This window comes from Pituophis catenifer, unplaced genomic scaffold (genome assembly GCF_029215685.1).
Source record: "Pituophis catenifer annectens isolate HBS135680 unplaced genomic scaffold, rPitCat1.0.hap2 SCAF_1, whole genome shotgun sequence".
In the NCBI taxonomy this organism is placed as follows: domain Eukaryota; kingdom Metazoa; phylum Chordata; class Lepidosauria; order Squamata; family Colubridae; genus Pituophis; species Pituophis catenifer.
This window is the reverse complement of record NW_027256881.1, coordinates 259,576,607-259,864,964: the sequence shown is the minus strand read 5'-3', so window position 1 is coordinate 259,864,964 and position 288,358 is coordinate 259,576,607. Positions and strand designations below refer to the sequence as shown.

Sequence of the window (288,358 nt, the reverse complement as noted above, 5' to 3'; positions counted from 1 at the left end):
TCCTTTCCCTGGAGTGGGGTGGAAATGGAGATTTTACAGTATCCTTCCCCTGCCAAGCCCACCAAGCCTCACCCACTAAGCCATGTCATGCCCACCAAGCCACACCCACAAGAACCGGTAGTAAAAATTTTTGAAACCCACCACTACCCTATATCATTCACTTTTTCTAAATCAAAGTTAATCTGCCAAACATTGAGTAATGAATACATGTGAAAAAGTTAAAGAAAACAATGACACTTAATTTAGAAACATCAAAACAAATTAACATGTGTAACTCACAAAGGAAAAACAGTGAAAATTATTTCGATTTAATTTTATTTAAAAACAAAACCTAGAACATCTATCTTAGTCTATGACTAAAGCACATGATACTGTTGTTTAAAATTAAGATATTCAGGATATGATTTTAACTTTTTATTTGACATTCAGGCTATGATAAATTAGAACAAAATTACTCCTGTTAGTTTTGCTATAAATCAACATTTTTGTTGGAATCGTATTTATATTTCATCAAGCAAATGTAAATGAACAGTTGCCCTCCTTATCCTTTCTTCATTATTGCTTGCTCCAATTATTTGAAGGAAACGAATATTCCACGTATAAAAGATAATTGTATCATAAATCAGAAATTGAAATAAAGTTGCAAGTCCTTTTGAAATCCCATAAGGAATTGTGGATTGAAGAACAAGTTCCTAGAGAAAGAATTCTACCCCTAGGATCCTCCCAATGGTAAATGTGAGAAAAACATTTTTTCCATGTAACTTCTGTATAGTCCCTGAAACACTCTTGTTGTGGTTGGAAGAGTTTCCATAACACTATAGGATAGAATAGACATCCTTTAATGTTATACATGTTGCTGAACTGTAAGTTCCAGTTTTTTTAGAAAGCATGGCCAATGGTGAGGAAGCTAGAAGTACTAGGAGTTGCAGTTAAAGACCACAAGTTTCCCACTTGAGTGGGAACAAAGAATAATGGAGAAGATCACTAAATGTCAGCCTCCTGCAAAATAGGGGAAGCTTTTTCTATTCGTTGGTAAGCTAATCAAGATCAAACATGATTAAGGTAAAAGTATTAATATGACACCATTATTCCAAAAATCAAACTACCGTACCCCTTTAGCTTCTGTATGTGTGAATATCTCTTCCCACCTATATGTAAATATATGTCACTGAAAGCAAGTTGAAGAAATAAAATATTCCACAATAAATATGCTACAAAGTAACATTTAAAGCATGTTATTGAATCCTATTTCTAGCTTCTTAGAACTGAACTAATTCTATAAATATTTCTATGTAACAATTTCTATAATTCTGCTATGTCTAGTTTTTGCCATGTCATCTTAGGTACACATCATGTCATTCGTTTGAGATTTACTTAATTGAAAAAACATAATTCCTAGTGAACATTTTAAAAAATCCACCATGTTACAATTGCTATATAGCAGTGTTTCTCAACCTTGGAAGCTTGAAGATGGGTGGACTTCAACTCCCAGAATCCCCCAGCCAGTAATGCTGGCTGGGGGATTCTGGGAGTTGAAGTCCACCCATCTTCAAGCTTCCAAGGTTGAGAAACACTGCTATATAGTCAGTGGTGAAATCCTGCTGGTTCTCTCCAGCTCACGCAAACCAGTAGCAGCGGTGCATTGTTTCACAAATTGGTAGCGGCGACAGCGCGAGGCTCTGCCCACCCGCCCGGGTGTTGTTACTATCTGGTTTTAACCAGGAAGTAACCTGTTTTTGACCCTCTGTGCATGCACAGAAGGCTCTGTGCATGCGCAGAGGGTCAAAAATTGGACATGACAATGGCATGCACACAATTCTGGGGAAGGTAAGTAGATTTCACCCCTGTATATACTAATATACATATAAAATGTATAAAATATATGTAGATATTTTAGAATAGAATAGAATAGAATAGAATAGAATAGAATAGAATAGAATAGAATAGAATAGAATAGAATAGAATAGAATAAGAAACAGAAACAGAGTTGGAAGGGACCTTGGAGGTCTTCTAGTCCAACCCCCTGTTTAGGCAGGAAACCTTACACCACTTCAGACAAATGATTATCCAACATCTTCTTTAAAAATTCCCTTGTTGGAGCATTCACAACTTCTGGAGGCAAGTTGTTCCACTGATTAATTGTTCTAATTGTCAGGAAATTTCTCCTTAGTTCTAAGTTGCTTCTCTCCTTGATTAGTTTCCACCCATTGTTTCTTGTCCTACCGTCAGATGCTTTGACTCCCTCTTCTTTATATTGGAACACTGCTATCATGTCACCCTTAGTTCTTCTTTTCATTAAACTAGACATACTCAGTTCCTGCAACCGTTCTTCATATGTTTTAGCCTCCAGTCCCCTAATCATCTTTGTTGCTCTTCTCTGCACTCTTTCCAGAGTCTCCACATCTTTTTTACATTGTGGCGACCAAAACTGAAAGTAGTAGTAGAATGCAGTTTGTGAGACTCACACAATTCTAGAAAAGAGTTTAGGATCTTTAAGTTCACTGTTGTGTGGTAGTCTACATCCTTTCTATCAGGATGTGTCCAGTGTTTGACATCCAGACCACTGATCTTGAGTGACTCAGAGGGTTCTAATTCATCTGCCATGATATTTAACATCTGCCTGAAACTGTCAAGGCAAATCATTTGGAGCTTTTCAATGAACAAAAGCTCATAGTATGCCTTGATAAACCTATTTCTACTGCTCCCTACTTCTAATTCCAAGCAAACAATCCATATCCCAAATTTCACTAATGATGGAGAATAGGCAGAGATTAATTCCAAATAAGACCATGGGGAAAGAAAAATCCAAAGTTGGGGATGATTGAAGCTTGAATGGGGAGTCTATTCTGCCAGAAAGAGCAGATTTTGCACCTTGGGAATGTTCTTTTGATTTCCAGCTGTCATCTGGATATGTAGAAACTTGATAAAGAGCATATCCACATATTTATGGCTAGTGCTCCAACCTTAACTTTTCCTGAGCTCCTCAGCTTTAGTGATGACTATCCAGATCTTGGTTACAATCCAACTTGACTATTTAATGCATTTTCATGGGACTGCATTGGGAAAGTGTCCAGAAACTACAATTGGAAATTGCAAAATATTACACTTAAGATGCTGACTGCTGCAAGGTACAGAAAGATCCTGTAGTGAAAGATCTGCATTGGCTAGAAGCTGTTCATTGGACATAAATTAAAGGTTGGTGTTATTCTTTATATCCCTAACCAACGTAGGGTTTAATTATTTGATGGACTGCCTGTACCACAGCGAACCTGGCCATTATTTACATTAGCAAAAGAGGATTGTTTGAAAAGGCTTCCACTGTCAGAAGCCTGAATATTTTAGCAGGAATTAGGAGAACAGCCAAATGAGCTATCAAGCTTTTTATGCCTTAATTATTTGAAGGATTTTTTTCCTCTGGGATTTGATTTTAATTGTTAATAATTGAAAAATTGTACAATCGATTCTCAAAAATAAAAAAAATGCACTTCTTTTTATTAAGCCATTTACACTGTTGGTATAAACAAAAAGATGGAAACATGCATTCAATAAATAAATGTCTTTCCATTTGAAATGCTGAGACTCCTCAGATACTGTAGACCAGGGCTGTCAAACTTGCGGCCCATGAGCCAGATGCGTCACATGCTGGCCATGCCCACTTTTGGTTTAGCAAAGGGAAAAAAAGTCCTGATACATCATGTGATGCTGCCATGACGATGCAAGTTTGGCACCCCTGATATAGATGGACCATTTTTCTATTGGGATGAATTCTGGCTTCATCCTATTTCCAATGTCCTGTCTTATGTCCAGGATGCTTTTACTTCACAGATATTTTAAATGCAACAAAGGGATAGTGTCTGGACAATTGTGTACAGACCTCTTTGGAATAATTCCTACTAATAATTCTACATTTTTGCCCACCATTGGACAACTGGAACAGTATGAACTTAAAATGTGGTAATGGGTAGGGCCAGTAGTGGGTTTCAATTTCGGCCGCTACTGGTTTGTTTGTGGGTGCACGCATGCGCATGACGCTTCTGCACAAGCACAGAGATGTCCAGGTGGGTGGGCGGAGCCTCCCACCTCCACCGCTACTGGTTTTCCCAATCCAGGATGAACCAGTAGCAACCCACCACTGGGTAGGGCAAGCTTGAATAATCTTTCTACTCTCCTATTGATTATCTGGAGTGAGCACTATGCATCCGGATGTTGGTAGCATGAAGATCATCACCAATCAACTTCAAACTGCTTTTGAAGGGTTGAGGAATTTGAATGATGGAAGTAGAAAGAAAAAGAGAAAGAAAAAGGAATATACTGTAATATTCATTGTCACGAAATAGGAAAAAGACAACTAAATGATCAGCCAGCCAGGTTTTTATACTGTTTTTGAATGTATTCAGATGCAGGTGTTTGCAGCAAATAATTTGTTATGAGCACAAAATAATTTAGCTCACTCCCCAACCTTCCTTTGAATGAAATTGATTTCAGATGTCATCTCGTTCTTTGCTGAAATTAATCTAATGGCTCAGTTCATGGATAACAAAGCAATGTAACTGCCTATTTAGCTTTCAACTCTTTAAGCCTATATCCCTGTATTCCAAACCACTTAAACTTACAAGACCAGTTTAATCAGCCAGATTAATCAGGAGGGGCTTATTTTAATGAATCAATTGCCATGTTGCCCGGGCCACTTAATTAAATCACTCATGTGTGACTCTTAACTAAGTTCATACAGTGAAATGTTAAATCATAAACTTCAAGCATTTTACCTTTTTCGGCTTCTATGTGAGGAAAAATTCACACAATTGTTGCCTTACAGGCAGTTATTCTATTCTTCAGAGCTGTGCATTGCTTTGCCCAGGACCACTTGGACATCTGACCTATAATATCACTCCAGTTCACTCTGAATGTTTTCATGTGGAGCAGAAATGTGAGCAGAAAATTTCCATAAACTAAAGAATGATTTTGACTCTCGGGCAAAAGGACTGGTCCTTCTCCCACTTAGTATAATGATAATGTCCTGAATACAACACTTTAGAAGTAACAGCTCTGGCCATGGAAACTGAATTAAGGAAAATATCCCATGGAGGCATGCTACACTGATCCTCAGTTGTCATCATTGGAGTCAATAGTAGCTACGGATATTGTGCAGGTTGCTTAATGACATGCTGGATTGCAGCCAAAATAGGGGGGCTAAAATCCATTGATTTCAGTAGAACACATTTCCCCATAATATGGTAGACATTTTATAAGAGAAAATTTTGGCTGACCCTTTTGTCACCTCTCTTTAAAGCAGAAGAGGCAGAAGAGCAAAATGCATAAAAGAGGATGGGAACATTTTCTTGTTAATCTCCATGGGATTTAGATAGAATAGCTGTAAAGAAACTAGATACTAAATGATCTGCAGATGAAAACTTGACATGTGATATGAGAAAACAAATGTTCACTCCTAGCTTGTGAACACAGTTGTCTCATAATTTTTTTTCCTGATCTACAATAACATGAAGTATTTTTAGAAGTTTTAATATGAATTATATGTGCTGTAAATATACAAATTAATAACTATTATCTCAATATCCAGGTGAAATGCAAAGGCATTGTAAATAAGGTTCAGCTAGCAAAAATTCATTCTGCCCCTAGATGGTAGAATTACGTATTTCTTAGATGCCACCGAAGTTTTTCTAGAGTTTTTCAGGATAGATATGGCATACATACAAAGTTAAATACAAGTTATTTGACCACAGGTAAAGTTTTCATTATAATTTCTTTTTCAATTTCTTAACAAGCTGTGTGGAGCAACTAAAAATAGCAAGTTTTATAATGTGGATAAAAGAACCATGTGGTTTGCAAAAAACTGACGGCTTTGGGGTTTTTTAGATAAATCTTTAAGTTTTATTTTAAGGGGTTCTGGGAGGGATTGTGGGAATGGATCTGGGGGGATCCATAAATCCACTGAAAGGGGTAATGGGTCTGATAATCATGGTGGGGAGGATGGGGACAGAAATCTGACAAGGATGCAGGGGGATGAAGCGATGGGCATTAGTATAGTAAGTGGGAGGGGCAGATATGATGGCTGCAGGGGGCCATATTATGTTTTGGGAGTGCGCACTCGTTGTTTACGAGCGATTGCCCACTCCGACCCCCAAAGCACTGCTCGTTTCCCGGGTTGTTCAGAATCTCAGACCCTGGGTCTATGGCTGATGTTATGTAATGCCAGGTCAGTGGTAAATAAAGCCCCCCTCATTCATGATCTTATTTCAGAGGGGGGTGCTGACCTGGCAGGGATTACGGAGACCTGGTTAGGCCAGGAGGGAGGAGTTCCCCTTGTGGAAATGTGCCCGCCAGGTTTCCGTGCATTCCATCAGCCAAGGACTCAGGGAAGGGGTGAGGGAGTGGCAGCAATCATTAGAGAAAGTCTTTGCCCAAGGGAGGCCACTGTTCCTCAGATAATCGGATGTGAGTCCCTCCTTGTGAAGTGGGGTCGGGGGATTCAGATGGGCCTACTGATTGCGTACCTGGCTCCCTGCCACGTAACAGTGGTCCTGCCTGAGCTGCTCGACATTATAGCCGGGGTGGCGGTGGAAACCCCCAGACTTATTGTTATGGGGGATTTTAACCTGCCATCCACTGGTGAGATGTCGGAGATGGCTCGGGAGTTCATGGCTTCCATGACGGCCATGGACCTGACCCAGGTAGTTCAAGGCCCCACCCACTTGGGGAATCACACTCTGGACTTGATTTTTGTCTCTGATCAGTGGCTGAATGATCTAAGAATACGGGATATAGACATCAAGCCCTTGTCATGGTCTGATCATTCTCTCCTTCATGTGGACTTTCAAGTCACTTCCACCCACTGCAGGGAGACGGAACCAACCAAATGGTTCCGTCCCAGGCGCCTGATGGACCCCGAAAGGTTCCTGATGGAGCTTGGGCCATTTCCTGAGACTCTGGCTCACAACTCGACTGAGGACCTGGTGGTCGCCTGGGACAGGGCGGTTACTGGGGCCTTGGACCGCTTGTGCCTTTGCGGCCTCTGACCCGATGCCGATCTCATCTAGCTCCTTGGTTTTCCGAGGAGCTGAGAGAGATGAAGCATCGGAAAAGACGCCTGGAGAGCAATTGGAGGACAAGCCGATCTGAATCTGACCGAACACAAGTGAGATCTTATATTAAGACCTACCTAGTGGCGATAAGAGCGGCGAAGTCTAGCTACTTCTCCGCTCTTATTGCATCTGCAGAGAACCGCCCAGCTGCCCTGTTTAGGGTGACCCACTCCCTACTTCAGGTGGGGGTACGGGAAGATCCCTTAAAGGGTCAAGCTGAGGATTTTGTACAATTCCTGCATGATAAAGTCGCTCAGATTCGGGAAGGCCTGGACTCTGATTGGGTAGATCCAGGGGAGGAGACGGGGGCAGGTCTTGAGAGCGTTATCTGGGAAGAGTTTAACTCTGTGGCTCCTGAGGACGTGGACAGGATTCTGGGCAAGCTTAACGCTGCCACATGTTTATTGGACCCATGTCCCTCCTGGTTGGTACTGGTTTCCCGGAAGGTTACACGAGGCTGGCTCCAGGGGATTATAAATGCTTCTCTGAGTGAGGGTGTCTTTCCCACCGCCTTGAAAGAGGCGGTTGTGAAGCCCCTCCTCAAGAAGCTTTCCCTGGATCCAGCTATATTATCAAATTATCGTCCAATCTCCAATCTTCACTTTGTTGCGAAGGTTGTTGAGAGTGTGGTGGCGCGACAACTACCCCGATACCTGGATGAAGTTGTCTATCTGGATCCGTTCCAGTCGGGCTTCAGGTCATGATACAGCATGGAAACGGCATTGGTCGCATTGGTGGATGATCTCTGGAGGGCTTGGGACAGAGGTTGCTCCTCTATCCTGGTCCTGTTAGATCTCTCAGCGGCTTTTGATATCATCAACCATGGTATCTTACTGCACCGGCTGGAGGGGTTAGGAATAGGGGGCACCGTGCTTCGGTGGTTCTCCTCCTTCCTCTCTGACCGTTCGCAGTTTGTGTTGGCAGGGGGGCAGAGGTCGACCTTGAGGCACCTTATTTGTGGGGTGCCGCAAGGGTCAGTCCTCTCACCCCTTCTGTTCAACATTTATGTAAAACTGCTAGGCGAGATCATCCGTGGTTTTGGGGTGAGTGTTCATCAGTATGCTGATGACACACAGCTATACATTTCCACCCCAGACCACCCCAATGATGCCCTTGCTGTGATGTCCCATTGCCTGGAGGCCATGCGGATCTGGATGGGGAGAAACAAGCTCAGACTCAACCCCTCCAAGTCCGAGTGGCTGTGGCTTCCGGCATCCCGGTATAGTCAGCTAGTACCATCACTGACAATAGGGGATGAGATCTTGCTCCCCACAGAGAGGGCCCGCAACTTGGGTGTCCTCCTGGATTCACGGTTATCTTTAGAAGATCATTTGACGGCCGTGGCCAGAGGTGCCTTTTATCAGGTTCGCCTGATCCGCCAGTTGGGTCCCTTTCTGGATCGGGATGCCTTGCGCACGGTCACTCATGCCCTAGTTACCTCCCATATGGACTACTGTAATGCTCTCTACATGGGGCTCCCCTTGAAAAGCACCCAGAGGCTCCAACTGGTCCAGAACGTAGCCGCACGGGTGATTATGGGCGCAGCTCGTTACGCCCATGTACCACCTCTCCTACGCGAGCTGCACTGGCTCCCAGTGGTCTTCCGGGTGCAATTCAAGGTGTTAGTTATCACCTTTAAAGCGCTCCATGGCTTAGGACCTGGGTACCTACGAGACCGTCTTTTGCCACCAATAGCCTCCCACCGACCAGTTCATTCTCACAGGGAGGGACTACTCAGGGTACCGTCAGTCAAATTATGTTGACTGGCGACTCCCAGGGGGAGGGCCTTCTCTTTGGGGGCTCCAACCCTTTGGAATGAACTGCCCCCGGAGATACGGAATATCCCTGATCTCCGTGCTTTCCGCCGTGCCCTCAAGACCCTGATGTTCCAACAGGCGAGGCTAAACATACGAACATGTGAATGATTTTTAAATGTTATCTAATTCTGGGTTTTATTTAATTGACCAAACTAAGTAATAATTTTAATTAGCAATTTTATGATGTTTGTGTGTCTATATTTTTCTTGACTGTACACCGCCTTGAGTCCTACGGGAGAAAGGCAGTATAGAAATATAATAAATAAATAAATAAATAAATAAATAAATAAATAAATAAATAAATAAATAAATAAATAAATAAACCAGACCAAATGTATAAATATCAAATCAAATCAAAACAGCAGTGACCAAGCTAAGTGCAAAAATGCTAAAGAATTCCTGGCATCCAGACAAATCAGTCATCAACAGTCACATAGAGATAAACAACATCTACATAACAATCAAAAGAGACAATCAAAAGCTAAAAAGGAAACAAAAAGACTAAACCACTTCCTCACCAGCAAAGGATACCAAGCTAAACAGAAATTAACACCAGGATCAAAAATCAAGAAGTAAACAATATCCCAATCAAGAAACTACCAAGAACACTTCTACCCACATTGTCAGGGCAAGCCAGCTATATATAAACAGAAAGGCAACCCCATTCTCTTTTAGCACTAATGATGTTACCTACTTGGGTAATGAAATGTTTGCAATAAAACAACCAGGCTCTGGGAGCACCAAGGACCCCACAATCAGCAATGTATCATGAGTAGTTTTCATCTAGTCTGCTTGAAATACTTGGTTATTGGTCTGTTATCTCAGTGTCTTAAAGGAAAAAAAATCAAATTATAATCCTATGTAGTGGAGAGTTCCATAGTTTCAATGCCCAAATATATGTGGTTATCTCCAGCATTTTTACCTATTACTCTAGGAACAAGAGCAAGGAGGACACCAAAGACAGCAACATCCTGTGAGATTAGATTGGTATCCAATACCATAAATTATAACTAGTGAATAAATACAGCACTTAAATACTTGCCATCTTCTCAGTCATGAACTAGACCCATATTCTGACAGTCCAATTTACTGAGCTTGTCCTTTCTTAATAAAAATGATTTGGATGAAATTGTACAATATATGAAAACTATTCTTCCTATTTTATTCTTTCAGTCAAAACGATGAAGCTCATTCATCACACAATTACAGCTGGGAGTTTATTTGATATTTTGATAGCATGATACCAAACTGACATCTATGCTAAAGGAATAGATATAACTTCGGTGCTTTTCCACCCATATTTTTCTCTTTTTTTTTTTTTTTTTTTGCTCATTCCACATTTTGATTTGTTTAAACACTAAACTGCAAATCCTGCCTACTATCCTGCACTTGCTGAAGATGCGCTCTGCATGTCAGCAATTGTTACTGACATTTCAATTTTGCTTTCTTTCTCCCCTCCTTTCCTTTGACAGTATTATAGAGGAAATTTACATTTGAATAAAAAGCAAATAGCGCATGTCAGAGAAAGCATCAGGGAATGTCAAATTGTTTTTTTCCAATTATGGCTCTATTTCACATAGTGTAATGCAATTAAAGGATAATTACTTGGAGTGCAAAGCCAAGGTTATGATCAGAATTGGTTGCCCTTTCACTTTAAATCCTGTCTCTCTGTATAAGATATGCCAATGGGACAAGTTAAAGGCCTGCCAAATTCAATACCTGTACTTGGAAGCTTTCCAATATTCAGTGCTGGTTAAGGCCCCCTTTTGGGGTGTCCTAAGCAGGATTTGGAGTTAACTGTAGGTAACCTCACTTCTCTTGGCTTTCCCCCCTGATTAATAATGTGATAAATTAGCTTGAGGACATGAAATTAATTAACAGTATATTAGCTGCATTTTATTGCCAGTCACATAACAAGTGTTGAAATAGGAGCCCACACTAAGTCACTGACAGGTTATCTTCTGAATAATAAGCTCGGCTTGATCTTTTCATTTGATGAAATCAGGCACCAGCAAAATAATATCAATAGGCCATGGAGCTGAGGCCCAATCAAATGTTACAAATACGCCCAGAAGGATGCATATGCACATGCACATACATACACATGTGCACATGATTCTGAAGTTATCACTAAGATCCAGCCTATTGTCTGTATTTCCATCCATATTAGACTACACTTTATAGAGGTTTACAAAATTGGATTCCATTCATTCCGTATTTATTACATGACTAAATATTATGTTAACAGAATAACAGAATCAAAGTGACCTTGGAGGTCTTCTATTCCACAAAGCATCTCTGGCTTGCTTCTTGAAGGTTGTCTTTTCTGTCTAGGTGAGCATCGCTGCTTTTCTTGGAGTGTGGTACTCAGCACCACTACAAGCCAAGCCTCAAGCCTACAAACAAGAGAGCTCCAAGTAAGGCTGCAGCTCTGATGATGGACACCGACACCCACTCGCTCCCAATGTATCTAAGTCTGTAAATTATCCTGCAGGATCAACCTTCCTGCCAGGGCAGCATGGAGAGGACCAGCTGAAACCAGGGACTCCTAAAAGATACAACATTGACTACACAATGCCTTTTCACCACAGCAATGCACAGTCAGCTAATCAAGCTACCGTAGACTTTGCCAAGTTTTTTTTTAAAAAATATGATTTAAGGCAATACTATTGCTTAAAATAATCTCCATCCCACCTCTAATTTGCAATGTCCTAAAATTAGCACCTTGAGACTAGCCTGCTACCCAAATACATAACCCATGCTAAAGTAAGAAATTCAGCAACAGGTCTCCTTGGCTTTGGTGGAAGCTAAGTATTTGACTCATGCACCAAAATATTGCATAAACACTGCCTTCTAATATTATATGCAGGTATGCGTATGCAGTATAGGAATGATTGATGTGTGTACATACATTACTTTTTTGAAGGTTCTGTAGATATATTCAACTTTAAGGTATGACTATTTGTAAGTTGAGCTTACCATGATGAAATTTCTCTGCAAAATTTAACTCATGTTCCTAACAATGATGTCATGAACCAGCCCTAAAGTCTTTCTGGGCCTGAAGAGGAAAGGGAAAGAAGAAAAAGAATATAACTAAACAAAAATTAGTCACAAATCCAGTGAGCCAAGATATAGCAGTTCTGAATGAAATCTACAATAAATTTCCCCGTTTTCAGATCTCCATCTGAAAGAAAGGCGAAAACAGACTATTAAGTAAATAGACTGAAGGAGAAAAAGCAAAGCAAGTGAAATTTACAATAATTAAAAAGCAATTGAAAACATACAAGGAAGCAGCATTTACTGTAAGTCTTTACTGGAGAATTTCATGTCTAAAAGAAATTTTCGCTGCTCACAATCGCCCATGAAGTTGTATGGAGACTCAGCTCAGTACACAGAAGTGACTGGTCAAACCAGGGCCAGAGGATACTTTCCTACATAGACAGATTCCATTAATATGCACTCTAGGAATGTGTAAAGGCATGAGGCCAATGCTTTCTCATGCGAAAAGATGGAGGCCAGCACAGCGTACCATCTGGGAATAATGATCTTTCAACAGTCAAGCCATAAAATGAAGCTTCGGCATTAACTAGCTTATTCCATCAAGTAATGGCCCTTGTCCTATTAAATGGATGCATGTGCGTGTTTTAAGGATTGAAAAATATCTCCCACAATCTTGTTGCTGAAATCCTTTGACCACAGCATGTTGCCAACAGAAAAAGAACAAAGGGGGAGGGGGGGGAGGGAAAACCACCCTTCAGAATTGATCAGAAGTAGACAAGCCTCAGGTTCTATTAAAGTGTATTAATGCCAGCCTCTGTGCAATTAGTGAAAAGTCAATTCTCATTACCAGTTAACACTATTGAATATCTGCTTTCTTTAATAAAATGGCATGTCCAATATAAAGAGCATAAATCAATAAGCAGCAGCAATTTAAATTTATTCTGCTTTCTATAAACCAGAAAGGAGCGCTGTCCTCTAAAAATCTAAATATCTGCCAAATGACTGTTCTCCAATATGTTTCTGAGTAATGCTTTGAGTGCTTCAGTGCCCAGCTATTTATTCACACATTTATATAATATTCCCATTGAAAACTTGAACATTTATAATTAGGTTAGTACAAACATTTGTGTTCATTCATCAGACTTGTCAGGCTTGTATAAATTACCTACAGGAACAAGGTGGCTATCGTTTACCCCTGAATAACCTCACTTACCGGTAATTCAAATAAAAATCTTGTGTAATTATTTTCATGTATGGGAAAATACTTAGAAGAGTGCAACTAAATAATACAATTCAGAGACAGCTAAGTGTCCTTCAGAAATTATTCTGGACTAAAAAGTCAAAGAAATGCAGCTTTAAAACCAACTGCACTAAGTTCCACTTCCTTTTTTTCACCAACACGCTAGAAAGGAAATTAACCTCTCAGCTTGTGCTATGCACTTTTCTGAATTTAACTTTCTGTATTTTCAGTTTCTGTATCACCTTCAAGTTCCTGCTAGTTAGACTCACCATTGTATGAATATATGATTCTTCTATTTTAGCTCTTTTTTCTTTCACCCAGTTCAACCTGGTCAGCAATATCACTGCATCATTTTTTATGTTTCATCTTTGTTTTGCCTGAATGTTTGTATAATGTAGCCTCTCTCTCTCTCTATCAAAACTAATTCCTCACTTCTCCTGTCAAAAACACCAGCTCTATCTTCTGCACATATTTGGTGGCATGGAAACATGGGAGTTGCAGTCCAGAATATTTGCTGAAGTCAAGATTGGACCAGACTGCTGTAAGGCAACCAGGAATGACCATGGGGGACAGGGTCAAACAATCAATATGACAGCATGACCATGTGTACAAAAACTCACTCCTTTTTAAAAGCATTGCATGCATGCCACACATTTTTAAAAAGTGGAGATTCAGTTCTCTGATCACAGCTACAATTTGATTTTTTACTTCCCACAAAATGCCTTGAAGACAAAGAAAAACTATAGTTATATGCTTTACTCATTGTGCATCATTCTAAGCATGCCATGAATTATCTGTCCGTAGTCTGATAATATAAGAATGGACATAGTAGCAGCAGAGTAAGAGGACATGGAGACATGTGAACCATCCTGTACTTATTCTGTTATCTTACATTCAACTAAAACAACATGAAATGAGAAGAGTGGGTGTGGATGTAATTCTATCTTTAAATATTCTTGTGAAGTGGTTGATATTTCAACAAAATAGTAGAAAACAAATACAAGTATCCTCTGTGCAGTAACTTTTAAACTACTTACTTGCAATTTCTGAACCCAGCAGAATTAATATTACTAGGATTTCATTAAGGAAAAGTAATTCTCAGAGCAGGAATATAAACACACAATGGCTACTAGTGAGTAAACATAAGAAAAGAAAAGGTAAAGATTTATTAGAAGGACAAATGTGGGAAAATATTGTGTTGGATTAGAAGTAGGATGTCAATTCTAAATTAGCTTTCTGCCCTCTTACACCGATTAATTGAGATGGCTATTATACCTCAATAAAGATTAATAAATATATAGCCATGTTTTCTGAATCCTTGGAAGAATAGCTGATTAATGCCTGGAAGCATAGCTGGTTGATGCCTGGCCTTGTTGTACCTGCCATGGCAGGTATAACATTACAGGAGTTATAGATAAGTGCAGCATTATTTTACCTGGAGAATAAAAAAGTTAGAGGGATGTACAGGGTTTATCTAATAAATTGTAAAGCTTAATCTGTGAGTTCTAAGACTGATAATTTACAAAAAAGCTTGAAATAATTTCAGATTATCAGTTCAGGGGTTTTCTTGTGAGAAATCAGGAACTTTTAAAATACTATCAGTTCTGATCTACTAACAGTGTTTAGAAGTTTTTTTTAGATATTAAAACTGGGTTTCAAAATCATCACAGAATGTATATTGGCAGTTTAAACAAAGCTAAAACCAGCATTTATTATCTGGACATTTTGTCTATATGCTATTGCTACTTTGGCATGCCGGTTTCATATTTTTTAGATGATTTAGAATAATGAGTTGTAGTTTTTAGCAAATAATCCATTTTTAAATGAATTCTTTTAAAAATGGATGTGCTGTATTTAACCTTTAAAATAATGATATAGAATGTCCTGTTCTTGTAAATCAGTAGAAGATCACTTTAAAAATTACAAATGTACTTGTAAAATGTACTTGGCTTGGTGGTGGTGGGGTAATGTGACTGTGTGGCATGGCCAACATTTTTTTTTTTTTACTTTTAAAACCATTTTTTCTACAACCTCTTCGGCCCAAGAGGTTGTAGAAAAAATGCTTTTAAAAGCCTCTGACGATCCCAGCTGAGCCGCACAATCATCAGAGGCTTTTTTTTTTACTTTTAAAAGCATTTTTTTGGCGGAAGAGGTTGTAGAAAAAATGCTTTTAAAATTTTTTAAAAAGCCTCTGATGATTGTGCAGCTCAGCTGGGCATGGGGGGGTGCAGGGATTTTTGCTACCGGTTCTCCGAACCACCCACCACCATTGCTACCGAATCAGGCAATCCGGTCTGAACCGGGAGCATTTCACCCCTGACTTAAAATGAAGAAAATAAACAAAAAGAGTTACGTATATTGAACTCTCACAGATCATTCTTTAAGGGTTGGTTGCAATCATGCATATTTGAGATCTAATTTAGGAACTGGAACATTTATTCACATGGTTAGGACTTGGCCTACTGTATTGCCATCTAGGGCTGAAATATCCAAGATTGTTAAAGTAACTTTAGATCAATAGCTGTGTATCACCGATAGATATCTTTCTTGGCTCAATCTCTAGTATTTGGAATCAATCGAGACATTAGGATTTGTGAACATTTTATGCGCAGGAATTGACCACAAGAATTATTATCCAACACTAGGATAAATCTATGGCTTTCTCATGGCAGTAACTTTCTGATATGTGCTGTTTTCTCAATATCTGAATTTATTAATTAAAACAAAAGGAGCAGGGGAGAAGATTAATAAAGAGCCAGGCCTGTTTTGCAGAGTTTTGCTAATAATAAAATTTTCTATGGGCTATCACTTTCCACAGTCACTTTTTTCTCCTTCTTTTGTGGGAAGCATCTAGCCAGTTTTGGCTAGTCCCAAGAAAGCTCCTTAGTTCTAAGATTGGTCTTAGAACTAAGGAGAAACAGAACAATTAATCAATGGAACAACTTGCCTACAGAAGTTTTGGGTGCTCCAACATTGGTGTTTTTTAAAGAAGTGATTGGACAACCATTTGTTTGAAATGGTATAGGGTTTACTGCTTGAGCACGGGGTTGGACTAGAAGACATCCAAGATCCCTTCCAACTCTGTTATTCTCTTAGTTAGCAATGGGATGAGAAACAATTAGGTACTCCCTGGCTATAGGCTGGAAAATGACATTTTAAAAAATCTGGAGAAAGAAAATGGCAAACATCTTAGTTTGATAAAATAAAGGTTTATTTAAAAAAGATTTATCCAAAAAAGGTGTTTGAATTCTAGCGTTTATTCTAACATAGACAGACTTGCCCTTCTTTGGTATTTTCAGGTGGCTGATATGCACCTGTTAGAGTACTAACCTCTTCCCTCTGATCACTTGGATACACAGAGTTCTCTGAATTGTGTCATACTAATGGCCACAAATCGTATCCAGAGTTTGATCATGATTACTGAAGTTGATTGTATTAGGCAGCCCCTATAATATAGCACTAGAAAAAGAGTTTATTCGCCATGCTTCAGAAAGCTTCTGTAATAACTGAGGCTAGAAAGTCATTTATCACTGTACAAATATTTCTTTTATTTGAAGTCATAGATACCCAGCTAGAAAGTGCAGCAATGTGCTCTGAAATTCCTGCCCTGACTTGCCCAATCCCAAAACAAGCTAAATTGGGAATAGTTGTGAATTTAGCTAGCACACTAGAACCTCTCCTTAATCATCCATTCCTCCTCCAGACAAATAAAATCTTTAGGGTTTTTCTTCCTGGGTTGTGTTAACTGGCAAATTATCTAATTTCCTCTGAATGTTGCAGAGAATACCAGAAGATTGATCAATACATTAGAAATTTGAATTTACTCTGTATATACTTGAGAGTGCAAAGATATATTTAGACTGGCCTTTTTTGTCCCTTAAATTTTTTCCTTAAATTTCCATTTAGGTTTCCTTTCACTTTCAATATAAAAATCTATAGAAATGTTCATATTTCCTGATCTTAAGAATCCTGTGGAATGTTTTCAAAGTATTCACAAGTGTACAAGTAGTTAAAGTCAGAACCAGGGGTGAAATGCTCCCGGTTCGGACTGGATTGCCTGTTCCGGTAGCGATGGAGGCGGGTGGTTCAGAGAACCGGTAGCAAAAATCCCTGCCCCCACCCCCCCATGTCCAGCTGAACCTCACAATCATTAGAGGCTTTTTTTTACTTTTAAAAGCATTTTTTTTCTACAACCTCTTTGGTGGAAAAAATGCTTTTAAAAGTAAAAAAAAAAAGCCTCTGATGATCGTGCGGCTCAGCTGGGATCGTCAAAGGCTTTTAAAAGAACCCCCCCTTTTTTTTAATGCCTCTGATGATCCAAGCTGAGTTGCCTGATCGGCAGGCAAAAAAAAATTGGCCATGCCCACCCAGTCACATTACCGCTCCACCAAGCCACGCCCACAGAACTGGTAGTAACCAATTTTAGATTTCACCACTGGTCAGAACTATATTTTAAATTTAGCTGTAGCCTCAAAAGGTAGAATAACTTGGAGAAAATGCACATTGCCTAGAGAATATAAATGTCTGGGAGTTTGTGAAGAGAAAAATAGTTCACAGAGACTGATCGCTGGGCCAGCCTACAATCTTACTAGTGCATCTTATCGCACAAATGGAGGTTTGTGGAATTTTTGTAGAACAAATAAAAGAACACGCAGAGCTTTGATCACCTTTTCACAGCTGCTGTCTTGATTTTTGTAACCACACCTGTGGACACACCTGTAACAAAGGTCCAGCAGAAGCTCCATGTGATCTTCAAATAGCAACTTTTCCTTGACCAAGCTTTTATCTCTGCAAAAGAATGAGCAGAGTGAGTGAGCTTCTTATCCCTTCAGAGAGACAAAGACAAGCCTTGATATTCTAGAGGAGCTATTACAAACAGAAACGACAGCATAATTTTAAGGTAGTGTTAGGCCAAGCATGCCAGTGATCGTAGTTCATGCTTTTAACATTTAAAGCTCCAAGTTTGTGGTTGTCATAAACCCACTGACCTTAAGCTAATTTCTTAGCTTAACTGCCCTTTTAGCCTCTCACTGGGAGATACAGGTGACAAGACTAAGGTTTCTGAAACAAGATACATGAATTACCAGAACATTTCAAAACATTATATTAGGAGAGTCTTGCACCATTCCTTGAGTTCCCAACATCCAGGTTATTATTTGTTTTCCTAGCCATTCCCAATTAGCACCTGGTTGGTTTTCTGTTCTTTTAAGCTTCCTCTTCCTCTTTCCCACAGCCACTGCTGACCAAAGGCATCAGGAACTATGGTAACAACAGAGGAGATTGGAGAAATTGCACTGGGAAAGTCTCAGCTGTCCTCAGGAAGGTTTCTCCTTAATCTCAGTTCTCAGAGCTGAGGTAGGAAGAAAATGTGACATTCTACATGTGTGTCAGGATACTGTAATCTTGACATTCTACATGTGTGTCAGGATACTGTAAAGAGGGGAGCTTCAGCAAGAAAACATGGAATAAATCCCTCCATATTTCTACAGCCTTGTTCAGTTATCATATCACAATAAAATGTTGCAACAGGTCTGACAGATGCAGGACCCCATAGTCTAGGGGGAGCCTTCTCTGTGGGGGCACCTACTGTCTGGAATGAGCTCCCCCCGGAGATACGGAGGATCCCGGATCTGCGCACCTTCCACCGCGCTGTGAAGACCTTTTTATTCCACCAGGCGGGCTTGGCCTAATCTTTTCCCTCTTTTTAATATGTAAATTTTAATCTGTTTTTAAATTATTGGGGTGTTTTAATTTGTCTGGGCCAAAATGGTTTAATTCGATTTTATCTGGTTTTTTAAATTTTTTGTATCTATGTATTTTATTGTTTGGCTGTTCACTGCCCTGAGTCCTTCGGGAGTAGGGCGGTATACAAATCAAATAAACTAAACTAAACTAAACTAACTAAACTAGTTTCATCCTAATTATCTTTAAAGTAACTTGCCTGCTCCCTATTGATGGGGATGTCTGTAGGTTACATATTATATATCTTCACATCACATAGAAATAATATATTTCTATATGCAGAATTTCCCAATCTTGGCCACTTGAAAATGTGTAGACTTCAACTCAGAATTCCTCAGCAAGTCACACTGCTATAGTGCTGTTCCTTTTATCCAATTAACCATGGAGATATACAAGGCTGTGAGATGATGATGATGATGATGATGATGATGATGATGATGATAGTGATGGTGATGATGATGATTTATTGGCACCCAACTCTCAGAGGCCTTGAGTAGTTTAAAAATAATTTAAAACATGAAAACAAGACAATAAAATCAACAGGAAACAAAAAAAAAAAAGGAGAGAGGTGGCAACAAAACAACTGGATGGAAACAGAAAAGCACAATTTAGATTAAAAGAAGGTTTCAGACATTCCCATTGAGTAAGGTGTTCCTTTCAGAATAGTACCAGCCTGTGTAAGTCAGCTATTCCCAACATAAATGGCACCTCCATATAATGCAGGACAGGGGTGGATTCTACTTACCTTTACTACCGGTTCACAATAGGGCTGCACAGAAGCTTCCTGATGATGTTGGGGTCGGTGGATGGAGCCTCCCACCAGTTTTACTACCCGTTCTATAGAACCGGTCCAAACCAGGGGCAACCCACCACTGATGCAGGATTATTTCCTAAGGATACCAAGTCTGAGATGATTCTCCTAGGAAATACTGGCAATTTGTATAATCTGGAATTGCAGAAAATCCAGTGTGGATTGTGAAAACTAATTTATATAGGACATTTTTCTGATAATGTCTCTCAATAGGCAGAGAAGTTGTTATCTGAAAAAGGCACGCTATGATTTATCTGTGATATACATAATGCAGCAGGTTATTAGTCATTAGACAACTCGGTGAGGGGCAGTTTTGCTATAAAAAGATATGTATTACAGCCTTAAGGATTGGCACCCAATCTATAAAAATTAGAAATACAGTAATTAATCTCAAGCTTCCCCGGATGTATTTGTGGATGCCAATATGCCTGGAGGCACTTCACTTGGTGCCCATTTCTAGCTCTGTCTGACCATTTAAAAAAAAACATCCTTATTTTAATTAAAAATGAAAGCTAACGTGCCTAAAAACAAAGCACTAGCCTCAAGTACAGACCCTAATAGCATCTCAAAGGCTCACATAAACCACAGAAAGTTCTTAGAAAAGAAATTTTGGGAATGGTCAGTTTCAAACTGGGTTTGAGTGATCATCAGCCTGCCTATAGAAAGGCAAAGAGCAAAGAGCAGCTGAAGTGTGGGAAGCTAAAGGCTGAATATATTCATCTGTTCATCTTCTGGTGATTCAATAGGCTATAATTACTTTCAAAGACAAAGAGTCACTCCCTTGTCTATTGTCTATTGATTTCAAGTTGCAGATTCCATCTTAGCAGAGAGGCAGGCAAGGTTGAATATTGTTGTGGTACTGGATCAGTCCTGGGGAAACCAGGACCAGGATGTAGTGTCATCTCGCCCATGGAAATGTAATGGATGACTTTGGGGCATTGTTCTTTCCCTGCTCAACCTAATCCACAGGGTTGTTTTTCTGGTAAAAATAATAGGATAAAGGACTGCAGTGTTTGCCACCTTGATATCCTGGAGGAAAGGACATACATGCAATAAATAAAGAGGTGTTATTCTGTCCTTTCCTGTATTCCCAATACACTCTTATGGCATCCATCTTTTGAGAGTGCGCCTAACATGTTCTCAAAAATTTAGATGTGGTCACCAGCCCATTAAGATTGGGGTCTCTCCAGCTCATCTATAAAAGTTCCATCTTGTCTACTGTATTAATATTATTTCTGTGTGTATTCATTCTATTCATTTTGTGTTATGTTTATTTTTATTATTTTCATATCAAACCAGAACTGGCAAGACATAAAAATAATTATACAGAGTCTAATCAAAAAAAATTAGTGGTCCCCTGACCAGAAATGGTCCATCCTGCTTCTGTGCTTTCATGATTGAACAAGGTGCTCGGCATTGAGATAAAACCTAATGTTAGCCAGTATAAAAGTTTGTTAAAGGTAGAAGAAAAGGTTTAAAATGTTTCACATCCCTAACAGGAGAAGATCAGATTAAACCTGCCTTGTTTTCCCATGGCCACTTTGCATTAACAGTAGGGAAATGGATGGAAAAGACAAAGATGAAGTAAAGATCAAGAAAACAGAAGTTCCTGTAGCTGGATATGCCAGGTGTGCCCCACTGTCCATGTGATGTGGAAGGGAAATTGTTCTATCAGTGACTACGTTAGATTCATGACCCATCCACAACCTTGAATTGGCCTTTAGTTGTCGCTGATGGGAACTGAAGAACAGCTCCTGTCTATATGATTGCTGCTCTTCAATGAATCAGAACACATGGGGCACAGAGCAGCACATTAAACTAGCAACAGAAATATATCACTGTACTTTTATATAGATGTATTGCTTTTACCCTGGCATATAAATGATTGGGCTGTCCACTTTTTTTTTTCCTCAAGAACCATAAATTAAAAACAAGCTAAGGATTTTGAAATTATGTTCTCTCTCTTGGCCTCTCTCTCTTAAAATCCAGATAGCTATTTCAAGTCTGCCATAAAATATTCTGCGGCCTTCTCATAGATCTCTAAATAATCTCTTGACAGTTCTTTACTTGGATTTCAGGTGGAGTCGAGAAGAGGAAGAGGAGGAAGAAGAGGAAGGAAGCTCTGCTGATGCCTTTAAAAACAAAGCAGCAGTTAAATAATCAAGGTTGGCAAAATGGTTCTAAGCTAAATTATCTTGTACCTGAAATGTTCTGATGTCTTACTAACAACACAACATAAATCTAACAAAACAAACCAAGGGCCTCGGACAAACAATAATACATTAACCCCAACCCCAGCCCTTTCTCCTAGGGTTTTCTGGAACCCTAGGAGAAAGGATGCAATAGCAACAGTCCTTAGACTTATATACCACTTTTAATGCTTTACAGTCCTCTCTGAGTGGTTTACAGTCAGCATATTACTCCCAACAATCCGGCTCCTCATTTTACCAACCACAGAATGGAAGACAGTCTTCCTCTCTGTTCCAGAAGTCGGAGTGCCACAACTGAGAAAGCACACTCCCATGGTCCCACAAGAAGCCAACAGAGGACCTGGAGCACACCCACTCTGTCAGAATGAACCAAGCAGGCAGAAATGATAGAAGACCAGCAGTCCCTCACATGTCATACAGGCCAATGTCATACAGGACTTAATAGGTAATAACCAGCACTTTGAATTGCACAAATTGTAGAATTTGATTTGCAGGCAATGCAACTTGCATAGCAGTGGTGATAAATGGGCATAGCAAAATGTGCCAGTTACTGCTCATGCTGATGCATTTTGAACCAGCCGCAGTTTCTGGCTGGTGATCTGTCCCCGTACCCACACACACACCCACACAGCCAGTCGAGGGTTAAGGAAACACTTTGGAACGCACCCAGGTCTTATCTCCGACTTGGCAGCGATAGACACACCGTCTGCCAAGGGTCTTTATTTTCACAAACAGACAGATAAGATACGAACGTTCAAGAAAGTCCAAACAGAAATAATATTCCTCCCAGCAGTTCCGGACGAGGCTTTAGTGACTCCAAGGTTTTGCTTTGTTCGTCACAAGGATCCTTTGACCACTACCCTCTATTATATAGTCTCTGGGGTGTGGTCCAGTGACTCAGTGCTAATCCCTAGCACGCCTCCTAAGCTGCTGCAAACGTTTATCACGCCTTCGGAGGCGTGCGTCCAGGAATGATGTTTCATTATCACTTTGACTCGAATCAGCTGTCTCCTCTCCCTCGACCGGCACTTGAGACAATGCCAGAGGGGAGGGGCCTGGAGAGGGAGGCCTGGCTGACTCCTCTTCCTCATGCTCGGAGCTTTCTTCCTCCGATGGGACAGGCTCAGAGGGCGGGGCCACAACAGCTGGTCTTCAAAGGAACCAACATGTAGAATGCATTAGAACAGTGATGGCTAACCTTTTTGCCATTGCATGCCAGGAAGGGGGGGTCATACGTGCACGTGCCCATACCCATAATTCTATGTGACCCACACACCACCCACTCAGCCCGTTCCTGGCATGCAATGGCCCAGAAGGCCAGTTTTTCTTTCTCACCTGGCTTCAGGACCTCTCTAGGTGTCTGGGGAGGGCAAAAACAGCCTTCCCCACCCCTCCGGAGGCCTTCTGGAGGTCAAAAATGGCCTGTTTGACAACTTACAGTTCCATCGGAAGCTGAGCTCATGTGTTCACTGATATGGTTATGTGTGCCACCTGTGGCACGCGTACCATAGGTTCACCATCACGGGATTAGAATAATCCAATCATGATTCAACTGACACTGAATCAATACATGGATGGTTTCACCTGTGCAGCTTGGGATTTGAAATGTAGAGCTGGCTTCCATCAGCATGTTGATGATACCATTCCCCAAACCACTGCATGACCTTATCCAGTGTTTTCATATAGAAGATGGACAGAAGAAGGAAGAGTGTTGAGCCCTGAGACATTCCACACATGAAGAGCAATATAGGCATGTATTTAATTATTTTGTCCTGATAATTTAATAGCAAGTTGTGGAAAACTGTAGGGACTATACTGTATTTAATCTTTCTGGTGATAGGGCTGTGGGGCCATTGTTTGTTTATCTCAGTTGTGTTCTGTGGCCATAGAGAGCCAGGAGATAAATAGAAGGACATGTGTCTAGTATGCATACTGATGCTATTAGGAAGTATGGGATCTCTAAAAGACTGGAGCTGGGCACCTACTTTTGCAGATCAGTACGATGTCAGATTTCAGAGTAAAGCTACTGAAAAGAGCTCATTGCTTCTGAATGATACTCTTTACACTGATTGATATTAGGAGGAAGGGAGCTAAGAGATGCATATGAAGACTTGGCTTGCATCAAAAGAACAAAATATTTCTTAAACCTCGGCTCAAGAATACAAAATGTAGATCTTTAGAAACCCATAATGAAATTCCCTGACCCTTTATGGGGAGGAAGGATGACTCCAATCATGACTGCAGTAATTGTAGTACAGAATTTAAAATCTGTTCCCTGTACCAGTTTCCCAGTGCAAATCAAATGCATCCAGGGACTGCTATAGCCTTTGATCCAAGGGAGGAAAAAACAGAGATGCAATAGAGAAATTAGTGATTACTATATTGTTTCCCCCAGTGAAATTTCCTCAAAAAAGAGAATGAAGGCAAAAGGATTTAAGACCACCCCTTTATCCACCTTCCTTCTAGAATTAAAATAAAAACTTTCTGTGGCCGTTTTAAACTAATAAATGCATATATAAATACAACGGAAAGTTCAACAATAGATCTCTTTGAACTAACAGTGAAACACAGATTGAATAAATGGCTGCTTGGTGTCCCAAACATGGGAAATAATGCAGTTTGCCTATGGTGAAAAGGTACAATCACAGTATGTATCCATGCCACAGGGCTAGATCATTATGGCTCTGTTACTATAAATCTTCCCAGAGCGAGTAGACCAGTAGCATGCCAACTCAATGAATAAAACTTCACTTAATTTGCTTACCACAGACTGCATTCCAGGTTAAACTGTGGTTTCCCATATTTCACAGATCATTTGAACAGACCTTACCTGGAAAAGCCACAACTAATGCTTTTCTGTCACGTATGGAATTTAAACATATGTTTAAGATAATGTCTCTAAACCTGTTAAACAAGTAGTCAAGTTCAATGAATAAATTTGACATTTTGAGTGGGAATATTGAATTTCAATTGCTAAAATCAGGAGATCAAAGGTTTTATCATAAAATATTGTTTATAAATAAATCGCAAGTTGTCTCAATTTATGCTATTGTCCCCGAAATGCATATGATTTTTAATGTTTGTTAAGATGCATTGAATTTGAATTGAACATACCTGATGCACAGTAAGTTGCCGAGATATTGCTGACAAGCTTTTTCAATCACAATTGTTTTCTTAGAATGAGGACTTTTTTAAAATTCTAAAATATTGTTTTGCTTTCTCACTAAGCTTCTAAATCTCCTGGTAAAGTTAAAACACCGGTATTTGAAAGCCCATAAGGGAGGCAGTAATGCAAGATGCAGGTGACACGGTGAAGGTTTCCCTCACACATATGTGCTAGTCATTCCCAACTCTAGGGGGCAGTGATCATCTCCTTTTCAAAGCCAAAGAGCCAGCACTGTCTGAAGACTTCTCCATGATCATGTGGCCGGCATGACTAAATGCCAAAGGCACACGGAACTCTGTTACCTTCCACCAAAAGTGGTCCCTATTTTTCTACTTGCATTTTTTACATGCTTTCAAACTGCTAGGTTGGCAGAAGCTGGGACAAGTAACGGGAGCTCACCCCATTATGCAGCACTAGGGATTTGAACTGCTGACCTTTCGATTGACAAGCTCAGCGTCTTAGCCACTGAGCCACAGCGTCCCTTGCAAGGTATTATATAATGTAAGGTACTAATTTTTATTATCATAAATGAGTTTTCAAGCAGTTTTTCAGAAGAAGACAGTAAACTTAATAGGAATCTGGAATGCTTCCAGCTGACTGATAGAGCAAATGTATGTGTTTTATGTACAGTTTAGTTTATCAACAGATACTGAGAATCAGGATGAGAGAAGAGCAAGGACTTATATGTGCAAAAACTTGAAATGTTCTCATTTCAGCCACTCTCCATTCACTACCACTAGCTCTCATGAAGAAGGCTGATAAATTTCCAATATCAAAAACAGCTGTTGAACTACAGAATAACAATTGTCCTTGTCCAAATCCAACAGTTAAAATCCAACAGTTAAAATACCAGAGCTGTCAATGGGATCGTAACATGTATATTCTATTGGTGAATAAATAATTATTCTCTACAGATTGTTAAAACTGGATAATAAACAATTTCATGAAAATAGATTGAATTCCCAATGAAATGAAGAAAACTTAAGTATCAACCAAGTTGTTTTCCCACTTGCTTTAGGAAAACAATTAGCCTATTAATTTTTCTCTTGTTTTTCTCCTAACATAGAAAGAGAAAAATGATGCCGGATCCAATCTGCATTGTGAAATATGGATGCCCCGAACTCACAAATCCTCTTGCTTCTCATTACAAAGAGAAGGATAGCTAGAGTATAGACATTTGGAAGTGGAAATTGGAGATAGTGCTTAATTGAAAATATATTTTCATTACATTTCACTCTATTTTTCAAGGTAAAATATTATTGTTATTGAATCATTGAACCTTGTGGAGAGAGAGAGAGAGAGAGAGAGAGAGAGAGAGAGGGAGGGAGAGAGGGAGAGGGAGAGGGGAGGAGCAAGAGGGAGAGAGATTGGTGTTTCCCCTCTCTCTCTTTCTCCCTCTCCTGTGTCTCCCTCTCCTGTGTGTGTGCATGTGTGTATCTCCTTGGATAGTTTTTGTTCCCATATGAAATACAAAATGATGGGAAGAACTAATTGCACCGAAATTGCTTAGTAATTTATGAGAAAGGAATGACTGAGGGCAAGAATGATAACAGATTCTTGTGACTGTGTGGAAAAACATTCTCAAAGTGAGGAGGTGGTCAGTTCAAATCATTAAGTTAGATACAGTAAAAATGATGAGAATAATGGAAGTTCTACTTCAAAATGGAGGAAAGAGAACTGCTGTATTGAAGTGAAGAATAATTACAATAGATATACTTTTTAAAATATTGGTGGAAAAAGTAGACCATTTTACATTCTTGTTCAGCAGGGATTGAACAAGGAAGAGATCCCATTTTTGCACTGATTAATATTATTCCATTTATATTTTATCTTCTGCTCTTGGATAGTAGACAAGCAATTCACAAAACACCCAGATGCAAAAACAATCAAATACCCAAGACAACAAAGACAGTTAACTCAACTGCAAACACATAAAACTCAGCTATAAAATCAGCATTAACAACTAAATTGACTGCAGTCTCATCCCTGAAAAAGAGGGTTTTAGCTAACCTTTTGAAGACTTAAAGAAAAAAAAAGGGTAGTAAGCTTCTTAAAGGAGAACCTGGAAGTTACTAGAGAAAGTCTGATAACTGCAAACTACAGATGGATGAGAAATCAATTGCATGAAAATATTTGCCCAAATAATCTAGCTAATATATATGGGAACCTAAAACACTTACTGTAGATTAAATGTGTTTAAACAGGCAAGTCTTGGAATATTGTAATTCAGTTTGCAGCTAAACAGAAGCACAGAAAAATGAAGTAGATAATGGGAAGTACAGCAAAGTTAAATATGCACATATGTAAAATGTCCATACAGCATTGAGAAGATATCTATATATATAAAAAGCAAGATACCACTCACACATCATCACAAAATCTCCAGAACTGTAAAGCCTATAAACTTGAAATTTGCCACATTATGTTCCTCTTGGCTTCTAGTTGCTCACTAAGAAAGGATTTTTCAAAATGACTATCAGAGCATTAGTATTTCCTATATTATGATTAACATGCTCTGATGCTAAGGAGTTCTACTCCCCCTCCCCACCTGAAAAGAAATCTGTTCCCAATGCAAAACACAAGCAGAGGAGAGGAGTTTCAGTTTTACTTTCACAGCAGCAAGGAGGGAATAAGATAGGGGAGGCTTCTATGAGGCAAGCCTGAGGGAGAGAAGAGGGATAGGATAGGATAGGATAGGATAGGATAGGATAGGATAGGATAGGATAGGATAGGATAGGATAGGATAGGATAGGATAGGATAAGATAGCCAGCTAAGAAAATTGGAAATGGTGATCACATGATTTGAGGATGCCACAATCATCATAAATACATGCCAGTTGTCAAGCACCTGAATTTTGATCACGTGACTCTGGAGGTGTTGCAACAGTCCTAAGTGTGAAGATCTGTTGTACGTCACTTTTTTTTCAACACCATTGTTAACTTCGAACAGTTGCTAAATGAATGGTTGTAAATCAAGGACTGCTTATAAATAAAATTATTATCAACAAATGATGAATTGGACTTTGCAATAATCTCTTTTGCTACTATAATAGCTCATTTATTCCTGTTAACATAGGGGTAGGGGTGAGGAAATCCTGACCCACCAGAAAAATTCTATTGCTCTTCAATTAATTTTGGGGCAAAAAAGGGCAAAATGATGCACCAAAATGCAAGAAATCTCTCTTAAGATTGAAGAAGTCTGTATGACAAGTGTCTCTGCCTTCTGCTTCTCAAAATTTCTGCATTTATGAAGGAATTGTACTCTCACTGTTCAAAAACGTTCAGATGGAAGCTGTATTAATTATTTCATTCCAATCTCTAAATCCCATGGTAGCACTACATATTTGCAGTGATCTAAATTTGGGGACACACTTCGTTAACAGCTTAATTAATAGTGCTTTCCTTCTAGATAGAGGTGAGTTAAACATGGTGAAATTGCAGCATAGCCATCATCCTTTATACAGGCAAGTTATTTCTATCGATTGTCCAAGTCTGCCTTCCCATACTAGGCTCTTTCCAAATATATTGACGTACTACATAAATTCCTAACTAGTTAGTTTTGGTTGTATTTGCTATAACTCACTGTACCATGAATTGGTCAATCCTAAGCAAACATATTGACTTGACTTGCACAGACTTAAACTTTGTAGTTAGCATACAGCTCAGAAAGCCAGAAAATTGGATTGTATAAACCATGGTAAAGGTAGCCATGGATCATGACTATTATGAAGTTTCGGCCTTGTGTTAATTATACATCTGCTACTATTACATATCTATGTGTGTGTGTATGTGAGAGAGAGACTATTTATATCTATGGTATACCTTCCTTGATTGCACCCCATAAATTATTCACATCAAATGGTACTGTCATGTTATGTTACATTACGTTACATTAAAAAAGAAGTGCTGGATGTAAGGGGTCTATGTTCATGTCATAAAATCAGTAATAATTCCATATTTAACACAAGTGGTTACTTTTTCTCCCTCTTCTGATAGCCAGGATAGAGTGAACTTTAGACCCTTGTATATTGAATAATTGCTATCCTATTGACCCATAACTGCACTTTGCTTCCCTTTAGCACTGACTGTACAACTAGGAATTCCTGTTTTTTGTGTATGAAAAAATAGCAAGAAAGGGGCATTCGCAATGAGTGATAACCATAAGATTGAGACTAGGACTCTGAGGTTTTTTTTTTTTGTTTTTTTTTTGTTTTGTTTTTTTTGCTCTGTGGAGAAATGCATTGATCTAAATCTTACTAGGTTTCCTCTTTCTATCCAAATTTATCTGTGCCAGCAAAACTTCCAAGACATGGGAATTAAATGATAAAGAGGGAAATTAAAATGAGATTTGTCACTGATAGGTGACCACATTCATACACTGTCCAGCTTTCTTGCCTATATATGTCATACACCCTGCAGTATTTCTATCATAAAATAATTATTTTCATGCACTTGCAGCCCCATAAGTTCTTTGATCATTGTCCATACTATAGTTTCATCTGAAGGAAACATATCACCCTGGTTATTTGTGCAAGGTCATAAAATAGTGAAGTCCTAGGATCAGGAAGAGGATACTATGGGTACAGCTGCATTGTGTAAAGGGGGAGAAAATACTGTAGATTGGATTCCATAATATGCTTTTTAGTGGACTATGTCTTCCCACATTAACATATACATGAATAGTGGACATTGTTGTGATAATAAACTGTAATGTGTCTATACTCCTTGGTAGTTTTCCTCCCCAGAGTTATTTTTACTTTTCTGCTGTCAGAATACTGAAACCCAATAAGAATTGGGTTAGAGCAAAAACTCAATGTAACCTGCCTTTTGTCCTCCTAAACTGAATTCCTATATCTACTATACAATCATTTCTCTTGGAAAAAGGATGGGTAAGATATGTTGACACTTGGTCTTTCTTCTGCTTTTTGGCCAATAATCCTATCATGAAAGCCTTTCAGACAGACTTGTACTGGAGTAACTTCAACATAAATAACTATCTATCCTACCCCAATACACACATATTACAGTTGCTCTTTTTTTAGACTTGGCAGAAGAAGCGTTGTGTTCTCAAAGTGTGAGAATAATACACACTGCTTGATTAGGCACTATGGAAGCTGTTGTGGTCCCAGCTGGAAACTGACAGTAATTTAATAGTCCCTAAGGGAGCCTCAAGAAAGATTTGATACTCAAGGCTGGCAGGCATGGCCTGCTTTGGTGCATTCCTGCTTTTGCATGGTGTTCTCCTATACAATGAGAGAAAACTAGGTATGTTAGAATTAAGCAGCTGGAATTAGAAGCAAAGCTGGGTGGAAATAATAATTAGAAGCAAAGCTGGGTGGAAATAATACAAACAGCCAGAGTCCCCCTGATCTTCCCACAGATGATAGCTTTGGCAGTAACAACAAAGAACTGAAGTGCAGGATTATTTCGGTTTGGGAAACATCTGCTCTCTGGACTCACACCACACTAGGAAAACCCAGTCAGTATAAAAAAGTTAAAACTATCTTTGTGCAACACTAGGAAAAGTTTACAAACAGTTCTCAATGTATAAAGTTTGATTAATGTAGCTAATATATGAGCATCTGTATGTGGCTTGGGTTAAAATCAGGAAAAATAATGTATTTCTTTAGAGTACTATACACTGCATTTCAAATATTGGAGAGTTCACTTTAGATACCACTTTTTAAAAAGAGGGCGCTCATTTGAATATATTTTGTGTTGCTGCTTGTGTGGACTTTTTTTTTTTTAAGTAATTATAAAACCAGCAAAACATTTTTGCTCTTTGCCAAAAGAAACTCTGTTATCACTTCACTACTAATACTAATGGAACTATACTATACTTACCCAAAAGGAAGATGACTGAATTTAAGGCTTCCTCCCTCCAGAAAAGAAGATTAATAGACAAAAAGTGTTTCCTGCTTCTCGGTGAATTGAAGACAACACTCCCATTTTAAAGTTAATGATTCTTTCTGATAATATTGTAGTCAACAATTGGTCATCGGTTTTCATTTGAATAAGCAAAACATACTCATTAAGTTTATACTTACCATATATGAAAATCAACAGATGTTGGTGCCTACTTACATCTATTTAAATTGACCACTTGATTACTAAGAAGAGATAGGTAAATGAAATGATTTCCTGCTTTCACATCACCACAATAATTAACAGGACTCTATTTCTTTCCTTGTCTTCAGTATGTCAAAGGAGATCTCGTACTTTCACAATGAGGTGTTTAAAACTTGTTTCTCTTTAGCTAAATGCTAATACAAAGTTTACTCCAACACATACAAGATCTGTTTTTGAGTTTGCTCTCTGACAAAGGATCAGAATTCATTTTTCCTTAGCTTAAAGGCCAATGTTTATATGTATTTTTTAAGATAAAAACATTGTAAATGTGTTTTGAGAGCCAACTTGATTTAATGATTAAGGCGTCAGACTGGAAAATGGGAGACTGTGAATTCTAGTCCTGCCTTGGGCACAAAGCCAGCTGGGTGACCTTGGGCAAGTCACTTTCTCTCAACTCTATGAAGTAGACATTGCCAAATGGCAATTTTGAAAAGCCTTGCAAAAAAAAATTGCAGGGACTTGTCCAGGCAGTCTCCAAAAATTGGAAACAATTGAACAAAAAGGAAAAAATGGTGTTTCAAGCATTCTCAAATACCCTAATCCTGGGATTTTAAAAGTGATCTGAATTCATTCCTAAAGTTGATTTGGGAACTTTAAAGATGACCCAGTACAAAATTTACTATCCTGAATTCAAGCAGATGAGCTATCCAAGGTTTTGCATCCAATGTCATTATACATTGGTTAGTGGTGGGATTCAAATTTTTTTACTACTGGTTCTGTGGGTGTGGTTTGGTGGGCATGGTATGGCTTGGTGGGCGTGGCTTGGTGGGCATGGCAGGGGAAGGATACTATAAAATCTTCATTCCCTCCCCACTCCAGGGGAAGGTTACTGCAAAATCCCCATTTCCTCCCAATCAACTGGGACTTGGGAAGCAGAGACTAGATGGGGGTGGGGCCAGTCAGAGGTGGTATTTACCGGTTCTTCGAACTACTCAAAATTTCTGCTACCGGTTCTCCAGAATTGGTCAGAACCTGCTGAATGCCACCTCTGATGACTCCGCCGGATGCTTCCCCAGATACCTCTCTATATGTGAGCTCAGGGGAGGATGAACCAGTTTCTGGAATGTAAAGAGCTGCATTGATTGATGGCTCCAGGCAGGCATCTGTGAGGGAGATGGCTAAAGCACAGCTACAGGGAAACAGTTCTGAGGCTCCAGGTAGGGAAAGCATGCAGCTGCAGCTGGTCAGTGATGAGGAAGAGGAACTGCTTTCTGCAGCTGATCCAAGAACATGTAGGGCAGAGAAAAGGCAGGAGCAGAGAAAGTCAGCCAAATTACTCACAAGGAGAAAGCCTCGTGCTTCTTGATGGGCTATATTGGAAGCTAGCACAGCTTCCTGTGATTCCTGCCAAGTTTTGGATTGACACCTTGCCTTGGATTGAGCTTTGGAAACTCTGGACTTTTCTTGCCTGATGAATGCTCTTGTGTTGTGGATTTAAGTTCGCCTGGTGGATTTATTTTGATTGAGAAACTTTCAAGTGCCTTGTGGGCTCTTTGGCCATTGGTCCTCTGTGGACTAGCATTGTCTGCTTATAACTGGATTTAATTGTGACAGTTCTGGGTTTTGGTGAAGAGAATTGCTGGGGAATATTGATAAACTCACTAAACCACAGTTACATGTGTGTGAATGAGCGGGACACCACAATTGGTGTATTTTGTTTTATAACTCGTGGAGTGCTACTTGTTCTTATTTCTCTGGAGATTCAGGACATGTAGAAACAAATGCAGGTTTGCAACTTATTTTCAACTTTCTGCTTCTCATATCCAGGGACTTCCCTGGACTGAGCATATGCCGTCCAACTCAAAATCTAACAGACTAGTGTCTCCAGAAGAAATCAATCATTCTGTGTAATGGCTCCAAAATGTTACAGTCCCCATAAATTTTTGTAACTTCTAACAAGGCTTAGACACTCCTGGTACCTTTCCATTTGAGTGGAATTACTTCAGTTCACATAGAGTCAGTTTTTTGTTTTGAGTCCCTTGCTGAATCTTATTTGAAAGCTTCATTCTGGTACAAATCCACCCATATGTAATCCCAAAAAACTACAAATCAATATATAAGTACAACATAGTAATACTAGTAATAGGATGGGCATACAGGAAAGGACACAATTTTTTTTAAAAATGTAAATGGATAGTTTACAGAATTAACACCGGGTGAAATGCTGCTTTTATCTAAAAATATAAATAAAATAAAATAAAATAATAAAATAAAATAAAATATTTGTGTAGCTTTCTGAGATTTGGTGTGTTTCTGTAGTGTTTCACTCTAACTACACAAACATACAAAATCTCACAAAGCTGTATGTGGCATTTTGTGTGGAAAAAGTGTGAAACTTGGTTTTTGAGTTTTTTGTGGCTGTGTGTGGTTCCTGCTTGTTGCAGGGGCCATTTTGGGTGAAGGGCAGCTGCTTCTACATTGTGTGTGAGTCAGTTGTGTTGTGATGTGTGTGTATAAAGTGTGAAAGTTGGGTTTTCCTCTTATTGTTTTGTGTACTTTGTTTATTATTTTTATTTATTATTATTATTGGCCATGCCCACCCGGTCACCTGACCACCAAGCCACCCCCACCTGATCACCTGACCACCAAGCCACACCCACCAATTAAGCCACGCCCACAGAACCAGTAGCGAAAATTTTTAGATTTCTATTAATCTAATATTTAGATTTTTATTAGATTTCTATTAATCTAATATTTAGATTTTTATTAGATTTCTATTAATCTAATATTTAGATTTTTATTAGAAACCTTCCTCGAGTTTCTTTTCAGATTATTGACAACTTGGATTAAGCCATGACCCATCTCCTCTAAACCAGGGTAATTAGTCCCAGAGCCAAACATGGGATTAATAAATGCCCTGACAACTGGTAGCAGATCGGATGGTCTGATTTATGGCTTTTTCCTTGTTTTTGTTACTTCTGATAAGAGCGCATAGGCAATTAGTTTTTAGCTACTGAGGTACGCTAATTATTTTGCTAAGATGCCGAAACAGAAGAAGAAAAAAGGAAAAATGAAGCACAGAGCTTTATCCTCTTTGGAAGAAGAACAGGAGATAGTAACGCCCTCAAGATTCCAGCCTCTTGCTACGGCTACGCAATTGGAACAAGAAGGTGCCATGGGTGAAGAAGATCTGAAAATGCTTTCGGAAACACATCAAAGGACAGATATCAGAACAGCTGCTTTTGAAGATAATGAACTGCGACTGAGGTCGGTAGCTTCTTCTTCTCAATTTGCATGCTATGAATCTATTCTACCAGAGCCCACAGATTACGATGTGCATGGTGCCAGGCCAAGAAAGTTTCCACAAACGGCAAAGCTTTTTCACCCCCACGCAGAGAGAGAAGTAATTCATTACTCTTCTCAAAGCCCTGAGCTCACCCAGCGTGAGCTGACTATGAAAGCCTATCGTGACCGTATAAAACTCTATGAACAGCAGCTATCCCAGGCAAAAATGGCTATATCTATGCTTGAGCAAGATAAGGGAGATAACTTAAATTTTTCAAAAAGCGCCATATTGTCTTCTTGCTCAGAGCCAAAGACACTCCCCCTGGTGGATCCTGTGTCAGGCCAATTAAGGCAAAGAGCACTGCACACGTCACATGAAAGTCTCCCTGATCAAGTTACATATAAACATGCCACGTCTGCAAAGCTGCCCAAAGGTACAGCACCATCTGCTGGCAAAAGTAATTTACTACAGGAAGCTGAAATGCCACAAGTGTTTCCACAGGCCCAAACTCAAACACCCCCTGGTGGTGATGGTGCCTTTTTAGATGGAACACAGGCAAACTTTATGCAGCAAAGGCAAATGACTGCATCTCCAGCAGGTCATGCCAATATTGCAGATCAAGCACAAATGGCAACTGGAACACAGCAGATTCCAGTGCATCAGCCACAGCAGCTACAAATGCCTGCATATGTGCCCCAGCCACAAGTGCAAATAGGGCCACCTCCTGGCCCGCCTCCAATGGCACAACCAAGACCATTTTTAGGTCCACAACAGGCACAGCAAATACCACAGGCATTTCTGCCAGCACAGCCAGCATACCAAGTGCAGGCTCCTCACCAGGCATTTTCTGTCTCTCCACTAACTGGTGAGTCAAAACTAAAAATGTCAGGACACAATTACAAAGCCTGGGTCAGTGAGATTACACTATTGCTTCTTAGAGAAGGCACGCATTTTATGGTATTTAACCTTCCTGCACAACCATGGGACTATGCAATAAGAGATTTAGAGATAAGGGCTCGCACAACATTATTGATGTCCATGGATACTGAACTGCAGGTCACTTTTCCACCAAATACAACGGCCCGACAAATTTGGGCTGAATTGGAAAATTGCTACAGGCCTATCTCAATTGAATCTTCATGTTTACTCATGTCTGAACTCCACGGTTCGAGATTGAAACCTGGTGAACAAATTGGAGGACATTTGACCAAACTGAAAGGTCTGAGAACAGAATTGAGAGAAAGAGGCCATAACATTGAAGATATTCAAATGATCAGCATCATTATTAACTCTTTGAACTATGAATGGAAAGATGCTGTTACAAAGATTAACCATGTCCCTATTGCTCAACGCACAGTGGACAATGTTTGTAGACTTTTAATTGAAGAAGAGGCATTCATGCTAGCTACTCCACACTTGAGAGGACCACCCGCATCAAGAGCTCCAGCTAGGCGCCCCTTCCGAGGAAGGACCTATGCTCCAAGGACGCCAAGATGCTACACCTGCAATCGTGTGGGACATGCCACCCGGGATTGTCCCCAACGAGTTCCAGCTCCCACCACATACCAGCCCAGAGGAACAGATTCCAGAGGCAGAGGCAGAGGCGGAAGGCAAGGTCGTCGTGGTCCCCGGCGTGATCCACAAACTCCACTCGCCACATTGGCTTTAACCAATGATCCACAACCTCAACCAGAGTACGACAGAAGACTCCTGTGGACTTTGGACAGTGGTGCAGCATTGCATGTTACCTACAGAAAGGAACTTTTCACAGAAATGCACGAGCCTGAACCAGAACTACGTGAACTTTATTCTTTTTCAAATCATCCTTGTCAGGTCAAAGGAAAAGGAACTGTTTATGTTGAAGAGCTTGATGCATTCATTCCTGATGTTTATTACATACCAACAGCAACCAGTAATTTGCTTAGTCAGTATCACTTGTCTAGAATGTTAAAGTTCCAGGTTCACCACCTTGAAAAAGCAAGTTACATAGTTAAAGATGGAGATATTGTTGCTGAAACCATATTAATTGGTGGTGTTTATTACTTAAAGCCAAAGCCTAAACCACAAACACAGGCAAGTATGCAAACCCCAAAAAGGGAGAGCACAGGCCCAGAGAGAGATGCTCCAGAAAGAGATCCTGTTGCTATTCCTAAGGCTCCTAAAGCCAACAAAAATAGAATTGGTAAACAGATTGCTCAGAGCAAGCCTGAGGTTCCGCATAAAAATGTCAATGTTGAGAATTCACTAACAGGTAAACCTTTGCATTCCAGGTGTATCCATAAATGGCATAGAAGATTGGGGCATGCCAGTTTCCATGTTCTTAGGAAGATGCCGGAGTTCGCAAAAGGTTTGGATCTAAAGGGGTGTAAGGTGTTTTTGGATTGTGCTGTATGCAAGAAGGCAAAATCCAAAGCAGCAGCCATTCCCAAACGCGCTACACGCCTGTCAACACGCATTTTTGATTTGGTTCACATTGACATAGTTGGTCCATTCCCGCCATCATTTGGTGGTAGAAAATATTTTCTAACAATTGTTGATAATTACTCTAGATATGGATATCCATATATGTATATCCTATGAAAGAAAAATCAGAGACTTTTCAGATCTTTAAAGACTTTGCAACCCTTGTTTCTACCCAACACCAAGTTCGCATCGCCAGAATCCAGAGTGATCGTGGTGCCGAGTTCATGTCTCAGCGTTTCCAGGACTGGATGCGTAAGAATAGAATTATTCATCAGACTTCACCCCCTGACACATCGGCTCACAACAGAGAGGTACTGCAAACCATGATGCATTGTCTCCTAGAAGACGCCAATCTTGATATGATATACTGGGGTGAAGCTATCAAGTACGCAAATTACATTGTAAACTGTACTTGGAGCAGTGTAATAAATCAGACTCCTTTCTTCATGTTGTATGGCTACAAGCCCGATCTTAAAAACATTCATATTTTTGGTTCATATGCTATGGTGAACATTCCCTTAGCTCAAAGAAGAAAAGGAGATCCAGCAGCAAAAGACTGAGATTTATGGGTATTGATGATAACTCAAAATGGAGCAAATTTATTGACTCTAAACATGCAATTGTGATTTCCCAATCTGCTAATTTTGAAGAAGACATTGACTGGTCCAGGATTCATTCCAATGATCCTGGAGTTTATTTTCCCAGAGATGACACTGCTGATGCCACGCAGATTGATGATCAAGATTCCACTGATTCTTCTCAACCCGATGTTCCGTCTTCGCAAGCCGCGGATGCTGACGCTAGCGACGAAAGTGAGGACGAGGACGAAGCAGAAGAAGACTGGACAGTTGTTCCGAGACGTTCCAAGAGGGCCACAAAAGGAATCCCTCCACAACGATATTCTTGGCAACTGACAAAAGCACCCTTGCCTTTGATTTGCAATGTCACACTTCCACCTGATAATTTCACACAAATCAAGCAGCTCCCTGATTCAGAGCAAGACAAATGGTATGATGCAATGCAGGTTGAAATGGACAGTCTAAAGAAACTTAAAGTATTTACACCTGCAAAACCTCCAGCAAACAAAAAGGTCATTGGCACTCGATGGGTCTACAGAATCAAAAAGAAACCAAATGGTGAGTCATTGTACAAAGCCAGACTTGTAGCTCAGGGTTTCGCTCAACGTTATCCTGAGGACTACACAAATACTTACTCACCGACAGTCAGAACTGAGAGTGTGAAAATTGCTTTAGCAACTGCAACTATCCTTGGTTTAGAAGTTTTCCAGTTTGATGTTGACACGGCTTATCTACATGCAGACCTAGATGAAGAGATCTACATGAGAAGTCCTCCAGGATTCTGACAGCAAGAAGGGGATACCTGGTTCCTAAACAAAAGTCTCTATGGTCTGAAACAATCTGGTTTAATGTGGTATTTATGTCTTACTGACAAACTAAATTCAATGGGCTTTATTAAGTCTGAAACTGATGAGTGCGTGTTCACAAAAAGATCTAACAATGCATATGAGATAGTTCTTGTTTATGTTGATGATATTGTTTATATTGATCCAAATAAGCAAATGCGTGAAATTTTTGCCAAAGCTTTGCAGAGATACTTCACATTGAAATCATTAGGTCACATTAGCACTTATTTAGGTGTTCAGATTGAAAAGACACAGAAGGGGTTTAGTCTTTCACAAGAAGATAAAATTGAACAAGTTTTGCATCATTGCAACATGAAGGATGCTAACACAACAAAGACACCCATGCAAACAGATTTTCACAACTTGACACAAGAAGCAAGTCCTGAGTTCGAGGATCAAACACTGTATCGTTCAGTCATTGGGTCACTGTTGTACATTAGTAGTTGGACCAGACCCGACATTGCACTTAGTGTTAATCTCTTATCTCGACACGTAGGTAAGGCAAAACAGTTTCATTGGACATGTATTAAGAAATTATTGAGATACCTAAAATACACCAAACACATGAAATTATTGTTAGAACCAACACATACTGATTATGCAGAATTATGTTGTTATGCAGATTCTGATTGGGCAAGTGATAAGAAATCACGTAAAAGTACTTCAGGTTATATGATGTTCTTAAATGGATGTCCTGTTTATTGGCAAGTACGTAAACAGAATTTTGTTTCTTGTTCATCTACTGAAGCTGAATATGCTTGTGTTTCAGATGCATGTAATTCCCTAACTTGGTTTGATGCTTTAGTCACAGATATCTGGACACACCCGATCCGACCGATCACCGTGATGGAAGACAATGAATCGGTGGTTTATATTTCTGAATCTCATTTTACAGGTTCTAGGTCCAGACACATTGACATCCGTTATCAAAATATAAAGCATTTAGTGAAAAAAGGTTTTGTCAAAATGCAGTATGTATCTACACATGATCAAATTGCTGATATGCTCAACAAACCACTTCCAGCAGCTCAACACGAGTATCTGCGAAAGAAGATGTGCCTTATTTGATGATGTACTGATATTCGCTCAACTGGCAAAAGAAGGGGAATGTCACTGCGTTATTTTATTTACCAGCTGAGCCAATTATTTCTGGACTATCTGACCCTCCGTAGCTTGCCAAGAATTGTTATCAGTAAGCTACGTGTTTCCGCATCCACCCACATTCCTTCACTTGCTTCTCACACTTCTCTTTCCTTTGTTCTCCTGCCAGCAAGGTCCGTCTTTGGACCGGCAGGAAAATTACTTTTCAAAAATGTAACAATTAACTTTTCTTAGTTAGTGAGGTGTTTTATTTTCTTTATAACAAATAAATGAGTTTTATTAGAAACCTTCCTCGAGTTTCTTTTCAGATTATTGACAACTTGGATTAAGCCATGACCCATCTCCTCTAAACCAGGGTAATTAGTCCCAGAGCCAAACATGGGATTAATAAATGCCCTGACAACCCCCGGTTTAACACATTTGATTTTTTAAAAGAAAAAAGAAAAGAAGAAACCATACAAATTAAGAAAGAGTCCTTGAAGTATTTTGGCATGCATGGTTGACTTGTAAGATAAAAATGAAACCAAAAAGGAGACAAATGCCATGAGATTCTAGCTCACTGAGAACGAAATAAATTATATCAGAGATTGCAGACTGGGCATCTGACATCACCCCAAACTGTCCAGATAAGAATAAGAAACACGAGGAAGCCTGAAACAGGAGCTGGTTGCTATCATAACTGGAACATAAAAAGAAAGACTCTTTAAAGTTTTACTAATTTGGGTCTGGTTTGCCTCTGGAGATTCATCATCTGTTCCTACTCATTTCAGAGCTCCTGATTAACTGGTTTCAATTTAAACTAGTCTAAGCAGCAGCCTTTTTTCCTTAATTCTGGTAAGAGAGAGGCTTTTCCGCAAGATGATTTCAATCTCTGGGTTCGACTGAATTGAAATAACTACCATTGTTATTTGATAGACTGATTGTGTGTGCATTTTTGTCTATATATTTCTGTTTTTCTAGGGAACTGATTTATCAGATTAAGAACCATCTTAAATCTTGATAGAGCTCCTTCAGTAGAATGACCTTTGATTTTTCAGAGTTGAAGTTCCTGATCTTTATTTATCTTGACAGTGTCCTTGCAAGCAATAAAGGAAAGTAATTCTTTACAGGCACACATTTCAGTTGGATGACAGATTTGAATCTGATCTCTTCTTATAAAGTCCTTGATGTGAAAAATGCAGACATGCTGTCATGTGCCTAGTTTATTTTGGGCTCTTTCCAAATAGTTTCATCTGCAATTATTAATACCATCTAACTTAAAAAATAAAACAACATTGAATGAGATGCATATTTCAGTCTGATCTGATTAAAACTATTAAGCATGGGGAACCCTTGTCTGTTCAGATGTAGCTGACGCCAACTTTATTAAATCCCTAAAAAAGTTTTCCATGCTACCTGGCAAATATAGTTTAGGAATCTTTGAAAGGCCATAGTTCTGAGTTGTAGCATCTAATTCAGGACTGTCAAACTCCTGGCCCGCAGGCCAGATGTGTCACGTGCTGACCATGTCCACGCCCGGTTTAGCAAAGGGGGAAAAAGTCCTGCTACGTCACGTGAGTTAGCGAAGGGGGGAAAAGTCCTGCTACGTCACGTGATGCCGCCGTGACAACGTGAGTTTGACACCCCTGAATCTAATTACATAATGTAATCATGATTCTTGTTGAAAGTGTGGACAGACTCTTCTGAAAAGCAACATGTTTAGCTTAGGTGGAATGTTCTAATTGTTCTTGCTGTGGCTTTCTGTATCTCTGTCATCTCTTGAACTTGCTGTTAGAAAGTGATGAAAAACATCTATGAATTTTAGCCCTTGCAGATTTATGCAGTGATTTTAGCACACCTTCCCGAAAGTTCTGTAGCTGAACAGAACTTCCATTCTACAGTTTTGCTTTGTCTTTTGCTTTGTTTTTTGTTTGTTTGTTTGATTGATTGATTGATTGATTGATGCCCTAAATGTAAGGAGTTATCGATCACTTGACATTTGCTGTTTATTGTACTTTCAGTATGGTTTTACAGGTATAAAAACAAGTAAAGGAGACATTATGATACTTGCTTTCTCCTCAATCCGTATGTCATCTGTCTTCAATTTTAGGGATATTGTATGTGGACTGCAAAAATTCAGATGATGGCTTAATGACAGAGTCACAGATGACAGAGTGACAGATGACAAAGTCAGAAATTCTACTTCATTATTTCCACCTGATGGCCAGTTGGATTTTTGCAGCCAATGTGGTGTTTCCTTAAACACACCATTTTGAGATGGATGAATGCGATATTTTCTCTGGTTAAGAACTGGAAAATATACAATACTTTTTTTGAAGTACTGAGTGTGAGCCATGAAGTCAGTGTCAGCTCTTAACAACTCCACATAGGCCTTCTCTTATTAAAGATATAGAATACTTGACATCAAAATTCAGAGAGTAAAGGGAATGGGGAAGGGAACTGAGGAGGAAGCAAAGTACTTAATTCATCACAATGTTGATATCATATGTGTATCCTTCAAAATCAATACGATGCACCACCAATACTATTAGTTGCAAATTATTTGCTCCCAGGCCTACCTAACTAAAGACCACAATCATCTCTCTCCAATGCACTGCCATATGAAGATTATTGATAAAGGCCTACAATAGTACTATCATTATTGGGGAAAATGTTTGTAATTCTTTTATTGTTTTTCTCCAAAATGTACAAACTATGCCTAATTCGTCTTGTCTCCATTCTAGTGAGCCACCCCATTAGTGATCAGAATTTGCAGAATATTTTATGAGTTGAATGAGTTTGTCTTCAGTTTTAAAACCTGCCCACAACAAATGATGTATGCTAGAAAGACCAGAAGACACACAGCTACATCAAAAAAATCTGTTCCATGTTGTCTGCATTAATAGGACATTATTCCAGATTATTTTATGCACAAATTAAGTATTATTAAACATTATTTTTTAAATCCCTTCGCATTTGCAGTTTTCCTTAAAGGAAGGGAAGGTGCTGAATTCTTCTTCTCACAACTCACAGAGCCCCACTTTGATCATGTTTTCAAAAAAAATAATTGACAGACCGTTTTGAGTTGAAAAACAGAAGAAAAAACCTGTATTTATGGCAGAGAGGAAAGTCCACTATGTCCAACCAAGGGATCTAACCAGGAGTGAAATCCAGAGGTTCTGACAGGCTCTGGAGAACTGGTAGGAAAAATTTTGAGCAGTTCAGAGAACTGGTAGCGGAAATTTTGAGTAGTTTGGAGAACCAGCAAATACCACCTCTGGCTGGCCCCAGAGTGGGGTGGGAATGGAGATTTTGCAATATCCTTCTCCCAGGAGTGGGGAGGGAATGGTGATTTTGCAGTATCCTCCACCTGGAGTGGGGTGGGATTGGAGATTTTGCAGTATCCTTCCCCTGCCACGCCCACCAAGCCGCACCACGCCCACCAAGCCATGCCCATAGAACCGGTAATAAAAATAAATTGGATTTCATTGCTGGATCTAACCCTAACCCTAACCCTAACCCTAACCTTAACCCTAACCCTAACTTTAGCATTTTGGGTCTTGTGATTTAATTAGGATCTCTCTTCCCCCAGAGCAATTTGTTTCCACAATTGGTTGTTATTTATTGCTTCTTTAAATTTTGAATGAATCACTGTGCCACACCTCATATGTTATTATACATATAGAAGTGATATGCCTTCTGGTCATTCTTGCTTTACTGTAGTATTTTAGTTTAGGAGATGGATGTGTCTAAACAAAGAAAGAAGAAATATAGCTACTCTAGGTATGTCATAGAAATATCTCTGATGAACTCATGCCTGAGGGTTAAATATAAGAACTGCTTGGCAGTCAAGATGTCATTCTCTTGAATCTAATTCTCTTTGGAAGCTGCAACGATGATAGGACAGAAACACTTTTCTAAACAGCTACAACCTGGTCATAGGTTACAGTAATGTGTGTTGTGCAGGACAGGGCAGAAAAAAAAAAAAGAAATGGGTAGGCAGAACTTCAACACTCTGAGCTGGGCTGAGACCAAAATTTGATATGTGCTGCTTATAAAAACAGGAAAAACCAAGCCAAGCAGTTTTTTTTACAGGAGTTATGAACCTGGCTAAAAATTGATTTGGGTTGTTTTTTCTTTGATAGGCATCTATTTTATGGTGGTGATTAGGTACCAGTTTCTGCTTATTGGGATGCTGGTTAATGGATGTATGATTGAGGAGGATACTTTCAGGGGTTTGTTAATCCTTTTCATTGAATTTTGGTTATTCTTTAGGAATGGTTCATAAATAGGCTTTATTTTTTTATGTTTAAGTTTTTTTTAGGCTTCTAAAAACTTTTAGCAAACTTAAAATGATGATACGGTTTAACTGTTCTGTAACTATGAAGAATTTATTACATTCTTTTTTATATCTTAAGGAGATGATGAAAGGTATTGAAATACATACATTTTAATCCCAGACGTAGGGATTTAAAATCTTCTAAAAAGTATCTGCTTTGAGTGACATAATTTGGTGCAACATGTATTTTATTTATTTTTTTGATTTCTTACCTGTCACAAATAATTTTCAGCAGCTTACAAATTCATCCAATATTTTAAAACATCCATAGTATATATAATATTCAAAAAATAAAAATAAAAACTTGAATGACACACAAATAAAATACATTAACAAACCCTTCAAAAATAAATTTTAAAAATTAAAACCCAATAAAGAAATACATAGCAGTAATCACAACTCAAATGCTCTTTAAAATACCTCATTTTTGTGCCCCAGGCACAAAAGTAATTCAGGCAAGTAATGATGAGGGCCTGAGGTCTTCACATTCCTGATAAGGCTGAAACTGGTTAATAGCTGCTTAATAATGGCTGGGAATTGAGTAGGACCTTTGAGTCATGAACCTGTTCCTTCAGAGGCAATGCCAATCATTAAGAGGTCACAGTGGCCAGGCAGGAAATCTAGCAGTTCTCTTTCCTGAAAAGGCAATTGGCTACCCTAAACCAGCTGATTGATGCAATAAAGAAGCAACGGTGTTTTATCCCTTATACCATCATGAGGATGTAGGTTCGAATTTCAGCTCATATTAGGATATGATCAGATTTACTTTTTGTTTTTCTCTATTGCTGCCATAGGTGCCTCTTTGGTTACTTCCCACAGATCCTCCATGCAGCAAGGAATCCGAGATCAGCAAACAGAGGGGTGCCATTGGGAGAAATCATGCCAAGTGCTTGAGTTGCCAGAGGCTAGCCAATCACTCAATAGAATTGAGAAAACCCTTAAATGCCATCAGAACCCTGAGGTCACTGGTATAGACTTCTTAATCAGTCTGCTTGCCTTGTGGAGTTCTAGGAGGCAGCCAATCTTATTTGATCAGGAAGTGATCAGATGTAGCAAAGGGGCCAATAAATAAAATGCAGTATGCTGTATCTGTTCTGAAACAAGCACATAGTCTAACATGTGTCCTGCTACATATCCCATTTGCAATACCAACCAGTAGAACAACAAGATACCCAGTTTGTCTGTACCATCCATCTTAATACATAAGCATGCACACCCAATTATTTCATGAGTAGATACTCAGGTGTCAGGTGTCTTTAAAGGTCAACACATATATCAGCCCTGGTGTCACAGCTGCTGCAGGACCCCAAAACCAGAAAAGCTGTTTTCCAATAAGATAACATCTTATTTGCTTAATGAGGTCTTGTTATTACACTCCAGTTCTGAACACTTTAATTGTGGATGAAGTAATTTAATTGTGGATGAACAAAGTCTTACTGCAAACACATTTGTATTTAACATTAACCATAACCTTCCATCTAGGAAAGGGGTATCAAACTCGTGGTGTCACGTTGCCATTGTGTTCTGCTCCAGCTATGGACCCAAAGAACGCAGCACACATAAAGTCTGTACAAACCTTACTTTACTAAATTAAATCAGTCTTTTTTCAAACAAAGGCTGTTAATTAACTTTCTTAACAGCCTACAAGAATCCAAAGAATAAATAATCGTAATCTTACTAGGATTGGCAGAAAGCCCAGAAGCAATTTGCAGGACACTGATAAAAGAATTAAGATCCAGATGCAAAGAGAGTGAACTAAATTGTTCCCTGTAAATTGCCTCAGTTGTCATCCGTCCTTAAATAGGCTAAGGGAGTGGCCAATTAGCCCCAAGCCTTATTCTCGAGGAGCCACTCCTGTCTTTTGGCAGTTCTGCGCACCCGTACATCGAAAGAGGTTCTACCAGCCTCCTCGCTGTCAGAATCAGCTACTAGCTGCAAAGGCCGCTGATGGGCCACAACACATTGTGATGTTTTGCGATGTTTTTCCCTTTGCAGAGCTGGGGTGGGCAAGGCCTGCGTGTGATGCATCTGGCACGTCGGCCACCAGCTTGACACCCCTGATCTAGGAACTGAACAAAAGCTTCCTTGCATGCAAGACTCAAATTATGAAATAGCCTCCATTCTGAAATCCTGGATAGTACTGAATGAGGATTCAGCTGCCCAAACCTTTTACCTTAATGATACTAGTCTGGTATCTTATAAATTGTTGGATTTTTCATTGTTTTTATTGATTGTATCCCATTCCATTGACACACTGCAGTTTAAATAATTAAATAACAAAACTACAAACACTGATGGTTTGAAATTCATAAATGGAAGGTATAATTATATGTTTTGTTTAAAACTTCTATGCTCCACACATCACTACCACAGACTCCTTGTGTAGTTACAGGTGGTATACATAATCTCAAGTTTACTACAATAATAAAGCCCACCGAATGCACTGGAACCACTTCTAAGTAAATACATTTAGGACTGTGTAGTTACTTTTCACCACAAGCTGTAGTCCCTGTCTGAAAAAGAGGCAGAGAAAATCCCACGCCATGTGTAAAAATCTTGCCTAGGTTCTGTACTGAGCCATGTCAGAAATATTTGTGGATGAAAGCAAGAAGAGAATGTAAACCATTTCCTCGCCCATCACTTTTTCCTCTAAACGCTTGGCAATATATTTTGAAAGCTTATTTGCTTTAATATTCTAATACTAAGAATAGGAAAATCCTCTGTTTGTGTGCCAACGGTCAATAGATCTCAGCACTGAATTACAACTTAAAAGATAACAATTTTATAATGTGTGAAAGTAAATGATAATTCTAGCCATGCCTTCCTTGAAATCCCAGCGATTAGCATGGCTGTCTTTTTTCTCCACTGTATTCAATTAAGAATTCTGTTGCAATTAATTAGGGGCCCAAATTTATCCATCGGCTGTTAAAGTTCTTCAACCTCCTTTTTGAGGCTCATGAAGCTCCAGGGTTGCATCCCCAAAATCCAGTGATATTATTATTTTTTTCTTTTTAAAGTGAAAGCCCCAAAATTGTTTAACATTTGGCATGGGAGCAACCCATGTCATTGTACAAATCAAGTATAGTATGCAATTTCCATAATAATGTCATGATCTACAAGAACTTAATATGACTTGTACCTCCCAAAGTACATGATGTATCTGCTAGGGTTAATGCATATGTTTAATCCTCCTTCCAAAGTGTATCCTTGAAACCAGCCATCCAAAAAGCTGTAAACATTTGGACTCCACAGGGAGCCATGGTGAGCCAAGCATGTCTCCAAAAGAGGGGAGATGATGATTGTGGCAAAGACTGAAGAATCGGCAACTACATGAGTTCTTAGGAATCTCCAGATAAGGAAAAGTGGGAGATTACCCACACTTCCTCCGGATGACCATTCCTAGCAAGGAGACCACAGAACAGAGGTCTTCCACAGGTTTGAGTGCCAGCAGATGATGGGATCAACCATCATGCTCATAATTACAGCAGAACTTTTGAAAGCATACTGTGTTTGCTAATTTACTTCCTAATCACTTTTGGAAAATTGCTTACTTGCTTGAATATGTATGTATGTATGTATGTATGTATGTATGTATGTATGTATGTATGGTGTATGTATGTTTTTCTTTCTTTCTTTCTTTCTTTCTTTCTTTCTTTCTTTCTTTCTTTCTTTCTTTCTTTCTTTCTTTCTTTCTTTCTTTCTTTCTTTCTTTCTTTCTTTCTTTCTCCAGAATGGCATGTTTAAAAAGCAAACTCTGAAGAGTTTACCTTCATTCTTGAACAAAAGAAAAAGTAACCATATTTTTCCTTAATTATTAAGTAATAATAATTCTTTTAAGAACTTAAAAGAATTGGAAATAAACTTCAAAAAGGTAAATAAGATTTTGATTCAATAAAGATATAAATAAGGGTTCAGGCAAATTTGGAATGTTGAGATTTTTATTATAAAATTTGGAAATAATAATATAAAATAAACAGTTTTTTGTAAGAACCAAATTGTTTTGTCTATCTTAAATCATAACAAGAGATTTGAGACTTTATAATTTCACAAATTAGACAGTAGAGGGATCTTAAATTTCCATGCAGAAAAGGAAAAAAATGTAATCTTGCCTCTAGTTTTCAGTTAGTAGGGGGATTTAAAAGAGTATCCAAAAGCTTTAACAATTGAAATATTCCAGGAGATTGTTTAAGTATGGGGTCAGAAATTAGTAGTAACAGCACTAACAGTGCCAGCAATGGTGTCTGCTTCTAGACTTTATTTATTTATTTATTTATTTATTTATTTATTTATTTATTTATTTATTTATTTATTTATTTATCTATCAAATTTCTATACCGCCTTACTCCTGGAGGACTCAGGGCAGTGAACAGCCAAGATAAAATACAGATAATACAAACATTAAAAGTCCATTAAAATTATTAAATATTTTGGCCGAAAATTTAAAACACCCAATTTATAAAACAAATTAAACGATTTAAAAATTTAAAAGGGAGAGTTAGGCCAGCCCAGCCTGCTGAAATAAAAATGTTTTGAGAGCATGCGAAAACGTGTGCAGATCCGGGATCCTCCGTATCTCCGGGGGGAGCTCGTTCCAGATGGTAGGTGCCCCCACAGAGAAGGCTATCCTCCTGGGGGCCACCAGTCGAAACTGTTTGACCGACGGCACCCTGAGAAGCCCCCCTCTATGGGAGCATACTGGTCAGTGAGAGGCTATTGGTAGCAGAAGGCGGTCTTGTAAGTACCCCGGTCCGATGCCGTGGAGCGCTCTAAAGGTGGTAACCAAAACCTTGAAGCGCACCCGGAAGACCACCAGGAGCCAGTGCAGCTCACGCAGGAGGGGGGTCACATGGGAGCGCCACACCGCTCCCATAACCACCCGCGCGGCCACATTCTGGACCAGCTGGAGCCTCCGGGTGCTCCTCAAGGGGAGCCCCATGTAGAGAGCATTGCAGAAGTCCAGGCTTTTGGGGAAGGTATGGCAAATTGAAGATAGCTTGTCAAAAGTGAAGCTGATGACCTCAGCAAAGACCAAGGAACCAGTGAGTAAAGCAGTTTGTTGGAACCTCTCCTAATAAGAAGAGAATGGGAGATCACCCAGGTGTCCTTTCGATGGCTGCTCCTCACAAGAAAACTGCACTAGGAGATGGTTGGATCAACCATCTTGCTTGCAACCACAGTAGAAACTTTTAAAAGACACTAAATTTGCAAACCTCACTTCCTAATTATTTTACAAAATTGCTCATTGACTATGTTAGGAAATGGTTATTGCCTAATTGGTTGGCCAGGAAATATATAAGCCAACATTGTATGTTTGTATTATGTGAATGTATTATGTAGCTTTAAGAACTGTGCTGAGTTATTCTGCATCCTGATTGGCTGAGCTCTGTAGCCAATGTATTTAAGGAGAGCTAAATTATGGTTAGTGTGGACACTACACCATTTTTACCTGCTGCTTCGCTGTAACTCTTTTTGATCTCTCTATGGTCAATTGTTTGATCATGATTATTTATTTACTGCTTTCTGATATTTATTGAACTGTTTTTATATTGTTCCTGATTGTTCCTTGTATTTTTTTACAAACTGGTAAGAAGATTTTATATCCCTGGATTGATCTTATATTGTACTTTATATGGCTAAGACTTGGATTGTTAAAGTTCTATGATTTTGCTTTTCCCTAAAAGTAAAATACTATAAAACCCAGTTTTTCTGTATGTTATTCACAATTACTCTCAAAACGTTTCCGTGCGTAAAACTCTTAACAGTACTCTGTGTCGAGCGTCAAGAAGCACTCGACATCATGTCCATGCACCGGCAGAACATGGATACCCGACTGGAAGGGGGGGGGGTTGAGCCACATGGGTGATGGTGGTGGAATAGGCTTCCGAGTAGGCGTTTATGTGCACGGGTGCCTTATGGGGTCGCGTGGGGTTAGCTTACTACTCTGAGAACACTCTAGAAAAATGACGGCATCCCAGTACGTCCGAAGGAAATGAGGAAGTACGAGACCTTCCAGCTGAATGTAATCTGGAAGGAACTATATAAGGACTCGCTTGCAAGGGCGTGACAGCTGCGTCTTTGTTTTGCTAGCTTTGCATTCCGGTTTCTGTAAGCGCTGATTGCCACGATTAAATGAAGATACACCAGCTTGGCTTTAAGCGTGTTCTTTGAGCGTGGACACGGTCCTAGGGGAGCCGAGAGGAAGACGCAGCTCTCCCTTTTCACAAGCCGTTTTGGAGCCGCCCCCCCCGTGAAGGAAGGAACGGGATGGCAGAGGGCGTAGCGGCCGACGTGCTGCCGGAGGATACAGCGGAGACCATGGGCGAAGCGGAGGAGGAGGTTGACGCCGGGATGGATGGGGCGGCCAGCCCGCCGGTGGTGCGGCCGAAACAGCATGAGCCCGGGGTCGACGGCGCCCCTAGTGAACGAAAGGAACGCGAACGCAACGCCCGGGAGACGCCCGGCCCAGAGACAGGTGGGATGCGTCTTCAAACCCCGCCCTATGCCGGTTCCCAGTTCCAGGATTGGAGGGAACGGCGATGGCTGGAAGACGAGGAAGGGGACTGGAGCCACTCCACTGGCCTGGGGCCTTCCACCCTAGAGATCCTACGCGACCGTTTTGGCGAGGCGAGCTTTCGCGACGCGCCCTCCTGGCAGCCATGGGCGCCCAGCATGGAGGGAGCCACCTCCTGGTCGGGAGGCGGTACGGCGGGTGGGAGTTCTGACAGCAAATTCCGCCTTGCCAGCCCGAAGCTGAAGTTGGAGGGGCGTGAACAACGCTGGGTGAGTGGAGAGCGGAGACAGGCTGTACATTCATACGGTGGGGGCGAGGGCAGCCACGCAACTTCCGGTGCCGCTACACAGCCCGGGAGAGAGAGGAGAGTAGATCCCGTGAGAGACGCCCCTCGACAGCTACCCGGCACAGGAGATAGGCCACCACAACAGCGTTACAGAGACCCGCTACCGGCATGGGGCCACGGTCCCTGGGCACCCCCCCTCCAGCAACATCCCTGGGGATTACCGCCTGTGCAGGCTGCGGTTGTAAATTTTCGGGAGGTGTATGCACAAGGCCTTAACATACCGTTCGCATCTTTCTGCATTAGAATAGCTCCTACTGCCACGTCACTAGCATCCGCTTGTATTACGAACGGTTGTGACGTGTTAGGGTGTATTAATACGGGTTCAGTGGCAAAAGCCCGTTTAAGATTTTCAAATGAGGAAAGACATTGACCAATACGTCCGGGGATGCCACACATGCGCGGTATCCAAGCCACAACCAGGGGAGCCACTGGGCTTATTACAAACCGTAGCCGAACCAAACAGACCATGGGAGGAAATAGCCATGGATTTCATTGTAGACCTTCCCAGTAGCAGAGGTTATACCGTTATTTGGACAGTAGTCGATCTTTTCTCAAAGCAAGCCCACTTTATTCCATGTAAAGGCTTACCCTCTGCCCGACGCCTGGTACGTTTGTTCCTACAACATATTTACCGTTTGCATGGAGTGCCTAAGAGGATAATATCAGACAGAGGGGTACAATTCACCGCCCGATTCTGGAGAGGGTTTCTCCGTGATATAGGGTCAACCCAGGGCCTTAGTTCAGCCTATCACCCTAGTACGAACGGTGTTGCTGAACGCACGAATGCCATGATAGAACGATACTTACGCTCCTACGTTACCTACCAACAAAACGATTGGGTTGATTACCTTCTATTTGCTGAAACGGCATACAATAACGCAGTACATCGGAGTGCCGGATTTACTCCGTTCCGGGTAGTCATGGGGAGGGACTTCCCTGCTATCCCGGAGTTAGACCTTTCCCTCCAAAAACCTATGACTCCCAACGACTGGGCTACTAACGTGAATGCTGTGTGGCCTCACGTAAAAACCGCTTTGACACGGGCAGCCGATGAATACAGGGCTACATGTCCATCTTTTCAGATCGGAGGGCTACATGTCCATCTTTTCAGATCGGAGACCTGGTTTATTTGTCAACAAAGTACTTAAGGCTACGATTAACAAGTGAAAAACTAGGACCCAAATATATAGGCCCATTTCCTATCATTAGAGTAATTAACCCCGTAACATTCATGCTAAAACTACCCCCCTTATTGGGAAAGACCCATCCGGTTTTCCACTCTAGCTTGTTAAAACCGGCCACTACACCCACTACAACACCAAAACCACCTCCTGGCCCGGTAACCGGTGCCCACTATGAAATACAAGACATCATCGATTCCAAACTACGTAGAGGCCAGTTATACTATTTAGTCCGCTGGACAGGGTATCCTGATAGTGAAGCATCCTGGGTACCTGTAAAAGACATAAACGCCCCCAGATTACTGAGAAAGTTCCACAAAGCAAACCCCCAGAAACCACATCCCTTACCTGACCATTAATATCATCTCTTTTTGTCTCCTCCTCTTAGACGGACGCCTGGTAGGGGGAGCCGCCTGTCGAGCATCAAGAAGCACTCGACATCATGTCCATGCACCGGCAGAACATGGATACCCGACTGGAAGGGGGGGGGGTTGAGCCACATGGGTGATGGTGGTGGAATAGGCTTCCGAGTAGGCGTTTATGTGCACGGGTGCCTTATGGGGTCGCGTGGGGTTAGCTTACTACTCTGAGAACACTCTAGAAAAATGACGGCATCCCAGTACGTCCGAAGGAAATGAGGAAGTACGAGACCTTCCAGCTGAATGTAATCTGGAAGGAACTATATAAGGACTCGCTTGCAAGGGCGTGACAGCTGCGTCTTTGTTTTGCTAGCTTTGCATTCCGGTTTCTGTAAGCGCTGATTGCCACGATTAAATGAAGATACACCAGCTTGGCTTTAAGCGTGTTCTTTGAGCGTGGACACGGTCCTAGGGGAGCCGAGACTCTGCTTTATAAGCCACAACTTCGGGTGTAACTCAAAAATATCCTTATCAGACTATTTCTAATCTATTGCATATCTTTGGACTGATAAGTTTGAAAATGCCAGATGAATCTGCTTTCAATCCTAGATGAAAGAAAATTGTAATCATAAGTTTAAGAATTTAAAGAATCTGAAACAAACAGCAAAAAACCAAAAAAAAATCTTAAAAATGATAAGGTAAAATTGGAATGTTGAAACGTTTACAATTAGATTTTGGAATTAATTAGAAACAATCATCAGCTTCTCATGAGAAATATATTTTGTTTTGCTTTTTACAAGACAAAATGAAGGTAAGCAATTTCATTATTTCAAAAATGACACTAGAAGAGACTAAAGATTTTAGGTAGAGAAAAGACTTACAAACCTATAAAATGTTGCAAAACATTCTAACAATGAAAATACTGAGAGACTTTTGAAGAATGAAATCCGAAAATAGTAGCTCCAATGCTGTCAATAATGATGTCTGCTTCTATGTTCAAAAGATGCTATTGAAAAGCAATATATGTAGAACAAATTTTAGCTTTTTATCTTTCTTTTCCTTTTTTTCTTTCTCTGAGTTTAGTTTGTATTTGCTTTTACTGTTGCCATTGAAATCTTCAGTTAAAAAAAGAGCCAGACATTTCAGATTAGCCCTTCACAGTGATGTTACTGCATCACTCCAGCTGTCATTCTCAAACACTGAAGAAAAAGTGTGCAAATGGTTGACAGCCTCTGAAAAACAGACTCGCACTAGAATTCCTTCATAACCACTTCCATGTTGCCTAATTTTTGCATTTCATATGAGCTGGAAGAATATGTGGCAATTGGTCTTTCTTGATGGTTATATTGCATTTTTTTTCATTTGCTTCATTAATGAGACTCCTTAATGTGATGTTGCAATGGGATTGAAATGTCAAAACTGTGGTTTCACATTCAAATATCAAGGCGCCCAAAGCTTGTAATATATTTTAATAGAGCTGAAAGTCAAAGATCCTCCTTCCTACCGTGTTTCCCCAAAAATAAGACTCTGTCTTATATTTTTTTTGAATCCCAAAATAAGTGTTTGGCCTTATTTTCGGGGATGTCATTACTTTGAGGCGCAAAGTAATGTCATTACTTTGGAGCAAGATGGGGCTCCTCTTGCCATCTTACCTGATTTCCAGCTCTGTCTCCCTAACCCTAACCAGAGGAAATGGCGGGGACCAGCTGTGCATGCGTTTAAATATTTTCGGAGAGGGCTTATTTTGGGGGGGGGATACTTTAGCGCATACGCTCAAAATCCTGATTGGGCTTATTATCAGGGGATGTCTTATTTTAGAGGGGAAATGGTAACACCTAATATTCAAGCCAGCATTCTTCACATAAACTTTTTTGTTTGCAAGTATAGCACACTCAGGAATAACAGAGGAGGGGGCCATATAAACAGCTATTTTGAGGCATGGAAACAGTAGAAAGGGATTGTACTAATGGCATTGCACTCACCTGAAGGATTCAGAAACCATATTTGCATCTGCTTGTTACCTGAATCACAACTGGAGAATTCCTGGAGGGCAGTCTGGTTGCTTTTTTTCCACAGGATTCTGGAGATGGTCCAGCCCCCTATTCCTTCGTGATGCTTTGGATTTGGGGAAACTACTGACTCAGCTTCTGTTTTAATACAAAATCTGAATTCAAAGAGCAGGTTGTTGCCCAGTAGCAAAAACTTCTGTCCCTGGGATTTTCCTTTCCTTCTGGAGGTCAAGAAGGCAGAATGCCTGGCCATTCCACCTGCTGTTCATTAGTAGCTTTCTCCCCTTTCCATGATGAAAGAACATGAAGCAAGTAAACAACAAGGGGATTAAATGGTTAGGACATAGTTTCCACTCCATTATTATTTAGCTAGATGGCAGAACTTTTCTTGTGCTCCACAATCTTGAGAAAGAGCAGTAGAGACACTTAGGAAATACAGTAATATAAAAATACAGGAGATTAAATAAACAAACAAAGTAATAAACCAATAGCATAAAACCGCTGCAAAGGTTAAGATGTTAAGCACCCAGAATTGTCTGGAGTTGGACATCCTTTATACAAATTGAAATAACCTGTTCATTTAAAAATATATCTTAAGAGCAGATAAACAGAAAGGGAGAACATTTGGTGATTTCTTGGAGAATTAGCCTGAGGGATTTATGTCATAGGAATAGCTGCAATAATGGGGAAATATGCATATTGAATTTATTGTAGCAATAGGTACCGCATGCAATTATTTGGGTGACATTAAAGATATTTTAAAAATTGCATTAAGTTCAAAAATAATGTGTTTTAGCCATTAGTCATAATATGCAAAATATCAATATAGAAAAACTGGCATCATATATAAAACTGGAGTAAAAATTGTCATATTGTCTTTAAAAAATTAAGGTAAGATGACATCATTGGTAGTACAGTGTACAATCTAGCTTCCATGTGCATATCCAGATATTTTTAGTGACATTTGGTTGCTACCAGACAGAATACATTTTTATTGCTACTTGCAAATGGATCTTCTTTCTTGCTGATTTAATCAACTGTGGTTTCCTTTATCAGTTCCAGGGAAACCTTCACTGAATGTATTCAAGAATAATAAATGAGGTATTATAATGAGATGTTAGAATTTACCTTTGATTTTGCTCTTGTCTTGGACACGTGGACTATGACCTGATAAAAAAAGCTATAGTGAAACAAAGCAACCTTTAAAACTTAACTAGCTATGGTCAATGGCTAGGTGAGAAACCTTCCAGGACATCTATCAGTAAAGTCTGTTTTGTGAAGTATATTAATAGGAGCAAAGCTCCCCTCCTTAAAAATATTAAAGCAGCAATGTCTTTGGAAAGCTCATATAGCTGCTTCTAAGAATCCATGCAGGCACAACAGAACTGCTGGGCTGCAGGTAAAGTGAAGTTTTGATGTGAGAATGACATCATAGTTGGCAATACACCAACCTTTCATAGGCTTTTCACAATGGAAAAGGTCATCTCCCCAGTGTCTTCTACCTAAATTGGAGAAATTTGAAAACGACATAGCCATATTAGCACTGGAAGCTTCCACGCTGCCACCTTCTTGGGAATGTAGTTAGATAAAATAGCATTCTTCTTTTTGGTCAAGGTCATGACCGTCCTGAATCTGGAGAAGGAGTGGTTGGAGTGATGTCTCGAGAAGGAACGAATGGTGATTGGACCATGTGATGGATTTGTGGGTTTTGATTTCCTGAGGAAAAAATCTGGAACTCTCAGATTCGGGTTTTCCCAGGTGTGCCAGTATACCTGCTCTAATAAATGGAACTTTGAGAAAAAGCTTGTCTCTGAGTTTTTAAATGGAGTTGGAGTTTTCTGGAATGCTGACAACAACATTTGAATGCAATATCTTTGAAGCCTTATAAGAGAGAAATCAAACCATCAAGTTTCCAGGCCACATACTATTTAGAGCTTTATGGATAAGGAAATAATGCTAATTCTATATATAATGTTCTTTTATGGACAACAGAGACTATTTTAGCCAAGTTCGTTGAACATATTTTTAAAAAATCCATTTACAAATGAAATAAATCTGCTCCAAATAGGAAAGGTTCATAGCTCAATTACAGAGCGCATGCTTAGCATGCAAAAGGTCTCAATTAAAATGAGGCTTTGGTAGTGGATGAGGGGGAAAAAATAGCATCTCCCTGCTGAGATCATGGAGAGCCCATTGCTAGTCTGAGTAGATATTACTGGGCTTGATGAACAAATAAACTGACCTGGTATATAAGGTATGCTCTCCAATTGTGTGGGATTACTTTCAGTCTGTGAGGCCTTAAGACACAGCCAAGATGCCTATAGCAATTTGGACTACCACATGCTCCCTGATTCCCACCCATATTGGCTCATTCAAGATAGTGCCAAAGCAGTGGTGAAATCCAAATTTTTTTACTACCAGTTCTGTGGCGGAGCTTGGTGGGCGTGGTGTGCCTTGGTGGGCATGGCAGGGGAAGGATATGGCAAAATCTCCATTCCCACCCCACCCCAGGGGAAGGATACTACAAAATCTCCATTCCCTCCCCATTCTGGGGCCAGCCAGAGGTGGCATTTGCCGGTTCTCTGAACTACTCAAAATTTCCGCTACCGGTTCTCCAGCACCTGTCAGAACCTGCTGGATTTCACCCCTGTTCCAAAGGGACTGAACTTGAAAGTAATGGATGCATCTTTGTGTAAGGGAATGTTACTGCCTGCTTTGAAGGAATCAGGGCTTCATACACTCCTGAAAAACATTTGCTTTTGGATGGAGGGGGGAAGTGTTTAAGAGTGTAGTAGCTGATAATTCAAGATGTTCTTGGAAGATCCCATTGTCAGCCCTGGAGGCCATCTTTAACTTTAGATCTTCAGGGCTGCCACACTTGATAGATGGGCATGCTGTGGGAAATGGGAGGAGGGTTGGATGGAGACAGGGTGAGATGTGTAGCCATAACAACATTCTTTTCTCTGGGAGTCAAAGACGTTTAGCCTGCACCTGGAGAGGCATGACTGGGAAACAACTCACATTGGGACGGTGACCTGATTGGACCTTGTGATGGACATGTGGGTGCAGGGGAAGGGTGGAGGGTAGAGCCGAGGACTTTGTACAGTACCTGCATGACAAAATCACTCAGATTCGGGAAGGTCTGGATTCCGACTGGGTAGTTTCAGGGGGGATGACGGAGGCAGGTCTTGAGAATGTTATCTGGGATGAGTTTGATCCTGTGACTCCTGACGACATAGACAGGATTCTGGGTAGACTGCATGCGACCACATGTTTGTTGGACCCGTGTCCCTCCTGGTTAGTGCTGGCTTCTCGGGAGGTGACACGAGGTTGGCTCCAGGGGATTATAAATGCTTCATTGGGTGAGGGTGACTTCCCCGCTGCCTTGAAAGAGGCGATGGTGAGGCCTCTCCCCAAGAAGCCTTCCCTGTACCCGGCAGTGTTGTCTAATTATCGTCCGGTCTCCAACCTTCGCTTTGTGGTGAAGGTTGTTGAGAGTGTGGTTGCTCCCCCAGCACCCCCAGCAGCTCTCCCAGCACCTGGATGAAATGACGTATCTGGATCCATTCCAGTCGGGCTTCAGGCCTGGGTACAGCACTGAAACGGCATTGGTCGCGTTAGTTGATGATCTCTGGAGGGCTCAGGACAGAGGTTGCTCTTCTGTCCTGGTCCTATTAGATCTCTCAGCAGCTTTTGATACCATCGACCATGGTATCATGCTGCACCGGTTGAAAGAGTTAGGGGTTGGGGGCACTGTATTGCAATGGTTCTCCTCCTTTCTCTCTGACCGGTTGCAGTCTGTGTTGGCAGGAGGGCAGAGGTCGACCCCGAGGCACCTCATATGTGGGGTGCCACAAGGGTCGGTCCTCTCGCCCCTTCTGTTCAACGTTTATGTAAAGCCGCTGGGCGAGATCATCCGTGGTTTCGGGGTGAAGTACCATCAGTACGCTGACCATGCTCAGCTGTACATCTCCACCCTGGACCACCCCAACGATGCCCTTGAAGTGATGTCCCGGTGCCTGGAGGCCGTGCGGATCTGGATGGGGAGAAACAGGCTCAGGCTCAACCCATCCAAGACTGAGTGGCTGTGGTTTCCGGTGTCCCGATATAGTCAGTTGGTGCCATCACTGACTTTTGGGGGCGAATCACTGGCCCCCATGGAGAGGGCTCGCAACTTGGGCGTCCTCCTGGATTCACAGCTGTCTTTAGAAGACCATCTGACGGCCGTGACCGGGAGGATTTTTCATCAGATTCGCCTGATTCGCCAGTTGCGTCCCTTTCTGGATCGGACTCGTTACGCACAGTCACTCATGCCCTCGTCACTTCCCGCCTGGACTACTGCAACACTCTCTACATGGGGCTCCCCTTGAGGAGCACCCGGAGGCTCTAACTGGCACAGAGTGTGGCCGCATGGGTGGTTATGGAAGCGACATGGCGTTCCCATGTAACACCTCTTCTGCGTGAGCTGCACTGGCTCCCAGTGGTCTTCTGGGTGCGCTTCAAGGTCTTGGTTACCACCTTTAGAGCGCTCCATGGCTTAGGACCTGGTTATCTACAAGACCGCCTGCTGCCACCAGTAGCCTCCCACCGGCTGGTACGCGTTCATAGCGAGGGGCTCTCCGGGTGCCATCGGCCAAACAATGTTGACTGGCGGCCCCTAGGGGGAGAGCCTTCTCTGTGAGGGCACCTACTATCTGGAATGAGCTCTCCCCCGAGATACAGAGGATCCCGGATCTACACGCCTTCCGCTGCGCTCTTAAAACCTTTTTATTCCATCAGGCTGGCCTGGCCTAATTTTTCCCTTTTTCCCTTTTAAAACACAAATTTTAATTGGTTTTAATTTATTGGGGTTTTATTTAATTTTATTCTGTTTTTAAATTTTGTATTTATGTGTTTTATCTTGTGGCTGTTCACCACCCTGAGTCCTTCTGGAGTAGGGCGGTATACAAATCAAACAAACAAACAAACAAAGAAACAAACAAACAAACCAAACAAACTTAGATTTTCCTTTGGGTGGGGAAAACCTGGGGGCCTTTCAGATTCAGGTTTTCCCAGACGTACCAATATGACATCTCTAATAAAATGGAACTTTGAGGAAGATGCCTGCCTTGGAGTTTTATTTCTGTTGGGGGTGTTACTTGGAGCCCTGACACCCATTCTCTTGATCCCTTTCAGTCTATGTTCAGAAAAGGTTTTAAGGAAAATCAGGCCTAGTTGCCCTAATAGATTATCTCTTGCAAGAAGGAGAGGAAATATGGCTCTATGTTAATCCTGTTGGGTATCTTAGTGGTTTAAATACCATTGATCATAGAGGTCTGGGTGGACTCTGAGTTGAGGGTCATTACAGTGATCCCAGTTGGGAATTTACCTAAATGAGATTTAGAACAGGAAAATCCTCTCAGAAAGAAAAGAAACCTTTTAATGAGTTAATCTTTATTACAGACTCAGCCAGACTAGAAATACCTGCAAATAGCTTTGGCTGGTATACAAGTGATAATGTTTGGAGGATGGAGGCAGATGTTTATATGTGCAAAACTTCCATGTGATGCAAAGCTACAGCTAATGCAGAAAGGGGACAGGAAGATTGCATTTCCATCACTTCCCTATTGAAGCATCTCTACAGGCTGTTAAATAGCTACTTATCCATAGACATAGAAGGCCCTAAACAAATTGGGATAGTTATCCAATTTTGCCATTCTGGACATGGATGGTCACTGAGATCATTTGGGGGAGGCCTTGTTATAGGCCCCAAGGACTGCTGAATGCCTGTCCTTGGTAGCTTTGGTGCAATGGAATGTACACTCCCCCTTTTAAATTCAGGAGGTGCCTATTCTACTATCCTTTAAGTACTTGTTGATCATTTCACTCCTCTTTCTATAATGAGAATTTTGGAAGAATGTTATTTTTCCTTACACTCCATCTTTCTAATGTATATATATATTGCTAATTATCATTTTAATATTGTTATTTGATGAGAACCAGCTTGGTGTAGTAGTTAATACACTAGGCTAGAAGCTGGGAGACTGTGAATTCTATATTAGATTCATAGCCAACTGAACGTGGGTCAGCCATTCTCTCTGGAAGAACACAATAGCAAATCAAAATAAAAAACTTTTAAAAACCCTTGCCAGAAGAACCCAAAACAAAACCTGCAAGGATTTGCGTAGCTAGTAGGTGGACACACACACACACAAGTCATTTGATATTGCATTAAATGTTACTTGATAATGTGATTTACTGTTATATTATGAGCCACAGTGGCACAGTGGTTAGAGTACAGTACTGCAGGCTACTTCTGCTGCCTGCCGGCTGCCTGCATTTTGGCAGTTCAAATCTCACCATGCTCAAGGTTGACTCAGCCTTCTATCCTTCCGAGGTGGGTAAAATGAGTACCCAAATTGTTGGGGGCAATATGATGACTCTGTAAATTGGTAAGAGTGGGCTGTAAAGCACTGTAAAGCGGTATATAAGACCAAGTGCTATCACTATATTTATTATAGCGTATCTGAAAGTGCTTTAGCAGTAAGAGACAATGTATACATTCATTAAACAGTAGTAGAGGTAGTACTCTACAGAGGTTGTGATGGTGATAATTCCCTAACTTTTCAATATTGGACTGCAGTCTACAACCTTCCATGTGGTATGTCGAAAGGGTATTATTTATGCGGTCCTAAACCAGTCTCCCCCTCCTCTAATTTGTAGGTTTCAGACAAGCTGGACTGAAATCCCCAAGTTCTGAACCAGGGTTGAAGAGTTAAATTCATAAGAGATCTAGGGAAATCTCCTTAGGGAAGGCTGAACTATGGTTTTGTTACTGTTAAGAAGGAAAAAGGAGAAGAAAGGAATTGACAGTGGTGTAGAAAAATAAAGAAAAATGGGAGGAGGCAAAAATAGAAAATCAGCGAGAGAGAGAGGCGGAGAGGGAGAAAGAGAGAAATGGAGTTCAAACAGGCTGGATACAGTCATCAATTGGGGATGGTGTAATGAATCCTGCAGTGTGCAGGGCCTTGGATTTGATGACCTCCAAGGATCCTTCCAGCTCTATGATTCTATGAAAATGGAAAAAACAGACATTTGTAGTCGATCTTGTTTTGTACTGAACCAAATGCAGTGTATTCCTGGACATGCAACTACCTAAGCAGCAGCATTTAATATTACCATATTTAAGTTAAATATACATGGAATCCTTGTCTTACAACAGTTCATTTAGTGACCATTCGAAGTTACAATGGCAACTGAAAAAAGCGACTCGTGACCATTTTTCACACATATCACCATTGCAGCATCCCCATGGTCATGGGATCAAAATTCAGACGCTTGGCAACTGACTCATATTTATGATGCTTGCAGTGTCCCAGGGTCATATGAACACATTTTGTGACCTTTTGACAAGCAAAGTCAATGGGGATGTCAGATTCACTTAAGAACTGTATTACTAATTTAACAACTGTAGTAATTCACTTAACAACTGTGGCAAGAAAGATTATAAAATGGGGGGGGGGGGCGAAGAAACTCACTTAACAAATGTCTCACTTAACAGAAATTTTAGGCTCAATTTGTGGTCCTAAGTCAAAGATTACCTGTAGTGGATCTTGTTTTGCACTGAACCAAACGCATTGTATTCCTGCACATGCAATTACCGGAGCAGCAGCATTTAACATTACCATATTTAAGATGAATATATACCAATAAAGCTAGACTACTTCAGTGGGAGGATGAGTGTAATTTAAGCTAAGGGGGTGGGGGGGAGTTGTTGGAAAGAGAACAAGAGGTCAGCTGAGAATATGTAGCAGTCAAGGAACCATCCAAAATGTTTCTTAGCAGCAAGACAAGTTACTGTTAATGGCTCTTTGGAATTAAACTCAAACCCAGAGCTGGAATCTTTTCTGGTGGAAAATTCATGCTGGTGTGTGTCCCTTTAAGGCCAACTTTTTCTGGCTGCTCAGCAGTTCATGCCATTAACAGCCAGTCCTGTAAGTTTTCAGTATTACTGAACTCTCTGTGACCTTCACAGACAATAATTGCTTTAGCATAGGATAGACAATAACAGCAACAAATTCCCCCCACCACAATAGCAAAGCTCAAAATGCAGTTTAACCCCCCCAAGATCCAAACATGTTTCCTCTTTGTTGTTCTGAGATTAATAATATAGAGTGGGAATGGCCATTTCCCCCCCAACCCTGAAACCATTTTAAATGTCTCTTGTACAAGTTTGTGATCTGGCAAAGAGCCAAACTACCACTGTGAGTTGACTGTCCCTGCCTCCAGAAATGCTGTTCTCAATTATGTGGCTACCCACTAAGGACACATTTTAGAAGGAAGTTCTCCTCTGCATTACCATAAATTGGAGCTTTTCTCCTTTTCCAGCTCTCCTTTCAACCAAGATTGACTAGGAAGCAATAGATGAAGGAATCCCATGAAGTTATATTTTTTTATTCTGTTGGTTTTGATCTTTATTATTTCCCTATCTAGATCACCTAAAACTCTGGGGACAATTTGCTTCAAGATTTCTTAGGACTACAACACCCAACATTCAAAGCCTACTAAAGACTGATGAAGCTTGTTAGAATTTACTTTTAGCAGCCCACTGACAGAATTACCAACAAGTTATGTAGGTGTCCTAGCATTGGAGGAATGCTGGGATATTTATAGAGAACTCCCTAGATCCAATCAGTCATCAGCTACACATGGCAATCTCATTCTGCATTGGTGGAGGGTGCACCATTTCTCCATTGACTTTCTACCTGCAAGATTTCCAGTTACTGCCCTTTCAGCAGCCATAACTTTATAGCCTTAGGGTTATAAACAAAGCCAATTGCTTTACCTGAGCCAGATAGTATTGGAAAGAAGAGTTTGAGTATGAAAATTAGTGTACAGTTAGTCCTTGACTTCCAACTGCAGTTGAGCCCAGAATTTCTCTTGCTAATGTTAGAAGAAATATCCTTCTGGGTTCAGCTCCAAGTGGGGAAAAAGACAATGGAAACATGGAGACTGCTTGGAAAGACGGTTTAATGGTGGACAGGATCACATGGTTTAACTTCCTGAACAGAAAAAAGGGTCTGAGATGCAGCGAGTCCCCGGGTTTTATGCCCTCTCTGGCTTTGAACTTCCTGGGGCCCCAAAAGAGTATCCTGATTGGTTGTCAGACTCTGAGGGGGTGGGGGTCTTAGCTAGCCTTGCTGGCTGATGTAATCTTCCCAGGTGCCATGTGGTGAGTTTCTGTTGCTAGATGGGTCCTATTGTGTTAGTTTCTGTTGCTAGATGGGTCCTATTGTGTTAATTTCTGTTGCTAGATGGGTCCTATTGTGTTGCAGATGATGGTCCATTGACAAAAGGTGGGGGGGCAGGAAGGTGGGAGCTGCTTTGTCTTTAAAACATGTTTCTCCATTTTTTAACCAGGGAAACCAGAGCCTTGGTACTACAGTGGTTTAAAGCACCCTGTTATTAACACAGCTGCCTGCAATTTACTGCTGGTTCGAATCTCTCCAAGGCTCAAGGTTGACTCAGCCTTCCATCCTTTCTAAGGTAGGTTAAATGAGGACCCAGTTGTGGGGGCAATAAGCTGACTTTGTATAAATATACAAAAGTATGAAGGCTATTGCTTAACGCACTGTAAGCCGCCCTGAGTCTCCGGAGAAGGGCGGCATATAAATCAAATTAAAAAAAAAAAAAAAAAAAAAGAAATATAATATTCTGCCTTTTTAATATTTCCTAAAATATTTCATTCTTCTAGGAAAGGGGTGGGTGCTAACTTCCTACACTAACTAAGGCAGTTGTTAAGTGAGTTTTGCCTCATTTTGTGACTTTTTCTTGTCACCGTTATTAAGTGAATACCAGAAGTGTTAAGTTAGTAACAAGGTTGTTAAGTGAATCTGGCTTCCCCATGACTTTGCCTGTCAGAAGGTCGCAAAAGGTGATCACATTACTCCGGGGGACACCGCATCCATCGTTAACATGAACCAGTTGACAAGCATTTAAATTTTAATCACGTGACCAACCAGGGTTGCTGCGATGGTCATATGTGTCATAAGTCACTTTTTTCGGTGCCTCTGTAAATTTGAATGGTCATTAAATTATAAGTCAAGGGCTACTTGTATTTTGGTTTTGATGCTATATAGCTGTTAGGTTCTTCATTTTGCACAAATGGAAGCTTCTGGACTATTTAGAACCCGCTGCAGCCATCTGAACCTGCCATACTCAACACAGAGACTCCCTGCATATTCTGTGTATGTATTTTAAACCAGATCTGTTCAATTCATGAATTTTAAAAATCATACATTTAACTTGTTAAAAATCAATTTAAGCTCTCATATTACTAAAAACTAAACACATAACAAAGTGGTTATTTCTCAAGCAGCAGAGGGGAAGCTTACTCTTTTTTTCCTGTCAGTAAATGCTATTTAGAAACTGGGAGTGAATGGTATAATGCTTGCCTGGCAGGACTGTCAGACATAATGTGCTTTTATAGAAGAGCGTTTCCTTTGGCTCTAAAAGGAAACTGCTAAAGGCAAGGAATTCTAAATATAGACAGTAAAGTCTATCAAATTCTTTAGCATTTTTATTGGAAATATCTCTAGGATATAATCAGTATTAATTAGTCTTCTTTCTTTACAAAGAGTTGTGGCATTGTTTAACCATAAAGGAGTAATTCTGAGTTCAAACTTTTCTGTGCCAAAAGGGGATTGAATTGAGGGCAGGTCCCTTTGTTTGCTGCCTATATCCACATGTGTAAGGTTGCCAAATTAATTGAATGAGGTTCTTGTGACGAATGTGGATTACAAAATTATTGGCACTGTTAGGATGCTTCTAGCTGCCTTGAGAAATTTTCCTGAAACAGTCACCTCTATGAGCTGGAAAATGCAACACAATCTTTCCACAAGGCCAGATGTGAGCCATATGTTGACCTAAGAAAGAACAGTAAGCCTTGCCCCAGTGAAAAGAATATTCATTGGTGTATGACCAGAAAATTTGGCTTTCTTCTTATGTTTACTTAATCTTTTACATTAGAACTAAATACTATCAAAAACAACTACCATACTACCAAGAATACACCTAGGATAACAATAGGGAATATGAGCTGCTTCATTATTTATTAAAAGACTTCACATATTGCTTTTCTACCTCATAGGAAAAAACCCTAACTGAAATATTTCTTAAATGTTGTCCCATTGAGCACTATGAGAGATGGAATCATAATCAACTGTATGTCTTCTTTTTAAGATTTTCCTATATTGGGGACCCGGAAGAGGGCTGGCAGGGCTAAATTCCAATCTCACTTTGCTCACTCTGCTTTCCTAATTTAGGAATTTGCTGTGATAGAGAAATAGACTCCAATTTATATGAATTGAGGAGAAAGTTGTAATGGTATGTGGAAGTAGCTTTAGGAAACAGAAAGAAGAATCTCAGACTAAACAACCATCCTGGAAAATGCCCACAGAAGGAAAAAGGGCATGGGAAACATCTCAGAAAAGTGAGATATTCCTCATTTTGTCAGAGCTAAAGAAGCTTCTTGGATGAGAAGTGAAACGTCTTCAAAGAAAAAAACAAACAAACCAGAAAGTCCAGTTGCCTCTTGAAAAAGTACCTTTGGGGTCTCAGTAAAGACCTCCCTAATTTTTGGGAAAGTATTATGTCAGCCCTTTGAGGCAGCCTAGACAAGAAACACAAGCTATGAATAAACTATCTTTATTGTAAGGTTATGGCAATAGAGTCTTGCAAGTCTAAAAACATTCCTTTTTTTACTTTCCAGGAATCGTTAATATACTGATACACCACAGCTCTATACATTTACCCCAAGCCATGCAGGAGATGCAATCTTCTTAAACCTGGATGGTATGAAACGTATTCAGATTGAATCCCAACACAATGAGGTACCATTGTGCAGGGGCCCACTGGTATCTTTAGCTTACTTCCCCCTAAAGGAGCAGGAGTGCAATTTGGGACTTCTCCTAGCTCGTGGCTCCTGCAAAAGCAGCAATTTGAATCCATGACCACCCTTATTATCATCATTCATGTATTTGTTTATGTCTTCAACTCACCGCCCTGAGTCCCTCGGGAGAAGGGCGGTATATAAATATAATTAAATAAATTAAATAAATAAATAATTTAGTGGTTACCACTAAACACAAGACTCTGGGCAGGTTACAACATTAAAAATAAGAAAACAAAGATTGTGTGCATCCAGAAGAAAAAAGGCATTTAATGGATAAAATTCTACAGGGGCTCATCGCCACTCTTATCTTCAGGCCTATGGAAACAGCCCAGTTTTAATATCTTTCTGAACATCATCAGGTTTGGAACCATATGACTCAAGGTTGACTCAGTCTTCCATCCTTCCAAGGTCAGTAAAATGAGGACCTAGATTGTTGGGAGAAATATGCTGACTCTATAAACTGCCTAGAGAGGGCTGTAAAGCACTGTGAAGTGGTATATAAGTCTAAATGCTATTGTTATTGCTATTGCTATCTTGGAGGACAGGAGTCCCAATAAAACTCCAACACTGGAAGTTTTTAAGAAGAGATTGGATAACCATTTGTCTGAAATGGTATAGGGCTTCCTGCTTAAGCAGGGGGTTGGAGTAGAAGACCTCCAAGGTCCCTCCCAAGTCTTGTTATTCTGAGGCAAATGTTGTGTCCCAATAAATGGAATTACTTGATTGAAGAGACACAGAGTACATCCATACTGCTTGATCTTCTAGGATGACAGACCGTCCCTCAGTTAATCAGATCCTATGCCATGAAGGGCTTTGGCGATAATTACCAGCATCTTGAATCACACTCAGAAATCAATTGAAAATCAATGTGGCTAATGCTATATGAGTATATTGAAGCATTCCCATTACTGCCTGTGCTGCTGTACTCTAGATCATCTGTAGTTGATTTATGAAACTTGTATTCCATGGCCATTTAGCAACATCATCTGGAAAACAGTGAAAAGATGCCCTTCCATATGACCTTCCAAGTGGAGACTGTCATATGAGAATAACAATATTTGTGGTAATAAAGGCAGAGAGCCAGTTTGGTCTAGTTGTTAAGGTACCAAGCTAGAGACCAGGAGACTGAGTCTATTCCCACTTTAGGCATAAAAGCAACTGAGTGATTTTTGGGCCAGTCATTTTCTCTCAGCCGAACTCTATAAGATGAGTTGTTGTGGGGAAAAAGAGGCAGAGGAACGAGTATTAAGCGTGTTTGCCACCTTCAATTATTTATAAAAATAATAAAGCCAGGATAAAAACAAATAAAATTTAAAAATAAAATATTTGGGATTGATGATGTTGGATGTTTGTATTGGTTTTGGATGTAGAATCAATAAAAAATCAGCTTATAAATAATTTGGTGGATTACTGACTGGCAAGTTGGCTCAATAGATATTGATGGGTAATGAATGGATGGCTGGATAGATATAGAGAGGCAGAAAAGCAGACTTTTCTCTGCATGAATCTCCTGCCATTTTACAATATCAAGGTAGACTTCCTAAAGTGATATGTCGTCCATTCCCTTCCTCCCTTTTTTTATTCTGTAGAACCACATTTGCTAAATAAATAATGGTTTCCTTCCATGGAAACATTAACCTAGACATTTGAGCTTCAGTAGAAGAGAGATTCCTTCCAAAATATGTTGCAGGCTAGGAAAAAAAGGAATTAGTATAAAAAGCCATTCATGTATTTTATTTCTGTAAATTATTATGGTTAAATGAATGTTAAAAACTTCTGGTAAGCTGCCAATGATCTACCAACAGATTCTCATACATCATTACATATCCATATCATCTATCATCCACTTCACAAGAATAAGCTCTAGAGGGTAGCAGATTTTTGCAAATTTCATTAGATCACAAGCAATCAGTAGTGGGGTTTTCGTACCCTATGATCCCCAGCATGTAATCTATGTGAACTATGGATTAGATCCTTGCCATACATGGTTAGTGAATGTGGCTGAGGAGGTAATGAGATGCTGAATACAGAGGGTAGAAAATGCATACCCATCCTCACCATCTCTTGTCCAGGCTATTTCAACAATTTTCTAACAATCCTTTTTTAAAAAAACAGACATTTGTTAAAAGACTGGGTCGAAGTTAGAAGGAACCTCAGATGAAATGGGTAATCTTGCCCCTTTTCAGTTAGGATTCAGATACGGATATGGGAATAAAAGTGCATAGTTTATTCTTGATAAGTTTGGGTGGGATTTATTATGGTATCCTCTGGGTACTAGCTGCAAGTGGGATGCACCGTTCTTAAGTGACTTTCTCCTTTCCGATTCCAGTTCATGGGATGTAAAAAGGATCAAGCCTTTGGTTATTCTGTTATGTGTTAGTGCAAGGTGTGAACCTCTCCCCAGTATTGTTTAACATCAACATGAAACTATATAGAATTATATATTCTATCGAAGGCTCCTGGATTGGGGCTGAAAGGCAAAAGGAAGCAGTATGCTTCTTCCCATATTTGGGTAGACCAGATTGCTTCGATAGAAAACCTATTTAATATCCCCTGGTACAAGCTGACAAAGTGAGGAGAACCTGTGGCTTAGAGGTTAATACATCTGCCTAATATGCAAGCAAGCCCAGATTTGAATCCCAGAAAGGTATGGCTAGCTGATGAGAGCTACAGTAAATAGCTTGAAATAGATCTATATTAGTCTCCCTTTATTTCTTTGTCAGTAAATATAAATTTAACACAAAATAGTTTGTCATGAAAGCGACTGCTGAGGGTTCCTGGATCGGGGCTGAAAGGCGAAAAGGAAGCAGTATGCTCCTTCCCATATTTGGGTAGACCAGGTTGCTTCGATAGAAAACCCATTTAATATCCCCTGGTACAAGCTGACAAAGTGAGGAGAACCTGTGGCTTAGAGGTTAATACATCTGCCTAATATGCAAGCAAGCCCAGGTTCGAATCCCAGAAGGGTAAGTGGTTGCATTCAGGAGGCTCTTTGCACAGTTCTCTTCCATATTACTGTTGCCATGTCTGAATCAGGAGCCTTTACTAATAATCACTCATGGCCATGTTACTTTGCAGTTGGATTTTTTGCAATGAATTTTACACAGACTTGTTCTTGAAGACCATCTGGAAGATAATTATGGGCTCACCAAAATTTGCCCATGTAATCCACTATGGAAAGCCATATTATTGCCAATTAACTTTTGAGAGGATAATCTGCCCATCCAATGATCCAAGGGAATACTATATTCAGGAATATCTGGTTTGAACCTTCTAGGATGTCTCCGTCCTTTGGAATATCTTGTCCTTAGAAATCTGGAGCACCCCTCTTTGTAAAACTCTTCAGAAAAGTATTGGGGATAAGTAAGATCATGCCACTTTTGAACAGTGACTCATTGTAGTGATGGTTTATAATTGATTTAATTTGGTTTGTGTTTGTAATAGTATACAGTATATACATACAATAACCACACTATGCTTCTAGAAATCATGTGGCATATAATTAGTAATAGTAAATTTTCTTTTCTCTGTACATGAAGCAGTTCATGTTACCGAGGAGAAAAAAAATAAAAAGACAATATTTCATAAGGAAACATATTAAGATGGTGGTGGAATTTTGCTGATAGATTGTAATTTCTCCAAAAATGTCAATAACTATCATTCTCATAGAAATTTGGCGTAAAATAATTCATATTTGTTGGATTATTTTACTTATTATTTTGCTTCTCACTAAGTATATTCCTGTTTAGTGCTGGATCACTAAGATGTCAAGGTTATATATTATGTACTGAAAAGCTGCTCTTTGTTCATGAATAGAAAAACATCTATGCAAATGCATGAAATCAAATGACAAATAGTTGTAAAATACACTAGAAATAGACTGAAAGTAGAAAACAGAAAGATCAGTCAATCCTAACATTAAAATCTCTTAGTCTATGGAAGAGTAAACTTCAGAAGGACAAATTAATGAAGAAAAGTTGTTTCCGGAGCTTGTTTCCAAGAGATTAAACATACCATTTCCCCCAAGTGATATAAAATAAATGAATCGCCTTTAGTCATTGGCGTGGACTTCCATCTTTGGTAAATATACCTCCAGCAATAATAAACATGATAAACTTTTGTGAAGAATTAGGGTGGAAATTTGCAAGATAATGCTGTGACACAAGCAGCTTGTTTTAGTGTAACTTGCATTTATATACTGAAAATATTCTACCAGTAAAAGCATATTGCTGAATCAAAGCCCCAGCTTTGGTTACCCACATACTCTTAGGGCTGTTGGGATACATAACTCATTTCCTAAGAAAAGTCTGTTTTCATAGCAATCTCGTTATGAAGCAATCTCTCAGGTACCACTGGAGTTTGGAAAACACATCCTAGAGAGTTTGTAATGGCTGCTGACACCAGGCCAGCTTTCTTTCTCATTCCCTATAAAAGCTACCAATCTTAAATCATCGGTAAAGGCACGGTGCTTACTTGCCCTCATCATTCAAGCATGTCTTTACTTCAGGGACTAAATCCATCATGACATAGTTTAAGCAAGAAATTTATTACATAGTACCTAAAAGCCTTTCGTAGTGAGTCTAAAAAAAATTAAAAGTAGGATGAAGCTTTCAGCATAAAAGCATGTGCATCCCAAGGAAATATTGATGAACAAATAAGACATCTTAAAAATGTGAAAGATATTTATACTTTTTCTGTTTCAAGAGTCCATAACCCAGGCTGCACTGTTTGAATGTTAATATAGCAAAACTAAAATGCATTTGAGTAATGAAAAAATAGAGACAGAAAAAATCCTGGTTTTTCAAAATCTCTCTTCCCCCGGCCGCTCTTTTTACTCTCTAGACTATGCTGTAGTCTTAAAATAAAATAAAAGCTCCATCTAGTTATGCTCTGGCTATTTATCATGTAAGTTAAAGCTCACCTTACTAAAACAGTCTGGGTGTGCTATGTTGCTTGTACATAGCCATCATAACAATAAGCCTCATTCTCTAATGTCTACTATTAAATGTCTCAGGTGATTGTTTCATTCAAAAATAATACTGTGCCGTTGTAATAATGTATTCAAGCATGGAAAAAATGTTGTAATAGACATGTGTGGGTTCATTTACATTACTCCTACAAATCAGTCACTTAATAAGAGAAAAAAATGTATTGGAGAATCTCAAAACCAGGTTTTGGACATGGTATGAAATGTTACAACAAATAGGTAGAGCTCCTGTGAGTTTCTACCATTCAGCTTTGTGAAATCCTTAGTGCCAAGTGGAGACATAATTCATCTCTTCTTTCTGTAACAACTAAGTGCAAATGAAAGTGTCTGGTTATAGAAATGAACAGTTTGCTTACAATAGCCAACCATGGATCTAGAATAGCATCTACATTTCTTCTCTATGGCTACAGTTTCCATGATTCATGCGTAGACTGTAAGGCACCGATAAATTTTTTTGTTCTAAATCTAGTTTATCTCTATTGAGGTGAATATAAATTTTATACTAGTACAAAGATTTTATTCCCCATTATGCATTAATGCTCCTATTCAATAACTGAGATGTTCTAGAAATTTTATTGAAGGTCTCCTGATCAAATAACAGAAAAACATTTATGGAACATACCAACCCACATTCACAACACTGTGGGGTTTATTGATGGTTTGGTCATATATATATTCCCCAAAATTCATATTGAATACATACTGATATAGATATCATAGGACTGTAACCATTAAGGCAGGGGTGTCAAACTTGTGTCATCACAGCAGCATCACTTGTTGAATCGCAACTTTTTCTCCCTTCGCTAAACTGTATATATTGAAACTATATATTCTGAAAACAGGAACTAGTCTATACTTATTGAGAAGTACTTTAATTTGATCCCTTTTTTTTCTGTGGAAAAAGTGTTACAAGCGTTTTATCAGTTGAAAATTGCCCAAGGGCCAAAAGGCCTATTTCATTTGCCAATTGTTAAGAGGACTGATGCCAGTGGAACAGTTTAAAAAAGTCATAGAAAACTGAGTTACCCCATTGGTCCAGAAGAACTTAATAAAGTGCAGCCAAAGAAATCTTTGAAGGTGAATGCTGAGCAATGGCATCAACATTTGTCTATCTGAATAATGAGTTCCTTCTGACAAAATCAAATGCTGCAAGATATTTAAGCAATTCACTGTAATATGCTTCTATTTGATAACTAGGAACAATATAGTCCTTGATTTATGATTCATTTAGTGACCTTTAAAAGTTTCAACAACCTCAAAGCAAAAGTGACTTGCAATCTCTTAAGTACTTACACTTAAGACCACTGCACACCATCGTGGTCATGTGATCACAATTTGGGTACTTATCAATCAGCTTGCATTTACAACATGTGGCAGCATCCTGCAGTTACATGATTGCAATTTGCAACCAAACACTCATTGGGGAAATTGAATTTGCTTCAAGACCATGGCGATTTGCCTGACAACTGCTGTAAAAGTTGTCGGGCTTAACTCAATTTATGATTGCAACAACGTATGATGAAAATTTTAGTCCCAATTGTCATAAGTCAAGGATTACCTGCAATGACTATGCAGCACATTTAAAAATCTTAAGGGAGCCAATTGACAGTCTTAAATCAGTGTTTCCTAACTTCCAGGTGTATAGAGTTCCAAAATTTAATCAGTTTACCCTTTTGGCTATGGAATTCAAAAGTTAAATAAAATTTGCATAGTATTCAATTTCTTTTGTTTGCTATATCTTATTCCTTTTCTATATCTTGCATAGTGTTGCTTCCCTTGAAAGGAAATGTATACATGTATGGGTGATTACATGCTACTCTTTAATCAATCTTTACCTAAGGAGGAAAAAATCCTATTTAAAAATTGAGCTGTGGTAAATGTTTCAGCTATTAAGATCAATGTTGGAATCATAGCACCATCTAATTTTTGTAGAGTTCATTTTCTTTCATGAGAGAAGCTTGTTAGAACTATGTGAACGCTTTCACAAAACTACTGAGCTGCATAATTTTAGCCTTATGTACTTTGAAATGTTCTTTTTTATGTGGATATTTGTGATACAAGGAGACAAGCTGGGAATCTAGTGCTATATATAAAAAAATTTAGAAAGAAGTAATCTTAATATCTATTTTATTTCCATATAGAACTTCTTGCACAAGAAAATCCATTTAGTATGAACTATAGCTGCCACAGATCAAATTTCATATGTAGATAAACAATAGACTTCACAGGCTTACCCTAATCTATGGGATTGTAACCTGAGGCATGCCAAGAAATTGTTGCTGTCAAGTGATATTGGATAAGTGTTTTTAGCATTTTAACAAGAACCAGATCATTTAATTTTTTCTGGGCATCAATGTCACAAGGCAGCGTGGGAGGAAAGACAGGAAAATGATGAAATGCATGTGATCATCACCCATAGTAACTTATGCACTTAATAGCATATCAAAACTTTAAAGAATTCAGGTGGCACTTTATGAAGAAACCTTGGTAGGACTTCTAATGTTTACAACTACTGATGAAAAAGTGGCCAATCCAAGGATTGGTCTTTGATAATGGTTATAGCTGCAAAGTGATTGAAATTAAATTTAATCAGTAATGGGCTGCTTCCGGTCCGGTCCGGTTCGGGCAAAATGGTAGTTCCGACCAGCTGCTGGACCTGCCCATCTGCCCTGGTGCTATCACGTCCTATATAATCGTCAGTTTTTTGATGCTGTGCACATGTGCAGAAGGTGTGAGAGAGAGTGAAACAAGCGTGTTTTTGCATTTTCAGTTCCGGGCGAACCGGTCGTTACAGTATGTGACGCCCATCTCTGAATATAATGAATTTTAAATTGAATCATAGGTGAGCAGAAAAAAGGAGTAGGGATTGTATATAGAAGACTTGTTGAGAATGAGGAGCCTGAATACAAGTTAGGACTTGAACCGCAAAGCAAACTGGAATTTATCTTGGCTACTCCAGCCTTAATTTCCTAGAGTTTTTGGAACTTTGTCACAGTTAAAATTAAATAATGATAGGCTAAATTACATAAGTTAGTGATAATTGTTGGAACATATTGATGTTTTATGAAAGGCAACTTCTTAAATTCCAGAACTATTACTACAAGAATATCTTTAATCATAATAGATACATAATTGTTAAAACAGATTTGGGACATAGGAATGAAAGTGGGAAGAGTTAGGAACTGTGCTGGTTACATGAATGTTTGTTTTATTTTATTCCCTACTGCATGAAGGGAATGCTGAAAATGGAATAAAGGTTTGGAAAGCAACTTGGACTAAAAGAATCCAAAATCCATGTTTAAATCAGTATCACTATTAGGCGAACTGAAGGTTTCTCAAAACATCATGCAACTTTCTGAGTTTCCAAAAACTATTAATCAGGCAAAAAGGTTAAACATATAACAAAAAATAAAGAGTTGGCTAGGCAAAAAAATATAACTTGTATAAAATCTGATTCAAATTACAGTATCTGAGAGAATGCTGGAATAATCTGCAGGCACGTAAATTCAATTATGTTTGTTACTGAAGTGAGGTTAGATTTTACTTTGTCTCCCTTTATCATGCTGTTTGGTGTAGTGGTTAAAGTATCAGGCTAGAAATTGGGAGACCATGAGTTCTAGACTCAGAGAGACATAAATCAGGGTGACTTTGGGCCAGTCACACACTCTCAACTCTAGAAAGCAGGCAATGGCACTTCCAAAATATTGCCATGGAAACTGCAGGTTTCTGACATCAGGCAAGTCACCTGGTGTCAGAAATTGACTGAAAGGCACCCCAAAACAAACAAAACAAAACACTTCCATGCAGGGTGCATGATGTAGCTTTTATTTTTTTTTCAATGAATACTTGCAAAATATGAAATGCAATAGAATATTTTTCTTGGCAATCTTAAATGTAATACAATTACTTACAAGCAACTGTTCATTATTTTATCACTCTGCCTTAAAAACACTGTTTTGGTATGATCCTGGTAGAATACCCCTGAAGTAGATCAGATTGATTTGAAAGTCTCTTACTCTAATAAATGCTTGACCTCTGGGTCTCTTGTATTCACTAGACAGGAGAACTCAGGAACCAATCACCTTGGTGGAACATCCTATTCTGCAGCCCTCATTTGATAAAGGCCTTGACTGCTTTCAACCTTTTCAAGATGATTAGATGAAAGCTGCTCTCTCAAAGTGAAAAGGTTAATCGACTACTGTGTGGTTAATCAATCACTTGAAAAGACTGAACACTAGTAGCTTCTTCTACCAGAGGTTCTTGTATAGTCATATGGGAACATCTACAGGTTAAAGAACAAACAAAACAGATAATCCATTCTGTTTCTGGATGCCTCAGCCAAATCCCTTTTGGCAGCACTGGTTATTTAAAATGGTCTGTGTATATAACATTCCAAAGATAAAAACAATAAGAATGCTGTAGATCCAGCCATGAGAACTGAATGTTAAACAGCAAGAGGATAACCCTAATGTAGGGTGAAATCCAGCAGGTTCTGACAGGTTCTGGAGAACCGGTAGTGGAAATTTTGAGTAGTTCGGAGAACCGGCAAGTACCATCTCTGGCTAGCCCCAGGGGTAGAAATTGAGATTTTGCAATATCCTTCCCCAAGGAGTGGGGAGGGAATGGGGATTTTGCAGTATCCTTCTCCTGCCATGCCCACCAAGCCACACCACACCCACCAAGCCACGCCCACAGAATCACTGCCCTAATGGTGTAACTTCACCTATTTTTAAAAGGCAGATAGAGTAGGCTAACAATGGGCACCCTTGTATCCTCCAGATGTTTTGGAGTATAGTCTCCACAACACCTTACTCATGCCATGCTTACTTTGGCCAAAAGGAGTTGATCTAATGATTTAGAAGAAAGCAGGTTGTCTATCCCCGGGATAACCAAATTATTATTATGGGACATGTAAAAAGTGGATCCGTTATTGGATTTATGGGCACCAATCAATGCTGTCAGCCCTGGACAGCAAATGCACTTGTTGGAGGAAAGGATTAATATATCTTCTCTAGTCAGAAAGCAGAACTTGGACTATTTACTGACTGGAGGAAATTCATCCTCTATGCTCACATGTATTGGTTTCAGCTGAAACCAATCTCCCTGAATTTCCTGTCCTATAGGAGATCAACAGGTCATCAGCTGCCTGTGCTTGAGATGTAGACTTAAGTTCTATGCATCTCTAGTTTATGCTCTGATTTCTAATATTATAACTTTTAGCAGAAATTTGGCAATATGATCACTTCTCTGTGAAAACTAGAATGAATCTTGGATGTCAAACAGGAATTCAGTCAAGGACCAACCTGTTTTGGTGGAACTCACATAGGCCTCCTCTTATTGAGAAGAATCCTAGCCCCTAACTCTTCTGGAAGTGATGGAAGCTATTAAGAAGGCCATCTTCCATGTGAGAATGTTGGTGGAAATCTGTCTGATGTATTCATACAGAATAATAGTAAGTGCCTTGAAGGCCAAGGTAAAATGCCATAAATAGAAATATATAACCGGGGATATAAGACGTGAGCACATTTACAAAATATGGTGTATTTAAGGGGATCCCAAACGGAAGTCTATTTGTTTATTCTAAATTATAGTTTATATCAAGTGGAAATGGGAGGCATAACCTTACGTTTCCTATCATAATCACACTTACTTTATGAAAAGCAGTATAACTATTTACATGATAAGCTCACTTTTCCTCAGAGGCTATTTACATTGTAGCATGGGGTCATAATCCTGGATCTATTGCAGTATATTGCAATATTATTTTTATGACCCTTGATTTCCATAAATAGATTGTGTATGTGACTTTTTTCCGCTGAAAATGTACATGTTGATTTTACTCTAGTTCTACTTAGTTAACAAACTACACGATTGTTTATGCTGAAAGTGGCTTGTGTAATAGCAGTCCTTTTAAAACAATTCATGAAACTTCCAGTAAGTAACAAGATCAGAAACCAAACTGAAAATACGTTCCAACCAAAATTAAGCTTTTAAAAAGATCTCAATAAAATGTACTAAGTGATAGAATTTAGAAGTACTTGTGACTATACAAAATATTTTTCATGTGGTCACTGTAGACATGTTGGATGAGAAGGGTAACTTATTAAAATCAAAGGCAGCAAATGAGTAACTGATTACCCATTCAAACTCATTCTATTCAAGTCATTTTCAGCAGAGAGTCATCTAATAAATTATCACATGGTTTGAGATAGATTATTTACTCATAAAATTTACTCAGATTTTATAAATGACAAGCTGATACACCAAAAACCTGAGTATGGATAACTGTTGGGAAAAGGTTTTTTTTTCCTCTTCATTTTCTTTACTACAATCTGAGATTCAACTGGCATTTGTGATTCACTAGTTTGTGGATTTGATTGCTGTAAACTTGAGACAAAAGGTTCTAGATCAAGGCACTGGAAAGCTAACAATAGTTCTCTGATACATGCCCAATCTAATGACCCATTTAGTCCACCCAATGAGCTGCTTGGTCTCCATTATCTATTATAATATGGGAGAGAGAGGAGAAGGGGGAGGAAAGAAGGAGGAGGAGGAGGTTTTTTTTCCTTTTCAACAATGCATATGATTCACTGAATTCTGCATCCAACTGCCCTGAGGAGTACTGAGCTGGGTATAGCATTATTTTGTAGTGTTGTGCTGAGTGCATCCATTAGAACAAGTATTTAATTTTTCCAACCCATAAAAACATGCTAAAACAGTTAAATATTTAAAAATCTTGCAATTTTATTTGCATATAAAGGCCGCTAGATATATAATATCGCAATAAATTTAAAGAAACACCTGCTTTCCTAAATTCCATGAAGATAACATAAAACAGAAGAAAGCTCAATAGCATTTACAGTGATAGAACAGAAGTAACTATCTGCAACAATATTTTGTGCTAGCAAGATTGCATTTACACACAGTGCAAAATAAGAAAAAAAGAAATGGAAAGACAATTCAATAATATTTTAAATATAAAGGACAACAAAGCCTTATTTTAGTTAGGCTTGATTGTATTTATTTGATTCTATACATGCCCAAAACTGCACAAAGATTTTAAACTCAAGCTCTTGAAGGCCTTGAGCGATTGGAAAAAATGTATCACATCCTTCATAATTTAGATGTGCTATACAGCATAATTTTGGAGATGCTATGCTGGCAATATTAAATGCCTTGCTTTGTTATAATGCACAAAAAATATATATAAAAATCCATATTTAAAAGGAGTCCACATTTACATGTTTTTACTGCATGGAACACCTGCTCATTGCAGTTTTCATTCCCATATTTTTAAAAACTAAAATAATTTAAGAAACTCACCCAAATTGGGACAATTTAGATAATCATATACAGGATGTTGCTATCTAACGGATCATTAAAGCAGGCAGACAAACTAAACCTAGAAAGCTATTTTCCCCTCACTACTGCAATACCATTAATAAGCAGAATTTCATAGAACGCATATGTATCAATCAAAAAACTGATCCCTGATCCAGCAGTCAGCTGTGGACACAAGAGCTCTGATGGGTAAAGATTCTTCCAGATCAAGAATTTTTTTCAAGAAAGGGAGATGATTCACTGAAATGAGTGGAGAATCCACATCCAGTTTAATAACTCCGTGACCACAGCGTAGCACAGATGTAAGTATATCTAGAACCATCAATTCCAGAAGTTTTCAACACACTTCATTGAATATTGAATTGTGATGTGCATTTGCACAGGGACATATTCCAACCTCTGATTCATGGAACATATACATGCTAATAAAAATGAGGAAAGAATGGCATTTTATCATTGGAAATCCCCCCCCCAATAAAACAATAAAAGTTGTGCAAATTTGGATCTGGTTTTTTTTTTTTAAATGCCTTTTATAATCTTATTTAATAATATTAAAATAAGGTGTCTCACTCATTAAAAGAAAGCTTGGCTGTCCTTTTGAGAACACTAACAATTTACAATGGCAAGTTAATTAAGAGAACATAAAACTTCATTTTACAAATTCACAATGTTTTATCAATTTTCAAATGGATACTGCATTTCCAAAAGAGAGCGAGAGAGAGAGAGAGAGAGAGAGAGAAAAGAAAAAGCACAACCCCTATCTTTTTTTTCTCTCTGTAACAACAATTTACAAAAAAGCCCTACATTATTTGTAAAGAAACATGTTAAGAGAATGAACGTTTTGTAATTAGAAAAATGGCAGTTTATAGACCTTCCCCAGTGGAGTAGCGGTCTTTCATGATCCTTGTGGCGTTGGCAGGTCAAATATAATTGGTGGGTTGGTTGGCTGAAAGCTGACTGTACACGTTGAGGCATTAATGTACGTTGTGTAACCATCTGTCATAATGCCATAACCTGTAGAGAAAATGTGTTACATTTACTGTTATGTGAACAAACATTGACCTAGTATAATACCCCTTCAGTGACAAAAGGAGGGGAAAATGTTCTAAGCACGCTTTGGAAACTGCATTCAGTTAAACCTTTTAATGTATTTTCAGTAATCTAAAATCACCCACATAACTCTTTCCCTGGGTTTTTAAGCAGTAAAATTTTGCTTTAGTATGAACTTTAAAAAGTTAAGAAGACAAAGCTGTCTTTGTCCTTTGTTAGGAATTATTTCTAAACTTGTTTTTAAGTTCATCACATGTAAAGTTAGATGTAAAACAATGTTTAATTTAATTGGTGCTGACACCTCTTTCATTACATTGACAATTTAGCTACCTGATATATCATGAAGTCACTTCAGAGAACTCGGCAAAAACTTCCCATTGTCTCCCAAACATTTTTTTTAAAAATTCAAACTTCATTCAGGTTGTCCACAAGACCATTAGAATCTTGTCTGTGTACTTCATCAGTATTTTTTTTTGGGGGGGGGGTTAGTACTATTTAAAGCAGGGGTCCCCAAGCTGTGGACCATGGTCCACTGCCGGTCCATGACCTATTCACAACTGGGCTGCGTGAGTGGTGGGAGTGTGTGTGCATATCCCCACTCATGTGAGAGGAGGGTGTCGGCACTCGCAGCCCCACTCACGCAAACGCTCACAGCCCCATTTCACAAATAAAGTAGGAAAGGTTGGTGAACTCTTATTTAAATACACAGATCATAAATATGTTCCCCTTTGCTCAACAACCTGTCCCATTGCAGGTGCCAAATATATGCGGCATAAAATGCTATAAATAAATTGGTGGGAAAATGGCAAAAAAGAGAGAATCAACGCAGAGGACTACTTTCCTAAGATCCTTGCAATGTAGAACATGGTGCTGTGATGTCGTCTTTTGCTTTGTTGCTGATTACAAGGAGTAAAGGGCACCAGCGTGTGGGCTGGTATAACTGTCTACTTATTCTGAAATTTGTCAACAGGACCGGACAATGCTGGATGGTGTTGAAACTCTTCCCTGCATGCTCCTTTTTACTCTCTTCAGGGTTGAGTATTTCTCCAGGCTCACAAAAGAAGCTTAAAAGCTCTGATTCAATTTTCCATGATCAAACCATTCTCTTCATCTTCAGAAGATAGAAAAAAACATAAAAGCTCCCACAATGCCATCCTCGGCATTAGAAGACTCTATAGTAACTTAGACATTATATGTGTGTGTGTTTGTGTGACAAAAAAGCACACAAGAGCATGTCCATGCTTCTCCTCCAGTGCTGGTGATACTGTCAGGATACTGGATCTATAAAGAGGGAGACCTCTTTTCAATATGCTGTCCCAAGACTCTGTGCAACATACTTTCATGTTTTCTGTTCTGTTTTTAAATGTATAACCTTAATTGTCCAGAAATGCATGGTGAGTGAGAGGTCATACAAACTTAAATAAATAAATAAATAAAAAAATAGGCAAGAGAGAAAGGTATTTGCAATTTTACTCATAAAAAGTCAGATTACTGAATTTAGTAGCACCAAATTCTTGTTCTGTCCTTTCATGTGAAAATAATCTTATACGATTTACCTTTAAGTTAAAATTTAAATGTTAGAAGAATCAGTGAAACTGTAGGAAATACTCTTTTACATTACTCGTTCTCTACATTCAGTGCAAATCTTTGCAATTAATAATTAAGGTACTGAGGGTTAAATCTATACTTCTGAGAGCAATTATTTCACAATTGTTGTACAAGCAATCTCTCTCTCAAAAAGAAAAATCCTTTTGAGTTCTTTTTAAAATAGATTCTCTATGTGACCTATGATTTTGCTTTTTAATAAATAATGAAAAGCTAAACTCCTCAACAGTATGCAACTGCTTATCCTAAATAATGCAAGGGTTGCACAAACATTTACAGGTTAACTATGAACTGAATTAAAGGAAACATAATTTTGATTCTGATCCAAAGAAACATACTGAATATATGGAGATATACATGTGTGGTCTTAAAAATAGAAAACTAGCAAACCAAGCCAGTCCCAACCCTTCCTTTACTCTTTTCCACACATTGTGCTGTACAATTAGGTTAGGGAATCATACTTGTCCATGTATGTTGACAGCCATGGACATGATTCTACTTTCCATATTTCTCTATGGCTAGGTATAGCCATATACGTAAGGTATAATAGGGCATTTGATGTTTAAGTTATAACAACAACAACAACAACAACAACAACAACAACAACAATAATAATTTAGTAATAACAGTATTTTAACGAGGTTTCATTATGTTGGAAGAGATCTACTCAAATAAGTAGAAACTGTTATCATCTCAATGCTCTTGAATACTCATTAAATCTCTTTTATAGTTAACGTGTGCATTACCAGCCTAGTCATAAACTTAAATTGTATAATGCTGAGCCTCACAATAGCCTTCCATAATGATCTCTCCATCAGCTAATTCTATTATTAGTGGAAGTTTGATTACTTTCACCGTGGAAGAGAACTACAAAAGCTGCAGGCAGTTTCTATGGTCTAATAAAATATTTGTTTCTTCTGTCATTTACTTAACATTAATACCTAAACATCGGTATTTATACAAAATTATACAGTTTATCTTATTTTTTACATGGATGCTGCTGTGGTTAAGGGCTAGTCAGCATTTCTCATTACGAAAACCTACCTGAAAGGCTTCATATAACACTGGTATAAAAATATAGTTGCTTTACAATAATGCAAACCGGGGGAGGGGGGAAGCAACAGTACCAATCAACTGGACATCTCGTGTTTTATAAAGTTCTCCAGAGCTGTGTACTCACAGAGAGCTTAATTAAAGACCGTAAGAAATTTCCACAAAAAGGGAGGTACGCAATATAAAGCATTTAAATATATAATTTTTAGCTCTGGGGTCACAACATTGTTCTCTCTCTGCTCTCTAAGGCAGCATTTGCGGTATTTTTCTCGCTGGGATATAAAGGCGACTAAAGTTCATTAAATATTTAAAACTCCTGCTTAGTTTATTTGAAGGAATTTCTCATTAGCCCATAACCAGATTTGTGTGCTAGAAATGCCTCTGCTTTTAATTTAACATTAAAGCAGGATATTTTGAAAAGCTTATCTAAAAAATACACACGCTATTTAAAAACATCTGAAATTTAAACCAGATTATAACTCCACACACATCCACACGCCCGCTTCACTTGTTATTTCTTCATCTGCTCTGCTATTTGGGTTATGTTGTCCACTTCTTGAACTTTCTATAAAAAACATATGCAGAATGAAACCACTTGCTGCAAACGTAAATGGTCTCTTTTATCCAAAAGGCTCTAAATGATTTAAAGATGTTACTCATATTTGCAACTTGTACAAGATTCTTAGGGAAGCTTCAATGCCTAGAATAACATGGGCAAAAGCCATAAAGTGGGCATTGTGCAGATAGTCCTTGACTTATGACCACAATTGAGCCTAACATTTCTGTTGTTAGGTAAATTTGTTAAGTGAGTTTTGCCCCATTTTATCACCTTTCTTGCCTCAGTTGTTAAGTGAATCACTGCAATAGATAAATTGGTAACTCGGTTGTTAAGTGAATCTGGCTTCCCCACTGCTTGTCAGAAAGTCACAAAAGGTGATCGCATGACTTTGGGACACAGCAATGGTCATAAATATGAACCATTTGCCAAATATCTAAATTTTGATCATGTGACTAAAGGGATACTGCAGGGTGTAAGTTTGAAAACAATCATAAGTCACTATTTTGAGTGCCATTGTAACTTTGAATGGTCACTAAGTGAACTGTTGTAAGTGGAGGACTAGCTGTATTTTTCTACTACATGTAGCATTTATCAGGATGGTAAATAACTTGGTACAATCAAATCTGTGCTTTTCTATTATTGACTCAAATGGCACCAGGCCACTTCCTGTGATGCGCCGTTCTCCTTACCCCCTATTGCTTCATCTTCAGCTATAATATTGGTTTAAATATCAATTTTTTTATCTCATACACGATCAATTTTTTAAAAAATAACTTTGTTCTATTTGAAACCATTTTCTTACATAAAATACCAAAAAGAATGACTCAAATATTTTCTCGTCACAAGGCATCTTATTTCATGGATTGCTTACCTTCATGGATACCTCCAAAGACGTGGAGTTTGGGTCTTACTCGCCTTTGTACAGTGTTTAGCAATTCCACACAGCCAACCCTCTGCAGCTCCTTTGGAACCCAGTCTCGGAATCCTAAAAGAATGATAAAATTGATTGTCTTACTTTTCAATATGTAGATTAAGTTTAATACAGACTTTCAGGAAGCAATAACTCAAAGAGGGTTTACTACATTATCTATAATTCGACCACCATTATAATATATAGTGGCTTTTAAGAAACTTTTCATTGGCATAATTATTTTTTTTAAGTTATGGGCATTAATTTTTTTTGAATTCTACCTGCCTTCCCAAATACTATATTTTGCTACACAATTTGATTAAGCTAATTGCACAGATTCATCTGCATAACACAAGGCTGTTAAATACGTACTCTTGATAGTGGTCCACATTCTCAACTATCCTTTGCTTTTTCTTTAATGGCGATTGCCAGTTAGTTAGTTAGTTTATTATATTTGTATACTGCCCTTCTCCCGAGGGACTCAGGGCGGTGAACAGCCATGGTAAAAACAATGTACAACAAAAATTAAAAGCTTATTAAAATAATTCAATCATGCGGCCAAATTTAAAACATCCAACTAAGATCATTTTAAAACCCCTATCAAAACCCAATTTAAAAACCTTTATACTGTCAATCCAGCTTGCTGGAATAATAGGGTCTTTAGAGCGCGACGGAAGGCACCGAGGTCGGGGATCCTTCGTATGTCTGGGGGCAGTTCATTCCATAGGGCCAGAGCCCCCACAGAGAAGGCTCTCCCTCTGGGGGTCGCCAGCCAACACTGTTTGGCTGACAGCACCCTGAGGAGGCCCTTTCTGTGGGAGCGTATTGATCGGTGGGAGGCAATCGGTGGCAGAATGTGGTCCTGTAGATAACCAGGTCCTAAGCCATGGAGCGCTTTAAAGGTGGTAACCAACACCTTGAAGCGCACCCGGAAGACCACTGGGAGCCAGTGCAGCTCGCACAAGATGGGTGTTACATGGGAGCAACAAATTGCCCCCATTATTACTTGCACGGCTGCATTCTGGACCAGCTGGAGCCTCCGGGTGCTCCTCAAGGGGAGCCCCATGTAGAGAGCATTACAATAGTCCAGCCAGGAAGTGACAAGGCGTGAGTGACTGTGTGCAGGGCGTCCCGATCCAGAAAGGGATGCAACTGGGAGATCAGGCGAACCTGATAAAAGGCCCCCCTGGCCACGGCTATCATATGATCCTCCAAGGACAGCTGTGAGTCCAGGAGGATGCCCAAGTTGTGAGCCCTCTCTGGGGGGGTAAGAGCTCATCCCCAATAGCCAGTGATGGTGTCAGCTGGCTATATTGGGCCGTCGGGAGCCACAGCCAATCAGTCTTGGACGGGTTGAGTCTGAGCCTGTTCCTTCCCATCCAGATCCGCACGGCCTCCAGACAGCGGGACATCACGTCAAGGGCATCATTGGGGTGGCCTGGGGTAGAAATGTACAACTGCGTGTCATCGGCATACAGTTGACACTTCACCCCAAAGCCACGGATGATCTCGCCCAGCAGCTTCACATAAATGTTAAACAGAAGAGGCGAGAGGACCGACCCTTGCAGCACCCCATAAGTGAGGAACCTCGAGGTCGACCTCTGCCCCCCTGTCAACACAAACTGCGTACGGTCAGAGAGGAAGGAGGAGAACCACCATAGCACAGTGCTCCCCATTCCCACCCCCTCTAGCCGATGCAGCATGATACCATGATCGATGGTATCAAAAGCCGCTGAGAGATCTAGGAAGACCAGGACAGAGGAGCAACCCCTGTCCTGGGCCCTCCAGAGATCATCAACCAATGTGATCAATGCCGTTTCCATGCTGTAACTCGTCCTGAAGCCTGACTGGCACGGATCTAGATAGACAGCTTCATCCAGGAATCGAGGAAGTTGTTGCGCCACCACACTCTCAACAACCTTTGCCGCAAAGCAGAGGTTGGAGATAGGATGATAGTTAGCTAATACAGCTGGGTCCAGGGAAGTCTTCTTGAGGAGGGGCCTCACCACCTCCTCTTTCAGGGCAGATGGGAAGATCCCCTTGCTCAATGAAGCGTTGGTAATCTCCTGAAACCAGCCTCGTGTAACCTCCCGGAAGGCCAGCACCAACCAGGAGGGACACGGGTCCAGTAAACATGTGGTAGCGTTAAGCCTCCCCAAAATCCTGTCCATGTCCTCAGGAGTCACATGGTCAAACTCTTCCCAGGTGACACTCTCAAGACTCCCCTCCGTCATCCTGTCCGAGGCTATCCAATCTGAGTCCAGGCTGGCCCGAATCTGAGTGATTTTATCATGCAGGAATTGTCCAGAATCCTCAGCTCTACCCTGCAAGGGATCCTCCCTCGCTCCCACCCGTAGAAGAGAGCGGGTCACCCTAAACAAGGCGGCTGGGCGGTTCTCTGCAGATGCAATAAGAGTGGAAAAATAGTTGGATTTCACCACTCTTATCACCACTAGGTAGGTCTTGATATAAGACCTCACCAGTGACCGGTCAGATTCGGTACGGCTGGACCTCCAATCGCTCTCTAGGCGTCTTTTCTGGTGCTTCATCTCCCTCAGCTCCTCGGAGAACCAAGGAGCTGGTTAAGATCGGCACCGAGTCAGAGGCTGCAAAGGCGCGACACCACCAGTTCCTCAGCCGGGTCGCGAGTCAGAGTCTCTGAGAATGGCCCAAGCTCTGTCAGGAACCTTTCAGGGTCCATCAGTCGCCTGGGATGGAACCACCTGGTTGGTTCCATCTCCCTTCGATGAGGGGAAGCGGTTCGAAAGTCTAGCTGAAGGAGCGAATGATCTGTCCATGACAAGGGCTTAATAACTAGGTCCCCTATTATAAGATCATTCAACCACTGACCAGAGACAAAAATCAAGTCCAGCATGTGTCCCCCGGTGTGGGTGGGGTCATGAACTAACTGGGTCAGGTCCATGGCTGTCATGGAAGCCATGAACTCCCGAGCTGCTTCTGACATTTCATCGGCGGATGGCAGGTTGAAATCCCCCATGACCAGAAGCCTGGGGGTATCCACCGCCACCCCGGCTATTACGTCAAGCAGCTCAGGCAGGGCTGCTGTCACGTGGCAGGGAGCCAGGTACGCAATCAACAAACCCATCTGCACCCCATGACCCCACTTCACAAGGAGGGATTCACAGCAGGCTATCTGAGGAACAGTGGCCTCCCTCGGATTAAGACTTTCTTTAATAATCATCGCATTGCACAGAAGCCTGGTGGGCACATCTCCACAAGGGGAACCCCTCCCTCAGGGCCCAACCAGGTCTCTGTAATCCCTGCCAGGTCCGCACCCCCCTCCTGAACTAAATCATGAATGAGGAGGGCTTTATTAGTTGCAGACCTGACATTACATAACAGCAACCGAAGGTTCGGGCCCTGAGACTCTGCACAACCTGGAATACAAGCGTCTTGAGGGCCAGAGCATGCCATCGCTCGTAGGCAGCGGGTGCGTACTCCCCGAACATGATATGGCCCCCTGCGCCCACCATATCTGCCCCACCCACCCACTATTTTGATGGAATAGCCCTTCACCTCAGCCCCCAGTTCCCTATCTAAACCCCCTTCTTCTCTCCTCCCGCCTTGACCCTCAGACCCACCCAGCCGCTCTAAGGTACTGTGGACCCCCCAGGTCCTTCCCACCCCTTCAAACCCCTTAAAAATTTTACACAAAATTACACAATTTACACAATTTACAAAATTTACAAAATTTACACAATTGATCAGATAACAATGGCTTACAGAGATACATTCTCTAAGCACTTGATAGTTCACTTATTACAAATATCTAACATACAAAGCAACTCAGTACAAAATCCATGTATGTGTGAGATCATGTGAACTGGTCCTATCTCTTGAAATCTGATAGGCCTTTAGAAAAATATGCATACACTGAACATTCCCTGATATATGATTATCTTAGGCAATACTATATGTTATACATTTTGTAAAGCTTATACTAGCCTTTCTTATTTTGGTATCCTCCATGCTTCATGGACAACTGACCTCCCCCCAAATTTATTGTGGATAGTGGATCCAACATGTCTGAAGTATCGTGCTATGTAAAGTGGGTCCATGTTAGCCCAAGCAAAGCGCCCCTTCTTAAAACACTGAGATAGCAATAGCAATAGCACTTAGACTTATATGCTGCTTTACAGTGCTTTGTAGTCGTCTCTAAGCAGTTTACAGAATCAGCATATGCCCCCCCAAAATTTGGGTCCTCATTTTACCCACCTTGTATGTACAGACAACCTGGAAAAGCTCTCCAAACAGTAGTGGCGAGTCTTCCAGAGGATGCAGCCAAATCAGTTTTTCAAGAACAGTTCCTTGGCTTGAGCCATTGCATTTCAAAAAGTCTCGCTTACATTGCCCTGCTAAACAGTGCCAGATTGTGAGATGGCTTACTTACTGTGACCCTTTTACAAATCTAGAAGGAGGCACCATTATTTGATTCTATACTATGGAAATGCAGTGGGTTTCCCAGCTGAAGTGAATAAAGTACTTTTGCATATGGTCACTCGCACACTGCTAGAAGCTACAGAATCAGAATAATAACTATTATTTCCATATGGCAAAGTGAAAGGAAATCTAGAGTTTCAAAATCATTACCTGAAAAATATGTAATTAGGAAAATCAAACAAATATAAATCCAGACTGTGTCCAAAGATAATTAACACTGACATCCACACAAGAAGCTTTTTTTAGAAGAAACACAGCAGATAAAGAAAGATGGCTGACATACGAGGCTGTATTAATACATGATACTTGTTGAAGATGAGAGAACAACTAGGAGAAGGACATTATTTTCAATGGTTTTCTTATAATCAACTAAGAGTTTTAACATGGATGAAAGGACAATTGGAATCAAGAAGAGGAAAACTGAATTTGAAGTAAAACAATGTATAAATGATGATCATATAATAGTTAAAGAAGTATAAGTTGTTATTAAGATTTGAGGATGAACAGTTAAAAGACCATGTGATGAAATGGACTACAAATGTTGATTATAAGAATTGTTTCTATTGTGTTTGTGGATAATGAATAGAAAATATGGGCAATTAATATAGTATATAGTAATGCAGCAAGATTATAATGAAATACCCACAGTGCAAGATTGGATTATAAAATTGATTGAGCTTGTGACAAAGTTGACCATTTTGGTCAGGGAAAAAATAATAAAATATTTTTTAAAAAAAGACTGAAAGCCTTATCTGGCCTTTTTGTTGAAAGAAGAAAAGACTGAAATGATGATTTATGGACTTGGGGATTAAATGGGATCAAAGAGCAAAGGGAAAGAAGAAGATGTCTTGATAGCAGAGTCCTCTGTGCTTTCTGAGGTTGATTGTTACCTTGAAAAATGTTTCATTACCCAACTAGGTAACATAATCAATGCAAGTGGGTGTGAAGTTTACTCCATTTACATATCTTTAGCTTGCTCTGCCAGTTTTAGTGGATTTTTCCTTGGTACTTCCCAGTTTAGGCTAATGTTATCTCCTTGATTGTTTGAGTGATGCTAATCTTGAGATTGGCTGCTGGAAAGGCCTAGTCTTTCCTTCTTAACTTAACTTCCTTCTTAAAACCATTTCTTAAATGGTTTGTTAATATGTTTTATTGCTATGTGCCTATTGATGGCTGATTTCTCTGAATGTCAAGCTTTCAAGAATTCCCTAACATTCTTTCGAGAAATGCCTAACATTTTTGGAGTTAGCTTGTTCTAGAATGCTCATAGGTTCCATGATTGCAAGATTAATATTACCCTGTGAGATAGTCCAGTCAAGAAAATCAAGAATGCTATCGCTATCTTTATTGTATGGTTACAATATCAAAATCTTGCAGGACTTGAAAGAAAGTATTTCTCTCATCCTTTCCTTTTATTTTCCATAAAACTAGGCAGAGTCCCTTCTAAGAGTTCCTTTCCCATGTCATCCCACCTTCTGTAGGATGAGACAACTTTTTCATGCTGGTTGTTCCATCTGCATCTCTCTCTGTTGTTTCCTAAGGTCATTTCCTCTATTATTATACCATCGATTTCAAAATGTGGGCATTAATATTTAATTCCCTAAATTATACTGTGGTTAAAAGTATGTAAAATATTGTCTTCTCCCACATATACCAATGCAGATTGACAATTTTCACAAGCCCTTTTCTGAGTGCTCCTACCAAATGAGATGTAATGGATATCTGCTGAGACTTTTATGTTCAATAGTGATACGAGCTGTATGCTTTAATGCTTTTACGCTGCTGCCATTATTATAGCTTTGCAATTTTAAATTTGTTTTTAATATTCTGCTTGTATTTTAATATTGTACAGTTTAATTATCTTTTTATACTCTACTCAAGGGACTTTAATAGGGATATGGTACAAAATGTGGTAAACAAGTAGATGTATTATATATATCAGGCATGGTAGGATTGCGTAACACAATAGCCATTATAATTTTGTGGTATGTTTGAACAGAACAGAACAGAACAGAACAGAACAGAACAGAACAGAACAGAACAGAACAGAACAGAATAGAATAACAGAGTTGGAAGGAACCTTGGAGGTCTTCTAGTCCAACCCCCTACCCAGGCAGGAAACCCTACATCACTTCAGACAAATGATTATCCAACATCTTAAAAATTTCCAGTTTTGGAGCATTCACAACTTCTGCAGGCAAGTTGTTCCACTGATTAATTGTTCTAACTGTCAGGAAATTTCTCCTTAGTTCTAAGTTGCTTCTCTCCTTGATTAGTTTCCACTCATTGCTTCTTGATCTACCCTCAGGTGCTTTGGAGAATAGTTTGACTCCCTCTTCTTTGTGGCAACCCCTGAGATATTGGAACACTGCTATCATGTCTCCCCTAGTCCTTCTTTTCATTAAACTAGACATACCCAGTTCCTGCAACCGTCCTTCATATGTTTTAGCCTTCAGTCCCCAATCATCTTTGTTGTTCTTCTCTGCACTCTTTCCAGAGTCTCCACATCTTTTTTACATTGTGACAACCAAAACTGAATGCAGTATTCCAAGTGTGGTCTTACCAAGGCATTATAAAGTGGTATTAACACTTCACGTGATCTTGATTCTATCCCTCTGTTTATGCAGCCCAGAACTGTGTTGGCTTTTTTGGCAGCTGCTGCACACTGCTGGCTCATATCTAAATGGTTGTCCACTAGGACTCCAAGATCCCTCTCACTAGTAGTAACATTGAGCAAGGTACCACATATATGGTACCCGTGCATTTTGTTTTTCTTGCCTAAATGTAGAACCTTACTTTTTTCACTGTTGAATTTCATTTTGTTAGATAGTGCCAGTGGTGGGATTCAAGTAATTTACAGTAACAACCGGTTTTCTGCCCTAATTATTTCTTCCAACAACCACTTTGCCAAACTGCTCAGAAAGTTAACAACCGGTTCTCCCGAAGTGGTGCGAACTGGCTGAATCCCACCACTGTATAGTGCCCAATGTTCAAGTCTGTCAAGATCTTTCTGTATCTTGAGCCTATCTTCTGGAGTGTTGGCTATTCCTGCCAGCTTGGTGTCATCTGCAAATTTGATGAGTTCCCCATGTATCTCCTCATCCAAGCCATTGATGAAGATGTTGAAGAGTACTGGGCCTAAAACAGAGCCTTGGGGTACTCCACTGCATACTTCCCTCCATGTAGATGCAGTTCCATTGAGGACTACCCAGTTGCACAGAGCTCTGTCATCAATTTGTCTGCCAAGACTGTTTTCACCCCCATAAAGCAGAAGAGGACTTATCTTCAGTCCGTTCCAGGAGAACAAATTATCCACAAGACAAGAGTTTAGTCAATGTTCAGTCCAAAATATATCCAAGCCGAATTTCAGAGATCACGATGTGACTTTCAGGGTTTAATTTTGTCCATCACAAAGCCTGAAGAGCAATCCCACCCACTTTTATTCCTGGTGGGGCGTGGCTCCGTGACTCAGCTCAATCTCTGGCCCTCCCACACCTCTTCCGTTGCTGCACACACTTCTCCCCTCCGACGCTGCCTGGGATCAAGCCAGGATTCATTATCCTCGCTCCCTATCAATTGGTGCTCAATATGCCTTCCTCCTGGCACATCCCAGCTGTTCCTCCTGGCCTTCGGATGAAACCTGAGGCATTGCCAGAAAGGAGGGTCCTGGAGAGGGAGGCCTTGTCAGTTCCTCCTCATCACCTTCTGAGTCCTCTTCCTCTGTTAGGACAGGCTCGGGAGTCGGGGTCACAACACCTGGTATCTTAATTACATTAATTCTTCTTCATTATTTTCTCCATGTTATATCGGTGTAAGTATGTGCACACTTTTATATATATTCTTTTCAATCTGCAGATGTTATACAGATTTTTCAATGCAAAATTTTATTGCACCACCAATATCCATTGTCATATGGAAAAGTTGGTTGAGAAAGATGGGAATGAAAGAGACACAGCCACCTGGATTTATAAAAAATATAGGTTGCAGTTTTAATAGTTACAGCTGGGCCCGCACAGAGCATAGATCTGTTTTATACACCTCACTCTCTCCCCACACCAGGAAGAGAGTGTGCCAGTCAGTTGCTGTAGTATTACTTTTATGCTACAGGAAAGGACTCTTCATGTTACAACAACATAAAAGTAAATCACTGGTTAGGAATTTCTGTCTTTAACAAGGAAAACCAAAGAAAGATACTGTATTATTAGATATAAAAGGATCAATTGGTAGAACTTTGGATGACTTGCAATTGATTGCTTATTAAATACAGCAATTAAAACTGCAAATTCTTGATTTAACTGTCTTCTTTACTGTTTCTCATCTGATACATATTCCGATCAATTATGTGCATAAAGGCTGTACAAACAGTTCACACTGAAATGTTCAAAGTATAGAATTTCATATGTTCTGTTCTGAATGTGAAACAGGCTGTTTTGGGCTCTATGAATTTTTTGCAGCTTTAGAAGCAGTATTTAAAACCTCAGGACTTGCCTCAGAGACCCAAAACATAAGGCAGACAATCATATCACACACCAGAAGAACAGCAAAGTAGAACCAACTCAAAGCAGAAGATAGAGCAGCTCCCAAAAACCAAAAGAAGGACCAAACCAAGCTCCCAGCAGAAAAGGATGAACGGACAGAATACAATATACAGGTTATCATGGGCAGAACACAATACATACAAAAAGCCAAAGAATTACCAGAAGATAAAGAAACCTACATCCGAATAAATACTAACCCAATACAGAAACTGCACGATACAATCAAGATAACCCTTAATAATCTAATCATGAAAGGTCAAATAACTAAAGAAGAATGGGGGAAGATGCAAATCAGTGAACCTATCCTGCCATGCTTCTATGATTATCCCAAAATACACAAGACCAACATTACTCCAATTGTACTATTGATCCAATTGTATCATCCGTAAAGCCATGGACTTTAACATACAACATAATTAAGGAATTTACCAAAAAGCTTGGATATCTCACAGAAGGGAGTGAATATTTTATTAACTCCCTACTACAATGTTTCCAGAAAAATCAAAGATTTAAAAATCAAAAATGAAATTATGATTCATTCAATGTCAGAGCATTCAGATTCAGAACTAATGAAAAAATCCATGGCTGCAGTATTATGCAACACACCTGACCTAGCCAAATACACTAAGATCAAAATATCCAGAATCATGGACCTCATTAATCTTTGCCTCACTAGCTACTTTCAGCTTGGTGACAAATATATTGACATTCATGAGTTCCACTCTCAGGACTCATAACAGAGAGTGTATTGAGGCATCTGGAAACTACAGCACTCCCACTCACATAACCAAAAACACTGAACAAGGTCCAGTATGTACAGTAGATAAACACCTTAATCATCATAATAAAAAAACAACTAAAGAAGACACATGAAACTATCAGCATCTTCAAATAAATAAAATTCACAAGAAAAGGAAAAAAAATTCACACTACCTTTCCTAGCTATCCTTATCAGCAGAAGAAATGATAGCAACACAAAACACAAGTCTATTGAAAAACAGTACACATTAATAGCCCATTCTCCAACAGGTGCTATATTGTGTAAGAACATTATTCAGATGAGTACACAAAATTGTTAAGCTGCAGCAACCAGAACATCAGAAAAAGGAAACAGACTGCCTATACAACAACTTTCAACAAAATGGATCTAAACACAACTTTATCAGAAAGTGCTTGACCTTACTACAGCACAACCAACACAAGCTATGAAAAGGATAACTATGATGCATCAAAAACATCTCAGTAACAATCAACAGACTACTACAATTACATGGCATTACCATAGTATGCAAACCAACTAAAGTCCTCCAAAAGTAAGCAAAAAGACTCAGTAGCCCCAAAAAAATAAACAAGGGTCTGTATATTGTAGACTGGAATAGTTACCATGTAAGAAAGGTAGCAGAAGACTAACAGAATGCATCTATGAATACTTACTAGCAATAAGAACACACAATGAAAACTCCTTAATCTTACAATATATGGACAAACTCAACCAAAAACATCTTAGACCAACCTAAACCCAAAACCTCTAGGGAATTTCTGGAAGTTTGGCATTGGGAGAGATTAGCCTTCAATAGACAAAGAAATAAAGCATATTTATGTACCATTCAATAGAGACATTAAAAATGTTAAGAAGGAAACAAAAGGACCGAAACATATATTCAACCACCACCTATATAAGCAGGATACCAGGCAAACAATCAAGCAGAAAACCACATCCCAATTAAGGAACTACCAAGAAGAAAACCCACCCCTATCAACACTGCTAGGGAAGGCTAGGGTACATAAATAGAGAACAAATCCCACGCTTACTCACACTGATGATAATACCTAGTTGGATTAAAAAAACATCTTCAAGGAAACCATCAAGCTCAGAGCACCAAAAACTCTTCACTTCCACCGTGAGCTACAGATATTCTCTTCTAAGATGTCAATTACTTGATAGAAGGAAAAGCAGAAATCATAATTCTTTTTGTTATTTCATTTTTTCTCTATTATTTTTTTTATTCTTTTAATTTTGTACACTTTTATTGTATGGAAAATATTTATTAAAAAGACAAAAACTATCATTTCCAGACGGACAAGCTCTACCAATACTTTCTTAGTTTTGAAACTGTATAAGTAAAACTGTAATACAGGAGAATATTAAAAGGCCTCTAAGGAAAACAGTAATTGACTATTATTAAAAAGAAAGCCATTAAGGTCTATAGGTAATGAAAAAAAATCAATAAATCTGATATCCATTATAGCAAAGGTTTGAGTTCTAATATTCTGCATTTATAAAGATTAAAGGGATAAGAAAGAGCTAAGAGAAGGAAGAGCTAAATCAAATATGGTGGCTGCACATTCCTCCTTCATATTATTTAATCAACTTCAGAGGTGTTTTTACCTGGGTCAAATTTGTTTAATTCTACATTACAACACAGTTTCAATTCGTTTCTATGGTTATGTCTTACCTAAACAATCTAACCCATGTGTACATTTTTACAAATTTTGGCATAATGCTTACAAACACAAATTACGATCCAGTTTGCCAAGAACTGCATAACTCGGGGGTGTCAAACTCACGTTGACACAGCAGCATCACATGACGTATCGGGACTTTTTCTCCCTTCGCTAAACTGGGCATGGCCAGCTCATGATGCATCTGGCCCATGGGCTGGGAGATTGACAGCCCTGGCATAACTAGTCTAATTTGCTTGTTTGTTAAATTTATATGCTGGGTTTTCTTCTGGAGCTCAAGATCCTGTATATAGCATTCCCTCCTCACATTTTTCCATACAACTACTCTGTGAGATAAGTTGGTTTGAAAAAGAGGGACTAGCTGAAATTTCCCTTTTTAAAAACTCTGTAGTAATTATATCCACAATGGGGTAGAAGTACCCTGATGACTTGCAGGCAATGAAGATGTTATCCATTCAATCATGTCTGACTCTCGGCGATTCTATGGGCCAGGTCTCTCCACATCTTCTGATTTTGCACTGCTTCTTTGAGCTCTTCTATGCTCTGGCTGGTGTCAGCTTTGATGGTATCCAGCCATCGTGTTCTTTGTCGTGTTCTTTTCCTTTTACTGCTAACTCTTCCAAATATAATTGCTTTCTCCAGTGAATTCCCCTGCATGACATGGTCAAAATAAGTGAGGCAGTTTCATGATTTTGCCTTCTAGTGACATGTCTGGTGTTATGGGATCCAGTACTTGCTTGTTAATCACCTAAGCTGCCCAAGGGATACACAGGAGCCATCTCCAGCACCACAGCTCAAACAAGTTGATTTTCTCCCTACCTTGCTTTCTTAAGGTCCAACTTTCATAGTCATAGGACTGTCTATGGGACAAAGAGCAGACTAACCTACATTTGGTTGCCAGGCTGATGTCCTTGCTTTTTTTCATACTTGCTTCATGTTCATCATTGCTGTGTGACCCAGTGCAACCCAAAATTTTATTTCTGGGCTGTATTCACTGCTTTGAGCTATCTGCAATCCTAGGAAATTTTTCCATTCATTCAATCTCTTCACTGTCAATTTCCCTTTTGATGTTTCCATTCCTTGCAGTAGTCATGAGCTTGGTCTTTTTTAAAACGAGACCAACATTCTAACTTTTTTCTTGATCAGATATTCCAGGTCTTTTTTGGTTTTTGAGACGAGAGTTGTATCATCAGTGTATTTATCCTGATTTTTGATTATCAGATATAGCTTCCTTATGATCATTTCAGCTTGCAGATTGAATGAGGGGGAGAAAATGCAATCTTGTCACACTCCTTTCTCTATCTTAAACCAATCAGTGTCACCATACAATGTGCGCACAGTGGCTTCCTGATTTGTGTACAGTGATTGCACCAACTTGACTAGATGCACTCGTACCCCAAGGTCTTGTAGAGTTATCCATAGCTTCTCAGGATCAACAGAATTGAAGGCTTTCTTGTCATCAGTGAAGCATATGTAAATGATCTTTTGATTTCTACAACTTCCCCCCCCCCCCATGATCTAGTGCAGATCTACAATATGGTTATGGGTGCCACGATCCCTTCAGAAGCTGGCTTGGATATCTGGTAATTCCCTTTAAGCAGAATCTTGCTGATGTGAGGGATGACAGCAATTGTGCAATAATTGGAGCAATGTTTAGAGTCACCCTTTTCGACAGTGGAGTGAACACTTGCAGGCAGAGGAAAGCAAACAACCCAAATTGGGTTGGGCAGTGGACTGCCTGTTGGTGGGTTTGGTGATGGCTTTGAAGAGGAAGAAAAGTAGCACAGTTAATGGATTAATATTTTGGACAGAGTGGGGAAGAAGAGAAGGAATGTCCAGCTGATGATAGACCTGCCATTCCTACATTGCAGCTTTTGCCTAGAAGTTACTTTTCTCTCATTTTGAAGTCCTAAATGGTCTTAGAAGTAAGACAGCATGGCTTCTTCCAACCCGACAGAATAGTTCTTCTCCATTCCAATTGGACAATTGCCCTGGAAATTTTTCTATAACTGACCTCAGCCTTTTGATGCTGGCTTTTAAAGGAGGATGCCAGAGCAAAGCAATTTCCATACTGCTATTATGTATAAACAGTGCCAAAGGAAGGGCTCAGCAGTGCAATCTATGGCATGCCTGGACTACATGGATTTTAATGTGCTTCCTATTATCACTATCATCTCTTCACAGATCCTATTCGGGGCAAGAATTCAAAATCTCATTAAAAAGTGAGTTTTTTCGGAAAAGTTATTTTCTATATCACTGCAAGAGCCGTGGTGGCACAGTGATTAGAATGCAGTATTGCAGGGTAACTCCACCCACTGCCAGGAGTTCAATCCTGACTGGCTCAAGGTTGACTCAGCCTTCCATCCTTCTGAGATTGGTAAAGTGAGAACCCAGATTGTTGGGGGCAATATGCTGACTCTGTAAACCGCTTAGAGAGGGAAGTAAAGCACTATGAAGCAGTATATAAATCTAAATGCTATTGCTATTTAAAACGGAGATTTAATTTCCTTCCATAACGTCACTGCAAATCAGCAAAAGGAATTGATGCTTGAATCAGGTTTTACTTAGAGAATCCAGCTGACGATACCACTGCATACAATAGAATTGAAAAGTCATCTGTTCTCTCCCATTTGCCCTTGCATCAATCAATCTATCTGAATGCCCTTAACGTCTGGGCTAAAGCATACACACTGAGAGTGATCTTAGTTTAATTGTGATACTCACCAAGAGGAGGCCCATGGGTCATTAGTATATCTATGCCTTCAGGAATAAGGTTCCACTTGTCCAACAAAGATTGACCTCTGGGTAGATTAAAACCCCATCCATTAAACCATGGTGTCCTATGAAGGAAAGAAAATAAATTTGTGCCACTATGGAAGAAGGGCTTATTTCTGTTTTACAATTATACAACAAGGCACATTTTCTCTAGCTAGCCCTCATTCAGAATGAAAAATAAAGAGTAGAGGAAAACCTCTGATAATGAAGTAGTTCAAAACCATAAACATGTTAATCCCGCATGACTGCCAATCTCGAAGTAAAGAAAAGATGGATGTTAAACATTCTTTTTATCACATAGGTGTTTCTTTAAAAACCTATAGCATATTACAGTCATTCTAACAACACAAATTATAATTAAAATTTTTCCATAAGGCACTGATACATAAGTTATTCTTAGAGTAATTGAAAGTCTATCTTAAATTTATATTTGGCATTTGAGTTTTGATTTGGTATTGTAATGGTAGGCAATGGATCTTTGACAAATAAATGCAGAATCTCCATTGCCCTGGGATAATCTCTTGCTATAAATGTTTCTGGGTGACAAAAACAGGAAGTCTCTTTAACTGCAATTTCTTATCCCAGGGCAATGGATCAAATAATTTAAACTCTTGATATCATCAACCTGCTTTACATCTAACTTCCCAAATACAACAAATTAATCTGCTATGGCACTATTATATTTAATAATTCTGTTCGTCAGTTTAGGGAAGCAGATAAATGGGCTGGAAAAAAATCAGGTAAGTCACAGTGACCTTTTACCACCCTACTTTAGTCCATGCTAATTGCAAAAGAAAGATGGTCATCTCTATGATTATGGGAGACAATTCAGTCTGGATGGTAAAGAAGAGAGAGATGATCTCTTCTATGAATGCACTTAATAGAAAGAATTCCTTAAAACAGCTTGCCAAGCAGTCAAAATGGAAATACAGCACCGAAATTCAGATAACTGAACTCGTTTGCAGATTAATATATTTTGTAAGTATATTTGCAAGTGTGTATTAGAAGCTCCATTTTCCACTTCCTTGCATTTCTTTATTTTTACACTGACACAGGACCTGAAATTTACATATAGATTTGACACTATAGTTGAAAATTTCTTCAACTGCATTGGCACAAAATTAAATAGTTGGACTGCTCAATTCACTTTAATAATTTTAAAAGTTCAAACTGCAGATTGGTAGCTCATCTTTTCATTTGTCAAATCCGTTTGTATCAACATAAATACAAAACAAGAACAATAGTATTTGTTGCCTCTAATCAAGACATTTTATTTTTACCACAAACATTGCTAGGGTTTTAGTAAAAAGCTGCAGTATTAAAGCTAATTTATTCAGTTTCAGCATTGTGTATAGGCATCCTGAATCATGTTTTGGAAAAAGGCAACTGTGAATCTTATAATTGCCAAAAACTTTACATGGACATATCTATTAAATCATCAGGAGTTGAGCTCAACTGGAAGAAGACTTTGCTTTTTCTAGCAGCTATTAAATATTTGCTTTACTGTCCAGCTCATGAATAGTTTCTTATCTCTAGCTCTGATCTGATAACAACACTGCAAAACCTCTTAATATGGTAAAATGTGCTAAATATTATGGGCAAAACATTTTAAGCATGATTTGATGTCAAGCCACAGCTGAAGACAATGTTAAATACAGAAAATAATTATCTGTAGAGAGGGCTAGGAAGATCACCACCAGATGGATTTGTAATTGGCTGACAACCGTAATCAATGAGTATTCCTTAATGGTACTACATCTACATTCAGGGAAGTAAGCAATGGAGTAACACAAGGTTCCATCTTAGGCTCAGTACTCTTCAACATCTTCATAAATGACTTAGATAAGGGAATAGAAGGGGAGCTCATCAAATTTGCAGATGACATTAAACTAGAAGGAATAGCCAACACCCCAGAAGACAAGCTCTGGATACAAAGATTTTGACAGACTTGAAAAATGGGTCCTATTTAACAAAATGAAATTTAATGTGGAGAAAAGCACCGTTTTACGCTTAGGCAGAAAAAAACATAGGTACAAGTACAGATTAGGTAAAACCTGGCTCAAAAACAGTAACTGTGAGAGGGACTTTGGAGTCCTAGTGGACAGTCAATTAAATATGAGCCAGCAATGTGCAGCAGTAGCCAAAAAAGGTAATAACATTTTTGGTTGTATAAACAGAGATATAGAATCAAAATCACGTGAAGTATTAGTATCACTTTATAAATCCTTAGTAAGATTGTCACATTATAAAAAAGATGTTAAGACTTTGGGGGGGAAATGCAGAGAAGAGCAACTAAGCTGATTAAAGGACTGGAGACTAAAAAATTTGAAGACCGTATAGTCTCTAGACTATAGTTAGTCTAGAGAAGAGAAGGACTAAGGGTGACATGATGGCAATATTCCAGTATTTGAGGGGCTGCCACAAAAAAGAGGGGGTAACTTATTTTCCAAAGAACCAGAAGGCAAGACAAGAAACAATGGAAGGAAACTAATCAAATAGAGAAGCAACCTGGAATTGGAGATTCCTCATTTCTAACAATGAGGACAATTAACCAGTGGAACAGCTTGCCTTCAGATGTTGTGAATGCTTCATCACTGGAGGTTTTTAAGAAGACAGTCACTTGTCTGAAATTGTATAGGTTCTTCTGTTTGAGCAGGGAGTTGGGACTAGAAGATCTCCATATAAACCTCCAGCTGTAGTCTGATTAATTGATCATAGACCAGGTGGGCCAGTGGTATACACAATGCTGGGATATTGGAAATAGTAGTCAACTGGAGGGGGAGACTGAATGAACCGGGAAGTACACCTCTGTGGACAAACAGCCCATGGTGCAAACAGTCCATGAGAAGAGGATGCAGAATGGGTAACATGCATTAGTTTTGATATTGTTCTGCAAAATTACTCCAGGATTCAACTAAACAACTCTTTAAATTTAATTTCTGTCAAACTGCAGCCTAATCTGAAATGGTTTGGAAAATCATCCAAATGAATGATAATTTGTTTTAGATTTTTTTTTTAAAAAAAAGCCTATTTTCTGTTTGTGCATCCCTGCTGAGTATACATAATAAAGCATCTTCTGCAAAAGTCTCATGAACAATTACAAAATACTGTATATGAAAACAAGCCAAAGTACCCAGAGATTAAAATAAGGCCATTTGGGGTTGCTCTTAATGATTATGTATTGTTACTAATTAAAGACATTCGTTTTATACTGTTCTCATGTATTGCAAAGAAAAAGAAGCTTGTTAGAAAGTCAGCATGGTATTTTTCTCCCAGAACAAAGGCAGTAAAACTGAGATTCTGGAACAGATTTAGATTTCAGTGAGAACAAAAGAACAGGTCATCCTATTCTTCACGCTGGTATACAATTATTATATCGTATTGTACAAATACATTAACAGCTGTTTGCTCCCAAACAATTTTAAATTCATAAAGAATTATTGTTAATTGCTCATGAAGTTTCACTGGTTTCACATAGTTTTTTACACTTGAAAATAGATTCTTGATTTAATATTGCTAAGCATGTGTTATGATCTATGCAAAAATGGGAGAAAATGTTTTGTGTTAAAAGAGCAGGGAGACACTCTCTTGGTCTCTGCAAAATGCCAGTAAGAAACTCTAAATAAAAGGATTTTGGAAAACTGGAATTTCTTGTTTGTGAGGAAAATTCATATAATCTACAATAAGAATGTAACTGAGGAAACTAGTCGACACAAGATTCTTTGTCCCATTTATAATAACAGCCGATTATCCGAGTGTATGACAACCAATAATAAAAATTCTTATTTACAAACAAAACAAGGTTTTGAAGACATGATGCACTAACACAGTGATCTATGACATGTGTGTCAAAAATGATATGCCCTACATAACATTTTCATTTTCATTTCATTTCATTTTATTAAATTTGTATACCGCCCTACTCCCGAAGGACTCAGGGCGGTGAACAGCCATAAAATAAAACATATAAATACAAAATTTAAAATAGAGATAAAACAAATTAAATAAATTTGGCTGAACCATTTTAAAACCCCAATAATTTAAAACCAAATTTAAAATTCCCATTTAAAAGAGGAAAAGTTTAGGTCAGGCCGGCTTGCTGGAATAGGAACGTCTTAAGCGTGCGACGGAAGGTACGCAGATCCGGAATCCTCCGTATCTCGGGGAGCTCGTTCCAGATAGTAGATTTTGGGTGACACATCAGTATTCACCAACACCCGACAACTCCTATTCTTGAAAGCACACCCCATTCTAATACGACAGCTACAGAGGCTGCACCAAAATGGGGTGTGATCTTGTGTGGCCTCTGGACCCATCAGAAGTTGTGCAAAGAGGGTCATGTTCTTGTGCAGCTTCCAGATTCTCCAAAAATAGGTTTATTTTACTCAAATTTGATATTAATAATTATCTGATGTGTCTTTATTAACACATACCTGAGCTTGTGTATATTTTAAAAATAATTGTATATTTTTAAAAATAATTTAATATGTTAAAAATTGTTACTCCTTTATTTTGGGGGGGGGGGCTGGGTGACATGCTAGCAGAGTCATGTTATGCATTTTTGACATTGCAAGCCCGACCGATTTGCCATCACTGTGTTTAAACACCTAAGAGTAATGTAACATGGTGCTAACAATGAGTAAGAAAGCTTTAACACAACACAAACAACATGGATACTTGCTGCTTAAGTGTCACTGACTCCCTCAAAATCTGCAGTGGCTGGATTGCCAGGACTTCTGGATCAGACTCCTCATTCTTTATTTAAAAAAAAAAAACATCACGGGAATGAAAAACCAGTAAGAACTTTACTTTGCAGCTATTCTTGCACCGTATTCCGATTTCTGAATCGATTTTGCAGGTGGTCAACAACATCAAAATGGCAAATAGGTGAAATAGTCCCACCTCTTTTCACACACACATGCAGCAGATATTAAAAAGGGGCGGAGCTTTGATAATCCAGCTGCCTGCTATTTTGATCTCACAAAGCCTCAGATGCCCCTGCAATTGTGGCCTAACTGTTGCTTAATCATTAATTGCTATTAGTCCAGTTTTGGTTGGCAGGCTACCACACTGAAAGCAGGAAAGAAAAGTGGAGATCATCCAACTTAATACTCCTGATATTACTTTAGCCATGTAATAATGTTCAGATGAGGCTGAACAAAGAAAGACGGGCACAATACAAGCTCTGAGGCTTCCTTTTTCTTTTTTTCCAAGTGTATGGATTTCAGTCAAGCTTCTAGCTTTATCTCTAGGCAAGGGCACGGAAACTCCTCCTAACTCAGGATAGCTAACCAAGGTTTACATCTTCAAACATAAACATTTGTATTTCTCTCTTAATGAGATGCACTATGGTAATTGCTCATAGAAAATAGACTTTACTTTAGTTTCATGCAAACACAATGGCAAAAAGTGTATGTGATAAAATTCCCTGACTTGTATCGCAGAAGTGTAACTAGATGGAGGGATTTGGCGTTCCCATGATAAATCTGCCTGCCTATGAATATACAGAGGCAATTTCCCCTCTGCCCTGCAGGATATGTGTAATTCTTTTGTGCTCAAAGGCCTCTGACTTAGTTGCTATAATTTTTTCTACAGGCTAGTTTTGTATAGGTCTATTTCCTTCTCTATTATACATACCACAATTGCAATTGTTGATTCATTACTTCTGGGGGAGGTGTTTCTAAACAACTAGAATAACCTTTGATGCTACAATACGTGAGAAATGTACTAAAAGTAAGATCCACATTCTGTAATCTTTGGTTTTAAGGTCAGAGTATGATGTTATTCCAATTCCAGTTGTGATTCAGAAAGCCATGAAATTGGCAAATTAGAAAGCGATTCAGTATTCCATATTTCATAAGCTATAAATGCTTTATTCACCATTGAATGCCATGAAGGATTTAGAAGTCGAGGGCCCTGTACTCATACTTTACATTTATCTTTTAAGTCAACTGGGGGAGGTAGAAAAAAGTGTTCAGGTTGACATTCAAGTTTCCTAAATAATTTTTTAACAAATACTTCATTGAATTTATGACTAATGTGTCTGTACAAGGCTTCCCCAGATCTATGATCCAGCCATAGTTACTTCCAACATACCTGAACCTTTCTGCATGATGAATGCTAATGCTACTGACAATATCTGAAACATTTTATGTACTATTACATTTTCTGCTACCCTCCTAAGAAATGTGGTGGCTTGCAAGAGGCTGGACAAGAGTGATAGCAACTGATCAAGGACCCAAAAGGAGTGGGAAGGAAAGAAAAGGCTGAAGGATAGGAAACGGCTACAGAGAGATAGCAGAATAACAGCCTGAGAAAGAGAGTGATCCTGAAATGTGCCATATTGTTTGTCTGTGAAGTATTCACATTTTTTCCAGCTTTAATTTTTGATGGTAAACTTACATTCTTGGCAATTTCAGGATTATAAACCTATATATTCAAAGTTGCAACTGGCTTGGGTAAGAATTTAAATGAACCAAACTGGAAATAAATATATGTTTTCCCCCAAAACATATATTTGCTGGGGTCAAACTGCAGAATGTCTGCTGAATCTGTGGCATGTATTGTTTTCCATTTAAAAAATCCACAGAATTTTAAGGAAAACAAAACTTCTGTTGCCATTTAAGTTATGGCTCCACTCCCAGTTACAAAGTCATACATTCTGTTGTCTATGTAGGGAAAATAAATCTCCAGATGACCTGCAAAATATCCTAGAGACCCATTTTGCAATCATACATTTGGGTGTGGTTTTGTGCCATTTATTTTGGTTTTAAGGGTATTGAAATGTGGGATAAAAAATTATTCTCCTTCCAATGATGTCACAGCATCACCAGTTAGCCTCAATCTCACCCACCCTCCATCGTCTCCTGCACTCCATACAAATGTCACGGTTCCAAGTAACACCCGCAACCGAGTAAGACTCAGAGGCAGGTATTCCCTCAAAGTTCCATTTTATTAGAGATGTCATATTGGCACATCTGGGAAACCCCGAATCTGAAAGCCCCCGGATTTTCCCTATCCAAAGGAAAGTCAAAGCCCCTTCCCCTGCACCCACATGTCTATCACATGGTCCAATCAATCCACCATCCTAACTGGAGATGTTTCCCAGTCATGTCTCTCCAGATGCAGGCTGAACGTCGTTGACTCTCAGAGAAAGGAATGTTTTTGTGACTATATATCTCTATCCACTCCATGCAACCCCCCTCCCATTTTCCCACAGCAGGCCTGTGCACTAAAGGTGGCAGCCCTGAAGATCCAAAGAGAAAAATGGCCTCCAGGGTTGACAACAATCTCATATCAAGTGATGAGAAAAAGCTAGCATAACTTAAAATTGTGGAGAACTAAAACAACAAAAACTACAAAACTCAGTTTATTGATCACTTTCGGTCATAACCTGTTCTACAGCATTCTTAACCTAATGATTAATCCAACCTGCTTATAACAAAAACGCTATCCTGGCAGCAACAAGCAGCACTCAATACTAATTCTAGACAAGGGACCATCATTTGGATGACTCGTGGTTAATCATAAATTCTTCCATCTTCTGTCTATTTTGCAATATTTTCTAGTTTTATTCACTTGGTGAAACTCTTCATTCTCTCAACCCATTGATTTCTCAAGTGTTTCCCCAGCCCTTCGTGGATAAAAGTTAAATTCATCTTAGCTTCCAGGGATGAGAATCCAGGACACTGAAAACAGAACTTGGGTGAATTGTATATGTACAGTACAATCATCCTATCTTCTGTTGACAATGCTTGTTTTTTCTGAATGTTTCATTTGATTAAATGGCTAATTAAAAGAGCAAGAACCACCAAAAGACTGACTCTAAGGGCCTTGTGATAGTGCCCAACATCATTCCATGTGTATGAAAACTCACATGTTTACACACGTAGAGCCAGCCGTTTGTTTAAAGGATCTTTTAACTGGAATGAAGCTCATACACAGCAGATTCATGCACCGTTGGTTTTGTCACTTAAGAAAGTAATTATTTCTGATTCACTAATTCAGGGTAAATTAGTTCAAACTTGCAGTCAAAATTCACAAATAATAGGGAATAAAATTAGCTTAACAAGCAGAATCACATCCATAAGCAACAAGGAAGAATTAGCTCAGATAAAAATTAGCATTCACTCAGTTTAACAAGTTACTCTACGCACACAAGGAAGCAAGAAGACATAGGGGAAACAAGCATTCAGATAATTTTAAGTAACCTAAGGACAAAAAAAGAATGGAAGGATGTAGATCTTAGCAAATTGGATTTGGAAGGTAATATAGACTGCAGGACTGCATTAGACAATTGAAATGGAGTTGCTGGCAAAAACAGACCAGGGTTGCCATAGACACTTCAAATAACAGAATAAGTAGATAAAAAGATGTTATAATTACTATTTCAGGAAGCAGAAAGAATAAAACTTCACTTCTAGGTTGCTCTTGGAGGATTTGAAAGTCATTGCATACCATCTACTCTCCAAAATTGCTAATTTAAAAACCAACATTCATCCAGTATCTAGAAATACTGGATGATTGGAAAACTGGATGGATAAATTTGTTATTTTGGAACCTGGAATACTAAATAATTGGGTGTGATGGTTAATAGCCAACAATGATTCTTATTATCAGTATGTTTACAGGTAGACCTCATTTAACAACCATTCAGCAATGTGTCCCTGTGATGATAAATTTGTGATTTGTGATATTTCTTACTGGGTTTTCATAATTAAAACCAATGGACAAGGCAGCAGGAAGTAGTAGTCATATGAGATCTTCACTTAACAACCCACACTGTCTTCACCTCATGACAATAACTGGGGACTGTAGGAATTGCTGTTGTTAACCAGCATAGTCATGTGACATCCACATTGCTTAGTAATGGAAATTTTTGTCCCAATTACTATTGTTAATTGAAGATTATCTGTATCTAACAAATTATATATTTCATGTTGACTATTAAAACTATTGATTTTAAAATTGATTTTAAAATCAGCAACTGGTATGTACTTCCTTCCAAGATATAAAAAGTTGCCAAAGACAAGGGGGATTAATCACAAGTTTAAAAAGAATTATACTAGAGAGGATCAGAAGAAACAAAATAATCTTCAATGAATTAGTATCAGCAAATCAAAGTGCTGAAATATTTCATTGGGAATAGACAACGAGATAGTTAATACTGGCCAAGCAAAGAGACAATAGCTTATGTGAACTCAAATGCATGTGTACATTTCCAAGCATACAATCAAGACACATAACCATTTTGCTAAACCAAATGCAACAAAAACAATAGGTATTGTCATGACCAATGATTAGAAACGTTTTTATTACAATGGTACCTTGGTGTTCATCGTTAATTGCCTCCAGGAGTACCAAAAATAATGAGTACCAAACAATTTTTCCCATTAAAAATAATGTAGTGAGTCACAAGACAACTGATGCCAAAAAGTTCTAGCTTGTGAGTTGAGTACCAAACAAAGGATGAGTACCAGGAAAAATGTTCATGTTAAAATGTGTTGAGTATCAAATTCAATAAATTTTAAAAGAGCCTTGGTAGTACAGGGGTTTAAGGCACCCTGTTATTAAGCTTATTAAGACCAGCTGCCTGCAATTACTGCAGGGTTCGAATCTCGCCAAGGCTCAAGGTTGACTCAGCCTTCCATCCTTTCTAAGGTAGGTGAAATGAGGACCCAGTTTGTGGGGGCAATAAGCTGACTTTGTATAAATATACAAAAGGATGAAGGCTATTGCTGAGCACATTGTAAACCGCCCTGAGTCTTCGGAGAAGGGCGGCATATAAATCAAATTAAAAAAAAAAAATTGAATATCAAGGCACCACTATATATGTTTACCATTTTTTAACAAAAGGGCAAAGGAATACATATAATGAACAGTAATTGGAAATACTATTGCCACAAATTGTCATTATATTTGTTGATCTAAATAGGGAGATTGAAATAACATATTCGGGAGGAAAACAAGAACAAAAAATCTGCCCCTGCCTCCCAGCATCCATCCAGTATTCATCTGGCCTGTTCGCCACAGCCCATTTGCCACCACCGCCCATTCTAGAACAGCTGATCGGCACCACACCAACCCCCCTCCCCCCGCCGCAACATTCGCTGTATAAGACACCCTGAAATTTTCACCTACTTTTAGTGGGGAGGAAGTGTGTCTTATACTCCAAAAAATACGGTAAGTATAGCTTTATACAGGTCCAACAGTATGTCAGTACCCTGTGGGTGCATGTGCATATGTGTCTATGTGTGGCATTTAATTAGATATGTAATGTATGATTCTATTTCATAGGGAAATTCTACGTTTGTAATTACTGGATTTATTCAGGTATCTCTGTTGGTTCAATTGTACAAAACAATACAACAACAACAAATAAAGAAATATTTTGTTTCAGGAGTTCCTTCATATTTCCCAAATTAGACTCTACAGAGCATAACATCAAGAAAAATGGGAATTTTTTTCTGAAGGTCTTTAAGCCTGTCATTGAGCAAGAATTGAAAAACTCATATTCAATACATTATCTGGAACAGTGTTTATTCTTTAAAAGCCAGCATACCCAGAAGTTGAAAGTCAAATAAATACTACAAAGGTTACTTAAATATAGTAAAATCATCATTAACCACCTATCAGACATAAGAATTTTCATGCACTCAATTGTCATTTTCTGTTTGAAACTGTATTTACATTTATCACTATACTGTATATGTGTATAAATGCCTTGTTTTTTGTAATTTATCTCCCACTAAAATACATATACACTTATGACATATACAAATATTACATATTGCAGACCTCTGAAGAAAAGCATTTGTTTTTCTCTTAATAGCTTGAACAAATAATTTGGGAATAACATTTTCAAATTATATTCTTGCCATAGCCTCTATGTGCCTCAAATCCATCTCGAAAAGAAACATTCATGTAATAACAGTAATAAACCAGTTTTTTTTTTTAAAAAAAAGTGGTCGCCGCTCAAAGTTAAATGCACAATGCACAATGATTACTAGGGAGGGAGATCACTCCATTTGCAGAACAAAAATTACAGGACAGAGCATTAAATATGCATTTTCAGGATTGTTCAATTACAGCACTGCTCTGTAACTATGGCCTGAGAATATCTATTTCAGTTTTACATTTGGGATGTAATAACAGAGAATGTCCTGAACTGAACGAACTGCTGAATAGGGAACACATGATCTTTTTGTAAAATAAAGAAGAGCCTTTCCATGAAGCACAGAGCACACAAATATTTGCATGCATCTGTGCCCTTTCTCTATTTAACGAAGAGAATGGAAAGAGCACATGGGTAAGACAGAAAACTATTGTAGAAGCTGAACCCGTGCATTAAATAGCAGCCTTTAATTTTTTATTTTTTAAAAAAAAATCCTTTCAGCACATTTTTCAGAGTGCCTTGAATAATGTTTCAGATTTAGCAACAAAGCCTCGTGCTCTTGTGAATGCTCGATTGTTACATGGCTACAAAGGCATAGGCTTAATCAAGACTTTGTGTCCAAATCTATGAACATGCAAATCAAATACTTTTTTTTTCTTCAAAGTAACTGTAACTGCAATGTTCAGTTTCAAGGACTATAGCCTACTATTACAGATGTTTTAGATGAATGAAAAGTCAGGTAAACAAAGACACCAAACTACGAAAGGCTTGAATTAAAGGCAATATATGAAGCAATGTCCATACAGTGTGGAAACACAAATACACTTCTACGTTTTTCATATTGTGGCTTATCCCCAAAGAGAAAAGCACGAAAGCCAATGTTATTGTTGACTTTTAGTTTAGCTAAAATTCAATAAATGAGCAAATGAGCATCCATGGCTTCAAATACAATTGATTACTCATAGTAAATGAGCAAATAAAAAAAGCAACTCCAAATGTATTCCGATATATGAGACCGACCTTTCCAATATATATCTGGATAGACCCTTAAGCTTGTATGGATTCAACCATTGTTAATTTCTTATAACAGGAGCTAACATTTTCTTAAGTTTTTAATTTTCATAATTGCTGAAAAATGAAAAATGAAAAAAAAATACAAATAAAGTGAACGATCACCATGTATCAATTTTGGTCATCCATCCACAATGAATTCTGGAACAAAAAAAAAAGGCAATTGGATGCCTTCCACTCTGCTAGTGGTTTTGAAGACTTTCTATTTTCCATCCCTTTCTACAGGCACAAAATCCAAGATAGTTTTCCAGTTACGGCAGCAGCAACAAGCCAAAGTGATGAAGCATTTCAAAATGATAAAACATGGACTGTCATAGAACAACACTAAGGGGCCTGGATAGCTCAACAGACAGAAGCACTGTAATTTAACACCAGCTGTCTGCAATTAAAGTAAGATCGAATCTTGCCAGGCTCAAGGTTGACTCAGCCTTCCATCCTTTCTAAGGTAGGTAAATTGAGGACCCAGTTTGTGGGGGCAATAAGCTGAACTTTGTATAAATATACAAAAGTATGAAGGCTATTGCTTAACGCACTGTAAGCCGCCCTGAGTCTCCGGAGAAGGGCGGCATATAAACCAAATTTAAAAAAAAACAAAACAAGATCTGCACAAGTTGTGATGCAAGTAAAAAGGGGCAGAGTTTGCATAATTTTTCCTTGAATGTCCATGATTCCAATTCCCTAAAACTCACTTCCTGGAGGAGGCTCTCAAAGACTCTAGATCTCCCCATAGCACAGTATTCTGTATCTTTTAGGAGTGTGTTTCATACTTCTACAACATAACAGGAGTTAGGAGGCAAATTGGTCTTTAGTCTATAAAATGAATTTCTGTCCACTGAATTCCTGCAAACCATATAAAGAATGATGTTTTCTACTGGGTTGTTAATAGTACTTTCTATACTATTGTGCAAAGCATATGCAAGAAAGGACTTGGTGAATGAAGCATGTTGGAATAAGTGAAATATGCCTCCTTAGAATGCAAAAAGAGCCACAACCTTTGGAAAGGTGAACACAGTTATTTCAAAGAACTTTCCAGTTACAGTGATTCGTTGGTATTCGAGTAATTCAATACTCATCAAATCTGGTACTTGATGCATTTTGACACAAAAATGCTGTCCCGGTACTCGCTGTTTGTTTGGTACTCAACATCCTGGGATAGGAAGAGGGGGATGGCCTCAGAGAATGGCCAGGAAGTCTGCCATATTGGGAAGGTTGCTGCCCTTGTGGTGCACCCGGAGGCTCCAGCTGGTCCAGAATGCGGCCGCGTGGGTTGTTACGGGAGCTTCCTGTTACTCCTGTGCAACACCTCTCCTGCGCGACCTGCACTGGCTGCTGGTGGCCTTCTGGATCCGCTTCAAAGTGCTGGTATTGACCTATAAAGCCCTACATGGCATGGGCCCGGGATACTTGCAGGACCACCTCTTACCGGCCTCCCACCACCCAGTGCGTTCACATAAAGCTGCCCTCCTCCGGGTGCCGTCGGCCAGACAATGTCGGCTGGCAACCCCTAGGATGAGGGCATTCTCTGTGGCCACACTGACCCTCTGGAATGGGTTACCCACCGAGCTCCGGACGGCTCCCAATCTCCGCACTTTCCACGTTGGCCTGAAGACATGGCTGTTCCAGCAAACTCCCTGATCAACTATGAGGTTTTAATTTTGGGGATTTTAATTTTCATATTGGTTTTAGGTGTTATTGTTGTTGTTTTATTTGTGTGAGCCACCCCGAGTCTTTCGGGAGAAGGGCAGCATATAAATTTTAATAATAAGTAAATCAATCAATCAATAAATACATAAATAAATAAATGGAAGCAGAGCACGGTGGTCACGGAGGGCAGACAGGAAGTCTGCCATGCTGGGAAGGTCACTGACATAAGAAAAGGGGAATGGTGGCAGAGAGCAGACAGGAAGTCCTTCCCAGCCAAAAAAAGGGGGTCATGTTATAAGTCACATAGTTTGTTTGGTACTCAATTTTAGTAGTCGTTGTCCCTCCCGGACCAACAAGTACTGAAGTATCACTGTATTTGTTTCTCGGTTTATTCAAAAGGCAACACTTTTGCAGAGATTGCCAGTAAAGCAGCTATGTACAGGTAGTCCTCGACTTACAACTGATCAACGTTACAACATTCCCCCCCCAATGGTATGACCCAGTTCTAAAGTTCTGACACCGCTCTCCGCCTTGCAGTCACACTGCTGCATTTCAGGTACCTGGCAACCCAGCCTGCATTTACAGCTATCTACAATATCCCACAGTCTTGCGACAGTGTTTTATGTTTTGCTGAAAACCAGCATTTTTACTTTTGATTTTTGGTAAAAATATCCCATGGCGAACAATATTCTTAATGACAGTGATTCTACAACCACAGAAAAGGTTGTAAAATGGGACCTGATGATCCACTTTATGATTGTCATGATTCAGAACCATAATGGACATGCTCCATTACAATTGTAGGTTGAAGATTACTTGTATGTACACACAAACAAATACAGCTGGAGAATGGTTTAACTACTCCATGCCAAAACAGATCCAATGGAGTTGCTAGTGGAATTTTAGGGGCATTTTGCTCAAGCTAATGTACTTTGTGAAATATGTGTTTCCAATGTTTTTACAGTCTTATTTACAGACCATCATACAACCTCATTCTTTTCGTATCTTCTCATCAGGGTCATGTGTTGCCATTATTTTATTAGTTTTTGTTTTCATTGGTGCAGAAGAATTTTACATTGTTAAAAATTTGTATTAGCAAAGGCAAGGTCAGAAAAAAGCACTGTACATGGAACAGAAATGAACAATATTCTGTTTCATTTTTCATTTCTACAAAATTGTGTTTACAGTACCCGTTTGGCTCCTCTTATGTACTGTATACAATTTACTGCTGGGAAGTATTTTGCCATTAAGGTATAAATTTAAAGATTAAAGGTATAATTAAAGTAAGTTATGTTTAATATAATACCAAAAGTCATTCTAAATTTTAAGAAGTTATTTTTAAAAATTCTATCTATGAAATATTGTTTCATCACTTGAAGCTAATTGATTATTCTGGGATAAAAACTATTCCCACACTTCCTGTTTTTATTCCCCCTCTTCTCAACCTATTCTTATTCAAGAAAAATATTCTGCTTTTGTGTGTGTGTGAGGGGGGGGAGAGGAAGGGAGAGAGAAGGAGTATTATAAAATTGACAGCAAAGCCAAGAAATACAGCCCTGGACACAGATTTCACCAAACCTGCCTTCACCATATGAGTCTATTTCAAGATGTCATGGAATATACATCTCCAAAATCTTTTCAAGAGTAAACTTGTTTCAGTATAATCCTTAATATACTGGTACCTTATTACTATTTCAATTATTTTGTTGGGGGTGTTACTTGGAATCCTGACATTATTCATAGAGGTGAAAAGAAGAGAATCTAGAATTCAGCATTCTACAATGAACAAGTGTTACGGCAAGCTTTCAAATTCTATTTGTTTATTTATTTTATTATGTACAGTATTAAATTTTATGCCACCTATTTCTTCTACAAGGTGATTCCGGATGGTTTATTTTATTTGTTTATTTTTATAAATAAACTTTTTATATTTATAAAAACTAGGCTTTTAGCTGAAGTTGTCTAAGTTGTCCACTCTTGCCAACAAATATTCATTAAGAGATGGGATGGAAAATGAAATCTTTTTTTCCCAAGTTAAACCTGAATTTAAAATAAGTTCTGCATAATGATCAACTTCTCACTGCTTATTTGGTAAGAACAAACTCTTCAGCTCTTCTGAGGTTTCCTAGCCCCTAATTATACTGCAATCTAGTTAATGAGCTTTGGGATGTATTTGAAGACTGCAAAATTATAGAAATAATTTCAAGCCTGACTCTAGGGCACATTTTAGATCACTTAAAATTAAGAGGGAACACAAAGTTGCTGCATTATTTCATTTTTGGTGCTGCCAGATATTAAGCACTAGGAGTGTGCAAAACCTTTCCAAGACAAACTGTGCAATATCCAGAAGAGTATACAAAATAAACTACTTCTAATTACTAAATGCAGCCCAATCTTGTTCCCAGGTTTTTGTATAGCTGCTTCAGGAACTGCTGTTGGAAAAAGGTTGTATACACAGAGACAGCTGGCTGGGCATTAAAATCTTTGGAAGGATTTGCGTAGACATATTAAGTTCCACATTGTTTTTTACATTGTATGTTCATGTGCACAAATACATACACAATATAATTTGGCATAGTCTCTTTTTTAAAAAAAAAAATCTACAGTTGACATAATATATATCTAATTTTTTTCAGTTTTGGAGAACTGTGTGATGGAATGTCTTATAGGGGACACAGAGAAGAGAGCAATGCAGCGGAAAAAAGACATTACATAAGAAACTTTTGAGTTACGAAGAAGCATGAAAAAACTCACAGTAATTTTGCCTTAATTATAGTAGGTATAAAGTGTGGGAGAGATTTACATGGTGGGTTTTCACGAGTCTGTTGCATTATTTTACTTGCAAGAAAGATCTTCCCATAAATCTAAGTGTTTCCTGGGTTTGGCAGCCTCACAGAGATCTTTCCATCAAACGAAAACCCAAAACAAACATGAAAAACAAAACCAGAAAAAAAAAATGTTGGTAACTCAAAGCAATTGGGCTGACAGCAGATACATGGAAGAGAACACCCTGTGGGTTTGCAACATGTTCTGAAGTAAAAAAAAAAAAAACAAGTTTTGATTTGGGGTGTTCTACAATTCTGAGGTTCTTTGAAATTCCTACAAACCATGGACATTTTGACACTCATTAATCAATCTGACAATAGGCAGTTTTTCTATCCCTGCAGCCATTGACTGTAGCATGTTGAAGCAGGGTTAGAGTGTAAGAGGGCACTTAAATGCATATATGATATGAGAATGAGAAGCAGTCTGGTTATTAAAAGAATAATGTTGCCTCCCTTGAAAATAAATTCAGTGCCAGTCGAATTCTTTGCTACGAGGAGACAAGAGTTCATGGGTGGTAATGCAACTTTGCTGACTATATATTGTGTTTTATTTTTTCAGACTATTTGCTGAATGGAAAAGCATGATGCAAATACACTAGACTAGAGATACCGCTATGCTGTCGTGCTTGTCATTACAAATGCAAACATTCGGCTTTTTTAATTTGTTAAACTCTGCAGGCAAAGAAGGAAATTTGTCATGTTGTTCATGGGCTTTGCAGAAATGAATTCACTGCTGTTTTTACTTGTTTCTCTGATGGACTCAGCTCTGTGGGTATTTATGCAGGCAGGCTGCCAAAGAACTAGCCCAAACTTAACTTTTTCTTTCACTGTTTGCTACGAGAAGTTGAAATGTATTTTAAAAAAATCAAACACTTTTGACAATCTTTTTCTATAAATTCTGTAGTAAGTAACACTCAATATGTACAACTACATTATTCATGTAATTCAAGAAGAAACATTAGAGAAAAAAAGGTTTATTTTGAATTTATCTTCTTTCTTACAGTGGAATTCCTACGGTGTCAGAAGACAACATTCAAGATGCTTTGAGTTTCTGTCTTTTGGGACACATGCTGGAATATTCTATTCCAAGAAAATACTCTGAGTGCAGGTTTTTCATGTTGAGGACAGAATATTTTTTTCTTTCATGCAGCTCATATTCTACATGCGTTTTCCAGTTGGAATAATGTGCAAATTATTTCATCTTGTCTGCTTCAAGAGCTCTCTTGTACATAATGAATGGAGAGTCTGGTGTTAATATTTTCCATCCTTTCCCTCCTCCTGATTTTTGTATAATTTGACAATGGAAGATTGGGGATTGAAGAACTAGATTTAAAAACTTCAGGACAGTTTTGGGGGAGAAAGATAGGACTATTTGACTTTTTAAAAATGCCTTGTATTCTGTGGACTTCTTCAGTCTACCAACACTACCTGGAATGTTTATGAGATAGATACTGTCACATTATATTCCAAATCGACATTTTAGGATGCACCTGAACCCAAGAAGTGCTACAGACATAGGTAAAAGTATAATTTAAAAGTTTAACTACATCACAATCCATAATACCCTTTGAATCAACCAACCAACCAAATCGCTTCAATTCTTCTACTTTTTGAAAAAAGCAGAATGCCTTTTTCTTCCACACTGAGTGTTAAGACTGCTTCATTAAAATACTTAACAGTGAGAAATACTAAACAAAGCTAAAGGCTGTTAAGCAACAAATTATGTCTCCACTATCAGAGTAAGAAGTATACTCATAAACATATATATTTGGATAACAAGGAAAATGTATCCTTATCAGCTTTTCTTTATTCTACGATTCCCTTTTTCATTTGCTCTTCCTTGGTGCTTTAAAACTATTGCAAAAGAAAAGAGATCTAAATGCCACATTTAACAGCACAAGAAAGCCTGAGGGTGGGGCAGAGGTGGCCGTAATCCACAGGTAGTCAATAGCTGTAGTAGATGAGTTAGATAATAACACATCATAGTTGCTTCTATTCTAATAATAAGCACAATAAAACCTTAGAAATACCACTTCCTTCTTGGTTTATTTACAATAAAAACCATTCAGTTGTAATTATTTTGGACTCTGTGCAACCCCATTCTAGCAATCTTGTAATAAAATCACCAGCAACATTTTTAACTTATTGTAAAAGAGAAAAAAAGAGTTTTTTGTTTTTTCCTTTTACAAAAATGTCCTAAAATCATTATAACTATTACATAGTTGGTTTATGGACCATTAACGTTTTACATTTAAACTTGTACATTTATTGTAAGGTAGCGATGAAAATATTTTGCTTTAATCATGTCTGTTGATTAAACAAATAGCATTTCTCTCACACTGTTAGCTCTAAAATTATTGTGTGTGTGTGTAAAAATCTTTGTATTCTAAAAATTCACTTCAGTATAAATGTTGTTGACAAATAACCAAAAATATATATACAGTATTTGTCTCCTATAATAATAGGCTATGATATGCTTCAGTTTAATTGTCTCTGTTCTGTTCCCCAGGCACCTGGCTCCACTGGGAACAGGCAGATAAACTCTAGCATACAGGTTTTCATGCAGATTATATTTATTTCAGGTATCCTCAAACACATAGACTTACAATCATGGTGAGTCAAGGTGAGGTTCATCCAAGTATTTCATAATCTATCCCATTTCCTAGTGCAAAATGACAGTAGTTCTGTCCCCGTTCAGAAAGTATGCTTCTCTCTTCTGTGGTAGTTCAAAATGGGTCTTTGTTCTGCACACAGGCAGAGAGCCTCAGTGGCCAATCAGACACACAGATGTGGTCACATGTCATGGACTACATTTCCCATAATGCAATCTCTCTCTACATCTCCCACAATGCAATCTCTTAAGGAGACAGCTCTTAATTCTTAAGGTAACTAATTCACTATAACTCACTATCTGAAACAGCACAGTCTCCTTTTCTCTTCACTTCCATTTTCACAAGCTAAAGTGGGAGATAGAGGAAATAATGGTTTGGTTTAAAACTATATGTACTTCAGTTAATCAGAATCAAACTTTTTTTCTTCTTTTTCTTTTAAACTATATTTCTTGATGATCTTGAATATATTTAGGTTACACCCAAAATCACAAGCAGCCCTGCATGTACCTCACCATATTGACTGTACATACACATACACACACACACAAACCAGGATTTTCAACTTACATGGTACTTCTAAGCTAATTAGGAATGAACTGTGGAGCGCAGACCAAAGAATGAAGTCACTCCATCAGCAGCTAGGCAAACTCTAATTAGCAGTAGATGTTGAACCATAATTTATTAGCTTTAAAAAAAACAACCAAGAGTGGACTTTAGAGGAGACAGTTCTGATGCTATTACATGCAAGCTCACTGACTTAAGAGGAAAGTTTCTAAAAAGAACTATCTAAAAAGTGAATATTGTTAAACAAAAATGTCAATTTGCACAAGGGCTGGTTTATATAAGACCTGGTTTGTATATCACCTCTTTATTCTCTCGTTTCACCGCTTCACCCTAATCGTTTCTAAAATAGTTTGAGAATTACATATCTAATAAAAATGAATATAAGACAGCTGTTAAGACTAAAGTTAAATGAAAAGATTAACTGTACTTCCAGGTAGTCCTCAATTTACAACCATTTGTTTAGTGACTGTCCATATGACTGGGTCACCATCAGTGTTTGTAACCTCCCCGGCTGGCTTCTGACAAACAAAGTCAATGGGGGAAGCCAAATTTGCTGATGATTCACTTAGCTGCAGTGATTTTCTTAACTACTGTAGCAGAAAGGTCATAAAATGGGACACAACTCAAAAACTGTCTTGCTTATGCAATGGAATTTTGGGCACAATTATGGTCGTAAGTCAACAACTATCTGTACTGTATTTTTTGGTGTATATGACAGTCCCCCCCCAAATGTGGGTGGAAATGTCTGTGTATCTTATACAGCAAATGTTGCCGAAGCCCCGCCCACCCGCCAGTCCCCACCCTTCGGCCTCTGTCTCCCAGCAATTTACCTCCTTGCAGCGAACAGCAAACAGCCTGGTCAGCTTCAGCACAGCTTGATTTAGCACAAGCAGCTGATTGGCGGTTGGATTGGCCTCCCGGAATACTGCCTATTATCTGTTCCAGGCTGCAGGGATCACCACCGCTTCTCGCTGCTGCCGCTCATTGCCGCCTCCACGTATCCCATTTTCGGCCTCCATGTGCTCCATTTTCGGCCTCTGCATGTCTCGTTTTTAGCCTGTTCCAGATAGCAGGGATCGCTGTCGCCTATCCCCACCTGGAACGGGCCAAAAACAGGATGTGCAGATGCCGAATTGGGGCCCATGGAGGTGGCAATGGGCAGCAGCAGCGATGGGCGGTGGTGATCTCCACAGCCTGGAACAGCTGATAGGTGGTATTCCGGGAGGCTGATCCAACCGCCAATAACCTGCTTGTGCTAAACCAAGCTGTGCTGAAGCTGATCAAGGTGTTTGCTGTAAGGAGGCAGTAAATTGCTGGGAGGCAGAGGCAGATTTTTTTCCCCTTTGTTTTCCTCCCCAAAAGCTAGGTGCATCTTATACTTCGGAGCGTCTTATAGTCCGAAAAATACAGTATATTACTAGAGTTCACAGAGAGGGGGAGGGGTCTTAAGATCCTTAATTTCTAATAAAAGATGTGCTAGTTTTGCTAGTAACTATTCATGTCAGTTATAGCATATCAACCCCTTCCACAATTTCAAGCACCCTGTTATTAAGCTGGTTATTAAGACCAGCTGCCTGCAATTACTGCAGGGTTCGAATCTCACCAAGGCTCAAGGTTGACTCAGCCTTCCATCCTTTCTAAGGTAGGTAAATTGAGGACCCAGTTGTGGGGGCAATAAGCTGACTTTGTATAAATATACAAAAAGGATGAAGGCTATTGCTGAGCACATTGTAAGCCGCCCTGAGTCTTCGGAGAAGGGCGGCATATAAATCAAATTTAAAAAAAAAAAAAAAAAAAGTATCCCTAATGATTTAAAAAGATATTTAATGTAACACTACATCAAGCCAATCAATCAGTATGTCACCCTAACAGATCTGGATGTTACGGTTAAACTGTGTTTTGGTTGGACAATTTTAAACAAGCATTTACAATGTAATGACATACAATATGTCATGTATAGATTCCAGATTCTGGGCAATAGCAACTTCAGAAGAAACTATTAAGTGAAAGAGAGCAATACAATTTCATATATTTTATATCTTGCTTTTTTACAGTATCTGTATTATAGTACTTAACTGACTGTGTAATAAAATCAAAGCATCGCATGTCTGTATTTGATTACCACTGCTTAGCTCTCTCTCTATATATATACATATACATATACATATACATATACATATACATATACATATACATATACATACATACATACATACATACATACATACATACATACATACTGAGGTCAGAAATCTTTCTAGTGCTAGACACTATCGTATGCTTTTATGTTCGTATCATAAAAGCACAATAAAAGAAAGTAAGATTTTTTTTAAAAAAGCAAGCAGAATACATTTAACAAAATTCCAAAGGGCAAAGTCTTCCAATAGAACACAAAGGTCTTTAAAGTTTAAATGCTTTGTAAAATTTTGTAAGCTTATTTTTAAGATATGGAACATTTTTACATTTTAAACTAATTGTACTGAGGAGTGGCACATTAAAGACTTCCAAATATATATATAAAATGTTAAAAATGGGAGCCTGCTAGATTTCATTACCATTAGCTATTTAATCGTAACGAGAAACCAAGTAGAGAGATAAAACTGCTTTAATGTGTATGTCAGGGACATCTGGAAAGAATAACTTAGTTCCAACATACTATTTACATTTTAAGACAATGGCATTGTCTGGAATGCCCTCTTATTTATTTATTTCCACAGTTCATTCTTTTGAACAACAATTATAATACCACAATTCAGTTTTCCATGCAATAGATTTTCCCTCCTTTCCTTTCAGTCTAGTCCTTTTTTTCAGTCTGCTGTTTCTTGATGATTATTGGAAACAGACACACGACAATGGCAAAAATGAACTCTTGGCCATGGACATGAAAGCAATGAGGGAGGGTGGGAGTAGCAAGACCGAACAAAGGTCACTGGTACTAAATTTGCCAGTAACTTTTTAATTTCCTGATAACAATAGGAAAGTGATACAGCTACTGCTGATGCTTATGGATGCAACAGAAGCCTTGGAAGTATGAAAGCAGCAAAATCCCTGCCTGAACCCTTTTAATATTTTCTTTCCTCCGAGCTGTCTAGATGTCCTGCTTCTACTCACCATTCATTCTTATTCGATTAGCAAAGTCAGAAGCGAGCAACCTGGTGCTCTTGTTTAGATATAAACAGAGGGTTATCTAGATAATGGAGTTGCCAGTTCTTTGGAACCTGTCTGCCTACTCAGGAAGAAGATAAACAGGGATAGTCATGGATCAAATTCTGAGGAAACAGGCCTAGGATATAATTATAAACTTCACTCAAATGTAAATGTGTTCAGGCATATAGCAAGGTCCTATGCATAGATAAGGTAAAGAGGTAGATACCCAAAGTAGGAGTTAAAGCAAATTCTACCCTGAATTCTAGTAGGAGTAATTTTAAATAGTTTGCCTTTAACAAACCAGAAGACCGATGCTAGCCGAAACACTTCCAGCAAACATTCCATTCTTCAGAAGCCTCCACATTAGTTCCAAAAGTTTTTTTCCCTACTGTTTCTATTTTTCTGAGGTAACTAAAGGCTTTCCTGCTCCTCCTGATTGTTTCTAAAACCCTAGTGCAGTCAATTGTTCTTGAACTGACTATGTAGCTATAGAACATTGGTTGTATTCAGCTATTCCAGAAAGAGCTTTTACTCTCTCTTTTTTGTGTGTCTCTATGAGTCAGTGTTGACTCCTGGTGACAGCAATTTTCTTGGAAACTGGAAGTGATTTTCCATTGATTCCTAGGCTTGAGAGAGGAGGATTCCTCAACTGCCTTCATGCCTAAGGTTGGAGTCACAGTCTCTGGATTCTAGCCTGATGCCTTAACTACCCTGTTTCCCCCAAAATAAGACATCCCCTGATAATAAGCCCAATCGGGCTTTTGAGAGCTTGGCAATAAGGTCAAGCGTTTATTTCAGGGTTCAAAAAAATATAAGACAGGGTCTTATTTTGGGGGAAATACGGTATTATACAACCCGGCTCTCTTTACTCTTTCTAAAGGTTGAAAAAACTATAAAAATGATGTCATCAAATACATTGGTAAAGTTTGAAAAATGTAACCTCTGTTTACTCCAGGATCCAATTTATTATTTTACTTTTAAAAAAGTCTGGGAAGTTATCACTTCAAAAATCTTTGCCTAAATTGAAAAATGGGATGGACTTTCACAGAGTTGCTAATTCTTACTCTCAAGTATAGTTGGTCTTCAGCAGTGAATACATTTAAATATACCAAATATTACATAAATGTGCTTTAGACAGGTAATTTGCAAGTAAGAACAACAAATGCACACATACATCTTGATCCCTTTGCATTTTAAGAAGGACACCTAAATGCAATTGGGCATTCTTCTATAGAAGTATTCATAGTATTCACACAGCTTTGGAACCCAACTCTATAAGATGCAACTTTCATTTAATAGAGAACTGATTGCCTTATAGAAGCCTTTATTTATTGGCTTTGTGTGGCTTGTTTATTTTCTGACAGTTACCACTGACCATCTTCCAAAAAATGTTAAAAGTTAATGTGTAAGATTACCCAATTGCAGCATCGCAGAGAACACCATACTTATAAATTTAATTTATAAAAAAGACTAATAAACATTATTAATTTCAAAAATTCCAAAATGGGAGGAGGAAGGAGTATTATGTATGTTCACTACCTTGAATTACTTATAAAGTAAAAAAAGTGGGAAAGAACTCTTAATAAATAAAATAAAATAAAACAAAAATTTGTTTCCCCACAAAAATGAATATAAATAAATACACAAGCAAGCTCCCTCTTGAATTTAGGAAACTGCACATTATTGTCTCTGAAATAAACTCTTAAAATCTCAAAAATACCAGGGAAAAGGTATTTTTTTTAAAAAAACACAATACGCTTTTCTCTCCAAATGTTCACATGGACTGAAGGCAAGGTGTTAAGCTTTGTGTAACAAGATTGAAACTATTTTTCATGTCTATGGATAAACTACATAACAAAATGTAGAATCACATTTAACTATAGAGATATTGCAATATAACATTTCTAGTATTGTTTTATTTCACATTGGCTTGTGAATTATATGCTGCCTCTACATTTTAATGCAAATGTTACTTGATAATATGAAAAGGCATTGCATTTGTTTTTTTGAAGGCATGAGTGCAAAGAAAACCATTTCATACCAAAGTGGCAGCCAACAGTTGCTTTTCAGTTCTTGAATCAAATGTTGTGAACTTTTGCTCTACAACTAAGGACTTCATATTTCATATTTCAGGTCTTCAACTTTAGACATTCTGATCTGATCACATTCTGAAACTTACAGTAGCCTATTATATGGACATACTATTCATTTTATATTCACCTCCTTGTCATGTTAGTGCAGAGGGCATCTAAAGAGAAGGGCTAATTAATCAAGCTGTCAGAGCCAATGAGGAGGAGCATGTTAATAGGACTTTTATTTTACCCTGGAAAGCAGCAGTTTTGACAGGAACCAGAAAATACAGCCCTGGTGCTGCTGTTTATTAGCCATGCTGAGATCAGTAGTAATAGACGCCAAGCAGCGTACTGTATGTTTGATAAAGTGCTGGGTGTCAAGAGCCAGCAGCACCAGAAATTAGACTGACAAGAAGAAAGAGTTGTATAATATTGATAGCTGATAAACAGCACTCAAGGTCCAAATATGCAGTCAGATAGCTTGTTACATTCCCCCCCTCTCCCCCCCCATAACATACATAACCTCAAATGCTTTTCCTTCTAGTTACGGTACCTTGCAGTAATACTTTGTTTTGTTTTTCCTAGATCTTTTCTTAGATAGAACTGTGCTATACAAATACCAGCTTGTTGGAAATACATGGGACACCCATGGGCTAAAGAAGCAAGGTTGCATGCCATTTTTTCCAACATTGCAAGCCTAGTCAGTATAGACAAAGGAGTGAGAAATATGAAAGCTGTCTCAGTTGTGGCAACAGGTTCCAACCTCTTTGATTTCCAGAAGAAACAGCACTGATCTGGGACTAATCACCAGGACATTTCAAGGGTGAGATATTTGAATTAGAATCTGTGCATTATCCCTGCGATTCTTTAGGTCATAGTACTTGACATACTTCAATGAGTATAGCTTTTAAGGTGAGATTATTGTTTTGTAGAGCTTTAGAATTCATTTTATTTAGCTATATACTAGTGAGTTCAATTTAGCCCATCGTTTATTGCAGGCAGCAGTACTGTAATAACTGTTGGAAAAACAAGTGGCCCCTGCCTTTTCTACAGGCTAAACTAAGTGACGTTCCTTATATTTTAGCTACTATTATTTATACAGTGTCCTCTCTTCTTTTATTTAGATAGCACCATCGATTAATGGTTCTCTACAAACAAACAAAAGAAAAGAGCACCCTGCTAAAAGCCTTAGCTTAAATGTAAAAGCTTTTGCATTCTTTATAATGAAAACTACCAGAGAAGAAGGGGGGGGGGATTTGAATTGGAAAAAAAAAAAAAAGCTAGGCTAAAAAAAAAGAAGAGAAAAAAAACAGCAGAATCTGGTCAGCAGTAAGTAGTACAAGATGTTTCTTATTAATTCAAAAGTGCTATTTTGTGATTTTAAGACAAAATGGTGGGGAGATCAATGGGGAAGTTTTTCAAATTCTCTGTAAGATAAAAAAAAATTCTGTGCATTAAAATCTTGAGCCAGAATACATCACACTGATAGCTCATTCTAAACAAATTTGTGAACTAAGCCATAGTATGGTTTGTTTGCTTTTTTGGTTTAGCATGACAGCTGAATTCATTTGCTATCATTAAGCCCTGACTTCTAAATAAATCCTTCAAAAATCCTTGCTTGTAAACATTTTTACTCTTCCCCTGGCAGATAGCAAAACAGAAAAGAACAATAATTTTCTTCAGAAGACATACACATCAGTAGACTTTCCTCCTCTAGTAGCTCACTGCTTCTGTGGTGGATGCAAAACAGGCTTAGAGTTTTCCTTATATCTGTATGCATTTCCAAAACTTACTGGATTCCCCTTGTTGGAAACCAGTCATGGTGGTACTACTATCGTTCATGAAGTGCAGGAGGTGGTACCACGAGCTTCTTTTCCTCTCAATCATGGTTATAAGAACAAGGCCAAGAAGCAAAATCTTTCCTCTTTGTTATTGGAAGAACACAAGAACAATTTAAGTCAGTAGCTGCTTGTTAGAATGGGGGGGTGGGGGTATTATCAGATTGCAACCTGTAAAATCCAAATTGACTTCAAAATATTACTCATCATCGTCAGCTATTCAGTTTTGTCTGTTCCTCGGCCACTCTATGGATCAGCACTCTCCATGCTCCTCTCTCTTGCACTGCCTTCTTCAGATCCCATCCTGATGTCATCCTTTATAGTGTCCAGCCAATGGGTGCTCATTTTTCCATTAATCACTCCCAGCATGATTTACTTTAGAATGAAAACTTATTTTTACTCAAAAAGTTATTAGTGAAAAGTTATAAGAATTCATTAAAAATATATATATAAATGTTTCTTATTAGAGTTATTAAGAATTTACTGAGCAAAGTAAACAGGAACAGCAAAAAGAAGTTTTCTTTGGGTGTCTGGAAGGGATGTTTGGAAGAGATTCCAACACATTCAATGACCATTTAATGTTGGAATGGTGCTGAATGAGTGGTAGTTATGACCGGTCCTTGAAGTTCTAGCTGCCGCAATGCCCTCACAGTCATGTGATTGTGCTCAGCAACCAGCATGGATTTCCAACCATTGCAGTGCCCCACAATCATGCAGTCGCAATTTGTGATTTTGCCACTGACTTCTCACATTAATGAAATGTGAGAATGAAATTAATGGGTAACCTGGTAGGAAGTTGAAAATTGAAGTCACTGGAAATCCTCCCTTAATAACTTGTAATTTGTTTAATGACAAATGCAAGTAGTCTACAAGTACTGCAAGTAGACTATGCATAGTAGTCTTCAAGTACTGCAAGTAGACTATGCATAGCAATGGTAACTGGGACCTGAATTTCTATCGCTAAGCAATGCAGTTACAATGCTGAGACCACATAACTGTGCTGCTTAGTGACAGCAGTGTGATCTTCAACGCACATATGATATTTGTTATCCTATTGGAAGAGAACCCATGCTATATTACATTTTTGGAAAGAGAAAGTAAAAGGGAACAATGGGGAAAAAAATCTAAACTGCAATACACCTTGATGCAGGAGAGTAGAGGGGGACATCAAGATTACCAAGAAAACTACAACAGCAAAGCCAATAGAAGGCACTTATAATTTCATGTGTTTCTACAATGGAAAGGAGAAGGAAATAAAATAACCATAAGAAATTGTAGGGATTCTGTCAGAAAAGCAAAAGCAAAGAATGAGCTGAGCTTTGTTACAAAAACACCACAAAAAACTTGTGAAGGGCTAAGAAACAAAAGAAAAAGCAAGAAGAATTGCAAAGGTTCCCGGATGAGAAGCTTAATGTGTTAACTGCTGTTTTTATATTTGTCTTCCTTCAGAAGTAAAGCAAAGCTCTTGCAGGTGACCATCAATGCAAACTTTCATGGCTAAAGGCACCAGGGGTGAAATGTAAAATTTGTTACTACTGGTTCTGTGAGCATGGCTTGGTGGTGATGGTGTGTGTGGGGGGGGTATGTGACTAAGTGGGCGTGGCCAACTTTTTTTTTTATTTTAACTTTTCAAAGGACTTTTTCTGCAAATGCAAAAAAATGCTTTTAAAAGTCTCTTTTCAGGAATCAGAACACAGCTGGGATCGTCAGAGCCTTTTCAAAGCATTTTTTTAACCGCCTCTTCTGCTGAAGAGGTTGCAGGAAAAAAATGCTTTGAAAAGTCTCTCTGACGATCAGGCAACTCAGCTGGGAGAACTCATCAGAGAGACTTTTAAAGCATTTTTTTCTGCAACCTCTTCTGTGCTGCCTGATCGTCAGAGACTTTTCAAAGCATTTTTAAACCACCTCTTCCCCGGAAGAGGTTGCAGAAAAAAATACTTTGAAAAGCTGCTGAGATCCCAGCTGAGCCACGCGATCATCAGAGGCTTTTTTTTTTACTTTTAAAAGCATTTTTTCGGCAGAAGAAGTTGTAGAAAAAATGCTTTTAAAAGTTAAAAAAAAAGCCTCAGATGATCGTGTAGCTCAGCTGGGCATGGGGGGGGTGTGCAGGGATTTTTGCTACTGGTTCTCTGAACCACCCGCCACCATCGCTACCGGATCGGGGGATCTGGTCCGAACTGGGAGCATTTCACTCCTGAAAGGCACCCATTCCAATACTTGAATACAGATAGATAATATCAGAAAGTGTTTTTATAGATAGAAAAAGTTTGTGTTAACCCACTTCTATAAAATGAAAAACTTGTAGAATACTCCCCTTGGAGACATACAGTATGTTTGGCCCTTATCTTGTTAACCTTTAGGCAAGCTTTTTATTACAATCAGGCTCTGGATGATTTGTTGTGCTGTTTATTTTATCATTGCTGCTATCTTAATGTTGTTATTGTACTGTTTTCAGCTATGACTACTGTGACTGGGCTGTAAAAAAATCCAGATTATATGGTAAACAGATATAAAAAGCTTCAGAATTCCAATTAAAGTATCTTCCTTTAGTTAGCTGACTTGTCACATGATTTTCTGCTTCAACGTGATCGTTTTTGTGATCCCACTTTTGTGTGATCTTTTATGTGGTTTTATTTATGAATGTGAAGCATCTTGAGAGGACAATCAGTTCTGACATCTGAAAGGTGGCTTAAAGGACACTAAGTAAAGTGTAAATTTAAATAAAATGGCAACTAAATCTTCAAAAATGATATTTTAAGATTTTTAAGTTGAAACCATAGGCTGTTATTGGCAGACTGTTATAGGATAAAAGTATGTGTTAATTTTAAAAATTGAAATGGGCTCAAATGATGAGACTGGCCCACACCCCATTTATAAAATCTTAAGTTATTTCTAAAGCTAAATAAGTCCTTATTTAGAGATCAAGACATCAAATATTTTGAGAAAACAGAGATGTTTTCCAAATAAGTTAATCACACAACCATATTTTTTTTCTACCTTGAAATGCAACTATCAATGAAATCCAAACCGTTTAAATAGGAGAAATCTATAATCAATATACTGTATATACTGTATTCAAGTTTTCAAGTAGTGAAGAAAATATTTATTTAAATAATAATTATATTATGCTTCCATGAAAAATATTGCTTGTATATGTAGTTTTACTGTTCAACTTTAGGCATCATAAATAGAAAATAATATGAATGCATTCTAATGTAAAGAAACTCATATACTTATGTACTGTCATTATTTTAAATACCTCTGTTTTCTATATGCCACCATTACTGCGTCTTCTGCTTAATCATTTCAATGTGCTAATCAAATTATATAGTTACTTATTGAAGGACTGCATTAACCTTATAATGCCCAATATTAAAAACAATGATAAATTGCCTTTATACATCTTAATGATTCAACACTACTACATCTAACATTTTTGTCCAATTTGTAGAATTATTTTTCATAAGATACTTCCATATTTTTATCTGCAGTTGAATCAATTGATACAAAACTTCTAGTAAAGCTCAAATCTGGAGATCTTTTGTCTAAGGTATAAATAATTATTTATGTAGTATCATTCTTTGCAAGGTAAATAGTTGAAAATGGGTACAGTAAGGTAGTGTTGAACAGAAATTGCAATCATACTGTATTTATAAGTAGTCTGAAGCAAATGCATTAGCATCTTCCTTAAATTGGATTTAATTTCAGAGGAATTATGGAAATAGCATGAAGATTGCTTCTGATTTCTCTGAAGTATAATGCATCAGCCTTTGCTGTTGATTCAGGAGAAGGACAGGCTTTCCTTGAGTTTGTGAGGCCTCTTAAGAATGGCCTCTTTCAAGTGCCATGGAAGAACAGTACAATGTTAGAGAGCGCCATTATCCTTCTCTAGTCTAGATTCACTGTGGTATCTTGGAGAAGTCCTTATTCACCTCGTTAGCTGAGAAATGGTTTAGGGTTCAGTGGCTAGGAAATTACTTTTTTTTTTCATCCCCAGAAATGCAAAATTATCAAACACCCTTTAGAAGAGGAGATAAAAAATGAACATATGCATATATCCTCAATACAATCCAGCTGTATCCATCTCAAAATAATTCAGAAAATGCAGGTGCAGAGTTCTGAAATGGACAGCATTGATGATCAGAATCAAGTATCCATACAGTTAATGTAAACTTGAAAGCCAATTCTATCTAGAAGATCCTCTTAAAAGAATTCAGAAGAGAACTGATGTATACTGTATAGGGTTTTTGCCAAAAAATATTTTTATTGATACAACTTGAAATAATATGCCAAATACGTTACATTTTATATTGATGATAGAGCAATGGAAGAAGAAAGTAAAATGTCTGGTTGGTAAAGATTCTGATCAACATATATTGAAGATCTTATAGGTGCTGGCTAACATGAATTATTAAGGAAAATTAAATTTTTAGAATATTTTTGGAGTTTTTATATATTGTTTCAATGTATGAACTAAGTATAAACTATTTTTTATTAATTTACTGGAAAAATGTGTCACACTCTATAAAATATTTATTTTCTAATAAATGTTCCTTGTGGCTCTTTGTTAAATATTATTCTCTTTCTACCGGTAACATTTCAAAATGTCTTAATTTGTATATATTTGCATATATTGTCTGTAAAAGGACCCAGATACTTACAGACAGAATCCAGTATTGTTGTCCATCCTTAATATTCACTGCTCTTGTAAAATTTTTTATTTACATTTTGAAATAAAATTGTGCATCTGAAGGGACTTGAGTCCCAAATGATTCTTCTGTAACCAGAGGCATTCTTAAAATTATTACAATGCTTGAATCCTTTTTAATTTGAATTAATATGTTGTTGCTTTTTCTGTGATATTTTGTTGTGATTATTCTATCCACACTGTAGTTTGTTTCCTTGCCCTTTCCAATTTTCTGAAAATAAGGAATGGTTGACTAAATATTGCATCAAGACTGCAGATTATGATTGAGCATGAATAGTATACTATTCCTCCTAAGAATTGTGTTGTGGTCCTTGACCTTGCCCCACAAGTTCAGTGCTATTGATTATTGTTCCCTGTTGATTAAAAGGGACAGGAATAGTTATTTGATTATTTCCTAACTTGTTAAAATACATTTCTCAATCATTTTTTCCCCCAGAGTATTTTTATTCTTGAGAGGAAACGAGTTTCTTTTGGGGGGAGAGGAGAACACACTTAATCTTTCTTTCTTCTTTATCTTTATCTTTATCTTTATTTGATTTATATACCGCCCTACTCCCGAAGGACTCAGGGCGGTTAATGACATAACTTTAGATCCTTTCTGCCTACTTGCCAGTGTCCCCTGGCCCTTGAACTACATTTATAGAGATTCAGATGCTATTAAGCAATTCAGATGGATGAATGGGCATATAAATAGGATAAATAAATTTCCTCCCACTATTACAATTCCATAGAAGTAAGGTAACAACCTCTATTGCAGGCTTGGCCTTCAGTTATTTAAATCCCTCTGTAGCAAGCTTATCTACAATTCCAAAGCTGCAGAATATATGGCATAAGCCTGCTATATTGGCTGTCTGGCTTGACCAAGCGTACCTCAGACTGTGTTCCGTATTCACAAAATTTTGCAATCTTTCTGTATGATGTTTATGAAATCTTAATGTAAACAATTAGTGCTTTCTTCACAACTGTTGCCAAAAATATGTTTTACCCTTATTTCCTTACTTGTTCAGGAATATTATTCCTTTAAGAACTTTAACCTCAAAACATTAGTGTAGGAACCCTTATTTACAGTATGGTAAAAGAATTTCTTTCTTTCTTATAATCCCATTAAATCTAAGTCTCATTTAACTACTAAGACACTTTTACAATGGACTGGCTGACGCACTGTGATAAATGGCTGCATAATATCTTTTAACAATAGGCCTGGCCATATCCCTAACCATAATGTATATAAACACAGCTTCTTTTTGAACAATGCAAAGTTCTCAATAACAGGAAGTAGAATAACTCGGAATACAAACATTTTTGCTAAGGTATTTTCTTTTTCTGTGAGAAAAAGAAACATCCACTCAAAATTGTTGAAGTTTCTGAATAATGCTGAGAACTCTTTAAAAACTGTAGCCCAGGCAGAAAGATTTCCTGAAACCGAATGCTTTAAAGATAAAAGAGTTGGCAATGGGATGAAAGTTGTCCCATTTCTCCCCCCCCCAATTTTTTTTTAATATGTCAGAGAAATGAATGGAATGGCTTAGGAATATGTGCAGCTAGCTCATTCAGGAGCCGTCCTGGTTCCCCCTTTGTCCTGAAATATTGGTATTAGGTTACTATGCAAATCTAAGTAGCAATTATTTAACATGAACTTGATCCATAAAAACGTAATAAGCCAAAAGACATTTGTCTGAAGACGTAGCCAACTCTCAAAAAGTTATTGTGTTGGCACACATTTTAAACATTCTTTCGCGCTCTTGAGCTTTTTTACTTTTTTAGGCAACTTTTAAAATTTATTACACATTATAAAATGGCAGTGTTATGGAAAGAATGCCTAAATTATAGGATAAATGTAAGTTTATTCAACAAGCTTCATAGTTTTTCCTGCTCATAGCCAGACTCCGATATAATTTTACATAAAATGGTATTATAAAACTGGACATGGTAAAACTACAGTATTTACACTGGAGACGAAGGTCTGACATTCTGTCTAAACGAAATTTCCCAGTTGTCCAGAATGCTTTTTATCTTGTTTCCATGCTAGCTGTTAGAAATGTCACTGCATATTGCCACTGTGATAGACGAGTAAAAGCAAAGAAAACAACCTTTCTCAGAACTGAAATGTGGCAAAAATGGGAAAGCCTTTAACATTTATCATTTGCAAAGGATCAGGAATTCTTATTGTTAATTCTATAGTTTATTGACTAAACATGGTTTGAAGGAAAAATAAAAAGTGTGCTAAAAAGAAAATAATTGTGAAGTCTATCAGGATCAACACTGCGTACAGATTTTCACCTTGCAAGACCATTGCAAGTCTTCCCACCCATTTAAAAGATGTCCAGAGTAATGTCCTCAAAAATCTGTATAATTACAGTATATTATATCCTTCAGTTTATATAATTGTTAAATTTTATTATGGGGTGGTTAGACACTACAGCTTATGAGTCTATTTATTAAAAACATTAAGTCTCTCATGTTACATTCTGATCAGATTTCATGATCATTGTTTGTAGAGAATTGTAGCATTATTGCCCAAGTTATTTTAAAGTTGGTAATAAGCCTGATTCTGGTGTCCAAACTTTCATGAACTTTACTATAAATCTAATACATGAAGATGAAAACAAAAGCATTTCACTTTTTAAACTTTATCAAATAAGAAATCATAGGTGTCAAAATACATCCGAATAATACACATCTTCACAATAGTGTTTTTAATTTACAAGTTTGCAATTTACAATGTCAAAATTGTTATCAAAAAAGCAGGAAAAAACTATCAAAAGCATATATTATACTAAAAAGGTATAAATGATGGGAACTATGGAGAAGATTGAAATACAACAGAAATGTACTAACATTTTTTTAGTTATTTCCTACATGTATTATTCTTAAAAATATAGAGGCCATTTCAACAGCATTTTTTAAATTCATTTTGGAAATCATAATCCTTCGAATTCTTCTAATTCTCACTACTGAATGCAATAGCTTCATATAACTAGAATCATACATTATTTCATCTAAGTCTATTTCTGTGACTAATATTTATATTTTTATTTCATCAATTTTGTTATAGCTGCCCAATTCATATACACTATCATTCCAAATAAATCATTCAAATGCACTATCATTCCAAACATATCTCTTCATCATTATAAGCAAATGTAAATCTACACAGCAAAATTGAACGCTGATTAGTTGTAAAATTGCACTGAAATATAGCAACATTTGTTCCACAGAAATGCACATACTTTTCCACAAACAATAGTAAACTTATAGAATAACATATCTTCTCAAATGAGACTTTCTCCAAATGCATAGAGGCACATACAACACACACATCTATTCATCTCTTTCTCACAACAGCAACCTAATAACTTTCCCACATTAAACCATGATACTTGTGTAATATAAATAAGAAAACCCAATTTTGGAGAAATAACTGGTGTGACTATTGTAGTCTTACTGATCTGCCTTAGCTACTGACACATAAATCGTAATAATCCTATTGGCTGAGACCAACTTCAGTCTAGCATTTTATTTCTCACAAAAACTAGCCAGATCCCTCTGGAGTGTTTGTAAGCAGGAGATGGAAGCCTATCATCTCCCATCTGAGAACATACTGCCCCTAATTGCACATTCTCTCTGTGAGAGGCACATCTTATTTTAATCTAGAAGAGACAACCCTACAACTAATATTGTATACTGGAAGTCCTGTTTATATCTTATGTTTCAGTAGTAGCAAAGGTTGGTTACTAAAAAAAAAAAAAAGATTGCAAAACTTTCATTGTCTAATGTGAAACTTTGTAAAACAATAGAATCAATTACAATTATTATACAAAATGAGCTGTTTCCCCTTCTCACCAAAAGTGCTATAACTAAAAGAAAAGAATCTAATATTTAAAAAAAATGTTTTCAATTAAAATATGTGAGGCATTTATAAAGGAGGCATTATATTGCTTCTTGTCCTTATTTTTAAAAAGTTGTTCCAATAGGCTTCTCATAAAATATTTTATGTTGTTTTTTTCCCAACTTTGCACATTTAAGTTAAGGTCTTGGTCATCAGTGCAGCCCATAGCACACCCTGGGGTTAAAATAAAGCCTAAAGGGAGACCTTGTGTAATATTTCCATTTTATTTCATTCTGCCATCTACAATGTGTGATGGTGAAATGCTCTCATGTAGACCTGAATCAAAAGGTTTGTGTTTTTAGGAGGCTACAGTGCAATTTAGGGCATGTTTAAGTAAGATATGTTAACTTTTCTTCAACTAATCCGAACAGATGGAATAGTTACTTCAGTTATAAGCACTCTAAAACATTTAGAACACATAGGTACTGATGAAAGAAAGCATATGCTTTTTAGTTCAAAGGAATTCTTGTTTCTTTGCATAAATTAATTGATTTCATTCAAAGTTTATCAGTTGGACTTTTTAACATAACACATTGCCATTAGCAATGGCTCTTAGAATCATGTAAGGCTAACTTAATCTCTTACAATTTATATTGATGTACATTCATTTTCTATATTTATTTTTTTGTCTTACCTGTTAAAATTATTTTTAAAAAATCTAGAGCTACAATGGAAACTCCCATTGGAGATACCAAAACTGCAAACAACTGTTATTTTCAGGTGTTGGAAATATGGCAAAAAAGCAAGTAGGTATATGTTACATAGGTATATGTAACACAGGGATGCAGTTATACTATTTACTTTCACAAGATATTTTATTAAGAAGCCAAATTTATAAAAACTAAAGAGGTAAATATCATCAAGAGAAAGTCTTTCAAAAAGGCGCACGGGATTACTCCAATGTCTGAAATATATGAATATTGTTTCCAAGGAGAAAAAAACGTTTCTGCATAAATCTAGGTTGTAAATCATGAAAATTATTGTCAGGTTTTTATAATAACTCTGAGATTTGCTTTAGGTCAGAGTAGTTGCTATAATAGTTTTTTGAGTTTTATGATCCTTCTCTCATAGAAATAGATTCCTTCCACTCAGTTAATAAAAATGCTATTTATCTGGTGCCAAATAGATAGAAATCACCACTGACAATATTTAAGACAAATTTTTTCTAGGAACTGATTAACTACGTGGATCTATTTAAGTCAAACCTGATATTCTATTCTATTTCAGGTTTGACTTAAAACCTGATCCTGATATTCTGTTTGAAACAAAGGATAATTAGATAAGACTACCTTCTCCCATCATACAGAGTTTTTTCTCTTTTCTAAAAGAATATGCATGAGTCAGTTAAAACTATATGCAGAAGGAAGTTGCATATGGGTTGGTGGCCAGATGAAACGAGAATATAGATAATACAGAAAATATAGACATTGGTGTGATGGTATGTGGGAAAGATCTTGGCAACAGGGTGAAGAGATGCTGTCTAGGGAATGGTCAGATAAGAGATGATGTAGCCCCACAACCCCTAGTTTCTTGGGCTGTAAAGTAGCTGGCAAGAGATCTATAGTTTCAGACTTGCAAGATTCTGTTAATGTATTGTAGCTTTATAATAAAGTAGAATTAGCTTATCTGGCCATGTTTCCTGTCTGGTCTACCTGATAAGGCTGACAATTTGGCTATATACGCTCATTACTTTCAAAGGAATGTATATTCAAATGTATTTAATACATAGAATAGATTCCCAACAAAATAAACCCGATTCTGCAATATGCTTACAGTTACATGTTGACATTAAAAATATTATACATCCCCCACAGAATCAATGGATCAGGAATAGGAATATGTTCCCCTCCTCAATGTTTCCTATCCTATTTCCCCTACTAATCATTGCCATCCTACCTTAACTATGGATAGGGGTAATATATGGATAAAGGTAAAAATGAAGGTAAAGGTTCCCCTCACACATATGTGCTAGTCGTTCCCGACTCTAGGGGGTGGTGTTCATCTCCATTTCAAAGCCGAAGAGCCAGCGCTGTCTGAAGAGGTCTCTGTGGTCATGTGGCCAGCATGACTCAACGCCAAAGGCACATGGAACGCTGTTACCTTCCCACCAAAGATGATCCCTATTTTTCTACTCGCATTTTTTACATGCTTTCGAATTGCTAGGTCGCCAGAAGCTGGGACAAGTAACAGGAGCTCATCCTGTTACACGTCGCTAGGGATTCAAACCACTGAACTGCCGACCTTTCGATTGACAAGCTCAGTGTCTTAGCCACTGAGCCACCACGTCCCTTAATATATGGATAGATATTAACAATTGTTAATTGAAGAAATACCATTTATATTATAAGAAGCTTCTGCTGGAGTCAGTGCATGATCTCACAGTTCTCTGCCATTCCAAAATCTATGGCTAAGAAACTGTCAATATTATAACTGTATTAGAAAGCCAGTTTGGTCTAGTGGTTAAGGCTTCAGGCTGGAAAGCCAGAGACTGAGTTCCAGTCCTAGATATAAATAAACAAATGAACCCTACAAAACTGCCTGCAATTTAATTATGGAATGTACGATTTTTAAACTTTTGTTGTAATAGAATATTTTAGCACAAACCAGCATTGTTTTGAATGTTAATCTGAGTCTTATTTGAATGTAGTCTTTTTACTGCAGTTTGGTAAAATATTCAAAGAAGGCAGTTTTTCCAAGAGAACAGGAAATTCTCTTGTGCTCTGTTATAGCAATAATATGAAAATAACTTGAAAGAATGAAAAGCCTTTAATTTCAATACATTCCCTCCCACTTGTCTTTCTTCAGGTGAGTCTTTATTATTATGCCGCAGGCAGTGTTAACTTTAAATCTGTCTAACTGAGCTCAACAAAGTTGCTGCAATTTCACTGATTACTGGGATCCTAAACCAGGGGACAGCAAACCTTGAAATATAATTCCATAGAGCTATGCAAGTCTGACTCGCTTGTTCAGAATATCTTACTATAGTGGTTTTCCAGAGGGAAACACAGAATAGTCAAATTAGATATACTACTTGAAACCAAGATTCTCCAGCTACCTTCAAGGTTACTGTTTTGAAGAACTGACATGTTTATTGAGGAATGCAGTCCTGAGAATGAAAATCAGGGAATCAAGCGTTGCCATAAATTACTAAGCTTGCTCTCTGCAGCTCATATTTTTAGCAACAAGATATGCTACAACCAAAAGGAAGTTTCTCATAATGATATATACAGTATATTCTTTAACAATTATGGTACAAATAATCATTTATGCATCCTGCACTAATCCATAATGTCTGTGTGGTAGTGAGACAAATCTTATTTCAGGATTTTTTATGCAGATTCTAGCATTTTGTATCTAAGTTATTTGATTTATCTATAGAAAATTGCTCAATCTATAGAAAAACCTAATTAACAATATAAAAGTAGACATATAAAGCAGCAATAAAAATAGTAGCAATAATGCAAATTCCATCTCATGCTATTTAGTCATCAGTTAGATATCAATACAGGAAGAGCCGGGTTTTTAATAGCTTCCTGAAAGCAGAAAACTATGATTTTAAAGATGATAATTTAATTTTGAATTCCACCTAGAAAGAAGTTGGCAGCCAATTCAGCTTTTGCAATACTAGTATTTTATGTCTAAATCTAATACTTGTGTTATATGTCTAAACCAGCTGGTCCCAATTAGCAAATGACCAATTGCATCTTATACCAGCTGTAATCTCTTCAAATGTGGTCCCAAATACAGCCACAATGTTACAAGGTCATGAGTCACAGTTGCAAGCATTTCTTGCATTGAAGACTCTCAACTGGCACATAAAGTGCAGCTGGATGAAAGCCTTTCTAGCTACATCTTCCAATTGCTCAGGCATTTCTCAAGATTGAACACTGACTCTCTTTGGCAGAGAACAATCCCACTGAGAGCTAAATCTGGTATTGTCCCAGACTTAAGTACATTCTGAACCAACAGCTACTCTGTCTCGCTAAGCTTAAATCTTTTCTCCACATCCAGATCCTTACAGCTTCCAGATACCAGTTGGAGACTTCCATGACATATCCCAAGTGGCCTTGAGAATTGAGAACCAAGTACTATCACAATCTGTGACAAAGACACACGTATATAATGCACAAGGAATCAACTTCAAGATATAAATCTGGATTCAATGAGAGATGATCCTTATCATGGATGTAGTGTTGTGCTTTACAGAGCTCATCTGTGAAACAGTCTTGGTGGTGCAGCAGACTAAAAGTGCTGTTAAGTAACACCAGCTGCCTGCAATTACTGCAAGTTCAAATCTCACCAGGCTCAGCTTTCCATCCTTTCGAGGTAGGTAAAATGAGGACCCAGTTTGTGGGGGCAATAAGCTGACTTTGTATATATATAAAAAAAGAACACCGCTTATGGGGGCCAAAAGCCCTACTAAGCAGGTATATACAAAAGTATGAAGGCTATTGCTTAACGCATTGTAAGCCGCCCTGAGTCTCCGGAGAAGGGCAGCATATAAATTGAACGAATAAATAAATAAACAAATAAACAAACAAATAAATAAATAAACAAACAAATAAATAAATAAATAAAGTTGTGCTGACTTTATTGATATATTGTAAAGATAACAGTCATATTTTTCATGTGTAAAATGCAGTTTTGTTTTGTAATTTAATATAGCAAATTTTGTTTAAATGGGAAGGAAGGAAGGCTTTTAGAAATATTCTTTCTCCCATAGCAGCCAACTCAACCCATTTGTGATACATACTACAAACTATTCAGAAAGAGTCATGGTTTCAAAACCTGTTTGTGATATTTTTGGAAATAGTCTATTCTGTTTCTCTCTTTCCCTCATTCATCTACTACTTTCCTCCCCTCCCCCATAGACACACACACACACACACACACACACACACACACACACACACAGAGGGCAGGAAGAGAGGGAGAGAAAGCGAAGACCATTGATCTCTACTGGGTCTCTAGATCTCTAATCTTTGAATTGTAGCCATCAGTGAAACTCACCTTCACTGAAATTAAAGGAAATTAAAGAAAGTCTCTAATTAAAAAGTTAAAATTCCTTTTGCCCTTTAGTTCAAGCTTACTTTTGATATAAATATATATTTTCATTCTAATATAGACTACTTTGTGAAGAATTAATACAATTTCACACAATACTAAAATCAATTTTAAAAATTCTGTGAAAATAAACAGGTATTCTCAATGACAGTCAACAGAAAATAATTATATTTAAGTGAATTAATTGTTCTTATAATGTCAGTGAAATCAAATAAACCAAAAAAGTACTGTTATGAGGTTTAGTAAGAAAACCAAGACTTGTGAACTATTTGACTCCAAAGCAGAAAACATACTTTGGCTTTGACATGAGTGTGCTCACTCTACCTGCTGGAGATTCTTTAAAGAAGCCATTGCATAAGAAGACAATAATAAGGTATGATCACATATCGCCAACCTGTCACTGCCTTGTTGTTTCACACATCCATTTTGGGCTTGTACAACTATTTTGCAAGCCCAAGAAGAGAGATTGCTTCTTTACCTCTAACAAGTACAGCAAATTCTTGCTTTGGATCTGAGTATCTCACTCTATGACCAAAGTATTTTTAATTTTAAAAGTGCACACATTCACTTTTAGATGTCCCAACTGTATATGCTTTCAAAACATACTCGGAATAATGTTTTCAAAATTCAGTAAGAAAAAGCAAATCTAAGAAGCAGGGATTATCCCTTAATAATTCAATGCAATCTAATCTGAAATGAATAGGCTTAGTTTAGATTCCTCTAATTGTTCAAAGAAGTGAAAAATAGCAATGCTCAACTACATATTACAAAACATGAGAGAAATTTCAGTATCATAGAAAAGGATATTAGGAATAACCAGATAATAATATTTTTTTCAGAGGAATAACAGACTTTTCTTTCTTGTGCTATGCATTTTATTTTTTATTTTCTATTGTTCTCTTATTCTAATTTGATTAGAGAACATGGAATATTCCTTGCACTGAAAATAAAGAGGCCAGTGGACAATTGGTTCATCTGGTTTATGGCCCAACAGTTTTCTATGTTATACAAAAAGGGTGCAGCAAGTGGAGAACTGATTACCATACGTAGGCAGTTATAGTTTAAACCCAAGCTCCTCCATATAGTAAGAACCTAAATCTGTTTTATATAAAGTCAAAATAATAAATAAAATTATTATTTAGAGTGACTATAAATAAATGGTAGAGAAGTGCAACAAACAAATATATGTTAAAGCAATAAACTGTGAAAATTAGATGTTACTCTTAAGTAGTCCTATTTTCTTTAAAGCCCAGTCATTCCATCCCTAGGATGGATCTGCTGTCCAATGTTCTGTCTTGCCCTGCATGCCCTCTTTCTACACCTTGCTCTTTACTTTTCTGTACTATCAGGTCAGGAAGAAATTTCAACAAAACTCTTCCTCAGGCCACTGATATCTCTGGGAACCAAATCCATTAAGATATTTCTGACTCCTGCTCATGCTACTTTAACTGTCTGGTGAACAGGAAGGAACTGATAAAAATAGGATTACAATGCCCTTACAGATGAACTGGCAAGAGACTTGATTGTGATTGATGCCTGAATAAACATACAATAGCAGGCCATACATCTCAGCAAGGCTTTGCTAGAAACAGGAGACGAGGGTAGGTTTTCACTGGCTAGACTGTCACGTTCTGTTCTCAATGAAACATTTCAGTACAAAGCCCTGTAAGGGGATGCTGGTTTACTTCTTTCATTAAGCCAGGGAAACAAATTCGACAAGCTTGCCATTTATACGGCTGCATAAGGGAACTGTAAATGTGCAAGAATGAATGAGTGCCCCTGCTCCCCCCATGGTGGAACCACAGGTAGTCCTCGACTTATTACCACAATTGAGACCCACATTTCCATTGCAAAGCAAGACAGTTGTTAAGTGAGTTGCCAAGCATCCAAATTTTGATCACATGACCATAGGGAAACAGCAACAGTTGTTAAGTGTGAAAAATGGTCATATGTCAATTTTTTCACAGAATCCTCACTAAATGAAAGGTTGTAACCTGTATAAGCCTAATTGAAGTTCAGTTTAACAATGCATTGCAACTGTTATGTGGGACACCAATGTTTTCCACAGGAACCAAACCAACAGCTGACATTACCTGCTTAGATATATGAAGATGGTAAACTTGGCCAAATTAATATTTTGGAACAGGATTGCTACAGAAATTGTCTTGTGTTAGCAAAGCTCTTAAGTAAAAAATAATAAAAGTGTTTCAACCACACTTCTAACCAAGCAATACTCCTTCAAGACCAAACATTTGGACCTGGAAATGTATTCTAATTAACAAGAAATATTTAGACAAAAATTCATTTCTCCTGCTAGACATTGTGGGAGTCCATTTTTATCAAAGCCTTTTCAGCCTTCAGTTTCTAATACCAAATCCCTCATTATTCCAGAGTGCTTCTACCATCAATGAAATACATAAAATTCAAGAAGATCAAGGAATCAGAAGAAAAAAAAAGTATTTCATCCCGATGAAATGTCATACTGGATCATTTCTTCTAGTGAAAGGCTTAGATTACATTATTTAATTAAAGATGAATAGATTACATTTTGTATATATATATATATATATATATATATATATATATATATATATATATATGTGTGTGTGTGTGTGTGTGTGTGTGTGTGTGTGTGTGTGTATACACATATACACACACACACACACACACACATACATACACACACACATATATTTGCTAGTGTGCATGGATAAAAGAATGCTTTTAGTAAGCCATTATTATTTATTTAATTTATTTGCCAAGTATCAAACATGACTAAATGGATAACATCATCATATGTCATACATCTCACTTTCAAGTGACTCAGGGCAGCTTACAACTATGCAAAATTATCAAGCAAAAGAGATTGCTTATGAGATCTTAAGTTATAGTTTGATGCAAATATTCATGATTTAATTCAGAAAATAGAATTTGAGCATGCCTAGTAATTTATATTTCAACAAAAAATGTAATTGTTTTTTTTCTTTTTCAAACAAGAAAGAGTAGGATACAGAAGCTTCATCTGTGATCGCAAACATGTTTGTGTGTGTAACTATAGCAAAAATAACATAGAGACATAACATTTTTATACTTAGACTTTTTAACATTTTGGTTTCCATGTATTGATGAAACAAAAAAAAAGCTAACTGATTATGTAAAGATTATCAATAAGACATGCTTGCCTAGTGAAATAAAATACAAAACAGTTGACCATCCAAAGATGCACTGAGGTCTTGTACAAATGCATGTCTCTGATAAAACTCTTGCTATAATTTAATGGCAGTAGCTGACAAATGAGATTAACAGATCAACTTAAATAACACTACAGTATATCTACTGTATAAGGTGCTGTGTGTGAATAGTTCCCTGCTCCATTCAACATCAGACATGTTCAACATATCTCTATCAAAATTCATATCAACTTTTTTAAAGTAAGTAACATTTACAGGGTATAATACTTATCACAATTTAGGATTCCTGGCTATAAACCTCTTTTCTTGTGAGCATGGGAAGTTGTTGAATTATATTGGAATGCAACAGAGTTCATGCTCCTTCTTCCAAATGGTAGTAACTTTTGTTTCCTTAAAACACGAAGATAATGGATTCAGTCTAAAACGATGTAAGAGTCCATTCAGGAAAGCTATTTCTGTATTTATTTATTGAAATCCTTAGATCCTTTCTGAGAAAGTCATAGCTGTGAAAAGAAGCTGTGAAGGAGAGATGTAGGGAAGTCCTATTCCACAAACCTATAGCTCTAGATGCAGTATATAGAGATTGCCTACTTCTGGAGGCTGTTGGGCAAGGGGTTTTGCCCCTGTGACATTCCCAAACTGTTGACAACTCTGATACTGCCATTGTGATAAGCCTCCATTCCCTGCTTTCAAAAAAGATTACGAAAAATATGCATTTGGTTTCCCTAGAATTATGTAGTGTTGATCTATATTGCAATTATTATTTTATTTTCAGGTCATATTCTTTCCTCGTTTTTAATGACTGCATCAAATACTTTAAAGAACTTAAATTTCAAAACCAAGGTATTTGAGAGAACACCATGAAAATGAATTATTGCAAACAGTAATAAACAGTAATAAAATAAAATAAAATAAAATGATATGCTGGGCATCAGGAAATTGTGTTAAAAATATGTCCCTCCTTTTCTTATTTTTAATTGAGACTTGATTGTACTATGGTAGTACTTTTTTTTTAAGTGTTATACATCACTTGGAAGGCTCTGCAGGCCAATTAGAAATATTTTCATTAAATATTAAACAAAGTAAGTATTTGCAAATCATTTTGGGGAACACTAGCATGTGATATTGCTGCAGGGCGGACTTTGCTTTCTTGAAGAGACAGCATCAGAACAGCATTTCAAGCCCATATCTTGGCCAGAGCTGGCTCCAATTAAAAGCTAAGAATTGTAGGCTGTATATCATGGAAAATTCCTGTCAGTAACATTGATTACACAGAGCAACAGTCTCCAAGAGGAAATTACATAGCCACATTGCTTGAGTTATTTAAAATTAGAATGGACAAGCACTTAAGATGATAGTACTGAGACCCATTCAGCACTTAGAAGACAGCATAATAGGAGTTTTCAATCTCCAATATAATCTCCAAAAACAGTAAGGAGAAAGACAAACCCCTGCAAAATTAAATCACTGAGAATCAACTGGAGACTACAAATTAAATCATGAGAGTTTATTTCCTTCTTTGTAAGCATTAGCATTAATCTCATGCAAAAGTAAAATATTAGTTAATTTGATTGCCTTTGCTTCCAGACATAGTTTGAAGGAATCAATGCAGAAGAAATATTGTTTTGATAAATGAAGAAAAGAAAGCAGAGCTTGTAGGAAGGAAAAAAGACAGACAAAAACCCTGTGTGTGTGGGTGAGGGTGTGGATGTGTGTGGATGAATCCAAAAACAACACATAGTAAAGCTGTAAAAGTACTATAGCTAGCTCAAAACAGCCACAATATCATGTATTGGATTATTGACGATACTAGATGCTCTTTAACATATAGTAAAAGAAATGTTTTTCATCTCTAATCTCCACCTTTGAGAGTGGTGGACCCAATTTAAAGCAATATTATCTTATTTTGGGGTAAATACAGGAATTCTGAGGCAGTACCTCACTGCTCACTATTTCCTAATTAAGCCTATGGTAGAAACTGCTCTATTAGCACTTTGTTTCAGAGATTTAATATGCATGTCTGTTAACTCCATGAGGGATGCAAGCCCCATCTATGTTTCTTTGAATCCCTCTACTCAAAGCAAAGCATATGTTAAAGAAGTTGATGTGTGTGCTAGAGGATATATAAAAATCTGGACCAAGATGAATGATATTTTAAATAGACATCTTTCTGTTTACAATTTCTGTTTTCATTTCATTTTCAAATAGAAGGACTGTTAAGTTAGAAGTCAACTGATCTCAGCAAGATTTAAAAGGAGTCAGTGACATTCCCATAGAGGCAAAAAAATGTCAACAAACGCTGGTAATTTTAGACCTGAGGGAATAACAATCTTCAATTTTATAATGAGAGGGTTGAAGGACAAAAGCCAAGAAAAATGAAATAAGACCCGGGGCCTTTAAACATAACTATGTTATGAGCGTGTGTATATTTGTTTAACGCAGAGACACAAGGCCTCATTCTTTCCCAATGCTTTTTTTCCCCCTGAACTGTTGCTTTCTATTAAAGAATGCCAATTTCTGACAAAGTGGTATAGAAACTTCATTATGTGCCCCTTCAGATTAGCAGATATGAAAAACATTATTGCTGAACTTGGTAATTTCTACTTCATTTTAAAAAGCCTTAGTTAATTGCCAAGTAAGACTATGAAAATAAAAGACAGGGGAGCCATTCTCCCTATCAAGCATAACTGAAGCTTACGGTGCGAGTTGCCAATTGGTTTTTCTAATCCAACAACTCAATATCTGCTGTTAATTTGCTCTCTATTTCGAGAACATGAAGACTGTCAGCAAAATCCATGATGCATTACACAATTTATAATTGGAAAAAAAATCTTGATGTTTTACTGACAGTGTAAAGAGAAAGCCAGATAGCAGCATAAAGCAGTAACAACTTTATGGCTACTTGTACTAAAAAAATAATTGCAAACGAAGTAAGAAAAAAAAATTGCAGCCTTTTAGTCTAGCTCCTACTCTGAGAAATAATGTGAAAAATTGTGACAAATAACAAAGCAAAACTGGATATTTTAGCCATAAAGCCATAAAGTAAGGGAGAAAGAGAAAGATCTTGCAGCTTGCAAACCATCAAAGGAGTTCAACATTCCAAATACAGGTAGTCCTTGACTTATAACCATTCGTTTAGTGACTATTGAAAGTTACACTGGCACTGAAAAAAAGTGCCAGTGTATGACCACTTTTAACACCACTTATCACACTTACATCATTGCAGCATCTCATGATCACATGTTCAAAATTCAGTTGCTTGGCAATTGGCATGTATTTATGATGGTTGCAGTGTCACACGGTAATATAATTACCTTTTGCGAACTTCTAACAAGCAAAGTCAATGGGGAAGCCAGATTCAATTAACAACTCTGTTACTAACTTAACTGCAGTGATTCATTTAACAATGGTGGCAAGAACGATTGTAAAATGGGACAACACTCATAGAGCGGCGGTGGCACAGTGGTTAGAATGCAGAACTGCAGGCTATTTCTGCTGATCACCGGCTGCCAGCAGTTTGGCAAATTGAATCTCACCAGGCTCAAGATTGACTCAGCCTTCCATCCTTTTGAGGTCAGTAAAATGAGGACCCAGATTATTGGGGGCAATATGCTGACTCTGTAAACCACTTAGAGAGGGCTGTAAAAGCACTATGAAGCAGTATAGAAGTCTAAGTGTTATTGCTAACAACTGTCTTGCTTAGCAATGGAAATGTTGGGTTCGACTGTAATTGTAAGTCAAGGACTACCTGTAAATTAGATCAGTTGAATCATTGACTGAAGGCTGGGAAATTGGCAGCTCTTGCACAAGGGTGCAAAACATCCAATTTGGAGACACAAGTACAAAAGGGTTTGTGTTGTGACATCCCCGCCACTGTTTTCCTCATTGTGATTTGTACCAGATCTCTATAATCTGTTGCTCTTTTTTTAAAGTTCAGCATAACAACAACAAGATGTCAGAGGTACCACTGACTGAGCTTTTAATTATCAATGTCTACAGTAAGTGGCAGGACTTTGCTAATCTTGGGTGGTCTCAAAAAAAGGGCTACACCAGGTTGCTATGTGGACAGGAGGTTTATGCTGTTGCCAAGAAAACAACAACATGAACGTCTTAATATATCTAACAGGAGTTCAAATTAAGGGAAATTTTATCCTAATGGCCAATTGATTAAATATCTACCGGTAGATGCAAGAATTCTCAAGACCTCCACTAAGTAAACTTGACAAAACTGATTTGATGGTTGCTAAATAATGATTTTATTCCTGTTGAGAAGTAAACTCTAGCCCAAGTTAGGCACTGAAAAAGCCAAAGAGATATTTTGTACAAGTAGTTATGAGTTTACAGCTATTCATGTAGTGAATGGCAGCACTAAAAAAAGTGACTTACAACTGAAACTCACACTTACAGTCCCACAGTTGTGTGGTAAAAATGCATGGCATATCACCATATCAAATAAATTGCAAATTGCATATATACCTTAAATACGATAGCTATGCACCATTGTTCCAACTGCAAATAAGCACATATGGTCTTTTATATTCAAAGTTTTTGTTTTTGTTTAGGAACAAATTCTATTACAGTGCACTTATCATCTTGGTCTTCAAAAAGTCATTAGATGTATGAAGAAAAATTACCAATCATGAATATAGATTGACATTTCTTTATTATAGCTTTAATAAATATGCATCTTTGAGTCAGTGTTGATTCCTGGGAATTGCTTAGACACGTCCATTCAGCTTTTTTGCCAATACTTTTTCAGAGTAAGTTTGCCACTGCCTTCTTGCCAAGGTCAGCTACCTGGCTTTGTCCCTAACATAGAATTAGAACTCACAGAATAATTAATCAGTGGAACAGCTTTTCTCCAGAAGTTGTGGATGCTCCAATAGAGGTTTTTAAGAAGAGATTGGACAAGCATTTGTCTGAAATGGTATAGTGTTTCCGTTTTGAGCAGGGGATTAGATTAGAAGTATTCCAAGGTCCTTTCCCATTCTGTTATTCTAACCTGGTGCCATAACCATTATATCAAACTGAATCTCAAGACTTAATTTTATTTATTTCTTCCATTAAGTTAAGAGAGTGACATGCTTCCTATTACACACATTAGTTATACTTGAGGATTGATGATAGCAGTTTGATTACCAACCATACAAGCAGCCAATGAATACACAAGAATTCCTGTGAACTAGCCAATCCAGGAATTTAATGGAAAACTCTACTCCATCCTGAAGAAAGTTCAGTCTTAACTCAGTTGTGTCCAGGAATTTTCTTGAGATTTTCTATCCATTTCCTGAAACAATCTATTAATTATATTGTTCCTCCTCAGGGATTATCAAATTCAAATTCATTGTGAACTAATTCATTAGTTCAAGGTTTGCAATGCCAAAGTCTTTTTATATACTGATAAAGAAACCTCTAGTGAGTCAATTTAAAAAAAAAATGATTATATGACAGTAAACATAAACGAATTACATTTTTTAAAAAAATCCTCAGCTACAAAGCAGACCTATCTGTGAAATGGAACCATTTCATTTTAGTCACTTAGCTTACAGTGTTTTTTATTAACTAAAATGATATGTAGATATATCCTTTTTTATTTTTTTTTCATTTTAAAAACAAACTTTATTGAGTTTAAAAAGATAAAAATATACAAATTATTTTCAATCATAAAATTAGATATACAATACAAATCACCACAAACAAACTGAATATATGTACTTATATATACACACATATATAAACAGTGACTTATTACCTACTCTATCTACATGACGGTGCCTATTTATTACTTTTAATTTTTCCTAAATTTTGTCTTTACTTTTTTTCCTTTTGATTTATCCATTTGTACCATCTATTCCATAGTTTAAAATATTTTAAGTCTTCCTTGTCTTTTAATTCTAAGGTTAATTTGTCCATTTCTGCACATGTATAAATTTTTTGAATTACCTCCTGGTCCGTTGGCAAATGATCTGTTTTCCACAATTGTGTTAGTGCCAATCTAGCCGCTGTAATTATATGTAGTGTTAGATATTTTATGTCTTTTCTAATGTTCCCTTTAATCATGCCTCATAAAAAGATTTCTGGTTCTAATTCAATTTCTTGCTCTATTATTTCTACTATCCATGTTTTTATTTTCCTCCAATATTTCTTGATTTCCGGGCAAAGCCACCAGGCATGGAAGAAAGTACCCTGAGCTTGTTTACATTTCCAGCAAACAGATTTTACATTCGGGTACATTTTCGCTAGCCTTGAAGGAGCTAGATACCATCTGTACCACATTTTATAGTGATTCTCCTTATATGCTACTGATATTGTCATACTGTAATTGTTTTCCCATGCCCTTTCCCATTCATCTAACTGTATACTGTGCCCAATATGTAGATATCTCATTATCTTTAAATATAGTGAAAAGTGTTCAACTGAATTAAAATCATTATTCCAATTAGGATGGATGATAAGCATTTAATTTTTTTTTAAATCTCAAATGTATTTGTACCGAATAGTACAAATCATACCAAATAGTACATATTGTAAACACCATGCATAGAATCACAGAAGTCTCTATTTTTCTTTATTTTTATGGTGGAACAAAAAGAGGATTTTTAAGCGACACCAACGTCATTCCTGATGAAACTAATGTCATCCATCGAGAAATTCAGGGAGGGAACCTACAGTCAAAATTCAATATAGCTCTCAGAAAAAGAGCCACAATGGGGGAAAAAAAGAGAAACCAAAGAGAAAAAGTATATAATATTGTGATATGGCAGATTCCATTCCTAGTCCATCTACTTAATTTTGAAGCTTCCAATTGGAGGGATGGTTCCACTCAATGGATTCCCCTGCTTAGGGGGCTGGGTGATGGTTGCAGCTCTGGGACACACCTGAGCTGAATGGGCTGTGGCTGCTGCCATACACTGTCTCCTCCCGTGTGCTCATCACCTCCTGGCTGATAACCATCTTCGCTGGGGCTTATTTTTAGGGTTTATATTGCAAGCAGCATGAAAAATCAGGATAGGCTTATTTTCTGGTTGGATCTTATTTTCAGGAAAACATGGTACTTACAAGGCTGCAAGGCTCGAAGACTAAGATTTGACTCAAGAGGAATATTTTCACATTTTTTTTATCTACCATTACAGATTATAGCAGATGTCTGTGCTTTTCACAGGAAAATTGTTCTACTCAATGGAATATAAATATTCCTAAACTCCTCCTGTTGGCATTTTTAATTATATTTATTATTAAAAATTAATTTGATACAGGATTCCATATCTATCTGTGGAATTTTATTGTGTGAGAATCTGTTTGTTCTACTCACTTTCTTTATATACATTTTTTATTCATATTGGATTTTATGCTGAATCTTTTTTGCAATGTAATGGTGCATAAAGGAGTTTAATGAATATCCCTACATTTCTTGTCTTAGGAATTAAATGCAGAGTATTTATTTCTTCCTGGTGAAGGAGTCTGGGCTTAAAGATAAATACTGTAATTGGCTCAACATGAGCTGCATGACAAGTTTGCAACTCGATCTCTTCAACCTGAAGCCAACTTGGAAGTTATAACTCAACAAATCTAAAACTACAAGATGAAGAATGCATTTCTTAATTACTATACTATACTATACTATACTATACTATACTATACTATACTATACTATACTATACTATACTATACAATACAATACAATACTAATACTAATACTAATACTAATACTAATACTAATACTAATACTAAATAAAACCTGAGAAGGGAGAAATATAGGCACAAAGAAGAAGAGTGTCCATGTTAGAATGGAAATAATAAAAGTTCTTGACTCACTTTAAACAAAGTTACAAATTTAATTGGAATTTACTTCCAATTTACTTGTGGTCTACCACTTGTTGACAGCCTCATCTAATGCTTTCACTACCAGCTCTTCTAGCTGCAGCTAAATGTACAGAAGTTACTATACAATAGATTATAATGGTGAGTTGTAAGTATAGTTAGTCCTTGAGTTACGACCATAACTGAGCCCAAAAATTATGTTGCTAAGTGAAACATTTAAGTGTGTTTCCCTCATTTTATGACTTTTCTTGCCACAGTTGTTAAGTGAATCACTGCATTTGTTAAGTTAGTAACATAGTTGTTAAGTGAATCTGGCTTCCCCATTGACTTTTGCTTGTCAGAAGGTTGCAAAATCTGATCACATGACCCCAGGACACTGCAACGGTCATAAATATGAACCAGTTGTCAAGCATCTGAATTTTGATCATGTGACCAGGGAGATGCTGCAATGGTTGTAACTGTGAAAAACGATCAGTGCCATAAATTTGAATGGTCTTTAATGAACTGTTGTAAGTTGAGAACTACCTCTAATTAGAAGCTATGCATTTAACAGAATAACAGAGTTGGAGGCACCAATTTCACTTCCCACTGCTTTTTACATGACCCTACCCTGTTGATGAGCAAGTAAAGGAAAGGTGACAAAAGCTCTTAGTTCTGATACAGGACTTGGCTACAGACAGATCTATTACTAATATCTATAAAAAGTGTACAAGCCTATGACAAAGTGAATGCTGCCAATACAGAACTTCCTGGATTCTCTGAAAAGACAATAAATATGTAATCTAGATAACTGTACCTTCATTTTGTATATACACACATTGTATACAAAGGATATTATCAGCATAATTTTCAACACTTAGGTTTATTGTTTTTATATGATATAATTCTCCAACATACAACTCACTCATTTAAATGAAGTTTGAATTGCTTTTGTTGACTAAAAGGAAAAGTAGACAAAAGAGGGAGGGAACATTTCGTAAAGTTCTGATTTCATTTTTTTTCACAAAGTTACAATTCGATTCGATCTTTAACAGTAAATGTAATACATAAGACAGGAGTGAATCTTCCCTTTGTTGAACCCTCAGCCTATTCTGGGAACAAGTCTTAAAGGAGAAATGAGAGTGAAATAACTTCTAAAACTTTGGGAACATTAACTCCCATCATCCTTTAAAATTGTCTATGCAGTTGATGGGAGTTGAAGTCCAAACCAACTGGAAGAGATCAGATTGCTGAAATCTGAGGTAAGGTGAATTCTTTTCTTGCATTCTTTTTTTGTGATTAAAGATTGACATCTTTTTAACCACTGTATTTTTCTGAGTATAAGACGTACCTTTTTCCCCCCAAAAAGAGGGTGAAAATCTGGGTGCGTCTTATACTCCGAATGTAGCCCTGCCCAGCTTCTCAAACAGAGGTTTCAGAGGCTGAAAAAAGCATCAGAAAAGAAGTTTCAGAAAAGAAGCTTCCAAACAGAGCTTCCGAGGCTTTTTTTCTGAAGCTCTGTTTCAGAGGTTTTCAGAGGCAGGAAAAAAGCAAAAAAAAAGCAAGGCATAGAGTTCACAACCAAGGAACCTGTTGCTAAAATTCACCTCTGGGAACAGCTGATTGGGGGTCGATCCACCTGTCAATCAGCTTTTTTCTTATTTTCCTCCCAAAAAACTAAGGTGTGTCTTATACTCCGGTGCGTCTTATACTCCGAAAAATACGGTAGTATGGACATGAATGGGAAAATATGTTTTAAAGGTCCCATTTTGTTGTTCTTAGTCGTGTCCGACCCATCCATTGACAACATTTCTCCAGGCCTTCCTATCCTCTACCATCCCCCGGAGTCCATTTAGGTTTACGCCGACTGCCTCAGTGACTCCATCCAGCCAGCTCATTCTCTGCTGTCCCATTCTTCTTTTGCCCATCACATTTAGGTTATTTGCAAGACATCGGGAAGATAATTTAAGTTCCAAATCATGCAGAAAGATTTTGGTGCAAGACAATTAAACCAAGTATTATGTGAGGATAATATTCTACTCTCTTTCTCTCACCCTGGTCTCTGGCTATACATACATGCAGGTATGTGAATATTCATGTATATGCATACATACAGCATCTTCTGTTTTTCAAATAGACTGGAAAGTATAAAAAAGTAGAATTTTTTTCTTCAATTACTCAATATAAAACAAACATAAAAATGAAAACATAATTACAGCTTTTAAATAACTTGAAATAAATAGCAGACTGTCATAATTCCTTGTAGTAAACATTCAACTTAAGCATTTTCTATTAAGTGCATAAGGAGTTAAATGAAGAGGAACCCTGCCATGATTAGTAGAGACATAGGTGGGGACATACGAGATCTTAACTATGTGCAGTATCTAATTAGCAGATTACTAACAAAAGAGCTGTGAGAACAAGCAGACTTACAATAACCATCATTAAGTGTCTTTCAAAGAATACTTTTTTTCTCCCTTGCAATGAACAGATCATACTAATCAGATGAGCTCAGTTTAATTTTCATATGAAAGCTGACACACTGAAGTAAAGGGAACAGCATCAAACTTAATTGGACATTATTTTTGCAGTTTTATCCATTTCCTCAATCTCTGCTCTCTGACATAAGAAAGTTATGGGTCATTTAAAAACACACACACAAAATCTGTTACACTTCTGGAGTACAGCTATTAAATAAAATCAGGAGTTTTGAATTTCAAATTTATTATGTAAAATAACGGATTATTCCAGATTTTGCTCATAGCCTTAGTTTTCTAACAAACATACAAGAGTTTGAGTTATGGAGTATCTATTACTTCCCTTATTCAGAAGAAATTACATACTATGTTAAGATAAGAATTTCAGATTGTGGAACTAATTACATATGTATGGACATAAAGGTAAATTTTAGACTTACCAAGGGGCGCCATATATTCGGAATCCTTTGACGGTTACCTCAGAATCTTGCAAGTAAATACTGTTTGTCAAAAGTGACTGAACATTGTCAAAGTCCTCTGGTTTCAATTTGGATACAGAAGGAAAGCGGTAGTAATCCTGTTTTACAAGGTCTGCCATGAATTCCTTATCAAATGTTAGTTCATGATTCCCAGCAATCACTATTTTGTAATCATATGGCAAGTTTCCTGAAACAATACAGAAATAGAGCAATTATTTGTTTATGAAACTGCTGTCCCAAACCAAACGCAGATCTCACTTTTAAACTCACACTGGACAGATTTTGTTCAAGGAAAAACTCAAGAAAGAAAGGCATATTGTTAACATTATTTAGAGGATTGATGAACTGAAGAAGAATTTACGGAATAGTTCATACAGCTGGTCATCCTTTTATCCAGAGGTATGCAACCTCAACTCCAGAATCACAAGCATCTTTCTAAGAGTCCCTCTGAAACTCACTTGTCTAGCAGAACAGGAACATTAATACATATGTAGGGTGTAATGACATTAATTATATACAATTGATTACATTAAACTCTAAATTTTAAAAAGTCAAATGTAGTTTTTGTTACGGCTGTAGTTAATATTCTTTGCTCTACTCCATCAAGTTTTATGTTCTATGTTCTACCATCTTTGAAACAATGCTGCCAGTATTCCATAGAAAGGCAACAGACTGGAACTCAGTCCTTGCTGTATTCATTAATGGTTCAGATCAGGGGTGAAATGCTCCCAGTTCAGACCAGATCACCCGATTCGGTAGCGATGGAGGCGAGTGGTTCGGAGAACTGGTAACAAAAATCCCTGTCCCACCCCATTGCCCAGCTGAGCCATGCTTTTAAAAGTAAAAAAAAAAAAAAAAGCCTCTGATGATCGTGCGGCTCAGCTGGGATCATCAGAGGCTTTTAAAAGCATTTTTTCTACAACCTCTTTGGCCAAAGAGGTTATAGAAAAAATGTTTTTAAAAGGAAAAAAAGCCTCTGCCGATCAGGTAAGACAGCTGGAATCGTCAGAGGCTTTAAAAGCATTTTTTTTACAACCCCTTTAGAAAAAGAAAAAATGGTTTTAAAAGTAAAAAAAAAAAAAAGTTGGCCACGCCCACTTAGTCATATTACCACCACCACCACCAAGCCATGCCCACAGAACCGGTAGTAACAAATTTTACATTCCACCACTGGTTCAGACTCACCTTTCCAATCTGGTGTCTCCAGATGTATTGGGTTTTCCAATTCCCTAACTGACCAAAGTTTGCAATCTACATCTCAAGGACATCAGATTGAAAAAGGTTCAACTGAAATTTATTAGGAAAATAAGCACTATTCTACTACTATTACATACCAACCTGATGGCACACAACCATTATGGCAAAACAATACATTATGCCAGGTTAATTAATATGGTAATGTTAACTCTTATGTTAACCTGTTAAATCTTGGTTTATACTATCTGAACTATTTTTTTTTTCTTAATTACTCTCTCCAATCTTCTTCATAATTGCTATCACAATTTTTATATTATCAAAATTTTTCAGAGGAAAGGGGAAAGTTTTACAAATTTCATGAATCCCCTCCTCTTTTTTGCCTTGCTTGCAAGGTCTGCCAACAATCACTGCTACTGCTTTCTTTTAATATTAATTTTAATATTAAAAAAGGAAATAAAATGAACCACTTTGTAATACATTAAATTTGGTTAATTATCCAAATGAACCAAGAGAAGGATCCACTGACTCATTCTTGATCACATTTCAAATAGCCCATAATCCTGTTCAACATTACTGAGCTAAAAATACAGCAAGACTGCATAGGTATGCATTTTTGTCAGCCCTTAGGACACCTTTCTAATAATAATTTTGGGAGGGTTTTTTAAAAATCAGTATCACTTAGAAAAGAAACTTCCATGTGTAACAATGTATATACATATGTCAAGATAGCCACTTACGTTCAGGCTATCACTGTAAAGGTATGAAAATGATAATGTCAGGGTTCCAAGTAATACCCCCCAACCAAGTAAGACTCCGAGGCATTCGATTCCTCAGAAATCTATTTTATTAGACATGTCATATTGGCACATCTGGGAAAATCTGAAAGCTCCCTGGTTTTCCCCACCCAAAAGAAAGTCAAAGTCCCTTCCCCTGCACCCACATGTCTATCACATGGTCCAATCAATCCACTGTCTCAGCTGGAGATGCCTCCCAGTCATACCACTCCAGGTGCAGGCTGAACGTCCTTGACTCTCAGAGAAAAGAATGTTGTTATGGCTAAATAACTCTACCAACTCCATACAACTGCCCTCCCACTTTCCCACAGCACTAAGTGTGGCAGCCCTGAAGATCTAAAAGAAAAGATGGCCTCCAGGGCTGACAGATGAATTATCTTGAAAAGGTAGCCTATACATATGACTGCGATATCATATGGCCATTTATAACATTATAAAGAACACTGCATTCATTTTCTTAAAATTCTATTCATCATAAACTAAAAACTATACAGGTCAGGTTTCTGAACCCACACTACCTTGGATCACAGCAGTTTTAGTGAAATCAACTTGATACTTCAAAATTTTGCAATTTGAAAATCTTGTTATGTTTTACTGCTGATACACTATTCCATTCATGATTGCTAAATTCTGTTACTCCATCTCTACAAAATGTTAAAAATGCATTGAATGGATTGGATCCTTCTTCCATATGTGATGCCAATGCTGTAAAGCTGAACAACACTATGATTCACCTACAAAATGGAAGAAAACTTGAAAGTGGTAATTCCATTTTATCCTGAAATATTTTGATTAAACTTCACTCAAATATATATTTATTCAATATATACTAAGTTGTATAGTATATCTTAACAGCTGCAAGGATTTTTTTTTTTTAGAAGAGATCTTTGGTCCCCTCTATGGAACAATGCTTAGTAAAGCATTTCAATGCTTAGAATAACTTCATATTTGAAAAGAAAATCTAACATACAATTCAATCTTGTTTGGAAACCATTCGAGGACTACTATTCTATACATGGAATTGGGCCACAATCCAAATTTGGATTCTAGAGTTTTTATTTTCATCTGACATATAGTTTACATATCACTGACACTATTCAATATACTGTTTATTACTATAGTTTTCCCCTGCTTTTTTATTTTAATTGTGTTAATAAAATATACTTACATTTTAACAGAAATATTATTTGATTACAAATAGGGTATGAAATGTCTTAAAATACTTGGTTGTTGCTTGTATATTAGAATGTATTAGACACATAACACTTTAATTTTATGTACCACAAATCAAGAATGATCCCAGTCAGCTGCAACTGTATAAGTCAGAAATGGGCTAAAAGTGAAATTATAATTAGAGCACAGTGTACAAAATTAGTGTATAAAATCCAATTGTAAACCAAGTATCCTAAGGAATAACTGCAAATAACATGGTTGTTTTCCATGATGAAGAAAGAATTACTTTCTAGACTATATTTTGCCAAGGACTGGCTTATGTTTTTAATTTCACAGTATCTTATACAAAGTTCTATTAAGAATTTTATAAAAAATAGTGAGGACCCACTGTTCAACCTGAACTAAATCTAAACTCTGGTTGGATGATATGCTTAATCATGGAATACTGTTCACCAAAGCATTTCAATCACAATGTTGTCTGATTTTGCACAAATAAATTCCAGACTGCTTCTATTTGTGTAGAAAAATGAACTTCTATGCAAATATAGATAAATGCATAATAGAGAATATTGGGCTGAAGGTTTCCCAAAAGCTTGCAAGATTGATTAATTGGAGATGAGAAAAAAGGAAAAAGGTGAAGTAACTTGGTTAAGACCAGACATCAAGCAAAAAAGCAATGGGAAGATAATTTTTTGCAAACAGATGTTTTGTCATGCCTAAGGATTAAGAACTAAACATCTTTCCCCTTCATTTCAGTGATCTTACTTTTCTGTAATTTAACTGATCTCTCCAGTGCTATCCCCAACATAGTCAATATTTAGAAGTCAGAATGATTGTTCGGAATGCAACATTTATTCTCTTTAATCCAACTCCTATGGTTTGTTCAAGCTGCTTCTTTTTTTTCAATATGCTTGACTTTAATAGACTTCTTGGTAAACATAACCAAGGAGACTAAGGCAAAGCAAGAGCCATTTTTTGAAGCACTACTGCTCAATGAAATGATCAATGTATTCTCCAAATCAGCCAAATGTAATTCAAATATACATATAATCTCAAACTGAAAAATGTAATGCAACAGTATGATGGCCCTTATCTACCTCTCTCCCCCTCCCCCCTCCATCCATCCCTCCCCCTCCCCTCCCCTCCCCTCCCTCCCTCCCTCTCTCTCTCTCTCTCTCACACACACACACACACACACACACACACGCACACACACAGGGCCTAACATCAGGCATTCTCAAAATTCATTAACAAAACTTTCATCATCATCACTACTTTAACTGCTGTCTGCTTCAAAAGTGGTAACTGAGTTGGACAGAGACTGGAAGGACAGTTGAAAAGCATGGGAAAAATCAATCAAGGTGGTCATAAAAAGCAAACAACTAAATACTTTGGTTTTATGCAAGGAAAACATCAAGCTACAACACAAGGAAAAGAGAAGGCCAAGACCTATGAAGTCCTGTGATAAATCTAAGGCTCACGCATAAAAGCTCTCCTTTGTTCACACTGTTGTTAGACACAACAAAATACAAATGTTACGTAAGAGCAAGCTCTGCCTCTGACCTTTCACTGGTAACCGTCAGGCTTCATTAATTTTCACAAGGCCTGACAGCTCTAGCGTTAATACTCACGCTTGCTGATCGAGCCACACAGCAGGTTCAGAACTGCTACTTTCTCCTCTGAAACTCATGCATTAGGGTTCCTTCCATGCTGGCAATGGAAAACCAAGTCTAAGAAACATTAAACACAAAAAACTACGTTACAATAATGCCAAGGTTGAGCCATAAACCCACGAAAGCAGGGAACCCCTGCCTACTCCTTCTAAAAGGCCTGCTTGGGTATAGGCATATGCTGGTCTCCATCAGAGTCCTCAATGCCAGACTATGTCATTCTCAAACTATTGGCTTACAATAGCATACATACCTGCCCAACGGCAGATTCATTTGAGATAAGCGTAAGTTGGTATCACCACCTGGAACAGGAGATATGAAATCCACTGCCCCATTGGGGCTAATTTAAAGCTCCAATAGCAATTAGCAATGGAATTAGTTCTCCATAATTTATGTCTCAACCATAACATTATTCTAATGTAACTGTTTGTGATTAATACCCTTCATTTAGTTAAACAATAAGAAGCATATTGCAAAAGTGATAGATTATTTTATTCCAAAAATTCTGATATGATTTATTTCTTTTTTTATTATGGGTTTTGTAAACAATTATAGTTGATAAAAAGATTCCATCAATTTCAATTGTGTTGAATATTTGTCTTTAATCTATGCATCGATTTATGTTTAATTCCATACTTGAGTATATCTAATGAAGACTATATATATGTTTACATGCATAAGACTGCAACTTTCAATCCTCAATGACCCTTTGATAATGTAGCAAGGATTTTCTATTGTGTTGGCTGTCATACTTTTTTAAAAAATTAAATGAATAAAGCTCTATTCAATTTATCAACTTACTTGAAAAAGGTAAACTTTCCTTCCCCAATAGAAGTAATTTAGAATTCATTTTTATTATAGGAAGACAATCTTACACTCAGTCCAATGCTAGAAGATTCACAGTACTTTAGATTGAAACTAATGATCCAGACATTCAGAAGGTGTGGTATGCCTATTTTAAAGATGTTTAGTATTTTAAGGTAAATCATGACAGATAAATTGATAAGTCCAGCTTTTAAACAGTTCTTGAGGTTGACCAATGAGATCAAATTTTGAATTTCATTCACAATTATTTTTTTCACTAGTGTAACAATTGACTATATTAGTCTCCCAATGCAATTTCCCAGCCTTTCCCAGTGGAAAGAGAATTCCGAGGTGGGGGGGACCCTAACAGGTAAGTGGATGTTTAAGTGGATGTTTCCACAGGAAAGGAAAAGAAATTAACTTCAACTGACTGCAAGAGTCCACTTGTACCACTGTTGGGTGGGACTAGACAGACCACTAATAATTTCCCACTTTTGCAAATGTTGCAGACATCAATTAATTTCTGATCATGGTATTCAAATAAATAGAAATTATGTTATGCAAATAAAGGTACCTAATTAAAGGAAATGGAACAATTTTAAATAGGTCAATATTTTGAAGGAAAATATATGAGAATATATGTCAGCGTAGAGGAATATAGAGATAGTCTTGAAAGATTACCTGAGTGGTTAGGTAAACACTAGCCCATGCCTGCAAACGAGGAAGGGGTGTGAAACTCGTTTATCATCCTTGATTTTCTCATATCAGAGAATCATTAGGGGCAGAGTAACCCTGTCAGGCTTTCAAGATTCTTATTATGCCCTTACAATGAGATAGTTAATTTCTTGGCTGTTTCCTGACCTAGCTTACCATAAAAGATAACACACTGTTTGGGTCATAGATGAATTTTTGGCTGCTCTTCCCTATACAGTATGGTTGCGGCAAAAAAATGCTTAGCTATTAGAAGTTAGTTTCCTTTGTAATCGGCAATTTCAGAATTGTAATACACAACTTATGCCCCACTTACATCTTAAGAAGGCCCAGCAGATTGATTGTAGCATAATTTTTAAGCAAAGTGTAAATGCTTCCTCAGATGCAGATGATGATCCTCAGATGAAGAAATGCTTCATTTAAGTGTTTCTTAAATGTTTATTTAAGCTTATTTGACTAAATTAAAGAACTGAGCTTACAAATACAGACGATAACTTCTGGTTCAGCACATTTCTGCTGATTCTCCTTTGAAGTGTTTTTGCTGAAGAATGGTAACTTTTAGATTTTGAGATGGGACAATCGAATAGTCTCCCACTGATTTCATATGCCAGCTGTTAAAAATTCTGAAGAGCTTATAAAGATACCGTAAAATATGAAATATGGAAAACACAAAGAGTAACCTTAAAAAACATGGTTAAATAAAATGTTTTGAATCACTTCCTAAGCAATTATGGATTCAGTCTAATAGATGTTTGTTCAATAATAAGCACTGGCACAGAGAAAGCATAATTGACCATGAAGCTCAAATGTATTTGTTGTAAGCCCAGAAAAAGTGCCAGTTGAGACCACAATGTACAAGTCAATAATCCAAGCAGTGCCATTACCGAAGGTAGACCAATTTGGTTGATGAATATATAGCAAATTTTAAAAAAATTATAGATGAATATATTTCTTTGATATATATGTGTGTCTATAATAATTAGTTCCAAAACCTCTGGAATTTTAATTTACAAGCATAAAATAATCCCAAAATAAATCCCATCATCAATGAACATGACATAGCACTGTGTAGCAACAGAGGAACGACATGGTGTCCTGATTTACAAACATCATTGGTTACAATGTAAGACAGAAACAACAAACAAGCCCTACATAATAGCAAAAAAAAAAAAAAAGAAAAAAAGAAAAGCATTGCAAAGAAATAAAAAAACCCAGTCCAAATCAAATCATCATCCAAAGTATTAGTCAAATGGTATCATCTTAAAACCATTTCAAAAAGCCAATAAGGAAAGAGTCAGGTGAACTTCTGGGAGCAAGGTCATTCACAGTCTTTAGGCCATCACACATAGAAAGATTCCTGTTCTTAGTCCATTTCTCTTGAAGACCAACACTAGATGCAAACATTGAACAGCAGAGCTGATGGTTCCTAAGGGGGACTGAGGGAAAGCCATACAAGGCTTTACAAACTAGTCCTTTCAAATGGATTCAGAAATTAATGCTGCAGCCCCTCCCCCAATCATACGCCATGCCACATGCAAGCTTCTGTTGCAAGACTTCAGGTTGAACCAATCCCATATAACTCCTACTGCATAATATTGTCTAAGCACAGATCTAACACTAATCTCCCCTTCTCTCATTTGGGTCCATGAGAGTTAAATAAACTGTTTGGCCAATGTAAGCCACATCTGACTTCTTGCTTCTTTGGAACTGTCAAAGCCACTGCTATCCAATAACTTCTGTCCAACTTCTCCAGCTTTTCCATATTATCAAATATAATTTCTGCCTTCGGTTTTCGACATTTTCACTTTTCTCCTCCAACGTACAATAACATCCATTTCTGGATTGGTCTTCCACAATTCTGGTGAAAACATCTACTGTGTTTCCCTGAAAATAAGAACCTGTCTTTTTTTTCTTTTTTTTTGAATCCTGAAATAAGCACTTGGCCTTATTGCCATGCGCTTATTTATTTATTTATTTATTTATTTATTTATTTATTTATCATATTTGTATACCATATCATATTTGTATGCTTAAAGGCCTGATTGGGCTTATTATCAGGGGATGTCTTATTTTGGGGGAAACAGGGTATCATGTCCTTCCATCACAACAAACCATGTCAATACAATTCTCTCTGCTACCAAAACTCCCAAAATATAATAATGCCATGAAATAACAGTGAACATAACATTATTATATATTGTTATAATAATGTATTATATATATATATTATTATATAGTATTATTATATTGTATCACATATTATTATATTATATTTTATATTTTTAATTTATATGTTGTCCATCTCCTCAATAAGGTGACTCTGGGCAGCCTACAAAGAATAAAAAGATAAATATAAAAGCAATTATATACAGTGGTTGGATTCAAGTAATTTAATAACTGGTTCTCTGCCCTAATTATTTCTTCCAACAACCAGTTTGCCAAACTGCTTAGAAAGTTAACAACCGGTTCTCCCGAAGTGGTGCGAACTGACTGAATCCCACCACTGATTATATATAAAAACTAGAACCAAGGAAATTTGCCTAAAAAGCACTATCTTTTGCACAGCAACTGTTCTATATGATGGAAATGCACTACTTGCAGATGACAATTGATATACTGTATTGCAATGTTACCCTGGTGGTATTGGTATTATAAGTATTGTTAGTAGTACTGGTGTCTGAAATTAAAAGTCTTATTAAATATGCTACAATTTGCGTCAATGGAAAAGTTTTGTCATCTTCTGTTGAAATAGCTACTTTGGAGAAATGATTCTTCTCAAAGTAGGAATACATCAGCAATAAACTATTCTTCCCACTAATTGAAACCAGGGGAGATGTGGGAGAGGAGATACTGCACGTCCCAAATCTTCCTTGTTCACAAATGTTTTCTGTTTATTTCATAAGGGGAAGCACATACATGTGCCAAATTGTCTTCCACAGAAGAGTGAATATCACAGCACATAAATAGAGGAGGACCAGGATGTAAACTTTCATTTTTTTAGACAGCACATTAGGTGCTGTCCTTTTTTAAAAAAAACAATAAAGTCTAAAAATATGAAACTAACTAAAGTTAATTGGCTACCGGTTGCCCTCTGGGTGAGATTCAAGGTGCTGGTAATTACCTATAAAGCCCTACATGGCTTAGGGCCGGGGTATTTGGCGGACCATCTGCGGCCAGCGACAGCTCCCCATTGCCCGGTGCGTTCCCACAGGGAGGGCCTCCTTGGGGTGCCGTCGGCCAGACAATGTCAGCTGACGAACGCTAGGGAGCGGGCCTTCTCTGTGGGCGCACCTAACCTGTGGAATCAGCTCCCCCTGGAGCTATGGGTAGCTCCTAACCTTCGCTCTTTCCGCTGTGACCTTAAAACATGGTTATTTCGCCTGGCTGGTTTGGACCGAAGGGGTTTTAAAGGGGATTTTAATGGTCTTTTTATAATCTTATTGGGTATTTTTAACATTGATTTTGCTTGTTTTTATTGTTGTGAGCCGCCCTGAGTCCTTTCAGAGATAAGGCGGCATACAAGTTCAAATAATAAATAATAAAGAAAGAAAGAAAAAATAAAAATAAAAAATAAAAACAAATGACCTCCCCCTTCATTAAAACAATTTCAGTAACTTATCTTTTCTAACATTTCAACCAAGTCTCCTTTTCTGATAATTTCTCTTATCTTCAAGTAAATTATAAAGCCTCGCATTATAAAGCTTTGTCATTCAGTCCTAATCAACGAGTCCATTAAGAGCTACAAATAACAACTAAGCAGTTCTATACTCCTCTTTTACTTTTAACACAGTAACTTAACACAACAACAACAAAAAATCTCTTCTTCCCATATTTTACCTCTTATCTATAACCAAATCTTTAAAGCTTCATCATTAGAACCAATCAAGAAAAATCCATTCAATGCTGCCAGAAACAACCTATTAAGAATACTGATCTTTATTCACTTCAAATAGTGTCTTACAAATTAATTTACCATTTTCTCTTTGTCTTCTCTTAGAAACACCTTCATAAGTTTAACGCTCACCAGAAATAACATCTATTTTAACCTGAATCAAATAAGCCAATTTGGTTATTCTTTAACATCATAGCTTACTGAGTTCTCTGAAAATGCAAGATAAAATTTCTTCTTCCCATATCTATAAACAAATCTTTAAAGCCTCATCATTTCAGTGCCAGTCAAGAAAAAGTCAATAAGAGCTACTAGAAAGAACATCATATGTATATTTTAAATTTGATCAAATAACCTGACATTAAAAGCACGCTAGGTGCTTTTAAAAATCTTAATGCTTATTTCCTTTAAATAGTGCAGTGTCTCAGAAGCTGATTTCATTTCATCTTTGTCTTTTCTCAGGAACTCCTTCATGAGACTAAAACATGTCCAAGTCACTCTTCTGATTTATTACTTGTGTATCCATTTTGGTTATTAAGAATTCAGCCAGTTTCACTTGCAAATCCAATGTAACATCTTTTTCTATATCACTTGGGAACTTCAAACCTCCACATCCAAAACAGCCTGGTTTTCAGTTGTATCCTCTTTTATCTCCTCTTTTAAATCCACATTTATGGTAGCAGAGACTTAAAAGAAATTTCTGACTGTATTGTCCCCACATTTTTTTGAATTCTTCCGAAGTTAAAATACTCTTCTCCATTCTGTATTAGTGAGTTTCTTCTCCTTTAATTATAATTTTTAATTCTGTTTGATTGTCTCTAATGTCTGGCCTTCAAAATCTTTTCTTTTTCTTTAATGTACAACATTTTCCCATAAAAAGATTTCTTACATTTATATTCAAAATATTGATATATTTTAAATGGGAATTTAAACATGACATAGATAGATAGATAGATAGATAGATAGATAGATAGATAGATAAGAGCATATAAGTGCATACTATTGCACATTTATTTTATTTATTTTTATTTATTTATTTGCCAAGCGTGTATAAGATAACAGATGTATAAACATGATTATGGATACAGGAAATGGATATGAATAAAAGGGGACAATAGAACAGGGATGGTAGGCATGTTGGTGTGCTTATGTACGCCCCTTACAGACCTCTTAGGAATGGGGTGAGGTCAACAGTAGACAGTCTAAGGCAGTGATTCTCAACCTTCCTAATGCCGCGACCCTTTAATACAGTTCCTCATGTTGTGGTGACCCCCCAACCATAAAATTATTCCTAAAACCATTGAAAATATGTGCTTTGCAATGGTCTTAGGCGACCCCTGTGAAAGGGTCGTTCGACCCCCAGAGGGGTCGCGACCCACAGGTTGAGGACCACTGGTCTAAGGTTAAAGTTATGGGGGTTTGGGGATAAAACCATAGAGTCAGGTAGTGTCACATGCCACACTATTTTAAAGTGGATCTGCTCTGGAAGTCTAATATGTGTAACTTGAAATACATCAATATTTTCTCGTTCTGGTTAATGAATCATACTGTGAATAGAATATATGAATAGAACAGGTATCCCCGTGCACATTCAAAATTCTTATGAATGGATGAGGATTCTACAAAGGAGGTTTTTGGCTGTGCAGAGATAGAACATTGAGAATTTCACCTAATATGGACGTGGGAATTAATGAAATTAATATGAAATATTTGATAAAACAATTTTAAGGAGAGCTTTACAATACCTAATATTTGCACTGCATTTTTTTTTCTTTAATTTATATGTTGCCCTTCTCCGGAGACTCAGGGCGGCTTACAATGCGTTAAGCAATAGCCTTCATACTTTTGTATATTTATACAAAGTCAGCTTATTGCCCCCACAAACTGGGTCCTCATTTAACCTACCTTAGAAAGGATGGAAGGCTGAGCCAACCTTGAGCCTGGTGAAATTCGAACTTGCAGTAATTGCAAACAGCAGATGTTAATAACAGTGTTTTAGTCCACTGTACTACAGGCTCTTATGTAAGTGAGAGAACGACCACATTACTTCATGTGAACTTAGTGAATTTATATTCTTCCTGCCGTTATTCAAACCAATACACCATACAACATATAGTTAACTTCTGCTTCTCAAGAAGTGACAATAGCCTCAAATTCAGAGACTTTAAAAAGGGGATCAGACAAATTAATTTAAGATGGTTATGGACGACTGGACTAGTAGTCTCAATGGCTATATAATTCATCATGGTATCAGCTCTTCAGTCTAGCGAATGTGCAACATGCAAATCCCCACATTCACAGAGTAAGGTTAGGAAAACCAAGGGATTCTGGGAGAAGAGACCTCCATCCTTCCATCCGATGGACCATAACACTTTAGTAGGAAAACAAGAGGAGCAAAGATTTTGGGGCCATATAGTGTTTGTAGTCTTCCCAGTGACATCTCCTGTGCTACTGCATGACACAAGATAGAGAGGAAATAGGGCCGTGATGGTGAACCTACGGCACACGTGCCACAGGCGGCATGCATAGCCGTATCAGTGGGCACACGAACTCAACTCCGGTGCATGCCAGCCAGCTGATTTTTGGGCCTTCTGGGCCCACCAGAAGTAGGGAAACAGCCTGTCTCCTGCCTTCGGAAGGCCTCGGGGGGGGCGTTTTTGCTGTCCCCAGCCTCCAGAGTGTCTCTAGGAGTCTGGGGAGGGCAAAAATGGCCTCCCCCCCAGAAGCCCTCCAGAGGCCAGAAATGGCCCGTTTGAGTTGAGTTATATGCTCTTTTTGAAAGAAAGTGAATCTATATAGCATGCCATTAATTTGTACATCCTTGTACATAATTTGTCAAGGTCCAGGATCCAGCTCAGTCCAGAAATAAAAATGAAAAATAACCAAAAATTGGCTTGTTAGTTAGCTTCTTAGCTGTTTTGCAGAGAACACAAACAATACTAATCTTTATTTTAAAAAACATTTGATCAGCATGTATGTGCTCAGATGTTTAGATAGACAAAATGATGTGAATCCATATTCTAATGCTGACTTCCACAACATATTTTTCCTATGTAAATATTTTGGTACAAACTACTTTTGTTATAAAAGAAATGAAATCTATGTTCAAATATACTTTTAATTGGATTTGTTCCTATGATATTAAATAGGCTGACATAAAGAGAAAGTCATTTAAACTTTTTACAGTATTTATTTCCATGACTAGGTCTGATAACTTTTTGCATATTTAACTGCTTTTAAACTATTTACAATGCATTATTTTGCACATCGCAAGTTATTAAGAATGAATATCCAAGCAATATGGTCAATGTATTTTTGAAATTAAAATCGTGAATAAGCAGTCTTACCAATAAACAATCAACTGTATAACTCCTGATTGAAACCTCAGGTTCCAGTGTTTCATTAAAATAACAAATCATAAAGATGTATTTGCAAATCTCAAGTACCATAAGAACTGAAATTTAATTGTGAAAGTTAATATAATTCTGACTTCAGTCATTGAAAACGTTCTATCTATTTGTATCTTATTTACATTCTCCACCAGGAAAATTTGTCATGTTCACGCCAAGGGCTGTCATTACTGTTTTAACAGCTGGTTGTACGGAAACACGTATTTATTAATAGCTCTATAGAACACCAATATCTTCTCTAGTCACTCAGACAAGTTCTGAAAATTGTTGAAGCACACCTAGATACAATGACTATTTATTTCTCTTTCTAACTTGCATTCCTGTTACTAGACATTCTTTAATGTACCGCTATTTTCCTTCCAAAGAAAGCTAGAAAAGGAAGGAAAGAGTATTTTATGTCAAACGTATTATCTTACCAAAAGTACATATTGAGAATTATTTAGAACGTAATTTATAGATGAGGTAAAATCTTATTTTCATTGCAGTAGAATCAGACAGTCCAGTGGGAAAGTCTAAAAGAAGAATAATATTTAGCATGATTCCCAAGAGAAAGAATAGATTTTTCATATACAGTACTTGTCGGGTTAAAATTTGATTATTATTTTTTTTGAAACAGCATTAACTATACACTAACTTCAAGGTTTCTTTGGTTTAATGTTGGATCCTTGAATCTTGATTTAGGATTAATGTGCCTTTGCGTGCACATTTTATACTAGTACTTTTTGTGCTAAATTAAGTTTTTTCCACCCATTTCTTATAATAAAAATTTTAACCTGCTATACTATACTCCAAGACTGGGTTATATATACATTTTATTTTATTTTTTTTAAAGGCAGCATCATGTGCTAACATTTTTATATGAGATAGTCTTCTTCAGCATATATAACCTATTTGTGTATCTATATATGATTTTTAGTACAAACTTGATTTAGGATTAATGTGGCCTTGGTATAAATTTAGCACTCTCTGTACATTAACCTCCCTATTCTTCATGCCGTACCATTCCAGAGTTCAAGATTTGGAATTATTAAGTTACAGACAAACAAACCTGCCAACAAGAAAAAGGAGTTCAACAATGAAACCGGAAAGGAGGTGGGCTACCCTTTATACTCCATGTTCAAGGGGAAATAGATAGCTATCTGATGGAAATAATTTATACCTCTGCACTGAGCAAGGTGCAGCACATCTTCTTCCAACTTCTATGCATGCCCCTAGAGAAGGAAGCACAGATACATACTGGACTTGCTGGACTCCCTCTGCACTTTCCATTGGCAGAACAGAACTGGAAATATTGGGGAAATCATTCGGTTGCAGAATTGTAGATGTGTATTACTTACTAAATATATTGTGTGTGTATGCATATGTGCGTGTATATTATTTAATAAATCTCTTAATATGCAATATAATGGGGTAGTAAAGTGCCTCAGATTGGTTGTTGTTTTTTTCTTCCTTCTTTCTCATCACATAACATAGTTTTGGGTGGTGGCTATTGCAATTTCTGTTATTTCCTTTTTTTTCCCCTATGATGGGATAAACAAGATTTTTGTTTCTTTTAACACTTGAGGGACAGTGAATATTGTCTTCTGTTTTCTTTCACTGGTCAGATGGAATGGGTACTCTTTGGCTCACTGACTGGTAATCTCAAACTATTTATTGTACTTCATGGTTGGCAACACTGAAGACAAGAACAAGTCATTTTCAAACTGCGTTGGGAATTATGGGATGAAAATAACTTGGCTCTAGAGCCTGATCTTCAGCTTTACATCTCCATCCCAGGCCACCTCAATGATATGTGAAAGATCCTAGTATCTGGAAGCTGTGGAACAAGCTTCAGTTCAACCTAAGCAAGACAAACTGGATCTTCTACTTTGGGGGACCTTCAATTTTTAGTTTTGTTTCGTTCTGTTTTTTTTTTTTTTTTACAATTTTTTGAAAGTTATAATAAGCATAATAAAAACCAATGAGAGGCTGTAAATGTGTGACGCCTACAGGCTGTATATTCTTTGGGTTTGCATATTTTAATATTCCTTACGGAAGGCAACATTTTTCCACGCAATATCACTTTGTCCTACTATGCAAATACTTTTATTTCCCATTATTCATTATAATATAACACTAAACGTATGTGCTGAAATGAAAAGGGAACATTTTTGTAAGTTTCCCACAGAACTCACCACTGTGCAGCGCTGGTTTTTAAGATGTGCTCAAAATAAATTATTTCCACAAATTATAATGATTTTCAAGAAATGCAGTAGAAAACAAAAGATATATTGGTATCACTTTCCTTTCCCTGACCCTAAGGGAAAAGTCAGCCATATTCAGCATTAAAAGCAAAAGAATCTCAGAACTTTAAAGCTGGCTGCCAGCCCAACAGCACCAAAGGATTAATTAGCAAGTCAAACAAGATGCTAATCATCCGTAGGAAGTACGGCTTTAGAAAGCTGCTCATTTTTCTTGCAATAAGGAAAATAAAGAAGTAATTCTAGGAACCTTTATTAACCCATCTAGTCTGGATAATTACATTATGGTGAAGGTCTGCCACCTTTGCATTAATATAAGTTGCGGCATGTTGGTTTTTGGTGACACTGTATTTTGCCTGGTTCTGTGAATAAATGATAACATGAGAGTTTTGAAGCTCAAGCCGTATTTGCAGCAAATGGTTTCAACCAGACCTTTGCTGTGATTGTTTGATTATAAAAAGTTCATTTTCCAGCACACAAGACCAGCCCAAGAAAAAACTGAATAATTTCTGAGAAGACATAGTTATCTTTGCTTTTTTCCCATAACTATTCACACAATAAGCCTATTTAGAATTGTCTTTTTAAAGTCATGATACTGTGGTTGGCAACACAGCACTCCCAAATACCTATGACTCACATTGCAACCAATTCACTCAAAAGGTTCTCTCTTCCATCCTCAATTTTCTACTCAGTTTATTTATTTTTCACTATAAATCAAGAAGCACGAAGACAGCTACATCACTGGAGAAAGGTTGGAAAAAAAAGGAAGAACATCTTTATAATTCAACCCTTCTGCCTGCTAGATGAGTCTGGGAAGGGGGAACAACTAAAGGCAGAGATTTCCAAATCTGCAGGTTTATTGTTCTAACTGATGGGACTTCTTGTGGATGAAAATAGTTAAGATGCTATTAGAAAGTTATTGATTCCAAGTTACAGCACTGCATTTACAGCTTTGAATGAGCATTTATAGTCAACAAATATTACCAAAATTGAACATATACAAATGTTTGAATGTGCAGAATTACGTACATGCAGTCTCTTAATGGAATTTAAAATTTAAACTTAATGAAGTTTAAATTTGGGAGAAATTTCCTGAGCAGAACGACAAATATAGATTCTTCAAGAGTTATGAAATAATAAAATTGATCTTTTTTTTTGTTTTTATTTCATTCTTACTGTTGTGAAAGTCTACTAAATATTTTAATTTTGACAGCAAGGTCTTCAAAGCCTCCATCTAGTCCAGGGGTGAAAAACTCGATTTCATTGAGGGCCTCATCAGGGTTGTGTTTGACCACAAGGGGCTGGGGTGGGCGTGGCCAACTCAATGTCACTTGTGTCGGGTTTGCCTGTGGCAGCCCGAGCACTTTGCCAGCAAAAACAGGCTCCTGAGCTCCGTTTTCGGCTGCAACAGCCTCCTGAATCCCTCTGCCAGCAAAAACGGAACTCGGGAGGACCAAACACAGCCTCCTGAACTCCGTTTTCACTGGCAGAGGTACTGCGGTTCACTGTTTCAAAGGCAGCCCCACGGGCCAGATCTAAGCACTCCGTGGGCCGGATCCAGCCCCAGGCCTTGAGTTTGACACCCCGATCTAGTCCTAAAGCTAAGACCACCTAATGATGCTGCCAGACCAATGAAGGCCTTTAAACCTAATCAGCATTTTTGTTCAATCACAGCTTTTGAAAACATGTAAAATGTGTAACAAGTAGTAGAAAATGAATCTTTATAATAAATCTTTATTCCAGAAATAATAAATGAAACAATATGATGCAAAATTAAGTGCCAGATGGTAAACTCCAAAATGGAAAAATAAATCAAACTATTTCTGTTTTTAAAAGGGGCTTTTATTTCATTGTAAGATATTTTCTTTAATTCAACCAAAAATAGTGTAACAATACTTTTTTTTTCTTTTTTGTGAATAGGGACTTTTTTAAAAAAAATCCAGCACAAAGTAGGTAGGTATGCTATTATGAAGTGTAGTTTCTTTTTTAACATTCTCTTAATTCATTTCTGGGCAACCCCACACAACTTCAGACAACTGATTTTTCATCATTTTCCATAAATGAACTATGTGGTTCTACAATGCTCTCCATATTTGTTATGTATGGTTAGACCTCTGATCCTAAAGAAAGTGTACATGCCTCTATTAGAACAAATTACTGCATTTCATATATAAAAAAAAAAATGCAACTCAAAATATTAAAATAAATAAAACAAACTTAATTATGTATTAAAGACAACAGTACTAATTTATAATATATATACTAGTTTTTGTTTTAATATGAAATCTGTATACATGTCATTTCCTTCCTTTAGTCAAGTAATAAATCCCATTAAGTATACTGTAGTTATAGAATCTAATTTTCAAATCCAAATAAACATGCTATCTTGAAGAGGGAAAAACAGACTTTAGATTAGTAAAAAGATTCAACCAAGCCTGATTTTTTGGGTGCCCAATTAAAATATATTTTGACAGTCAGTTTGTCCTTTGTTTACATCAACACATTTCTCCTAAAACAAACATGGAAGGTGAACAGTTTAGTCAAAAGGGTAGTAATAGTTAATTTAATAAATAAATAAAATCTGTCATACACAGACACCCAAAAAGCTCAACAGCATTATACTTAATTTACTCAAGTTTTACAAGTCTTTATAAAAGGTTTACACATATCTACTAGAATTCATATAAATCTTTATAATACAATTACAATATGCCCGGATTATGGCAAAGATAATAAAAGATAATTCTTAATATAGCTAAATCAACCAACTTGATTCTTGCCCCAATTGAAAATGTAACTGCATAAACTTCCTGTTATTTGAGCAATTCTAAGTAGGCATGTAGAACTTACTTCTGTATTGCTGAGAAAACTACAGGGGCGTTTTTATGCCAACATCTGTAATCACGTTTGGCTTGAGGAAGTGTTTACCTCTACTGCACTACCCTAAGAGGAACACATGTACGGTACTTTCATTTTTATATATTCATTCTCTTTGTTAGGTTACACAAAATAGTTGTTCTGCAAAAGTACTTGGGTTTGAATCTAAATGACTTCAAGTAATACCCTATGCAGTGAAAGTAATAATCTAAAAAATTCAGGACTAGCTCAAGCAACGGCAATATTTATTTTCAACAGGAGTATTTGTGAAAAATCAACCGAATTGGATACAATCTAAGAGAGGAGCTGTGAGGTTTTAGAAGATATTACTTGTAGATTAAGTACTTCTTTGGCCAGTCCTCAAATAATGTGGTAGCAAAGAAAAAGTGAACAGGGTAGCTTCGGATAGTGAGATGGGCATACTGTAAATTTAATAAATAAGTAAGCAAATATGCAATTCAGGGGGGAAAAAACTGAATCAAGTTGTGATATAAACATTTGTTGCAGAAATGATCCATTTTACACTGAGACATCTGCCCAATAACAATGATTTTATTTTATTATTTGATTACATGTTAATTATAGGTAACTACAGGTTAGAGATAACCCTGGTACAGATAACTATGGGAAGCTAATTGTACAAAAAATACTTTTATGGTATTTGGGAGTTAATAAAGGACCTCAGCATCTGGTCTTTGAAATTAAATAACATTTTAACCTTTCAAAGTCTCTTGTAATTTATGTTAACAATCTTTACATTTCAGATTATTTCAAACTGCAAGTAGTATCAGCCAGTTCCAAATAGCTAATATCTGCAATAATTATACCCAAATGCAATACTGCAGTTAAGAGTCTTGCTGCTTCTATACACAACTGAGTGCAATGAGGATACATGTGCATTGTACACTAGCCATCGCAAAATTTTTGTTCTTGACTCAGTCTATAGTGGTGGGTTTATTGCAAGGTCGGTTAAGTTACTATAAGGGATTTTTAATGAAAACAATTATAAATTTAAAATAACTGTGTTTAAAGCATTTAACAGTCACTGGGGTCAAGTGATTACAGCAGTTACAAGACCCCTGGGATATGTTCACACCAAAACAAAGTGAATAAATTACCCCAGCAGGCGTGTGTAATCACTAAGTGACCACAAAGGTCAGGCAGTGTACAAGCCCAGATGACTTTCATGAAAAACCAATAATAAAAATTTATCAGTCAAGGAGCAAATGCACACGCGCACGCGCGTACACACACACACACACACACACACGTTAGCTGATAGTTACTGCACAAAAGAAAATGCACAAGGCAAAATGCAGAAAAATAAGGTTAGATAAAGAAGTGGGAAAAATAAAAGTTGACCAGGATGTGCTACGGTGAAGATGAAGTCTTAAACAATTCAATCAACTCAGTCCTCTTAAACAGGCATTTCAGATGCACACCTATTAATTCAAAATTCTACCTCTTGCTGTCAGAACATAAGACTATGGAGAAAAGAGAAAATAAAGGAGAAAATGTCAGAAGTCTTAAAACAATGGGGGGGGGACCTATCATGAAAACTACCGATTAAATTTCTATGGAGATTCTCAGTCATCCAGGTCATGGTTGTCCCAAAGGTGCTTTTTCAAGATGGTGATGGTGATGATGATTCTTCAAGATGACTGGATGGTGGGGAAGGGTGATTAGTCAGAGCTGAAGAAGCTTCTTGGATGAGAAGTGAAACGTCTTCAAAGAAAAACCAGAAAATCCAATTGCCTCTTGAAAAAGCACCTTTGGGACTGCTGAGTAAATTGGTTTCGGCTTGTTCCAGAGGACAAAATTAGAATCAATATTGAAAATTGCAGCAAAAGCAGCAAAAGCAAATTTCAGCTAAAAATGTAGAACAACTTCAAATGGGATGAACTACCTTGAATGGATTTGATTGCCTTGGAAGGTGAGTAACAATTCTTTATCAACAAGGATAGCTAGCTATAAATTGCATCTTTCATTGCAGGTCTTATCTTAAGAAGCAGCCCTGCCAACCAACTTTGTAAAGATGAGCTCATCTGCAAAAGAAAACTATAAGAATTGGAGTTCAATTCACCCAGATAGTACCAGGCTGGAAAAGATGGGTTGGAGAGCTGGATTAGATTACTAAAGCAGAATCCAAAGGTCAAAATTCTGACCATAGTAACTAGCAGGGTGGATAAAAATCAATGATTTTTTTAAAAAAATCAAAAAAATCAGATTTTTTTTATTTAAATCAGATTTTTTTTATTTAAATTGGATTTTTTTGATTTTTATCGAATTTATTTTAATAAAAAACTTTTGGGGTAAAAATCTATCGTAAGATAGTTTTCTATTTAAGATATATAAATAATTTAGTTTATTCAGCATGAAATGGAGCTTAGTTATGTAGCATGAGGCTGTATATTCTGCAACACTGGGACTATCGATGAGTCAACAGTGGGTCAAAGGAGTAGCAGAGATGACAGTTGCTCTTTAAAAATTATGATTTAAATTGAGTTGATTTAAATCAAGCCTTTTTGCTAGTGATTTAAATCATGATTTAAATTGTGATTTAAATCAACTCGATTTAAATCAAATCCACCCTGGTAACTAGAGATTCTATGATGTCAACCTAGGACAAACTGGCTTCCAGTTAGTTTCCAAAATTCATATGAAAGCTGACTCTAATCTTCAAACTTCAGCTTTGTTGGATTTCAGTGATTTGGGAAGAGATTTGCCTTTCCTGCTGTTTTTAGGCATGAACTAAAATAATTCTTGTTCAGACGGATTGTTGGGACCTCCAAATACGCATATTGTTTGAAGGAACCAACTTCTTGAAGCTGTCCTTGCTCAATCTTCTACAGTTCATTCATCAGCTGTAGTTAACAGAATAAGAGTTGGAAGGACCTTGGAGGTCTTTTAATCCAGACCCCTGCTCAGACATGAGACCCTGTATCATTTCAGAAAAAGGGTTGTCCAATCTCTTCTTTAAAACCTCCAGTGATGGAGTACCCACAACTGCTGAAGGCAAGCCATTCCACTGATTAATTCTTCTAATTGTGAGGAAATTCCTCCTTAGTTCAAGGATGGTTTTCTCCTTGATTAGTTTCCATGAATTACTTCTCGTTTTGCCTTCAGGTGCTTCAGAGAATAGCTTTACCCCCTCTTCTTTGTGACAGTTCCTTAGATATTGGAACACTACTATTGTGTTACCCCTAGTCCTTCTTTTCATTAATAGTTCTATTCATTCATAATTCTGCTTGTTTTGTTTGATGCTTTTTGAAAAATGGACCCTTTCTCTGCTAACTTCTTGCAGGCTACTATTTACCTAATTTATTTTGTGGTAGATTTTAAATGATTTACAAAGCCACACTGTAAACTTTTTAGATCAAAACGTGAGTTATAAATACTTTAGTAAACATGGTTATTTGCCAGAGATATGGTTTGATATGAATCAGACTAAATATAGCCCATGAATCTGAGAAGCAGCAGCACAGAAGCTTACTCCTGCTTTGAAGAGTCTTGGAGATGATGGGAAGATTAATTACTTTTTTCAGTCTGCAGCTGTGAACAGTAACAATGTCTTATTGCAATGAACCGCAGAGACAATTCAGGATCAAATTGCTTTAAACACATAAATTGGAATGGATTCTGAAAAGTTCAAACCATTCATCCAAATAGATTTCTTTTTTCTGTACAAAAAAGCTGTAACAATTCTTTGATGAATAATAATTTATTTCACTAAGGGCTTTCCAAGATAATCTGAAAAATGTCATTACAGATCTTTAGAAGCATGGTCCCTATACAAAATTGTACAGGAGCATTGACACCTCTCAGGGAGGATGAGTGATGAAATGTGCATTGTGACATCATGACCACAAATCTCACATCTGAATCCTTTCAACTGATGTTGGGGTACAAAAAGGCAGGACTGCATTGTAACAACACAACATACATTTATTTTTGTTTTTATCATCACATATCATAGGTACAGGAGGTCTATTTTAAAAATGTCAGATATGCTCTAAAAGAAGTTTTATATAATTATACAATTTTATTTACACAAGAAGACCATTTAGAAGACCAATTATTTTTCCTAGAGCCATATTTCCATTTTAATCTTTGTGCTATTCAGTTCTTCCCTTTCTAGATAACTTCCCCAAGTTTTCTAACTCTATACCACAGCCTTCAAATTTTAGGCAGGCCAGTGATACATATGCCTGTTTTTCTGTCTCTTCTGTTACTTGTTGAACCCTTATATGAATTTATTAATGGCCCACTAACTAATAGGCTATTAGGAAATGCTTAATAAAATTCAGCCCTGGAACATATACCTTGCTCTTTTAAGACTATATAAAGAAGAGCCTTCGGTTATTAAGATATTATTATGCCTGTATCCCTTTATCTAAAACATATATCCCTCTCCTAGTGTTATTCTGATGTTCAGTCCTTTTCAAAACATATTTAGTACTGAGTACAGTAGAAAAAGCTGTTATATTTTTTATTATTCCTTCTTTGCAAAGGTCTAAAACTCAGGTATGCTTTAGGTCAGGTAATTATTCAGCCTTTGTCATCATGGGATGCCAAAAGGCAAAGGTTATGTTGGTGAAAATACAAGATCAGGCATATAAATCCACGTTAATTAACAGAATCATATTTTGGTTGCACCGGGTATATAACAAGATGACAAGGTTGTAAGGTGAATGCTTTTCAAAGCTCTAACACAATTAGGAGGTTGTAAGTGACACTTGGAAAGCAAAGGTTAATTTGGGTCATCAAAATGCAGTGATTTCTTACCTAACCAATCATTAAACTTCTTGACCTCAGAGGGTAGTCCCAACTCGGTAAAATCGCCTGTATGAAGCAAGATGTCCCCATAAGGCATCTGGACTCCATCTGTTCTGGAGTGTGTATCTGAGATGCAGACAAACCGTGTGTGGCCTGCTGGTTTCGGGGTGTCGTATGGAATAGGGTCGACCCTAAAACAAACATAACAGATCCCATTAAAATTACACTAGCTATAGACATTAAACAAATTAGGTATATTCACTATCTAGATACTTCCTGCATGATGGGAATTTTTCAGTCTTAAAGAGATCCTTGTAGTACACAAATTGATATTTTTGTTTTGTTTTTATACTGAATATTAGAAAAATAAAGATCTGAAAATACCACATATGCTTTTAAACAATTATTTTGGCAAATAGAAGTCACTAAGCTTCTTAATTATACATATGATAACAGCAGCACGAATACTATACGCGCAACACTGGAAGAGTAGTGATATACTAACACCAGATAAAGTAATCAATAAAATTATGGAATGTGCGGAATTAGATAGACTCACAAAGGAATTAAAAAAATAGGGAAGAACATAACTTTTACTTAGTATGGGAAAAGTGGTATAGTTGGTTGAAAGATAGGAAAGAGATGAAGCAATAGGAAGTAAATAAAATGACCAAAAATAATATGATGGAAACAAAGAACAGACATAGGTTAACAAAGATCAATATTAGATAGATAAAAAGGAATGACCAAATAAGGAAGAGTCAAAATACAAAGAGAAATGTATATTATAGTTGCGACAAACTGGATATGTATTGAAATGGATGTTTATATGTTTTTATGTTTTATACGTTTCATTGTTCTATTTAGTTTATACTTATAAATAATATATATATATTTAAAAAAAGAAGTTACTAAGCTTCTATCACAAGATAAATTTGAATCAAAGTATGAGGAATTACAGATGGCAATAAAGGAAGAGTTGTTTGAAGTCAGGCAGCACCAAAATCACATAAATAAAATAAACATGTATGTTCTTTTCATTCCTATATGGTGCATCACGCTGGCTATGTACCTGACATGTGACATACCTTCACAGCTGAGCAAGGAAAAAACTCCTGTTGGATGGAATCATCAATTTGTGTGTATTATTCTAATGGTATTCATATTCATTCATTCTCTCTCTCTCTCTCTCTCTCTCTCTCTGACACACACACACACACACACACACACACACACACACACACACACACCATGCAGTGCTTTGGCTTTGAACAGTTTTAAAGCGCAGAGGACATAAATGTAGCATCTGTCACTTAATTATTAATGTCTTTCCTGAGATAGGGCAGGGCAGCTGCACAATCTGAGCAAAAGAACAGTAACTTAAAGAAGTTGCCAACTGGTGTTAGGTAAGCATCCTGAACACTAAAAAAAAAAAAAAAAAAATTCTCCTTTGAATCTAAACAGCTGCACAATTTAGGTGCATTTATGTGTACATGTCAATGTTTATATGTGTACATTAGGATGATCAACATATTTGGCTCTTTCTCAAACACACCCAGACTGAAAATTTGAGAATCTTTGTAAGTTCTGATTATTAAATACATTATCAATCACTTTGCAAAATTTACCTCATAGTGAATTTAATGTTTATAAAGAACCTTTAAAGTAAAAAAAAAAAAAAAAAAAAGGTCAACTAGGTATGAAGGTATTTGAAGCGTTACATTCATATTCCAAATATAATTGGCAATATCAATTTTGGAAATGCCATTTCTAGGTCTTAGAGACATAAATTATTAAAATAATAATTCATCCATGTGGATAACAAGAGCACAAACATATTCACACAACTTCTCCATCCAGGAAGACCATCATTTTTAAAGAAAAAGAAATAAATAATTTCCCTATTTTCAGTATGTGGACCAATTATTGCAAATTGGTTTAAAAAGAAATTAAGAAATTCAATTTTTTACTTTTCTACTTTGTTTTTTAGCTTTTTCCATTCAGATACCAGCTTATTATGTTTATTACAAACATTGTTTATTCTTGCAAAGAACCCCACAAAATAACGAATATGCAGAATAATATAACTTCTATCAACATTTAGAAAATCTTAGTGAGAATATGCAATTAATAGGCTTCTTTTCCCTCTTACTATGTTCTTAAATTAGTAACAGTGTCAGAGGCTAAATTGGCAACTTAGATATAATTGTATCTAAGTACAACTGTACATGTATAAGTGACATATATAGATTTAATAAGTTTATCTAGTGACTTTCTTTCTTACAATGTAGTTTCCAGAATAATGGAAACTTCCAGAATAATGCTTTGTTTGATTTTATAAAACAATATCAGTATCAGTGTGTTAGCCTATGGTCAAAATCTTAGTATCATTTCACTTTGCTCCAAGGAGTGCTTTGTTCTAAGAATGAGCTTCTGTGTTTGTCTGAAAGAATATTATTAAAGCCTATTTGCATTAAGCATGAATATTCATTGACTTATACTTTATCATATACCCAGTACTTCCTCCAACTTATTCACAACATATTTGCTATTTTTAATTTTCAAAGGGAGATATTAAAACCGGTAGATATCCAAAGTCAATTTTCTATTATGGGTCATAGATAAACCAAACAAAATCAGAATTCCATTTTTTTTCTGCTGAAAATGTAAAGTGCTTGTTTGAAATTATATATCTGTTTATACTTCACAAAAGGTTGAACTGTCATTTGCAACTGGAAGGCATCAACAATTATTTAAATGAGACAGGGCTGCCAAAATGCAGTATTTCTCAAATATTTATGAAGAAGCAAAATGTGTGTCTGTGTACATGCAGTCACACACACACCCAAACATGCATGTACACATAAACTCTTCAGATACTTGCCCGCAGATATACAATTTACAGGATGTGATTAACAACTCAAGAACCTTGCAATTAATTTCTATTGTGGCAAGGCAAATACACATGAGGAAAGTGTATTATCTACTACTTTTTTGTCATGTCTCGTGATATTAGCTCATTAACTGCATCCCTTCTCCACAGCTGTATTTTTATCTTCAAAGCATGAAAGTTGGTGGTTTTGTTTCTTGAGCCCTGGGAACAGTAACAAACATATTCTTCAAGATTGTGTTCAAGTTTACTGTAGATTTATTTGTTAATTTGAAAGAAAAATGGAAAATATACTGTTGAAGGGGCCATGGAATTGTAACTCCAGTATGGCAGAGATTTTTTTTCCTCTGCAACACAAATGGGACTGAAAGCTGTGGTTGGTAGGAGACACAAACATGAAAACAAAAATGAATATTGTATTGGCAGATAAGATTATTTTTAAATTTTTGTTGTAACTATAAATATTTATATAAAATATAAGTTATACACACACACACACACACACACACATTTTTATATCTTATAAATGCTATTTATAAACATTATCTACCACAAAAAGAAAACTCTTATAGGCAAGTTTCCTATTTTCAGAAATAGCCCATATGTTTTCTTGGTGATTCAGTTTAAGTATGTCAGAACTTTTTACCTTCAAAAGAAAAGTAACAATCATCCCAAGATTATTTTTTACAATGAAAGATAATAAATATATCTTTATGGAAAGTTCTTCATGAAATTTTCTTAATAAAATGCTTATGTTAAAATTTTACACATCAACAGATTCACCCAATTATACTAATCATGCTGATATTCATTAAATATTAAAATATTTAATATAGTTAAATTATCACATATGCCAGCAGTACAACCAAATAGGGGATCTTAATTACTCTAACACCTGTTGGAAAACTAGCAGATGCCAGGCCCCTTTCCAGATGATTCCTGAAATGTCTTACTGACAACTTTCTCTTCCAGAAAAAGGACTGAGAAGGATCATCTGTCCCTGACTTGATACTAATCAAGGCTTACTGAAAATCATACTAAAATTGGTGAAAAATGATGGTATAATTCAACATTTTTAACAATGGCTAAGTGCAACTGAATTTTTAAACTGTAAGATGTGTATTCAATAAACTCAGAAAATAATGAGTAGTGTTCTTGATCATAAATGCTAAAGAGAAAGAGTGCTCAAAATGGGACTGTGTGTAGGGACTCTGCACATGGAGATGCATGCACACACACAGAGGCACACATCAAGTGGCAAGCAGTTCCTATGCAAAAATAAATAAATAAATAAATGGAAAAAACAGATATCAACTTCATTGCATCAATGGTTTATCAAGATGGATTCTTGTCCTTATTTGGGTAGCCCAAATGGTCCCCTTTATGATTTTATGAAACTAAAACACATACATGTGATCCTTACTTTTACAATAATTCATAAATTTAATGAACCCATTAAATATAATTAACTGCCTGTACAGGAATACATATTAAAGCATCCCAAACCTACAATTGTTCAGTCTCCATTTCTAATGAAGGAGAGCTCACCATTTCCTTGAGAAATTGATTCCTCTCTCCAACTGCCATTCCCATTCGATGTGTGCTACTACTAAAGTTAATTATTTTGGCAGATTTTCTTGGATTGGGAACTGTTGATAGAAATCAGGGAACAACATATGCCAGCTTTGTTTTACCATGGATTTTGGAAATCTCAGCAGAAACCTTGAGGGAAGCCTGATCACTCACACCATGGAAAAGTAATGCAAGGAAAATGTACTAAAGTCAATGTTACCCCCAAACTCTAGCAAAGATCTGAATACAAAATGAAATATACAAGAAATGATTTAGATAGCTGTCATTAGCGAGCTTATTAAATGTGGGTTTGATGGGATAACGAAAATGGATGCAATATTCTAAAACCATCCTCAAAGAGACTTTATCAGTGATTATCTATGACATTTGAGAAATGAAATGAAGTACCAAGGTTTCTGACCTGGGACTGTTACTGTTCTTTAATATTAAATTAATAACTTGGATGAAGTTGGAGAACTATTTATGAAAACTTTCAATAACAACAGAACTAATATCCTTGAAGATAGAAATACAATTTTAAATTACCTTATAAGAGAAATGAGATTTACCTTAGTATGTTTTAACTTGAAGTATCCATTACTTTGTTCCATCCAAATACTATTGATGCTTCTTAGTTCCATATACTGTAATTAAGAGGTTTTGGAGAAATAAACTGAGGCTTCTAAGCCAATAATCTTTTTTTATTGTAAGTTAAAGATACTTGATAAAATTGGCAGTAACTACTTGAAATGTGCAGTGATCTGGCTATGAAAGGGAAAAGGAAAACTGGAGCAAACACACTGTATCTGTCTATAACTCTTTAAACAGACATTTGATTTACTGGAGTGTCAGCGAGTGCAACGTTTGCTCAAAAATCATGTTTGTTTCCTTCAAAACGGCATAACCTTGTTAGTCATTTTTGTGACTTTTAGAATTACAAGCTTGACTCTCCTACCCTGGCAAAGCAATTGGGGTGGGAGAGGAGCACTTTAACACCTTGGCCCAGCAAGGACTAGTCAAAAATTGACATGAAGGCACCAAATAAAATGTTGTTAAAATTAACAATACAAAATCAAAAACATTGCTTTTTATATACTAGATACCTGAGAAAAGATTTAATGTGTTGGTGAAAACCACCTTGCTCTTAGATATAAATTCAAGAGTAGGAACATATCGGGACCTCTCCTATTATTGTCAGTTTAGGCTGAAATTAACAGGGTCAATTACTTGCTTCTGTTGCATATGTTTTCGTCAACTATATGAGGTTACAGTTCAGATCTATGAACAGGTAAAAAATGTGGATATTCAGGCACTGACTAAAAAAATATCACACGAAAAAGAAACCTGCACTTGATATACACTTACTGATATTAGTTGTTTTCCATAAAGAGGTTCAACTTTTCAAGCAATATGTCAGTTTTTTGGAGGAGTTGTTTGATTTATACTATAATTTCCCAGGCCTTTTTCCTTCTTTTACTTTTCATTTCTAGGATTACTAATTGTGAGGTTACGATATCTTTAAATCCTGACTGCAAATGTTAGTGAATATATATAGATATATCTACTGCAGAGGAATTATTGTAGATAATTTTTAAAAAATCAAATATTTATTAAGTAATCAGATTAATGAATTAGAACCTTAGTCTATACTTTCTATATATCAAAATGACTTACATAATAAAAGTTATTTGATCTGTGAAAGGAAGCCTCAGAGATTTTCACAAGCTACTATATATTGTGTGTTAGAGAGAATTATAAAAAAAAAACAACTACAGACAACTAAATGCCTGCCTCTGTATCACTCATCATGATATTGGGATGTTCTTTGTTGGAAGTAATTCCAAACCAGGCTATTAATTTTCTTGGAACATTCATTAAAATAAGACAATTGCAAAGCTCAAAATGATAAGGCAGCCATCAAATTAAGCTGATATGCATAGTTAAGACGCTCAGAACTGAATCCTTCACTGGGCTGTTTTTAAATGGAAATAGCAGACTAATTTATAACTGTGAATGAGACCCATATACAGAGTTTCCTGCGTATTAAGTTATCCCATCAAAGAAATAAAATTCAGCATAACTTTCTCCACTGCCAATCTCAGTTTTTTTCTTGGCTGGAAGTTTTCATATTGGAGAATCACTATCTCTGTTCTTAAGACACGAGGAATGGAAAAATCCTCAAGTAATATAAATCAGTAAATCAAGTTATAGAATAACTATCTCATCTAAACTACATAAAAATAGTAACAATCTAAATTATTAAAGCAAGCATTTTTAAAATCTGTTCATTACCCCTGGAAAGAAAGCCTTCGTGATGCTTTTAACACTGCTTCACACTGTATATTTGTAGAGGAAGGAAAACATCCTTTTAAACCTTACTGTGCCAGCCAGTGTAGCCAATGTCCCTGTTGACTGAGAATTGTGGGGCCTTTAATCTCATATAATATATCAAAAGGCACCAAATTAAGATAGTATTAAGTTATGAGTCAGCAGTCCAAGGACACAATCCAACACTTTGGAGGAAGTGTTACATGTGGCCCAAGGGTAGCCAGATATATGATGCTGCATGATGCTACTTGTATATTTGTAAACTTAAAAGAGTAACAATTCAATCAACACCAGAAATATATTCAAAAAAATAAGTTACTCTGCAAATAAGCCGTAGTGGTTTAACATAACCAGGGCTAGAAGCAGTTTTATTGTTTAACATTTTTTCTCACTACTGCTTGCTACAATGACAAGAACTGTACTGTATTGTACATTTAAAAGACTGTATAGCTTTTTGTCCATTTTCCGGCCAAGAGCAGAAGAGAAAATGGCAGTTTATTATCCTATGTTTATTTCCTTTCTAGCATCATACCTCATACAGCAGATCCTCTTTATAATCCACAACCTACCATCTAAATTAAAAAAGGACACTTCACTTCCCCCCCCCCCCCCCCATCATCTTATTCCCACTTTGCTGGGAATATAGAATTATTCTCTACACATACCTTAATTTTTGAATGTTAGAAAAACTGAAAGTTGGCAATAAGAGCTATCATTTTAATGAATAAAAAGTTCACTAAAAGTTCTTTACCTTGAGCTTTAAAACAAGACAAGACTTGTAGCAAAAAGGGTTTAAAACAGATATTTCTGTTAAGATAAGTGTATAATTATAATAATGATACAACATTTGAATGAGTTTCATATAATTACAAAATACAACTTTTCAACAATACACCATCATTTTAGCTAAGACTAATACAGTAATTGCCAAGAATACTTGGTGACTTATTGACATATGTTATAGCTACACAAAAAAAGTCTGGACTCAAATGCTTTGTGAAATCAAATTAAGATGCTAGTTAAAACAACATACCGTATTTTTCAGACTATAAGATACACTGGTGTATAAGATGCATCAAGATTTCGAAGAGGTAAGGAAGAAAAAAAGTTTTTGCCCTCCTCGGCCGCCAAGAACACTCTGCAGGCCTCCCAAACCCTCTGTGCACCCCTGTTCACAATGGGGCGCATGGGGTGGGGCTTCAGGAGGCCAAAAATGGCTATATTTGGGGTATAAGACACACTAACATTTCCACCCTCTTTTAGGGGGAAAAAGTGTGTTTTATACTCCGAAAGTACGGTAATTTTGAAAGAATCTTTTAGAAAGGAAGAGCCACAGATTATTCAAGAAATTAGTTTACATGTATTCTTATCTTCAAAAGTGGCAACTTGTATTGGTCATAAGAACTGGGTATTTTAACTAGTTATTTCCAAAGAGCTTCTATTTGATTAGAACAGTATTTTCATTATACTTGTATGTAACATGCAACACCTGTTGCACCATCTGCTTAATAACCTGTAAAATTTTGTAGTTTGTATTTTCTAAGCAATGGATTATTTACCCAAGAGGGAAAAATCCAAGTTAATTGATAAACATATCAAGAAAGTAGATAATAAAACCTTCAATTAAACTTTGGAAATAAGTACCTTATGATACTAAATTTACCTCTTTAATTTTATCAGATTAAAACCATTTTCTTTATTTGAGGTTGTCCTATGACTTTAATCAGCAATTAGTTTATTAACAATCTCTTTCAGTACTATGACCTCAAGAACTGTATCTCTTTGGCGTAAAATAAAAATGTAGAACCTTCCCACAAACATTATTATACTTTTACAATTTCTCCACAGAATTTGAATAAAACATTATAAAGTATAAGCCATCTGATTGTGACAAAAATACACTGCATGAAGAAAAAGGATTTTTATATTAATAATTAAATTGTAGTTTTATGAGCAGCCATTCTGGATTGTCTATAAACCTGTATTTTTTTTCTATATTTCCATGTTCAAAAATTAATGTATTAAAGGAAATCTCAGTGGAAATACCTGGGCATTCATCCATTTATCACCAGTTATGGGTTTTTTTTCTCTGCTAAATCATTTATTTTTCAGTGAATTACAAATAAAATATGCCTTCAGGATATTTTCAAAAAGTCAATTTAAAAAATTTAACCTGCCATATTCTAACACACAAACACACACACACATTTTCACTTCAATAAAGTTTGCAATTATACTTCAAGCCAGTTTGGGAATCAACAGTAGTGAAATGATTTACTGTATGCATTCACAAATCAAAGTTAAAGCTTCACTATCTATGGAGCAGAAGCTACCTCTAATGAGAAAATCATATGAAACAACCCCAATGAGATTTTGAATATATGAAAACTTCAGTGTTTTCTGAATTTATCTTCTGCAAATCTCATTTTGTTGGTTTGCAAGTAAGATGCTGCCATGAGGTAGAAACATCACTTTTTCCCCTAATAAACCAAGCATGCATTCTCTTCCTCTAGAGGGTGGAAGAAAACTAACAACATAAGAAATTCAAAGTCTGAAAGAGACAAAAGCTATATGATAGAACATATTATGATGCAGACAACATAATTTTATGTGTTTTATTTGTAAAACCGTGCAAATACAATCTCACTAATTACATTTTCAGACAAGGCTGGAAATGTTTAAATGCAATTTCTAACTATGGAAACATCATGGCATACCCTCTCTGCTGAAAGAGAAAGAAACCAATGACAACCAATGACATTTTATCTCATATTCAAACTCAAAAAAGATGGTAATTAGTCAAGAATTTATATAGTGAAATTCTACGTATGTATGGGCGTAATTTCACTGAATGCAGCAAGCTGCTTCCAGCAACTCCAGTAAATATATCACCATTGTCTTTTAATTTATGTCTTGTATATATTACCTTCAACTCCTAAGTAGTCTTTTTAAACCCTCTATTTTCCTTAGTCTTAGTAAGGTTTCTGCTAGGTAGCCATCTAACATATACTTATAGTAATGTTTATTTGATCAACAAGCAGCAAAATTTAACACTTAATGGCCCTCAGATTTTTGAGAAGAGTAGATTCTACCAGGCAGGACAGAAACTTTGTTTAATTCGGTTTTATTCTGTTTTTTAAATTTTGTATTTATGTATTTTATTGTTTGGCTGTTCACCGCCCTGAGTCCTTCGGGAGTAGGGCGGTATATAAATCAAATAAATAAAATAAAATAAATAAATAAAATAAAATAAATAAACTTACAGAGGAAATCTATTAACAAGGCTTTAATGTCCAGTTCCTTCAAGTGGATAATTGTCAAAAGCATTGTGGGATGTATCCATTCATGAGTGCAGGCCAAATCTCAGAAGTTGGAAACGTGGTCTTCTAGATGTTGCTAAACTAAACTAAAACATCCAATAATTTCTTTTGGCCAAGTTAGGTTTAGCCGACTTGAGATACATTTCAGAAATATCTAAAGAACCACAGTCTTCCCCGTGTGTATATATGAGCACCCATATGAATTCTTGTTAACTAGATTTCCCTCTACCAATAAAACAAAAAGAAAAGAAGTGTTATTCTTTTCTCACTTCCTGAGGATATCTCAGACCTCCCAACATAAAATAATTGATTTTATCTTGGAACAATTAAATAAAGTCATAACAATCGTTTAAAAGTCGAGCTTCTTCAAGCATCTTAATGTCTTATCTATAAGAGCCATGGAAGCGCAGTAATTAGAATGTAATATTATAGGCCAACTCTGCAACCCTATTCGATCCTGACCGGCTCAAGGTTGACACAGCCTTCCATCCTTCCAACGTTGGTAAAATGAGGACCCAGATTGTTGGGAGCAATATACTGACTCTCTAAACCGCTTAGAGGGGGCTGTAAAGCACTGTGAAGTGGTATATAAGTCTAAATGCTATTGCTATTGCCAAAATTTCAATGGTAACTTAGAAGAGAGTATATTCCACACTTCTAGAAATTCTAGAGAGATCTGATCTTATGGTCTCCCTGACCCAAGCGTATGTAGTTGTTTCTTCCCATTGGTGTGAAAATAGCCCTAGTCGGCCACCAATGGGAGTCATGGCCATCGTGACAGACAAAAGGGGCAGTTAACCCCTCCCCCTTCGAAAGGGCCACTTGTTTTGGGCTTGCAACTTGTTCTTATCCACAAACCCGTCCTGGTTGGTTATACTGTCTGGGTGCATAACTTCCCTGTTGTCGCTGAAAGCCTAACCCTGTATATGGCTGAATATAAGGTTTATGGATGGAACGGAGGGCCAGCGATCAAACCTCCTGGAGATTGATGGCAAAACTCTCCTCTTGTCCCTAGATTCCACCAAAATTGGGTCTAGGGATGCTCCAAATAACTTGGCCCCTTTAAAAGGTGCTGAAAACAACTTCCACTTCCTCTTAGTGTCCACCTGCCAGTTTAGCCAAAGGAGACGCCTTTCCATGACGGAAGAGGCAATGGCGCATGTTCCGAATTTTGCCAAATTCAGCGTGGCATCCGGCAGCTACTACTTTATTGAAATCCTGGTGAATCTGGAGGTCACTGGGTGGTACTCTCTCTTGCATTTGTTTTAACCAAAGCAATGACGCTTGGGCAAAAAAGGAAGTGGCCGTGGCAGTCTTGACTGCCCAGGCAGCTGCCTGGTTGACCTTGCGAAGCGTAAGTTCCACCTTTTTCTCATCTGGTTTTAAGATGTCCTCAGCATCTGTGAGAGTTGCTGAGACACTAGCGCCATCACCAGCTCATCAACCTCAGGGGTCTGTAGAAGCTCAGTGATATCCGGGGTGCCATTGTAAAATTTCTTGTCAAAAGATGTGGGATAAACCCCAGGAGAAGCCCACTGACGTTGAATTACGTCCATAAATAGTTGTGGCACTGGAATGGCCTCAGTTTCAGTCATAGGCTCTGAAAAAAGTTGTTGTGGAATCTGCCATCTCTTGAGAGGACTCAGGCTTTGATGAGTCCGTACCCAGCAGGGTCGAACGCTTTGCCTTAAAAAGTAGTGTTTTAAAAAAATGTGACTGGAACACTTGCCCTTGAAGGTAGGTTGTTCAGGTGCCATTTCTTCATCTTCTGATAACTCCTGATCAATCAGGCCCTCTTCCTCGGAGATAGAATTATCACTCCTTGAGGAAGAGTTTGGAGAACAGGAACCCTGGTAATCAGTTATGTCCTTTGGGTCCTGAAAAGATCTACCATGCACCTGTAGTTCGGGCTCCACTGATGCTGCCTGTTGAAAATGCTACCTGCCAGCCTCAAAGCCTCGCTTAACTGCCTCAGAAATCCATTGTTGGACTATAAGCGGCATTCCTGTATCCCACTGCTGTGGGAGTGAAAGTGGCCTCAGACGGATGCCTCCTATGACTTTCAACTGCCCTCTCTTGTGGTAAAGGTGACAGGGACTGTGGAGGCCACAAGCCATTTGTTGATGGATCCATATCTGCCATCAGCACTGAACCCGGCTCTTCCTTGACATTAGAGCCCCTGTTGCGCTGACATTGTCTGGTTCTGATATCAGGCTGTAAGAAGGACCTGCAATAATGTCCACTAGGGGGCTTAGCTGTGTTCTCTGTTTTTGTCCCTTTTGCCACCTGTTTCTCTAAGGCCCTCTAAAGTCTTTGTTCTGCCTTCTCCTGGGCCTTAGATGGCTTCTTGTTAGCAACAGCCTTTATCTTGGCTGCAGCTCCTTTAATCCCACTCTTAGATCTAGAGGATACATATTGGAGCTCTTTCGGTCATCTCTCTGCGCTCACTTAGAAAAGCTGTAGACACTAACATAAGACCTGGTCTACTAGCTTGTCTCCCCACAGCAGTCTCTTCCTTTTCTTCTTCTTTTTTCTAATAAAAGGTCTGAAGGTTTTCCGCCAGAAAAAGCCCCCAAATAGCAACGGCCACAGCAGGCTCAGTAATCTCACCACTCCAGTCGACAGTTGCTCTCAGCAGGTCTACAGAGACTGCTAAATGTTGGAGGTCCCAGTCTACCTCCCAACCGGGCAGGCATCCTAAGAGTCTCAGGAATTCTACAGATATTGCTAGACATTGGAGGTCCTGGTCTACCTCCCAACTGGGCAGGCAGCCTAAGAAAATTTCCACATAATCTGGGCCAGCAATTTCTCTGGGACTGCACTCCCTTCTGGGTAGGCAGCCGAGTCTTGATAGTACAGTGGTCTACGCACCTGTTATTAACACAGCTGCCTGCAATTTACTGCTGGTTCGAATCTCTCCAAGGCTCAAGTTGACTCAGCCTTCCATCCTTTCTAAGGTAGGTGAAATGAGGACCTAGTTTGTGGGGGCAATAAACTGACTTTGTATAAATATACAAAAGTATGAAGGCTATTGTTTAACGCATTGTAAGCCGCCTTGAGTCTCCGGAGAAGGGCGGCATATAAATCAAATTAAAAAAAAAGAGAGAGAGCCCTTCTCCTGTGTGCTACCAGCCAGGAAGCACTGAACCAAAGAGCCAATTGTGCCCTGCGCTCCTGCAAAGCTCCGCTGCTTGATATTACTGCCCTTTTTGAGTAGCAGGCTCGAGGCCACGGCTCTTCACGCTACTCCAACAGTAAAATGGTGCCTCCCAGTCTTCTTCCGATTTCACAGCAAAAGAATAACCACTGCCGCAGCCTCCAACACCCCAAAATGGCATCAGCTGCAAAGAGGAACCTTTTTTACATGCTGAAGTCAAACATCACTCTCCAGCGACACTGTGATCCTCGCAGTCCAGCCAGCAGCTCTTTCAAGGATTTCCTCTTGATTCGGGGTAGCGGGCTCCAACCAATGGCCCTTCACGTTATCCCCTGAAATGGCGCCTGCAGTTCGTGGCGTCTTTTCCTGACCTCCACTTTCCTGCAATCCCAGTTCCTTAGGCGATAGCAGGCTTGAGCCTAGGGCTCTTCACGCTGTAAATCTTCATGGAGCCTTTTCCTGCTTGCAGCAACTATCCAGAATAACTCTGTAAAATCTGTCCTAATTCTAATTTTCTCTCAGGGCTCTCTCTCCTACATCTAGTTGAGCTTTAGACTGAGTCAAAACTGGGGACCATGAGAAGAGGGCTTGTCTTCAGTTTGAACTCCGTCTAAAGAGCTATAAAACAAGAGTCATCCCCATGCGATACCTGGAGTCTACTGGCACCTCACTGAAAAAAGTATATACATTCAAATGCCTTGTCTTTACAAGGGCTCTACATTACATACATTTTGCTATATATGTCAATGTATTTATGTTGCTTTTCTAGAAACATAAATTAGAAAATGCAGATCAGTACAGGAATCTTGTACTTAGATTGACATTCTATAGTATTTGACAACACATTATCTGATGTAGCTTTGTAGTCCTAAATTTCTTAATCCTCTTTTCACAAGTCAGTAGGCCACTGACTATTTGCTAACTCTTTCTCCAATCACTTGATATCCTGCAAATATAAGATTTTAATAACCATCACCTAACTGGAATTTTCTGGAAATCTAAAGATCTTTGGAACTTTTCCAAAGGACCACAGACTAGACTTTTGGACATTGCTTGGTCAGCAAATAAGAATTAAAATATAGTTTGAGAGATCTAAATTGTTTCAACAGCAGCATTTACAAGACAAAGAGATATATAGGCAATGAATAATCAGCCAACTTCAGAAGTTTATTTGAATTTCTATTAGATAGAAATATTCAACAAATACTGTACAAGCAAAGCTATGAGTACACTAAGCCTTGAAGCTTGACTATAGTATGTGTGGATAATATAAATACTCAAATTTTGTATTTCTGATGGTTACCACTTTAATACAAAGCTAAATATCCAGAACAGTGTTTTTTAACCTTGTATATTTTAAGATGTGTGGACTTCAACTACCAGAATTCTCCAGTCAGCATGCTGGCTGGGAAATTCTGGGACTAGTCCGTGCATCTTAAAATGGCCAAGGTTAAGAAATACTTAGGCAGACACTTGATTTGTATGCAGTAGTCTATTCACTTAAAGACCACCATCCGCCAGCAGAATGGAAATGTTCAAGTCTTGTACCTTCTATACATTGGTTACACAAATTTGCTTTGTAATCTTGAGGGATCCTGCAGAGTCTTTCTGGGAGGTAAGGGAATAGAAAACAAGAGGCACTTTATTCACAGGGTAGTTTGGCCAAAGAATATTTGTGCCAAACTCTTTTGATCTTGCATCCTGTCTGTGGCAGATTTTCCAAGATATGTCATTTATTTAGTTCGTTTGTATATACAATATAATGTTTAAGTTCAAAACCTGCACATGTGAATTTCAGGTAGACTTTTATTTGGTTGCTAAAATATGTGCTAGCACTTAACTACAGCCAGAAATACACATAAAGCCTTCTTTACAACAACTAACTAGAGAACCCCATCACCAGCAGTATGCCTGACAATTACTCATGCAGAGCCTGGTGACAGAATATATATAAACATGATCCAGTACATTACTTTACCCTTGACCTTTGATAAATAAACTATGACGTTAGAATAGCAAGGGTTTCAGGCTTTTTATCTTGTTATTCCCTATCTTATGAGTTTGACCATGTAACATATTGAGCTGAAAACATTGAAGAGCAGAGAGGTTTACTATGCTTATATAAGCCAAATGTTCTGCCAAAAATTTAATGTTGCTGGAATATGGGACCGCTATAAACTCATTTCTCAGCCGCATATCCAAAAATTAGCATAATTTGAATTTAACATTAACTCTATTTTTGGGGTAGTATAAAATAAAAACAAATATATAGGTAGCCAACAAACCAATAATTTTTTTTTAACCATAAAAAAATCAATTTGTATACAAAGCAGTATAGCTATGCAGAATTTGCTGATACTCCCTACAAAAATTGCTTGTCAAAGTTTGATGTTGCCTGAACTCCATCAGTGATAAAGGCCTCATCATGAGGGGTGGGGGTGGAAATTGCTTGTCAATGTTTGATGTGACCCTGGAAGGCAAAAAGTTCTCAGTTAAGAATGCTGGAAATATGGAAAAAGTGATGTTGTAGAATAATTTGTAAAGCTTCATACACCATGAATGAACTTAACAGTTGCTTAGTGTTAGCTCTATAGTCTCCATTCAGCAGAATCACTTTACAACTGCCTGGGTTTTTCCCCAGAAACAATGTGATATGAATGTCACGTGACCTGCCAAACTTGGAATAGAAATGTTTCTATCAATTGCTGTGGTGGAGAATCTGACTTTTAATGTCCATTGGCCAGATGTTATTTCATGCTGTATTAGCAGTCCTACAGCATCAATACAGGTTCACTGCTACATATTATCTGTTGCATATATCTTGCTAGTCCAGACTTAGTATAGTGATATAAACAATACTACAGTAATGTATTACAAGTAATAACTAAAAAGGAGCAAATCTGTGTACAATCAAATAACATGTTTAAATTATAGAATGAAAAACAAAAGCTATTTCGTATTTATCAATATATTACAGAATGCTACATATTTTAACATAACAGAGAGTTTAATGTTTTGGGAAGCAATTTCACTTTTAGTAATGTGTTGTTTCATAAAACAGTACAATTATGAATAAACCTAATACAATTCAAACTGGCAACCAAAATAGCTATACTATTAGTCTAACCAAGAAAATGCGTATTGGTCTTGGGATGTTAACATGTTTACTTGTTTTTCCCTTATCAAATAATTGGATGTGTGCCAGTGGTTGTCAGTTTTTGATATTTAACTTTTCCAGTCGACATAATTTCTGAAGGTAAGTTTGGATTTCCTTGAACTGCATTTAAATCCTGCAAGGTGTGTTTGTCCCAAAAATGTATTTTTTACATCAATGCCTTGTACTACTGGAATAACATTTCTGATACAGGTAGCCCTCGATTTACAACAGTTCATTTAGTGACCATTCAAAGTTACAACAGCACTGAAAAAAGTGACTTATGATCATTTTTCACACCTATGATTGTGGTAGCATCCCCATGTTCACATGATTTACATTCAGATGCTTAACATCTGGTTCATATTTATGACGGTTGTGGTGTCCTAGGGTCATATGATCCCTTTTTGCTCCCTTCTGAAAATGGGGAAGCCAGATTCATTTAACAACTGTGCTACTGATTTAACAACTGCAGTGATTCACTTAACAAATGTGGCAAGAAAAGTCCTAAGATGCCGCAAAACTCACTTAACAAATTTCTCACTTAACAACATAAATTCTGGGCTCAATTGCGGTTGTAAGTCATGGACTAACTGCACTTATACAATAAATAAGTAAATAAATAAATGCCTACCTTAAATATAGACTAAATAAATAAATAAATAAGCAAATAAATCTGATCAGTATAAGCATGGGAGTCTGAAAATGTTTACAAGGGACTATGTGCCATTGAGGAAGATTTTATAATTTTAGTGGGCATCTAACCTAAGACATAATTACCATATTTTTCGGAGTATAAGACACACAGGAGTATAAGTCGCAGCTTAGTTTTTCGGGAGGAAAATAGGGGGAAAAAATCTGCCTACCAGGTATTCATCTGGCTAACGTCCTTAGTCCTTCAGCACATTAGTTTGCTGGTTTTGAGTGTGCGCATGATTTTTATCCCCTGCTTTGGGATAAAAAATAGCTTCTAAAGCACATCTGAAGGAACAGCAATGAGAAAAGCAGGCAAAGCACGGAGATCGCTTCACTCACTAGCATCTCCTTAGAGCTGAAAAAAAGCTTCTAAAGCACAGCTGAGAGTCGGAGGGAGCAGGCAAAACTCGGAAGATGCTTCACTCGCTAGCACGTCATTAGGGCTGAAAAAAAGCTTCGAAAAAGCTACATTTGGATAAGACGCACCAGACGCAACCAAATTTTCAGCCTCTTTTAGGGGGGAAAAAGGTGTGTCTTATACTCCGAAAAATATGGTAAGTATATCTGCATTTTTATTTGACATAAATATATAGAAGTCTTGTTAAACTGAACATCTATTCAAAAGAAGGAAGTTCTTGATTGTATGAAGCCAAAACCTAGTGAGATGCTAGATCAACTGCAAAGAAAGGATGGTCCATCTCCTTCCTGTGCTACAGCTTCTCTCAAGGATCAAAGAAAACTATTCCAAAGCTAGTTTCCCCCCTAATCAGGGAGAGGCATTTGGCATGAATGGAGTTGCTATATGTTAAGTAGCACACACATTTCAAAATGTATGTTGAGCAGCAAATATCAAGAACAAGATTTGCATATATATTTTTAAAAAGTTGTATTTTCCAAAAATGGAAAGCTTAATTAAATCAATTTATTCTGCTGTTATTCATTATCACAACTTAAGAAATTTCATTTGAGAACTTTACTTATATTCTCTTTTGAGCTATTTTAGGAATTGTTGTTTTTGGTGTTAAGACAAAAATATAAATGGGATTTATAACAATTTCTGTTCATATAAGATATCCACTCCATTTTTCTATCTCTAATAAAGGTTGCCAATTTTTTATAGCATGCTCCTGTAATCTTTATGCCCTTTATGCTATATCTCAAGAGTCCTATATATCGCAGAAGCAGACTGGGACCCCTTATTTCCATTCATTAAGGATATGATATCATCACAATGTCACATTTGGATTTATTATGTTATTATACTGACTGCTCAATATTTCAAATTAATATCCTGTTGTTTGCAGATTCGGATGCAGGTGGTCTTCAACTTACGACCACGATTGAGCCCAAAATTTCTGTTGTTAAGGGAAACAGTTGTTAAATGAATTTTATCCCATTTTATAATCTTTCTTGCTATAATTGTTAAGTGAATAACTGCAGCTATTAAATTAGTAACATGATTAAGTGAATCTGACTTCCCCATTGACTTGAGTTGCAACAGTCATAAATACGAGTCAGTTATTTTTATAAATAACTCAAGTTGGTGAACATATACAAAATCCTTCCTTCTTCTATTTTTCCCATAACAACAACCCAACAACTTGTGTAGTAAGTTGGGCTGAGACAGAGTGACTGGCCCAAAGTCATCCAGATGGCTTTCAAGCCTAAAACAGGACTAGAACTCACCGTCTCCTGGCTTCTAGCTTGGTACTTTAACCACTAGACCAAACTGGTTTGGAGACATGATCCAGACCATTCACAACTGCAAGTTTCTACCAAACACAGACTAATCAGATGCACATTATTTTTCTCCTCCAGAGAAATCTTGAGTATTTAAAACATTTGATTAGGAGCATAACAAAGGCCTAACACGTTAGGTATTTATGGAACAATGTTAAAAGTGTCAACGTTAATAAATAAATAAACAACTAAAGTTTCCAAGGTACATACATTTAGAAAAAAGATATAAAATATAGGGGTTTTTTCAACATCCTATTCTTTTGGGTTGTTGTTGTTTTAATGTAATGTACGGCAATAATGACATTTGTAAAACAATAGTATACATGAGCTTGTTAAGAATAAAACCAAAAGATGGCTATACAATTGCAATTTCAGGTGGTCCCTGGCTATCAAAATAGCAGCTAGGTATTCCGGTTTTGCTTCTAACTCTATAAGTAGGTCTGGTGGGAAACTTCAAATATGGTTCATTCTTCCTATGTTGTTCAGTTTTTACTAGAAAACATTCCTCAGTTAAACGAAGCCTTTGGGAAACCACACAGAGAGGAAATGTTTGAAATGGCAATGAGGGGAAAACAGAGAGGAAACTAAGCAGAATAACTTTATTAATTATCTGTAACTAAAAAATTGATACAGACATGCATTTGTTAATCAGAAATAAGAAAAATAATGTATAAAATGCATGTGTTGACTAGAGTTTTTAAAGTTATTCTGAGATAAATGCCATAAAGCGGTCACTTCCAATATAAATTTGCTGCATAACAACTGGTGCTTTAAGAGAAAAGGGAAATAAGCCAAAAATAATGACATATGAATAAAACAATTAAACTATATTTTGTTTTCAATCACTTTATATTATTGTAAATAATGTTGCCTTTAGGTTTCAAAAATACAATGAAAAAATGTCTTTGAGGCAAGAAATGCTAAATAAAATGACGGTAAGCCTGAAACAAAAGAGCTGTGTGTGTATGTGTCCATAAACTTTAAACACAATTTAAAAGTTTCACATTAAAAACCACTCTATGCTATTATGTTAATTTCAAACATTCTGCTTTCAAGCATTTCCATGGTTACTGAAGGACAGTAGTCTGTACACTAGTTAAAATGTGCATTAGTAAGTTTCTAGTCGCTATTTTATTAATTTCATAAATATACAGAAAGAAATTCAATGTGGTGTCAAGGGAAGCATTACTAGATCCAGCCTGAACACAGCCATTGCAAAGTAGCAATCTTTAAAATGGAATACGAAAGTAGGTCAAACTGTCAATAAAGCAGAGTGCCCTGTTTGAGTTATTACTTTTTAATAATGTAACCCACTAAGGAATCTTACTGGTCCTATATGTGCCTGGTTTTAATATTAAGAGCAAATGCAAAAAGTAAATAAATAATATCTGGAATAATGTTTTATACCAAAATAACACCAATAAAATGCTAAGCTGCAAGGTTTAGCATAAAAATGAAAAACACTAATGGAACATAGTGCAGTATGCTTATACTATGTGTAGTCTGGAATCATGCATAATGTAACAGTGCAACTGCTAACAGCAGGCTCACATAAGATAATTTACACTTGTTTTTATGGACATGCGGAACTGAACTTTGAAGTCAGCCCTAATGAGATTCAGCTTGGCCTTAACATCATCCTGAGAGAGTGTGCAGGGTTTTTTTTTTTTCTCCTGCTTCCAGTGCATATTTATAAAGTGGAACACAGGCTCATTTAAATTGCACACGTGGGCTCATGCAACCTCCCCATTACAAAGGGAAAAGTTTCACACTAGGGGAAATGCTTACCCGTCTACCAAGTATTTTAATTACATCTGCCATTTTTTGCAAACTAGTAAAATACCTGGGAATGTAGAAACAAAGAACTTTGCAGCTTTACATTTAACCTCCCCGAACTCTTAGTCTGAGTGGTAACACCTTGATGGTCCTGCAGTTTAGTAATTTCACAACCTCAAATTAGGAGGAGTAGAAAGCTCAAGTGTTTCACTAAATCTAAAGGTTACTCAACAGCTAGAATATTTCATTGCCCAATACTGCAGTGATGTGTAAATCTCAGTGGAAGAGGCAGGAACTTCTTTGTAAACACTCTCCATGGTCCAGAGCTGTGCCACATGGGTCCCGAAACATGTTAGAGGTATACTTTTCCTCCTGCAGAGATGTCTGATATATAAACATCTATTGAGGCAGCTTTGTCTAATATTTTTTTTCTTAATTTTAATATTAATAAAGTTTTTGTTCAGACATCATGCAAAGATGTCTATCTAAGCAGTAAAAGCCTTACGGAAGATCTATATAACTTACTGATGAAAATATGCAGCGCCAATATGGTCTTCTTTGCCACCATTTTCAATTTTGGAATTTATTCTGTTCTGACATCTTTGGGAAGGAAATTAATTCCCTTTATGAGCACTAAAATAAACCTTTCCCTAAACTCTTGATATCTTCCCATGTTCATGAAATTGGCAAGTGGCCTCAGATTGATGACATGACCAAAATTGAACTGCTTAGTTTCAGGAAGTGTTTGCCTCATACAACTTCAGCTCATGTCCTGTCACTATATCTTGAATCAGTAACATATGAGACTGCTCAATATCCTGAGATTATTTTTCCTTTATGAAATAGTACCAGACTTTTGGATGGGCTATCAAGCAAAAAATCACTTTTGTTTAAATTAGAATTACTATCAGTACAGGTTTAAATATCAAAACTCTAATATTATGCCACATTACTAGCTCAATGTATAACGTGTTTGTTTTTAAATTCATTTACAAACAATAAAAGAATTTTAAATTACAACTGCCAAAATTTGGCTAGATTGTATCTTTTTAAACAATCAATTGTTCATCTTTTATTTTATGTTCATATTGTTTCCTGCTTAGTCCACCTGCTATTTCACTGCATTCTTTTAGTGTTTTATTAGATAGGAGGGGGAGCTGCTTCCATTCCCTTCCACACACCACCAAATAAAACAGCTGCATTTCTGCCTAATGTGACACCGGGTGGAAATCATCCTTCAAGAAATGAAGGAAATGTAATTATTTACATTTTTACGAAAGATATTCTGTCTACAATCCATACTGAACGGGAACATTTTACTGACTTCAAAGGCTTCCAGATCAGACACACTTTAATTTTATCCTCAGCAAGATAAATATCTTATAAAATACAGAGAGCTAAGGCAATTACATTTAAAATTGGAAATCATCTTCAGTTTTATTTTTTTAGAAATTATTTCAAAGCAAAACTTTAGGTGCATATATACTCATTAAAAACCAGTGCACAAATATTTCATTTTAAAGCAAATTTTATATAAAAACCGGGATCCATTTTTTCAAACTTGATCATTCCTATATTATTAAGGATTCTCTTCTCTTCCCATTAATGAGATGTAACCAATTCCAGACTAAATATACTTGAATGTCTACTTCCTTAAGACAAATGCCTTTTTTTTGCATCGATAAAAAAATTGTATTTATTTATGAACATGTGCCCAAATAGTCTTTTTCTTTCCAAGACACAGAATTTATAATAGCAGATAATTAAAAACAAATAGTGACAACACTGTGAGTTAAAGGTCTTTGTTTTGTTGCCAAGCTGAAATATCAAATTCAGAGATAAACAAAGACCGTGTTTTTTCCCCCCATTAACACTGTGGCTATGTTAAGATGCAGCAATGCAAAGCAGCCTGGCAAAACACAATCAAAGGTCACAGTGCAAAAAATAATACTCCTGAGGATTATTATCTTTTAATTTTCACAGTGTGTCTAAAAACTTCTAATGCTATATCTGACTCATGCTGCTTCATTATAACAACAGCATTGCTAGGAGACAAAGTAGTTTAGATACTTCATATAAATATATACAGCAATCTTCAGACAATCCAAAAAGCTTGTGATGGCAGTGTGAGCTCTCGTTAAATGTCTCGAAGTGCTTATTTCAAGAATTTTTTTCAGTGAATCCTAACAATACATCTGAATTACTGATTACTGGTAGTGTTTGTAAAACTACATGTAGCTATGCCTCAGGGCCAAAATAAATAAGCACACAATTCTATTTACAAATATATGGCCTTCAATAGATTTATTTAGTTCCAAAAGCTTGTGGCAAACCTGGGCTAGTCATACAAATATTGCATTATGATGAATTATATTTATGCCAAGCCTGAACTTCTGGTCCACTAGCAGAACACAAAGAGGTTATTAAAGCCTCCTGGTTTTGCTGTCTGTCTAGGTCTACAAAAATAAGATAGAGAGTTATCAAGTACCTGGTAGGCCACAATGACTGCATTCAGCCGCAAAGCAGAAGATTAGCTAGCTTAGCCTTGTAGTCTCCATACCATAGACTGAAAATGATGTACAGTAATAATGCTATTACTTCCTTACAAACTTGATTCAGCGGTTAATGCTTCAGAATGATGTGCTGACCCTGGTGATCTTGGCCATTTGATTCATTTTTTTTTTTTTTTTGGTGGCATACAAACAGAAAGCAGCAAGATCTTCTCTTAAAGGAACTCAATATAATGTGCCCTACCAATACACTCCAACCCACATTCCCTTTGTCTTCGTCAAACCGTGACCCATAAAAGATGCTTGGGGAAGGGGGGGCACCAACTTATCCAATTTATGTGTTTAATGACAGAACCGCAATGTTTTGCTCTGAGACAATTATGTATGCTTTTTTAAACATATCGTTCAAAACATCTATTTTTCAGAATAAAGAAACACCACAGGGAAAGAAAAATATATTAAAAAGAGGTGAAAATGTATTGTCCTCAAGACTGATTGAAATGAGATATTAATATTTCCCTAGAAAAATAACACCTTCCAAGTTATAGTTCCTTCTATCAGTTAAAAGGTCACTGTCTACTCCTTGAACATAATTTGAAATTGCAGCCTTCTTCATTTACTTCTCCCATGATAGCTTGGATTTTGCTAAATTAAGATGATTATTTAAACAAATTAATGAGTGACTTCAGCATTCATATTATTATTATTCTGTTTAGCGTAATTTTTGTGTCACTATGAATAATATTAAGATAACAATGCTAGCTGTACTTTGCTCAACAGGAAGAGAGGTTCAAAAAAAATATTTTTGTAGGTATTCTAGAGCCTCAGTTATAAATAAGCGATATTTCAAAATTTCAGAAGTTTGCCTTTCTTCTTTCTGTACAGTATCCTATTGTATAAAATTCTGCATTGCTATTATTATGTCAAGACTGTAACTGTTGAAATTCTCTAACAAATGACCATTCTCCCTCATTCATCAGAAGAGAAAATAGTTCTAATTTCTCACATTTAATCTGTTTTTGGTCTTGTTATCAAACCATTTGGAATTTAGTAGTTGATTATAGTAAATTATTTAGGATAGCTATATCAAGAACAAAGAATCCAAAAAGGCCCTCTAAACCAGGGCAATGGGCACTGAATTGGAAAGTAAACCCTATTAAACAGTACATCAGACTGGGGCAAAAAAAAATCTAACATATATGGCATCTGATTCAATAAGTGATCAGTGATAGTGTCCCCAATTATTGAATATGAGACAGAGGGGGAAGAGATTTATCAAATTCATCACTTTAAAAAAAATACTGACAGACTGCCCAAAGCTGCTAGATGAGCCACATGTTGTGCAGGCCTATTCTAGAATTGACTGAAGTAAAAAAGATGACAACTTAAATAATCACTAGAACAGAGCAACTAAAGTTAATCCATGGAAGAGAGAAAATTGAGATAATGTAACAACATAAACCACTGTTACAGGTTGTATTCAATGTTATTTTACTGTTTACAACCTGAGGTGATTTGAAGTATTGCAATGTAAATTGAAAAATTTACTGACAAAATCGACCAAAAATATCCAGAACAATCAGATCCAGACATATTGTGGAAACCAAATGGATAGCTCTGCTGTACTTGTAATGTTCCATCTCCAGAATGGTGAGTTCTGCACATTCCTAATGATCAGCAGTCTTGAAAGCTACAGAATCAAGCGAAACATCTTTCCATTTCAACCATTTCAGGACAATCTATCCAGGCCTAAAACATGGAGCTTTTTCAAGCACTACCTTCTCTCAATGTCTCACAGGGAAATATAATTTTGAAACTGTGCTAATGCTTGGCATTGGCAAATGTGAATGCTGTAACGCTTGAAAGAGAACAGCAAAATAAAATGACTCTTGTATCCATTTTTCATATTGTCTACCAAAATACTCTGTTTAAAACTGTTAAAACTTATATAATTAATATTTGGAATCCCCATCCCCATCCCCCAATCCCCATCCTCAAGACAATATTACTGAACTCAAGATGAAAGAAGTCTTTGCTATTGATGCTATCTATAATGATGAATTATAAAATGAACGATATGGATCTGTGACACATTTCTATGTTCTTGATTCTGGAAATATCAGTTCTTCACACTTCAAACTCTGAATTAATTAAAAACAGGTAAGATCAAAACCAGAAAACTACAGCGCTATAGAGATGCATTTGTACTTGATCTCTAGGAATAGAACTGAATCCCGTCTTACTGACTGTAACCAACCTCTTACAGATATAAGGACCAATTTCATCCACTCTGTGGAAAATCAGAAATATGTCAATGGTATAACTTAAGTCAAACTTAAATAAGTCTGATGATCAGCATTCCTTTATGGGTATTGAAAGAGGCTCATGTTTTAATTTCAGGTTTCCTTCTTGCTAGATATTCTCCTCCAAGTGAGGAACAGCATAGGTCAGTATGGCAAACCACATGTGTCAAAGATGGCAAACCATCACTTTGACACATGTCAAAGATGACACAGCGACATTTTGGGTGACATGCCAGTGTTCACCAGCACCCAACTATTCCTGAAAGCATGCCCTGTTCTTGTGCAATTTATGGAGCCTACATGAGAATAGGGTATCCACGTGCAAGTTCCAGAGCTTCCCAAAGTTGCGTGAGAACATACGTGCTTTTGCACGTCCCAAAGGTGCTTTTTTTTCAGGAGGCAACTGGACTTTCTTGTTTTTTTCTTTTGAAGACATTTCACATCTGATCCAAGAAGCTTCTTCAGCTCTGATAGTATAGTGGGGAATGTCAGAACTGAAGAAGCTTCTTGGATGAGAAGCGAAACGTCTTTCAAAAGAAAAAAACAAGAAAGTCCAGTTGCCTTCTGAAAAAAGCACCTTTGGGACAACCATGACCTGGTTGACTGAGGATCTCTGTGTGCTTTTGCATGGTTTTCAGATGCTGCAGAGGCCATGGAAAAGCATTCTGTGAAGCCACTTAATGAACAAAGGTCATGTACAATCCAGAGCAACCTACAAGAGCCCCTTCTGTTCAACATTTATGTGAAGCCGCTGGGCGAGATCATCCGTGGCTTTGGGGTGGAGTTCCATCAGTACGCTGATGATACTCAGCTGTATATCTCCACCCCAGGCCATTCCAACAATGCCCTTGAAGTAATGTCCCAGTGCCTGGAGGCCGTGCGGATCTGGATGGGGAGTAACAGGCTTCGACTCAACCCTTCCAAGACTGAGTGACTGTGGCTTCCGGCGTCCCGATATAGCCAGCTGGTGCCATCGCTGGCTATTGGGGGCGAGTTATTGGCCCCCACGGAGAGGGCTCGCAATTTGGGCATCCTCCTGGATGCACGGCTGTCTTTAGAAGAGCATGTGACAGCCGTGGCCAGGGGGGCTTTTCATCAGGTTCGCCTGATTCGCCAGTTGCGTCCCTTTCTGGATCGGGACTCCTTACACACAGTCACTCAGGCACTCACTTCCCGCCTGGACTACTGCAATGCTCTCTATACGGGGCTCCCCTTGAGGAGCACCCGGAGGCTCCAACTGGTGCAGAATGCGGCCATGTGGGGGATTATGGGAGCGAGGGGGCGCTCCCATGTGACGCCTCTCCTGCGTGAGCTGCACTGGCTTCCGGTGGTCTTCCGGGTGCGCTTCAAGGTGTTGGTTACCACCTTTAAAGCGCTCCATGGCATAGGGCCTGGATATTTGCAGGACTGCCTTCTGCTGCTGATAGCCTCCCACCGGCCAGTACACTCCCACAGAGAGCGACTCCTCAGGGTGTCGTCAGCCAGGCAGTGCCGGGCTTTTCGCCGTGCCCTAAAAACTTTTCTTTTCCACCAAGCAGGGCTGGTGTAACCCCCACCCCCCTTTTGAGATGTTAGATTTTTAATTGTCTATGGGTTTTAGTTGGGATGTTTTAAATTTTGGGCCAAAGTTGTGTAATTCTTTTAACAAATTTTAAATTTTGTATTGGGATGTTTTTATTTTGGCTGTGTACCACCCTGAGTCCAGCAGGAGAAGGGCAGTATACAAATTTAGTAAAATAAATAAATAAATAAATAAATAAATAAATAAATAAATAAATAAATAAATAAATAAATAAATAAATAAGAGAAAAGGAATACTGTAAGTCAGCAATGGGCAATTGATTTTCCCAAAGGGGCACATGAGAAACTGTTGTGGAGGGCCGAACCAATGTAACCTTGATATCCTCAAACTCCATCAACTCAATTCCTCAGGCTGCTCCAGGCAAGGGACGATTGCTGCACTAATGCAGAAAAGCACTTTCTCTTCTCATCCTCCTGCAGCTGTCAGCCAACTGAAGGAATACACAGCAACTGCGCAAAGCAGGACCCAATTCGGCTTCTTCTGCTTCCTGTAGCACACTTATTTATATTTCATTTTCCAATTAACCTCACCTAGGTGGGACAAGGACAGCCAAAGGGTCAGAAGTGGCGCAAGAGCCATAGAATGCCCAGATCTGCTCTAAGTGGTGCATCACAGATCCTGGGAAGTACCACACTGTGGGGCAATCACATCGTTGCCCAAGGTTCATATGCCTTAGGGAACAGAACAAGGCAGTCTTTCTGAGTGGCAGGAATGGAGCTAGAGCTGAAGCTGAAGTTTAAGCCTTTGCTTCAGGCCCAGCATTGGCACTGCTGCCAAGTACTATAGTACAGGGGACAGAGGAAGGGCGGAGATAGAGAATTGTTTCTCTTTTGTTTGAGTGTGTGTGTGTGTGCGCGCGCGCAATACAACAGCAGTCAAGTTAGTTATTTTCCAAATTTTTGACACATCAATCCTGAAAGGTTTGCTATCACTGGTACAAATTAACAACTTTATTTTCACTGGCTACAAACTAAGTTCCTGCAATGCTACCCTTCCATCTTTTATCTTCTTCCTTAAGGAACAGCTGAGATGCAGTATATGGCTTTCCGATACATAAAAGATTGATGATGATGATGACGATGATGATGATGATGATGATGATGATGATACTTGCATGGGCAGGATGCTTTACCAGCCAGCCTTAGGTTTCTGGGAGTTCTGAAGAAACTGTGAATATCATGTTGGCAAACAAACGGTAACCTTCAAAATCAGTTTTCTTGACTGCACCATCTGTTCAGAAATATGTACCACATTGGCACACTACATAACACTGATAATCATAGTTAATAATATACATGATATTACATAAGGCATTTATTCTGAATTTTGCATTATGTTAAATCTCTAGTTAATATAGTCGTATTAGAATGAAGTAATGGAACAGTAAAAGTAATTCACACCTAGTGTTTATCTTTGAAGTCAAAGGAAGTTACCATGTCCTGACAAATCAATGATTAGATACACTTCATCATAACAATAACAATAACAATAGCAATAGCACTTAGACTTATATTCCGTTCCACAGTGCTTTGGGTCCTCCTTTTACCAACCTTGGAAAGATAGAAGGCTGAGTCAACCTTGAGCCAGTCAGGATTGAACTTCTAGCTGTGGGTAGAGTTAACCTGTGTGTTACCACATATGATTTTAAGCAATATATATTTATTTACCTTGTTAAGGCACCCAACTAGAAACCAGAAGACTGTGAATTCTAATCTTACCCCAGGTGTGAAAGTCAGTTGGGTAAGTTTGGTTTAATCGTTGTCCCTACAAAGTTGTTGTAGGTAAAATAGGAGAAGGATTATTAGATATGTTCATCCCCTTGAGTTATTTATTTAAAAAATAAATAAAAGCAGAATAAAATAATCTAAAAACAAATCCAAACAACCATTAAAAACTGTGAACTTTTGCTTTATATTATTTATTAGCTGTCTGTTAAAATAAAAACTTGTATATTGCAGGCTACCAAATTTATTAGGCATCTTTATTTTATCAAACACTAATAGTATTTCCCTTAATTAAATAATAATATCTTTCAAATGGTACAAAGATTCATTAATTCCGTATTCCGTTGAAAATAAATTCAGCTGTGCTCATACATTCTTGAAAGAATTCTAACATTATGATAAAAGCAACTGACAAAGGACATCAACATAAACTGAGTAAATTATTTTTTAAAAGTTGAGCAACATTTCAGAATTTTTAGATTCTAACCAAAAAAGGAACAGCCACTGAGAAAACATCAGAAGAAAAGGAACAAATCTACACGGCTACTACACAGAACAGAACGGAACAGAACAGAATAGAATTTTTTATTGGCCAAGTGTGATTGGACACACAAGGAATTTGTCTTGGTGCATATGCTCTCAGTGTATATAAAAATTCTCTCAAGTCATGTGAACCTGCCTCATTGTGACAGGGAAAGCAATGTTCCTGGGAGAAATCAGTAAACCGGCTGGGAGTGTATAGGCATCAAAGTCATCTCAGCTGTCCAACTAAAGAAAATAGGCATTGTATCACACACCAGTGATATGGAATGATGGAGTAGATGATCACTTTAGTATCAATAACTGCAAGTGGGTGCTATGGAGCCCGGGGCCAAAGGTGCAACAGAGTATAGGCAGGTATATGGACTGGTGCTAACAAACAAGGGTGGATAAAGCCTTGGTAGTACAGTGGTCTAAGCACCCTGTTATTAAGACCAGCTGCCTGCAATTACTGCAGGTTCGAATCTCCCCAGGCTCAAGGTTGACTCAGCCTTCCATCCTTTCTAAGGTAGGTAAATTGAGGACCCAGTTGTGGGGGCAATAAGATGACTTTGTATAAATATACAAAAGGATGAAGGCTATTGCTTAGTGCATTGTAAGCCGCCCTGAGTCTCCGGAGAAGGGCGGCATATAAATCAAATTTAAAAAAAAATGATGATTTTTTTAAAAAAATAAAATAATAAAAATCAGGGTTTTTTATTTAAATTAGATTTTTTTAATTTATATCAGATTTTTTTATTTTTATCAAATTTATTTTAATAAAATGCTTTTGGAGTAAAACTCATCTAAAGGTAGTTTTCTATTTAAGGTACGTTAATAATTTAGTTTATTCAGCATGAAATGGAGCTTAGTTATGTAGCATGAGGCTGTACATTCTGCAATATTGGGAGTCAACAGCAGGTTGTATGAGGCTGTACATTCTGCAAAATTGATACTGCAACATGAGGCTGAATATTCTGCAATACTGGTGAGTCAACAGCAGTTCAGAAGAGGAGCTGCTGCGGGATAGAGATGACAGTTGCTCTTTAAAAATTATGATTTAAATTGAGTTGATTTAAATCAAGCCTTTTTATTAGTGATTTAAATTGTGATTTAAATTGTGATTTAAATCGACTTGATTTAAATCAAATCCACCCTGCTAACAAGTACAGGTGTGTATGTGTGGGTGCCACGGGCAGGTGCTATGGAGTATGAGTGGGTGGGTGCTGCAGGAAGGCACTGTGGATAGGTGAAAAAGCAGCAGAAGTGACTTGCAACCTCCTGCCTGCTTCCCTAATGACTTTGCTCGTCAATTGTTGGCAGGAAAGATTACAAATGGAGACCACATGGACACTGTAACATTTTAATTGCAAGCCAGTTGCCAAATCATGATCACATCACACAAATCCAGGGTGGATAAAAATCAATGATTTTTTTAAAAAAATAAAAAAAAATCAGATTTTTTTGATTTAAATCGGATTTTTTTGATTTTTATCGAATTTATTTTAATAAAAAACTTTTGGGGTAAAAATCTATCGTAAGATAGTTTTCTATTTAAGATACATAAATAATTTAGTTTATTCAGCATGAAATGGAGCTTAGTTATGTAGCATGAAGCTGTATATTCTGCAACACTGGGACTATCGGTGAGTCAACATTGGGTCAAAGGAGTAGCAGAGATGACAATTGCTCTTTAAAAATTATGATTTAAATCGAGTTGATTTAAATCAAGCCTTTTTACTAGTGATTTAAATCATGATTTAAATTGTGATTTAAATCAACTTGATTTAAATCAAATCCACCCTGCACAAATCATGACCATAGAAAGACTGCAATAGCTGCAGCTTTGAGGATTGATCATAAGTCCTCCTCGTTCAGCACCATCATAACTTGGTTGCTGAACTAGTGGTCATCTGTATAAGTATTGTCTATATTGCTTTGTTCTAAAAACCCAGCGATACCTATATGGAGTATACAGAAATCAAATTGTGTTATTTATACAAAGAGATGGAAGAGAATTTAATTATAAAGCAAAAATTTTATAAAGCCAGGAGCTGATGGTGAGACAGAAAATGAATAACTCATGTGCGGATTCCCAATTAAACTGAAACTGAGGAAGAAAGAAACCCATTTCTACAATATGATCTTGAGCCATACAGCTGCCATTTTAAGAAAAAGGGGAAAGGGGGAAAATATCAGGAATTGCTTTTTGTGGTACTGGACCTTTTTAATAGGGAACCAGGAGAACTGTGGAATGAAATCAAAGACCTTGTTAAGGATAAATGTGAAAAGAATAATTGCCCAAAGACCAAGAAACAGAAGAAAGTAAACTAAATGGACAAGCAGTGGAAATTGCCAAGAGAGGCTAACACCATGAAGGACAATGATCTGAAGAAGGAACATTGTTTAAAAGCAGTATTATAAAAACAGTCATAAAGGCAATTGGAAGAGACACGGAAACCAAATCTTCCTAACACTCTTAACTCAGAAGAGAAATTCCAACCTCACATTGGTAGGCCAGAGTACACCAGTGGACAGATAGTAACTGATTCAAATAAGATCAAAGAAAGATGGAAGGTGTATACAAGGTAGCCCTCAACCAGGGGTGAAATGCTCCCGGTTCGGACCAGATCGCCCGATCTGGTAGCGATGGCGGTGGGTGGTTCAGAGAACCGGTAGCAAAAATCTCTGCGCCCCGCCCCATGCCCAGCTGAGCCGCACGATCATCAGAGGCTTTTTTTTTAACTTTTAAAAAAGCATTTTTTCTATAACCTCTTCTGCCGAAAAAATGCTTTTAAAAGTAAAAAAAAAAAGCCTCTGATGATTGCGTGGCTCAGCTGGGATCGTCAGAGGCTTTTCAAAACATTTTTTTCTGCAACTTCTTCGGCTGAAGAGGTGGTAAAAAAAATGCTTTGAAAAACCTGACGATCCCAGCTGTGTTGCCTGATGACAGAGAGGCTTTTCAAAGCATTTTTTTAAAAGCCTCTCTGACGATCCCAGCTAAGTTGCCTGATTGGAAGAGGCTTTTCAAAGCATTTTTTTGCAATCTCTTCGGCCGAAAAGGTTGTAGAGAAAATGCTTTGAAAAGTTTTTTTTAAAAAAAGTTGGCCACACCCACCCAGTCATATTACCCACCACCACCAAGCCACGCCCACAGAACCAGTAGTAACAAATTTTACATTTCACCCCTGCCATCAGCTTATAACTATTCATTTAGTGACCATTTGGACTTAAAACAGCACTGAAAAAAGTGACCCTTTCTCACACTTACAATTGTTGCAGCATGGCCATGTGATCAAAATTTGGACATTTGGCAACTGGCATATATTTATGATGGTTGCAGTGTACCAGGATCATGGGATCACTTTTATGATCTTCTGACAAGCAAAATTAATAGGGAAGCCAGATTCACTTAACAACTGTGTTTCTAACTGAACAATTGCAGTTATTCACTTAACAGCTATTTAAAAGATTGTAAAATGGTTTACTGTCTTGCTAAGCAACTGAAATTTCAATTGTGGTTGTAAGTCAAGGACTACCTGTACTGAAATTCTGTACAACTGGGATGTCAACATCCAAAATACCTTACAAAAGTGGTTTTCAAGTATTTTGGTCTCAGGATACCTTTACATTCTTAAAAATTAATTGAGGAGCCTAAAGAGGTTAAATTTATGTGGGTTATACAAATAGTCATTAACTTATGACCACGTTGGGATTGGGATTTTGATCGCTAAGGAATCCAGTCATTAAGTGAATCACCACTTGAATGGACCCAATTTTATTGCCATTTGTACTGTGGTCATTAAGTGAATAATCACAGTTGTTATGTGAATCATATGGTCATTAAGCGAATCTGGCTTCCCCAATTGATTTTGCTTATTGGAAGCCAGCTGGGAAGATCACAAATTGTGATCATGTGATCACTAAACACTGCAATCACTGTAAATACAAGCTGATTGCCAAGTGCCTAAATTGTGATCACAATATTTTGGGGTGGTGCAACAGTCATAACTTTGAGGACAGATCATTAAATGAATAGTCATTAAGATTTTGTGGTTCTGTGGGGGTGGCTTGGTGGGCATGGCTTGGCGGGGTCATATGACTGGGTGGGTGTGGCTATGTAGTCATGTGACTGGGGAGGGTCAAAAGACATAAACTCACTTTAACAATCTCCTGCTAGAGCAGGGGGTTGGACTAGATGACCTCCAGGTTCCTTCCAGCCCTGGATTGCTATGCTCTTTCAAGGTATCCTCTGAAGCTGCATCTAGTGCCAGGTTTGTGGTCCTTCCTTCCTCTCCTTTTTCCCTCCCTCCCTCCCTCCCTCCCTCCCTCCCTTTCTTTATTTCTCCCTTCCCTCCCCTCCCTTTCTTTCTCCCATCCCTCCCTCATTCTTTCTTTCACAGCACCCCACATTCCCCGTTTTTGGCCTAGCAGGCCTCAGGGAAGCCTCCTGGGAACAAAAATGGACCCCCAATAGGTAGTAAAAAAATGCTTTAAAAAGTAAAAAAAAGGTTCCGAAGATCGCGTGGCACAGCTGATTGTTGGAACAATTTTTTTTATTTTTGTAAACATTTTTTTACTACCTATTGCCCAAACAGGTAGTCAAAAAATGCTAAAAAATAGTTTTAAAAAAAGTTCAGCCGACCAGCTGTGCTGCACGATCCTCAGAACTTTTTTTTTTTACTTTTTAAAGCATTTTTTTACTACCAGTTTGGGCGAACCAGTAGCATTTTCAGTACCACTTTGGGAGAACCACCCCGAACCGGTAGCATTTAACCCCTGCTGCAATGGGTTTTACTGATTATAGAAAGGTGTTTCATTGACTTAAACATGTCAAGCTACTGCATACAGTATCTTTAGAAATTTGAGACTTTCAAATATCTCATTGTTCTTATGAAAAATTTCTATGCAGGAGAAGAAGCCACAGACTGGATTGAATACAGGAAAACAAGCTAGCCTAGATCAATATAGCAGCTTTCCAGGTTGGTGGTGCAGCACGGGGGGGGGGGGGGGAGAGAGGAAGAGGGAATGATTTTGTGTGAGGGGCAGGTGCACATCTTCATTTGTTATGCCACTCACATGGCCCAGTAGTGGGCCATGGCCCACAGTTTGGGGGCCCCCTGCTGTATAGGACTGAGATAAGGCACTAAGTTCTTTCTTTATATCAGTGATGGCTAACCTTTTTGCCATCACGTGCCAGGAGAGGGGGAGCGGGGGAGGGTCGGATGCGCACGTGCCCACGCGCATGCGCGCGCAACACCACCACCCCGCTCCTGGCACATGATGGCCTGGTAGGCCCATTTTTCTTTCTTACCTGGTTCCAGATCCTCTCTATTTATCTGGGAAGGGCGAAAACAGCCTTTCCCACTCTCTCGGAGGCCCTCCAAAGGCCTGAAACGGCCCATTTCCCAACTCCCGGTGGGACAGGAAGTGACATTTTTTGCTGTCCCCAGCCTCCAGAACCTCTCTAGGAGTCTCTAGGAGCCTCTCTAGGAGTCTCTGGAGGCAAAAAACGTAACTTCCTGTCCCACCAGGAGTTGGGAAATGGGCCATTTCAGCCTCCGTAGGGCCTCCAAGGGAGTGGGAAAAGCTGTTTTCGCCCTTCCCAGATAAATAGAGACGATCTGGAGACAGGTAAGAAAGAAAAATGGGACTTCCCCCCCCGCCAGGTCCTCCAGAGGCAGGAAACAGCCTGTTTCCCTACTTCTGGTGGGTCCAGAAGGCCCAAAAATCAGCTGACTGGCACGCGCATGCGCCCCAGAGCTGAGCTGGCGTGCCCACTAATATGGCTCCGCATGCCACCTGTGGCACGCGTGCCATATGTTCGCCATCACGGCTTTATATATTCCTTTTATATGCAAAATATATATTGAAAGAGCTCAGGCAGGAAGATGAGTATGGCTTTCACACTGGAGTAACAAACATGGATAACTGACACTGTACTAATGATGATATTGAAATGCAAACAACATGCAACGTCTACTAATGAAAATCAAGAAACATAATGAAAAAATGGAATTGAAATTAAATATGAAGAAGACCAAAGTAGCAACAGAAGATTCATTAGCCTTAAAATTCAGTAAAAGATATACTGAAGCACTGGATAGTTTCTCCTTTTTAAGGTTGTCTATTAACAATAAAGGAATCGTTTTTTCCTATTCTCCAACCATTCATACCATCTACACCACACTTTGTAATATTCTGTATCCTCTTTCTCCTTGAGTTCTTTTGTTAATTTGTCCATCTCTGCGCATTCTAAAATTTTTCTAATTAAATCTTCTTCTGATGGTGGATTTTCCTTCTTCCAATTTTGCACATAGACTACGGAGAATAGGAAAAATGAGAAAGAGGAATAAAGGAGAGAGAGGGGAAAATGTTGAAGATCATGGTACAATGTAGAGGAAATAAAGAAAGATGGAAAACAATTGTTGAACAAGACAAAATTAAAATATGTGTAAATAGATGTAAATAGCAAGAAAGGATCACTTCGAAGCAGCTGTAGGAAAAAGTGATACATATATAAATGTTGTGTGTTTGTGTCTTGTTTTAATGTATTCAAAATAAAAAAACTTTAAAAATAAAAATAAAGGAATCGGTAGTCAATAAATGCATTACAGACTAGCACTCCATAGTGTAGCAATGAAGGCCTTGAAGGCCTTATAAAAATAGTCATATATTGTGACTATTTATAAAAGGACCATAATCATGCAGGCAATAGTCTTGCCTGTGATGTTCTATGCAAATGGAAACTGTACTTAGAAAGAGCAGGGTAGAAAGAATATTGATGCTTTTGATGTTAGGCTCCTGAGAATACCGTGGATATACAAGGGGAAAAAAACATTAACAAACAAATCACAGAACAAATCAACCCAGAGCTCTCATTCGCATCATAAATGATCAAGCTCAGTTATCATTTTTTGGGTACATTACACAAAGTCCCTGGTCTCCTGAGATATCTACAATGTTGAAAGATGTCGATGAAATGAGAAGGTGGTGACCAATTGCAAGGATGAACTTGATTACAGTTAAAGATAGGCACGCCATTGGAAATAAATAACACTGGAAAAAGTCTATCTATGTGATTTTTAAAAATCAACACTGATCAAATATCACAATAAATCAATCATTTGCTCAGAAAACCCCAATCAAGTTGATCTCCTACTTAAGGGCCACAGATTAAGAAAATATGGTCTATCCACACCTATTTTAAGCATTTGTAATTTCACAGCTGTTTTTGATAGCAATAGCATAGCAATAGCACTTAGACTTATATACCGCTTCGCAGTGCTTTATAACCCTCTCTAACCAGTTTACAGAGTCAGTATATTGCCCCCAACAATGTGGGTCCTCATTTTACCCACCTCGGAAGGATGGAAGGCCAAATCAACCTTGAGCCTGGTGAGATTTGAACTGCCAAACTGCAGGCAGCCAGCAGTCAGCAGAAGTAACCTGCAGTACTGCACTCTAACCATTGGGCTACTGAGGCTCATGATAATTAAACTTTTTTTGGGGGGGGGAATAATATCCACCAGCAAGCTTCCTGGAAACATCAATATGGCCAGTATTGTGTTATACACCAAAAAATGTCGCCAAGATGGGCTGTGTTGCAATGTTATCCCTGTTACTGCAGCATACATCACTGTTGACATATATAACTTTGTCTTCATCCACAAATGGTAATATACCAGCATTTTTATATAGGTAGACCTGAACTTAGAACTTGTTCGGTGACCATTCAAAGTTACAACGGCACTGAAAAAAATGACATGACTACTTTTCACACTTATGGCCATTGCAGCATCTCCATGGTCATATGATCAAAGTATGGATGCTTAACAACTGGTTCATATCTATGATGGTTGCAGTGTCCCAGGGTCATGTGACCATCTTTTGTGACTTTCTGACAAGCTAAGTCAATTAGAAAGCAAGATTCACTTAACAGCCACATTACTAACTTAACAATTGCAGTGATTCACTTAACAACAGAATTAACAGAATTAAAATGTATAATCTTGTTTTTTTCTGTTACTTGGACCATAAATGAGGACAAAGGAATCACTCTGGGGGCAGTAATACTTAGAATTATGATTACCTCAAAATGAATCAAAATCTAAGATTCAAAAGATGAACCACAAATCTTTTAGAAGCGCTTAGGTCAGGGGTCAGCAACCTGCAGCTCCGGAGCCACATGCAGCGCTTTGGGCCCTCTGCTGTGGCTCCCTGTCAGGTGATCCCACCACTGGCTCGCCCTGCCCTCACCCTCCCCCGTCACTCCTCACCTGGCCTGAGAAAGTAAGGGCAATGGTGGGGGATGGAGAAGCAGCCAGGGCAGAGACAGAGAGATACAGAGAGAGGGGGAGAAAGAGACAGAGAGAGATAAGAGAGAGATGGGGGGAGAGGGAGGGAGGGGAGAGAGATATATGTCAAAAGGATTTTGTGGTTCCTGGTGTTTTTAACAACTGGTTCTTTGCCCTAATGACTGGTTGGGTAGGTGTGGCTGGGGGGGGGATCATGTGACTAGTGGAAGTGAGTGACATCGAGTTGGCCATGCCCACCCAGGTTTTGTGGCTCCCAGTGTTTTGTTTTCTGTGCAAAACGGGTCCAAATGGCTCTCTGAGCATTTAAGGTTGCAGACTCCTGGCTTAGGTAAATGAAAACCAGGGTACCCCAGTTCAGGAAAGTAATATAGATTATTTCCAAATAAGAACATATAAGTCCTGAACTGTTGTGATGAGCAGTTGCTGCTCAAGAAAAGATGACAATCCTGACCTACTTCTCTGCATTACTTGCCTTCTTTGATGTAGACACGAATGGAGATTAAAACATAGTATAAAAAATAGCTAACAAAAATTAAAAAGCTTAATCAAAACCTATACAAATTATTCTCACACAGATTTTGGGCAGCAATGTGATATTTTTTCCCTTCTGGGCAAATCTTATTTAAATACTGTATACAATATGATAAGCAGGCAAAAATAAAGAAAAGTGTAGTATGATGCACAACAAATCAGTCCATTCCTCTTCACTAATTACTGCAATCTCAAAAAATGCAAATGTGCAAGAAGAAACAAATTGCTTTTACGTCAATTGACATGAAGTGTAATATTCTTCATATAGACAATAATATTATATATACTGGGTTCTCACTGAACATAAAACAGAGATCTTTCTTAACAGATTATATTGTAAAGAGTAGATACCAAAATACCCATTGATAACTAGTATACAATTGAAATAGTATACAAATTGAAACTCATTAAATGAAACAATTTTTCTAGTTCACTAAGTAGAACAATATTTTTCATGAAACATTTTTAAGGAATTGCAGAAGTTCATTTTTCTTATATGAATGACTATTTATTCTTTATACTGTACTGTAAAATAGTAAAAAAGTGTGGTAGTAGCAATTTACTTCTAATAAATCAAATTGAACTTCTAATTTCAGAATGACTTTTGCTTCATCGTCTTTGCCAATCATAATCTCAAAGTCACTAGAGATTAATAAAATTATTACAGGAGGTTTCTCAGGCTTGGCAATTATAAGTACAATATGACCAATGAACGATAGGTTGCTATGATTATTTTTACCATTTAATCATATAAGAATCAATATCACATGTACTTTTGGTAACTTACACAGTTATTTTCACTGCTCTATTTATCAATGCCAAATCCAGCGTAGTATATATGTATAACAAGAAGGCATCCACAGTAGTTGATTTCTCAGTATTTTGTATTATTATCTTTACAAAATTATTCATCATAAAAGAAAGGCAACGGGAAATGTCTTTACAGAAAAAATAGGTAAGTGCCCTTTTAAACTGCATGTCTCATCAGACACAGTCAAATTATTTTAGAATTGCCAGTACAGAACAAGCATATTTACAGAAAGAAATACTCTTAATTAAAGTTCAACTGCATTATCTGCATTCTTTATCTTATGGAAAGAATTTTTTTACATGAGATACAAGAATCTCTAATCAAAGTGCACTGTCTTATCTATCATTCTTATTTTTCCAAGCTAATGAAATACTGAAAAAGAAAGGAAGGGAAAGGTGCTGGAAACTCTTGACTGTCACTCAACATAGTTAACTGACTCAAAACTGAAGATTAAAGGGTCCAAATTTATTGAGGTGGGAGAAGTTAACAAAAGAAAAGCCAACTTTGAAAATGAGCCAGATCAGACTAGAAAAATATTCCAGGAAACATAACACCTTTATATTCCTGGGAAAGATATATTGATAATAACTAGAATATTGCTGACTATTTCTTTCTATCTTCTCTCCAACCATGGTATATCATTCAGAATAAGGTATAAGCAGCTCACACTGCCTTTCCCACTTATACACAAACACACATAAAAAGGAACAGAAAGACACATACATATACCCAAGATTCATTTGTTGCAAAAAATATATACCAGTTCTTCTATTGCTAACTACAGGTAAGAAACTGGAAAAAAGCATTACAGAAGCTACTGAATATTGTATGTGTTATTATGTACTCTTTTTATTATATATTTTCCTAAAATTTACCTAAATTCACCTGCACATGAAAATGCTTTCTGTTTGAATAAACTAAATGGATGCTTATTGCCTTTTACTTTAATCTTCCTCTCCACCGCAAGCCTATGAGACAGGTTAGACTGAACTAAAATGATTGATCTAGAAAGACAAATACAATTTAAAGATGTATACTGTCATCCAGCAGTACATAGTTTTGATTAATTGGCAAACCATTAGTGTTTACAGTCTCAGCAAACAAAGGAGTCTAATAAAGTTGATAGGGTACGGTATGTTTCATCGGTCCCAACTTTTAATCAGCCTCCTCAAGACTATACAATGTGTCTATATAATAAATTTGATTAATAAATAAATACTTAATCAAAACTACAGAAACCTAGCCCATACCAAGCAAATATTTTTCTGCAGAAACAAGTAATTCTCTGATGTTTTGATTTTATATATTTTAACACTGGAGATGTAGGGTATAAATTTTGTAAATAAATGAATAAATATGGAACTAACAACCATAAAAAGTCTAATGTAATATAAAATTCATGCAAGTAGTCCTCGACTTACAACTATTTGTTTGCTGACTGTTCCAAGTTATAACGGCACTAAAAAAGTGACTTAATGAAGAGTTTTTCACATTTATGACTGGTTGCAGCATCTCCACAATCACATGATCAAAATTTGGACACCTGGCAACTAGAATGTATTTATGTTGGTTGCAGTGTCCTATGGTCATGTGATCCCCTTTTACAGCCCTTTGACAAGCAAAGTCAAAGGGAAAGTCAGATTCACAACAACCATGCTAGTAACTTAACAACAGCGGTGATTCACTTAACAATTGTGGCAAGAAAGATTGTAAAGCCGGGCAAAACTCAATTGTCTAGCTTAGCCATGAAAATTTTGGGTGCCATTGTAGTCCTAGGTCGAGGACTATCTGTACATAATTCATGGAATTAACTCAGAAATAGACAGGGAAGAACAGGGAAATAGCTGAGATATACAGGAACCAACAACTTTTTTCGACTTCTGAATCCACTAGTATCTTAACTGTGATTAAGGAAGCATCTTTGAATACTTTGCAACACTACAGGGGCAAAATTTACATTATGTTTTTAATCAAATGCAGGATTTTTATCAGTGGTGACATCCTCCGCGTATTGCCACTAGTTTGCTGCCCGTGCCTGTGTGGTGTGCGCCAAATGTGCTGCATGTGCACAGAGCATGCCAAAAGCACACTGCACACACATGCACAGTGTACACCAAATGCACGCTGCGCGTGCATGCACAATACACACAAAATGTGCACTTTGTGCAGAAAAAGGAGGCTTAACAAGGTAAGTAGAACAGCGAGGGGGAGGAACATCTATGCCGCGCAATTTAGATTCGCTAGAAAGCAGGATTTCCTATAATATAATATAATATAAATTGTGTGGCACAGCTGATCGTCAGAAATACCAGTTCAGACGAACTGGTAACTTTTTTTTAATACCTGTTTGCCCAAACCAGTAGCTTTTATCACTACCGATTTGCCCGAACCTGTGCGAACCAGTAGTATTTCACCAGATTTTTATTTTATAACCTAATACAGATAGTCCTCAACTTACAACAGTTCAATTAGTAATCATTCAAAGTCACAACGGTACTGGAAAAGGTGACTTATGACTGTTTTTCACACTTATGAGCATTGCAGCATCCCCATGGTCATGTGATTTACATTCAGATGCTTGACAACTGACTGACATTTATGACGGTTGCAGTGTCCCAGGGTCATGTGATCACCTTTGGCGACCTTCTGACGAGCAAAGTCAATGGGGAAGCCAGATTCACTTAACAATCATGTAACCAATTTAACAACTATGTTGATTCACTTAGCAACTGTGGCAAGAAAGGTCATAAAATGGGGCAAAACTCACTTAACAAATTTCTCACTTAACAACAGAAATTTTGGGTTCAACTGTGGTAGTAAATCAAGGACTACCTGTACAGCTTTGGGAAGATATTATTTTAAGTAGAAAAAATAGGCTGGCCAGCTTTCTTTATTTACCATCAACAATTTGTGGGGTTAATTTGTTAATCTATGCCTGCTTTCCATCTTTTGGAGTTTCAGTTGTGTACCTCTGTAAACATGGCAATAGAATGCCATTGAAAGAAATCCTGCAATAAAAATGAAATCAAAGTTCCATGTCCCTGCAGCTCTATCCTTGGATGTAAAAAAGCACAGCCACACAATTCTGTATGAACATCTCCGAATTAAGGTCCCTTAAGCAAAAAAAAGTCCCTTAAGCATAAAGCAGCATGTACAAAGAAATAGAAAACATACAGAAATATAAAGTCCCTTAAGTAAAACAATAAGCACGTACAAAGAAACAGAAAATATACAGAGCTTTCTCTAACAATCATAAAAATTATATCTTTTAATTCTGCTAGAAATTGCCTTACATTTTGTCTTCTTCAATTATTATTATTTTTAAGCAACTTTATGGAGTTCACTGAACAAATCTGAAACAAGCTGCACGCCTTTTCTAAGTTTCAGCAGATTTCCTTAATTAACCTGATTAATAAATAAACAAAAATCTATCCCTGTAAAATGTTGCACTTACAGAGACATCAATGTAGCCATTAATTTCCAGAAACAAATGTGATTTTTATTTTTAGTTTGCAACTAATTGTAGTGAAAAGTCAATCTGATTCCACTTCCACAGAATAATAACCCCCTATTTTTAAAAATAAAACTGGATTTCAACGCTCTGTGTTTCCCATAGTTTCAAAGAAAACTCAAAAGCTCATGTAAAATCTCCACAATATAAATGAACTGCATATTGAACTATCAGGTTCTGTACAACAAATGCAGCTACAGTTCAATTCAACAATCAGATAAAAGTAATTTGTTAAAATAACACCTGGAATGTTTTCTCATTGCAACCTATTAAATCATGTAAAAAGACAAAAGTGAAGGCAGAGGCTGGATATTCTCTTGAATTGCATTCCCTCAAACACCCACTACACCTATTTCAAAAATGCTTCTAAAATTCAGAGTTTACCCCACTGGTAGAAGAAATACTTTGAAGGTACAAACTGACCACCTGCTTTTTACATCATGCCCAAAGCCTTTTTTAAACTAGTCCATGAAAAGGCAACTGTGTTTTAAAGGGATTAAAATATTTGCATTGGCAATGACCCTTTCTTTCTTTTTCTATGGATGAAAATAGGCTAGCTTTCCCTTTACTGAGGAGCTCTGCATATCTCAAAGGCTTGCATACCACCCTCAGTGCAACAGAAGATTGTTCAATAGAGAACATCTTATCAGGTATTTTATACCTCCTCCCAAGTAGAGTTCAAAGTAGCAACATGCTTCAGCATTCTCACTATGCAAAAGCTATTATCCACACAATGAATGAAATACCCCATTCGCTTTGGGTCGCTGTGAGGTCAAGAGGTGCCTCTTTGTTTTATAATTTAACCTATCCATTAGACCAGAGGGGGGAAAAAGAAGCTTAGTTTAAAAAAAAAATGCCTGATAAAGATCACAATTCACTAAACAATGGGAAGGAAATCTGGAATTTAAGACTTTACTTAGTTTTTAAAATGGTGTGTGTTTATGGAGCATGGACAAACAATACATACACACTCACACTCAAAGATATAGAGGAGACAGCATTTGGTCTGTGTTCAGTCCTTCTGCTGTAAGATCTCAGAAGCCACAATACCAAAACTGAAGCAAGCTAAGGAAAAGACCTTTTGCTCTATCTTTGTTGGTTTAGGTCTGGGACATAAACATTATTTTAATACAGTATTTGTATTTCTTGGGATTAATAGTTCAGCCCTCTTGGAATCCTTTGTCTTTCTTGACAGAAGAATGCAGCATGCGGCACACGTTCTCCTTACAACAAGGAGGACAAAGGATTCAGTGATCAGGAGACAATTAGTCCCAATTAGGCCTATTTCGCAGCTGAGTGCAAAGAGCGGGGGAAGGGTGTTCACATTTTCGCAAAATATGTCCCTCTGGCAAGTTCTAGTGAAATCAATAAAGCTACAAGTCGGTTACAAGGCCTGCAGCTCACATACAAAATTGTGCTCGAGTTTTACCAAGTCTCTGACATCTGGAGCTCTTTGAATGTAATATACTATGCAACCCAATTTGGACATTTTTTATCGACTTATTTATAGCAGAGGGCAGCAATAATTGCAATTATTTCACATCCAATTCTTGGGGTTGGAAACAATTTCGTTGCAGTTCACACAATAGAATAGCTAATATTTCAATCATCTCTTTTAATTTTTTTTTAAAAAAAAAACCGTTTTAGTCTTTATCTCTGCAAAGACGCCTGGAGGCATGTTCCTGGTAAAAGCTACAAAATTGCCAAGTGTTTTTTAAAGTCCACTTATTTCTGTTTTTTAATGCTTATATGATTATTAAGTCATTGTGTTAGGACTGTTTAGATTAGCCTAGTTAACCATACTGAATTATCCTGAAAAATAAATGAAAAATATGTGTTAGAAATATCCATTATAAGCATACAGCAGATAAATAATTAATGCAGGATAGACATGGTTTTTTACAATCTCTTGATAGAAGTGAGGATGGTTACACAACGATTGACAACATGAATGGCTCAACTGTACTTACATGTGTACGTGTGGAGGCTGGAATCGGCTTTGGTTAATATTGTAGTGTGTGAATGCCTGGGTTGGATTTGAGCTGTATTCATCCACAGAAATGGAAACTTTGCCTTGTGAAGGAATTCCATGTGCCATGCTTCCTCTTTATAGACATGAGCGAGTTACAACTTTCCAGAGCAAAATACAGGAATGAGCATTGTGTTTCAGCCAATGTCGGAAGCCAAAGATGTCCTCATGAACTCTGCAGAATTCTGGACAACAATATGGAGACATTTATCATTTTGAAATTCCATCTAAAAACATTAAGCTCAGCCTAACATTTTCTTTGATGCATCTTTCTTATATCACATTAGCATACATACTCTTAGCAAACTCAATCTCCAAACATGGATAAATCAAAACTGTCCACCAAGAAAAAAAGATTTCATTAGGTATTCAAAAATACAATCTTTGGAAAGGAAGATTAAACTTGCTTGTTGCAATCATGTTCTGCAGACTGACCAGAATATAATGGAAAACTAGGAAGGAAAGGAAATGGAATAGAGTACCTTAGAAAAAAGCTGGTTTCCTGGTTCATATGCCAAGCTGAAATATTTGCTTGCATATCCTATTAGTCCTAATAAAACGTTGTTAATGTGTTTTTATATTGAATGTAAAAACCATGTTCTTTGTATATTTAAATCTACCAAATCTCATAAAAGTCACACAACTTTATTTAAAAAAAAAAAAAACTTCCAGCATACAGTATCTTGTCATTCAACAGTTGTCATCTATTCCTCTTTTTCCTCTTTCTTTCTATACTTTTCATATATAGTTTTATTTTAACAAATGTCAAAACACACTATTATGGGCAAGTTATCTTACATTATAGTACTGTAAAACAAACAAAACATAATTATACTCTTCATTTTGAATTTCCCTTACATTTCTCACTGATGTTTTAATAATGTATTGTCAGAATCATGTGCCATATTTCACAAATACAATTACAGCTATTTATCAGTTTCAGGGACTCCATTTCATAAGTTGCCATAGAGCTGGAAATGGGGCCATTAAAAAATGGGCAAATAAAAACCAAGATATAGCACTTTTTTCAAGGAAAAGATAATAATATAATTTTCTGATTTGCAAAATCAATCTAATGATAAATGTAGCAAAGATTTAGAAAATTATAATTTGAAAAAAAGATTAAAAGCGCATACTTTCCAGATCATCCACAAAAAGCACTGGAAAGGAGTCCAAGAGGTAAGAATTATGTAGTAAGTAAACACTAAGATGTGGTGACTAAATGGTTGTAAAAGAGCGTTCAATACATGTGATTTAAATTAAACACAGTATCTATATTCAGAAGTAATATGCTCTTCAATACCAGACTGAAGGAAAACAAGCAAGGATGGGCACTTACAAGTTTATAGAAGTACCTAGACCATTTTTAGAAACAGATTGCACGAGCAGATGGACCTTGGCATGATCCATACATCTGTCAAGGCAATGCATACGTTCTAAGGGCAGCTTTCATCCATCTGTTGCCTTCCAGGTGCTTTGAACTTAACTTGGCTATGGTTGATGAATTATGACAATTGAAATGATCCAGGGAGTGTAAGATAAAAGAACTTCTCTCTACTATTTTATCATCCTACTAGAGCTGCCTACTTTTTAATTATTACATGCAATTATTACATGAAAAGTACTTAAAAGCCATGGGATAAATTTGTTATCACCTAAAGTCCTTTTCCTCTAACACATTTCTATTGCAAGCTAAAACATACAACTGTACACTCTAGTTTAAAACTGTAATTTATTACTATGAGCCATTTTATCTTAAATTGATTAAACTATGTCATACATTTCTATCTGCTTACTTTACCTATGTAACTTCTTTATCCTGTATATATTTGCTCAGGTCAATTTGAATAACATGATGCAAACAGTATCTTTTATCCCAATTTTTGCCAAACCATTCTCATTAAAAATAATCCTCCCTAAAATAATTTGGGCATTCAAATACTTTGTAATAATGCATTTTTGCATACCTACTTCTACTCTTAAATACATACATATTTATCTGTCAATCCATTTTCTTCAGATAATTTTTTTTTCTGCCCATTTCTATCAGAGTATATACCTTGTTTCCAATTTTGGTTACTAAGTTACTCTAATTTTGCACCAAGTTACTCTAAAAGCCTAACATCAAGCACAGATATAATATTTCTGATTCCAAATCTAGCAAGTGGAGAAAAAAATTCATTACCTTATTACCAAAAACTACCTTTAAAAATGTTGTAGGAAGGAGTATAATCCACCCTAAAACTTCTAAGATGGGATAAAAATATTTCAAAAAAAGTATCTGACCATTTTCAGTAACTCCAAAATACCAAACGTTTGGAGTTCTATACTATTACAAACTTGAAATATACCTTTCTATAACTAAGCAGAGTTAGGAATAGCCAGAAAGTCTCATGCTGTATACTATGAGGCTTTTTTCCTACAATGATGCTATCTTTGAATCCAAATACTGTTGAAAATTAAATGTGTAAGAGCATACAATGAAGTTTAAAATCTACTTCAGCACAAAATTCAAGAAACAAATTTCCAAATGACAGATGGGCATCTCCCTTTTATTGTTATACGACCTCAGGCCTACATAAGATTTCCTATGATAACCAGGTTAAGAAATCTCACAACTCCCTTTCTATAATCAAGATTGTTTGTCTCAAATTATAAGAAGCCATTATGACGAAATAAAACCCTAATTCCATCAACAAGGTATGGACCCAAATGAAATAAAATTTCATTAAATTGGATTGTTGTTTCCAGCTTTGACTGCATATACAGGTGTGTGTGTGTGTGTGTGTGTGTGTGTGTGTGTGTGTGTATGTATGTATGTATGTATATGTGTGTGTGTGTGTGTGTGTGTGTATATATATATATATATATATATATATATATATATGCATGTGTATATAAGATTCAGTACATAAAATATTTGCCCAGTTATTCGTGCAAGATAACTGTCTACAAATTATAATGAAGGAACCTCCATACCAACTTTGCAGCTGTTTCCTTAATTTTCACCACAATTATATTTTACTGTTATTTTGCATAACAGTAAAATACAACACCTGCTTCCAATTGCAGTTCTGTAGTGAAGACTGTAATTCTCTTTTGAGATACTAACTATGAAGGCAGTGTGCAGTGTGGAGCTGCATAATTGCACTGCACTGAAAAGTAAATACAAATGAAAACATCTTCCCGTTAGAGAAATGACTGTCATTAAAAAAGAATGTTAGCCCTGAGAGCTCAGAGGGAAAAAACACACTTTGTATTGTGAGAATTTTAGTCTTGGCGTACATTAGGCAGTAACGTTGAAATGGCATAGCAATTTTTTTTCCTCACACAAAGCAGATTCTGTTGGATAAAAGACAAACATTAATGAAATACAAACTCATACTTTTTCTGCCCTTTAAAAAAATAGATGCCACTGTATTTTCATTAACTGCCAGAATTAATGTTACATATTACAAAAAGCTCACTAAAGATAATTTAAGATCTTAATTCAATTCTATTTATTTTCTATGTAACTTTCAACTATGAGAGGGGAAATGTTAAAGCTTAAGTATACTGATTCACGTGCAGAAAATCTTGAACTTCACTTTTGAATTCTTAAGAAGTGAAATATTTCATTTATATTGGCATTCTATTGAACAAAAGAAAAATACAGCTTTTTAAATGTCCATCAGTAAATATCAAACTCAGAAATATTGTTTTGTATCCAAAGAGACCGATTTTATTAATTTTCTTTTAATGTCTTTCTAGTGCAAAACAGCTCTCATATTAAAGAGAATGACTGTGATCTTTAATGAATAACTCTTTGAAGAAAATATAAGGCAAAGTCAACTACTTCAAAACTTTTACATACATGCTGGTATTAGTCTCCCATAAGGATTTGTGTTAACAATATAATTCTTTTCTTCTCCTTAGAACAATCATTTCCTTAAGGAGATATAATACTTTGGAATAGATTTGACCTTGGCATTCATTTTAATGCAGGAGCTAATATAACCAAAAACTGCCAAAAACCCTGAATTACCATATTATCTCATACATGATTATAATATTCAGGAAAGAACCCAAAAATGATGATAGACATCCTACAAGAATAAAGTTGACATGATGGGAAAACACCACCAGTTCAAATAAATTCACTGGTTCAATTTGAAGTCTATATAAGCAGAACACTGATAACATTTACACTGCAATTTTGTCTCACAAACACAAAGCACAACTGAGAAGGATTGCATTTTTAATCAGTGGCAAGATAGAAAATTAAAAATAATACCCAAACCCATTATTTGCTGAAGGGGGGAAAAAAACCATAATATGGGGAGTAAAAAGAGAAATCCATCATTAAATTCATCAACTAGGAATGTTAGTTTATTAACCAGAGAAGTCCTGAAATATTTGAGATAAAGGGAAAGAATACCCATATTAGACCACTTTTATAAGCTTGCATTATCTCCAATACTGATACAAAATAAAACAGCAAACAGGCAATATGCATATCAATGCATGTTTACTCAGAAACAAGTCTCATTCTCAGTGGAAGCTATTTCTTTGTCAGTGTAAGAAGTGTGGATTAAATCTGTGTGTATGTGAAAAAGCAAAAAGACTCCAGTCCAACTTTGACTCTGGCAGACTCACAGAGACACATCTATGAAGTTTTCTTAATAAGATAAAGAAGTGGCCAGCCACTATCTCTCTTGCCCGATATCTTTTCGACTTCCCATCTCTTCTGGCCACGCAAGTTTACACTCTCACTGCAATCTTGTGCAATACCAGCAGATCAGAATCAGCATGCTACTGTATTCCTAATGCTAGGTAAACTGTCACTGGGGGAGGAAGGATCATGAGTTCCATCAAAGCAACAGTTAAGCAGAAAAATATTATCCCGCACATCCAGCCTGTAAAAGAAATCAAGTCAGGTTTCCCTTCATCAAAAACCAACCCGCCGGTACTCCCTCATGCATCCAGTACTCCCTCTTGCACCCCGCAGCACTTGGGGACCCTTTAGAGAAGAAACCCTTACAGCGTCAAGCCTCTCCCTCTGTTGCAAAGATGCATTTTCCTCCAGACCCTTTAGCTGAAAGGGACTATGAGCAAGGAAGACGTCCCAGGTTGCAGGCACTACCTCTTGGTGGCCGTCACTCCATGCCCATCTAAGCAGCGCTGGGTGGACTTTCTCCCCCCTTCTTTCCCGGATAGGTGGCTGCACTCCTCTGAATCCTCGCAGGGTGTTTGGGGCTGGTTCCTCTCTCCCTCTCCCATTCCCTCTTGCCAGGGCTCGGAATGATTGATCACAATCAGCGGCCAATAGCTTTGACTGCGCACCATCCTGCCTTTTCTATCGCTCTCCCCCCCCCCTTCTTTCCCAACGTCATTCATCCCAACCTGATTCTCCTCTTCCTTTCAAACTGGCACGATAACCCTGATCAAGTCTCTGCTAACCCATAACAAGCATTCTCCGCAGAAAGATGCACATTTTTCAACCCCTCTGTTGACTTTTTTTTTGGGGGGGGAAATGTCTTCCCCTTTCTCGAGACCCCTTTTGCGGGCTACTGCCTTAAGTATGGCTTTGGGCGCGCTCGCGCGCTTAAAGTTTTCATATTCCCCCCCCCACTCAGATCTCTGCAATGACCCCCCCAAAAAATGTACACCCCGCTCCTCGCCAATACAAGCCGATCGCTCGAACTCCCTATTTCTCACGACGCTACGACACTTTTCAGGAGGTCAGGGTTGAGGGATGCAGAGGGGGGAATGACATAATCCTAGAGCAAGGGAGGGAAACAAAAATATCATAATCGCGATGAACAACATGCAAACAGGGAGGCGAATACATCCCAATAAAATGCAAAGGTTTCCAAGGGCGCTTAGGCCTCAGGGGACCATTGATTTCAAAGCATGTTTTGGAAAAGCAGCGAATTGGGGGTGGGTGAGGGGAGAGAGAAAGAGTATGTAGCTGCCTTGAATGTGAAAGAAACGTGGAAAACTCCAGCTATAGTTAAAAAAAAAAAAAAAGAGCACTCAGTACTTTTTTTATTTTATTTTTTGCCAAGTTTTCCCCCGGGGTTTTTTTTTTTTTTCTCCCCTATGGAAATTGGGGAGGTGGGGAGAAAGAGGTGAAAAAGAAAAGCCTCTTGGAAAGCGAGGAAATACGGCAAGAACAAACGATTTGTCCCCCCCCCCCGCCCCTCCCGGCGCCGTCCTTCTCTCCCGCCAGTCACACGGTTCAGTTTTTTCAGGCTAACTATACTTTGCATTTCACTCCCCCGATCTACCGTTTTCGCCTCGCTTTCTCCGGCAGCCTCGCACAGCACAATGCTCCCTTTGGCCTACCCTCCCCCGGTCGTGCTCTAACATTGTAACCCAGATCACCCGAGACTTGCTAGTAAACAGCGAGCAAAATTAATCTCCTCTGCCAAATCTATTCCCAAACCGCCGCCGCCTCCCCAGCCACCCCCCCCAACACCTCCGCTCCGCAAAGGCAAGAAATGAACGCCGAATCCGGGAGGGGGGCAAGGAGGAGGAGAGATGGGGGCATTGCAAGCCAGGGTGGGAAGGAGGAGGAAGAAGAAGAAGGGAGGCAAAAGAAACCGACCCTCGCGCAGATCAGCAAATTAGCTTTCCTTCTCCAAACCTTTTTTTTTTTTTTAAACCCTCCGTTCTACCCAGAGCGAATGCAAATAAGCAGCCCGTTTTGAGTCTGATTATTGTTTCGCGGTGGTTGCCCTCTCTGATCTCCTTGTACATGACAAGGCACCTCTAACCCAGCGCTTTGTGTTTGTTATTGGTAATTCTCCTCTCCCTTCTTCCATTGGAGTCCTCTCCCCTTCCTCTCTGAACGGGGCGGGTGATTTACCTTCTCTGGCTCTTTTTATTTTCCTGGAGGTGGAGGTGTATTCCTAAGGATGCCTTCAGTGCTGGGGAAGGAGCCGATCCATGGAGGGGAGGGGGGCGACGTTGCCGAGAAGCCGCTGGTTACAGAGAGCGAAAGAGCCAGGGAGACCTTGGCATAGGTGGGCGGCTGGTGTAAGGCAGGGCAGAACCTTCGACCCGCAAGGATCTCGGGGGTGGGGGGGGGACGAAAGAGAGGTAGAGGAGGGAGGGAGGGAAGGAAGGAAAAGAAAAGAAAAGGGGGGGAGAAAATAAAGAGCAGTCCGACCTCTGAATTGGGGAACGAGAAGGAAAGAGAGAGGGAGAGAGAGAGAGACAGAGAGGGAGAGAGAGAGAGGGAAAAAAAGCGAAGAAGGAAGGGAACAGTGCAATGAGTAAGGACTGCCACTGGGGTCAGGGAGCAGAGCACCAGGAAACAGGGCGGCCAACGCGCGCACACTACACACACACACACACACACACACACACACACACACACACACACACACAGAGGCAGCTCCTCCCTGCTGCTGTTGAATCTTACTTCACTGCCCCCCCCCGCCCCAGCCACACTCACAGCCAAAAAAAAAGCAGAGCAGCATCCCTCGCCGAACGGCGGCGAATCTTTTGCCCTCCCTGAAAGATTAAAGATTAAATAGGAGAGGAGACCCAAATCACCAGAATGCCTCGATGTTTCTCACTCATTATGTCGTCATCTTAATTAATCAGACCGTGGTGGGGGTTCCCTACACCTTCCCCTCCCTTTAAGAAATAGAACAAGGTGCGTTTGTTTTGTTTTTTAAGTAATATTAGCAGGAAGGGTTACAGCAAGGAAAATCGATACTACCACGTTCTAAGCCGAAAACATATTTATATAAAGAGACCTGAAAACATGTTTGTATAGAAACAAATGTATTTGTCTCTTGTGTTGATGTATTGCAGGGTTGCCTCAAATTGCTGTGTGATAGTTAACAGCATTTCCAGAAAACACAGACTGGAAAAAAAAAACATGGAACAGAAGGGAATGAAAATGGATGACTTTGTGTCATCCATATCCTCAACCTTTTGTGAAATGTATTGAGAAGCAACTTTTTAAAATAAGACCTTTTCTTGATCATCTCCATTACTAAAAAGATAACTCACAACAGACCTTTAAACTACTGTATCCAATTTCCATATAGTTCTATTGTATATATTTACTCACACATTACCCTAGAGGTATTTAGTCCCAGTAACAAGACAGAAGATCTCAGTCTAAATTTAGCCAGTCTTTTTTTTTTAAAAAATCTGCTTTTAAGCCTGTTACTTTACATAAACTTTGTAACTTGGGAAGCAAGCCTTGTTGGGTTTAATAGGATTTTTTTAGAAAATGTTGCATAGCAATTTTAATTATTAATTCTTAAATTAATTATTGAGATTATAATAAATGTCCTCCTCATAAGCAATACCTGAAGTTAAAACTTCCTTTAAAAAAGAATTAGGAAGAATGAGAAACAAATGTCCTTAATGGTTAAAAAACTCCAGGCAAAACTATCTGAGGGAAATACTAAGAAATAACATTTAAATTAATTGTGGAAGGGCAGATATAACTAATAATAATGTCAATAAAGCTTTGTGGGAGGTATTTTTGTGCTTGACTAGACTTTAAAAAACTATTTTCAATACAATATCTCAGGGTAAAATAGAACAGTTCTTTTAAAAAAAAAGATTCATGTATGGAAAGTTATATCAAGGTTAAATGTAGTTTTCATTGGTTTCTTTCTAACTTTATTAAGTTCAGTTTGAAATATTCATCTGTCATCTGTCCAATGGAAGGGACTATATAGTCCCTTCCTTTACAATTGCCTTACGTCCAAACCAGTCTAATTTTGTATGCTTTATGCAGCCACAGTACTGCTTTGGAACCAGATTTTTCAGAATGTTGCAATGAAAAAAAAAAATCTTGCAAAGCCTTTTTTCCCAGAGGCAACATTAGAACCAACCGAATAAATATGAACACCACAGGTAGCAGTGAGCCTTAAAAAACATTTTCAAACATTTTTAAAAAAATTACTGCATTTTTGGAACATACAGCACAGTGTTAAATAAAATGTGAATTCTTCAGAAAATTCATTTAGAGTGCAATTCCATATAGCTCTAGAAGGAAGCTTTTACTGGGTTTTTAATAGGATTGTCTAAAAAATGGGGGTAGCAACTTTAATGATTAATTCTTAAATTAATTATTGTAGGTTATGGTAAATTTCTTCCTCATAACCAATACCTGAAGTTAAATGGATTATTCTTATCTGTACTAGAAACCACGCATGGAACTAGTGATAGATACAAATTAGAATTGTCAAGCACTGCAACGTTAAAAATTATATAGATATTTACTTCATTTTATTTATTTATATTTTATTTATATATCAGACTTAGAAACCACCATCTCACTCACAGAGTGACTCTTCATTATAATAGGCTATGTTAGAAAGACAACGATTAGGCCAAAATACTGCCATCCTTTAAAAAATGCAACCATAATGGAATTAAACGGCAATTAAAATCAGGATAGAATAAAATATAATAAAATAATCCTAAAGCAAGTTTGCTTTAACAAAAAACTGAAAAGTAATAATAATGATACATTCAATATGTATTGAATGTATAGTTAGTTATTATTTTAGCCTTTTGGGTTTCAAATTAAAACCATGAAAATTGTGACATAAGTATCTAAAATCACTTAATGTGTGTTATTTCTTGTTTATTGTTACTTTATATTTACAATTTCCTTCAAAAAACTTAACATGACAAAATAAGATTGAAGGCTGTCTCTGAACCCAACTATACTCACAAATCTATAGAAATAGTCCTTGTTTAGTGCAATTCGGACTGGCAACTTGGTTGTTAAATGATAATAGAATAACAGAATTAGATGGGGCATTGGAAATCTTCTAATCCAGTCACCTGTTCAAGGAGGAAACCCTATACCATTTCAGACAAAAGGTTGTCTGATCTCTTAAAAAAACCTCTAGTGTTCGATCACCCACAGTTTCTGGAGACAAGTTGTTAATTGTTCTAACTGTCAGGAAATTTCTCTTTAGTTCTAGGTTGCTTCTTTCCTTGATCAGTTTCCAACCATCGCTTCTTATCCTGCCTTCAGGTGCTTTGGAGAATAGATTGAGCCGCTCTTCTTTGTGGCAGCCCCTTAGATATTGGGAAACTGCTATCATGTCATCCCTAGTCTTCATCACTGGAGACTTTCAAGAAAAGTTTGGACTGCCAATTGTCAGAAATAGTGTAGGGTCTCCTGCTTGGGTGGCGGGGTTGGACTAGATGACCTACAAGGTCCCTTCTAACTCTGTTAATCTGTTAGATCTGTTTCATTAAACTAGACGTACCCAATTTGTGCAACCAATCTTCATATGTTTTAGCCATCCGTCCCCTAATCAACTTTGTTCTTCTCTGCACACTTTCTAAAGTCTCAACATTGTTTTGTATCTTGGTGACCAAAACTATAAAATACTCAAGTGTGATCTGTGAAGTGTTGTACTATGAAGTACCGATGAAGTAGTTGGTAAGTGAAACTATCACCGTGCTCATGATTTTATTTCAGCTTTCCTTTGTTTTAAAGTCCTACAAAGGTCATAACTGCAAGGATTGATTAAAATTCCTTTTGCAATGGTTGTTAAATGAGGCAGTCACTAAACAAGAACTTCTTGTAGTAGCCAAATGCCATGTGAGTCCACTCAGGAATCTCAACTGAATTCAGTCAATCTTGTTACACTAAGATTGTAGAGATTTAAATTCCAATCCCTTCTAAGGCCTGGTAATTCACTGAGTAACTTTGGGTTAGTCACTGTTAGCCGAATTTACCTATTAGGGCATTGCGGGGATAAAAAGCAGAAAGATAGCCAAGTTAGATTCCTTGAGTTCAGGAGCAAGCTATACATATGACAAATAATAAATACTTTAAAGTAAGCAGGCATAGAATTTAGTATGAATTCACCATAAAAGTTCTTTAAAATAAATATATGTCATATATGAGGGTTCTTAGCAGGGGTGAAATCCAGCAGGTTCTGAAAGGTTCTGGAGAACCAGTAGCGGAAATTTTGAGTAGTTCGGAAAACCGGCAAATACCACCTCTGGCTGGCCCCAGAGTGGGGTGGGAATGGAGATTTTGCAATATGCTTCCCCCAGGAGCGGGGAGGGAATGGGGATTTTGCAGTATCCTTCCCCTGGAGTGGGGAGGGAATGGGGATTTTGCAGTATCCTTCCCCTGGAGTGGGGTGGGAATGGAGATTTTGCAGTATCCGTCCCCTGCCACACCCACCAAGCCACGCCCACAGAACTGGTAGTAAAAAAAAATGATTTCACCACTGGTTCTGAGAGACTTCTAAGGTCTAGCAGCTATTTGCTAATACTAGCATGTCCCATAATGAGACTTCTCAGGAAACAACAACTGAATGAAAAATTTCTGGTGACCTTCTACCACTGCACTATAGAGAGTATCTTAACTTACTGCACCTGTGTATGGTTTGCTAATTGCACAGTGGCAGATAGGCAGCACTCCTGAGGGTTAACATCATTGCCCAGAGGATCATTGGTTGCCCTTTCTCCTCCTTGGAAGAGTTTTATAGCTCCCGCTGCCTTAAGAAAGTTCAAAACGTTCTTAAAGATCCATCTCATCCTGGGCACCCTTTTTTTGAACTATTGCCATCTGGCAGACAGTACAGATAACAAAAACAGTACAGATAATAAAAACAAGGACAAATAGGCTGAAAAACAGTTTCTATCCCAGAGCAGTAACTATGTTGAATTCTATTGTGTAGTGCAATATTAATGCAGTATTAGGGGTTTTGCATTCAATTGTGTAGATTGTGAAGGATGAGTGTTTTTATTTTATTTTTTATATAGTTTTCTTATGTATGATGTACACTGAAGATGGCATTTAATTTCGTTGTATGAGGTACAATGACAATAAAGTTAACTTAAACTTAATACTTCCCAATAATATTTTATATTAGTGATATAAATTAGAATTGGATCTGTCATGACTTTGTTCAATCTCTCCAGAAGCCTCCACACTGGCCAGACTGTTCCTGGAAGCCACCTTCCTCATGAGTTCATTAGCAAGCCAACGTACTATGTATTACATACTAGTTGGTCACAACGATTGTAGGTTGGAATGACCAATTGTGATCCGATCATCAGCTTGCAGTTAGAACTCCTATCATTCTCCTCCATAATAAATGATGTTTTGGATGGGGCAGCATTGCTGCTGCAGGGCCATCGTGGATAAACAAAAAATGGATGTTGGAAAAACAGATCAGGAACAGTTTCTTCGGAGTGTTGTTTATAAGAGGGTGAGTTGGAACTCAGGTACATGCTGGTCAGTTTAGAAATAACCCCAAATTTCCTTGAGGATGTCCAGATAAGATGCACAAATCTATCCCATATAATAGATACTCAGATAAAGTTAAAATGCAAAAGGCTAAAGAAATAAGATTGGTTGCGGCGGTGTATACAGTAGTTAAGAAGCCCAAATTCTGTACTGAAAAGAATTACCTGACTATAAGACATACTTTTTTGTCTCCCAAAAGGGGGTTAAAATGTTTGTGTCTTATAGACCAAATATTGGCGAAGCCCTGCCCACCCACCAGCTGTTTTTTGGCCTCCGCACACCCCTTTTTGGAGCCAAAAAAGGGCCGAAAATGGGGCATGCGGAGGCCAAAAACTTTTTTTGGGTTGTTTTCCCTCTTCTAAATTTAGGTGCGTCTTATAGTTCTGAAAATACGGTATACAATTATGAAATTAATTGCTCTGAGATACCGTGATTCTTGTATGCATTATTTTATTACTATGGTGAATTATTTATACAAATGAATACTAAACTGACTTGAAGTGTTGTATTATAAACATCTAGTATTTTATTCATTTGCTTGTTTACGTTTACCTGCTTTTTAAAGTTTAAAAAAAAAAAGACTGCACAAAGCATGTAATATGCTAATGCTAGCTTTTCAATCATGTCTGGTCCTCGGTGATTTTATGGACCAGCTCTTTTCATACTTTCTGATATTGTTTGGTTTCTTTCAGTTGTTTTATGCACTGACTGGTGTCAACTTTGATGGTTTTTAGCCACCATGTTTTCTGACAATTTTGTTTCCATTTACCACTGACCAGTATAAAAAGCATTTAATAAAAGGGTAATATGATACATAAAATGTCACAAAATTACTGTTATCACTTAACATTTAATCATATCAAGCCAGGGTTCTCACTCAAAGCAAAAATACTTGGACTCAATGGAAAGAAAAGAAGAGGAAGACCAGCAGTGAGGTAGATGGACTGAATTAGATTGGTCTTCATGTTAGAAGACCAGAAATTTGGAAATGGATCTTCCTGGAGAAAATCTATGTACTGTAATTACTAAGAGTTGTTATGACTGAGGTGATGACACATAATCAGTTAATCAATATATCCACCTGTATTTTTATCTGTTTGCCCATGTTCAGATAGACTTCCATGTTTATAATGGCAGCTCAGAAGTGAAGATCTGAATTAAGCTCCAAGAATTTTGATTTCACTGATATTGTCATTTTGATGCAAAATTTGATTGGTTAAACTTCTAGAAAATTTTCTTATGGGTTAATACAAGATATAAGTGAAAATCTTATTCAAAGTCACAATCTGCTAGCAAATCTGGGGATATAAAGTGTCTTAAAATGTAATGAAAAAGTACTGTGTTTCCACCACTGCTTAGGTCACTCCTGATGGGAAGGGTATAATTCATGAATCCAAACAATACTTTTCAATCTTTCTGTCCTTAAGTACGTTTCATGTGTTGTCCTGTGCCAGCTAAGTACTAAGATTGACCCAATGCTTGCTTAACCTCCATTCTGGGAAGTCATATAGACTCAGTGATTGTACTCCCATCAGCAGTAGCATCAATTTATGTCTTGAAGCTATGATTAGTGGAAGAAGATATGCCTGGCCTCACTGATCATAGAAATTTGATATCAGGTGTGCTCTATTCTCTGATTTTGTACATTGCTTATTCCTACTTTGATATTTAGAATTGTCTCTTATGTGCATGTGTATCTGTTTGTCTGTCTAATTATCTAGCTTTCTATCTATCTGAGCTATGTATGTACGTGTGTGTACACATATATGCACACTATATGTATATATGGTTTAGGGTGACCCACTCCCTTCTTTGGGGGGGAGTGCGGGAAGATCCCTTGCAGGGTCGTGCTGAGGATTTTGTGCAATTCCTGCATGATAAAGTCGCTCGGATTCGGGATGGCTTGGACTACGATTGGATGTGTCCAGGGGAGGAGACGAGGATAGGTCTTGAGAATATTATCTGGGAGGAGTTTGATCCTGTGGCTCCCAAGGATGTGGACAGGGTCCTGGGTAAGATTAGTGCCGCCGCGTGTTTATTGGATCCGTGTCCCTCCTGGTTGGTACTGGCCTCCCGGGAGGTTACACGAGGCTGGCTCCAGGGAATTATAAGTGCTTCTCTGAGTGAGGGTGCCTTTCTGCCGCATTGAAAGAGGCGGTAGTGAGGCCCCTCCTCAAGAAGCCTTCCCTGGACCCAGCTGAATTAGAGCCTTGGTAGTACAGGGGTTTAAGGCACCCTGTTATTAAGCTTATTAAGACCAGCTGCCTGCAATTACTGCAGGGTTCAAATCTCGCCAAGGCTCAAGGTTGACTCAGCCTTCCATCCTTTCTAAGGTAGGTGAAATGAGGACCCAGTTTGTGGGGCAATAAGCTGACTTTGTATAAATATACAAAAGGATGAAGGCTATTGCTGAGCACATTGTAAGCCGCCCTGAGTCTTCGGAGAAGGGCGGCATATAAATCAAATTAAAAAAAAAAAAAAAAACCTACCGTCCAGTCTCCAACCTTCGTTTTGTGGTGAAGGATGTTGAGAGCATGGTGGCACGACAGCTTCCCCGGCACCTGGATGAAGCTATCTATCTGGACCCGTACCAGTCAGGCTTCAGGCAGGGGTACAGCACTGAAACGGCATTGGTCGCATTGGTGGATGATCTCTGGAGGGCTCGGGACAGGGGTTGCTCCTCTGTCCTAGTCCTATTAGATCTCTCAGCGGCTTTTGATACCATCGACCATGGTATCATGCTGCAGCGGTTGAGAGGGTTAGGAATAGGGGGCACCGTTCTGCGGTGGTTCTCCTTCCTCTCTGACCACTCGCAGTTTGTGTTGTCAGGGGGGCAGAGGTCGACCTCGAGGCGCCTCGCATGGGGAGTGCCACAAGGGTCGGTCCTCTCGCTTCTTCGGTTCAACATTTATGTGAAGCCGCTGGGTGAGATCATCCGTGGTTTTAGGGTGAAGTGTCATCTGTACGCTGATGATACTCAGCTGTACATCTCCACCCCAGACCACCCCAACGATGCCCTTGATGTGATATCTCGCTGCCTGGAGGCCGTGCGGGTCTGGATGGGGAGGAACAGGCTCAGACTCAACCCTTCCAAGACTGAGTGGCTGTGGCTTCCGGCGTCCCGATATAGTCAGCAGGTGCTATCGCTGACTATTGGGGGTGAATCCTTGCCCCCCCACAGAGAGGGCTCGCAATCTGGGTGTCCTCCTGGACGCACGGTTGTCTTTAGAAGAGCATATGACGGCCGTAGCCAGGGGGGCCTTTTATCAGGTTCACCTGATTCACCAGTTGCGGCCCTTTCTGGACCGGGACGCCTTGCACAGGGTCACTCACGCCCTTGTCACCCCCGGCTGGACTATTGTAATGCTCTCTACATGGGGCTCCCCTTGAAGAGCACTCGGAGGCTCTGGCTGGTCCAGAATGCGGCCACGCAGGTGGTTATGGGCACAACTCGTGCCCATGTGACACCCCTCCTGCGCGAGCTGCACTGGCTCCCAGTGGTCTTCCGGGTGCAATTCAAGGTGTTGGTCACCACCTTTAAAGCGCTCCATGGCATGGGACCCGGGTACCTTCAAGACCGACTTCTGCCACCAATAGCCTCCCACCGGCCAGTTCGCTCCCACAGAGAGGGTCTCCTCAGGGTGTCATCGGCCGAGTTATGTCGGCTGGCGACACCCAGGGGAAGGGCCTTTCTGTGGGAGGCCCAGCCCTGTGGAATGAACTGCCCCTGGAAATGCGTAAGATCTCCGACCTCTGGGTATTTCGTTGTGCACTCAAGACCCTGTTGTTCCGCCAGGCTGGGCTATCAACATAACAATTTTAAATTGGGTTTTAAATTCCTGGGGTTTTAAATTGAGCCGAATTCATTTAATAATTTTAAACTATTTTAACTGATTTTGTCTTGTGTTTTTAATAGGCTGTACACCGCCCTGAGTCCTTCGGGAGAAGGGCGGTATAGAAGTTTATTTATTTATTTATTTATTTATTTATTTATTTATTTATTTATTTATTTATTTATTTATTTATTTATTTATATGGTTTACTGTTGCTAGGTGTCAAATACTATTAAGTATGCATGTGTATCTGCTGCTTTACTGCTATTTTTCAGCATGTTGAATGCAAATATTATTTAAGGAAAAGATCTGTCTTGTCTCTCCCAGTACCATCCCAGAGATATTTTCCCTGAGAAATTGCTGCCAAAACAACCCCTGAATTTTTTCCCTAGTATCTCTGCAAACTCAACTCCCTTAACTGCTCAATGGAATCTTTGAAAGACAGTACTCTGACATGAACAATTACACGCTGAGGATGTAAATTTAACAAGAGTTGGACTTTTTAATGAAAATTCAGGGAAAAATTTTCTCTGGCATATTCAGATCCAGATCATTATGTTTAAATTATTTTTGGCAACTTTGGTTTGCTTGAAGGAGAAGCCTTCATCTCTATCATTTTTTCTTCACCTTGCTATTTTATGACGTCCCAGCTATATTTTATGAATAGTCCCTAAGGATTCTTGGAAAATTCTTCTGCACTATTTTTCTTGGAGGTTCTTCCTCCCATTAAAAAATCTGTCAGTTCCCTCTTTATTTATCCCCCATTTTGAGAGTTCTACTGCTCAAATCTATTTTTTCTCTAATATCACTTTCCCTTCGTGCCAATACACATTTTCTTTCTTTCTTTCTTTCTTTCACTTTTTTCATATTAAGATATTATAAGATACTTATAATATTAAGATTATAAGTGATATACCAGTCCAAGCCACAGCAGATGGCAGCACATAGCAGACCATGGCTGATCTCAAAAAAATTAAACAGGATTAGAGCTGGTTAGTAGTGGGATAAAAAACTTGCAGATAACTCCAATGGTACAAACTAGGCTGTACAGTTAACAGTCATGAAAGAAGGCTAGGGTAAGCTGTCTTGCGTTATTTCCAAGAAAACAACATGAACTTGTCCTTATACGGTAGTTTAGTCAAGAAATTTTTTAATCTAAGTTTTATTCCAGTACAGTGATGAGGACTTTAGCCACTTTTTTTTGTACCTGAATAAATGTTTCTGCACTATGACCTTTGACCAGGATCCATTAAAACATTTTTATGCAAATCCCCTATCCCCAAAATATAATCTGAACAGTTTGTTGCTCATGGATGTGTTTAATGGATGAATTTTTTTCTAAAGAAATTGGAGTAGATGTGAGCCATTGGTGATGTGCCAGGATTCTTAATGTGAATATTGATAATCCCTTAACAATTATGCCTCAAAATATATGTGAGACTCAGAAATATATCGGAAAACAGGCAATCTAACTAACATTTTTCTTATAAGCATCTATACCCAGGAAACCAGACTTATAGACAATATATCCTGATTTCATTCTTTTTCCTCCTATTTTTGACACAGATAAAATGTATGTCAGAATAGGCAATATTCAAAACCGTATTCAGCTGTATAAATAAACTGGATGTGCAAAAGCTAAACGGGAAAATACTCTTAAGACCTAGAGTGCAGCTCTTATCTTTAGAAGTGTTTTCAATTAAGAAAATAATCAAGGTCAGAAATGGTGAATAAAAGGATGACTGAAAAGCTGGAATTGAAATTTTGTTTTTCTTTCAGTTTTATATTCTAAAATATTATCTATTGTGTCTGTTCTGAAATATCAACTGTTTCATCAAATGCATCTGATAAAGTTTGGCTTTAATGCACAAAAAAATATGCCATAATAAATCTGTTAGTTTTAAAGATGCACAAGATAAGGAATATTTTTTCTTTTCATGTTCACATTCCCATTTTCATACTGTAACAATGTGGATTAATGATAGAGAACCAGGAATGCCCAGACTTAATAGACTGAATTCTTAAGGAAAGAGAGAAAGAAAAAGAATAAAGGGATTTAATCATAACATTGATGGGGCAGTAAGAAGGCTGTGTTAAAAGTATGGAAATAGAACTCTCACCAGATGCTGTCTTAAGGCTTTTTTTGCTTACCAGATCAAGCCTATTTCACAAAAAATTGATCATCTTCAGCTTTCTTCCTATTAAGTTAAATTATTTAAATAGCTGACTGAAACATTTCATTTTGGCCTATGTAATCGAAGAGCCAGACAAAAAGCATAGCATCTGGGTTTTTCAGATGATTAACTTAAACACATTTAATTAAGAAACCATTTCTACTTGTTCTAGCTGCACTTTGAAATGGATTTATTTGAGCAAAATGTAAAAACACTGCTATCAAACTAATTAAAAATTTTCATTTAATCTGGACAATTTTCCAGTAAGGCTGAAAAATCTTCAAGTATAATATTTGATTTTTGCATATATCTTTCCCATGCCATGGCTATCTGCATACATATATGCTGATACCATATCATCTGTGATACTTCTACACATTGGGTGTAGGTGTTGTTTAGCAATTATACTGTTAAACATGGAGATAAATAAGACATGGAGATAAATAAAAAAATATATTCAAAAAAAAATATTCAGAACTCATTCATCTTTCATAGAGGTGGTTCTTGGCATATAGTTGACTTCAGGCATTGACTTTCTGAATTGATACCTTTGCTAAAACAAATATTTTAATACAATATAGAATGCACACTTGTTATCTTTAGCATTTACTAAATTACTAATCTAAAACCTGAGATAAAATAAAGCTTCTTTACAAGTAGTCATCTAGGGTGACTTCCATGATTATAAGCAACATAATCTATGGTAGTTTATTTTAATGGCAATAGGTACAATTTAAGAAGTAACAAGGAAAATCAAGCTAACAGGGATCCATAAAAATCTAGTACTATGCTTCTCATAGTCAGATGTTCCTGTTTTTTATTACTGAATTTAACAAACAAAAATAAAGAAAACTGCAACAGTGATTACGATCAACAAGCATATAGAAGTGTTATAAATGAACTAAAATCTAAAAAGAAGAAAAATATTATTATTAATATTAATATACAACTTGCCTAACGCTTTACCATATAATGAACTCTAGAAACATCTTGTTATATCTGTAAAGTAGGGAGATCTCAAAAATCAACCAAAAACATACATCATAAATCAGGGTGGCTTTGATTTAAATCAACTCGATTTAAATCATAATTTTTAAAGAGCAACTGTCATCTCTGCTACTCCTTTGACCCACTGTCGACTCACTGATAGTCCCAGTGTTGCAGAATATACAGCCTCATGCTACATAACTAAGCTCCATTTCATGCTGAATAAACTAAATTATTTATGTATCTTAAATAGAAAACTATCTTACGATAGATTTTTACCCCAAAAGTTTTTTATTAAAATAAATTCGATTTAAATCAAAAAAATCTGATTTAAATCAAAAAAATTGATTTTTTTGATATTTTTAAAAAAATCATTGATTTTTATCCACCCTGTCATAAATCCATCTTTGATATGTGGAGGACCATCTTTTTTCCACTTGCACATAATGATTGTCTTACCTAATTCCTATACTCAATAGAGACAATGTTCTTCATAAAATGTCTGTGGTAGAATGTTCTCTGGATTCTCAGGAGGGAGGACGGCATCGCAGAGGAGCAAAAAACAGCAAAGTTTGTATGGGAAAAAGAGTCAAGATGGCTCCTTCCTGGGAGTTCTCCGAATATATGCTTGATTTTGCAAAGAGTCTGCTTTATTTTGGCAAGATTTCTGTCTATAGGAGAGCATTAATAAAGAAACTGCTTGAAAGAACTTCGTCTCTTTCTCTGGAGCCTGACAATATCAAATCCCATTTTTTGGAAATACACCACCACGTTTCATATCTTTAATAACTATGGCATTGGATCAGGTTGCCTGAGGAACCATAGTGTCCCAATTACATCAACCCATCCTACTCAGGCAGGCAGGGAGGGTATTTTGTAGATCCTGTCGGTTAAAGAATTTCAACTGGAAGGATCAATCTGCTAATGATTCTGTCCTTTGGAACCTCTTACTCTCATTCTTCTGTCTTTCAGGAATAGTGTGAAGACTTTGGTCTGCTAATTGGAATGGGGGCGGGGGGGCTTAACTTGATATGCTACCTTGGGGGTGGTTGGTGTCTTGATGGTACTCCCTCCATCTCTTAACTTTTTAACATCTTCATTTGAATCTTGTTCAATTCTGTTTTTTATCTCTGCTTTTTAACTCTGCTTTTATACTACTATATGTTTTTATTGTAAACTGTCTACTTAGGGCAATTGTTTTGTCTAGTGTCAGGGCAGTGATCAGGTGCCCATGCAATTGACTCTTTTGGATCCAGAGACAATGAGCCCACCAGTGAATAAAGAAAATTTAAGCTTTATTTTTAATTCAAGCAAACAGCTTTAAAAAGGCCTAACATCAAAAGCATGCATATCAAGCAAGACGATACTCAAATTTTTTTATAAGCCGTCAGGAGTTCCTTCATAAGGAGAGCAGAGATACTCCAAGGATACCCAGTTTCCATAGCTCCCAGTAGCAGGTTCTGTGCAGAAGCTCCCAACAAACTAGAACTGTAAACTGCCCAAAACCATACATTGAGATGGGTGGCAATAGAAAATGAATGAATGAACAAATTAATTAATTAATTAATTAATTAATTAATTAATTAATTAATTAATTAGAATTCTAAGGTTTTTATCAAAACATGGCACTATGACACCATGGCCCTGCCATAGTCATGAGCTGCAAGATTCCATCTTGACTGAGTGGGACATGTCTCTGGAATGCAAACTGAAAGTCTGAGACTTTCACCAGTTTGCAGCTATGTGAAGATTACCCCTTTCCCTTTATTCAGTAAACAGGAGTTAAACAAAACAGTTCAGAATGAGCTCTAAGGTTCTAGACTTTTCTTAATATGAAGGAGAAATCAAAATATGTTGCTAAACTCTTTGAAATAACAATACTCTTCGGCACTGCCACACAGAAGCATAGAAATTTGATAAATAAGTGTTAAAGAAAAGCCTTGGTAGTACAGTGGTTTAAAGCACCCTGTTATTAACACAGCTGCCTGCAATTACTGCAGGTTCAAATCTTACCAGGCTCAAGGTTGACTCAGCCTTCCATCCTTTCTAAGGTAGGTTAAATGAGGACCCAGTATGTGGGGGCAATAAGCTGACTTTGTATAAATATACAAAAGTATGAAGGCTATTACTTAACGCATTGTAAGCCGCCCTGAGTCTCCGGAGAAGGGCGGCATATAAATCAAATTTAAATAAAATAAATAAATAAATAAAATAAATAAATAAACAATGTTAACTATGTTAATTTGGGGCTAGTGATTAAGACAGCAGCCAGCTGAGTGATTTCGGGTGATTTCAGCCCAACATACCTCACAAAGTTCCAATTCCTTATTACACAATTCATAACTCTGACTTGTTGTCAGTGTTAAACTAAAAAAAGAATCGTATTAATTCAAATTCAGCATCTCTTAAACATCTAACTGTTTTAGGTTCCTCTACAGCTGATAAAGCAGCCAGGCCAAGTTATTCTAACAATACATTCTTTAATGGCCCATACTGCTAGGCAAATGTGTACGTTATACTCAAAACATAGCCTATTAAAATCCTTTAAATACTTCTTGTTGATTAATTCATTCAAGATGTTAATTCCATTTTATATAATGTCAACTTCTGATGTAAATCTGAATTAGCGCTTACCACTTTATTATTAATGCAGAAATGCTTAACAGCTTTCAAAGCTAGGAAAGTCATATTTTGCTTCCTGTAAGTTGACCCAAGAACTTATCAAGATTTCAAAGGAATCAGATACTGGCTGTCTTAATGAGCTCAGAAGGGATAATAATCAAGAAAAGATTCATTCCACATGACTTTGGATATTAAAGTAAAAGTTCAATGATAAAGTTAAAATCTGGGAGATTAAATAGAGCATCCACATAAATGAATCTCAGTTTAACTAGAGAGAATTGTGGGATCTTGTGCTGCCATTAAAACTTTCTCAACATTTTAACTACCTTTGTAAAATATCTAATAGGAATGGACATAGAAATCCGTCTTAGAATGTACATCAGTCTAGAGGTTATATTCATTTTAATTACATAAATCTTACCTCAGAGACTAAAAGGTAATTCTAACTAATTAGTTATATCCATGTAATATGTATATGGATATATTTAATTCCATGTACTTTTAGATATTTGGGAATATACCCAGTGGTGGGATTCTGCCGGTTCTAGGGGGTTCGGCCGAACCCTTTGTTAAATTGTTGGCTCACCCCGCCCCTTGCCCCACCCCTCCACACCACTATTTATTGCCAATAAATAGTGGTGGGCAAGGGGCGGGCGAGCCAGCAATTTAACGAACGGTTCGGTGTTTTTTTGTAATTTTATTGGCCCGCGGAGCTTCAGCATAGGCTAATTAGCCCCTTGATTCTATCGGCCTCCCGACTCTCAGCTGATTTGCTCTCAGCTGTTTTGCTCAGGGCTCTGCTGCTTGCTTGCAAAGAGTGCAGATTTTTCCCCCCTATCTATGCTGAAAAACGAAACTGAAAGTAAAAGCCTGCTTTACTGTTGCTGCAACATTGGAAAATTAGGCAGGCAGATTTCTTTTCTTTTTCCTCACTAAAAAAGGTAGGTGCAAACTATCTTTAGTGGAAAGGTAGTTTTCTCTAAAGAGGTAGTTCCTCTTTAGGGAAAAAGAGGAGAGTTCAAGATTTTAAAACACAAAAGAAAAAAAGCTTTATTTAAATAGGGAATTGTAATAATTGAGATACTATTAATTGTATATTGTGTTGAAAGCAGAAATGGTTAAATTATGGTTTGGAGGAATATATGGGGGAAATTATTTGGTTTATTATTATTGGTAAATATAATTAATTGATTTGTAAGAAATTGGATTGCATGGAAATAATTGGAATATTCATGTTCATATTGATTAATATACAAAAAAGATAGTTATATAACTAATTGATTTATATTAAAATGTTGAATTTATATTAAACAACTGTAATATTACATAATTAACCAATGTGAGGATGGATATAAAAATAGATGACAATGAGAAGGGGTATAATATAGAATAGAAGGGAAAAATTGAATTTGATTAAGATTAGAGATGAGGATGAAGGGTAATATTGGTTTTTTTTAAAAAAAAAAAGATAAGGAATAAATATGGCAAAAAGGAAATATAGAAATCGTAAATTTAATTGAAATGACTAAACACTGTTTAAATTTGTGAACTGGCCAAATACTCTGTTCAAAGAAAATACATTGTATGTTTGTATGTGTGTTTCTAATTACTGCTATTTATTCATATTTATTCTCTTTTATTCTTTAAAGTTTAACAATTCATTCTTTATCTTAATATCTTTATATTTGTTTGAGGTTGCCTTTCTTCCATTTCATCTTTTTTACCGTACAGCAATCTTTCTCCTCAAACCTCTCTCTTTTCTTTCCTTCTTACTTTCTCTTCCCCCCCCCTCTTCTTCTCCTCCTCTCTTCCTCCCTCTCTTACCCTCACTCTTACTCTAATTTCCCTTCCCTTCCTCCCTTCTCTTCCTTCCCTGTATCTCCTTCTTTCTTCCATCTCTCTCTATTGCTGTATCCTTTTGTGCATATGGATTACTCAGAGGGCTGAAAAAGTTATTTTTGACCAGTCCTCGCACTTACGACTGTCCTCACATTTTACGTTTTATGCCCTATCTTGTCACCATGGTGAAGAGAAGTAGTGGTGAAATGACTGACACGGTTGTTAAGAATGCTGCATGGGCATAAATGTGAGGATGGTCATAAGTGTGAGGACCAGTCAAAAGTGCGAGGGAAACAGGGGAGGAGTATGGGCATTGCAGTTGCTACACATCTACATGCCTTCCTAACTGAATGAAGATATTGCCAGAATTGTTCTGACTTATGGAATATGTATTGTAATAAGCTGTTGAGCTGTACCAGCTGACATTTAAAATTTGGCCAGAGATTTAAACAAAGTAATACAACAGTATGTCTTAGATTCTGTTAAAAAAACTCTCTACTTTCTTCCACTAGGATAAAAATGATCTATACATGGTTATAAAAAGCTGACTTTAGCAATTTGCTTGGATTGTATAAAATATACCGGTATATTCAGTGGTGGGATTCAATATTTTTAACAACCGGTTCTGTGGGCGTGGCTTAGTTGGGGGTGTGGCTTGGTGGTCATGTGACCGGGTGGGTGTGGCTAGCTGGTCATGTGGCCAGGTGGGCATGGCTATGTGCATAGGGACTACTCAGAGGGCTGAAAAAAGTCATTTCTGACTGGTCCTCGCACTTATGACCATCCTCACATTTATGCCCATGCAGCATTCTTAACAACCGTGTCACTCATTTCACAACTGCTTCTCTTCACCATGATGACAAGATAGGGCAAAAATGTAAAATGTGAGGACAGTCGTAAGTTCGAGGACTGGTCAAAAGTGCGAGGACCAGTCAAAAATAACTTTTTCAGCCCTCTGAGTAGTCCATATGCACAAAAGGACTAACCAGAGGGCTGAAAAAAGTCATTTCTGACAGGTCCTCGCACTTTTGACTGGTCCTCACACTTATGACCATCCTCACATTTATGCCCGTGCAGCATTCTTAACAACCATGTCACTCATTTCACAACTGCTTCTCTTCACCATGATGACAAGATAGGGCAAAAATGTAAAATGTGAGGACAGTCGTAAGTTCGAGGACTGGTCAAAAGTGCGAGGACCAGTCAAAAATAACTTTTTCAGCCCTCTGAGTAGTCCATATGCACAAAAGGATACAGCAATAGAGACGGATGAAGGAAGGGAAGGGAAATTAGAGTAGGAGTGAGGGTAAGAGAGGGAGGAAGAGAGGAGGAGAAGGAGAAAGGAAGAGGAAATAGGGAGGAGAAGAAGAGGGTGGGGGGAAGAGAAAGTAAGAAGGAAAGAAAAGAGAGGTGGTAGGTTTGAGGAGAAAGATTGCTGTACAATAAAAAAGATGAAAGGGAAGAAAGCCAACCCCAAACCAATATAAAGATATTAAGATAAAGAATGAATTGTTAAACTTTAAAGAATAAAAGAGAACAAATATGAATAAATAGCAATAATTAGAAACACACATACAAACATACAATGTATTTTCTTTGAACAGAATATTTGGCTGGTTCACAAATTTAAACAGTGTTTAGTCATTTCAATTAAATTTACAATTTCTATATTTCCTTTTTGCCATATTTATTCCTCATCTATTTTTTAAAAAAAACAATATTACCCTTCATTCTCGTCTCTAATCTTAATCAAATTCAATTTTTCCCTTCTATTCTATATTATACCCCTTCCCATTGTCATCTATTTTTATATCCATCCTCACATTGGTTAATTATGTAATTATGTAATACAGTTGTTTAATACAAATTCAACATTTTAATATAAATCAATTAGTTATATAACTATCTTTTTTGTATATAAATCAATATGAACATGAATATTCCAATTATTTCCATGCAATCCAATTTGTTACAAATCAATTAATTATACTTACCAATAATAATAAACCAAATAATTTCCCCCATATATTCCTCCAAACCACAACTTAACCATTTCTGCTTTCAACACAGTATACAATTAATAGTATCCCAATTATTACAATTCCCTAGTTAAAAAGAGCTTTTTTTTCTTTTGTGTTTTAAAATCTTGAACTCTCCTCTTTTGCCCTAAATAATTTCCCATTGTTTGCACCTACCTTTTTTGGTGAGGAAAAGGAAAATAAATCTGCTGCCTAATTTTCCAATGTTGCAAGCAAACAGCAAAGCCAAAAGCCTATTTTACTTTCAGTTTCGTTTTGAGCTTGGTTTGCACAAAGAGAAAAAAAAAACTGCTGAGCAATTTAGCAAGAGCAGAGCCCTGCGTAAATCAGCTGAGAGGGGGAAGCCGAGCTAATCAACGTAGGGCGGCCCTTTGAAGCCCTGCGGCAAGAGTTTAAATAGGTTTTTTCCCTCTAGCCATCAGCTGGGACTCAGGAGGCAGAATGAAAAATCGGGACTTTTTTAAAAAGCCGCGAGACGCGGGACAAATTGTTCAAAAGCGGGACTGTCCCGCCAAAAGCGGGACGTCTGGTCACCTTAGTTAAGCAGGGCTTCCTCTGGGTCAGTGTTTCTCAACCTTGGAAGCTTGAAGATGGGTGGACTTCAACTCCCAGAATCCTCCAGCCAGCGCTGGCTGGAGGATTCTGGGAGTTGAAGTCCACCCATCTTCAAGCTTCCAAGGTTGAAAAACACTACTCTGGGTGGAACCCTACTTAACTCTTGGGTGGGAGACCCACCAGGAAGCCCCAGGAATGTAAGCTAGATTGGAAGTTTAAAAAAAAAAATCTTCCCAAAAAGGACAATGCAAACCAATTCTGCTCTGCAATGTTGCTCACAAAATTATATGAAGCATGTAACCCATATAGTCACTAGGAATCAAGCTTGATTTAAAAAGTCTTTACCTTAAGACAGGGGTGTCAAACTGGTGGCCTGGGGGCTGGTTTTGTCACGTGTAGGCCACACCCACCCCAGCTCCACAAAGGGGAAAAACATCGCAATATGTGATGTCACGTGACGGCAATGGGATGCCACAAGTTTGACACCTGTGCCTTAAGAGATGGTCACCATTCTGTTAATTTGTACTTGATAACAATTAATAATAAAGAGATGGTCATCTTTCTCTTCTTTTATACCTGATAACAACAATTTAAAATATACTTTCATTAATTCATCAGGATAAAATTCATGACAAATATAGTTAAGACTGCTTCATAGCATTTGTGTGACAAGAGATTACAGCCCTAGAATATACAGTGTTATATTTATACTGTCCAGTCTTGCAGTTGTATACTGTAGGTCTATCTATGTCCTCTTTTTATATGATGCCTTATTTTACTTTGCTTCTGATACTGCATGCACCTCCAGTAAATAGCTGATGCTGACTGCAGATTATTGTGGCTCCTTTTCAAAATTCTCAAAATTTGGCTCTTTGCGCTCCAACTGAAACAAGTTTTTTCCCCTTCCCTTGCTACAGATACACCTTCGAGCATATCATTTAAAATCAAAAGGAGGCACAGCATGAATTTTAGACAGACCAATCACTCCTTTTACTGGCCCAGTCTGTTCTTTATAAAAACTTGATTCTGTCAGATGTAAATGCCTTATTCTCTAATGTGTAAATAGTATATGAACGGGGTATCAGGGGTTAATTTATTCTTCACTTCTTAATGTATTCATAATTCACCACTCCCATATCTAGCTCCACCCATTGTATATATAAGGAGCTGTATGCACCCATTTCCTTGCTTCTATCTGTGAATATTCAGTGAATATAGAATGCCTAATGTAAATAAAAGGAAAAATATTTAAACCTTTAACTCTTACTAAATTTATTGAGTCTGATCCTGAAAATATTGCAACAGATTCTGATCTAATTCACATATGAACTTGGTATCCCCATATTTAATTGACCTCATAACAGTGGTGGTTGCTCCTGGTTTGCCCCATTTCAGGCGAACCAGTAGCGGTGGGAGGCTCCACCCACCCATCAAAAATGCTCTACGCAGAAACCGCACGTGCTCGCAAAGTGAGTGCATTCAGTCGCATGCTACCGATAGCAAACTGGTAGTACCGGAATTTGAAACCCACTACTCATAATCTACATTAATTATAAAAAAAAATACTTGTATGCTTTTGCACACTAGAAAATGAATTTTCTTTTATTTATGAAAATAAACATTAATGATCCTAATCACTGTTAACAATTGCTGCTGTGCTTCTCTTGTAACAATTTACTTACATAATGGTAGAGCAGCCTGCCAAATTGAGGTAATATTAGACAACATGAAATAATAACATTGTGGACATTTATTTAGTGCTTCATCATGAAAATAAATAAGTTTTTTAGCAGCCATTGAGAATATTTTCTAAATTTGGACTGTTGTTAATAAGATATCACAATCTTTAAATTTTAAATAAATAAATAAATTTTAATTTTCAAATAATGTTCAAGATAAATAGAACTTTTAAATAGAAATTTATATAAAAAGAAAATTATAAAAATAAAATTGCATCTTTTTGCTAAATTGGTGTCTGATGATAGTAGACAGACTTAAATGTTCAGCTGAATGTTTTATTTTTCCTCAGCATAAGCAATTTTTTTTTTTTGGACAAATATTAGAAATCCCATTATCATATTGGAATTCTTCTACATAACGTTCTGTTTGTTATTATTTGTACTTATTCTCTATTTTAGTAATAAAAATAAATCTCAATGAAAGGTAGAGAATGGTCAGTGAGTCATAATTTGGGGAACAGGAAATAAACTGACATGTAGAAATCTCAACTCTCATAATAAAAATGTAAGAATTTTTTCCCAATCTATGCTTCTGGTTAAAAAAAAAACATTTTCAGAAGTTCAATGTTTGCTGTTAGGTCCCCTGAAATCAATGAAATACATTTAATATTAATTCTCATTTCATTCCAATTGATAGTCTTTTTCTTTCCTTCTTTCCTTCTTTTTTTCTTTCTCTTTTTCTTTCTCTTTCTCTTTCTTTCTTTCTGCTTCTAATTAAAAAAACATTTTCAGAAGTTCAATGTTTGTTGTTAGGTCCCTTGAAATCAATGAAATACATTTAATATTAATTCTGATTTCATTCCAATTGATACCGCCCTTCCTTCCTTCCTTCCTTCCTTCCTTCCTTCCTTCCTTCCTTCCTTTCTTCCTTCCTTCCTTCCTTCAACTCATTTAACACCAGCTCTAGTTTTGCTGTACATTCTTTTTCTAGGCAAATGTATCTGAATGCACTTGATTGATGATAAAAAAGGGCATGTGGGAGGGAGAGATATAGAATATCTGCTTGTCATTTTAAAAAATTGTTTAGATGTGCAGTCTACTGCAGGAAATGGTACATACAAACGCCAAACAAAATTTTAAGAAATCTAAACAAATGATTCAGAAATGTCAGATCCTGCCTATAGCAAGTTAATTTGGCTTTTTGCCAGTTTTAAAGAACCATCACTTGATTAATGCTTCTGTGCTGAAGAGATAAAGCAAAGCATGCATAGCCTGTGAAGAAATATATGTATAAATATAACACGACCAGCCTATTCGTGTTAATATTCTACACTTAAAAGACAATTTTATTTATTAGTCCCCAAAGTTGCACTTAACACTAAGCTGCAAGGTTTTATCTGCCTATCTGCCATCTTACCTTTGGACAAACACAGCTAATGGTTTCTCTTTATGTTCTGGATAGTGTCCCCCTTTATCCTGATCTGACAAGAAAATTAATTTTTTGTAGCAGCTGCCCTATCTTGAAAGTCCTGAGCTACAAACAAGAGTTGTGGGGCTTTAAATGTGTTGCCTCTATCAGCTCCATCTTACTTAAAAACTGCTTTCTTGCATTTATTATCTAGTTGCTTTATGTCTTTGATGCTGTAGGAAGTTAGCACCCACCCCTTTCCTGGAAGAGTGTAATATTTTAGGAAATATGAAAAAGGCAGAATATTATATTTCTCTGGATGAGAAATATGAGAAGCATATTTTACAGACAAAGCAGCTCCCACCTTCCTGCCCCCCACCCTTTGTCAATGGGCCATTAAGGCCTGGGCCAGTCTATTCTACATAACAAAGATCTGCCTCCTTCAGGCAGAGCCATAGTAGGAATTGCCAAAGATAGGATTAGCCCTCTACACAATAGCAGCAGAAACTCACCACATGTGACCTGGGAAGCACATGTGACCATCAGCCAGCAAGGCCCCCACCCCCTGGGAGTCTGACAACCAATGAGGATACTCTTTTGGGGCCCCAAGAAATGCAGAGCCAGAGAGAGCATAAAAACCCAAGGATTTACTGTATCTGCCCTTTTTCTGTTCAGGAACTCAAGCCATGTGATCCTGTCCACCATTAAACCATCTTTCCAAGCAGCCTCCATGTTTCCAGTGTCTGTTTCCCCACTTGGAGCAGAACCCAGAAGGAAGTTTCTTCCAACAATGCAAATGGAAATTATTGATGAAAGTGACTAATTTATCCTTTGGGAGAATTTGATGAAACCTGAAGCAATGAACTATGGAAAATGAGTGAATCTATATCATCATACAATTTTTTTAAAAAATAATGAAACAAAAATTTAAGGATTATTAAGCAAAGACTGTGAAATAAGATTGTCAACTCTGAAGCAAACCTGGCTGAAGCCATCTTGTGCTGCCTCATAGGAGCCACGAAACCTGAGAGAGGGAAGGGAGGGGGGAGGTAGATAGCAGGGCTAACAGTCAAAACAAAAAGTTTTCCTATGGGAATCAAGGTCATTGTAACAGGTGGCTGTTGAAGGAGGAGAGGAGCCTGCCAACTATATCTATTGGACAATGTGACTGGTCACACCTGGGAGGGGGGATTTTTATTCTTTTAATTAGGTGAAAACCAGGGTGAAATCTAAATTTTTTTGCTACCGATTCTGTGGGCATGGCTTGGTGTGGCGTGGCTTAGTGGTCATGTGACTGGGTGGGCGTGGCCAGTTTGACATCATTCACGTCACTCTGTTGTGCATGGGGCGCTTGGAGACAAAGCGATCAAGAGAGCTCTCCAACCTCTGTTTGTTTGTGTGTCTGTGTGTATGTGTGAGAGAGAGAGAGAGAGGGGAGGAGGGAGCGCTCTGAAGCCGAGGCACCCAAACTTCTGGCAGTGGCGGGGCAACTTCTGAGCAGCCAGCTCCACCTGACCTACTCCTTGAGTCTCGATATTCTCCTGGCCCCCTACCCCAGCTCAAGCACCGGTTTCCCTGCTCAGCCCCAACAAGCTATGCATCCATGGTGCCCACACCAGCATCCCGAGAGAAGCAGAGAAGATCATTGCTTGCAAGCAGAAAAGCAGAGGTACCAAGCATATGCCGTGCTGTGGGAAAAATGAGAGGTCCTGTTGTCCCGCAGAGCCTGCCACTGCTTGAGCTGGGGAGGGGGGGCAGGAGAATGGTGAGACTCAGGGAGTAGGTCAGCTGGTAGTGGCTGCTCAGAAACTGCCCTACCACTGCCAGAAGTTTGGGTCCCCGGGCTTCAGAGTGCTCCCTCCCCCCCTCTCTCTCTCTCTCTCTCTCTCACACACACACACACACACAAACACAAACACACAAACAGAGGTTGGAGAGCTCTCTTGCTTGCTCACTCTCCAAGCGCCCCATGCACAGCCCATTTGAGGAAAGGGCACAGATGGCTGGGCGCATTTGGCTGCAGAAGGAGGCGCAGCGCAATGTTCACTGCCCTCCCGAAGCACCACCACGGTGAACAAAACAAGCCCATTGCTATGGATGCATAGCTTGTTGGGGCTGAGCAGGGAAGCCGCTGCTTGAGTTGGGGTGGGGGGGCAGTAAGCTGCTAACTCCTTCCCTGCAGCCCTGCCATGCTTACCTGCCTTCCATGTGGACTTCTGCTTGCCTGCCTTTGCAAGCTGGCTACCGGAATACCAGGAAGGCAGCATGGAAGGCAGGCAAGCATGGCAGGACTATGGGCCGTGGATCGGTTCGGGGACATGGTCAGCCAGCCATTGCTCCCATTTCAGCGAACTAGCTTCAATCTCCGCTACCTACTCGCCTGAGCCAATCCGAACTGGGAGCATTTACCCCTGGTGAAAACCGTGTGAACTTTTAGAAGTGGTTTTCACCGGCTGTGCCGATATGATGTATCCAATAAACATATTCTTTGAGGAATTTATCTGCTTCAGAGTTCTGGTTTCAATGGGTGTGTTACTCGGAACGCTGACAAAGATTGCTAAAGTAAAAATTAGGAGAATCTATAACATCCACATCTTAAAGATGTCAATTTGTATGCAGTGGCTTTATTTATATCCTCAATTTTCATCTTGGATGAGAAGCAAAACATCTTCAAAGAAAAACGAGAAAGTCCAGTTGCCTCTTGGACAACACAGCACTTTTGGGACAACTGTGTCCTGAATGACTGAGAATCTCCATAGACATTTACATCCTCAGTCTTCTGCAAGGAAAGTACGCAGGAAACCAAAACTTCTGGGTAATATAACATGTTCACTAAATTACTGATTTAACACCAGTAATTTAAGAAAAATTCCATATTTGTCCCTAGCATTGCAGGCAAAACACACAGTTTCTTGCCTAATGCGTACACTTTCTATCATGTTTCCCTAAAAATAAAACCCCGTCTTATATTTTTTTGAACCCTGAAATAAGCGCTTGGCCTTATTGCCAAAAGCCTGATTGGGCTTATTATCAGGGGATGTCTTATTTTGGGGGAAACAGGGTAGGTATTTACTGAAATCATGACAAATACATTTTACCCTTAGGCAAAAGGAAAACATCAAAATAAACAACAAATAGAGGGAAAACATTGCACAAACAATGAACTTCTGTAATTAAGAGATAGATTTTTTTCTTGGAGGTTAGCAAATAACAAGAAAATAGTAAAAAAGAGAGAGCTTTATAAAGCTATATAAAGACTGCAATGAACCATCTTCTTGGACACTGCTTTATTTTGTTATCAAGTGGAGTCAGTTACAATTCCACGTTCTTTACTAAATATACTTTTTTAAGGCATTCATCTTTGCCCTTCCTTGATTATGTTAATATTTTAACGCAGTATTTTAAGACTCCGTAAAAAGTGTCTGCAACTGGTTTACAGAATAGCAGAAATAGGGCCTGCTGTTTTAATGTCAGCATCATGCCTAATGCGAGAGGCAACATTCCCAGATGTGCTGGGATTAGAATTTCCAGAATTTCCATCAATAATGATTTAAGATTCTTTCTCCCTAAGCAATTGCTTTGATATTGAAAAGCAATTAGAGTATTCTGAAGTGCTAGATCAAATAATGTTTGGTTTTATGCTGTTTTGTTAATAATTTGTTGCCACTTCCTAAATAAGCACTAAGCACCATGTCTGTTGGACATACAGTATTAGTTATGAATCTTGAGGATTGTGGTTCAACATCAAGGAAACACTTGTTTGGATCAAAGAAAATACAGTTGATAAGCCATTGAAAAATTTAGCTTTTTCTATAAATAAAATTGTAACATGAAGTTTTGTTTAATCAAAGTTTGCATTTTTATTTTACATTTCCCAAGCAGTATCCAAGCCACTTCATTATTTCATAACCATCATTGCTATGAATACACTTTAAAAATAAATAAAATTGAAAAGCATCTGACAGGTTGACCCATTACTGAAAGGCTAAGTAGACAAAATCCATCTTTTGTTTTCTCCGAAGCATGTAATCCTTTTCATACAGTGACTTAATTGGTAAAAACTAGTCCGTGTATTTATTACTCAATTGTAGGTCATTAAGAAGGTGTAAGATAATTTTCTGAATTGCTGGGTTTATACAGAAAGAGACAAAGCACCTAGCTTTTTTTTTTCTTTTGTAGAGCAACCCAAAGGGAGAAATTACTGGAAGAGCTAAAATTTCCCTAAGCAGATAGGCTAGGATATGTCAGGAAGTTCAATGTAACTGGGTAAAGTCCCAAATATTTTTTATTGGAAAACCCTTGGACGAAAAGAATGTGCACTGAGGTTTTAAATTAACTCCCTTGTTTTATGGGTTCTCCCTTCTCTGTGGTGGCACCTACCCTATGGAACAATCTACCCCCAGAGATACGAGTGATCTCCGACCTTCGGATTTTTCGTCGGGCCCTAAAAACTCATTTTTTCCAGTTAGCCGGTCTGTCTTGATTTTAGGGTTAGTTTTAAAATTTTAATATTGATTTTAATTGACAAGTTTTAAATTATGGGCCAAATTTATAAATTATTTTAACTTTATTTTTTAACTGTGATGTTTTGTATAGATGTTTTTATCTTGGCTGTTCACCGCCCTGAGTCCGAAAGGAGAAGGGCGGTATAGAAATTTGAATAAATAAATAAATAAATAAATATAATTGCCAAGAAAAACAAAAAACAAAAATAATTCAAACAAGCAATTGCAGGCCTATATGTAGGCAGCAAGTAATGTTTAGCACTTAATACAACATACCCTCCCTCATTGATCTGTTTTATTTGCCCATCTGTGCATCATTTTGTTTGTAAAAACTTACCACAGCTGTAGAATAGAAATAGCACTTAGGCTATTAGCACCACCCCCATAGTGCTTTACAGCCCTCTCTAAGTGGTTTACAGAGTCAGCATATTGCCCCCAACAATCTGGGTCCTCATTTTACCTACCTCGGAAGGATGGAAGGCTGAGTCAACCGTGAGCCCTGTCAGGCTCAAACCCCAGGCTGTGGGCATAGTTAGCCTGCAATACTGCATTCTAACCACTGTGCCACCAGGGCTCCTCAATCACGCGTTGGATAGGGATTACCCTCTTTGCATCTTAAAAAAAATTGACAGATTTACATGGGATTATTGGGCAGCATATAAACCCACAGTGGAGTTCTAATGAGGCACAAGTTGTTTAATAGTTCTGTATACAGCTATATTTGTACTTACAGCTTACTTTCTACAAATTTCTAGGAAATATTCACATTAATCTATTACACTAAACAGAAATATGTTGTAACACTTTCAAAAATTGTTATAGATCTGGTAAAATGGACTATGGTCTACAAATTATACATTATAAAAATTTTGTTAGTTGGATAATACAAAACTCTTGTTTACAACTAGCTCAAATCATATCATGACCCTAGCTTTCTGTCCAAGTGAGCAGAATTGTTACTGTAAAAACAATTTATTTCAAAAGAAGTAGCCTCATAGTGCTACTAATTGGTTAGCAACTACCTATCTGCAAATTGCCAGGCAATATTCATATTACTTATTACATCATCAAATCCTTGACTTTCAATTGTTTCTCTAACACGTATATCATTTTGCAGATACCCAGGGTTAAGAAAAAAAGTAAGTTGGTGGTGAAGACAGACAATAGGAGCACCATGTCACATGGCCTGATAATTCATGTTTAATGCATAGAAGATGATACAGTGAATCTGACCTTAGGAAACCATACAGTGGTACTCAAGGAGAAAGCAATTTAAAGTTTAAAAAATCACGAAGATTCAAAGTAGATGAGAGTTTGAAACTCTCAGAACAACCATCCAACCTACTAATTTACTGATGTTCAGATTAAAAAGCCCAAATCAGAAAATACAGCATGAAATGAGCAAGTAATTGGAGAAATAACTTGCAGAAAAATAGCTGCATAAAGAATTTCAAATGACACAAGAGCACTAAATTCACTTTAAAAATAAGGTATTATGTGAATCTGGGAATCATGACAACTAAACTCCCAATACATAAAATAATTCTATTTCTTCTAGCTATGGTTTTAAATTCTTTGCACATTACATATTAAAAAGTTCAAGAGTTATTCATAGAATCATGAATGTTAACTTTTTTTTTTAAAAGTATCACTTTGTAGAACTTTTTCCTTAGTTACTATAGTTTGTTCCACTCCATACTTTTGTTGATCTTTTGTTACTGTTGAATTTAAAAGTTTTCCTAGCTTTTAAGTTGCACTCTTTTGTTACTGGAAAAAAAAGTTAAGGATAAATGCAAACTAGAATGCAACCAACATTATACCCAGTGGTGGGATTCTGCCAGTTCTAGGGGGTTCAGCCGAACCCTTTGTTAAATTGCTGGCTCGCCCCGCCCCTTGCCCCGCCCCTCCACACCACTATTTATTGCCAATAAATAGTGGTGGGCGAGGGGCGGGCGAGCCAGCAATTTAACAAAGGGTTCGGTGTTTTTTTGTAATTTTATTGGCCCGCGGAGCTTCAGCATAGGCTAATTAGCCCTTGCTTAGATCAGCTCCCGAGTCTCAGCTGATTTGCTCTCAGCTGTTTTGCTCACGGCTCTGCTGCTTGGTTGCAAAGAGTGCTGATTTTTTTTCCCCTAGCTATACTGAAAAATGAAACAGAAAGTAAAGCAGGCTGTTGGCTTTGCACGTTGGAAAATTAGGCAGGCAGATTTCTTTTCTTTTTCCTCACCAAAAAAGGTAGGTGCAAACAATGGGAAATTTAGGGGAAAAGAGGAGAGTTCAAGATTTTAAAACACAAAAGAAAAAAAGCTCTGTTTAACTAGGGAATTGTAATAATTGAGATACTATTGTATATTATTATTATTGGTAAATATAATTAATTGATTTGTAAGAAATTGGATTGCATGGAAATAATTGGAATATTCATGTACATATTGATTAATATACAAAAAAGGTAGTTATATAACTAATTGATTTATATTAAAATGTTAAATTTATATTAAACAACTGTAATATTACATAATTAACCAATGTGAGGATGGATATAAAAATAGATGACAATGGGAAGGGGTATAATATAGAATAGAAGGGAAAAATTGAATTTGATTAAGATTAGAGTTGAAGATGAAGGGTAATATTGGTTTTTTACAAAAATAGATGAGGAATAAATATGGCAAAAAGGAAATATAGAAATTGTAAATTTAATTAAAATGACTAAACACTGTTTAAATTTGTGAACCGGCCAAATACTCTGTTCAAAGAAAATACATACATTGTATGTTTGTATGTGTGTTTCTGATTATTGTTATTTATTCATATTTGTTCTCTTTTATTCTTTAAAGTTTAACAATTCATTCTTTATCTTAATATCTTTATATTTGTTTGGGGTTGGCTTTCTTCCCTTTCATCTTTTTTATTGTACAGCAATCTTTCTCCTCAAATCTACCACCTCTCTCTTTTCTTTCCTTCTTACTTTCTCTTCCTCCCCCTCTTCTTCTCCTCCCTACTTCCTCTTCCTTTTTCCTTCTCCTCCTCTCTTCCTCTTTCTCTTACCCTCACTCCTACTCTAATTTCCCTTCCCTTCCTTCATCCCTCTCTATTGCTGTATCCTTTTATGCATATGGACTACTCAGAGGGCTGAAAAAAATATTTCTGACTGGTCCTCGCACTTTTGACCAGTCCTCGAACTTACGACTGTCCTCACATTTTACGTTTTTGCCCTATCTTGTCACCATAATGAAGAGAAGCAGTTGTGAAATGAGTGACACGGTTGTTAAGAATGCCGCAACGGGCATAAATGTGAGGATGGTCATAAGTGCGAGGACCGGTCAAAAGTGCGAGGACCAGTAAGAAATGACTTTTTTCAGCCCTCTGTAGTCCCTATGCAGATAGCCACGCCCACTGGTCACATGACCAGCTAGCCATGCCCACCCAGTCACATGACCACCAAGCCACACCCCCAACTAAGCCACGCCCACAGAACCGGTTGTTAAAAAAATTGAATCCCACCACTGATTATACCCTATTTGGATTATGTTTGAGATGTCAATACTGACCATATATTTTCCTCCCCTCCAACCATACTGTTTTATTAACTTACCTAAAATGTAATTTTTATTAGATTTTCTTTCACATTCAATCTTTTTTCCCATTATACATCTTGAGCACAGAAATTCTCACCTAACTGCTCGCATTTTTCAAAAGGTGACCAAGAGAATTGCTATGAGTCCTGGGCTGCCAAAATCCTGACAGCAGGAAAGAAATACAGAAAACCTTAATTTTTTGCAGGTATCTTGTGATCACAAGAATTTTTGCGGCTCTAGATCTGGTAGCTCTAACTAAGAGGAACAAAGCTTTTCTCTCTTTAAAAAAACCATTTGAATGAATGAATGCTGAGCTGGCCACTCCTTCCCCACCGGCTGCTGGCGATGCTCCACGGGGTGTTGAGCGCTTTCAGTCACACAGCTCTTTGTTGCTGGCCAGCCAGGCGAGGAACTGCACGGCCTTGGCTCTGCGCTCGGGAAAGCGAGGGGAGGTGGCATGACAGCGGCTTCCCTGTTCAGCCCCGACAAGTGGTGCATGGTGCCCTCACAAACATCCCAAGAGAAGCAGAGAAGATCACCACTTGCAAGCAGAAATGCAGAGGTAGCAAGCGTACACTGCACCATGGGAAAAATGAGAGGCCCTGTTGTCCCGCAGAGCCTGCTGTTGCTTGAGTGGAGGGGGGGGTGAGGAGAATGGTGAGACTCAGGGAGTAGGTCAGGTGGAACTGGTTGACTGGGGAGGGGTATCATACTGCTCAGAAGCGCCCCCCGCCACTGCTAGAAGGTTGGGTGCCTCGGCTGATGCATGGATCGCTCCCTCACACACACACACACACACACACACACACACACACACACACAGGTTGGAGAGCTCTCTTGCTCTCTCTCTCCAAGCACCCCATTTGCACACAGACCAACCATTTGAGGAAAGGCCACGCATGGCTGGGTGTGCTTCCCGACAGGAAGAGGCATGGCGCAACATAGCCACTGTGGCTGCTGCTTGTTTAGTGCAGGTGGTCCTGGCTATAATGGACGTCTTTGTTTTTTTTCCCACCACAATTCCACCACTTGCCCTACCCACCACCAGCCAGATGCCCTTGCTTCCCCCAAGCATTGCTTTGCCTAGCATTTTTTGCTATCGTGTGCAGGAAAACAAACGTTTGTGGGATTAAAAAAAATTCAATTGATTCCAACCTTGCAAGATTTTTTTCTTTCGCGAGAAGTTGAAATTGATTGATTGCACCTTATTTTTAGTTCCACAAAGTTTTGTTTCCCTGCACACAATGGTGATAAACACAATGGAGAAACACGATGGAGCTGGAAATCAGGTAGGCAAAAAAATACTTGGGGGAAGCAAGGGCATCTGGCCGGTGCCGGCTAACTCTTTTGCCCACAAAAACCTCATCTTTGACCACTGACACCAAAAAGCAGAGCAAGAGCTGCCAGGAAAAAGTCAGTAGGCCTGAGAGTCAGGAATATCCTTCCTCCCCTGCCTCACCTTTCCCCAACTGCCACACTCCCAAATTACAGCAAAAGGGAGGGGCAGGAAGCCCTGCCATGCCTGGTGAGGGAGGGGGAGAAGAGGCGGCAAGAGGAGCTCCGTCTCCATGCGCCCAAATGAAAGGCAGCAGCCTGGCCACTTCCCTTCCCCATCCTGAGATGAAGTAGGCCATGGCAAAGGGAGGCAAGCAGGCTGTGCTGTGTGGGAGGCAGCTAAGGGAGGAAGATTCATCAGGCAGAGATCATCTGGGCTGTGGGGGCTGCGATCGAGGCAAGCAAGAGAAACAGAGAGCAGCAGCAGCTATGCCACAGGTGTGACTGTAGGCATTAGTCAAGGTGGGCGGGGTGAGATAAGGAGTGAGGGGCGGGATGGGGTCAGCCAGCAATTTAACAACTGGTTCGGCCAAAGTGGTGCGAACCAATTGAATCCTACCACTGAGCTCATCCCATTGTGTAGCGCTCGGGTTTCCTATATACATAGTAAACAGTTTAAGCAGGCAATTTTGCTTAATAAAAAAGCAGCTGCTGTAGCATCCAGGAGTTGTTAAAGGGACGTACAGATCTGTTAACACTCTCAAGCTACTTCTTTCTGTATATATTTTATTGGATCAATTTCTTCTGTGGGAATTCTCATGCTCGGATTTCTGAACAGGTAGTTGGTGAAGGACTGAAGAATAACCAAGATGGCCCCCTTTCCATGGGGAAAAAAAGAGGAACCTAATAATTATTAGCCAGTGAGCCTAATGTCAATATCTGGAAAGATGGTAGACCAGATAACAAAGCAGGCAATTCATAAGCATCTCTAAGACAATACTATGATTGCTAAGCGTCAATAAAGCTTTGCCAAAAATAGGTCAGGTGAAACAAATCTTTTCTTCTCTTTTGACAAGATAAGTATTTTAGTGGACAAGGGAAATGCAGTGGATGTAATCTACTTCAGTTTTAGTAAAGCTTTTGACATATCTCCACATGACATTTTCATTGAGAAGCTGTTAAAATGTGGTTTATATAGAACTAGAGTAGGATGGGTCCACAGGTAGCTGTCTGACCCCACTCAGAGAGTTACTGTCTCTGCATCAATGTGCATAGTAGATACTATTTGTGTCCAGCAAAGATCTTCACTGGCTCCAATATTAATCTACTTTTTTAGTAATTACATACATAATGGATTGATGGGTTTTTATCAAAAAAATAGGAAGGCTGGCCAACACTGAGAATAATAGAATGAGATTGCAGTCTAATATGGATAGATTGGAGGATGAGACCAAGAACAAGACATGCTTCAAAGCAAATAAATAATGTATTTCATTTAGAGAAGAAAAATATAGGTTGTGTGTATACAACATATGGCATTCATAGTTTGGAAGCAGTGCATCAGAAAAGGACAGGTATAGTCATTTACAATACACTGAACATAAATCAGCAGTGTAATACCACTGCGACAAGAGCTAACACAGTTCTGACAAAAGCATTGTATCAAGGTTGCATACAGGCCTTATGCTTCTCTAATGTGCTTTGGTGAAATTACACCTGGAGTAGTGATTGTGATTCTGGGAGCCAGATTTCTTGAAAGTCGCAGGTTCCGAGAAAGGAAACAAAGACAGTACAGAGACTGCAAGGTTCCGTCACTAAAATAGACTGGAATCAGTGGTGGGTTTCTACTGGTTCGCACTGGTTTGGTTGAACCGGTAGTGGTAATTTGGTCTGGGTTGCTGGGTCGCCGAACCGGTAGTCACCGCCGGCTGGCCACGCCCCCGAATTGGTAGCCCGGTTGCCACTCGCTTGCCCCGCCCCGCCGCACAACTGCCAGGAAGTGGCTGGCAAAGAGGCAGCAGCTGGGAGGCTTCTTGCAGTTGCATCGAAAAAGAAAAAGCCACTGGCTGCCAAAAGCTACTGGAGGTTGCCAAAAAAGCCACTGTCATCACATCTCATTGCCTGCTGCGTCAGTCCAAGTGCAACACAGCAGGCAATGGGATGCGCGTGCACGGCCAGTGTGAAGAACAAGGTGGCAACAGCAACGGCTTTTTTGGCAACCTCTGGTAGTTTTCAGTGGTCTGTGGCCAGCTGCCGCCTCTTTGCCAGCCACTTCCCGGCAGTGGCAGTTAGCTGGAGGCCACCGAAAACTACCGGAGGCCTGCTTGCCTTCCATACTCCGGACCAGCGGCCATAGGAGGAAGATAAGCAGCCTGAAAAAAGAGGCGGTAGTGGGCGAGGTTGCGGGGCTATGGCCAGGACCCTGAAGGAGGGGAAATGAGGCAACACATATGACTGGGGAAGGGAGGGAGGGCGGCATGCAGGAGGAGGCCTTTGATTGATTAGGACAGGACTGGGCAGAAATAAGTAGATAGGTAGAAATTCAAAAAAAATCCTACCTTTTTCTGTGGGCATGGCTAGGTGGGTGGTCATGTGACTGAGTGGCCATGGCTGTGAGTGACGTCAAGTTGGCCATGCCCAGTCAGTCACATGACCACCAAGCCACACCCACCAAGCAAGTCATGCCCACAGAACCAGTAGTAAAAAATTTTGAAACCCACCACTGACTGGAATATTTTGGGGCGTTCAGTCTGGAGAAAAAAAGATGATATTAGTATTCAGATATATTAAAATGTGATGTAGGAAAGGTAGTCAGGAACTATTTCCCACTGCCATAGAAACTAGCACCAGATATAAACAATATATGTTTTAGCTCCCTCAATTTCATTTTAATATAATGGGGAATTTTGTGACAGTAAAACAGCCTCCCTTGTGGGTTCTCCATATCTGAGTTTTTAAGTTGCTACCTGAGTTGCCACTTCTCCAAGATGGTTTAATTGGTTTTCCTATACATCCTTTTAATCCCTTATTCCAATTCCATAACTCTGCTACTGTCTATTCTACATATTCCATATGACTTCAAATCTAGAAGCAGTTTCTAAAAATTAAGACTATTTCAAATTTTACAGTTAGTTTTGAACCTGAGATGTCATAGAACTGCTGCTGTGGAGACAAATAGGAGGACTGAATACAATGTCCTTGAGCTCCTGCACAAAAAGCAAAATATAAATCAAATAAATTAATATGTGCAGGAAAAAGAGAAGAAAACATAACTCCATGCTTTTCACAATACCCAGAGTCTTTTATGAAGTGTTAACTCATGGAGCCTTGGAAAACTTCATATCAGGGGTGGGTTCTACTTACCTTTACTACCGGTTCGCAACGGGGCCGCATGTGCGCATGCACACTCTTCTGTGCATGCGCAGAAGCATTTTGATGACGTCGGGGTGAGTGGGCGGAGCCTCACTCCAGTTTTACTACCGGTTCTATAGAACCAGTCTGAACCGGGGGCAATCCACCACTGTTTCATATGTATTAAATTGGAACTACTGTATCAAATGTGGGTGATCCTGCTACCTATATGGTAGCAGAGAGAGCCTGCCATCATCATGGTGTGTCATCAAGTGGTTGTCCAGATTTTTGCAGTCTGTGATTCTTGGATGGAAAACCTAATTACTGTGGATTAATCATAACAAAATGTTAAATAATAGTTCCATCACTTCTCTGCTAATCCCTTCCAAAGTCTTGTACAAACTAATATGTGCATTCACTTGTCATTATAAATTGAGACCAAGACAAATGTTTGGATTCCTTGATTTAAGATTTAGGAACATTTTCCAAGTGAAATGTCTCGTGACTTGGGAACACATGTTTCTAACCAATATTACAAATATTGTACAATATTACAAATCATAGGACAACAGTTCACCTATGATTTAGATGAAATATTAATATATCGAATAAAGTGTGAGAAGATGAGTACAGATACATATATTATTGCATCTGTAATTATTTTATTTTTGTAATAAATTTGGGAAGATATTGATGAAAGATTTTGTAAGCACATACTTTTTTCTCCTTAGGAACTATCCTTTAAATATCTTTGGTTACCTTAGAAAGTGCACACCATTAGGCAGGGGAAGGATGTGACTTCACTAACTTGCAGCTTAGGAAATTATCACAATAAATACCACCTTTAGAGAAGCTTTGTTAAGAGAAACACTGATATGACTAAATAGGTATCTTTATGGGATTTCTATTGTTTTTCTTTTGTTCTGCAATGATTTAAGTAAATTGAAGAGGTACCATAACAATTTTTGTCATGAGGATTTTTATTTATTTAAAGTTTAATTGGTAGGCATTTAAAAAAAAATAAGATACCCAATTATACAGCAATGAAAAAGAAAGAGTTGTTTCTTAAACTTTGCTTATCGCATATGACAGGGGTCCCCAAACTTGGCAGCTTTAAGACTTGTGGACTTCAACTCCCAGAATTCTCCAGCCAGCATAGCTGGCTGGAGAATTCTGAAAGTTGAAGTCCACAAGTCTTAAAGCTGCCAAGTTTGAAGATCTCTACCATATGCAAATGTTTCCAGGCATCAAGATTATTATCTTTCAATACCAACACATTTTTGAGGAAGATGTGATGCTTAAAAGGCAAAGCCTTTTTTCTTGAAATTAATATACGCACATCGCATACATACGATGACAGCACAAAATGTGTATACCAGGGGTGGGTTCTAAATTTTTTTACTACCGGTTCTGTGGGCATGGCTTATTTTGTGGGCGTGGCTTGATGGTCATGTGACAATTATTTAGGATTTAGCAGAGGTACTGGTCTACCAGGCTTTTAACTGCTTGCAGAGCTGTACCGATCTACCCATTTATTTTTGCAGGCACCGGTCTACTCATTTGTTTTCTTTTAACACTGATCAGCTGTAGGGCGGCCCTTTGAAGCCCCACGGCAAGAGTTTAATCAGTTTTTTTCCCTCTAGCCATCAGCTGGGATTCAGAAGGCAGCAATAGATTGGGGGTGGGGCCAAATAAAAGGTAAGAATAACACGGGGTGTGTGGGGAGGGTGTGGGGGGGGAAGAACCAGTTCGGTGACGTCGTATTGTCACCGCTATTGGCTCAGGAGAACCGGACCGAACCGGGAGGAACCACGTGTGGATGAAAAAAAGGCTTATTATTGAAACTAACAGTTCTTTGCCAAAGGTCCTAAATTATCTTTGGCAAGTAAGCAAGGGGTGAGATTGCCATTGGGTTTATATCCTTCTGTCCAGGGGTGAAATCCAGCAGGTTCTGACAGGTTCTGGAAAACCGGTAGCGGAAATTTTGAGCAGTTCGGAGAACCGGCAAATATCACTTCTGACTGGCCCCAGAGTGGGGTGGGAATGGAGATTTTGCAGTATCCTTCCCCTGGAGTGGGGTGGGAATGGAGATTTTGCAGTATCCTTCCCTTGGAGTGGGGTGGGAATGGAGATTTTGCAGTATCCTTCCCCTGCCACGTCCACCAAGTGATACCCACAGAACCAGTAGTAAAAAAATGTGGATTTCACCACTGCTTCTGTCTATATTTTTTCCTGAGGAATTGACTTATTTTTAATATTTTGGGGGAAAATTGCATCTTTTGGGGAAAATTGCATTCAGCAGGGCATAAAGTATTTTAAAATTATGGCATTATCCACTTGGTATGGTAAAGAAAGAGGTGTCCACTCTCTATATAAACAGTGAACCACACACTAGGAAGTTTTCTAAAAAGCACTGTGAATGTCAATAGAAACAATTCAGGATACTTTTTCAGATAAAATTGCTTTGTGAAATTAACTAGAGAATGAGCCATTTGCCAACCAAAGATGATTGGAAAGATATTCTTATCTCCATTTCTTGCAAAGAATTAGGCTGTAAAAAAGATTTATTTCTTTAAAAAATGTAACAAATGTATACCGGCAAGGAATTGTGGTTCAAATCTGTGTATAATATGCAGATGGAAAAATGGACCAAAAAAAAAAACAAACATATACAATAGCAGTGATTGCCAAAAAACAGTGAGCCTTTTTATCATCTATTTTTCCTACATGAAATATGTGCTGTTTCTCCCTTCTAAACACAGTGGATATTATTCCTGATTCTTTGCCATATATCTACTGAGAGACAGTTGAGATTTAGAAACCAATTTCCATGGTAATGCCTCACATATGGAAAGGGCTCCAGCCTACATCCTGTTGTGGCAAGCTTCAAAACTGAGTAGTCTAGGCAAATTTTTCTCTTATAAACTCTTTCATCAATTGGGAGACCTTAATGGATTATCTGGTGGTGGTAATGAAGAGCAACAACACTATAAAAATATTGGTGAATTGGTCTAAATCAGGGGTGTCAAACTGGTGGCCTGCGGGCCAGATGCAGGCCATGCCCACCACAGCTCCACGAAGGGAAAAAACATCGTGATACGTCACATGATGGCAACATGATGCCGCCAGTTTGACACCTGTGGTCTAAATACTGTCAAATTTCTCCTATGTATCTGAATACTGGGAATTATGGGAAATTGAAATGATGAAGGGCAGATATTCAGTTTCATATCAAAGGAAATTAACACAAGCAACATTCACATATTGCCTCATGACCTTCATTTGTTAGTTATACAACCATAAATTGAACTGATTATGTACTTGAACTTGCTGTTCAATTCAAACTGAAACACAGTTTGGCACATGCTACCAAAACCTTTCAAATACTGTAGGTGCAAGTCAGTCCAAACAAACAACAGAGCCAAGCAGTGAGAAATTGTACAATTGGCTTCGCTCACAACAAATTATAACTGCTAGCAAACCGAAGAGCTCAACGGTCAATAAAAATGATTATTGTAATCTTTTGACAGCTTTATTCTCCCGTCTCATTGTTCCATTGTGTGTGTGTGTCTGTGTCTGTGTCTGTGTCTGTGTCTGTGTCTGTGTCTGTGTCTGTATTTGTATGTTTATACATAGAACAGATCATATCATCTACACACAAACATATTTTATTAATTAGGAAAGCCTTCGTTTTTAATAATCCCTATCTCCATATTCATTATGGTTCTATCATGAAGTATTTATTTAACACAATAATGGGACAAGTGCTAACACTCCAACTATATTCATGTTAGGTGTCTGAATTTTATTGAATATTTTAAAAAATTACATTATGTTATATCTGTCAGAGGCCATCAGAAAGAATCTAAGCGGTGTTTGGGGGGGGGAATATTGAAAGCAATAGACACAATTTGCCCAGTAGATTAATACCGAGCTATGAACTTTTATCCTCTGCAGCAAGATTTTTGTCCAACTGATACTGAAGTGACATGCAGTCACATTTACAACCGGGGGGATCCAATTTAGACAGCGTTCAAATGATTTCAAGCTACTCATGGGTCACAGAGGTAAAGTATGCATAAGAGAACTGGCTTTAATCAGGAGGCTTTCAGTAATGTCATACTAGAAATGATGGAGAACATTGAAAATGAGCTAGATGTCAAAGGGGAGAATTAAATCCCTAACTATTGCTAAAGAATTCAAATCCTCACAGCATTTACATCAGATTTTCACTTTTGTTCAGTAGGATTTTGTTTTACAGGAAAAAAGGCACAAAAAGCAGAATTGGAGACAACCAGTATAAATTGGCTGAAGTTCTCCAATTAGTATCAGTTGTATGGCATAACCACGAGCAAAATTTGCGAAGTTCATCTGATTTTTTTTTCAAAGAAAAAGCGCATATGATACAAGAAGCTGCACCCATGAAAAGTTATTCCAATATTATTCTTGCTAAGGAAGGTTAAACCTTTTTTGAGGAAGAGCCTCACTTATATAACATTAGCATTTCCAAAAGAGATGCTCAAAGCATTGTGCTTTTTCACAGTGCAGCTCTTATCAATTGTAATATTTTACCAGTTTCAATATTAAAGGAGAATATTTGTAGTTTAGGGTTGACATGGAGGTACTTGGTGCTCCCTGAGCTTGCTTGTTTTCTTGCAGATGTTTCATTACCCAAACTAGTTAACACTACTAGTAAAGATTGCAGTTGGCTGTCAGTTTATATTCTAGTGGCTTGCATGTCAGTGTTGGTGGGGATGATCTTAGAGATTCTTTGGTTGGTCTGTTTGCTCTTAGCTTCTTTGGCAGTTTCTTGATTGGAGTATTTAATTTCACAACATATAGTAATAATAATAATAATAACTTTATTGTCATTGTACATATATACACAGTATACCCATACAACGAAATTCACTTAACACCCAAAGACCAGATCTAACACACATAATTTTCCCCAAACACACTCCCACCCACCACAATTCCCCACCCCTAAACCACCCAAACATCCACACAACAGACCAAGTAATGCTGTCCAACAGCATATAGACAGATTTAACCATAGTTTCAACTGGCAAAATGTGACCATCCTGTTGTTGTTAGTTGCAAAGTCGTGTCTGACCCATTGCGATTCCATGGACAATGTTCCTCCAGTCCTTCCTGTCCTCTACCATTGCCCGGAGTCCATTTAGGCTCACGCCGACTGCTTCAGTGACTCCATCCAGCCATCTCATTCTCTGCCACCCCATTCTTCTTTTGCCCTCAGTTATCCCCAGCATTAGACTCTTCTCCAGTGAGTCCTTCCTTCTCATTAGGTGGCCAAAGTATTTGAGTTTGATCTTCAGGATCTGGCTTTCTAAAGAGCAGTCAGGGTTGATCTCCTCTAGGACTGACCGGTTTGATTGCCTTGCAGTCCAAGGGACTCTCAGGAGTCTTCTTCAGCACCATAGTTCAAAGGCTTCAATTCTTTGGTGCTCAGCCTTTCTTATGGTCCAACTTTCACAGCCATACATTGCAACTGGGAAAACCATAGCCTTGACTATACACACTTTTGTTGGCAGAGTGATGTCTCTGCTTTTTAGTATGCTCTCTAACTTTGCCATAGCTTTCCTCCCTAGGAGCAAGTGTCTTTTAATTTCTTGGCTGTAGTCCCCATCTGCGGTGACCATCCTAGACCAAGCCAAATCCAAAAATGCCTGGGAATTTCTAGAAACCTGGCACTCTGACAAATCAGCCATTAATAGATGCATAGACATTAACATCTATAGATTATAGACTATCACCAAGGCCAAAAAGGAACAAAACTACCCAAGCACCTTTCCACCAGCAATCAGCACCCAGATCTGCATAAATTACCTCCAAGATTAACATCAGGCCAACAATCAAGTAAACAATATCCCAATCAAGAAACTGCCAAAGAATCCAACAGCAAACAGCCCAACTGAAGAATCTCTAAGACAACCCCGACCAACACTGACAAAAAATAGAATTTACACCTTTCTATTGAGATTCACTTTGGCTTAGTGATTAAGGTGCTGGACTAGGAGCATTGAAACCTGAATTCCAGTCTACCCTTAGGCAGAAAGTCAGCTAAATTCCTCTGGACCAGTCTCTGTCTCTCAGCCTTAAGAAAAAGGCAAAGTCAGAAGGCAAAATACTTCTGAAAACGCTGCCAAGAAAATTACAGGGACTTGTCCATGAGGTCGACAGAAGTCAAGATTGGCTAAAAGGATTTCTTTTCTTTCTTTTTTAATCCTTTCAGTTATCAGGTGTAAGAACAGCAGTGCAGCATCTGAGGGGCACTTAGATATGCTTCTCAGGCATATCTGGTTCATGTGCCTGTAAGTATGCATGCATTTTCATATTAATGAATGCAATAATGAGGGGAAAATGTAGTGTTTATCTCTGTAGAACAGGGGTGTCAAACTCAAGGCCCATGGGCCGGATACGGCCCATAGGGTGCTTGGATCTGGCCCGCGGGACTGCCCTGAGAACAATGAAGGACCGGCACACGGTGCCTCTGCCAGCGAAAATGGAGTTCAGGAGGGCCACACATGTCCCTCCCAAGCTCCATTTTTGCTGACACAACACTCAGTCCTCCATAGGTGCCCCGACAACAGTAAAGTCAAGCTGGCCATGCTCACCCTGGCCATGCTCACCCCAGTCCCCTGAGGTCAAACACAACCCTGATGGGGCCCTTAATGAAATCGAGCTTGACACCCCTGCTGTAGAAGTTTGGTTGAACAAACTCCTTCCATTATTTAGGATGCCGTCTGCAAACTGATGATGGGATTAATGTGATAGTATGTACACGCCTCAATGCAACAAGACTGAGGTGGAAAGAAACCAGTAGAATACGCTGCAATAGGAGCATACCAATTCACCTTAAATTAAGTGTAAAATGATCGTCCAACAAATAGTACTGTATGGTGGTTAGTGCTGGCCTACCACCAAAAGTGCTGAACACTTTACATACCATGGAGATGTGCATGCTTCATTGACTATTAAGCATTTCTCTCCTTGATGTCAGCAATGATAAGTCCGGCAGCACCAATAACAGAGAATATTTTTTTGGGGAGGGGGGGGCTACAGTAGTATGATCATATTCTATGAGCAACACCCCATTCCATCACTTGTACTATTTACAACTTTAACACTGGTGGCAAATGCCTGCATGGAAGACCAAAGCAAAGATAGCAGGGCAGAATTAACACTGATATATAAAAATCATTTTGTTTGACCAGCTTGCTGCTTTTCATTGCATAAAATAGTATTTGTTGATCTGAAAAACAGGCCATATATCTAAGACAGAGGTCTTCAAACTTAGCAGTTTTAAGACTTGTGGACTTCAACTACCAGAATTCTCCAGCCAGCTAAGCCCACAAGTCTTAAAGCTGCCAAGTTTGAAGACCTTTGATCTATGGGAAAGTGCTAGTATGATGATGAAGTTACACCATTGATCAAAAAAAAAAAAAATGAACATGGATGTAAATTCATAAAAGTATTCAGTATTTTAATGTCTTTAAAATAATTAAATACATGGAGAGTATTCACAATAACCAAACTTACATTTAACTATAGTTAACTACTTTCTGGAGGTTGGCCTCCACCATGCTATGCATAGGCTAAATGTGGTTTAGAAAAATTGTCTTAAAATATTTAAAGTAATTTAGTTAATATTGCTATTTCTATCTTTAATCTATTTATTGTGTTGTTAGTATGGATGTAGTAATTCTACTGTATTATTTATATATGCACATACCTCAGACTACAATCCTTTTGTACATTTGCTGGAAAACAAATCCTATAGATCACAATAGATAAACACATAGACATAGATGTTATAAAAGGGAAGACTACAATGAGTTCACTTGTTTGTATGCAAACCTACTTAAGATAAGAGTGCTAAAGACTCACATATAGAAACATAAAATTACTTTCTTGGTTGGCAGTCACATTCAATCAAATGTCAGTTATATTTTATTTTTCCTTAAAATAAGCTTACATTATTTTGTTCAACCTTGGTAGTCATGGAAACCATTGATTCTTTGTAGATAAGCCTGTAGCATTGTGCTTCTTTTCTTTTCTCAAAAAATATCCTTGTCCCATCTCAAAAATTGGTTGCTGACCAATATGAAAAGTATTTTTTTTTAAAAAAAAAAAACACTCCTATCAATTGCCCCAGACATTCCTAATTAACTAGACTACAGTTTGTATCTTCCTCAGTCAACTACACTTTGCTGTATTTGGTGTTGAAAACTGAAATCCAGCACTTTTGGAAGATAAGTAGATGAAGAATATTGGATTAAAAAGACATAAACTCTATAGGTTTTTACCAGCCTTCCAGAGGAAACCAATCATTAAATCTTCTAAAAATAAGAAATACAAAAGAAAAACAACATTCTTTAATTTGAATTTTTCAGGTTGAAAAGTAATTTACTGGGTAGAATATGAAGCATATTTTGAATTGGTGTTTGGACATAATGGAAGCAATGATGGCTTGTAGAGACAGAACGGCAAAGAGTGGTAGAGTAAATGGTATAAACCAGATTCCATTATATTTCTTTTTATATTATGTGTTTCATTTCTTGTGCTCATTCATTCCTTTTCTGTGTGTAGTCCTGCTTTTTCCAAAATAGGATAATGTTATGGGTATTTGGTGTACGTGATTCATACAGTTCAAATGGACAAAGGCAACAAATAGCAAGTTCCACTACTGTAGGTTAGACCAAGTATTAGTACTACTATCCTAATATGTCTATTCAGAAATACTGTAAGTCTCCCTGAGTTCAATTACATTTACTTCCAAACAAAAAACGTCATTTTTTAGGACTGTCGCTCTCATGAATCAAGCTATGTGTAAAGCTGAAGTTCAAAACTTCATATGGTTGCTCCTAAATATAATGGTTCATTATGCAAAACAAGATTAAAAAAGCAGATTACCTTCGAAAATAGTTATTACTAAAAGCACAGATTCTCCTTAACATTTTGTTGCAATATAAGGTTGCAATATTACAAAGGAATACTTTTTAAAATATAGCCGAGAAGAAGAGATATTCCCTTACACAGGTTGACGTGCAAAAGTCATACTCTTTGTCAGATCCCAGCTTTTGCTCATGGAGAACACTGCTGCAGAGAGATTTCTACTTTGTATAAGTGAATAGAAAGCTGCTACTAGCAATTCTTCTGTTGATGGTAATAGATACAAAGATCCAAAAGGGAATCTATCTTCTACCATTAGTGGCATAACCAATTTTCCAACAGCAATTTCCCAGATTTCTTACATCTGTTAGGGAATGTGTCTTCTTCCTCCTCCTATTCTTCTATCACTATTACACTATTACAACTACTGAAAAAAATGCCTGAAGTCTCTGGTTCATTGCTAATTATTATGAGTATTGGAATTAAGTTATGGGAGCATAAAGGAAAAGACATCTAAATCTTCTGTTTCACTGTGTTTTTCCAAATCAGTGTTGTCCATCAAACTATGTATTGTCCCACAAAGTAAGAAGAGGCTGCAAGCATAGTCCCATTGGACAGGAAACCGATAAACAACACAGCAATGGGACTCATCTGCAAAATTTGGGACTGGGTGGTCATATATTTGTAGCATAATTTGCAGCTTGTGCTTTAAATGACAGGTTCCTCTTGAAAGAATTCTAAAAATTATTTGAGGTCAAATTGATTGCAGCAGGATATTAACACAATAAAAAGATAAATTCCCTAAGAAAATGGCAATTATGAAGATTTCAGTGATCAAAGGCTAACAAGTTGAAGTCACAAGAGTGGAAGGATAGTCATACCAAGATCTATCTTAACCAGCATTTTATTTCTCACAGTGTCTAACCAGATATCTGAGGTGCTTGCGAGCAGGAAGTAAAGACATAACTCTCTCCTGCTGGTAACCTGCAGTTAGTATTTGGAAGCATGCTGTTCCCAATCTGGAGGTAACATTTAGTCTTCAAATATAATAGACCTTAATAGACCTGCCTTCCATGAAGGTATTCAGTCCCTTTAAAAGGCATCCAGATTAACAACCATCACTACATTTTCTGGCGGTGAATACCACAGGTTTGTTACATATAGTGTAAAAAATAGTGTTATCTCATATCTGAACAGGGAAAGGAAAGTTGGAAAGAAGGACAAATTGGGGGTGGGGGAGGACATGTTGTTAAATTTTCTTGGCATCATTGGCAAAAAATTATAGTAAAAACCTGCAGATAAAAGGTACTTAGGCTTACATGCATATGAAATTACTTCTTCCAGCATTAGAGAGACAGGTTGTTTTTTTTCAATTACAGGAACGTTCTTAGAGCCTGTTAGGAGCTTAAAACCTTCAGTGTGTAACTGATTAAGATCTTGTCAATTTCAGATAGCTGGAAGTGGAAGGGAGGGCGCTCATCAACTAATTAAACTGACAGGCCAAAGTTTGTTCACTTCTGGGGAGCACATATTAGGGAAGCCCTACATCATGGTAAAAAGCTGTTGAGGAAGAGCTAGTCAAGATACTCAAAAAGTCAGACAAAAAATTGACTTTAAGGCTATGTTGGACATGGTAGTTTCTTGGTATCTGGTAACTATAGCAAAAAGGTACTTCTGTTATCAGTTCTCCTTTCAAATAATTTCACTGATCATCTATTGTCCTAAGACTTGAGAAGAGAGAGAGAAACTACTCCCTGAGCACTTTCTCCATGCTATACATGACTTTATAGACCTCAGTTGTCTTCTTGTGTGCAAAAGAACTTTAAGCAGCGTAGCTGTTTCTCATCTGGAAAGGTTTGAAATTTCTGACCATGAAGAAAAAAAAAAGTAAAATAGATTGAGTGTAATATTATGAATTGCTTCAATACATTTACCATGAATACAGTGATTTAAATTGGAGGTAGTCCTCGATTTACAACCATTTTGTTTAGTGACTATATATCAGCTACACTATGTATTCATCTGTAAGTTATTGAAGATATTTAAGTCCTGCATAATAGATATTGTTCAAATTATTCTTGCTATTGACCTAAAGATAAAGGCTATTTCACTTTAGGTCAAATAGCCATGTTGGGAGTTGACTTACTTAACAGTTGTAAGTCAAGGACTCAAGGTAGTCATTGACTTACAACTGTTTGTTTAGTGACCATTCAAAGTTACAATGGCACTGAAAAAGGTAACTTATTACCATTTCTCACACTTACGACTGCTGCAGTATTCCCATGGTCACATGATCAAAATTTGGATGCTTGGCAACTGGCATGTAGTTATGACAGTTGCAGTGAACCTGGATCATGTGATCATCTTTTGGATGCTTTGACAAGCAAAGTCAGTGGGGAAGCAAGATTCACTTAACAACTATGCTACTGAATTAACAACTGCAGTGATTCAGTTAATGGCTGTGGCAAGGAAGGTTATAAAATGGGGCAAAACTCATGTAGCCTCTGTCTTGCTTAGCAGTGGACATTTTGAGCCCAACTCTAGGAGATATTATGTATGAATTGTAAAGATATACATGTTAAATACCGTCAGGTAGTCCTTGACTTACGACCACAGTTGGGCTCAAAATGTCCACTGCTAAGCAAGTCAAGGACTACCTGACGGTATTTAACATGTATATCTTTACAATTCATACATAATATCTCCTAGAGTTTAGAGTAGTTTACAAAGAATTAAGTATTTCATTAAAAGGCATTTAATTTTGTGCAACATTTTAAGGACCTTTTTGTGTTAAATTTAGATCCTTTTTTCTCTCCCCAAAATGGAAGATTGAAATATTTATCAAAAATGGGGGGAAAAATAGAAAACCAAATTAATAAAAATAATTATGAAATCTGGAGTGTTACAAATACATAACACATATGCTGGGAATATAATATATACATTTCTTAATCAATGCAATGCAGTTTATATGTTCCCAACAGTGACCTACTATAAAGTTTACTAGGTCATGTCATATAAAGCCTTTTAATGAAATACTTAATTCTTTGTAAACTACTCTAAACTCTAGGAGATATTATGTATGAATTGTAAAGATATACATGTTAAATGATTTATTTGTGCTATCATTTAACATTTACTTGTTACATTTCAGTCATGCCCATCTCCAAGGACTCTATGTTTACAAAGAATAAAAGCCCTTTAGTGTCTGCAGAGTATTATAGTAAAGTCAAGCATATATTGTAATGCATGGCAGAATTAATTTTGAGCACGGATTTGCTGTCTTTCAAGGAATTTTGTTTATTTTTAGGGTTGTGAGTTATATTTTCTGGCCACTGGCAGTTCACTTAAAATGCATGTCTCTCTCCAGCCTTAAGCACTGAACAAAACATAAACAAAACATAATTCAGGCTCAGAAGGTTAAAAAAAATAATACCCAAAAGCATGGGGGTGTGAGGTAAATGAAGTCACAACAGGGAAGTAGTAGAAGCTCAAAAAGATGAGCAAAGATTGTTTCTAGAAAATTGTTTTTTGTTTTAAAGAAAAAAAAATTAAATCGTCCCTACTTGCAAGGAGAGTGTTGAGATCTTTTAAGGTATCTTATCAAACCACCTCATTATAATGGTTGAACTTTCGAAAACTCTCAAGCGTCCAACTGCTTTTGCTGATGAGATTAGTATTTATTTGGTATTACTGGTGATATTGCAATTCTTAAATAATTAACCTGCATCCAATATGTGTGGAATTGCCTCCGTAAGCTCACTGTCCATGACTGCTTGCCGTTTAATTAGTGGAATAAATAATTTACACCCCAAAAGTGTGCACTAGATAGTACCTATAAACCTGATAGCACTTGTTCATTATTTGAAGAAAATTGAATGGAGAACACAATTCCCTCAGTACAAGCTACCCTGCAGAGTAAGAGGTATGTTAGCACTATTGAATCCTGTAGGGAGGAGATGAGATTCCTAGAAGTGTTCGGTTTGCAGTATTTGTCCCTCTCCATCTTGATTCGTGTTAAAGATTTGTTTAAAATATTTGACATGAAGCTAAAAAATATACTTTTCTTTTTTTATATCCAGAGATGATAGATCAGACAGACCAATATAGTTATTGGTAACATAGATAAGACATTGGCAGTGATATGAAGTTCAACCTTTTCTTCCTTACTTTGCTCATTATTAGAAGAATGAAAAATAAACAGATAAGCAACAATCAGCCTACTAAGAACACCATTTGGAATCAGTTTATAAATCCTGAACTCTTCTTTCAATGATAATATTTATGATACAGAAAGAGAATGTGTTTTCTTACGGAGTTAATATTGTGCTCTAATGACAAAAAGGAAGAAGGTATATTTTAAAGAAGTGATCCACCATTAGAACATTCCTTGCATTGGCTTCATTTCACTATGTGGGACTTTTCCAACAGGCAACTTCATAGTCCGATAACGGTGGGAAGAAGTAGAATAACTTTACCTGCTAATTTGTTTTATTTTGTAAGTTGTTTATATACAGTATCTACCTCATTAGTTTCAGGGTGATTGAGGAGATTTCATTTAAAAAAAAAAACAAGAAAGGTGCAGAAGAAATCATATCCAGATCTTAAACTACTTAATATTATTAAATGGTGTTTATGATAGGCTTATTTTAACCTAAATATTATAGCAACCTGGAGATTGGATATGGCATAGAAACAGAAATTTTCCAGAAAGCACAGGACAGGGTGTGTATATATATATTAAATCTCCCCTGTACAGTTCATTTAGTGACTGTTCAAAGTTACAACATCACTGAAAAAAGTGACTTATGACCTTTTTTCACATTTATGACCCTTGTAGCATCTCCATGGTTACTTGATTTACAGTTGGATGCTTGACAACTGACTCACTTTTATGACAGTTGCAGTCATGATCGTCTTTTGCAAACAACTGACAAGCAAACTCAATGGGGAAGCCAGTTTCACTTAACAACCGTGTTACTAATTTACCAACTGCAGTGATTCACTTACAAATGTGCCAAGAAAAGTCATAAAATGGGGCACAATTCATTTAAGAAATTTCTTATTTAACAACATAAAGTGTTGGGCTCAATTGTGCTTGTAAGTTGAGGACTACCTGTAGTCTGAGATCCTTGTGAAAATTGTTCTCCATTGCTATTTTTATTAAAATAAGGAAATTATTGACATAGTTCCCAACAATAGAACATTTAACATCTTATTTACTTGCTTCCTGATTTTCCCCACCCAAAAGAAAGTTCAAGTCCCTTCCCCTGCACCCACATGTCCATCACATGGTCCAATCAATGCACCATCCCAACTGGAGATGCCTCCCAGTCACACCACTCCAGATGCAGGCAGAATGTCCTTGGCTCCCAGAGAAAAGAATGTTATTATGGCTAGATATCTCCACAACTCCATGCAATGGAGTTTCCCACAGCACTAAGTGTGGCAGCCCTGAAGATCCAAAGACAGTAGGAGACAAAAGGGGGGGGAGTATAGAAAGAAGAGTTTTCACACCTGCAAGACAGGAATTCATTGTCATCTTCATACTAACCACTATAATTTGGAACATGGCAATTCAAGACAATAGACTTAAACAATTTTTCCTAATTCTAGCACTAAATTGCTAATAATTGGAGGTAGATAAATCTGGATTTATTGGATATAGTCTAGCTGGACAAAGTGTGGTGAAAATATTATACATGTCTGACAGAATTACAAAATTCTTTGTTTACAGCTAGTTGTTAATAAGTGACATCTGATATGTTTTGAGAAAGCTTTGAATATAAATAGGCCAAAATATGTTTTTTATTATTAATATTTTAAGTCAGAATTCCTTAATGCTAGATTGATGCAATCATTCTCCAAACATTAATTATTGAAGTCTGTAGAGCTTGGGTTCTTGTTTAATGTCTCCTGTGAAATTTACTATGTATTAAAACCAACAACTCACTGCAACCATTAATCTATCTGTTTATCAACAACTGCATGGAAATCCTCTTCTTCACACACAGGTACATATCCAACAACAACAGTTACAATGAAAACAACTTCAACCCAAATACCTTATACTTCTGGTAGCAAAAGTATATCTGCAACATTTTACCATATATGGAGCTGATATTACCTAGCAACAGGTTGTTCTATTTCAAAAGAAAGCTTTAGCTAAGTGTGGGACATTTTATCAATCCATAATGGAAATATCTGTCACTCTTTGAATGTCATCATATGGTTGGTGGCCAACAGATAATGGACTGCTCAGAGTCAAGGTGACTGGCTTTGAATGCAGACAAAACCAAAAATTATAGACCTGTCATTCTATGGGCAGGCCACAATTAGCTGTATATGCAACTTGGAATTTTTATTTTGCCAGTTGAATAATCACTGGCTGCAATTTTCTCAATTTAGTAACATTTTAAAGCTTTTTTTTTTTCTTAAAAGGGGATTCAAATAAAAATTCAGGGCACTCAGTAGTTCAAAACAATGCACTCCCTAGAATGTATACAAACAAATGCATCTCCTAAAATTTTATAAGCAACCTATTTTATATTAGTCCTCTGTGATTACATTAACATTTGAATGTGCATGAAGGATTGTTGCTACAAGAAAATAAATCATTTCTGCTATGTAGGATGAAAACTAGTTTAATCCCTAATAATTAATCAGACCCAAATTTATTTTACTATCAGTACACTATGGAGAGTAGCCATGAATTTTAGATATTCCATCTTCTTCAGTAACAAGGATCATGGGATAAAAATGCTTACAATAGGAATCTTAACTATGCGTTGTAGTCACATGAAGGTGAACTGGATACTGCTTTCTCCTCTTTCTTGTCTCTAGCAAGCTTTTGGACAGTCAGTTCAAACTGAAAGTAATCTTTTTCTCAGGTGCAAATCATACAAGCTCCTCTTAACAAGATTTATTGAATTGTAAGGAATAGAGTTACAAGAATTTCAGGAATTATTACAAAGGCTATCAGAATTATTTCTCACTAGTACTGTTTTATCTCCTTAAACTTAAGGGCAGAGGTTTTGTAATTTCTTTCTAACTCCTTGATGAACAGTTGAAGAGGCAAGACTCTTTATTGATAAGAAATAGCTTGCAGATATATATCTCCAGAATCCTTATGAGCCTAAGACCCAAACCTTGAAGTCTTTAACTAGGACCTATTGCCAGCCACACAATATAAAGCTGAAACTTTGCTGAGGAAAATTGTTCTGTTTGCTTCATTGATTTCAACTCTATCTTTTATTCAAGTTCAAGGTGTCATACAGTACATAATACTTCCTTCTCCTATTTTTCCTCACATCAAGAACCCATTGAGGCAGGTTGTTGCACTTATTCTTGTCTATCACTGTGGTAGAATGCTGAGCGGGCTGGATGACAGATTTCTCAGGGAAATTACACAAGCACAACAGGCTGGTGTTGTAAACAAAAGAGCTATCTGGAGCTGTGCAGACCAGGAGCATCTCCAGTAATGGCCACTGCCATCAAAATGGTGGACCTGACCAAGTAAGAGAAACCCTGCTCCTTTTTACACATGTACTGCATGTTGTACACATATATAATGTGTTAAAAATGGGCAAGGCTTTGGTCATCCACTTATGCCTGCCATTTTGAAGCCCATGACAATCTCTATGGATGCCCTAGTAAAGCATGATTAGAACCAATTAAATAGATACAATAGATCCAGCTAGAACTCTTCTTTATTATGTCCAGGACTCTGTAAAATTAGGGCTTTTGCATTGAACAAATTTGTCCATTAATTGCTTTGCAGCCTTAATAATTTTCCCAAATAACTTGTTAGGGAGAGAAGGTTATCTCAGTAAAGAGAGATTGAAATCTCCTAATGTATTTCAGAATTTAGTTTAGTCTAAAATCCTGTACCAAAATAGAATAAATATGTCCCATACTTATCAATGTACTGAGACACTTCCTTGTTTATTTTTTTTTACCAGGCACTTTATTCAAGCTAAATATTTGTCTGCTTGCTAGATCTCTCTTTAAAAAGAAAAAAAAGTAGGGAGAGGGGTTAGTTCTGGCATGCTGCAAAGCATTTTTATTTTCATGAATATGCTGGATCCTTTCTCTGAAAATAAAAATAAGTGCTTGCAGTCAGGGTGAATGGGATTATTTTGAAAGAACTAAAGAGGGAGAGGGGTTAGATGGTGAATGGATGATTTGTGATTGACCACACCCTCATATCACATTGAAACTGGGTGAGTTTTCTATGGCAACCATTTTGTGAGAGCACTTACGACATAGTGCCAAGATTCCTGATGTGCCACAAACTCCAAAGATCTAATTCCTTGTCTAAGTGCACTAACAGCTTTATGATGCTCACTAGCTTTTATTTACCAACAGTGCAAATTAAACAGATAAGCACATTCCCATTTTGAAATACACTGTTTCTCTCAGATCCACTTCATGCTAGTTTTCAGCTTTTCTTATTGCCCAGACGTTAGCTCTTATTGCCAGAACTCAGCTGAAATGACCATTAAAACCATAAATCTTGTTTACTTGTTAGGTCTACTAAAGTTTAAAGCCGTACTGAATTTGAGCCACGGTTTGGAAAGCAACATAAAATCTACTCCACTTAATATAATTTTGGCTTGCAATATAAGGGACAAAAAGGGTCTTCCATACCATAACAATAAGTAATTCTATTCTACCCTAAGAGTCCTTGAGTTCTACAGCTGCTGTTCACTAACATTATTTTTATTACAACACAATTTCAGTTAGGTGAGTGAGGCATGGAGGTGAAGGGCATTTTCCTAACATCCTGATAGTGATGGAAAAGCATAGGCAGACACTGTGAATCACATCAATGTGATTATATGGAGGGTGTGATCAGTCACAAACCATCAATTTACCATCCGCCTCCACCACTGCCTCTACCAACACCACCTTTAGTCCTCCAGGATAACTCCAGCTGGTCTGACTTTTTCATTCATGGGCTGCAACCTCTTACTGTTTTTTATTTTCAATGTTCATGTAGTCTCTGTGGTGCCCAGTGACATTATTGGAAATAAAAACAAAGCTTTGTAATGTGCAATGTGTCTCTCCCCTTTAAAAAATAATTTAGTAAGCAGCCACAAAGTTACAGTGAGCGGGGTGCCTAGTGAAAAACAAAAAACTGTGTGTACATTAAGGATTATGTGAACTACATTAGGATGGATGGATGGAAGGAGGGATGGATGCATAGATGGATGGACACACACAAATATACAGTGTATTTCTCCTCTCATTCCTGCAATGGCATCTGTACATATGCTTGTTGTTGTTTTTTTGAGTAGCCAGAAAAAAATGAGCACCAGTCTTGTGCATTTTTAATAATTGTGAGAATTACAATTATTTGGACAACAAGCTATAGCTAATAACATTGTGCTCTATTGTGCTGTCAAGTCACTCAAACCCCTGTAATCTGTCTTGTTAGTAACTCTAGATAGAAATGCATTGGAAGTTGGAATAACAATGTATTTGGTCCATCTGGGGGAAATGATTCTTTCTCCTTTTTCTTCTTTGAATATTCCTGCTCCTGCTATTTGATGGTTGATCTCCTGAAGAGGAACTGTGTGTGATTGAAGAGAACTGTAAGTAAACTATGTTTTGTGATGGAGAGTGATTATTCGAAGACGTGTTATCATTGTTTTGAGAAACCAAGTTTGTTTTTTCACTAAGAGTAAAGAATGGTTTTTTTTCACTGTTCAGAGTCTGTGAGTATCTGTGTGTTTAACCAGCAACGTATCTCTTTGCTGTCCGGTCTGTTGCCTACTATGCAGAGGGCAGTTTTACCCTCAACAACTGTTGTGATCAAAAAGTAACTTTGTGGCCAATCCTCACATTTATGATCTTCACAGATCTGTAAAACAAAGGAAAGCTGCAGTAATATTATAAACACAGTTGTGGTTTCACTTACTGATTGCTTCCTTTAACAACCAAGTTGTCAGTCCCAAGTCTGGTTGCTATACCTGTATCATGATATTTCTACATATGAAGCAATGCCAACCAAAATGTGCCAAATCCATCTTTGGGTACCAAATCAATGGTACATCATGATTTAGCATTGCATTTTATCAGTTTTCCCTCTTTCCCTTTAGAAACATTTTTAATGATTTTGGAATTTCTCACAAATGCCTTTCTTGTGCATGACATTGAACACTGCTCCTAACTACTCCTTTTCCTTCCCATTCTCCTTTAGCTCTTTTGCATGTCTTGATGAACTCTTTGACCAGCAATGTCATATTTTAATAATTGTATTGCTTTGTAAGGTACATTTTAGACAAGTTGCTGGCATTTGAGAACTAGCTATAGATCCTGACTTCAATACATACATATCAAATAAGGGTTTAGTTTGCTGATTCAGTATTCAAGAAATTACAGCAATATTTCTCTACTCACCAAACCTGCTTTCATCATCTAAAGGAGACTATTTAGAGATCCATATTACAGTGCTGCAGTTTATATTCCTGATCTGTTAGTCCTTAAGTTTTCAAACTGAAGTTTCTTCTGACTCCAGCATTTTGGAATTCATTTCATCTTTCATCAATTATTATCTGTATTTAAATATTGCTTGATGTTTTCAGGCTTTGGTATTGATGTTTAATGTTTAATGCAGGCCAGCATCTTGATTATAAATGTCGATGTCCTTTAATTGCATAGGGGTTAGTCTGGATTATGTATATCAGGGCCCCCCAACTCTTGGTCCGCAGCCCAGTACTAGGCCTCAACCCATTGGGAACCCAACCACACAAGCAGCAGGTGAGCACATGAAGCTGCATTTGTGCAAGTGGGGCGTGTGCATGTGAAACCATCCCCTCTCCCCTTCCCCTGCCGCCACCACCACCACCGGTCTGCAGAACTAGAAAGGTTGGGGTCCACTGATATAGATCATTTTTCACAAATAGAAACAATCTAATATGCCAAGCCAGTAAAACAAAAATTAATAGATTTTTCTCAGTGGTATTTCTTAAACTATGAAATTCTCTTCCAATTGCCTTGTGCCTTCTGTCTTCTGTAATTAGCATCCATGAACAGCTTCTAATGATAATTATTCTTAGCCTTCCCTCTTGATGGCACATCATTTTGTGAGGCATATCTCTAAAACTCAACATGTTTTAAGTAAATGAATTAAATAGCCAAGCAATATCTTAGCACACTGAGAGTTAATTCTAGCAACCTTAGTATATTACTCAACAATACAAGTAATTTACCAATGTGCCACAGTAAATTTTACTGTCTTCACGTTGTCATCCCAGACTTCCTATTCCTGGTTGTACCGTTAGTACCACGCATCTACAAAAATAAAAAGATGCAGCTGCTGTCTAGTATTGTATCACTCTCCAATCTTCCCAAATGTGTGAAAAGTGCAAGTAGGGGGGAAGAGAAAGAATATGACTATATTTCAATTGAAGGTTCATACACTGCTTTTCTATCCAGCTTCTCATTCCACAGTGAAAGTGTAAATACATATATCTAAGGAGCACAACTACAATTTCAAAATAGTATTATACTTGCATTTTTCACTTAATATACAGTAATGGCCAAAAAAAAAAAAAAGAAGATAATTCAGGAAGGGGGAGGGGGGAGGCATGAATTCTAAGTGCATCACTGTGTATTTATTATCCAGTTTTGCACATAGTTCATCTCATGTTGAGATCACAAGCTGATGATAATGCAATATTCAGAATTCAGTGCTTCTGTACACAGCTTGGCCTTCCAACAGAATAAATAATTGAGCCATTTGTAAAATGTGAATGCATGCCGACATGTGTTCTTGTTGATAAAAACCCTGCCTCATAAAAAAAAAAAGGAACAGATTATGCAAATGCATTCTTAAGAAGCAACTTTTATTTCCTTTCCCCCACCTTTTTTAGGAATTGACTCAAACTAAACCATAAACTGTAGTTAACAATTCACAATAGCTGGCTTCATGTATATTAAGTCAACCAAGCCAAACCAAGCAAACCACACTAAGATTTACTGTAGTATAAAGTTGTATACCGAGGCACAAAAAGAAAAATATTAATAATCCAGCCTTTATGTTTAACAGGATAGTAGCAATGCACTTCAGAATTACATTTGTTTCTTTGGCAATATGGAATACATTATAAAAGGCTATAAATCAGTCCTTACATTTAGGAAGTTCATTTTTACTCAGACTTGGTAAAGTAATGAAAATCTGTTTTCCTTCATTTTGTTGTGCATTTTGCAGGAAGTAAGGTTTGCTGTGGTTGTTGTTTCTTTTGTCTAAAAAAACCTATCATATTGACCACAGTTTAAATGACACAGTAATCCTGTTCACACACATATCATCTTTTGTCATAATGGTTGGATTCACACATTGCACTAAGTTGGTTTGGCTTTGGCTTGATGTGCTGAATAGATCCAGTCCATTTAATCCCTAATTCAGGATTTATGTGCAAACCTAGCTATTAAGTGGAGCTATGAAGATCATGTTGAATGTTCATCTGGACATTTCTCTAAATATCAGTATGATCCCTACTTTCTCAATAAGGTGTTCAATCTGTTAGGACAAAGTTGGCAGGGTCTACTTCTAGCACCAGACATATATTAAACATGAAAAAGTGTTTGTATATTTTTTTCATAATACTACCAGGGTCAAGAACAGAAAAAAATTATTGGCTGATAGGGAGAAGAGTACCTAAATGATCCATAATCTGTTAGTTGGCCCAACCTACTTTGATTCTGCCAACTAACATTTTATATAATAATATACAAGCTTCAGAATTCTGAAGGACATTTTATGAGACTATGGATAAAAATGTAGTTGAACGGGTAAGGGAGAAAAAGGGAGAAGGTATTATGTCTGCACCAATTTCAGAGTGTGAGAGAAGTCTTGAGACATGTAAATTGGCACCTGTCAGATACAAAATCACAATAAGGTTGCACCAAGAATTTGATCAAAGCTTGTGGGGAAAAAAGCAAACCAATAACTGTTAGTCTTCCATGTCTGGAAATACAAAATCCATCTCAAAGAAATTGTTTTTACCATACCAAGATACCCCTCCCCCATTCCCACCCCTTGATAGGAGAAAAAAATTAAGTGATCAACTAGAACAGATAGTTTAGTCTGTATAGTTAGATCATGTGGTCAAAGCAATGTCATGCCATGATTAACACATTAACACATGGAGGTATGCAGCCACAATACTCAGTGAGAGCATCCCATTGAAATATGGGTTAAGCAAAATGTTTAATATATAATAAAATAAAATAAAAGATAGAAATCTTTGTCAAAGCTGTCACATAATTACATCTTCAATGATATTTTTTGCTGGTGTTTGGATGCTTTAGTAAGAGTTCCCGACTTTCAACATTACAACAAAACTAAACAATGAGCATTCCTCTTTATTTCCTTAGTATAGTGTTATTGAAAGAAAGCAACACAGCATTTTTTAAAGCTCTCAGAAACAATAGACTGTATATCAAAATGCCTATGTGTAAGGTAATCCTGGCACATTCAAATTTTAAATTAGAAGCATAATGGACATTAATTATTATATATGATATTTTTTTAATTCCCATATTCCTGAAAATTGGACGTTTCACAAAAAAAAAATTATAAGAAAAGAACATATATTTCCTCATATTTTACCCAGATTCCCAGATACATTAATTCCCTGATTATGTTCCCAGAGCAGATATGTGTGCATCCTAATCATTCCAAGTTTTCATTAGTTTTGCCATATTGTGTTTTTCTCCTGCGTTGCCACACTTGAAATGCAACCTCGAGCTATGCATGCTGACAGAATCTATTAGCATGAATGCTGTTCCCTTATCTTGGACTCTCCGTCTTTCTTTTCCTCCTCCCCCTCCCCACTTTTCTTTTCTGATGGTTCACTGACATAGTTGACAAGGCTGACACCGCCAATCAGCTTCTACTCAGCAAGGTCACTGTTCAGACTTGACTCATGATTGGCTGCTGTGCTTCAGTGTGTTATTACTGTCTGAATTGATCGGAGGCAGGGGTGGTCTCCAATCAAACAGAGAAAAGGTCCTGGAGAAGGTAATTAAATCCTGTCAGAGTCTATTATCGGTTCCAGGGCCGTGACTCTGGCATTGAATGCAGATGATCTGAAGCTCTATTCTTGTAGAAATTCAAGAGGGCTTCTGGCACAGATCAGTTAGACATAAAGGAAACAGCAGGCTTTTTGCAAACAATGCAGGTTTTATTATAACCTTTCTACGCAGCCTTTCACCCCCTCATTCTCCTTCCTTCTTATTCTGGCTATCCCTGAATGCATTTCCCCCTTTTTTCTTCACATTCTAATTACGTTCCTGACAGGGTTTTCTTACCAGAATATACATTTGTCTAAATTACAGAAGACAGTGCCTTTCTCAAAATATTAGCCCCAGCAATCGTCCTTCCTGAAGTCAGAATGGCCCTGAGCTTTCCTTGCTGTTGTTTCTGTTTTGGATCTTGTGAAGTCTCAAAGGAAGACCAACCAATAATTTTGTAGGCTTCAGCTTTCGAGAGAAAAAAAGCCCCACTGAAATCAAATGTATGCAGACCGTTAATGCAACCCAAAGAACAGAATTGTATTTTTATTCTGTTCTCATTTTTTTTTTTTTGAACTAACAAGTAGAAGATCAAGATCAACTTCAAACCTGAATTTGCAGTACTGCATCCAACGTAGTAAGGTTTATGGAATAAACATGCTTCAGATTGTTCCATCACAGGTGGGATTAAAAACAAGAATGAGATATACTTGTTTTATCCTTTTTGATAAAGCAGTGTGTCTATTCGTTTTTGCTGGTAATAATGAAATTGTTCCATCAAAGTTCATTGTTTTACATTTGACATTGGCACTGATTATAATAAATATTTCCAACGGGATAGCCATGTTCATCTATTTCAATAAAAGCACAAAACAAATATTTGTGGCATCTTTAAAGCTGTCACCTTTACTATGTCCCAAACCTTTATACATTACTGATTTTAAACATATTTTCTCAGTGGTGGGCATTAATCCATCAGAAAGTTACATGCTATGCGTTCATTAAAATCAATTTGATTAACTGTCATGATTTTGATTATGTGCCATCAAGTCATTGTTGACACTTAGAAACTACATAGATATTCTCCGTAACAATCCATGGCTGACCTGGTCTTCCAATGATACACTCAACAATAGAAGTCACCTTTCTACTGGTCATCCTCTTCTCTTTCCTTCCATTTTTCCCAGCATTAAAGTCTTCTCCAGAGAGCCATGTCTTTGCAGAATGTGTCCTAAGTTGGATCATTTGAGTCTGGCCATATGTGCTTAAAATGAGAACTCCGGGTTGATTTTTTTGATGATCTATTTGTTTTCTTGTCTTTCCACAGTATTCTCAGGAGTCTTCTCCAACACTAAAGTTGAAAAGTTTCTTTCTATCCTTCTTCAGCATCCAACTTTTGCTTTCATAGAGTTAGCTGTTATGACACATACAATTTAAGAAAACTTTTTACATGTTGCACAGATAAAAGTGAGAGCCTTGTATTATATTAATACACTTATTTGTTTTAAAGCTATCTAAAGCTATCTAAACTATTCATTAGAATGCCAAATCTGTGTAGTAGTTAAGGTATCAGGCACTATACCTAGACTATAACTAGACTGTGAGTTTTAGTCCTGCCTTAACCACAAAGCTATTTGGGTGACCTTGGGTCATTCACACTTTCTCAGACCTAGGAAGTAAGCCAGGGCAGTCTAACTCCCGGCCCGTGGAACGGATGTGTCACCTGCTGGCCATGCCCAAACCCATTTTAGCGAAGGGGGGGGAAAAGTCCCAATACATCATGTGATGCTGCCATGACAATGTGAGTTTGACACCCCTGAAGTAGGCAATAGCAAACCACTATTGAAAAAAGCTTTTTACTATTGTAACATCTAGGAATGGCCATTTAATATGAATAAATATTTTTGGAATCTTTGGGTTTGTGGTTATGAAAAGGAAGGAACAAATTGTTAAATTTAGTTGTGTGATCTCTAGACTTTGCTAAACTGTGTTAATAACAGAATTGGGGTAGTAACCACTTTCTACCCAGCCTCATCCCAAATTAACCCCATTACTCCAGCTACTCCATACATCTGATGAAGTCAGCTGCAGCTCATGAAAGCTTATATCATTTAATAAAATGTCTTAGTCTGAAAAGGTACTACCAGAATTCTGATTTTTTTGGCTATTATAAAATAACACAGCTCCCTTCCTACATTATTTCAATAAGAGAGGAAACTTTTTTTTTACTGTCAGCAAAGGAGAGGATAACATGTCCTTTAGTTGATCATGTGCTGTAAATGAAGGGAGATTTGAGATCTTCTAAAACTCAATGTTATAGATGCTAGTGGTGTGAAGCACTCATTTTAGAGCCAAGCTGAATGCATGTGTAAATAAAATTCCATCTAAAAACTTCAACACACACACACACACACACACACAGCCAAAATTGTGGAAACCTTTTGGGAAAAGTGTATTTTCTAAAACTAACTAATAACACCACTTTTTTTTGGAGTAGTACCATAACATTATATATCAATGGAAAGATAATTTAATCAAGGATGTAATGCAGTAACTTTTATGAAGGATTTGCTATTAGAATAGCAGTTACAGTGCAAAGAAGAAAAGTGAAACACGTAGAAAAAATGAGATATACAAAAATTATCACGTCAATTAATACTTAGTTGGGTAACCTTTAGCATGAATTACGACCTTACAACGACCTTACAACGTCTTCCCATGGAGTGAACCTAGTCTTTTAGTTCTGCAGATGTTATAATGTGAAACCAAGATTGAATGATTGCTTCTATTAACTGGGTTTTATTGCTGGGTCGCTTCTGACTAACAACTTTCTTTAGTCAACTCCATAGATTTTCAATTGGGTTAAAGTCTGGGCTATTCCTAGGCCATTCCAGCAGTGGAATATGATGATCCTAAAACTCCCCCCAAAAGTGATGTTATATATCTATATCTATATCTATATATCTATATCTATATCTATATCTATATCTATATCTATATCTATATCTATATCTATATCTATATCTATATCTATATCTATATCTATATCTATCTATCTATCTATCTATCTATCTATCTATCTATCTATCTATCTATCTATAGTGTGTGTGTGTGTGTGTGATTTATTGCATTCTCTTTTTTTCTGAGTAGAACTAAGGGGTTTCAGCCTTGTAATCCAATATTCCTCTTTTGATATAAGTAAAAATCACTGG

The 288,358-nt window shown here is 37.6% G+C and overlaps 1 protein-coding gene across 3 annotated transcripts; it reads right to left on the bottom strand.

The window, feature by feature from the left end:
* Window positions 1-78,923: 78,923 nt before the first annotated feature.
* MPPED2 (metallophosphoesterase domain containing 2) lies at window positions 78,924-227,220 on the bottom strand. 3 transcript variants are annotated; one of them, XM_070957523.1, is made up of 7 exons: window positions 226,964-227,220; window positions 220,055-220,298; window positions 175,652-175,833; window positions 152,063-152,288; window positions 97,776-97,891; window positions 83,551-83,664; window positions 78,924-79,426 (listed from the first exon to the last, which is right to left on the bottom strand). In XM_070957523.1, exons 2-7 carry the CDS (start codon window positions 220,180-220,182, stop codon window positions 79,308-79,310), a joined length of 885 nt encoding a protein of 294 aa, XP_070813624.1. In that variant the 5' UTR covers window positions 220,183-220,298; window positions 226,964-227,220; the 3' UTR covers window positions 78,924-79,307. The 3 variants fall into 3 exon arrangements, with proteins under 3 accessions (XP_070813624.1, XP_070813625.1, XP_070813626.1); XM_070957524.1 differs by lacking the exon at window positions 226,964-227,220 and adding an exon at window positions 226,383-226,402; XM_070957525.1 differs by lacking the exon at window positions 226,964-227,220 and adding an exon at window positions 225,134-225,148.
* Between the last annotated feature and the right edge of the window lie 61,138 nt (window positions 227,221-288,358).

Coding starts and splice junctions, on each gene's coding strand:
- MPPED2 (XM_070957523.1), bottom strand. CDS start 220,182: ATGGCACATGGAATTCCTTCACAAGGCAAAGTTTCCATTTCTGTGGAT. Junction 175,834..220,054: donor CAGCCTCCACACGTACACAT/GTAAGTACAGTT, acceptor TGTTTGTTTTAG/GGTCGACCCTATTCCATACG. Junction 83,665..97,775: donor GACCCATGGGCCTCCTCTTG/GTGAGTATCACA, acceptor TCATTCTTTTAG/GATTCCGAGACTGGGTTCCA.